At 36.0% G+C, this 208,760-nt stretch overlaps 3 protein-coding genes and 1 long non-coding RNA gene across 13 annotated transcripts; 1 reads left to right on the forward strand and 3 right to left on the reverse strand.

Annotated features, from left to right (window-relative positions):
• Positions 1-5,868: 5,868 nt before the first annotated feature.
• On the reverse strand, positions 5,869-158,970 carry Fas1 (fasciclin 1). 10 transcript variants are annotated; one of them, XM_067762417.1, is made up of 17 exons: positions 158,806-158,969; positions 147,374-147,870; positions 113,574-113,606; positions 90,071-90,200; positions 87,588-87,757; positions 85,503-85,636; positions 85,341-85,437; positions 79,871-80,039; positions 79,618-79,778; positions 48,726-48,877; positions 46,870-46,960; positions 42,936-43,156; positions 36,224-36,386; positions 35,998-36,148; positions 35,233-35,268; positions 24,428-24,553; positions 5,869-6,421 (listed from the first exon to the last, which is right to left on the reverse strand). In XM_067762417.1, the coding sequence occupies exons 2-17, from the start codon at positions 147,500-147,502 to the stop codon at positions 6,417-6,419; spliced, it is 1,968 nt and encodes a 655-aa protein (XP_067618518.1). In that variant the 5' UTR covers positions 147,503-147,870; positions 158,806-158,969; the 3' UTR covers positions 5,869-6,416. The 10 variants fall into 10 exon arrangements, with proteins under 10 accessions (XP_067618518.1, XP_067618519.1, XP_067618515.1 ...); XM_067762418.1 differs by lacking the exon at positions 35,233-35,268; XM_067762414.1 differs by lacking the exon at positions 5,869-6,421 and having other exon boundaries at positions 24,274-24,553; positions 147,374-147,574; positions 158,806-158,970.
• A 7,589-nt stretch (positions 158,971-166,559) lies between these two features.
• LOC137244525 (uncharacterized) lies at positions 166,560-167,207 on the reverse strand. Its single transcript, XR_010951079.1, has 3 exons — positions 167,030-167,207; positions 166,912-166,960; positions 166,560-166,841 (listed from the first exon to the last, which is right to left on the reverse strand). It is a non-coding gene; the product is annotated as an uncharacterized lncRNA (long non-coding RNA).
• A 4,030-nt stretch (positions 167,208-171,237) lies between these two features.
• On the forward strand, positions 171,238-174,551 carry LSm-4 (Like Sm protein 4). The gene is made up of 3 exons (XM_067762388.1): positions 171,238-171,613; positions 171,683-171,826; positions 172,770-174,551. Exons 1-3 carry the CDS (start codon positions 171,309-171,311, stop codon positions 172,945-172,947), a joined length of 627 nt encoding a protein of 208 aa, XP_067618489.1. The 5' UTR covers positions 171,238-171,308; the 3' UTR covers positions 172,948-174,551.
• Galt (Galactose-1-phosphate uridylyltransferase) lies at positions 174,110-178,773 on the reverse strand. Its single transcript, XM_067762387.1, has 4 exons — positions 178,565-178,773; positions 178,337-178,506; positions 178,073-178,278; positions 174,110-175,511 (listed from the first exon to the last, which is right to left on the reverse strand). The coding sequence occupies exons 1-4, from the start codon at positions 178,581-178,583 to the stop codon at positions 174,857-174,859; spliced, it is 1,050 nt and encodes a 349-aa protein (XP_067618488.1). The 5' UTR covers positions 178,584-178,773; the 3' UTR covers positions 174,110-174,856.
• Between the last annotated feature and the right edge of the window lie 29,987 nt (positions 178,774-208,760).

Below are 208,760 nucleotides of genomic sequence, written 5' to 3' on the forward strand. Positions count from 1 at the left end.
ATGCCTGCTTATTCTTTTGCTCAACGGCCACCGCTACGAGATCCTCGGTGGTGTAATTAGGCAGCATATATGAATGCAGCTGTTTCCTTACCATTACTACAGCTCGCACCCGTCCTTCCGTTTGTGCGTAGTAAACGCCAAACCCGCGCGCGCTAAGTCCAGAAACCTTTCCTCCCGATGAGAGCCACGGCTCCTGGATCAGCGCCACGCCAAACGAACCCTCCTCAAGGGTTAGGAGGAGTTCGCTCGACGCCACTTTACTGTGTTGGAGGTTTATCTGTAGGACTCGCAGCACCATTGGGCTGTTTGTCCCCCTCCAGCACCTTCGTCTTGACGTCGTCGTCCTCCTCTTGCCCTTTTGATTTAGAGTATTCGAGGCCCCCTTCAGCCCCTCGTGAATGTTGTGCCGTGTGTTCCTCTGTGCGAGTCACAGCACCATTTAGCGGTTGGTCCTCTTCTAGCACGTTCGTGGTGACGTCGGGGACCTCCACCTGTCTTTTTTTCCTTAGGCTTCTGAGGTTCTTTTCGACTTCGCCCACTTCCAGCGTGTTAGGATTTTTATCCTCGGGACTTCTTTTCCTGAGTCGCATGTAAATTTTGCCAGTGCCAAAGGACATTTTGCCAAACTGCGTGTACAAAATATCCTCCGCCTGCTTGTTTATTTGGAAGATGTAGAACTGACCATCCTCGGTAGGCCGAGATACAGTAAGTACCTTCCAATCCTGTGTCGGTATGTTCGGATTCTGTTTCTGCAGAAGTCGCAGTGTATCCTCCGACTTCATCACACATGGTATCCATACCTTAACTTTTGGTACCGTGGGGATTTGCGCTTTATCCACCACCTCAAACCGCGCGTTCGTGCCTTGCCTTTGGAGGTTTCGAACGACTTCCTCCAGCCACCGCAAGCTCGCGATGTTGTCGCACGCTATCATCTTCACACCATTATACCATCCCCCCGAATCAAAGGTTGGAAGGGGCTTACTTGGTTGTTCCCGCATCATCTTAAGCATTAAGCTAATAAGCTCCCTTTCCACAGATCTCCACCTTTCAGTAGCCATTTGTCCGAACGGACTGCTACGATCAACCAGCGCCACAGTCAGTGACTGCTTTACCACATCACTCATCTTCTCGGGAAAAGCAGGAGTCTTAGTGTTATCTCCCTTTGGAACCTCCGAGAAAGCCGGAGTCTTAGCGTTATCTCCCTTTGGCTTATCTCCTACTTCCGTAGTTGGAACTTCCCTCTGACTGGCAGCTTTCGAGGTAGTTGCTACCTCGCTATTGGAACCCATCTGTCTTACAGCTTTGGGCCTACTTGTCTTGAGGCATAATCTCTCTAATTTTTTTCGCAACACTTCAATAATTTAACTCAAAAGTGATTAATTTTTTTTACGAAAATACGCTTATATTTTGCAATTTATATAATGACAATGTCAAAATTATTTGAAGATGAATATTTTCATAATTTTAATTGCCGCTGAGATACAGGAACGAAGCTATGGTATTTTCTCGTGTCTTTGATATTGTTAATGTTTTTAAATCTATCAGTTAAAAACATTTCAGCTGCTTCAACGTCCAAACTAGTTACATAAAAAAATGTTATGCCTTGAATTGCGTTCGAACAAAAGTCAAACATTGACTTTGGGGTTAGTATGTGATCTTCTGCAGTTCGCTGCAAGCTGGCTTTCCTTACGGTCCGTTTGATTGTACCTCCTGCGCCATCACACGGGCTTTTGCCGTGAGAAGTAGCGAAGAAATGCCACTCTGCCTCCAATCCAAAATCCTCGTTGTGATGACACACATTGACAAAATTTTTTTATTATTTGGCAAGCTGCACCGTCACTGAAGTACTACATTTTTTTAAACTGTGGATAGTTTATTTTAATATGGTCCAAAAATATTTTTTGGAATGAAAAAAAAAGATACAGTATGGTGGTTTAGATAATCACTAATCACACAGAAAGTTTGTGTCTTAAGTACGCCGTCTTCTTTAAAATATGTCACAAAAGGTTGAAGAGTAGCTTTATTTTTTGTCCAATGAAACGCTTGTACCTCATCTTGTACCATAAACGAATAATTTTCAGAAAAGTCAACTAATGTTATGCACTCTGTATTATCTTTCAAAATTTCCTTGAGATTCTTTAGGTACTCAGATTGTTTATTTGAAATAAAATGATGGACCTTTAAAGCTATTAACTGTTCCTTTATATCATCCTTGAATTCCTCAATTGTTTTTACTACAGTTACCAAATTGCAGCGATCAGTAGTTACCCATTGTTTAAAATGTATTTCAGATGAAAGTTCACATTCATCGCATATGTCAGAATCAATAACATCAGTCCCTGGACATATTGTTCAACGAGATAACATACAATCTTCACGCGATTCATCACAAACTATTTTTTAAGTAATTCTTTATATGTTTTATTAGCCTTGCACGCCATCAACATCAACTTCATATTTTGATGGATCAAACAAACACACACTGAATGTGTGCCACTTGCCCCAGCTAATACACAGTTCTTTGGACGCAGTGAAGCAAATGACGAGAATCCTATCTTTAGCAGTGGATGTATTTGTTAAAATTTTTCATATATTTCTTTAAGATTTAATAGGATCAAACGTTTTTGTTCCTTAGACCTTACATTATTATCGTCATGTACAGTTATACAATCTCTTTGTCCTGGCATTAATCTACTTATTTCATCATCTTCATAAAACTGTTTCACTTTTTCCACAGTTTCACTTTTCAACTGATGCCCGCTCTCTTTTTTTGGAAGCTTCCCTAATACTCCGCACCTTTCTCAAATTTTTTTTTTAGCATTTTTGATGAGATACTCACTACACCCAAATTCTGTCTTTATTTTTGAAATTCCTTGGTAAAGTTAAAATTTGATATTTTTCATCGAACGTTGACGAAGCCTTAAATTTACTTTTCATTTCTTCAATCAACTCCAAATAGTCTAAATTGTGACAATCATGGTCGCTAGCTTTCACCTTTTCTTCACATCTAACAACGTCAAAATATGATTGTAACTTGTTTCGTATCTTCCTTGGTATTTGATACACTTTTTCATTGATTTTTCGTTTTCTTTGGGGCATACTTAATTTTTTAATCGGTGATTCCTCGAGAATTGAACATATTTTGTTCAGTGAATTTAGTGCCTCATATGGAGGTTCAAATGACACTTCACAATTAATGTCTTGAAAATGTGCTTTGCTTAAATTTTTCAATGCAGCGTGAGCAAATTGCTCGTCCCGGTATGAGATTCAAATTTTTATTTTTTTCACAAAATGTTATGGTAATTTCTCTAAGTGACTTTTTATGGATATTCAATGGATCACAGCATTGTTTTCCAAAAAAAAAAAAAAATAGTTATCAACATATTTTTTATGATGATAGCTACAGATATTATTAAAACAAACTGCTTGAATTCGTTTCATTAATAAGTATTTATCGCTTTCACTTATATCATCTTCACTAATTAATACCGACGACCGTGAAAATTTTAGTTTATGGCAATTTTCCTGCAGCAATTAACCGATTAAGCACTCCATATTATATATAGCAGAAAACACGATTCCGAAAACCACAGAAATGAACGAAAAATACGCGAATTATTCAAAACCGCTATGTTTGTAATTTTTTTTTAATTTGACAGTGTTTAGTTAAAACAAAGTATACAAGTTGAGAAATTTCATGATACAAGCACTTTTTTAGTCTTTATTTATTGGCAATTACTCTAATGTGCATACATAATAAAACATCCTAAGTCGACTTAAAAAATTAGAACAATCGAAATATTAACCTGTGATTTCAAATGACAAAACTGATTCACAACATAACCAGAACCGAAAATTAGTGTGTCTTTATTTAATAGAACTTTATATAAAGTGAGTTTTCAAACATAGTTCGCATAAATTAGTTTGAAAAAAAATAAAAATATTGTACGATTATGCCTTACAAAATCGATCAGCAAAGGCCCTTAGTATGAAAATAACAAAACGAAATGTTGAGGTATTAAAAGCTAAACGTCAGGACTGGAGTCCATGAGAAATTCGTATTTCTATATCTTGAGAAACACGTTCGTTTTAGAGCCTGAAAACACGATTTTTGAAAACTTACAAATTTTGAGATAATAATTTATCTATAAGGAGTGGGTTTTTTTGGCCGATGGATAAGTTATTTTCTTTTAGGATATGTACGCTTAATTTCTGAAAAAATTTGAGTGGCTACTTGAAACAGTGAAGACGCCAGAGCCAGCTAAAATTGACAAAAAAAAAATAAAAATTATGTATTTTCAGTACCAGGTTTTTAATTCTAGATATTCGCCATACTATTTATTATTCATTTTTGAACAAAGTGCTATTTTTTACCTTTAAAACGCCATATCGAATGTAAGGATATCTCTAATAGAAACATTTTTACAGCTATAATAGGGTAAGCCTAAAAATTACGTTTTTCAAACTCGATCAGTCCGAAACCAGTGGTTATAAAAATTAATTGTGTGTCAATTTGTTCCTTTATTACTCTAAAGAAGTGTCCCTCAAAGTTTGAGCGAAATCCGAGACTAGTCAGCAACGATTTTTGCTAATACTAGACGTTTTCATATGGATTGACTCACATACATAAAGATTTCAAGAACAAAAAATCATATTTCCCATAAAAAATAACAAGTAAGGAAAGCTAAGTTCGGGTGTAACCGAACATTACATACTCAGCTGAGAGCTTTGGAGACAAAATAAGGAAAAATCACCATTTAGCAAAGTGAACCTAGGGTAATCATGGAATGTGTTTGTATGACATGTGTATCAAATGAAAGGTGTTAATGATTATTTAAAACGTAGTGGTCCTTAGTTCTATAGGTGGACGCCTTTTCAAGATATCGCAAAAAGGGTGGACCAGGGGTGACTCTAGAATGTGTTTGTACGATATGGGTATCAAATTAAAAGTATTAATGAGGGTTTTAAAAGAGAGTAGCCCTTAGTTGTATATGTGAAGGTGTTCTCGCGATATCGACCAAAATGTGGACCAGGGTGACCCAGAACATCTTCTGTCGAGTACCGCTAATTTGTTTATATATGTCATACCACGAACAGTATTCCTGTCAAGATTCCAAGGGCTTTTGATTTCGCCCTGCAGAACTTTTTCATTTTCTTCTACTTAATATGGTAGGTGTCACACCCATTTTACAAAGTTTTTTCTAAAGTTATATTTTGCGTCAAAATAACCAATCCAATTAACATGTTTCATCTCTTTTTTCATATTTGGTACAGAATTATGACATTTTTTTAATTTTTCGTAATTTTCGATATCGGAAAAGTGGGCGTGGTCATAGTCGGATTTCGGCCATATTTTATACCAAGATAAAGTGACTTCAGATAAGTACGTGAACTAAGTTTAAATAAGATATATCGTTTAATGCGCAAGTTATCGTGTTAGCGGCCGAGCGGAAGGACAGACGGTCGACTGTGTATAAAAACTGGGCGTGGCTTCAACCGGCGTGGCTTTTCGGTTTTTCGAAATTTTCGATATCGAAAAAGTGGGCGTGGTTGTAGTCCGATTTCGTTCATTTAAATAGCGATCTGAGATCAGCGCCCAGGAATCTACATACCAAACTTCATCAAGATACCACAAAATTTACTCAAGTTATCGTGTTTACAGACGGACGGACGGACGGACATGCCTAAATGAAGTTCTTTTTTCACCCAGATCATTTTGATATATAGAAGTATATATCTATCTCAATTAGTTTATGCCGTTACGGATTGCCGTTACGCGAACAAAGTTAATGTACTCTGTGAGCTCTGCTCAGCTGAGTATAAAAATGTTTTTTGTTTGTTAATTGAATTCATTACTCAAGAGGTGTGTTGGTTTTATAAATGTCAAGTTTATTTCACAAGCTTACTTGATAGTTGCATTACATAATATATTAATTTTAACCTACAATGCTTTACTACAGTCAAAATTTGATGCACACCACATTTAATAATTTTACTTATGTATTGGTACTTTTAATTGCAATTATTTTAGCTATTCATATTTATTTTTATTTTTAATTTATATATTAATAATGCAATAATTTATACTTAACTACAAACTAACTCATAGCAATTATTACAGATTTTTTTTTTTTTTTTAAATTAAAAATAGTGTAAAATTTTCCTTGAACAATTTTATGTAATTTCAACTTCAACTAAATACCATTGCTACTTATTTATGTTAATTTAGTTAGAAGAATAATTTGAAAATCGTAATTGCTAAAACGTTATTATTAACAAATGTTGCACAGTTTCGGTACGTGAACTGAGTTCGAGTTAATAAATGGTACGTACACACACATCAAGTAGATCTGCGAATTACCTACACTTATGTGAGTGTGGAGTGTAGAGGTTGAAGGTTGTCTAGGTTTAAATGCCTAACCTATAAATATATAAGGTATATAGCATAATATTGTTCATTATTTATTTGTTTAGTTCGGTAAAATGTAAAAAGTTATATTTTATTTGATTTATTTATATTATCATTATTATTTTTTTTTTTTCTATAAAATAGCAGTTTAGATTTTTGTTTGCTTTAATTATGAATTTTAGTTTTTTATTGCAAGGTGCGGCTACTAATATACATAACTTGACATAAACAAACTTGACTTATTGAAAAAATGACTTAACGTTTTTTTCGAAATCCTCGATAATGAAAGACACAGTCCAATATATATTAAAATCTCGAAAAAGTTTTGTATTCTTTGAAAAAATTTCCTAAAGTCATTTATACTGTTTTCACACATACGGCTTATTGAATAATAAAGGCAGTTTTCTACATTAAGACGCTTATTGAGCTCAATCTTCCCTACAAAATTCGAATCTATTATTATTTCATTAGTAGCTAATCGAATGCCTAATGAAGTCAAAAGCACAATGCAACTCTGTTGGCAGCGTTCCGCTTCCGTTTCCGCTTCTTAGTTTTCAAAGCAAATGTGATTGTCTGCATGGCGGAACGATACAAGGTGGCCGCATCGAACAGCTGATTATAACCTTTTTTATTTGATTTGATACATCAACTACCGGCGCAGTACGATTTTGACATTTGTCCATCGAATTTACAAGTACATGGAATTTTTTTTGTTTGTAGGTATGTCACCATGCTCCCACCTTGTATCGTTCCGCCATGATTGTCTGTCTCATCCTTCATACTAATCGAGCAGTTGCTTCTGTGTGAAAGCAAAAAATTTACGATTTCATTAGCAGGTGAAATGAGATCATTAAGTTTCTGTGGAAAATAGTATTAGAGTTATTTAAGAATAACTAGACAAAAAGGTATAGAATATATGTTTATCGGATTACGTATACTACGCTTCCGCCAAAGCTAAAATCAATTAGGCCTTAGGTCTGCAACTTGAGCTCAAAATGTTTATTGGGTACAAACTAGTGGCAGAATTTCTCGCTTGTTGGGTTGCTTAGTTATTCGACCCTCTTTGCTTCATGTTATTTCATCTAATTAAAGTGCTTCATCCCAACAAACACCGAAAAAATATTTCTCCAGCCTTCGAGAAATATTTAAAGCTCAAGTTGATATCCAACAATTATTTGATATGTTTATTATTTGATATGAAATTAAAGCTATACAAAGAAACACTTTTTTTAAATGGGTTAAATAAACATAACAAATTCAAGGTATTTATGGTATGAAAATAGTATTAGAGTTATTTAAGAATAACTAGACAAAAAGGGCTAGAATATATGTTTATCGGATCACGTATACTACGCTTCCGCCAAAGCTAAAATCAATTAGGCCTTAGGTCTGCAACTTGAGCTCAAAATGTTTATTGGGTACAAACTAGTGGCAGAATTTCTCGCTTGTTGGGTTGCTTAGTTATTCGACCCTCTTTGCTTCATGTTATTTCATCTAATTAAAGTGCTTCATCCCAACAAACACCGAAAAAATATTTCTCCAGCCTTCGAGAAATATTTAAAGCTCAAGTTGATATCCAACAATTATTTGATATGTTTATTATTTGATATGAAATTAAAGCTATACAAAGAAACACTTTTTTTAAATGGGTTAAATAAACATAACAAATTCAAGGTATTTATGGTATGAAAATAGTATTAGAGTTATTTAAGAATAACTAGACAAAAAGGGCTAGAATATATGTTTATCGGATCACGTATACTACGCTTCCGCCAAAGCTAAAATCAATTAGGCCTTAGGTCTGCAACTTGAGCTCAAAATGTTTATTGGGTACAAACTAGTGGCAGAATTTCTCGCTTGTTGGGTTGCTTAGTTATTCGACCCTCTTTGCTTCATGTTATTTCATCTAATTAAAGTGCTTCATCCCAACAAACACCGAAAAAATATTTCTCCAGCCTTCGAGAAATATTTAAAGCTCAAGTTGATATCCAACAATTATTTGATATATTTATTATTTGATATGAAATTAAAGCTATACAAAGAAACACTTTTTTTAAATGGGTTAAACAAACATAACAAATTCAAGGTATTTATGCATATTCCAGCGAAATGAAATGAATGCGGCTTTGACAAAACATTTTGCTTTGCTTTTTCTAAAGAAAATTTCTTTTTAATTGTTTGTTCACTCATTTGCACGTGTGAATTGTGTTATTAATTTTATAGGTATCAGTGGCGTAGTGAGGAGGGGCGCAAGGGGGAAGGGGCACAAGGGGGCTTCTGCCCCGGGCGCTACTCACAGGGGGCGCCAAATGGTCCGCATAGCAGAACTTCCTGGATAAATTTAGTAGGCGTTACTGCAGCTAAACAAGATCCAATCCTTGCGACATATTTTGGATTAATTGAAAGCAACCTTTTTTCTCACGTCCAACGTTACGATGGGAATTATTAAAAAATGCTTTAAAAAAAAAATTTCAAACGTGAATCTTAAACACGATGGAGTGCCAGAATACAAGCGGTTATCGTCGATGGGTTAGAGAATGTAGTAGAACTCTTAGAACAATAAGCTGAGGACTATAACACCACAAGTGACACCAGGAGCGAAGCTACAATTCTGTTGCAAAATATACTAAATTTTAGTTGTATAAAATTAGTTCATTTCTGGTATGAAATGTTAAGGAGGATTGATCGTGTGCAGCTCAGATTACAAGATCCGAGGATGAATTTTAGACAAGCGTATCATGATCTGAAATCATTAGCGACTGAACTATCCGAATTTCGAGAAACTCTCTGTAAAAAAGCAATAGAAAAAGCGAAGTCTCTTTGTGAAAAATGGGATGCGGATATAGTAAGACGTGAAAGAAGGCGGCGCAAAATGGCCGGAAAATCGGCTAGAGAATTTGATCTTTCCGCAGAATGTGAAATTTCTTACGTTATGAAAAGTGTTCCCGATCGCCTCCAACAAAAAATTTGTAGAAGATTTACACAAATTTGGATTTCATTTAGACCTAGGAAATTTGTTAAAAAAGGATAATGTTGATAACAACTTAGAAAGAAATTTAAAGAGCTTGGGTGAAACTCCGTTAGAGCTACATACTTTTATAATCTCGTATAGAGAAGATGTTTTTCCAAACTTGCGAGTGGCAATTCAACTATTTTGCCCCCGGGCGCAAGAAAACCTCACTACGCCACTAATAGGTGTACACTTAATTAATTTTATTTGTTTCCAAACTGCTAATGGTTTCTACTGTATACTACCAGAGAAGTTAAGAGCAGTGCACTAAATATCTTAGCAACAAGACTGCTCGAACTTAAGTGGACTGACATCATCAATATCTTTCGTTAAGTGTTAATAAGGCGTTAATTTGTTGTGGATTGAATCGTCTGTTCATCTTTCACATATTCGTAAAACTAGCCTATACCCGCGGCCCAGTGCGCATGACGAAAAAAATTATTGCGTTATACCAAGATATGATCTTTAAAACACTACCGAGACCGTCTAGAAAATAATCTTTAAATAGTCCCAATAAATCGTAAAACGTTCGCAGCCGCGGAGATAAGCACACAGGTAAAAAGGTAGGGTACAATACTCCCCTGAAGTTTTTTTTAATGATCTTGAAATAGCTCCGAAAACAACGAACAGATCCGGCGATAAAAATATTCGGTAACATTCTTTCCGAATGATTCCCGAAACCGTCCTGAAATACTTTCGAAAACAATTTTGCAATATATGGAGATAGTCCCGAAAGAGTCTTGACGATATTATTATGGAGACAGACAGGAAGCTGAACCGAAACAGACCCGAGAAGATCTCGAACACAGTCTCTAAATGGTCCTGAAATAGTTCTAGAAAATCTTGAAGTAGTCCCGAAAATGTTCCTAAAATAATCCCGAAACGGCTCTTAAATGGTGCTATTAGTCTTAAGATTCCGAAAATATTCCCGAAATAATCACAAAAACAATCTCAAAAATATACGCGGGGACCGCCGTGGTGTGGTGGTAACGTACCTTGTCTAGCGCACTAAGGGTCCTGGGCTCAACTCCCGGGCAAAATAACATCAAAAATTTAGAAAAAAGTTTTCCCATTGTCGTCTCCTATCGGAAGTGAGTGCAGTGCATTTCTGCCATGAAGAGCTTTTCAATGAAAATTTATCTGCTTTTATCTCTTGATAGAAATGAAATTTTTGATTTTCGCGTTCGGATTACTGACTTCGAGACTAAAATGGTTTTCTCAATATCGCCCCCGATATTTTAAATGTGTTTTAGAAGTCGGTTAATACACTGAGTTTTGGCTAAGTGGAAATGTAGACATGCTGTTTTTGACTTCCTTTTTTGAAAGCTCGTTAAAAAAGCTAATAAAATTATTTGTCGGAGTGTTCTCAGAGAAAGGCGCGGGGCTGCAAAATTTCTAAGATCATGTGCAAAGCTTACGACGTTAGACTCACAAAAGTAGCTCCTATCCATGAAGTGAGAAGACTTGATGCTAACGATGGGCATACCAGCTGGACACTGCCTTCTGGCGTCTCTCGATTATAATTTAGGCCTCTTCAGTAACAGCAGGTATAGGAAGAACCAGCTGCAGGAAGAAACGGTTGAGCACGTTCTGTTTTCTTGTCCTGTGCTCGCCTGGTCAAGGCTCCAGCTATTATAGGCGGCAGAGTTGCTAGATCTCGAGGCAAAAATTAGCTAGGTCCTAAAAAACTTCTAGGATTTGCAAAGTGGACGGAGTTATTCTATAACAAAGGTCCTGGCACCTGATTGGGGTTCTTCCGTTTGGACATCAAACAAATTCTGGCAACACTATGGACACGTTCAGTCTATGTGAGGTCTTTATTGACCGGCCATTTAAACCTAACCTTCTCAGAGAAAATCTTTGTACAAAGAACGTGGAAGGTCACAAGAAAGAAAATAAAAGTTCGAAAAGAGAATGACTCAAAATTAATGTTGAATATTTATAGGCGCAAATTTGTTTTTTACTCTCCCAGTAATTTTACTTTCATCTTTTATTGTGTAATGACATAGTTCGAGAGAGCTCTTAGAGAAAATTTTTGGCGAAAATTTTTCTAGAACATATTAGCCCTTTGGCGGCCTCCGAAATATCATTTTATTCCTAGTTTTATAAAAATCAGACAATAAGACATTTTCGTGGAAGAGGTAAAAGTTAAAATCGTTCTTACATAACTGAGCATATAATGACGGATTGACCACCAAACCGAATTGAACTAGACCTAATGTAGGAGACGCGACCGTGCAGAAGAAACGTTATACGTTATCTCGGAGTCATTCCAGACACTAAGTTTTCGCTCAACGTGGAAGAAGAACTTAATAGGGCCCCCAGCGGTTTAAAGGGTTAGAATATACTCGCTGAAGGTATGCCTGACGTAACAGGCTACTAAATTACCAAATGGTTTCAGGGGGTTGTGTAGCGCAACCCTTTCAAGTAGTTTTCAGCGCAATATATAGCTTCTCCAACAAAATTGACAACCTCACATATCTGTGGCGAATCCTGTTTCATTAAAATCCGAGGCTCTGGTGACCCCGAACTCCTCATTGATCTAGAGGGTGGAAGGGCGTTATGGCCTAGAAGGTCGCATGTGATCATAACAAATCGTTCCCGAGGTGGTCGCGCTTGGTACCGAAACGTACCGGATCTGCATCCGGCAAAGGACCATCAACATCGATAACACTCCCCAAGGCCTTCGGGGAGTGTCCTTGTCGATACAACAACAACAACAACTACAAGTTAATAGGGCCTAGACGAGACTTTACGCTTGTAAAAGAACTTCCGGCATGTGTTGCACATGATTGACCAAGTAGGAGAGGTGTGGAGACAAGCGCGTGACTGCAAGCTGTTGCAGGTCTTACGAGCTTAGGCTAACAATGTTGCTTTTATCAGTAAAAATAGGGGTCTGTAGGCTCATGTTGGGTATTCTGACTGGACACTGCTTTCTGGCATCACATGGTGTTATATTAGGTATCCGTCAGCAATAGTCAATGTAGGAAGTGCGGATTGCAGAATGGAACGATAGAGTACATTCTGTGCTCGTAACTTGCGCCAGTCTGTCTAAGACTCCAGCTATTACGAGTAACACAGCTCTCAGAACTAGAAATGGTTATTAGGAGCTCTATAATCCCTCTTGTTCTTTCTAAAAGGACGGAGTTATTTTATAACATAGCACTTGGTTTTTGAAAATTAGATCGTCGAACAAACTTCTGTTAGCACTATTCACACATTCAGTCCTCACGGACTAGCTAGTTCTACCTTATGTAACCTGCCGTTTTCGGACATAGAAGCATGAACACTGAAGAAAAATAGATTACATCAGAACATGAACAAAGCTCAGTTGAAAGAAGCTTTTTTAAATTTTTTATTTATTAAATATTTGGGAAAAAATTAAAAAAAAGTGCGACATCAGGACGGACAAGGCGACAGTTGTTTTGATTATACATTGTAAGTCTCTTCAAAGCTTTTTCTCCTGGGATAGAGATTTGAACCCGCACTCTTGCGATGATCGGACTGTTGACAAACGCATCCGACTATCACAAAAGGGTTTAGTGGCTTAGGATATACCTGCGGCAGGTATGCATGTCATAAGAGGCGATACCCAAACGATTCAAGGGGTTGCCGGCACAATTTCCAACTTCCCAACCTAATTGTCACCTCACCTACCAGTGACGAATCCTGTTCTTTTAACAGGCGGAGCTGTGGCGAACCATAGTTGCTCATGATACTAGGGGGTCTCCGAGATGTTCGAACTTGTACCTTAATGTTGCTTGTTACCAGAACATATCCACGCAAAGGACTATTAAAGTCAATAACACTGCTTAAACCTTTGGGAATTGTCTTTATCTCTACAACAACAACAAAAACCACATAAGCAAAGCTAGACCATTTGACTAACGTACTGGTTCTAGCTAAATATCAAACAAAAGCATTTAAAAAAAATAAACGTAAGGCGCAATAACATCCGAAGAGATCTAAGGCCGAGCTTCTCTTCCAATTTGAGTCGTGCTCCTCTTGATTTTCCCTACAAATTGGCCGGACGGGACCTACACGTTTTATGCCGACTCCGAACGGCATCTGGAAGGCAGATGAGTTTTCACTGAGAGCATTTCATGGCAGAAATACACCCGGAGCGCTTGCCAAACACTACCGAGGGGCGACCCCGCTTAGAAAAATTTTCTTCTAATTGAAAAACCTTATTTCTAAATTTTTGATGTTGCTTTGCCCGGGGTGTGAACCCAGAGCATACGGTGTGGTAGGCGGAGCACGCTACCATCACACCACGGTGGCCGACAAAAGCATTTAACTGTCTTAAAAATTATATCCGCACTTTTAGGAATAAACTACATACAGAGTGTGAGTGCCTACATGGTGATTAAAAGGAATAAAAACAAAAAAGGCAACTCTTAGAGACCAATTGTAGAGCGAACAACGGACATTCATATGGCTAAGCAGCTAAAGGCATCTGCCTTTGCACTCATACGAATGTTGGAGATTCGAGTTCAACGCTCAGCTCCCGAAAAGCTAGCTGAGGAAGAAGTGAAATTCAGAAACATGTCCTAGTAACAGTCGCCGTTTGTAAACTTACAATTTTTCTCTAATATCAATAACAAGAACAATTGTATAAAGCAACATGAGCAATGCCCGCTAATTAAATACATATGTCCTGTAAATGTTGATGCGAGGATTTCGAAAAAACATGAAGAGTAGTTATATTTTTAATAAGCCTAATTATATATGTAGACCCATCACAATAGAAAGGTCGTAACTTAAAAGGTCGGTTAAAAATTTAAAAGTAAAGATTTGAAGCTTCATCCGTTTTAATCCGTAAACTATATCTGGCTTTAATACGATATATACAGATATGATAGTCTCATATCTCCTTCTATAATATAGTTTACCAATTTAAGTAAACAAAATTCTTTAGTTACGACGTTTCTATGAGGATAGTTCCGATGTGTAATGTCTGCTGCTTAATGTTGTTGATTTAACAAAATAGTTATAAACGTTTTCACAGGCATTCTTGCAAGTGTGTATTCATATGTTTTTAACTACTGTTACATTACACTAACAGCTACATTGTTTACTTTGTTTTTTTGTAAATTCTATTTCTTACAGGCAGAGCGAGTTTTGTACAATGAATGCATTTTATGGTATGAAGGCTAATGGCATTTGAGGTGCATGAAAGTAAATTACACATGCATTCCCTGCAAAAATCGCGAGTACTCTATGCATGCATGTATGGTGTACTCGCTATGGACCAACACATTAACATTACGATGTCCTAGGACCGGACCATATACTCCAGCTCCGCATTACATCAGAGTAATCCATGGAGGTCCCACAGTCCAATAAACATCGTGTAGTGATTACAATCGTTAAAAACGAGCAATGATCGGATTACAATATGCTCGTGTGTTGGTTGCTTGCATTACAGTGGAGTATAATGGTAAGTACTCCAGTGGACCATATGATCCAACGATTTATGCAGGGTTATAGTACCTGGATGAATGAGCTGTGTTCAGTATGATAAAAGCGTAACTAGAAAATGTTATTAGCCGTACGTTCCCAAAAGAAGTGCTTAAAACAAAACATAATATGTTACAACGTCCAAATACATTGCGCTCACGTTGGCAGAAAAAAGCTGGTAAAATCAAATTACATGTCCTTTCAACCGAAATTTCTGTCAATTTTTATCCATCGCAAAAAGTTGTTGAATCAGCTTTGCACAAATTGTAGATTTGAAATTGACTGCTTTAGCAGTTAAATCAACAAATAAGTGTTCATCATACGTAAGTCATAGCATTGTCAGCTAACAATTATTACTTTCAAATAACAGATGTCTGTTGACAAGACAGAGGCACCATGGTCATAAAAACAAAGTATTGAGCGCCGTTCTGTAAGTTTCACATTAAAATTAGCTGGTGATTTTTTATAATATTGGCAGTTGTTCGCTGTTGAAATGACCAGTTCTTGTCAGTTAGATTAACTCGAAATCTGTCATTATTACAGAATTTTTTAGCTTGAGGCCAAGAGTTTTTCTTCTGTTGAAACAACTAAACAAATATGTTTTCTTGAAAAAAGCTCGGTTGAAATAACCACAGTGCGATCAATTTTACAAAATGTCTGTTAATTCGAAATACTACCAAACACTTCGAAATACTACCAACAAAGCCGTTTTCATGTTTTACTTACGTTATTTAGTTAACGTTACGTTATTAAGTATAAAGTATAAAGCATGTATCCTTGCCCTTATAATCCAGTAACAATACCTATAGACTTAGGCATATAAGCTTGGAGAGTAGTAGCAGGCTCAATTTAGTATGTACTGAGCAGAAAAAAAATAATATCTACAAGCTCTTAAATAGAGTGTGCGGCCAAGGCAAATGAAACATTTTTTGTACGGTTTACCACCGACCAGACGGTTCGATATGGGACCCGTCAAACTTACGGCGTTGCAGTTGCGGAGTGGAGAATGCCTTTTAACAAGGCGCTTACGGATATACATATCTGGGCATCTAATATCTTGTTTACTAGTAGGTAAAAGGTCCCGAAATGGTATAGGCCTACGCTTGAACCACGAACATTTATTCTGGACAGAAGAAGGCTTTACCGGTATTTTACGCATGTAAAGGAGTGCTGGGATCTCTGTGTGGTCTGTCACCTTTTTTCTCTCTCATCGCTTATTTACAGCGATTGTAAAACCCATCCTATCTAGGGAGTTCAATGCTTGGCATAACGGTAGACTTGAAAACAACGCTGACTGCTGTACTGCATGCCATTCTGCATATTCCACCTGTAGATATGATGGCGAGGAACATAGCGTTAACAACTGCAATGAGCAGAAATGCCTGGGGCAGCGCGAGCGAGGACCATCCGGTCATAGTAATATAGCGTCATCAATGAGACTAACTAATTCCCAACCTGCGCGTCGATAGCTATCTTAGAGCTATCATAGAGTTGGAAGGTTGGCGAAATGGAATTGAATGCTTCCAATAGAATTGAAGCAGTAGTGTCTGCGGTATACAGGCGGAAATAGTAGCCGTGACTTAAGCCGTAGAAATACCAGAGGAAAATAAATTAAACTACAGCTGCGGAAATGTTTATATTGACAGCCAAGCAGCAATTAATGTAATAATATATCTTAGAACATCATTTAAAGCCGTGTTACATTAAAAGCAATCCGTGGAACCCAGCGCGGGGCCGCAAGTGTCTAAAATCATGTGAAGGTCTCACTAACAAAGTTACTCATATCATTGAAAAGAGTGGACTGTAGGCTCATGATGGGTATTCTGACTAGCCTTCTGGCGTTATATGTGTTTAAATAAGCCCGTTAGTGATAGCCGATGTCGGAAGGGCGTGTTGGAATAGCAAGCGATGCAGCGCGTGCTGTACTCGTGCCCTGCGCTCGCAAAGTTAAGACTCCTGCTATTAGGAGTGACACAGCTACTAAAGTTATTTTATAACATAGGTCATGGTGTCTGACAGAGTTTTCCAGTTTGATCGTAGAACAAAATTCTGGCAACAGAACCAGTCAGTTTAACCTATCCTATCACTGAAAACAAAATACTAAACTACTTAATGCAATACTTTGTTGGGTATATTGTCGAGTACATTGTACGAAACCAAACAAAACCTTTTTTTGTACTGTCAAACGTGCGTTACGGGCACTTTAGTGTATAACCGTGCAAGTTGTTCTGTACAGTGGTTGTACAGGCAGTCGGGAAAGAATTTTACCTTATTTGCGACAAAATTATAGAACTATTTTGGCGGTTTCGGTATTATTTATGAATCTTCGGGATTCGTTGAAGTATTTTTTAAAATTATGTCCGGACACTTAAGGAATGAGTTGGTGATCTCTTTGAAATTTTTTCGTACTGTTTTTGGATTAGATTGGTATCTTTCTGAAATGTAGTTAGTATTATCATGTAGCAAATACGAGTGCTTTTCGTAATGATGCAAATACAACTTCAGGATCAGTAAGTACACCTCGAGTCTTGGGATGGTTTTCAGGATTATTTCAGCACTGTTTAGAAATTATTTCGGGAACAGTCGGGAGTACTTTTGAGCCAACTTGGGTAGTTTAGTTTCGGAACTATTTGAAAAGTTCTCGACAAGCTGTCGGCGTATTATCGAATTAATATTGTAGCGTTAGCGTTTTGAAATCGATTTGCAATCGACCGCATTTCTTTCATTTGTGATTAGGCCTGATAAAGAGGAATCTGCCAAATAAGCTGAGTAAGAAGTTTTGAAATTAGCTCGAATTAACGAGCTCTGATCTTAAACCACTATTATTACTTAAATTATACATTGTTATTATAAGATTTAAACTGTATATTTAAGTTGTATAACAAAAAAAAGAAAAAGATTGAGACCCACATACATATATGAATTAAAAAACCTTAAATTAAGGAAAACTTCATAAGTCAAAAAAATTTAGATATTCAGGGCTTTCATGGAATCCAAGTCAGTTTTGCGTTTTGTCGGAATTACAAACCAATATTGATTTAAATTGGTGTCATAAAACCGTATTGGTTTTGCTTCTTTCGAATGTCAATAAAACCGATGTTCGAATCAGCTGTTTTGCGGTGCACCGGGAATTTTGATGTTAATTTTTTTGGCAAAATTTTATAAAATAGTTGTTTTGTGCATTTAAACAGCAATAAACAAATTGATTAACATCAAAATAGCATCAGCAGTTGTAGCATTTATATTATTGGAAGAAGAAAGTTGCTAGAAGGTCAAAAGGAAAATTTTGGAGAGATCGCAGCAATCCATTTGAGTTTCCAGAGAGACCCCCAGCGGGTTAGGGGATCGGAATATACCCGCGGTAGGTATGCCTGTCGTAAGAGGCGACTAAAATACCAGTTTCAAGGGGCTGTGTAGCGCAAACTTTCAGGTTTCCAGCGCAATATATAGCTTCTCCAAACCCAATTGTCAACCTCACCTATCCGCGGCGAATCCTGTTTCACTAACAGACGAGGCTCTGGCGACCCCAAGCTCCGCATGGAACTTGGGGTAGGGAGGGAGGGAATGGCCTGAAGGTTTAATGTGGCCACATAAATCGTTCCCGAGATGGTCGGGCTAGCACCTTAATGATGCTATGGTACCGGAGCGTACCGGATTTGTATCCGGCAAAGGACCATCACATCGATAACACTCCCCAAAGCCTTCGGGGAGCAACCTTATCGCTACAACAACAACAACAACAACAGTTTCCAGAGAGAGCGTAAATAAACTGTTTCTGTGGGTTTCTAGATATGTATAGTGTATTTGCAGTTACATTGCATTCTACCGCATAAGCAAAGAGGCTTTCCGAATGGTATTGGACACCATTGAAGGATGCGTAACTCACTCGAAAGTTCTGCCAGTGCTGCAACTAGCAGCTACTTTACGATTTTTAGCTGAAGGACCCTATCAAAGATCAGTTAGCAAGGATTCTAGCACGAGTGTAGGTAGAAGCACGGTGTCAACGATTTTAGATGATGTGCTTTGTGAAGCCCTTCGGAATATCTGGATGTTTCTCAATAGATTCAGTCAAAATACTGTTTTGCATTGAATTTTTATGTTTTCCCCTATTAAGAATGAAAATATATGTAAATTTACATTTATTTTTATAAAATAAACTTTTATTTACTTACATTTTTCGAAAATACTCAACTGCAAGAGAAATACAACTATGAAAAAATTAAATCCAACAGCATTTAACTGACTGGATTGTTTCCGATAGCAAAACCGATATTATCGGATTCTGTGACACCTAAATCCGACACTAATTCCAATTCGAATATTAAACCGATAACATTGGATTTCATGACACCAAAGTAATTATTTTGTCGTTTTTAAATCCGATTCCGACAACAATTGGATTCCATAACAGCCCTGATTGCTTTCCTTTACTCACTTAAACAAGTGCTTTGAAGCGTCTTAGGGTTCAGCGCCGGGATTAGCGTCGTATTCTTATTATCTTGTTTGATTGTAGGTTTTAATAATAAAATGAAGAAACTCATGCAAAAATTCCCATGAAATAGTATAGATAAAGGATACCTATGTACTAGTGATGTAACAGAGCTTCGATTCCGATACCTCGGAAGTTCTGATTGAGTTAGGCTTCCGATTCCGATATCAGTTCTAAATGTTGAGAATCGGAGGTATAACGGAAGTCGATCAGTCGTAACGTGTACGCTTTTGATTCCGGTTCCGATTCCGATTTCGATTCCGACAAAGCTTATTCTTAAGTTTTGATTCCGACTCCGGTTCCGGTAAAGTCATTCCGTTACATCCTTAGTATGTACCTGTGCCCATAAACAAAAGAAACTTCAAAATTAAACTAATTTTTGTTGTTGTTTTTATTTTAAAAGAAACCAATTCGAACTAAAAGCAATTTCTTTACAAATCAATCAATGTGAAATACATACAAATAATATTAACACATGTGTGTATGGGCATATATTGCGTTCAGAAGCTATAGCACAAACTTTATAGGTAAGTTTTTGGTATCCAAAATGGAGTTAAAGCCCGCCAACAACCGTCTAGTGGGCTACATCCAAACAAGGTTATCTGAAGAAAGTGGCCTTATCTGCATATTTCTTTTCTACCGAGCAAATTGTTCAGTTGTTGTTGTTGTTGTTGTAGCGATAAGGTTGCTCCCCGAAGGCTTTGGGGAGTGTTATCGATGTGATGGTCCTTTGCCGGATACAAATCCGGTACGCTCCGGTACCATAGCACCATTAAGGTGCTAGCTCGACCATCTCGGGAACGATTTATGTGACCACATTAAACCTTCAGGTCATTCCCTCCCTCCCTATCCCTAAGTTCCATGAGGAGCTTGGGGTCGCCAGAGCCTCGTCTGTTAGTGAAACAGGATTCGCCCAAATTGTTCAATAATATATTATTACATACAAATGTCAGAGATATAATATAACTCAAGAGATTTTTATGTAACCTACCATTTTCCAAAACAAGAGAATTTAAGGACAATCGTCAAACAGAGGAGATAAGTCATGCTTATCATTATACTTAAAGTCACTTAAAAGGACTTTTTTTTAAATATATAACTTGTGCTATAATTTCTGAACGAGCCGTATATAAATATATGCATATACGTATACATTAGTGGTGGGATTATTTGCGAACAATATTCGAATAAACATTATTCAAACGAACAATACTATTCCTTTCAAATAATTCGTATAATTCAATAAACTATTCGAATAATAGCTGACTATTCGAATACCTCTATTTAAATACATTTATATAGAAAAAATATAGTTACATATGCAGGCATACAAGGATAAAATGCGATGAATCATAGGACTCAAAACTTAAAAGAATTGAACAAGGGGTGCTACATGCTGCTGTCCTATCCCCAATTTTCTTTAACTTTTACATATCGAAGCTCTCTTCGCCACCAGAAGGAGTTACCATTGTTTACTACACCGCTGACTGCACGATGATGGCAAGAGGTCCCGGCATATCCATCGATGAGCTAAGCTGTAAAACCAAGGCTATAGTCCTAGTATTTCCAGTTGTTTGGAATTGCAAATTCAGACACTGCCAGCGACCAAATCCTCGGTGACCTTATTTAGAAACTGGACATGGCAAATGTCGACCAAATTGGACATCAATGGCATTACGCTACCGACTATCGATCAGGATCAAAATTTTGGCAAGCATACAGCCGAAAACGTACCTAAAATCCAGAGCCGTAGCAAAGTCCTCAAATCTCTTGCCGGCTGCACTTGTGGCAAAGGTGAAGAAAAGCTCATAGCTTGTATGCTACGCGTCCCGAATATGGTCAACGAGCATAAACGAAACCCAGTGGTTGAAACTGCAGGCCTGCCAAAACACCGCGCTCATAACTACCACCGAATACTTCTCATAAAGGAGAGTAATTAAATAATGAACAAGCAGCCTCTGCTAAATACCCAGAAACCGGGGCATCCCCACTGACATCTGATTGAAGAGGCGCCACCTGCCAGGAAGTCACCTTCGGAAGTACTATGAAGAAATCCGGCACTTGAAGAAAGGAGCATAACCCCAACCATCTTTTCAATTTCAAAGTAGAATGAATGCCTTTAACACCCATATCTCTCTGGTCCAATACAACAATGGCCTACGTGAGTTTACGCTTGGGCAGTGGAGCTGGCCACTTTAACCTAACTTCTGGTTCAATGCTGTTATTCGAATATCATTATTTGAATACACTAATTTAATATTGGAAGGGGCAAAGCATTGCAACAACAGCAACATAATCATGGGATAAGTAGGTTTTTTTTTGCAAATCAGTATTCGAATAGTCAGGCAAGGTATTCGAATAGTATTTTTTGAATACACTAATTTAAACTAAGAATTAAAATTATTCGAATGACGGATACCTGTCGAATGAAAGAGTAATTATTCGGGTAATGTTTATTTAAATAGTCTCACTTCTAATATACGAACACATGCGTTTAACTTAAATGATAGTAAAAAGCACTTCTCTGTATGTATGATTCTTTATGTATAAATAGTAAATATACAAACTTATAATAATAATTATGATTTATGAAACTTTAGCTAGCACATACTACAAGATATTTTCATTCATTGCTATTTTACAATAGTATTTTCGCATAGCGCAGAAGGCATTGCATATTTGAAGGCGTTCTATGTTATATATATATATGTAAATGTATGTATGTATGTATTTAAGTAAACTACTACTTAGGTAAAACTTAAAAGTAAAAATAAAAAAAATGAAATGAAAATAAAAATGCTTTAATTTGTGTAGTTGTACAATAAAAAAGTATAGCACCCACATTCGTAAAAAAAAAATGGTTTATAAAGCTTTTTAATATGACATTTCCTTACGAATTTCCAATAATAGGAGCTTTATAAACCTTTATTTTTTTTATTTTTTATGAGTAAGTGGGTAATAGTATAGCATTTTTTATACATATGAATGTATCAGGTGTATGCATATGAAACCGGTATTTTTTATTTAAAAAAATACATTTATTTCAAGAGAATGGTAACGAATATTTTATTCAAAGTGAGCGCCCTCGCTAGCTACACATTTTGACCACCTCTCAGGTAATTTATATATACCTCGCCGAAAAAAGTCTTCGTTTTTTGAAGCAAACCAGTCATCGAGCCATTTTCCAACATTTTCGTAAGAAGTGAAGCGCTGTTCGCTAAGTGCGTGCCCCATCGATGCAAATCAGTGAAAGTCGGATGGAGCCAAGTCTGGTGAGTAAGCGGGCTGGGGTAGCGGTTGCAGCTGTATGACCCAACGAATTCCAGAGTCTCTTTTGTTCGGTGGGATGGTGCATTGTCATCGAGAAAAATCACTTTGCCATGCCTAATTTCATATTCTGGGCGTTTTTGCACAGAGCACGGTTCAAATTGGCCAACTGTTGTTGGTAGCGTTGACCATTAACAGTTTCGCCTGGTTTTAGACTCATACCAGATTACACCACGCTGATCCCAGAAAACACAGAGCATTGTCTTTTTTCCGAAGCGATTTGGTCTTGGGGACGATTGTGCTGGTTGGCCGTGGTCCACATACGATCTCTTGCATTTGGGATTCACGAAATAAATCCACTTTTCATCGCCAGTAACGATCCGATGCAAAAACGACTTCCGTTTTTGTCTGGTGAGCAGCATTTCACATGTTGTTTTCCGATTTTCTTGCTGTCTGTCATTCAGCTCATGTGGCACCCATCTTCCGCTTTCATGATCTTTCCCATGGATTTCAAACGTGTGGAAATGGTTGTCTGGGACACATTTAGTTGTTCTGAGAGCTGTCTTTGCGTCTGACTATCGTCTTCATCCAGCGAAGCCTGCAATTCGACGTCCTCGAGCAATTTCGGAGGTTTGCCGCGGTCAGCGTTTCTCACATCAAAATTACCACTTTTAAACTTGTTAAACCACTCATTATACTGCGTACAACCAAGAGCGTGCTCTCCGTAAGCTACGAAAAGCATTCGATGAGATTCTATAGCCGATTTACTCAAATGGAAGCAGAAAATTAATGCATCCCGCAAATCGTTGTTTGAAGGCACGTATTTCGAAATTTTCAAGAGCGAAAAAACCACGATGTTGTATGAAACTTGAAATGTTTGGTATTGGATATTGTTGACAGATAATAAGACGCCAACTAGCGCCAATGGTAAGTTTTGACTGTTCCAACAATTGTGCCTACTGAGCGCTAGATGCCAATACCGGTTTGATATGCATACACGTGATACATATGCACTATAAACAAACTTAATGTGTAGCTTTGTATGTACCTATGCATGTACGATGTAATGATTATAATGCGTCCAAAATATAAGCAAACGCAACTTAGTGTATTTGTATTTATGCAATTCTTTGGTCACAATTTATTTACATACATACATGTTTAATGTGACAAGTTTTTTGTTTTTGTAATTTGTTTATGGATTTGGCTTAAATTTGTTTCTCTTATGTAAATATATTAGAGATTGCTTATTTGCTTTGCATAGAACAATGATTACAATTTGTGATTTCGAATTAATTTTGGGGGGCATATACATATGTAAATATGTATGTAATTTTAAGGTGCGCATGCGCTGTAGTGAATTGCCGGCAGTCAAGATTTGTTTGATTGCGTTTTTTGTTTTTGCCAATATGACAATTTTATGTATGAAAGGCGTGAACTATTATGATGATTTACATATGTAAATGTTACAATAAGTATTTATGTGGCAGGCAAATATGGTGACTGGATGTGTGATGGTCATTTTGCTGGCTATGAACCTTAATTTTATATGCTTTATGTTAGTTCATTTGCTGGATGTTGTCTTGCTTTTCTTCTCTTCTGTCTTTCTTTTTTTTTTTTGTTATCATTTCAAATGAGTTTTGTTTTTTGTTGTTGCTCTTTTTTTTGCTAATTCAGTTTTCTTTTTGTTTTTATGTACACAATTAATTGTTTATGAAAAGGAAATGCGCTATTGCTAACATGAGGGTATTTGTGAAGAGAATGCACATGTTAATCTCTATGCGATAACTACCTCCGTTGACGACAACATCCCGTTCCTCCAACATTGGATAGTCGATGACATGTATTATGCCATTGGTGCACTCAACATCTGGCCGATAGACGTTTATCTTTTTATAATTCCAAGTGATCACATAGCCTGAAGTAGAGAACATTTATTTATTTATTAGTTTGCAGGATATCAATTGGTGTAAGTGCAATGCAATTGTATGAAGTTTGTGTTAGGGTTAGAACTACGATCGTATAGATTAACTACGTTTTTAGTGAAATGCAACCCTCATCAGTTAAACCTTCCACCACCGTATTACAACTAGCTGGCTAATACACAAAATAGTGATTTTACCATGTTGCTACACCTAACACCCAACTTAAAAGAATAAAAAATTTAAATATGATTTCCGTGGAAAATAAATTATCAGCCCAATTCTAAAAGAAAATTCCGTGCGAGTTTTCTCCCTTCTCCCATTCCTCGTATTCTAAATAAAACTTCCTTGTGAGTTTTTTCACTTCTCCCTTTCCTCCTATTCTGAACAATGTTCGAAAAAGCGGAAACCGGTTATGGGAGAAAAGTAGGTATTATGAATGTGAGGGAGAGGGAGATTTCTCTGCCATTTCATAGGAGTTTTTTCACTTGTTAAATTAAAGGGAATGCATCAAAATAGTTAAAGGAAATTGGTTATTTTAAGAAAAAACACTTATTCGTACAAATTTGTGCTAAAAGATGTATTTATATTCTACCACAATATTCTCACTTCTAATACAACAACAACTACAACCACAATATTCTTTATTTTAAGTTGAAAAGTATATCATAAGCAACGGTAGAGCTCTTGGTATACAAATTTGATGCAGTCATCCAGAAATTGCGCAAGGATTTTTTGAATAAGGCTTAAATAGATTTTGGCATATGATGAAGGACGAATTCAACTCAACTTGGCCGCCAGAAAATTGCTTTGCTGAATGAAAGCAGGCAACTCCGGCAGATTTGTGTTATGCGGATGTCTTCTTCTTATGTTCCGCTGTTGATGTTGCTGTGGCACCAATTCATTACTCATTTCAGTGAATACCACATGAAATGCAATAAATACTGTGCAATGTTTATATTTTATTTCTTAATTTCCAACAAATTTGCAACAATAATTAAACTTTTCAATTTTTTAAACAAAATAAGAAATGTGCAACGAAATTTCAATTGACAAAACAGCTGACTTCGAAAATTCGAAATTCCTATGCCCCAATTATTGTTCTCCCTAGGAGAACAGAATTGGAGGAATTTTTCCGCGGGAATAAAAAAATCCGCGAGAACAAAATTCCGCGAGAATATTTAGAATTGGTCTGTATATTCTGGGAAATATGTGTCCCACTTATTTCCTTAAAAGCCGTTGATTGGGAACTGCTAGCTCTTCGGTATCATTTATTCAAATATAAAATCTGATGTCCCATTTTTGTAGCCTAAGTCATATTAAAGAGATCTGTTACTCCCCCACTCCTGGAGGGTGGGGCCGTGTGTAGAAGTCCACGAAAGTGGGGAAAGCTTCTGACCGCCATTCCCCTTGGAATGGCCAGAGCGATTGTTTGGCATGCAGTTCAAGCAGCTCACTACTGCCGGTCGCTTGCGGCCAAGTATCCTCTGGGTAGCCGCTAAACATGCGTTTAGCGGTGAGCTAATGTGAGAAGGTGACAACCTGGCTAGGCCACTCTGACATAATCGGTTTAAGAGCTAGTCGGGGGAGATCTCATCGGCAGCGTCTGTACACCTCTAGGTGCGGCTGCAAGCGGGCGTCTGTCTTGGAGCAAGCGGCTCGCTATATAAACGTGCCAATTAATATTTTCACCCCCGCTGAGCGGGTTGTGCGCTGGGCTTGGGACCCGCCACGTAAAACCATACTCCAATGAAATATAACAACAATCCTCGGATAAATACACTCTCTATTGATGACGACCATGGCAAACGTTTGAAGGACAATGAATTGACGGCATGCACCTGGAACGTCCGCTCCCTGAATGGGATTGGTGCAGATGCCTGGCTGGTTGATGTCCTCGTCAAAGCAAAATCTGACATCACCGCCATCCAAGAAATGCGTTGGACGAAGCAAGGAAGGAAGAAGATCAAAAATTGTGACAAATATTGGGGTGGTCATACGAATAAGCACAGTTTTGGCGTCGGATTCGTGGTGGGAGAGAGACTTTGTCGCCAAGTTCTGGCGTTCACACCTGTGAACGAGCGTCTCGCCGCTATCCGAATAAAAGCAAAATTTTTTAATATATCATTCATCTGCGCCCATGCGCCGACAGAGGAGAAAGACGATGAGGTGAAAGACACTTTTTATGAACATTTAGAACGCACATATGAGCGCTGCCCCCGTCACGATATAAAACTCGTGCTTGGTGACTTTAACGCCAGGGTGGGCAAAGAAGGTGTTTTTGGCCCTACAGTCGGAAAGTTCAGCCTACACAATGAAACTTCTCCTAACGGACTGAGGCTGATTGACTTTGCCGGTGCTCGAAACATGGTCATATCCAGCACGAAGTTCATGCATAAAAAGATACATCAAGCTACATGCCTGTCTCCTGATCGAAACACTCGCAATCAGATCGATCACGTTGTGATAGACGGACGGCATGCCTCCAGTGTTTTAGATGTGCGCACGATCCGAGGACCTAACATCGACTCGGACCATTATCTCGTTGCAGCCAAAATACGCACCCGCCTCAACGCGGCTAAAACCAAGGAACAAAACACACAAGGGAAGCTAGACGTCGAAAAGCTTCAATCAAAACAGACTGCCAATGATTTCACAACTCGACTCTCACACCTGCTCTCTGAGAGCACAACTCATCCTGAAGGAATACAGGAGCAGTGGGAGCATATTTCCAAAGCACTTCGTACTGCCGCCGAGGAAAAAATTGGTTACCGGCGACCACGAAAAAACAACTGGTACGATGAAGAATGCCGCGTTGCAACTGAAAGAAAAGACGAAGCCTACAGGGCTACGTTAAAAGCGACCGCGACAAGAGGAGTGTGTGAACGCTATCGTGGTTGAAAAAGGAAGCGAGACGCCTTTTCAGGAAGAAAAAAGCAGAAGCAGAAAGGCGTGAGTGCGAGGAGCTTGAGCTGCTAGCCACCAGGAATAACGCCCGAAAATGTTACCAAAAAATACGGCGACAGATGGAAGGTTTTAAGACCGGGGCAAACTCCTGTAGGAACGAAAACGGTGACCTTGTAACTGATGTCCAGAGAGTGCTTAGATTATGGAGGGAACACTTCTCTGTTCTCCTAAATGGAGGCAGCAATTCAGCGCGCAGAGATGAAGAACCCGATCCCGCAATCGATGATGATGGAATATATGTCCCCCCGCCCGATTACGAAGAAGTTAGAATAGCAATAACCAGATTGAAAAACAACAAGGCCGTGGGCGCTGATGGATTGCCTGCGGAGCTATTCTAGTACGGCGGCGAGGAGTTGGAAGGCGCATGCAGCAGCTTCTTAGCAAAATATGCGCGGAAGAGTGCATGCCCGACGGTTGGAATCTAAGTGTTCTTTGCCCAGTCCACAAGAAGGGGGATACTGCAAAATGCACCAACTATCGTGGAATCAGCCTTCTCAATATCGCATATAAGGTCCTTTCAAGTGTATTGTGCGAAAGATTGAAGCTTGAGACCTTATCAGTGCGGCTTCAGAACTGGTAAATCTACCATCGACCAGATTTTCACAATGCGCCAAATCTTGGAAAAAACCCGTGAAAAAAGAATCGACACACATCACCTCTTCGTCGACTTTAAAGCCGCCTTCGACAGCACGAAAAGGAGCTGCCTATATGCCGCTATGTCTGAATTTGGTTTCCCCGCAAAACTTATACGGCTGTGCAAAATGACGTTGAACAACACCATCAGCTCAGTCAGAATTGGGAAGGACCTCTCCGAACCGTTCGAAACTAAACGAGGTTTCAGACAGGGTGACCCCCTATCGTGCGATTTCTTTAATTTGATGCTGGAGAATATTACACTAGCTGCAGAACTTAACAGCACTGGAACAATATACTACAAAAGCATGCAATTACTGGCATATGCTGATGACATTGGTATCATCAGCTTAAACAGCCGCGCTGTTAGCTCTGCTTACTCCAAACTGGAAAAAGAAGCGGTAAAGATGGGTTTGATGGTGAATGAGGACAAAACGAAGTACCTGCTGTCATCGAGCAAAGAGTCAGCGCATATGCGCCTTGGCAACCACGCTACTGTTGGCAGCCATAATTTCGAAATAGTAAAAGACTTCGTTTATTTGGGAACCAGCATCAACACTAGCAATAACATCAGCTCTGAAATCCAGCGAAGAATCAATCTTGCCAATAAATGCTACTTTGGGCTAGGTAAAGTAAAGTCCTCTCTCGGCGAATGAAAATCATACTATACAAGTCACTTATCGTACCCGTCCTGCTATATGGGGCAAAAGCATGGACCATGACAACAGCAGATGAAGCGGCTTTGGGAGTGTTCGAGAGAAAAATTCTTCGAAAGATTTATGGACCTCTACGCGTTGGCGAGTACCGAAGAAGATTTAATGATGAGCTGTACGAGCTATACGCAGACATCAACATAGTCCAGCGAATTAAAACGCAGCGGCTGCGCTGGCTAGGCCATGTTATGCGAATGAAAGATGATGATCCGGCCAAGAAAGTGTTTCTATCGGAACCCGCCTATGGAAGCAGAGGTAGAGGGCGGCCCCCACTCCGTTGGAAGGACCAGGTGGAAAACGATTTAATCTCTTGGTGTGACCAATTGGCGCCGGTTGGCGGAGCGAAGGAGCGACTGGCGCGCCTTGTTAGTCGGCCATAACCGTTTAGACGGTTAAGCGCCAATTAAGTAAGTAAGTAAGTAAGTTACCTCCATTTAAAAAACACATGCATATAAGAACATATTTGTTGCTTAATCACTTTAAGCTTACTAAGGACACTTATATGCTTACACAAAGGAACTTCTAGGTCTACAAAAGTCTATTTTCACTGGTAAATGCAGACACTATTCAACAACACGGTCACATTGCAAAATAAAAGTAGCAAAACTAAAAGAGATAATAGTAAAAAAAAACAACTTATAATTGAATACCCGGTCGACTTTATTCTGCTCGAAAATTAGTTGCAATACATTTCATAAGTGAGCCCCGCTTCTCCTCTCCACTCTCTATCCCTTTTTTCTTCTTATTCTTGTCCATCCCTTATTCCATTTATCTTCCTCCCCTCTCTCACTCCCACTGCTACTTCCGCTCCCATCCATACTTCCTTTTCCACTCCTACATCCACTCCTAATACCACAAACACTCCCAGTTCCACTCCCGTAGCCTCTCCCACTCCCTCTACCACTCTTACTTCAATTTCCTAATACTTATGGAATCTTTTTTAACAAAACTTTTAAGTTACAATATTTCTATCAGGATAGGTCGATATGGAACTAGAACCCACTTACAAATCATATACGAAACTAACGCAGCTATGACTTAAAAAATGTAATAGTCCGATATTGAGATATAGTGCTACCCGCAGATTTTGTATTCGCTTTTATACATACGATTAATCTATTTTAAAAGCTGCTAAATAATAAAATTCAAATTAATCGAAGTACCCCTTTATCAAATCTAAAGCAAATCACACCATAACAAGTAAGGAAGGCTAAGTTCGGGTGTAACCGAACATAACATACTCAGTTGAGAGCTATGGAGACAAAATAAGGAAAATCAATCTGGGGTAACCCTGGAATGTGGTTGTATACAGGCATGCTTAACCAACGAAACGATATCATTTCGTTACGATAATCAACGTTAATAAACGAAACGAAGTCATTTCGTTTCGTTTATTAACGTTAAGATCGTCAAATTAACGAAATGATTTCGTTTCGTTTTCTGCCATATCAAAACGAAATCAAATCGTTTATGTTGATTATTAATTTCAAACTATGCTGGCAAAGCTGATTGATGGCGGAGTCATTAAAGGTGAAAGCATTAGCCAAGCTGATTGCAACTTTTCTCATGAATTTTGACAGTACGAACATTTCTCAGAGTATTTTTGACATTACCACCAACGAATTACACAAACAAATTACATAGAGTTTGTGTGTGTATGTGCGCTCGTTGTTGCCACCTTATGGCTTCACCATGGCTATAGCATTGCCAGCACAATTCAAGCATAAAGTATCACGTTTTCGTTAACGTTTTTAACCTTAACGAAAGCTTTTCGTTTCGGTTAAAAACGAGATACAATTTATCTTGATAATTTCTTTATCGATAATATTTCGAAGTGTTTCAACGGAAACGGTGGAAATTTTTTGATAAACGATTAGCTTAACGTTAAGGTGCATCCCTGGTTGTATAACATGTGTATCAAATGAAAGGTTTTAAAGAGTATTTTAAGAGAGAGTAGGCCATAGTTCTATGGATGAACGCCATTTAGGGATATCGCCATAAAGGTAGACCAGGGCTGACTCTAGAATTTGTTTGTACGATATGGGTATCAAATGAAAGGTGTTACTGAGCATTTTAAGAGGGAGTGGGCCTTAGGTCTATCGGTGGACGCCTTTTCGAGATGTCCCCATTAAGGTGGACCAGGGGTGATTCTATAATGTGTTTGTACGATATGGGTATCAAATGAAAGCTGTTAATGAGTATTTTGAAAAGGATTGATCCTTAGTTCCATAGGTGGACGCCGTTTCGAGATATCGCCATAAAGGTGGACCAGGGGTGTCTCTAGAATGTGTTTGTACGATATGGGAATCAAATGAAAGGTGTTACTGAGCATTTTAAGAGGGAGTGGGCATTAGGTCTATAGGTGGACGCCTTTTCGAGATATCGCCATTAGGGTGGGCCAGGGGTGACTCTAGAATGTTTGTACGGTATGGGTATCAAACGAAAGGTGTTACTGAGCATTTTAAGAGGGAGTGGGCATGAGGTCTATAGGTGGACGCCTTTTCGAGATATCGTCATTAGGGTGGGCCAGGGGTGACTCTAGAATGTTTGTACGATATGGGTATCAAACGAAAGGTGTTACTGAGCATTTTAAGAGGGAGTGGGCATTAGGTCTATAGGTGGACGCCTTTTCGAGATATCGCCATTAGGGTGGGCCCGGGGTGACTCTAGAATGTGTTTGTACGATATGGGTATCAAATGAAAGGTGGTAAGGAGTATTTTAAAAGGGAGTAATCCTTAGTTCTATAGGTGGACGCCTTTTTGAGATATCGCCATAAAGGTGGACCAAGGGTGACTCTAGAATGTTTGTACGATATGGGTATCAAACGAAAGGTGTTACTGAGCATTTTAAGAGGGAGTGGGCATTAGGTCTATAGGTGGACGCCTTTTCGAGATATCGCCATTAGGGTGGGCCAGGGTGACTCTAGAATGTGTTTGTACGATATGGGTATCAAATGAAAGGTGGTAATGAGTATTTTAAAAAGGAGTAATCCTTAGTTCTATAGGTGGACGCCTTTTCGAGATATCGCCATAAAGCTGGACCAAGGGTGACTCTAGAATGTTTGTACGGTATGGGTATCAAACGAAAGGTGTTACTGAGCATTTTAAAAGGGAGTGGGCATTAGGTCTATATGTGGACGCCTTTTCGAGATATCGCCATTAGGGTGGGCCAGGGTGACTCTAGAATGTGTTTGTACGATATGGGTATCAAATGAAAGGTGGTAATGAGTATTTTAAAAGGGAGTAATCCTTAGTTCTATAGGTGGACGCCTTTTCGAGATATCGCCATTAGGGTGGGCCAGGTGTGACTCTAGAATGTTTGCACGATATGGGTATCAAACGAAAGGAGTTACTGAGCATTTTAAGAGGGAGTGGGCATTAGGTCTATAGGTGGACGTCTTTTCGAGATATCGCCATTAGGGTGGGACAGGGGTGACTCTAGAATGTTTGTACGATATGGGTATCAAACGAAAGGTGTTACTGAGCATTTTAAGAGGGAGTGGACATTAGGTCTATAGGTGGACGCCTTTTCGAGATATCGCCATTAGGGTGGGCCAGGGGTGACTCTAGAATGTTTGTACGATATGGGTATCAAACGAAAGGTGTTACTGAGCATTTTAAGAGGGAGTGGACATTAGGTCTATAGGTGGACGCCTTTTCGAGATATCGCCATTAGGGTGGGCCAGGGTGACTCTAGAATGTGTTTGTACGATATGGGTATCAAATGAAAGGTGGTAATGAGTATTTTAAAAGGGAGTAATCCTTAGTTCTATAGGTGGACGCCTTTTCGAAATATCGCCATTAGGGTGGGCCAGGTATGACTCTAGAATGTTTGTACGATATGGGTATCAAACGAAAGCTGTTACTGAGCATTTTAAGAGGGAGTGGGCATTAGGTCTATAGGTGGACGCCTTTTCGAGATATCGCCATTAGGGTGGGCCAGGGGTGACTCTAGAATGTTTGTACGATATGGGTATCAAACGAAAGGTGTTACTGAGCATTTTAAGAGGGCGTGGACACTAGGTCTATAGGTGGACGCCTTTTCGAGATATCGCCATTAGGGTGGGCCAGGGGTGACTCTAGAATGTTTGTACGATATGAGTATCAAACGAAAGGTGTTACTGAGCATTTTAAGAGGGAGGGGGCATTAGGTCTATAGGTGGACGCCTTTTCGAGATATCGCCATTAGGGTGCGACAGGGGTGACTCTGGTATGTTTTTGTACGATATGGATATCAAATTAAAGGTATTAATGAGGGTTTTAAAAGCGAGTGGCCCTTAGATGTATATGTGAAGGCGTTCTCGCGATATCGACCAAAATGTGGACCAGGTGATCCAGAAAATCATCTACCGGGTACTGCTAATTTATTTATATATGCAATACCACTAACAGTATTCCTGCCAAGATTCCAAGGGCTGTTGATTTCGCCTTGTAGAACTTTTTCATTTTCTTCTACTTAATATGGTAGGTGTCACACCCATTTTACAAAGTTTTTTCCAAAGTTATATTTTGCGTCAATAAACCAATCCAGTTACCATGTTTCATCACTTTTTTCGTATTTGGTATAGAATTATGGCATTTTTTTCATTTTTCGTAATTTTCGATATCGATAAAGTGGGCGTGGTTATGGTCAGATTTCGCCCATTTTTTATACCAAGAAAAAGTGAGCTCAGGTAAGTACGTGGGCTAAGTTTAGTAAAGATATATCGGATTTTGCTCAAGTTATTGTGTTAATGGCCGAGCGGAAGGACAGACGGTGGACTGTGTATAAAACCTGGGCGTGGCTTCCACCGATTTCGCCCATTTTCACAGAGAACAGTTACCGTCATAGAATCTATGCTCCTACCAAATTTGAGAAGGATTGGTAAATTTTTGTTCGACTTATGGCAATAAAAGTTTTCTAGACAAACTAAATGAAAATGGGCGGAGCCACGCCCATTTTGAAATTTTCTTTTATTTTTGTATTTTGTTGCATCATATCATTACTGGAGTTGAATTTTGACTTAATTTACTTATATACAGTAAAGATATTAAATTTTTTGTTAAAATTTGAATTTTAAAAATTTTTTTTTTAAAAAGTGGGCGTGTTCTTCATCCAATTTTGCTAATTTTTATTTAGCACATATAGAGTAATAGTAGTAACGTTCCTGCCAAATTTCATCATGATATCTTCAACGACTGCCAAATTACAGCTTGCAAAACTTTTAAATTACCTTCTTGTAAAAGTGGGCGGTGCCACGCCCATTGTCCAAAATCTTACTAATTTTCTATTCTGCGTCATAACGTCAACCCATCTACCAAGTTTCGTCGCTTTATCTGTCTTTTGTAATGAGTTATCGCACTTTTTCGGTTTTTCGAAATTTTCGATATCGAAAAAGTGGGCGTGGTTATAGTCCGATATCGTTCATTTTAAATAGCGATCTGAGATGAGTGCTCAGGAACCTACATACCAAATTTCATCAAGATACCTCAAAATTTACTCAAGTTATCGTGTTAACGGACGGACGGACGGACGGACGGACGGACGGACGGACGGACGCACGGACATGGCTCAATCAAATTTTTTTTCGATCCTGATTATTTTGATATATGGAAGTCTATATCTATCTCGATTCCTTTATATATGTACAACCAACCGTTATCCAATCAAACTTAATATACTCTGTGAGCTCTGCTCAACTGAGTATAAAAATGATATTATAAAATAGGTCGGCCCCTGATGCTAATAAGAAAGAAAACGGACCAAATTGTGAATCTAAAGGGGGGTCTATAGCACAATGTGCTCTCATTGGAAAGGGACCCATGACCTAAAGCATCGCCAAATCCCCTTGAACACACACACAAAATTTTATCAAAATCTGTCTAGTCGTTTGGGTGCTCAGTCACAAACGCACGTACAGAATAAATATACATATTAAGATTGCCAATGGACCCTTGCTTATTTAAATAGTGGGTGAATCGCATTTTTGTTTCTATTTTAAGTATTTTTGGAATGCATGATCGCCATGGTAGTGAAAGGGTTAAAAGAAAATTTTCTTTAATCAAATGAAACTATTTTCAATTCGATTGATTATTCATAATTTTGAATAATCACATTTCTTACTCAATTATCGCATTTCAAATTAGCAAATCAATCGATTAAACGCCTTATTGACTAATCTCAGCTTGAATAAATTATTTAATCAGATTTCGTGCAGCTTCCATGTTTTATCTTTTTTTTTTTTTATTTTATTTATTAGTTCTTCTAGTTATGTAATTCAACTACTCTATACCAGATGCAATGTTAATGAGTAGATATGGTATCACATATGAGGAAAAATGAATGATTTTGCATGGGAACTTTCTATGGTTTCACCACTCACCAGTCCATTCATGTGAAGCGTATTCATCGTGAAGATCTTCACGGAAGCAAATAAAACAAAAATTATTAGTATTTTTTTAATGAAATATTAGTAGCGAATTTCAGCAAGCCAACTAAAGTATATTTATAAATAAATTAATTATTTGTTTGACATGCTCTTACTATTATTTAGTTTTTAGCAAAAGAATTAGCGTTTTTTCCACTGTCATGCATTTCGCAAATCTTTTAAATAAAAGGAATATAAGAGCGTCACATAAGCAGTTTTTCATATAGAAGAGTTAAATGCAATCTTATGCATGATTATTAGATTGCACGTACTTTTATGGAGAACGCGAAATCGAGCGACACTGGCGCCATCTAACTTGAAAAAGTAGCCAACTTCCAAATGTTGTTGCAAGCAAGGCAGAAGAAGAAGAATTTGATATTTGCTTTGTTTAAGGGTGCTTTCACACTTTGCGAGTGAAATTTTTGTCACAACTTGTTTGTACCCTTTTAAATATTTCTCACAGTTAAAAACTGCAATTTAACAAAATGTGTTAGCAAAAATGTTTCTTGTATTGCGAGAATGTTTATAACGAAATATTGTATATGAATGGGCAAAGCGAAATAAACTTCAATTGCTAAGTCTGTAGTGCCTTTATATTTACAAACTCAACATCTTGCGTGATTGTGGCGATGTTACTATCATGCATAAGATTGTGTTGAACGCATCTATATGAAAAACTTCATTGTTGCTCGGCCATCAATAATCATTTTTATTACTTACGTCCAGCTTCTTCCTCTACTTTTATTTTCAATGAATCTCTATAGGTTGGTAGTAAAATTGAATCAGCAGTTGCTGCTGTCATTCTTACTAAATCCTTCATCGTGTAGACATTATCAGCAATGACTAAGTGGCGTTCCAAGATTGATTTCGACTATAATTGTGAATTGTTCCAAATAAGTTTTCTCTACGGAAATAGGGTATTTATCATTACAATAAATTCACTTACGTGATAGGCAAAGTCTTCCATGAAAAGTTTCTTATGTGTTGATGGGTAATCCAATTTTGTCTTTTGCCAACCCTTGTCACGTGGCACGAAGTAAGTGAAACGGCGTTGCGTATTATTTAGCTGACTATTGAATGAAGAGAATTGGCCCAACTTGAATGTGTCACTGTAAGGTAAAATCATTCGTTAAGTAGATGGATGTATATATATGTATTTGTTATAGTTATTTAAATAAGCATGCTGTACAGCAGCCAGGGCCGGATTAACAAGTAGGCATAATATGCAGTTGCCTGGGGCCCCCATTGTATGGGGACCCCGAAAAATTAAAAAGACTTCTAAAATTTTCTTACAAGCATAAAATTCTAGAGAGTGAAAGAAAAGTATAGTCAGAATTGAAAATAAATTTTACTCAAATAAATAAAGCTCCATTGACCGCATTCAAAAGGCGACGACCGACGAACTAGAAAAGGTTCCTAAAAAGGGCATTTCCGGACTCATTTGACAAATTGAGCGTGCAAAGAAGTATATTGAATAATAAAAAAGAATTATCTCAAAATGTACACTGGTTGTTTTTATTTTGAAAAATTTCGGCTATTTTAGGAACAGAGGGTGCAGAAGCCTTCAAGCGAAAATTTCAACTAGAATGATGAATGAGTTAATGATTAATGATGGATGAAAAATTAATGAATGTATTGTAACGAATTTGGGGATTTGCTGATATTTTTTGTACGGATCGTTAGAAGAGAGTTTAGTTTCATTCCGTGAAAAGTTCAATTATTTCGAGGAAAAAACAAAACAATTATTACCTGGTGTAGGTTATACAGAAATCGTAAAACGTACTCGTCGTAGAAAAAAACAACCTAAAGACGGAACAGCTCCAGAAGTACAATTTTCACCTCGCGATCACTTTAGGACAAAAGGTATCCTCGAAATCATCGACAATCTTTAGAGTGAAGTCAAACGACGTGCGAAAGTGTCCACTTAGCAAATTTGGGATGTGATTCGCTGCCACCATTTCAACTTCTGAAAAAATTTCATGACTTGAAGATGGAAGTATTATTTCCGAACATCTGCATAGCATTAAGAATATTTTGGACACTTCCAGTCAGTGTGGCTGAAGGGGAGCGTTCTTTTAGTCTATTGTCTCGCGTGAAAAATTTTTTACGTTCTAATATGAGCCACAGTCGCTTGACAAGCCTTGGAACATTGGCGGTGGAGTCCAGCCTTGTTCTCAGCATTAGTTTAATCGGTAATTTCCATATTCTCAGACCAAAAAGCACGGAAGGTTTTCCTTGGCTGATTCAAGCTCTTAAAATGTACATACATATTTTGAAAAAGTTAATGTAAGTAAATCAAACAATGAAATCTAACATTTCATTTATGTAAGTGCTCCAGTAAATCTTATTTTATATGAAATAAAACTGACAATGTGAATTGAAAAATTTATGTATGTTATGTTATTTTGAGTTTATTTTTCACATTACTATTGTCGAGGTCAATACGCGTCTTTTGACACCTCTCTCGATATTTTTGGTAGCGTATTAGCAGTCGACCCCTCAACTAGACTTTTACCGACAATTCAAACACCAATTTGCTTGTAGTTAAAAACTTTTTAAGAGCACATTTTTTATTTCTGTGAAATAAATTACTATTTTTAAAATTGTTGCCAAAAACCGTGCAAAAAAAATTGTTCTTGAGCACATTTTTGCACGCAAGGAAAAGCACATACGCACAATTTTACTCTCTATGATAATGTCCCCTATTCCTTATTGGCTTAATTACTGCTTGGCCACCGATATAAGGTTAAAGACGATGCAGTTTAAACTATTTAATTCCAGTGTTTCTACTGATTCGGTTACGGCTACTACTTACGCCTGAAAAACACTACATTGATCTTGCAGCTTGTAGGACATGTTTAGTTCCGGATGAGCACAGTTTACCGCCGACCCTACTCCATCCATTTTCTTGGAACCATCGGTGTACACAGATATCGCTTGGGCTGCTATTTGGATACCCTTGTGTCAATTATCCACCCCTATTGTGGCTCTAAGAGGCTCTTTGATGCGTAGATACGAAATCAGGTCTGTTCGTCCTGTTATTGATGACGCTACATTTCATATGGTCTACGGTCAAGCTGCCCCGAGGAGCTGAGGATCCTATATGCGCTATATTCTTTGCCACCAGGTCTACAGCTGGAATGTGCAGAATTGCATACAGTGCAGTCGTCGGTTTGTTTTTTGAAGTAGGTTCTTTTTTTTGCGGCTGTCCACCAAACAGGGACTCCATAGCATTGGAAGGGCTTTACAATTGCTGTAAATACTCAATGCCGTTAAGGCCTTCTTCACTCTCTCTTTCACGTTGAGCTTTCATGACAACTTACTGTATGTAATGATTCCAAGATCTTTTGTACGAGGTTTCACCTTCAGGGTTACTCGTCCTAGCTTTGAGACCTTGTACCTATTTGTAAACAAGACCGTGTCCGTCTGGCGGCCAACCCGTCATCAGATGCCCAGGTATGTATATTTTGAAGTACCCGATCCTTCAAAGAGCTAATTGTTGTAAGACACTTTCCACTTGTGACAATTGCAACGCCATTTGTGCAGGCCGCAAGTTTATCGGGTCCATCGGAGAACCGCCCAATAGATTTCGTGGCCACATACAACTCACATTATGCAGTAATATTTCTGCATTAAAACATGCAGCCGATCCATCTGGTTATGGACGGATGTATTTTAATGTAGTTAAGACCATCCATGATTGCCCGTTTAGGGACACTCTTGAAAGCCACTTATCTTAATAAACAATGAATGTAAAAGTTTGGATGCTGGGTGTCAGTATATCCAGGCGTGTGTCATTGTGATTTAATCAAAACGAATTTTTAATAAATATTGATAGCCAAGTGTGTGGAAAGATTTCCTGGTTTTTTTTTGAAAACCTTCTACGACTATTCACATTTTCCTCACCTTTGCGACTCAGTAGCCAGAATAGCTTTATACAATGGTACAAGATTTTGTACACATATAGTCGGTTCTATCTGCCTTAACCCAATAATACTGGTACGTACATAATTCACTTCTAAAAACCGGTTGTATTTTTTGGACCGTTTCGGCTCACTTAGGAGTTACTTCATGATTATTTAGGCTTTTTTTTTTAGATTTTTCGGATCACCGCTTCATTTTGGGATTGTGTTCTGGAAAACTTTGAATTATTTGGAGATCATTTCGGAACCATCTGGCGATAATTGGTTTATCTCCTAACGATTTCATGACTTTTTGCACTTTATCACGTTACTGTTCTAAGATATTTTTCTGAACTGTTTCGCAACTGTATTAGGGATAATATCGGGCCTTATCGTAATAATTTTAGGTTTTTTTTCTGCGTACAGACAGAGCCCGGGTTAGAGGCTAGTTTTTTAGACGCTTATATTAGTTTCATTCGTATGTATGCTTGTTTATAACTCTCTAGGCTAGGCGCGCAAAGGAGAATTAGACCCATCTAGCGGCAATTATTGAAGACTCACGGCAGTGGTTAAATAACTCGCTATTAAAGGAGTTGTGCTTAATATTGGAGACACGAACCTCTGTGCTACGGTGCTATCAACATCAAATATCTAAGTGGATTTGCTAATTTTTTTTAGTTTTTTTTAACTATATTTATTTTAATTTATAAAAGAAATAACTTTTTGAGAGCGAAGCCGTAATCTTAAAGAGCAAATAATAAATGCATATTGCCTGAACTAACTTAAGGAATGCTCAGCAAAATCTGTTTGTAAAATAATCCATATCTGAAAAGAGCATAGTAACCATTTTGCAAGAAGGATTCTAATTTAATTTTCTGTGTATCAAAATTTTACTATCATTCAAGTATGTACATATATTTTGAAACAGGTTTTCAAAATATCATTAGCTTAATGTGAAAATGTGCTAAGTCAACTTTTACGAATTTTACAGGAGACGAAAAAAACTGTGTAATTTTTGAAATACCCTTCTTTTTCCAAAACTGTGAATGAGGATACCTTAATTGCAATGCTTTTGAGTGTAGAAGCTTTGAAAAAGATAAATAAAAATCATGTATGCCAACCCAGCAGCTATTTTATAACTTAGCACAATTTCCGCACCCAAAACAAATTTTTTCTCCTGACTTAGCACTTTTTACTCAATATGTTTTCCCATCACTCCTCCCGTTTATTGATTGAAATATAACACTAAAACTATATATTTGACAAAAAATACTATTTATTTGTAAACTATTTCTAACAGTTCTGACCTGGACTCTTTTGTCGGATGGTGCGCAGACAATAATTTATTTTTAAATTCAAACAAATGCTGTGTTGTGTCTTTTTCCAAAAAGACAACTGCCACATACTTTATCTACAAACAAACTTGGGTGTAATTTTTGACTCCAGACTATCATTTTCTAGTCACACTTATTTCATTGTTTCAAAATTTGTTGCAATGGCTGGGTTCACTAGACGTAACACCAGTGACCTTGGTCAGAAGTGGTCTTGAATATTGCTGAATAATATGGAATACTTTCTATGAATCTAACTCCTATAAAATTGAGGGAGTAAAAATTTTTTTTACAAATATTGCTTTAATACGTAAAGCTTCACTGGCCAGACGGCCTCCCATCACATACCAGCAGGCGCCAATTGCTTGGCCTTCAGGCTTTGCATTACAGAAGAACTTTTATCTCACTCATGCTTGCCTATAATGTAATAAACTTTAGCACGAATTGATCTGATTTATCTAATTTGTTCATTCCATATATTCCATTGCGTGATCTTCGGCATAATAGATTACACAGGCCGACAGCATCTCAGACCCAGGAACCGGGCTATATATTTTCGAATGATTTTGATTCGATGAATCGAAATGTGGCCTCAGAATTGCTCTCTTAGCTCTGGTTTTCGAGATATTCTAATCTAAAAGTGCAAAAAACACCGTGTTTGCCCATATTTGAGGTTATGTAGCCTTGCAGATGTTTTCTTTCACCAAAATTAAGGGACGTCATCTTTGAATACAGGTCTTATTCTTTCAAATGGCGTTGAGTTTGCTCAAATATCATTTTTTTCGCTGAGATATTGTATTTTGAAATTTTGTGGTGTGGTAGGAGATGTTTCTAGGGGTTAGGGGATACGGAAATTGATGGGTTAACAGTTAAGTTGGTTAGCCCATTTGTAATGTGAGATATCTAGATAAATAAGGCTTATTTTAGGAAAAATATGCGAGTAAACGCTGTCCCCAGGGTTAAGTGGGTTAGCATGATTGCGGTATGATAGGGGTGGTTTATAGGGGTTAGGGCTGTGTGTGACTTGGTATCCGATGGTTAGATAGTGTAGGAGTGTGGTGAGTTAGCAAACGTATGGTGTGAGACAAATTTTTAAGAAAAATAAGACTCAATTCAAGAAAATTAGTAATCGACTATATCATGTCTATGTTATCTCAATCAATTTTCAGGTGTAGGGAAATTTAGAAAGATGAAAATTGCAAAACGCGATATGTCAGCGAAAGAAAATGGTATTAGAGTAAGCTCAACGCCATTTGAAAGAAGAAGACTTGTACTTAAAGATGCCGTCCTTTAATTTTGGTTAAAGAAAACACCTGCAAGGCTACATAACCTCAAATATAGGCAAAAATGGTATTTTTTGCACTTTTAGGTTAGGATATCTCAAAAACCAGAGCTGATAGAGCAAGGCCAGATTTGGATTCAGCGCATCATAAACCTTCGGGAATTTATAGTCTGGGTCTGAATAATGGTTGAATTTTGTCAGCCTGTGTTATTTGTCTAAATAATTCATAAAAAGAATTATGCTATGAATGAACCTATAACTAGGACTATACATCTACATAGCAAATAGATTCAGTAGTGTTATTAATTTTAATAACATGTTATATAAGTTTAAACTTGAATTGTTTTCTATTTTTTACTAGTCTGTAAGAAAGCATGTAGTTACCGACATGTAAAAATTGAAGTAGATAAAAGTTAGCGCAATGCATTTATCAAACACCGAAGGCATGTCTCAATTGGGTGAATCCAATTTCAACGGGTTGTGTTCGCAACCCTCCTAAGGGGTTGCCAGCGAAATATATAGCTTCTCCAACCCAATTGTCAACCTCACCTAACCGTGCCGAATCATGTTTCATTGACAGCCGAGGCTCTGGCGACCCCAAGTTCCTCAAGGAGCTAGGGGGTGGGGAGGGCGGGATGGCCTGGAAGGTTTAATGTGATCATATAAATCGTTCCCAAGATGGTCGGGCCAGTACCTTAATAGTGCTTTGTTACCGGAACGTACCGGATCTATATCTGGAAAAGGATCATCAAAATCGGCCCAAAACCTTGGGTGAGTGTCTTCATCGTTAATACAACAACAGCAACAAAGCACGTACTTTTAGACTGAATGAATTAAATAAGTAAATAAAATGCGCGCACAAAAAAATGACTAGTAATTCATATTGATATTATTGACTGGTTGACTTAGCACATTTTTTTTGAACAGCTGGCGACTTAGCACATTTACACATCATAGCCCATAGAACGTAAAAATTAAAAATTAAAATATTATTTTTGTGTGATCGTTGTATTTTGAATTCAGTTTTAAAACTGCATTGAATTACAAGTTTTCAAAAAAAAGTGACTTAGCACATTTGCACATTAAGCTAACGATATGAATTTAGATAGTTCACAAAAAATTTATCTGTTGCACTAATTTTACCTCATCATGGGATCCGTTTCGAGTTTGCCAAGTACTGTGGTATATGGAACACCTAACACCTTATCTATGATGTGTACGTAACCGTTAGTTTGTGCAACATCTGCTTGTAAAATTGTTGCATTAACGCCACCACCTTCAACCGTTATGACTTCTTCGCCATTTTCTTCTTTAATGTTGAAATATAAAAAGGTGTGATTGTTGACAGTTGGCACCTGAGCAATCTGTAAAAGGAGGAATAATACATTCACTAAATTTTCAGTTAAAGTTTGTGGGAAGAAGATTTTTGCATTCAGGTATAGCTGAGTTTGAAGAGCAAGCAATTATGTGAAGAATTGCCCTGAAAGTTTCTCTGAATTTCAGCTCATAAAATTTTGTCGTTTGAAAATAAAAGAAAATATAGTTATAATAACATGAATTAAGTTGAAGTGAATAAAATTAAATTAAATTAAACTAAAATTAATTAAATTTAATTGGGTAATATTAAGGGAAATAAATGATTAAACAATTAAACTTAACTGGAATAACTTAAACCTATTGCAAGATATAACACTTATTTAACCGTCCTGTGCATAGATGGGTACCCGGGTACCTTATGCATATTCATATTCATTTATTTAGTTTGATTTCAATGCTTGAACGATAAGCATGTGTCACACGCAATCTTTGGTACTCTGTTTTAAGCGCGCGTGCGACACTTCATCACCGTACGACCATCGAAATCAAACTAAAAGAGCTGTAGTTGATTTTCACGAAGTAGCCATTGTGCTATCGCTTATCGTATACATATATGTTCGCTTACAAGCCCACCTAATAAAACCGCACTGCGTTTTTTTAGCGCACGCAAACAACCGGCGTTTTTGTCCTAACCCAAATAAGCATACGTTGCGAAGCATGTGTGCAAACGTCAAATCTAAATGTCACGCAGAACAAAAATTGGAAATCGAGTTAGGTTTTCACGCAGCAAATTCAATTTTAGTTGCTCTCATACAAGTTGTATGTGCATGAGACATTTTTGACAGAAAATGACTTGCGTGCGTTTATATTAGGTTGGCTTGTTAGCAGGTGCTAAGCTCACGCCCACCCCGGATCATAAAGTTAAAGTTAAAGTGAATGTTAAAGTTAAAGCGAAAGTTAAAGTTAAAAATAAAGTGAAAGTTAAAGTTAAAGTTAAAGCTAAAGTTAAAGTTAAAGTGAATGTTAAAGTTAAAGCGAAAGTTAAAGTTAAAGTTAAAATGAAAGTTAAAGTAAAGTCAAAGTAAAGTTAAGGTTAAAGTTAAAGTTGAAGTTGAAGTTAAAGTTAAAGTTAAAGTTAAACTTAAAGTTAAAGTTAAAGTGAATGTTAAAGTTAAAGCGAAAGTTAAGGTTAAAGTTAAAGTTAAAAATAAAGTTAAAGTTAAAGTGGAAGTTAAAGTTAAGGTTAAAGTTAAAGCCAAAGTCAAAGTTAAGGTTAAAGTTAAAGTTGAAGTTAAAGTTAAAGTTAAAATTAAAGTTATAGTTAAAGTTAAACTTAAAGTTAAAGTTAAAGTGAAAGTTAAAGTTAAAGTGAATGTTAAAGTTAAAGCGAATGTTAAAGTTAAAGTTAAAAATAAAGTTGAAGTTAAAGTTAAAGTTAAAATTAAAGTTAAAGTTAAAGTTAAAGCTAAAGTTAAAGTTAAAGTTAAAGTGAATGTTAAAGTTAAAGAGAAAGCTAAAGTTAAAGTTAAAAATAAAGTTAAAGTTAAAATGAAAGTTAAAATCAAAGTTAAAGTTAAAGTTAAGGTTAAAGTTAAAGTTAAGGTTAAAATTAAAGTTAAAGTTAAAGTTAAGGTTAAAGTTAAAGTTAAAGTTGAAGTCGAAGTTAAAGTTAAAATTAAAGTTAAACTTAAAGTTAAAGTTAAAGTGAATGTTAAAGTTAAAGCGAAAGTTAAAGTTAAAAATAAAGTTAAAGTTAAAGTTGAAGATAAAGTTAAAGTTAAAATTAAAGTTAAAGCTAAAGTTGAAGTTAAAGTGAATGTTAAAGTTAACGAGAAAGCTAAAGTTAAAAATAAAGTTAAAGTTAAAGTTAAAATGAAAGTTAAAGTAAAGTCAAAGTTGAAGTTAAAGTTAAAGTTAAAGTTAAGGTTAAAGTTAAAGTTAAAGTTAAAGTCAAAGTTAAAGTTAAAGTTAAGGTTAAAGTTAAAGTTAAAGCTAAAGTTAAAGTTAAAGTGAATGTTAAAGTTAAAGCGAAAGTTAAAGTTAAAAATAAAGTTAAAGTTGAAGATAAAGTTAAAGTTAAAGTTAAAGTGAATGTTAAAGTTAAAGCGAAAGTTAAAGTTAAAAATAAAGTTAAAGTTGAAGATAAAGTTAAAGTTAAAATTAAAGTTAAAGCTAAAGTTGAAGTTAAAGTGAATGTTAAAGTTAACGAGAAAGCTAAAGTTAAAAATAAAGTTAAAGTTAAAATGAAAGTTAAAGTAAAGTCAAAGTAAAGTTAAGGTTAAAGTTAAAGTTGAAGTTGAAGTTAAAGTTAAAATTAAAGTTAAAGTTAAACTTAAAGTTAAAGTTAAAGTGAATGTTAAAGTTAAAGCGAAAGTTAAAGTTAAAAATAAAGTTAAAGTTGAAGATAAAGTTAAAGTTAAAATTAAAGTTAAAGCTAAAGTTGAAGTTAAAGTGAATGTTAAAGTTAACGAGAAAGCTAAAGTTAAAAATAAAGTTAAAGTTAAAATGAAAGTTAAAGTAAAGTCAAAGTTGAAGTTAAAGTTAAAGTTAAGGTTAAAGTTAAAGTTAAAGTTAAAGTCAAAGTTAAAGTAAAAGTTAAAGTTAAGGTTAAAGTTAAAGTTAAATTTAAAGTTAAAGTTAAAGTGAATGTTAAAGTTAAAGTTAAAAATAAAGTTAAAGTTAAAGTGAATGTTAAAGTTAAAGTTAAAAATAAAGTTAAAGTTAAAGTGAAAGTTAAATATTAACTTCTCATTTATTCAATAAAAGTAAAAAATTTGTTTCCTTATCGGTCACCACGCTTAACCTTTTTAACTTGAATTAATATCAAAGACAAAACTTGAATTAATATCAAAGAAAACAAAATGTTGCATAAATATTATAATTGCATAAGTTGATAATATGCAATAGCTTTACCGCGGCAGTCCCCGAGTGCCACACGTCCTTTTTTAATAAATTAGTGTTTTATTACTAAAATTAGTTTTTTATTACTAGTTTTCATGGCTGGGATACCCAGGTACCACTAGTAGTTCTCACGTATGAACTCCCTTGTGGTACCCGGGTATCCAGCCATGCGAACTAAGAAGAAAAATTATTCATTAACAGGACGGTTAAATGCCATAAGATTGGACTAAATTAAAATTAGTTAAACATAATTGCACAAGTTCGAACATATGAAATAAAATGAATATAAATTTAATAATAAAAAGATATATAATTAATTAATTATAGAAGAATCTTAACTAAAATAATTACTGACGAGATAAGAAAACTCACTAATTTGTATATAGACAGTTAACATTAATTAAATATGAGTATGTAAATTAAGTCTTAATATATGAAGTTCAATTTAACTGATATTTTAATCGATTTTTATTAAAATAACTAAAATACTCAAATTAAAATAGCAGAGTACAAATAATCCAATTGCAGAAATGAAACCAAATAAAATAAGCTTAAAATAAAGTTAAGTCAAAAATAATAAATTAGATAAAATTAAAATTATTAAAATTAAATCATTATTGTATGTAAATACAAAAATATTTATAAATAATAAGACTAAATAAACTAAAATAAGGATATAATCAATGTGATTTCAAATAAATGAATAATGGAATAAAATAAAACAAGTAAAATAAAATAATGAAAAAATACATAAAAAATACATTGAGATGAGAAAAATTTAAACTAAAGAAGTGATAAAAATAATAAAAAATTAATTTGAACGTACATTACTGTTTGGCATTACAAATAATTTGCTTACAATATTCGTGTTCTTCTGACGTATGCGATCCACATTCAATTTGTCCTTGATTATATGCATATTAAGGATGTTTCGTAACTTTTCGCGATTCCTGAAATGAAAAAAATAATAAAAAAAATTTGAAATAAATGATGATCAGAGTTTACTTTGTATCCAAAAGCAGGGCCATTCCGTCAGAAAAGACATCACGTATAAAAAACTAGAGTTAAATAAATGTCCCAATGATGGACCCTAACCATTATTCCTTTTACACAAAAAATCCTTCATAAAAAATAAGATCTTGAATTTCAATTTTTTGCCCTCCCTAGCCTCGTTCGCATATTTCTCCAAGGTTCTAGACTTTTCACGAACAGCCTTCTCGAACAGCCTTCTCGAACAGTTCTTACTTGTCTTATGTATCTCTTATTGACTTTTGCTACATTTATGTATCGAAGTGCTAATATTCGCCACAATATGTAGAAATTAAGCAAAAGCGAACACCACCTTGTGGCACCCGCTGTTTGATTCTCCTAGGTTTTAAGGTTTCGTTCCTAAATTGAATCGACGCTTGCCGACCATTCAGATAATTTGGGATCCATCTTTTTAGACAAGTGGGAAGAGGTGAACTTTGGAGTAGTGTGCCGTGGTTGATTGTGTCAAAAGCTTTTGACAGGTCAATTGACACGAGCACTGCCCTATGATGAGGTTTTTGCTGGTTCAGTCCGTAATTTATCTGGCTGTTTATGGTGTTAAGCGCGGTGGTATTGTTATGTATTTTGTGGAATTCATGTTGATGGATGGCTTAGCGATATTGTTAAATGAGGGAGCAGCGCCATTTTCAATGTCTTCGTTACTGGCGAGAGTAGTGATATCGGTCGAAATCATTCACTACCAATTTAGTACTGTATAGGCAGGCTTCCATAGAATCAATAAAAATGTATGCCTGCTAAGTATTCTGATATGAAGCGTCTTCCAACAATTTCCCTTCCAAAATCTCGTGCGCATACAATAAAGGTCGCCGAAGCACATACTGCAACGCATCGCTCGATCATATGATATGATTCATATCAGTGCATCGCCGTTCGGATGTTGCCTTCGTGCTTTACGAACATGCGTAAAAGTCACCGAAGCACTTACTGCAACGCATCACTCGAGCATATCAGTGCATCGCTGTTCGGATGTCACCTTCGTGCTTATTCGTAAACGGCCTTCATACCAGAGATAACTGGCATCAAAATTGTGTTGGCATGATTCGGAGGTCTGCCACAGTTCAGCACCATACGGTAGTCATAGATATAACTAGATTAGAATTATATGTTAGTCTAGTTAAGATTATTATATATATATAATAATATATATACATTGTAAATTGATATAAGCTAGGCTTAATTAAGCTGTAATAAATAAATAAATAATAAATAAATTATTGTTCGTGAATGACAAAGGACTTCAACGAAAGGTTGAAAACATGCTTGATGTAGCTTACTTCTTCATTTCAAAGGTGTTTTAGCATTGGCATGGCTATACCGTTTGGGCCTATTGATTTAGGGGCTTGGCCTTTTTATGTATCCTTCAACCTCTGTGGAGGTGATGGTAATCTGTAGGGGTGCTGGTAATCTAAAGGGTGCCTCAGATTTTATATATCCTTGACTTTGTATGCAATGTGTTAAAGTAGTGACAATATTTCAAAACTTCTTTAATTACTAGTTAAAGAAAAATTACTTAACGTTTGAGTCAAAGTCGAGTCAAAATATCCCACCCGACACTATAGGATACCCCAACAGGGAAAACCCGTTTTTGCAAGCATATAGAAATTTCCCATAGCAAGTTTTGAAAACATTTAAATTTCGTTTACTTAGTTTCTTGAAAAAAATTACCTGATAATATTTTGAATTTCCTTTGCTTCCCAAGCGTCATTGCTAGGTGCCAAAATTGTAATTTCACCCAAATTGCTAATATCAGTTAGCACTTCGCCACCGTTATCCATAATAACATCATAAAATTTGCGTAGAGCACCATTTTCATTGTCCTGGGCGAGGCAAAAAAGTGATTATCAAAATTTTTAATTATTTTTTATCATAATAATATAAATATAGTTAATATATATGTTTGTATAAAAAGTATCAATATTGAGTATAATATAAAAACTGTAATAGGCACTAGCAAGCGTACGTACTAAATTTTATTAGGGTTTAGTGGTTAAATACAAAAAAATTATATATTAATATAGGAAAGATCTATACATATAAATATTAATATAATATATGACATTTTACCATTTAAAAATAGGTATATAAAATACAAAAGTGGGAAGGGGAACAGATGACTGAGAAAATAATTTATTTGCAAGTTCCAATTGTTCTTAATATGGGTTAGGTATTAGAATGTACAATGTTATGGATATTAGTGTTTTAAACTGCCTTCTATTAATATATTTAGGTTTTGATGCGGTGCTATATCAACATTGAAGTTGATATTTTAAAAAAACTTTTAGTTTTGTTTGTAATATAAAATTTATATTTTGTTTATTTTTGAGTTTAGATATTTTCTAACTAATTAGAATTTTCTTTTTTTGAAGTTATTCAAAATTTTAAGTTAACATGAAAACTCAATTAAAATTATTTTAAAAATTAAAGTAAAGAGTACAAAGTAGTTAACACTATATTTACTCCCCCTCCAAGAAAATTTGAAACATGTGTTAATTGAGTTAAAAGTTTATGTTAGTATTGATGTAAGTACCCAATCTTTTGATGATTTGATGTACCTGATAACTGATTTTTAGTTGTTGTTATTGTTTACTTGTTGTATTAATATTTTATGTATATTAATATTTGGTTGCGTTATTTGTATGTTGTTTGAGAAATATTATTATTTATCATGATGTGATTGAAGAATCTAGAATTAGTTTTAGTAATAGTAGATGGCAACTTTGTGTGCACAATTACTCAAAAATTAGAAACTTGTATTATGCAGAATATATGTTCAATATATAATTGTATTCTGCATAATGTATGTCCAAGTTGTTGATAAGGAATGAAAAGTTGATTCCATTATTCGTTTGAGGGTGATATGAAATTGTCATTGATTCGTGTCATGTTATTGATTTTAATATTGAGTTTTTATATGATTTTAATTTCAATATGAAAGAATTGATATTTGGGAGAATATGTCATTAAAAATTATTTTAAGAAATCTTTTGAGATTTTTTAAAATTGATTAGAGTAATTAGTTTGAGTTCTTTGTATTTTTGGTTAGAATATTTTTTGCTGTGAAAGTTTATGTATATATAGTTGGTAAATGTATTTAGTTATATACTGGAGAAAAAGTTTACATAATTATCTTATTATTATTTTTTTTTTTGTTCTTTAGTTTAAATTTTATCAATAATTCGAAAATAAAAATTACACTAACTATTTTGTGTATATATTGACATAATTGAAGATTAAAAAATAAAATTTTATAAAAATATTGATTGTTGTTATCGCAGTTAGTTTAAAATTGATTGAAGGGTAGTTTCATGGAAAATTTTTGATTGTTGTTTTGGATCGCTGTTGCTATTCTGATTTTGTGTTCGCGGAAGCAATGCTTAGAAATGGTTTCTTTTCTTCTGGCGCTCATTCAGTTTATCATGAAATACGTCAAAATACCATTCATGAACTTCTTAAACCGCATTTGGTTATCTACTTGGACTGCCCCGTTGATGCTGTTAAGCAACGTATCAAGGCCCGTAACTTAGATCACGAAGTTAATTCAAAGGTTTTCACTGATGCCTACCGAAATTTTAATTTACGACTGGTGGGCTGGTGGTGACACCGAAGTAGTAGTCGAAGATATTGAACGAATTGATTTTGACCAATTCGAAGTTGATCATCACGATAAGAAAACGAAAGACTGGTGTTTTCCACTTGAATCGCTATGGGGCGAAGCACGTATCAAATATTGTAACCAGAAGGGAGTTATGATGAATCTTTTCAATGTGCCACGTTTTGATGTGCCAGAATTGGTTCGTAGTGCAGAAGATGGCAAAGTTTGGCGTGATGTTTGGTTTAACGCTCCTGGAAGGATCGCCAATATATCAACATTGAAGTTGATATTTTAAAAAAACTTTTAGTTTTGTTTGTAATATAAAATTTATATTTTGTTTATTTTTGAGTTTAGATATTTTCTAACTAATTAGAATTTTCTTTTTTTGAAGTTATTCAAAATTTTAAGTTAACATGAAAACTCAATTAAAATTATTTTAAAAATTAAAGTAAAGAGTACAAAGTAGTTAACACTATAGGTGCATTGGTTTTTACTTTGATATATTTTTGTCATTGTGTTTCTACCACTTCCAAATATATTAATATTTTTTTTGTTTTTGGCAATTATATGCAAATTCGAAAAATTTCTAAAAATTTTCCACACCACTACTATTGCATATATATTAGCTTAGGTCAATTTGTATGGACGAAAGTGTTAAAAACGTTGGCGATAACAGTTTTTTGAAAAAAAAAAATATTTTTTTGGGTTTTTGGAGTGTTTTGGTCGAAAAATTGACGCTTTCGCCATTTTTTTTTTCGCAGGCTAAAAAATTATTTTTTTGGGTATGCGTATTGGACTTTTTTCCTGAGCCCAAATCCTATCGAAAAATCGATGGCGCGATATCGGTTAATAAATCGACCCAGTCTAACATACATATATAATACATTTTACAAAAGTCAGTGCTATTCCGAATAATGACAACGCATTCAACGCTTGAGGTACAAATGTGAGTTTTACCATCGGCAAACTCATTTGCACTACCAGCAAAAGTTGAAAACAAATAAGTTTCGAAACAAAAAATTAATGCGATATTGACATATATGTATCAAAGCTTACACACTTCTGCAAGCAAAATGCTCTTCAGCATATTCGTTTAGTGCCATTATCATCAATTGAAGCGGAGCCGCGAATAACGTTGTAAATGAAAAAATCTTTTTTTACAGGAAAGAAGAAAAACGTTTTTTGGAGGCTTTGTGATTGTTTTTTGTTCCTGTATTGCTGGCTTGTCCAAAACAATGACATTAATAACTTATATGAAAAAAATTGAGGAATTTCAATTTCAAATTACAAGTAAGCGGTCAATTTAAAACTTTTTTCAGTGGAAAAACGTTTCACATCCCAAGCGCGACAGCAGTTAAAACGTTTTTCCATTATGCACAGCATCTGTACTGATGGCTTTTAGAACGTTGTTCCACTGAGCAATACGTAGGAACGTATTTAAAATGTTACTATCGCAAAAAAAAATATGTATTGGTTTGTTTTTTAAATAAAGAGTATATTATAGAATGCTTACAGTTTATTTATTTCATACAAAAAGTTAATTCGGCATCAAAACAAAAATGTGTTCAAAACAGAAATGAAAATATTCCAAAAACTGTGAATAAAGCTTGGTTTGCTTTGAGCCCATTTACACAATAACTTTCCAACCTATCATTTTTGTTTACTTCTTTTTAAGAATTAATTTCCGAGTGTTTTCACGGTAACTTTTACATAAAGAGGGCGAAAAACCATCGTGTAAGGGTGCTCTTTCAAGTAAGAGATTTATATACTATCGTTATTTACTGCAGATCGATTTATAGAACTCTGCGTACTTCTCAGGCAAGTATGACGTCATTGCAAGGATATCTTTTTTTTCATCACTTATATTAATGTATTCCTTTCGAAGTAGAGACATCGCATAATTTGTTAAGTTCCGCGTTTTTTTGAATACAAATTATAGCATGACCATGTTTAACTCCTCTTCTTCGAGGCTCACTCAATTCGATCAAAGACGATAAAAAACAGTTTGTTCATTATAATTTTTTTCGGAGAATTCGACAAAAAAATCCTTCTTGACCAACACTACATTTTTGGCAATTGAAATAGCAACGACAATCACAAACCTAAATATAAACAATAAATAAAATAAAAATTACAGCAAGTGCACTTAAAACGTTTTTCCACATTACTTGTTCTGGAGCGTTTTTTTGAGGGATGCTTTTGTTTTTCCTGGTTGTATATGCATTTCCACTATTTCTTAACTTTTTGTTTTTAATATCTTTCCAATTTTCAACATTACATTTCCTTTTTGTACCTCTGTTACACTTATCAATTACCTGCGAGAACTCCGATCGTATCATTTTGCGTGTAACTTACAATGTTCTTTCACGGACTGACTTCTTCTAATTGCTTTTTAATTGCCCTTTAGTACGTAATTTTAACTTACTTGATGCTTTAGAGATGCAAGGAGTAACAGTAACGGAAATATGCAAAAAAACACGTTTTGCAAAAATTGGCTTTTAAAACGTTATTCGCGGCTCCGCTTCAATTGTATGACTTCATAAGTCCATATTTTAGTCGAAATCTCAACGGTTTGAGATATCGTCATGAAATTTACTTCTATCTGGAACTCTCTTCAACACCTTTTGGACGATATCCATGTCGTATTAACCGCCTAGAGTGTCACCTGTGGGGAATACATTTTTTTGTTCTAAGATATCGCTGTGCAACTAAAACCAAATTTGCATAAGCAGGGTTCCTTTTTGGTTCAGAAAAATTTAAATAAATTGATCGAATGAGAATTTTCTAACTCTATATACACCAATGAAAACCGAAAAAATGAATTTTACTTGGTACAATGGCATAAGTTTGGTACTTTTCGTTTCGTAGTTTGATATAAGTCAGAAACACTTTACTAATTTAATACGAAATTTTTTAATTTTATTCATTAATTTAATCCCTATTTTTTTTTTAGCTATTTTGCAATTACCTCCTGATTTTGGGGGTATATAAACAAATTGGACCAAAAAATCGGCATCATAGCCACAAAATACATATACACGGTAAAAAAGAGTGCACAGAACTCCTAAATTACTGCTTGTTGGTGCAACTGAACTCAACATTACAAACCATGAACCGGGCTCGGCGAGATGCGCGGTATACAAAAGCCACGGAAACCCATAGTGATTGTAGGGAAGAAGCGTAGGTATTGCTATAACCAGCGAGCAACACAAACGAAAAGACGCCGGCTGCTGGCTGAATGAATGCACTGGAACCGCTGCACTTTGGTTCCCGCCTGGAAGCAGGGCTTTTCATGCTAGGAATAGTCAGCCAAATCACTGTCGACAATGTTATGGACAGAAAAAATGCTGAGCAGCTCAAAAGAGTGGCAACAAATCAATAACTTCGTAGAAATCATACTCAGAGCTAAAAGGCGGGACATAGATGCAGTAACAACCAGGGTTTGAAAATGCTGAACTAATTTTCAGTATTACAGAATTGCTTGAATTTAAATTTGGAAAATATTTCAGCAACAGAAAAAAGCAAAGCAAACTAATTTTTTTTTTTTCATTTTACTTCAGATATTACTTGAATGGATGCGAGCTGTCGTAGTCAGAAGAAAAAAAAACTTGAATATTTTACTGTGCTTTGAAGCTATAAGTATTTCATGATCAACTATTTTTAAGTAAAAATGTTTCAGTATTTTAACCACCGAAATTCTGGTTTCGAATTACTTGCTGAAAATAAGTAAAAGTAATTTTTTTTTTTTTTACTATTTCAGCAGAACTGTTTGATTTTCAAAGGGACATACAAACAATTGTACGATGTATTGAAGGCTATTACGGCCTTCATTTACGAGTAGGTATTTCTTGTTTTTATATTTTTTTAACACCCGACACACATATATACGCATGCTTCTACTGAAAAAAGACAAATACGTACGTACAAAATCTGCACCTCCACCGGTAGCTTGGTATATGTACTGGAGTCATTCGGGGCTTTTTCCGAGACCAAAGCATGGCATTTCAATGTAGCATGGCACAATTTCTCGCGGATCGTTCAAAATGTGTCATCCAATGAGTAGATCCTTGTGGAGCGACTGTCCTTCGTTCGGGTTTAGAGCCTAGCACTGCCGCGTCTACCGAAGAAATACATATTTATAAAACGGGCACATATATGTCGCTTTCAAAACGCGATGTTTAGGCTGACCCCTAATACTTGTTGTCGACGCGATTTCTTTAAAACATATATGGCTCCTTTCTGTTCACAACCAAAAGCGATTCACGCCGCGTTTAAGCGCAGCTCCGTTCCTTCCTTATCTACTAGCACCAAAGGTGGTCTGATAGCCAGACAAAATTCTCGTTTGTTGCTAGTGCTAAAAGGAGCCTGAAGTTAAGAGATACAATCTCACAAGCTCGAAATGCCCAACCTCCAACATTTCCGGCACAAACATTCATGTGAGACAAGATCATAAGATGACTCACACCGTGTGCACCGTATGTCAACGATAATGAAACTGCCCGAAGGCTTTGGGGAGTGCTATCGATGTTGATGGTCCTTTGCCGGATATAGATCCGGTACGTTCCGCTAACAAAGCACTATTAAGGTACTAGCCCGACCATCTCGAGATCGATTAATATGACCACATTAGGCCATTCCGCCCTCCCAATCCTATGTTTCCATGAGGCACTTGGGGTCGCCAGAGCTTCGCCTGTTAAATATGTGTATGATACACTCATATTTGTAACAGGATTACCTACTACACCGAAGGAACTGGGTTATAGCACCTAGAAAATCAACATCAACATCGCCCCTTAACAGTGAGCTCGCAAATACTCAGAGTGTATTTCTGCTATGAAAAGATTTTCAGCGAAAATACATCTTCCTCGCAGATGCTGTGCGGAATGGGTTTAAACAGAAAGAGAAGCTCGGCCTAAATCTCCTCGAAGGTATATCGTGCCTTATGTTGACTTTTTAAATTTTTTTAAGGGACATTGTGTCATGGTCTTCAGAATAAGTGCAATAATATACATGGGCCAATAAGCCGTTGCCACGCCAGTTTTTCAAAATTGTAAAATACATACTTTAATTCATCATTACGAGGATGTTCCCCTTAATTTTTAAGATTGCAGCTCTTCGTAAGTTACAGAGATATCTTATATGTATATGTTTGTATATTTATAAAGAAAGTGGACGTAGTTGTCTGCCGATTGTATTTTTTTTGAGCACTTCCTCTTTGAATAGGAATATCTGAAGATATTGCTCCCGACTTGAAGGCAATAGCTCAATTAGGTATTTTAATATCGAAAAGTCAATTTAGAGGATATATTTGATATACATATAAAAACCAACCAATACCAAGCTACCGGTGGAGGTGCAGATTTTGTACGTACGTATTTGTTTTTTTTTTTCAGTAGAAGCATGCGTATATATGTGTGTCGGGTGTTAAAACAACATAAAAACAAGAAATACCTACTCGTAGATGAAGGCTATTACGATCAATACATCGTACAATTGTTTGTATGTCCCTTTGAAAATCAAATAGATCTGCTGAAATAGTAAAAAAAATTACTTTTACTTATTTTCAGCAAGTAATTCGAAACCAGAATTTCGGCTGTTAAAATACTGAAACATTTTTACTTAAAACCCGGCCAGCATTTTTTTGAAAATTTGTATCAAAAAATATTCAAATATCATACCCCCAGATGATTGAAAACATTCAAATTTAAAAGTATTTTTTATTCGAAAATCAATGTTTCGTCGGGAGAAAAGTGTACCTTAAATGTGATTATTCTTGAATAATGATTTATGATTCATATTTCTAAACACTTTTTATTCATCTTTTTATCATACTTGATATTAGTGGAAAATTGTACTTTATTTCTTTTGGAATAACATTCGATTACTTTTCACAGTAATTTTTTGATCACATTTAAGAACATTTTTCAATCATATTAAATGATGATTTGGAATCGTTTGTGAATACGAGTGTGATTCATTTTTCCATCATATTTAATACATAACTAAATACTATATAAAGATCATATTCATCAGTGGGTGAAAGCATCCGGATGCTCGGAAGTAAGCTTTTTTAACCGCAGGTAGTAATTAACTTGACCGTTATACACACACACGACTACAACATCCAACATCATCTATGATAATCATCTTAGATCATGGTAACGATGTCACTTTAAAAATGACGATTTTACTATGTCTCATATCATTCTTTAAATATAACTTGATGTTTTTGACAATCATAGCTCTTGGAGGATGTTGAAGCCGGGTCCAGGCGTGTCAATCAAGCTTAACTTACCAGCGGTTCAAACAGCTTACAACTTCCGTACATCGGTTCCATCCAGTATGTCTTTTCTGGAAAGAAGCATCTAGAGAAATGCTAGAAGACATCTTAGGTAAGGAGCAGCATGTATATTACTTTTAGTCTTGAATATATTTTGTATATTTTTAATTTTTTTGGATTTTATGATTGAAAAAATGTGAGCTAATGACGAAACATCAGATTTTCAATGAGAAGTATAGTTTTAACAAGTAAAAAATGCATCATTTATTCAAGAAAGGTAGTCTGCAACGATTAAGAAAGTTGATTGAAAAATGATTTTAAATTTTTGATCACCGAAGGTAAAGAAATTAAATTCAAAAATGATTCCAAATTGTGATTGAAAAATTGTTCTCAGTTATTGATCATCAAAAGCAAACAAGTTTTATTATTCTCTATGTTCATTTTTATAAAATCTTAAAATTTATTCGTCAAAGTTATTCGAAAATGATTTCAAAAAGTGATCGAAAAATGATTTTCAGTTTTTGATCATTAAAAGTAATCTTATTTTATTATTTATTTTGTTCAACTGTATGAAAACTCAGTATTTATTCGCAAGGAGTAATCAAATTGTATTGATATGAAGGAAAGTTCAAAAATTTATCATCTAAATGCTGTGTGGGAAATAGTTGATCATGAAATACTTATAGCTTCAAAGCACAGTAAAATATTCAAGTTTTTTTTTCTGCTGACTACGGCAGCTCGCATCCATTCAAGTAATATCTGAAGTAAAATAAAAAAAAAATAAAAATATTTTTCAAATACAAATGTAAGCTGTATACAAAAGTTCCAAACCGACAAAAAACTCATTGCTGGTAAAGCCAAAAATTTTACTATTTTTCAGTAAACAATTCAAACCTTGGTAACAACAGAAGATTACTAAAAAACGATAAATATAAAACGCCGCCCTGAAGTAATGCGAATTTGGTCCCGGGGTGGGCGGCTGTTACAAATGGGGTGGTTTTTAGTCACCAAACACATGGTTACTACGACGGCAGCAATTGCGGATCATTTGCTCTGGGTAGGAGACGTGCGTTATACCCACAGATCTATCAGATCTCTATAACAAAACACTACGGACATATTCAGTCCATGTAAGGTCCTCATGGACCCGCCAATTCAACCATAACAAAACATATCATAAGGCTTTATAGCACGTATAAAGTGTTGTTGAAAAAGATACATTATTTGTATCAGTTTTCACGAAAGAAATTTTTTTTTATGAATTTTCAGCAGTAAGTTTAAAAAATTTCGGTATGGTTTTAAGACCAGAAGTACTTACAGTTTTCTGTTTTTAGATTTTTAAAACTTATTTGTTTTATTTTAAAACAATTAAAAAAGTAAAGTAAATGTAGAGGATTTTAATTTAATACAAAAAAAATTTAAATTTGCTTATGCCGATGCATAGTTTAAACTTTACCCTAAAATTGTTAACAGTGTAGATACATAAATCTAGTGAAGTTTATTAAATCTTTTAAACTCCATATATGGTTCCTGATTGAAAATAGTGTAGAAAATTTGTAAATATTGCTCCACTGGGCCGTAATCATAGTCGCTGACTAAAATACCCTTTAGTTGAAATCTTGCCTAAATTAAAAATGGGATTTAAAATTTTGGTCTGTCATATACATATTAAACATGGTTTTCAGCTAAAACAAGCATGGACAGGGTATCCGCATGAAAAAAGGGTATTGATTGGCGCTATGAAGAAATTTTTTAGAAATTTTAAAAGTTCACCCTGTTCTTTACAACCGTAGTTACTTGACTCCACGTATAAAAAATAGTAATTTTTTACTTCACAAAAACTCTTACAATAGCAAAGAAATTGTCAAAGGAGTAACTGAAAACGCGTTTTGATCCCAGGAATCAAAATCCGGTGGCGGATAATTATCATTCAATTCTATTTAAAAGTTATTAGCAAACGTTTTGTAAAAATTGCTGTTTTTTATCAGCCGTCAATTTAAAATTGAGTGCACAATCTTTTAACTGAACATGGTCATACTTATTTATAGAAAATTTACTTAATTTCGTTCTTAAAAAATTATTTAAATCTCGAAACATAAACGAATAAGTAGTTAAGCGGATTTGGGCTCCTTAAAGCAAAGGAAGCAACAAGGCTATCCACTCATACACTCGTATTCAGGTTGAATAGTTTATATAGTTTGTAAGAATGTTGTAACGAAAAGTTGTTTGCATTAAGACTGATGTGACGGCCAAAGTGATGCAAACCTTAAATGTTAGGTGGCCCTAACCGTTAGAGCCGTTTAATTTAATATACCAGAAAACGAATAGGGATATATCTAACCTCGACACTAATAAGTATACAGGACATTCAATGATAATCAGGTTAAATCAAATTTAGGTTTATCTTCGCAAAGTCAGAATAAATAAAGGGAGTTTAGTATAGTTTCTCATAGGAAAGAAGTGACGTATAATGTTGAGCCATTGTACATGGACCTGCAAAGTGTAAGTCCCTTTTATATTAGAAAATCATTGAACCCAAGTCGATCATGATATAGACTAAGAGGGTGATAAAGGGGGGAAGTAGTTCAGCAGCGCCCGTACCAAGCAGTTTTTGCTAATTCTTGTTGTATTCCGTGTTTTATTTCACGCTTTCTTTTAAGAGGAATTGAAAAATGTAAACGGGAATAGAAGACACAAAAGGAAATGTCAGCAGAATTGAAGTCAAGAATTCTGTAATGTAATTCAATAATTAGAAGTCGTAAATAAGAAATTGTTCTTTTATTAATAGATATTCACAAAAACCGAATAATTACCCTCAAACGGCTGCGAAACTGGTGAAAATTGTATCAGCGCAAAACGCCTTTTTAGTTAATTCTTTTCTGTGTACAACAATATCACCAAAATTACATCAACCGCATGAAAGTCTTCAACTTTTTTTTTTTGTTTTGCAAAAAACTCTTGACAGAGTGGAAGTATTACTTTGCCGCCTTCGGATTATTGCTTCCGAAATTAAAATCCGTCATTTGACACCTCGCCCGAAATTTTTTGACATGTATTAAAAATCGACGCCTGTGATAAATAATTCCTTCCATTGAAGATTTATTTCTAAATTTAATGCCAAAATCAGTATAGGATGCTACTTTTTTCTCAAAATACTAAAATATCAAAAACTCACAAATATCGTTGAATGCGGAATAGGCTTAATTAAAAATTTCGCATATGTGGAGCCAAGTAACCATCGCACATTTTAATATTGTGTAATTTTCGTTACAAATATATATTAGTACGTATTTTAGGTATAATAAGTTAGCTCCTGACGTATATTTGCTTGTCGGGGAAGCCTTTTTTCACTTCCATTAATTTCATCGCGTTTAAATAGCAAATTGTTTAATTTCTCGCAATTTTGACAGCAGACCACCAACTTAAAACCTATTTTAAACAATTAAAATCGGGCTCATGTCATTTTAAATTTAAAATACTTTTTTAGAGCTAAAATAGTGTTTAAGTGGACTATAACAGACTTAAAATGATATTTAATTTAGAACCATGTTTAAACCAATAAAACTCTATTTTATTTCGACTATGATTACGGGCCATTTAATTTATGATCTTCTGTTCGTATATGTAAAAAACGCATTTTAGTTATATATCGATATAAAGGTACGTTAATAATAATGACGTTTTGCTCCAGTTTTTCAGTACGAGTTGAAACTACATTATATTTAACCTGAGCTCATCCTGACCAATTTGGCCTGTTGAACTAATAATCCTGGTTTAAACTTTAATATTGCACTGAAAAACTGGCAACTATAATCATTTGGTACATTCAGGTTTTGCATAAAATTTTATTTTCATTCTCATTTTTCGGCCAATTTCAAGCAATACATTTTTTAATTTTTTATACTTTTCAGGTTTTTTTTTTTTCTAACATACTTACATTCATCAACTACGCATTTGTTGTTGTGGTAATGAATTTTCGATTTTGGTAGTGTTTTTTTATTTTTATTGGATATTGTATCAAACGACAGAGCAGGCAGAGCAGCGTTAGAAACATTTAGAGATATTTTGCACGTTGTTGTTGCCATCAGCGTACGAATTGCCGATAACGTTAATAAAAGACACAATCAATTGAAATTCAATTAATTTTTTGTTGATTTTCTTAAGGACTTTTGTTGTATATACATAATTATGTATGTTGATATGAGTATTTCGTGCAATGTATTTATGTTAAGTAATTTGCTTTTGGTTTCCCTAAATGTTTCTTAATTATTTGCCAATCAATGTATGAGTGCTTGTGTGCTGTAAATATTTGGGTTTTGCGTTTTCGTAACAAGCTTAGCAAAAATTAACACATAACATAAGGATGCTTTGAAATTATACATATCTGTACATATATTTGTATATATGATCGTTTGTATGTTTGTATACACACACATGCGTAGAGTGTGTAAAGAAATACTTTCATATAAGTTCATGCAATGCAATCCAATTGAAAGATCATCCAAGGTATGGATGTTTGGGTATGTCATATCCCTGCAAAAAGTCGTGCGGCTAATCCCTTAAGGGAGTAGCCTCCGCTTGGTCTCTTTTGTCTACATTGGGACATTATTTATTCCCTCTAGTCCGTTTGTGTACACTGTACAGTTGGGATTAGTCAGCTCGAAATTTAGGTAGCCAGTTTCAAGACCCAAAAAAAAATGTACAGCGATATCGGTAAAAAAAAAAAAATTAACAAGCCCTATACCGAATCTTAAATACAAAGACCATATATTCCATTATCGGAGTATTTGTTTATTTTATATTTTATTGCAAATTAAAGTATTAAAGTTAAAAAAATTGATAAAATCGGTTAAAAATCGCATACGGGAAGAAGGAAGGAAGACTGACCTATGTATGTATCTATAGGCGAGCAGAGAAGACTTGTCCGACAGTACCTTTGGGGTACACAGAGTACCCGTCCCACACTACCCATAGGGGCATAAAGAGGACACTAAGCGTTCTGACATTAGTAGGCACAATTGGTCTCTCCATAGCACATGCCCAACCAAAAAAACAAACAAAAGAAATACATATATATATTATTTCTACATATTTCTTATTATGAGAGCTTACGATTTCTCGAACAGGTTCGAGAAGAGATTTCTCGCGAGTCTCGCCTTCTCGCGAGATTCTCGAATCTTGAATAACTCGCAAGGCTCGCGAGATTCTCGACATTCAACTTAATCGATTCATTGGCTGTTTTATATAGAGCTTACGATTTCTTCTGAAGCACAAGTCAAAATGTCCGCAAAACCACAAGTAAAAAACCCCGAAATATATAGAATATTGCCAATGCAGCGACTGAATTGAAAGTCGATAATATCGCGAGTATTACGAGTTATTAGAGATTCGAGAATCTCGCGAGCCTTACGAGAAATTCGAGATTCGAGAATCTCGCGAGCCTTACGAGTAATTCGAGATTCGAGAATCTCGCGAGAAGCTGTGTTATTGATGTCTCGTTGAAAAATAAAATATTGCGAACAAAATTATATGTATAATAAATATGTTGTGAGTTAAATGTCATTGAAGTAATATGTTTTGTGTGACAACTGTCAATATTCTTATTCACCAAAAAGTCACAAGTAAAAAACCAAGTGTATAAATACTGTCCATACAGCGATTAAGTACGAATGTTGAGAAGCTCGCGAGATTTACGCGTACTTCGAGACACGAGACACGAGAATCTCGCGAGAAGTCGAGTTCTCGAAAACGCGTCGGGAAAACACCAACAACTGTGCTTTAATTTTTGACCATATGTGCTCAACCCAGCAAACACAAAAAACATCACTACAACCCAAATAACGAGATCCAAACTGGCTATAGTCGCGTATTCCTTGGAGACTCATCCGAGGTTCAGCTTAGACTAATCGCATTTTTTGCAGGAATAGGACAGTCATATATTATAGGCATATATCAATTAAAATATGAGAAATAATGTTGAACGCCAATTAGAAAACAAAGATAGAAATTTAAACCCATTGCAAAGAAGAAGAAAAAACTAACACACGAAAGTAATATAGGAGAAGCTAACAAGTGATAAAAAGAAATATATAGTGCCGAACTTGTTTTTTAATTGGGCATTTTCCCTATAAGTGGAATCTAGATATTGCCTAAGTACAGCCTTCTTTTGGAAGAAACGTTAACTGTTGAGAATATTGTACTTGGAGTCTACGACATGGAAGGACCGCAAACGACCAAGAAATATAAAGTACATTTATTTAAAAAAGTTACACCAATTCGTCGTCTTATACACCAATTCGTCATCTATTGGTTATATGCATCTACTACTGTACTTATGTTTGAAAGATATCGATATGGTCATATCAAATCGTTCCTGATGTGGTTGGGCTACTACGTTAATGATGTCTGTTTCCGGAACGTATCGGATCAATAACGGCAAAGAATCATCATAATCAATAAAACTCCCCAAAAACATCTGGGAGTGTCTTGATCGCTACAATAAGAAGAAAAAGGAGTACGCAGAGTGTACAAAAATACAACTCATTTATCTATGGTGCAAGACAAAATACAAAGTATTAAATACTTTAGCGGGTCTTTTTGTATATCTAATATATAAAATTCTTCTGTCACGGTTTTAGAGGCTTAACACCTCCGAAACGGCTGAACCGCTTCTCATGAAATTTTGTGAGCATATTTGGTAGGTCTGAGAATCGGCCAACGTCTACCTTTTTTTCGCTACGTGCCTAGGGTCTTTAGATCAAAACGTGGACCCGGGTACCCCTAGAATGTGTTTATACAATATGGATATCAAATGAAAGCTGTTGATGAGTGATTTAGTACAGGATAATTTTCATACAACTGGGAGGCTAGGGTCTCGAGATATAGCCCAAAACGTGGACCCGGGTACCCCTAGAATCTGTTTATACAATATGGATATCAAATGAAAGCTGTTGATGAGTGCTATAGTACAGGATAATTTGCATACCCCTGGGTGACTAGGGTCTCGAGATATAGGCCAAAACGTGGACCCGGGTACCCCTAGAATGTGTTTGTACAATATGGATAACAAATGAAAGCTGTTGATGAGTGATTTAGTACAGGATAATTTTCATACAACTGGGAGGCTAGGGTCTCGAGATATAGCCCAAAACGTGGACCCGGGTACCCCTAGAATCTGTTTATACAATATGGATATCAAATGAAAGCTGTTGATGAGTGCTATAGTACAGGATAATTTTCATACCGCTGGGTGACTAGGGTCTCGGGATATAGGCCAAAACGTGGACCCGGGTACCCCTAGAATGTGTTTATACAATATGGATAACAAATGAAAGCTGTTGGTGAGTGATTTAGTACAGGATAATTTTCATACAACTGGAAGGCTAGGTTCTCGAGATATAGCCCAAAGTGTGGACCCGGGTACCCCTAGAATGTGTTTATACAATATGAATATCAAATGAAAGCTGTTGATGAGTGCTATAGTACAGGATAATTTTCATACCACTGTGAGGCTAGGGTATGGAGATATAGCCCAAAACGTGGACCCGGGTACCCCTAGAATGCGCTTATACAATATGGATATCAAATTGAAGCTGCTAATGAGTGCTTTAGTACAGGGTAGTTTTCATACCTATTGGTGACTAGGGTCTCGAGATATAGGCCAAAACGTGGATCAGGGTAACACTAGAATGTGTTTTTACATTATGGATATCAAATTGAAGCTGTTGATGTGTGCTATAATACAGGGTAAGTTTTACACCGCTGAGTGAAGTGAGTGCTGAAAAAAATGCATACCACCCGCTGGGGTTGGCAATAAGCGATGAAGAAGAAGGAGAAAAACTTGAGAGAAGAGAAAAGAGAGAAGGAGACTGATAAAGAGATAGAATGAGAAGAAGATGGTGATGAAGCGAAAAAGACGGAGGGAGGTGTGCATAAAAGGATTAAGAAAAAGTGAAGAGGGGAGGGCAGAGTTAGACGGAAAAAGATTATTAAAATGTACGCAGATAGGCCAAATTTAGGGCAGAACAACGTCTGCGGGGTCTACTAATTAATATATATGCATGTATGCGAACTATTTAGTTTATGATACAAACTGTACCAAGGTACAATTGGAATGTGCAAAACAGACAATGAAATGTACTACCTAATATGATCGACCGCTCCGAAAAGTTTCGATAGGATTTTGTACCGTCGTTGCGCAAGAAGTTAGGGCAAACATTTAAGCTTAGTTAGTTGTGAAAAACTTATACTTCGGTAACTGTTCGGATATTTGCAAAGTAATATTGTCAACCTGAGACAATCGAGAATTAGTTTGGAATCATTTCGGAACTTTTTTTTTTTTATTTATAACAATGTTGGGCAGATTGTGAAGCAACTAATATATATTTTCGGGCTTATTTGCGAAGAGCTAAGTTTGTTATCGACTTCTTATCGAAGTTATATCGATTTTTGATCGAAACTAAGTGTTATTGAAATATCATTGGTTTACTTTCAGCAAGATATCGGTTTTTATCGACAAGTTTCGAATACAGTCGTTATCGAAGCATCATGGTTTTGTTACCGATTTGTTATCTAGGAGTTTCAACAATAAACGTAATCGAAGAATTATCGCTTTGTTATGCACGTGGCACTGATTTGTTATTGACGAGTACTCGAAATATTTCCAATTGTATGAATGTGCCTGTTCCACACATTTTTGTGCGTTGTGAAACGATGTAAGGGAAGAATAAGGGAAAAGGGAATAGGAATGGGAAGCGGAAAGAGATGAAGTTGTTGGAGAGGAGGTGAGAGAGAAGGGCGTGAATTCAAACGAAAGGGTTGTGTGGTGGGATGTGAAGACGGGAGGGAAAATGACAGGAATCCGGAAGGCAGGCGATGTTCAGCAAAAAGGCGGGATGAGCTTATATGAATGAAAAAGGTAATCGGAAATGGTATGAAAAATAGATAAGGAAATAGATAAGAGTGCAAAACGAAAAGGGATGGGTGAAAAAGTGTAAGAAAAATAGCTCTGGTTCAAAAACTCAGGACCAGTAGGACAGAAATCGGCAAAGGGATAAAGCCGTCTAGATTATGACGTATTTAAAAAAAATAAATAAATGTAAGGCGCGATAACCTCCGAAGAGATCTAAGGCCGAGCTTCTCTTCCAATTTGCGTCGTGCTCCTCTTGATTTTCCCTACAAATTGGCCGGACGGGACCTACATGTTTTATGCCGACTCCGAACGGCATCTGCAAAGCAGATGAGTTTTCACTGAGAGCTTTTCATGGCAGAAATACACCCGGAGTGCTTGCCAAACACTGCCGAGGGGCGACCCCGCTTAGAAAAATTTTCTTCTAATTGAAAAATCTTATTTCTAAAATTTTGATGCTGCTTTGCCCGGGAGTTGAACCCAGGGCATACGGTGTGATAGGCGGAGCACGCTACCATCACACCACGGATGACGTACTTAGGGCACTGTTTTTCTGACCGAAGGACTAGGGACCGACCTATGCGAAAACATCTTACTTATGAGGCGATTTTCTGTAAATATCGACATTAATATTTCGAAAACTTTCTTTCAGAAAGCGGATTGCTAGAAATTTTGGTAAAACAAACTGTAGAAAGGGAGAACGATGTTGGAGGAATATAAAGAAAATTGTGGTAGAGGGAGTGGAAAAGGGAGCAGAAGAGAGAGAGAGAGAGAGAGAGAGAGAGAGAGTGAGGGATAGGAAGGGAGGGGAAAAGGACGGAGAGGGAGAAAAGGCAGGGGGACGGTCGAATAAAAGAAAATGGAAAAGAGATAAAGGCAGTAACATAAATAAATTACTTAAAATTTTTTGAGAGAAACCAAGGCTAGGGCGAAATATTTAAAGAGTCCCTGACTCAAAATTTCACGGAATTTTGAAGTGTCCTTTGAAGACAGACCTTTTGGGAAACAGGGAATTCATATACTGACCCCCGCTCCAGAGATTAGGTTCACGGATGGATCAAAATTTGATGACGGAAAAAGGGGAAATAGATGCCAGATCAAGGTACAGAACAAGGTATTGTTATGATGTGTTCCCGGGCATCAGTGGAAATTAACAGACAGACTACCTAGATAAGCAGGGTGCCTTAGCAGCATTATATGGCCCAGAGCCTTTCTGTGGACTCACAAAAGCACACACCAGGGAAACCATGACCAACTGTGAAATAAAGCAGTTCAGACGATACTGGATTGAATGCCCATAGCAAAGGCAGGCCAAATTGTTTATACTCCCAGCAACGGGAGTAACAGCCACACTCTCTTATCTAAGCAGAGAGAGACCAGGAACTGTCACTACTGGGAACAATACGGGGCTGTGTAGTGTACGATATCAGCTTAGTAAGTTAATTCGGGTCTGCTAGTATTAGTATAAATGAAAAAAATCATTGGATGACTTCAAGTTTTCTGGCATGAAAGTCTCGAGAGAGATAAAAGATAAAGCTATACAATTTTTAACATTGGTAACCGCTCTGCAAAAATCGTTGGATCATGTGGTCCACTGGATTACTTACCATTATACTCCACTGTAATGCAGCAATGGACCAACTCATGTTTCTACACGAACACATTGTAAGCCGATCATTGCTCGTTTTTAACGATTGTAATCACTACACGATGTTTATTGGACTCTGGGTACTCCATGGATTGCTCTGATGTAATGCGAAGCTGGAGTATATGGTCCAGTCCTAGGACATCGCAATGTTAATTGGACCATATTTTTTGTATGAATTGTGGTTAATTTTGGAGTACTCGGTTGGTCCATAGCGAGTACTCCATACATGCATGCATGGAGTACTCGCGCTTTTTGCAGGGCGTATAGCCCACAAATGAAGACGCAATGTTTATAGTGACAGATTACACGAATCGATGTAGTGCCTCCGACTAGGAGTGTCTTTGTATCGAGTAAAGCTGCAAATAGTTTTGGCTCTCAAGAGCCAATCAAGATAAAGAATATCGAAAGACTAACACTTCAATCAAATCAACAATCAATAGATTTTATTCAGATTCGTGCTGGAACATATAAAAATACAAATGTTTTTTTTTTTGCATGCTTTAAATGCAATAACTAAAAAATAATTCGTAGATTAAAAGTTTATGGTATTAAACGTTTTTGGGATGAATGGATACATCACAGTATAAATATTTAAATGTATGTATTTACAAATCTATGTAAAAAGTTATTTTCGTGTGTGAGTCTGTAGTAGGGGTGGGATTATTCGAATACAAATTATTTGAATAATAAACGCTTTTATTTTAAAGATATTCGTAATTCGAATAATATTTTTTTTTTGTTTGTTCGAATGATACTAATACCTAAAATTACTATTCGAAGAACTTATTATTCGAATAAATCACCTTGCGTTAATACTATAACAATATTTTCTAAAAAAGACCAACTAATACCAACATCATCGCTTACATACATAAATGCGATGATGGTGGCGTAAGTATAAAGCTGGAGACATTGGTGCTTTATCGGTAACAGTATCGGTAACCTTATAACAGCTGATTCGACCAACCTTATGAGAATCAATGCAATCGATTATTGGTGCCGCTAAGGTCGTAACCGTATCGTAGCCAACCAATTGGGTTTTGGCTTAAGCTGGAGTCATTGGTGCCGTATGTCGTATCGCTGTATCCGTATCCCTAACGTAATCAGCTGTTTATCGTTACGACGGTAAACCAAAACCCAATTGGTTGGCTACGATACGGTTACGACTTTAGCGGCACCAATAATCGATTGCATTGATTCTCATAAGGTTGGTCGAATCAGCTGTTAAAAGGTTACCGATACGGTTACCGATAAAGCACCAATGTCTCCAGCTTTACCGTCGTAACGATAAACAGCTGATTACGTTAGGGATACGGATACAGCGATACGACATACGGCACCAATGACTCCGGCTTAATTCAGTGGTCGGCGCACCATAGCTCAATAGTGCCAGACTTGCTTTAAGCGGGAGTCATTGGTGCCGTATGTCGTATCGCTGTAGTCGTATCCCTAACGTAATCAGCTGTTTATCGTTACGACGGTAAACCAAAAACCAATTGGTTGGCTACGATACGGTTACGACCTTAGCGGCACCAATAATCGATTGCATTGATTCCCATAAGGTTGGTCGAATCAGCTGTTATAAGGTTACCGATACGGTTACCGATAAAGCACCAATGTCTGCAGCTTTATTACACATATTCTTATTCTCCATCGTTTAGTCGTTAGCGAGACAGCAACGAATACACACTGCGCACGGCTGTCGCACAAATGTTAAGATTCTCTGTGAGAAATTTAATGATGGGGAAACGCAACTGTAAGGACGGCTTTACGGCAATGAAGTCATGGTCTTAACATATTTAGCGTTGATTTTTATATTTTTTATAGGCAATCAATATGAGTTTTTTTTATATTATTTAAACAAAACTTGTAGAAGTTTCATTTTGGACTTACTTTTTTTCTAAGCCAAATAAAAATATTTAACTTCTGCTCTGCAAAAAAAAATATACAATAGAATGTTTAAAGTAACTTAGCAAAATAGTAAAAACATGTATATTAATAAATCTTTTTAAGTCGCCCATATATTTTTTAAACATACTGTACTTCTCGGATTGCGACACCCGTATAAGTTTCGGCGATATAATGTTTTAAGCGGGTGATCGCCACTATTTACGCTATTTGCCGTGTCGAGCCGCTTTGACAAGCCAAGTTTCATGTGCATTTACATGTAAAAATATCGGCTACCCTTCGAGGCGACTACAACTTGATGAATTCAGACACTTGGGAATATTTCAAATTATTGGTGAATCAAAAATCATATATTTCAAAAAGTGTGATAAAACTGTTTTGAATAAATGCACGTTGCCATTTTAACTTTAATTTCCTGCTGGGATGCTCATGCTCTCGTGCTCACTTATACCTTTACATTTAAATTTTTGCCTGCACTGGTATAATTATTTTACAAATCGTCATCTGTATAGCGGTATTCGAATAGCAAGATATTTGAATAGTAAGCTATTATTAGAACTATTTGAAATTAGTAGTATTATTAGTTTATTTGAATAATATTTATTCGAATAATTTTCGAAAATAGTCCCACTACTAGTTTGTATGTATTCATGAATAGTTTTGTTTTATTTTGCATATATGTATGTATGTATGTGCGTAGGTATATACTATTCGAATTATTTACCTTAAAGGACTAATATATTTGCGAGTTGTCATGTGCGATTCCGGAGCGTTGCATATAACAAAAACAAAAAGGTCAACACAAATAAAATAAAACCAAAAACAAAATAAACAACATTCGCAGAGAAGAGTACAAAAAAAATATATTTGTCATTACCATTTTCTGCTCTAACAAAGCAGTCACATCAAACAAATGAGAAACTAAATTTTGAAGTGAAACTTCTTAAATCTATTATGTATGTAAATATGTATTATGAATGTTTGTAGTGTACGACATGGCAATGATTGATTTGTAAAAGTGTACAAATGTACGACGATTATATGACCAATTTTAAGTAATTAACGAACAATAGCGAATAACAAAAATTTAATACAATTTTTCTCTAGCGAAAGCGTTTGCTTCTGGATAAATATTCATATAAAAAAAATTTTAAGTGAAGTTAAAAGTTTTGCCAATTGCAAAATAGAGAAATTGCAAAGAACTCAAATGAAATTTAAAAACGAGCCAAATTATTAGCAACAGAAATTAAAAGTCAAAGTAGTGAGGAATCATATTAAAGTGCAGTTCATTATGTTTATTTGAAATAAGAAGGGAAAATGAAACTGCTCCTTAAATTTCTTTTTCTTTTTGAAGTTAAAGTTCTTAGGTGACGATGTGTTTCTTGGATACAAAATGAAATTTTTCGGATATTGTAAACTGTACGAAAATGTGACGGACCTATGGACAGGCGTATAGCCCAATAAGCAGCCACATAGTCCAATCAATTGTCTTCCTTGTCTTGTTAAAAGTTTTGTTTCTAGGCTACATATAAACTTTTATTTTCAGTCACACGTCAAAACTAAAAATTGTACATTGGAGCGTCTCACTAAGAAAAAATTGAAATTATGCCCCTTGGACTCGAATACTTACTTTGTTGAGCTTTAAAAAACTCATACAAATTTGTTTCAACACGCTGTTAAAAAGTACGTATGCCGGATTGAGCGCCAACGAGGAGAAGGCGAATATGGTCGTATTTACTAGGAGGTTTAAAGTGCCGAAGCAAGAGGTGTGACCCTGCAGAAGAAAGCTTGTATCCAAATATGTGGTAATCATTCCCGACAGTAAGTTGTCGTGGAAGCTCAACGTGGAGGAGAGAGTGAAGAAGGCCTCGACATCACTTTATGCATATAAAAGTATGCTGGGGTGTAAGTGAGGGCCCATCGCCTTCTCTCTCTCTCCCATTGAATATTTACAGCGATTGTAAAGCTTACTCTATACTATGAGGTATTTGCTTGGTAGACGTCCCCTCAAAAAAGGAACGTACCTCAAAAATTAAGAGGAAGAGCGTCATCATACCTATTTCTCTACCTGCGTCTCAATGGAACTCTTGCACCCACAATATAGGTGGAAGGTTGGCGCAAGGGTGTTCGAATGGTACACGACACGATACACGTGTAAAACGACGGTTCCAAAATAAAGGAAGGAGAGGGGTCTGAGGTATACTGTGCTGATCCAGAAATAAACAGATGCTACAAGCTGTCAGAGCACTGTAGAGCCGTGTCAAAAGCAGTAAAAAACACTGCAGGAAAAGCAGTCATTAAGGCAACAATCTCTCATAGCACAACATGTATGTCAGAGTGTTAGCAATCGCTTGAAAGAATCGGGAAAGGTAGAAATATTCATCTATATTGGATCCCCTAGCGGATGAACTAGCTGTACAGGGCGCATCGCTCGAAGCAGATAGAGCAGATTAAGGCGAAAGCTGCACATGATCGTCCAAGAAGAAAAGGCGTGAAACCAAGCGCGGGGCTGCAAAGTGTCAAAAATCAAGTGCTGATCATACAACCATAGACAAAGAAACTAGTCTTATCATTGAAAAGAGGGGACTGAAGGCTCATGATGAGTATTATGGCTGAGCCTGCCTTTAGGTGTCACATGCTTTTAAATTAGGTATTGTTTGTAATAGCAGTTATAGGAAGTAAGGGTTTCAGGAGGAAACGATCGGGTGCGTTCGGTGCTCTCTTTATGCGCACGCCAGGCTAAGACCCATAGCTGTGGAGTATAGGGATAGGAGTACAACAGATATCATATCTAGAACCAGCGACTAGGATAGGTCCAAGAAAGCTTCTAGTAATTTCCAAGAGGACGGGTTATTTTTAACGTAGGTTCTGGTTTTTGATAGGGTTTTTCTGTTTGGTCGTCGAGCAAACTTGTGGAAATACTATGGACTCATTCAGTCTATGTGAAACCGCCACGCGGCGCCCAGTTAAGCCCAACCTAACCTACTGCGTTTTGATATTATACTATCACACTGCATACCTAGATCAGTAGGAAGCTAGGTGAAATATTGAAGTATTACATATTAACGATTTCACCGGTTCAATATCTACTGATCCGTGCTTTCAATTAAATATTAGTGCAAGTGCTCACCCAGAAAGAGGGTTGGTTAAAATTAAAAATTTTCTTGGCACATATGGCGAACTCAATTAAATTTTCGCCTTTTCCGAACATTGAGATTTTTTGACTTGTTCGCTGTTTTGATGCTAATGACTTTAGTTTTGAATTTAACTATTGAACTAGTTGAAGTGAATCGAGGCTGGAATGTACTCAGAGCAGCTGCAGGTAAATCAATCGTACCAACTTTCTAACTCATGCAGTGCCTTCGAAGTGTAAATCTATGCGATAGAGGCAGACCGTTCCAGAATAGTACGATCCCAGATATCAATGTAACGATCTTAGTCGAAATCCAGGAAAACTTAAATGTATTATAATCTAACGTGATTAAGTCGGATATCGTGAGGAAGTGTTTAGCCTCGCCTCTCGTCCATAAGGTACCTAAATGCTTCCCTTTGCTGGGTTCCAAGACGCAGCGATATTTAGGAAATGAATTTGCTCGCTCTGCACAATCGGTCATCACTTTCTTTGCACATGTCCAAAACTACTAACAACACGACTTAGATTTTTTGGTGCACAATTTTTCGTCAGTCTGACAGGGGTTGGAAAAGTGAATCTTTCACTCCTCTTTAAGCTCATCCCAGAAAGCAAGTTTTAGTTAAGTATCACTAGAAAGTTGTTTGGTGGGACATATGTGCCGCCACCCATCACTCGCTGATGGTACTAACAATGAACAAAAAATATGTCCGAGTGGATAGTTCCCAACCATGCCATCTTAACCATATCTAACCTTACCTATCGATTGCGACTATCTTGAGTGAATACCCCTACTGCTTTGTTGTTTTGCAAGTCGTGCAAAATATAATACGGTCTTTCGTGAGAAGGTTTATATTTAAAGTATGACCAACTTTATCTGCCATTGTTCTTGGGAATGCTTTTGGAGAATTAGTGAAGACCTAGAGTAGTCACTACTCCTACAGTGCGTCTTTGTGCATATTGTGAAGCGATGTGTTTAATGCACGTGCCTTTTTCATCTTTTCAAATAATTAAAATTTTGTAACGATATCTTATATCCAAGCTTCGGATGAAGTTTTGAGAGTGCTTCTTTTTAAACAAGTGAACAGAGTTGGGATTGTGTATCTATGCAAATGGCATGGCTATGTGAACTCCATGAAATAGAAAAATTATGTTATGTACCGCTTCCACTTCACCAAATCCACTTCTATGGGTTATTGAAAATAATTTTGAACTAATAAAAGTAAATATTAAGGCAGTTCAGAATTTTGTGCATTTGATGTTGAAACGTTGCTATAGTAAATAAAAACTACGGATCGTGAAGAACTTGTTTCATTTTAAATGTTTCTTTTAGATATATTTTTTTGTTTTGACAGTTTTTGATTTTCTATTTAAATTTGAAAATATAAACAATTGTTTTTAATGTTGCGTATTTGCCATGAAATAGCAAACGCATAGCCGTGTATTTGTTAGTGTATTGCAAAAAATATGCTACACAATTTTGCAATGCAATGATGCTAGACCATTTGCACAAAATCCTGAACACCTTTAGTGACATGTGTGACGAAATGTGATGTGGCATAGCGTTACAGTTTGACTGACTGCTAAACGATCGACCAATGCGCAAAAATGACGTTGAAGTGATGATCGATGTTAAAATTTTTTTTTTTATTATTCATAACAAAAATACAACGTTTATTTTATTGGTATACTTACATCGCACCCAAAATTTTTTTAAAATAAAATTTATATTTTAAAAATTATTTTAAAATAAAATTTTGCTTATGATTTTACATCAAACCGAAAACGAATCGTAAAATGTGCAATTTCAAGTTCGAGGTAAAATCAGACTATTGGGTATTGTTTTCTTGTTTATCTCATACTTCTTGTTTTGATAATCTTTTTTTTTTTTGCTTCTTGCTAACTTTTTGTTGTTTTGTATGTTTTTGTTATGCCTTGAGATTTAAATGATAAATTTAAGTAAATAAATAAATCAAACGCTAACAATGTGCATAAAAAATATTTGAAGTGTGTAATTTGCTTTGATCTAACGAGAATTCTCTTAAAATTTAAACTTAATTTTTAATTTAATTTAATTTTTTTTTTTGTTTTTCAAGAATATTCAAGGCAAATCAAAGCCACTTAACACGAAATGAGTTTTCATACAAAGCATTGAATGAAAAAAAAAAAAAAAAATAAATAAATAATATTTCTAAAAATCAAAATTTCGTGATATAATAGCTATGGTAGGTGGAATAAATTCGGAAAACTTTGATCTCGCCTTAAAACTGTTTAGATTGTTCTAAGAATTTTACACTCAATCAAATATTGCAATTTGCTCAGAGCAAAGAAAGTGCGTGTAAACTTTCTCTATAGCAACTTGCTGCAGAATTAAACAAACAAAACAATTTTTTTTAATAATAAAAAACTTTCGTTTTAACATATATATGGCCTCGCTTCGTTTTGCAAACGGTGCACGGAATGCATTGATTGCCCCGTATTGTAAAGACACAATTTGATGAAAATAGTTGTATTATGTTATTCGATGTGCACATTTTTTAACGCTTCTTGCTGATGCTTGCTACAACTTTGCAATGGGGTGCCATCGAAGTATTGCATATTTTGTCGTTGTATATAAAATATTCGTGCAATCCGTGCACCTTGCAAAGCAAAGCGAGTCACCATACTTTTTTTTTGCCTTAAGGAAACTCTTCCTTACCCGCCCTCTATTCTGTGAAAAAAATAAATAAAAATTGAGCCAAAGAGCAAAAAAATATACTAGTTACATGTAATTTGTTAGCATGGAATGTACGCAATATAAAATTAAGCGACTCATTTAAACTTGATTCTATTGCTGAGCCATCAAACTCTTCTATATGGTTTCGGTAGTTTTAGGGCACTTAGAAACTACCAACAAAAACTGAAAAGTTTGCAACGTATGGCATGAGTTTAGTGGAGCCATATGGCGACGTCGGTGCTAATGTACGCATACTATAAACCATGGCAGGGGCGTTCAGGAACGTAAATGGGTTGAAAGCGCCCTTCACGAAGCAATTGGCATAATCTATAAGCAATACACTCCGGCAGGCCTCCTCATCGTTGAGGGTGCCTTTAATAAATTTAAAACAGAGAAAATCTGTCGTTGCATGGATTGAGTCTATGCTCAGGAGCAGGGTTTTCAACGCAACTTAAGAAGCGGGCTCCGTGAGCGAGTGATCGACAGTGGCACTCCTCAGGTAGGCGTGCTGTTATATATTTTATAAAAAATATTTTAGATCAAATCGAAAGAGGGTAGTCGCGTAATTTTGTCGACTAGTAAAGTTGGAGAGTTAAAGTGAACTTTTCGGCATTTGAATGCCACAAAAAACTGAGTTCGTTCTGTTCACTAGAAAAGCGAAATCTCCGATCTTCAACTTTCAGAAATTAATGGGCACAGCGATATATCTCTTTTCTGAAACCAAATGTATTGGCATAGTACTCGACTTTATATCAAGCTGAAAAAGGAATGTTGAGAATAGATTAAAGAAAGCTTCGCAGCATAGTAAATTTGAAAAGGCGTCACGGCGAGGAACTGGGGACTGTCGCCGTATATCATTTTTGGTGTAACACTGTCATCCGACCGATACTGAAGAAAAACTACAAAATAAATAGAAAGAAAAGCCCGTCCTTAATATCCTCGTAGGTATATCGTGCCAAGTATTTCTTTGTTTAGGTATACCCGTCGAAAGAGTTGGCAGACGAAAAGGTTCCAAGGGTAAAGAAAAATCGTTCTCGAGTATTCGGGCTTGTACCAACAAGTCTTAGTACCACCGGAGCATACCGAGTTCAATCCGGCAAATCGTTTTCTTTATTCGTAAAACCCCGAAGGGTTCGGTCAGTATTTTTGCGGTTACAACAACAACAACATATCGGGTTCAGTTACCGATGCACCTCAGGGGTAAAATCCCCAAATCACTTGGTGTCTCTGCATGCGTTCGTACTAAGTTTGGCCGAAAATGCGGCTATTGAATTGAAAGAATTCAAAATGTTTAAATCAGCCGACTATGGACAAGCTACGATGTTAGATGAATAAGAGGGGGCTAATATAGGGGTCAAAACTTACCTAAAGTCTGACATGCACTTATTAACGCCACTTACTGACTTCCAGGTGCAGAAAATAAGGTATACTTTGGGGGAAGAACGGTAAAAACAATAAAGTTTGCACAGACGGCTCAAAAATTAAAAGAGAAACTAAGACTAAGCTGTTGCCGATGCATCAGCAGGTAAGTCACTCATACCGTCTAACCGAAACTTGCAGTGTCGTCGAGGGCGAGGTCTATGCCATAGCGAGAGCAACTTGAAAGCTCCAATACAGTTCAGTCTCAGAGATCCATGTAGCGCTCTTCATTGACAGCCAGGCTTCTTTAAGAGCACTATAATACGGTTTCATAAAATCGGATATCGCTCGGATATTTTTAGTTTTCCAGAAACTGATTGGAACCATTAGAAGTGCTTCATGCCGAGTCGTTTTTTATATCCTTATTTTTATCACATCAAAATAACCGTTACGGTTCTAAGCTCGGTTCTGAGAAAAATGACAGTTTAAAGTATTTTTTTTTTCTTGTTTTTAGTCTGGTTCACAAAAATATTGGTTTATTGAATAAAATACGAAATCAACTTTGTCAAAATTCGAAATCGACTTATTAAGTAGTACATAGTCAAATAGAGTAGATAAAGTTAAATATAGCTCTTTGAGTTATCTGTCAAAAAAGCTGCAACTAACTCGATAATCGACCTTATTTTTAGCCTAACCTAACTTTTCTCTATAAGTTGGCGATCTATTTCATATAAAAATAAAAAAATAAAAACGATTACCTTAAAATTGTTTATGTCCATACACTGAAAAAAAAAAGCTGGTAAAATCAACCGAATTACGGATCGATTCTACCGATATTTCTGTAAATTTTTATATATCGAAAATAGCTGTTGAATGAACTTCACACAAGTTGTTGATTCTGAGTTGAGTGTTTCAACAGTCAAAATACCCAAAAAAATGCATGAAGTGTTAAAAAACAAATTAACGCAATATTTTTCAGGCCTTGAAATTAGAGTTTTCGATGGGGTAGGCGTAGCATGCTACCATTACATTACCGTTGCCGCGAAGCTATGCTCTGTTAACCAATACTTATTAATGCCACCCTAAGAATGCTAATGAAAACTGTTAAATTAACAGATTCCCGTCAACATTTGGTAGTAGATATGACAGAGATTTCAGTGGCACGATAGTCGTTACAACAAAATAATGAGCGCCGTGAGCGTAAGTTTATATTTAAAATTAGCTGATGCTTTTCCATAATATTGACAGTGGTTCGCTGTGAAAATTACCGATGAAGTCAGTTCTTTTAACATAAAAATCAGCTTGATTGATTGAGAATTTTTTCAAAATATTATTTTTTGAGACCCACTTCTTCTGTTGAGATTACTAAAAAAAATTGTTTTCTTGACAAAAAACTGGATTGAGCTAATCATAGGCGATCAATTTCACTCAATACATAGCTTTTAGTTGAGGAGCACCAAAACTGTTTTGTTGATTTTACTAGCTTCATTTATTTCGGTGTATGAATTCAAACTAAAACAGGTAAAATTTAAATTTGAAAGCGTTAATGTTTTATAGCAAAGCAAAAGTGCAGCAAAGTAATATTAATACAGACAAACCACGATTACTTAAACTTGAATTGAATTGATGTTTACAATTATATTAATGTCAACTAATTTTATTTAACTTTTGAGATTTAAATTGGAGTATTCGCGTGACCCAATTTATCTGCTTATGTGCTTATATTTTTAAACACAGTTTACAAAAACAAGAGCTAACTGATGAAGCAGTGAAATTCAGAAACATGTCCAAGTAAGTAATCACCGCCGCATGCAAATTTGGTAATTTTTCTCTAATAACAATAACAAAAAAACTGTATAAAGCAATATAAACCTGTCTTGCAAATTAAAAACATATAAATAATATTGATACAATAGTGAGCAGCGGAAGCATTACTAATAACGCACTGCTAAAAATCCAAAGTTACTAAGTTCTGTTGAACGCGCCTTAAAATATTCCACACAATTTGGGTTAAAAATATACTGTATACATATGTATATACCAAATTGTGTATTAAAGCAATAGTAACCAAAAAGGCTATACTTAGATAAAACAAAAACATTGTTGAAAAATAATTTTTAAGCAAATAAATTGAAAATCAGCTGACGTTAATACCCCAATTGTTTAGCATTAAGTTATCGAGTGTTGTCTGGCATTTATGTAGACAAGCACTAGTGTCTTTAGTGTGAAGTGCAGTAAACAACGGTAGATTTATTAGCTTGTCAAGAATGTCTCAACATGAAACCAATTAACAGATTTGCAATTGCATATAAAATTTAAAAGCTGTGCCTTTATGACATTAATGGAGTAAGATGAATAATCACTTCTTCAATTAATTGGTTATTTGATTAGTCAAAATAGAATATTACTCGAACGATTTAAAAAAGAGTTGGTAAAAATTGATAATTTCGCCCAGATGCTGGTTTGTAAAATTTAATTTAGGTGTAAAACTGATTAGTCACGTTAATCACGCTCTGATTAATCAAAAAGGCGATTAATCAAATAATTTCAAATAAAAAAATTAATCTATTAATTGATTAATTTGAAATGTGAATAAACAAAATTGTGGATAATCAATTAATCGCACAACCCGATTAATTACTAGCACCTTAACCCTTGTTTACTGCATTCACTTTTGTGCCTCCTTTTTTTATTTCGTTCATTAAAATATAAAGAATAAATGTTGTTTTAAGACCAAATATTACAATGTTTTGAGTCGTGTTATGTCATATGTATGTTAACATGTGCCTACACATACAATCACACACAAACAGATCACAAAAGTTGTACATATTTTAAGTAAGAAAAAGTGTAAATATTTAAAACTACTTATAACTGTTATTTTTTTTTTTTTTGTATCTAACGTGTCAACTAAATTCCTACACCCCACATTCAAACAACCGCACATCGCCTACATACATATCCTCCACCCTTAAATTATATTTGAATGTCCTTATATTTGTAATCGAACACCTACCTGTAGAAATTGCGTCACAGTCGAGTCGATAATCATTAATGGCCGATGAATCAGATGCACCACACCATTACGCACTGGAATATTTCCTCTGACAATTTCTGCAAGCACCACGCCAGTGGAGTGCTTTGAATCACCTAAAATAGTATTCGACTTGACATACACTAGAGAAGTTGATGCAGAGCGTTAGAGAGAGAGAGATGAAGAGAATGCATTACTATAAAACTTAATTTTATTTGGTATTTTATTGCCATACTTTTGCCGTCCTTTTGTTTAAAGAAACTAACGGTAACTTTGAGATTGTCCTCAAATGCAGCTGTGGTTTGGGGCACTTCAATTTGCGCGGCGGCCGTAAAAATCACATTATTCGGTATGACGTGTCCATCGATGACTTTGTTGTCCACCAGACTGCTGCGTGTGGTTTGCTATTTGACAATTAATTGAAATTTAATTGATTAGTGGTTGCAGAATTTTAAAGGCAGCTATTAAATAACACTTGTATATTCATTGATTGGCGCTATAGACAGAATAGGTGTATATGTTGAGAATATATGTGACCCGGTCTATGAAAAGGTTGCTTATGACTCAAAAAAAATTACTATTACTAAGAAACTGAAGAGATGCATTGTTTATCTTTAACAGCTGTTTCTCGTAATTTCTTTTTTGAGTCATAAGCAACCTTTTCATAGACCGGGTCAAATATATATTAGGATGGGTAAATAATCGGTTTTGGTTTGGGATTGATCCATGTCCGTCTGTCCGTTGGCGCGACTACTAGAGCAAAAATTGGGATAGCTTAAATTGTATACACTGGCTTATATCCAGAAAAGATTAGTCTTGAAAATGGGAAATGGAACGACAACCACACCCACATATTCGATGTCGAATATTTCGGAAAATGGAAAAAATGCGAAAGTTCTATATCAAAGACGCATACGTGAGTTGATCTTATGACACAAAATATAAATGTGATAAAATTATAAAAAATGGGCGTGTTAGCCCCCACATTTAGAATAGGAAAATTTAAAAGTTTTTTCAAGCAGTAAATCAAAATACGCCGAAGGTATCAAAATGAAATTTTTAATGGAGGATGTCCCTGCTATTACATGGACACCTTGTGTGATTGCCACTATACCTTTTTTTAAAAAATCGATATCGAAATTTCGAAAAGTAAAAAAAAAATTCGACAATTAATTACCAAAGACCGATAAAGTGATTAAACTTAAAATCTGTGTTGATTTTTTGAGAATATATAAATTCTGTAATATTTTCGGAAATAGGCGTGGAATCACCCAAATTTTGAAGAAGAAAATGCAAAAGTTTTGCAAACCATACATTGAAAGTCTTTAAAGTTATCCTTTTGGCATAGAGGTTGTCTTTGCATTTATATGTATGTATATGGGGTATTCCATCCCATTTCGACCAATTTTGAACCCGACCCCTTTAGAATTGGCTGAAAGTGTTTCTTCTTTTTCTAGCTTACGAAAGACGTTTTTCAGAAGTTTTTCAAATTTTTTCATCCAACTCAAAAAAAGTTATGAATTTAAAAAAAACACCGTTTTTGTTTTCAAAATGCTATAACTTTTTCAAAAATTGACCGTTTGGGATCTTTTTTTTTTAATTTGTTTTTAAATGTACTTTTCGGAGAAAATACAAAAAAATTTTAAATTTTTAGTTTTTCGAGAATTTTCGAATTTCGCCCTTTTTTTTCATAAAAAACTTCAATCAATTATGCAATCATCCCCACTAATCCCGGAGTGGGCCGAGAATTTTTTTTTTTTTTTTATTTAATTGAAAAAAAAAAACTTTAAAATTATTTTGTATTTTTTCTGAAAAGTACATTTAAAAACATGTTAAAAAAAAATGATCCCAACCGGTAAATTTTTGAAAAAGTTATAGCATTTTGAAAAAAACAGCGTTTTTTCAAAATATTTAAAACTTATTTTGAGTGGGAAAACGGTTTTTTTCAAAATGCTATAACTTTTTCAAAAATTGACCGTTTGGGATCATTTTTTTTTTAAATATTTTTTTAAATGTACTTTTCGGAGGAAATTCAAACAAATTTTTTAATTTTTAGTTTTTCGAGATTTTTCGAATTTCGCCCTTTTTTTCATAAAAAACTTCAATCAATTCTGCAATCATCCCCACTAAAAAAATTTTAAAGTTTTTTTTTCAATTAAATAAAAATAAAACAAAAACATTCTCGGCCCACTCCGGGATTAGTGGGGGTGATTGCAGAACTGAAGTTTTTTATGAGAAAAAAACCAAAAAGGGCGAAATTCGAAAAATCTCGAAAAACTGAAAAATTACAAAAAAAAACTAAAAAAATTTTTTTGAACTTTTTCCGAAAAGTACATTTAAAAACAAATTTAAAAAAAAGATCACAAACGGTCAATTTTTGAATAAGTTATAGCATTTTGAAAACAAAAACGGTGTTTTTTTTTAAATTCATAACTTTTTTTGAGTTGGATGAAAAAATTTGATAAACTTCTGAAAAACGTCTTTCGTAAGCTAGAAAAAGAAGAAAAACTTTCAGCCAATTCTAAAGGGGTTCGGGTTCAAAATTGGTCGAAATGGGATGGAATACCCCATATACACTTTTTAAAAATTAGCGCAATCAGCTGGCGGCCACGTCTACTTTAAAAAAAAGTTCCACGCTTTCATGTTATATAACTAAACTATACTCATATTTCACCTATCTCAGTAGTGAAATGTTGTAGCAGAGTACCGAAACTTATAAACTTTTGAAAATGGTCGTGGGCCCACCCTTTCGTAAATATCATAAAACGAACAAAATTCGTCCTATCCTTAGCGACATTTGGTATAGGGATTGTTCTTTTGACAAAAACTGTTCCATGTAAATAGGCGAAAGCAGTTGGAAGCCACGGCCGTTTTTTTACCCAGGTGTACGTTTTTCCTTCCCTCCGTCCCATACGTCAATACGATAACTTGAGTAGAAATTCATACGTATGTGTTCACCATTGTTATCACACGGGCTTATCTAAACTCAAAATATACATATGTATTTGGAGAAGAAAACTTAAAAGGCGCCAACTTAAAAAAAAATTCCTTGAAGTTTTAACTAACACAATATTGGCAATATTGACGCGGATATTAGCAAATGCCGCTAGTAAATAAATGAGGTTGTGCAGACAAATAGCTACGCACGTATTTATGTACATATCAGCTAAGAAAGCAGACGGCGGCATTACACACACATGCAGCCAAAAGAGCGGAGAAAACATTGCTCATACATATACATACATAGAATAAAATGAGACATATGAGATGCAGCAGATTGCAGTGGTAGTAGTGGCTAAGAAACTGGACCTGCTTCAGGTATTATGTAATGACGCCGTAGGAAGAATAAAGGAATGACTGAACAATACGGAAGTGGAGTTGGCTAGCCAAAATACAGAAGTGGTATTAGTAAGCTCCAAGCAAGTGCTTATCGGACGGTGTCCGACGACGCGATCCTGGGCCTAACCCGGAAAATCCCCGTGGAGTTACTGGCAAGCGAAATGGCCGATCTGTATAACACTAATATCGAGCGACCATCCGAAGAGGCCAAGAAAAGAGCAAGGACACAAACAATTGCTGAGTGACAAGAATGGTGGCAGGCCTCGAGTAAAGGGCCTTGACGTTATTTTGGGGCGTAGCCCAATGGAATGAGGGGAAACAAACTAAACTACCATCTCACGCAGATACTGAGTGGGCATGTCAATTTTACAGAGTATTTATGAAAGCGTAGGATAGAGGAAGATCTCCTTTGCCCAAGGTGTGTGGTAGTTAGAATGCAGAACACGAGGAAAGACTCACCTTGCATAGAGTTTTTGGGGAGGAACCTATCAAGAGAAATTTAGTATCACAAATATGCAACAGGAAAAACTGCCGGAATGCGGTGAGCAAAATGGAATTTATAGTCATTACACGCCTGGTGGATGCTGAGAGGGAGGGAGCAGCGCAGAGAAATGCGCAGGCGAAACAGTGGCGATTAAATCGATACTCAGAGCAAATAGCGGGAACCTGGACGCAGGGACAACAGTAGGCTCTTAAAAAATGAGAAATATGGAACGCCACCCTGAAGTAATGTGAAAGTGGTACCGGAGTGGGTGACGGTTCCAAAACTGGGGTTGTTTTTTAGACTACGGACATATGGTTCCTGCACGGGCAGCAATTAACGTGCGTAAGGCATTTTGCAGCCCTCCCACCAAAAAAAAGATGCAGCAGACGAGAGAAGTAAATAGGCAACGAATAGAGAAAGCTGTTCGCGAAAAATCTAGACTATAGGGGGTAAATATGCGAATGAGGCAACTAAAAGAATAAAAGCAGCGCAATGAAGTGAAGGGGGTTTCAGTTTGATATTACAAAGCTATAAGTGAAGTACGCGAATACATTACATTGTGAAGATCTACTACCATAGTAGTATTGTTAATAAAAAGCATTTTACATACAGAACATCTGAGTGTATTCATTCGACAGTTAAGTGATTCGAACAACAGCGGAACGCGAAGAATAGTCAAGAATTCTTAAGATTCGCAACAAGATAGTTAAGTATGAGAATTAAAAAAAAAATGTCCCTGGTCCGCTCCTTTTAATTAAGCTTTTGACAAAACTGAGCAAGCAAACGAGATTTGGCAAGAACTTTGTCTCTATGACAGTAATATTATAATGCTCGGTTTTACCCCAACTTAGATTTCTTTATTCGATTTTAATGCTGCAATATTTCGAGAATTTGTCCATGACCACATTTCTAGAAGCAGTTTGTATTAGAAAAATCGTAGTTGGTCTTACTTTCTCTTTCCAGCATGTCAGTTAAATACTTAACAGTCGAATTTGCTATGAGACTTGCGCCAGATAAATGCTCCAGTTGTGAACACGCCCACCACACTTAGCACTTAGCTAAGAACCATCAGAAGAATTGAAACACTTGAAGTCCGAAAGGGACAAAGAAACAAATTTGAACAGAATATCTCTGAGCGTTATCCCGATGAAACGATACAACTACAATATTGTTTCCATTTCCAAAAGAGTTGTGAAATAAATAACTTTCTTTCAACCTTCCGTGGTAGAACCTCTAACTTCAGAAAGAGTGGTATGTTAACCTCATATTGATAGCAGTCAAAACACTGCGTGGGACATTCATTTTACAGACCTAAATATAGTAATAACTCTCGAAAGGAGTCTTCAGAGCTGCTAGATTTTATTAAGATAAGAATAATCCACATAATTCGCTCCTTTGCCTTTGACTATTCTAAAAACGCAATTTAAAATGCAATGAAAACTCGTAACAAACAATGTTCAAATTCTGAGATTTTTAGTTTTTTGCGTGCATATAAAAGATAGTGCCTATTCAAATTTACTGCAAGTGTACACTGAAGAAGTACCGGTTGCACTCTTTCTCCCTCTCACCAGCTTTCAGAGAGCACTCTTCGAGCGAACACTGCTAATGATATTTCAAGGTAGCGGATGCTGGCTGATTGGAATAGTACTTGAAAATTTTATCCTAATTTACGTCGAAGGACAACGTATTTCAAGACTGAGCCAAGTACCTGCAGCAACAATAGTAAAGATCTTTTAATTTTCACACATCACAATTGAAGATAACGGAATCTGCATTATAGCACGCATTTACGGCAAAGTATAGAGTTCAATATTTCCTCGAAATTAAAAAAAAGCTCAAAGGGCCTTAAATTTACCACTATAATCAATTTAATTTAACTCACCTTGAATCCTTCATCGACAGGTATTAGGAAAGTATGTCCACCAGCTGACTGATACAGATTTTCCTTACGCATTAAAGTCACTTGAGAACGATACGACCTGGAAATTAGAATTTGTTTTAAAAACTGTTTCTCTTTGATCTCCATGAACTGTGAACAACAAACCTTAATCGATTATCGCCTATATCCATAAGGTCAGCTTGTTGCAGGAATTGAAACGCATCCAAATTAGTGAACTCAATTTTAGCAGTTGGCAGTGGAGTAAGTGGCACCAAAACTTCATCAATTACATGCATTACCTAGAAAAAATAAATCAAAATATAAGTATAATTGAAGTTAAGTCGCAAATTTGTTAAAAAAAAATGCCTTGTTCAACAATGTCCTGTGATGCTTAACGCTAGGTGCTTAACTACACAAGTGGTGTATTATTACGGAGGGGTGACATAAGATCAACAGTCATAATGTTACTTGCTATTATGTCCTCTTCAAATGGCCGCAAAGTCATTTGAAATGATGACCATATTAAACGGTCACAACATCAAATTTCAAATGGTAACAGTGTCAACGATATTGACACTGTGACAATCCTGCTTTTCCAAAATGATTTTAAAGCCAACTCTTTTTTTCCTTTAGTGGCCATAAGGTCAATTATTTTATTTCGCAACTTTAAGTTTTTAATTGATCACAATGTTGAATTACAGTAATTACATTTTCTAGCTCTCGTGCGGTTTTTTCGCCTGCGGCACTTTTTTTTTTTGAATAGAAAGTTTGTAATAAAAAATCGCTTGGAAATTTTGGAACTTAATGCGAATATATCGTATCATAGCATAAAATGAAGATGTGGCCGACTCAACGCCAGATACTTCAGCCACATACTTCTTGAATGGTCCAACAACCGCATCGCAATTCAGTCTCATTACTTTGCGTTGGCTGCCTTAAGTGGTCCTAAAGCGTATTGAGATCAATTGACATTAGTTCCCTTTCGGGCTTAGAATTATTTCTCATTTCAAAAGATAACTAATATCAAATGACGTTCAGGCATGTCACCTCCATATGGTTATGATCTTCTTCCCCAAATAGAAATTTCCTGATTGACCATAAGGTCAAATTAAGAAACATCACAAAATCAATTACCCTTATGACAATTTAAAGTGTTTATAAGACCAATTGATCATATGGCCGTTTTTGTGGTCATAATGTGAATTTATCGTTTGGCTATTGTCTTTACGTCACCTCACCATTATAAATATTCTGTTCTCAACTGTCATGGTTTAATAATCTTGAGTTTTCATATGAGAAAAAAATCCGATTAGTTTTATTAACTTTTCAATTATTAATATCAGTAAAAACCAGGGACGGAAAATAATAATAATTTTTTTTTCGGAGTCGAAAAAGTCCTTGTCAAAAAATTGTCCTAGGTGAAAATGTTTGAGTTCCCAGGTATCCCTATAGCAATATCATGTCGAATCATGCATCTTTTTTATTTTTCGAACTTTTTCCATAAAAGTCCACATATAAAAGTAAAATCTGTATTGTTATTTTTTTAGTCCGATAGAACTAGTTAAATTCGGACTTTTAAAAATAAAAGTCCCGAAATAAAAGTTAAATCCGGACTTTTATTTTTTAAGGCCAAAATAAAAGTCCCGCTTGATAACAAAGAAACGGCTTATCCGAATTAAAAAAAATTTTATTTCGGATAAGCCGTTTCTTTGTTATCAAGCGGGACTTTTATTTCGGCCTTAAAAAATAAAAGTCTTGTTTTAACTTTTATTTCGGGACTTTTATTTTTAAAAGTCCGAATTTAACTAGTTCTATCGGACTAAAAAAATAAAAATCCGAAAATAATTTTTATCTTGATCCAAATATATTAAAAGTCAAAAATTAATAGTTTTGCAAGGAATTATATTATAAAAGGAATAACAGTTTCGGCCCCTGGTAAAAACACATCTTTTTAGTTTTGTTACTGTTAAATCGACCTATTGATTTGCTAGATCGTGGGTTCGAATTGATCCAACAATAACTTTTAAGCATTATTAATTTTGATATATTTTTTCTTAATTAAAAGAATTTTTTTTCGAATAAGAACAGAAGAACTTTTTTTCTCGCTTCTATGACAAATAAAATTATGGTTAAGGCCTTGAGCTCGTTCGAACCCACGATCTTATATCTTTCTAGTTATATCATTACCGATACCATGGACCATAAAGGGTTAATAGTTAAATATTACTTAAGTACAAACGCATTTCTCACCTGACGCATTCCCAGACTGTTAGTCATTTCAACCGTCAATGATGGTATTATTCTAGCATTATTCACATAAACATCGCCATTGCGATTTTTTGTTATATACAATGATGGATTGCCGCCCATATCCGACGGTATGACCTTTATAAGTTGATCCTGTGTCATTGGTGTTGTTGCTGTAATTATGTAAGTTTATATTTATTTCTTAGTTTACGTAATTTGTTTGAGAGGGAATTGCTATTATAAATCCACCATATCAATATAAATTACATAAAAATAAGTGCACATTAGAGTGTCCGTTATAACCAAACCGTTACATTCAAACCTTACATATGAAGTGGTTTTGATATCTTATGATACCATCATAAATGCTAACCATTTCGAAATAAATCCGTGAAGTGAAATTGTTACGAAATTTAGTTTGTGGTCTGATCTACGAAACATATCAACGCTATAAATTTACAGCCACTTCTTAGTAATTGTCTTTGTTCAATCTGTACTTTCATCATGAATAATTATTCTTTATAAATAAGTCAATAAACCTAGCTCCGAATAAAGTTGTCGCCTTATTATTAGTTTCGCATAATCGTCATATGCAAATCTGAAGCGCGTAGAGAACATCTTTTAAGAATCGGACTGAAGATAAGATGTGAATTTTTCCTTAGAATTCAGTTTGAATGTACCATTCAAAACCAACTATGTTTGAATAAGTTGGATCCTTAAACCTGTTTTTCAGTTTTAAAATTTTCCATAAATAATGCTATGAGGGATAGCTCTCAACACAAATACCCACTGAGGATGAGTTGCTCATTGTGGTACCACTTATATGAACTCTATCCCTTCCCTTTGGAAGCGGAAGTAGATTAACCAATCTAACTCTCTTCTTACCTGAGCCCAATGTCCGGTGCAGGCCGCTATAAGTTATGGTTGCGGTTCTAGCTCTACCCAGTATACTCCTTGATACTCCTTGTCCCCCTTTCATTGTAGTCTGGCCGTATAGCTCTCGAAACTACACACACTGTGGTGCTCTTCCACTCTTTCTGAGATTTGTTCACGAAAAAGATTCGAAGTTCCCCTTTGGCTATCCAAAGGGGTATGCCTACTTCGACGCTGGTTATTCCCTCACTTCCTTCAATTCATTAATGTCCGGGAACCCAGATAATCGCGGTCTCCAGAGTGTCGGTTAATGTAGTTATCAGTTACTTGCATGCAGCTGACGTATGTACTCTATTGCTGTTTGACTGTCAAAAAAGATAGATGCTTTGCCAGTTATGTTATGGACCTCGAGTGATTCGCAGGCCTGTCGAATCGCAAGGACTTCTGCTTAAAACTACATTATGAAGGCATTTTGAATCACATAGAGATATTTACCGAACTGGACTATAAGTTTGTTCAAAAGAGTGTATCTGCGCGATGTCATCTTTCAAGAAACCCTCAATTAGGCACCAGGACTTATGTTTTAGAATTATCCGAATGTTCGTCTTCGCAAATGCTAGAAGTTTTCTAGGACGTAGCTTAATTGCTGCCTCAAGATGTGGCAAATCTGCCACGCGAGCGCAGCACACGAACACAGAACTTGCTTAACCGTTTATTCTAGCAGCTCGCACTTCCCCTCATCTGCTGTTACTGAGCAGTCTTAACTTATAAACATGTGACGTCAGAAGGTAGTGTCCAGTTAGTATGGCCATCGTTAGCCTTAAGCCTTTTCTTAAGAGATATGAGCAACTTTGTGAGTTCAATATCGTAGGGTTTGCACATGCTTTCAGATTTTTCGCAGCCCCGTGCTTCTATCGTCGCCTTTTCTGCTTGATGATCATATGCAACTTCTGGCATCTTTGGATTTTCCCAACTGGATTGGGAAGTCTACCGTCGATTCAACGAGTGCCGTACCATGCTTTAGCAACTCATCAGTCTTTTCGCTACCTTCTATTTCTTTATGATCAGAAATCCAGTATAGATGTATCGTTCAGCCCGAGCGAAATGTATCCAATTCTTCTTCGCATTCCAGGATAATGAAGTACTGTGATTATTGCCCTCATCGCTACCTGACTCTCGAGAAATATAAGGATTCGACTTAAGCAGCTTAAGCACGATTCCTCCAGAATTTCTGAAAGAGACTGCAGTGATCTGGCACCAACACAGTAAGCAGACCGGATCCTTCCCTTGATTTGGAACCATCAATATACGCGTGTATAGTATGTTTTGTCATTTCTTCACGCTTGCATCAACCTTCCGGCTCTATTGTGGCTCAAAGATCTCTTTCGAAGTTCAAAGAGGCAATATCTCATGTTTGAACATTTTTGCGCGTCACATATATTTTTGACTGTCTAGTGTCAAAAGCGTCTACCAAGCGAATATCCCCTCTCTTAACGACGAAAACATAAAATTTAGACTAAGACAACTTGATATATTACGGACACTCTAATATATATATAAATAAATTTCAATTAATTTCGTTGATTATATCTTTTAAGTATATTTTTACTCACTTATGTGATAAAGCACATGTGTGGGTCCATGATGACGCTGGAAGGCAGCATTTGTAGGCACAAACACCGTACATGGACGCAGTGTTAAAGTGGAATTTGCAATAATATTTTGCTCTAGTAAACTATAAAACTGTAAGGAATGAGAAGAAGAAAAAGAAAATAAAAATGTATCAATTAAACGTTCAAATGTGGGTTATATGTTTGTAGTAGATTATGTACATATAAGCAATTTTATTTATTCTAAAAAAAAGTTTGTTAAATTGAAAACTTCTCGCTGGATTAAAGCATACAACAATTTTAAATAAATCAGATTAAACATACATCTACATACATATATGAAAAAGGTATGTAATTGTATAAGCTTTTTTTTTTAAATATTAGGCCAGACATTTAGTTATTAAGACTCGGAATTTGGGGTAAGAAACTCGAAACCTGTAGGCCCTTTTATTTTGGCATTGAAATTCGTAAAAAATCACGTGTGCACATCCAAGATAATCATAGTCAAACCTCGCGAAAAAAAAAACATTTGTAATATGTTGTTCCCTCGCGATTCTTGTATGAAGTATTTTTTTCCTGAGCGCAATTCAGAGCATAAGTTACCCTTAGGAGCGAAAAACCATCAAGAATCAATTTTAATATTTTAAATGCGGCTAAAGCATAAAACAGTATTTAAAAAAATCAGCATACTTGCCAAGGAAGATGAAAAGTTTAAAAACTGTAACAATATTAAGGATTTGAGTGAATGGAATGTCGTCTTGTTGCTTTGGAACTGAACTGACAATGCGCCTACAAATAAGCACGTGAATATAATTTAAAAATAATAATAAAAAAAAAATTGTAAGTTAAACGGTTTTATATAAAACAATACTTACGTGAAGTAATAATAATACTAAAAGCTAGAAAGTAATTATCTAGGTCCTAGGTACTAGTCACCACTCTTCTCAACAATCTAGGGCGTTGATCAGACAACTAAATAAAAGCGTTTGGTGCGTGAAATTTTTAAAAATGTGAGGAGTCGCATAACCTGATTTAAGGTTCAGTTGGTCTTATATATGACTATAAATAGAAATTTGATGCGTCCAACGCTTTTATTTAATTGGCTGATCAACGGCCTAGATTAATGAGGAGTGTGATGACTAGCACCTAGGACCTACCTAATTATTTTCTAGCTTTTAGTATTATTATTACTTCATTATTTTCAATAAAACCGTTCAACTTAAAATTCTTTTTTAAATTATTTTATTTTCACGTTTTTAGTCTTTATTTAATTGCCTATTATTTCTCATTCTATTTAGTTAATTTAGTGACTCTTTATTACAAGGACTTTTTCCTGACAATTTGTTATAATCCACATAATCCTTACAAAGACTTTACTCGACTCTGCGCCCTGTGTGCTTGTCCCTTCTCGAACTCCGAAATATTTTGATGTCACTTCTACCGGACTATATGTAATATTTGTTCCAAATATGAGCCAAGTCGAACATCATAGGTCGCTTTCTATTCATGTATGTATTATGTGTTCCAAATATGGACCAAATCGGACCACAAATACGATTTGTTTTAATATTTCGATCCTTGCGCCACCTAGCGGGGATTTTTTCCATAGGTCGTTTTCTATACATGTATGTATTATGTGTTCCAAATATGAACCAAATCGGACCACAAATACGATTTTTTGAAATATTTCGATCCATGCGCCACCTATCGGAGTTTTTTCTTCTTATTATTGCATTGTCATCGGGTTCTGAACTATATTCAAGTTTCAAGCTTGTAGCTTATCGGGAAGTTACTTAAATTTCAATTACAAAATTCGTGCCGGCCGGCCGGCCTGTCAAGTCAAGCTAAATAAAACCGTTTAAAAGGTTTTGACTGATCGGTTGATCCCTTCATAAAAATGGTCACAACCGCTCCAAAATTAAAATTGAACTGTTGAAAACGGACCTACTAATAAAACGCCCTCTCGCGGTGAAAAATAACGAAGTACCACTCCCTGCATCACAATGGACCTACCTACCTTTCCCTTATAACTATCTATATCATCTAATAGCCTGCTACTGTACCGCTTCTTCTTCCATTTTCCTTTCTTATTCCTGTCCTTTACGTTTTCGCTTCCCATGATTTTCTCCTTCTACTTTTTTTCCTTCTCCCACACCGCCCCAATTCCCACTTTCACTCCCATTAGCTCTAGCTCTCCCATCTAGACTGCCTCATATATGGAATCTATATACCAAATATTGCAGATATAGGGAGTTTAGATTTTTATTTCACTCGGTTGATCTACAGCTGGTATTATCCCTTCATAAAAATGATCGAAACCGCTCCTAAATGAAAGTTGTAGTGGTGAAAACGGACACACTACTAGAACCACTCCCTGCATCACAATGGCTCTACCTAACTTCCCCCTATCACCCTCTTTATCACCCAATAGCCTACTACGTTTCTACTTTTTCTTCTACTCCTTCTTTTTATACCCAGCTGTACTTATACACAGGGTATTATAACTTTGATTGGATAACGGTTGGTTGTACAGGTATAAAGGAATCTAGATAGATATAGACTTCCGTATATCAAAATCATCATTATCAAAAAAATGTATTGAGCCATGTCCGTCCGTCCGTCTGTCCGTTCGTCCGCCTGTCCGTTAACACGATAACATGAGTAAATATTCAGATATCTTCGCCAAATTTGGTACACGAGCCAGACTACATTGGTATTGAAAATGAGCGAAATCGGATGATAACCACTTTTTATATACATAACATTTTGGAAAACACAAAAACCTGATTATTTAGTAAATAATACACCGATAAAGTTGAAATTTGACCTGTGGACTGATATTGATACTCTTGATAAAAATTTGAAAAAATTTTTTAAAATGGGCGTGGCACCGCCCACTTGTGATAAAATCAATTTTACAAATATTATTAATCATAAATCAAAAATCGTTAATTTATTTAATAATTTGGGAAAAATTTAAACAACGTGACATCAGGACGGAGAAGGCGACAGCTGTTTCGATTATACCTTTTTTAAATCTCGTCAAAGCCTTTTCTCCCGGGAGTGGGATTCGAACCCGCACTCCTACGATGGTTGAAATGGTTAAAAACGCATTCAGCCACGTCATGCCTTAGTTGTTGTAAACCTTATGCCAATTGCCTTCTTTGCATATTTTCTTTATTCATAGTCCATACTTCGTATGGCATCATATGGTATAGTTATGCGTTGGTAAGGCGGTTTCAGAGAAACTTGGTGTTGTTGCTATGTTCTATTTATAGAACTTAAACGAATTAACACCAATGCGTTTATAACACTTCAACCATCGTAGGAGTGCCGGTTCGAATCCCAATCCCGGGAGAAAAGGCTTTGAAGAGATTTAAAAAAGGGTATAATCGAAACAGCTGTCGCCTTGTCCGTCCTGATTTCACATTGTTTAAATTTTTCCCAAATTATTAAATAAATTATAAATTAAAAATTGCTTCAAATAAATGTTTTCATATATTTAAAGCAATAAGGGTACTCCCCGCTTAAAAACTCATACAAAAATCGTTAAACCTATCGTAACGAAATTCGGCAGAGAGGTTGCCTATACTATAAGGAATGCTTTGAAGAAAAATTAACGAAATCTGTTAAGGATCACGCGCACTTTTATATAAAAGATTTTTAAAAGGGTCGTGGACAAATAAAATAACCTATATATTTGCAAAAGTGAGCTTTATATCCATGGTATTTCATTTCCCAAGTAGATTTATAAGAATAAATAGGAAAAACTTCAAATTTTAAAAAATGGGCGTGGCACCGCCCCTTTTATGACTAAGCAATTTGCAATGTTTCGGGAGCCATAACTCGAATAAAAATTAGTTCAGAATAGAACCATATGTATATGTATTATTGCGCAGCCTTGTAACACTATTAAGTACACAAAACAAAAAACAACAGCATTTCAAATGTACAGCTGGGTATGTAATGTTCGGTTTCACCCGAACTTAGACTTCTTTACTTGTTATTCCTGTCTCTGGCTCTTCCACCTAAACTGCCTCATACATGGAATCTATATACCAAATATTGAATAAATAGCGAGTTTACATTTTTATTTCACTCCCACTCCCATTCGTACTTCCACTCTCTTTACCTGTCCCACATTAGTGACTTCATATATGGAAAATATTACGGAGATATAGCGAATATAAATTTTTGTTTTACTCTCATTCCAATTCCCACTCCCACTCTGATACCCCCTACCACTCTTACTCCCATCTTCACTCCTTTTACCTCGCTCACCTAAATTACCTCATATATAGAATCTATGTATGTATATATGAAATAATCGACACCCCTTCAAATAGCTACTGAAATACAACGAATTTAAATTTTTGTTTCACTCCCAGCTCCACTCTCGCACCTACTCCTACTTTCACTTCCTCTACCACTTCCGTCAGAAGCTTCTTTTAGTTACCTAGTTATAAAAATAGTTCTAATATTTGTCATTAATACAACGAAACAATAAAGTCATATATAGTACATATCCTTTTTATGTACAACTGTACACATGTGTATATGTGCCTCCTTATTTTCTGCCTTCCCTGCCGCTATGACTACAAAATGCCAAAAAAATAATCAGAAATGCAAAATATACACAAAACATGCGACTATGTTCATACATTCATCATATACATACATATGTACATATTGCATAAACCAAAAAGGCGCCCCATTGTTGCCAAAGTTTATTGAACCAACCATTACATCACGCTTGTACCAACTATTAACTACCTAACTGAAAAAAGTCGAGCAACACAACAGAAACTAAAAGCATTCGCATAGTTTTTGCAGCTATGAATATAAAAGATACCCGCTCCATTTACCTAATCATATTTACAAACGAAAAAAGTTTTATATCGAAATTGATACCATGAAATATTTGGTTCGCCTCCATTTACTAGACAAGATTTTTAACTATTATATTTCTTGTTTGCTCTTTTCCTAGTTTCTTCCCAAGTCCCATTTATGTAAATTAGAGCTTTTATTGTTTTTCAACTTGTTTTGAACAACCATCTTAATAAAGAAGCGATTTTATACATTCCATTTTAAATTATTTGTTTCGAACATTGTCTGGGTCGCAAAACACTTCAGACGCAGCACAGACAACATTAAAAATAAAAAAAAGCATGAGTGCTTCGCTGCTTGGACAGTTGTAGCTAAACCAAGGCAGGAAGGACATCGACCACCACAATGACTAATCATTTGCACATACAAACGATGCCACACATGAAATTGGAAATCGCTTCTTTAGTTTGTGTTTAGTTTGTTAGCCAACTAAACCAGCTGCACGAGCTCTTTGGTCGATGGGCGTAGCACGTTTTGACGCCGTGGCAGCGTTTGCACGCAACATTCTAGTGTGTTTGAAGCCAGCACACCTTCGCGCAACCCCTAAACCCGAAACAGATCCTTTGTTACGGAGAGGTGTCGTCCGTTGTTTTCGTCCTTCACTTTCTGTACGTTTTCCCTCCCTTCCTAATTGCACTTTGCTTATTGAGTATAATAGAAACATGTATTGACCCTGCTGGCAAACGAACTAGTTGTAAGCTACCTCCGAACTCTAATGAACCCTAATTAAGCAAGTGAAAGCAGTTTTTACACATAAGCCAGTAGAAGTTTTTATATAGAAATGTCCAAATACTTTTAAATTTTGAGGAATCACCCTCATATACGTGAAACTGCTTTTTGCTCGGCAATAAGACTTCGTGAGTCACACAGTTGGAACTCGAGGCAATTATCCACAGTAGTATCCTCAGAAGGCTTCCCGGTTTATCTTCGTCAACAGATTATCACACGCCCTCACAAAGTGTTGACAGGTGCCATAAGGTTAAGTTCTCCTCAAGAGGCGACTGTGTGGCGATGTGGTGCAAAAGAAGGACGCAATTTCACACTACACCGACGGTTCCAAAATGGAATGCGGTGTGGAAGCGAGTGTCTTCTGTGGGCATCTTAAGGTGTCGGTGTCAGTCCGTCTAGTCAATTTTGCTAGTATCTTCCCAGTGGAAGTTCTGCGTATAGGGAGGTTGTATACCCTTCTGTTGGAGGACTCGGTGGGGGCATTTACTCAGATAGCCAAGTAGCGCAGCGTGGCGCTTAACTCCCCCATCAGCAAGATGTCGCTTCAAGACGCAGCTAACTTCGCAAACATAACTTTTATATGGGTATCTAGCGACAAGAACTTTGTGGGCAACTAGAAGGCCGACGAACTTGCAAAGGGCAAGATCACTGCTGGTGGCAGCGGAGATGGTCGAGATGCCTCAGCCACTCACATCAATCAAACGAACGATACATAGCCTAATAAAGTTTAAAGAACAATATCGATGCTTGCATTTTGAAAATTTACAGGGTGGCGACAAATCACTATTACAGTTTTTTAAAGTGCTATTTGCCAATACCTTGCAAAAATTCCGAATACTCTATGCATGTATGTATGGAGTACTCGCTATGGACCAATCGAGTGCTCCAAAATTAACCACAATTCATACAAAAAATATGGTCCAATTAACATTGCGATGTCCTAGGACTGGACCATATACTCCAGCTCCGCATTACATCAGAGTAATCCATGTAGTACCCACAGTCCAATAAACATCGTGTAGTGATTACAATCGTTAAAAACGAGCAATGATCGGCTTACAATATGCTCGTGTAGAAACATGAGTTGGTCCATTGCTGCATTACAGTGGAGTATAATGGTAAGTACTCCAGTGGACCACATGATCCAACCATTTTTGCAGGGTTATAGTACCTGGATGAATGAGCTGTGCTCAGTATGATAAAAGCGTAACTTGAAAATGTTGGTCAGCTTTTATTTGCGTGAGCTTACTTTTAATTATGCCAAAAGTAGTATGGAAAATGGTGTATCAACTCGAGAAGTAAAAACCTCTCAAAGGTTCGAGGATAATTGAAAATTGATGTTGGATATCAAGTAGAGAACTTTACGTTTCTCAAAACTTGGCAAATATTTAATCGATGATTGCTGGGATGTATGTATATGTATTATTAATACATACATATGTCATGCACTTGGCGACTGTTGAACATTTAATTTTTTTTTTATTTCGGTATGCGTACCTAATGCCAATTGGCGCAGGACTCGAAGCAAAAAGTTTCATAAACAAAGTAAGCAATTTAGAAAATTTGCCATTGTCACTAAAAGCATACGAGAAGTTTTTATAGAAAGGTATATAATTTAATGAATTGAATTTGGTGTCATGGCCTTTTGGTCTAAGTATACCACGCGTCGTCTCACTTTCTTTTCTGCAATAAAATTATTATACTCAGCCGTGCTTAGCATGTATAGCATATCATTGACTTTTCTTGCCTAAGAATGGAGTTATTTAATCCTTTTTTGAGTGTTACATTACAATTTCTTTATATGTATGAGAAGGAGGTAGAATTGCTTAAATCATGTTCGTCCATCTGTAGGCACTTATGAATTAAGAAAATATATATATGTATATCTTAACTGAATTTGGTACAGGGAGCTCCAGGGCCGTAGAGAGCCGAGCCGGGCCCTTGGCACAGTTCGCGTTTACGGGCCCCCCTAAAAAATAAACTCAATCCAGTAAAAAAAATAACATAACATACATAAATTTTTCAATTCACATTGTCAGTTTTATTTCATATAAAATAAGATTTACTGGAGCACTTACATACATAAATTGCTCCATTAACTTTGCTTACATGAACTTTTTCTAAATATCTACATTTTAAGAGCTTGAATCAGCCAAAGAAAACCTTCCCTGCTTTTTGGTTTGCGAATATGGAAATTACCGATTCAAAACTAATGCTGCGAGCAAGGCTGGAGTCCAACGCCTATGTTCCAAGGCTTGTCAAGCGATTTTGGCTCATAGTAGAACGTAAAAAATTTTTCACACGAGACAATAGACTAAAGAACGCTCCCCTTCACTCACACTGACTGGAAGTGTGCAAAATATTCTTAATGCTATGCAGATGTTAGGAAATAATACTTCCATCTTCAAGTCACGAAATTTGTTCAGAAGTTGAAATGGTGGCAGCGAATCACATCCCAAATTTTCTAAGAGGATGCCTTTGAGATTAATGATTCGATCTATTAGATCATCTATCTTCCGTCAGATCCTGATACTTCCACAAAAAACTAAATTTAATCGCAATGTCATTTACGCCTTCGAAACGTCTTGTCACGTTACCAATCAAGCAGTCCAAAAGAACGTAAAAAACTTGCTGTTTGAATTGAGTTTCGGAATCACACTCGGGTGATTCTCCAGGTAATTCATCGAACTGGCGCTTTCTTATCTTCCTTCTTTCTCTGCGAAGGTGTTCACAACTCCTATACTCCCTGCAAGAACCTTACATTCTTGAAGTATGATCGACCATTGATCCCTGAACTTATTCAACTCTTCAATCAGGCTACGTATATTTTCTGTTTCCACGTCCAGTGTGGCATTTCTAGCTTGCAGTACCAGATTTCGATGGTTGATTACCGCCAACACTTTGAGCCAAATGGAGGCTAAGAGGATACACTCAAATTTTCCCATATATGCTTCAATACCTTTCAAATCCGTTACTGTTTCTGAACTCAGATTCAAAAACTTGATTTCATCAATAGCTTTCAATATTTGGGGAATGTGAGTTGCGAAAGGTTTCACACTATCCACACGAGCAGACCATCGTGTTTGTGATATGCTGTGCAAGGAGCAATTAGTTTTTTCCTTGAGAATTTCCCATCTCTGAGGGTTTGCGCTAAAGATATTATACAATTTCTGTATAATACCGAAAAATGTGATTACTTCTACACATTAAAAAATTTACCAATAATTGCACCACTGACAAAAGAAATACGAAGCTTGCAACAATTAACGCGAAACTGGCATACTCATATGTTTGCACAAATTGGCGCTTCGCAAAACAAGTCAAGTGTACTAATTTTTTCAAATTAAGGCTCTAGTTTATTATCAGCCTGTATCTAGAGATGTCGCTGGCTTTTACAAAAACGAAAAAGCAATACGACCAAACCGATAGGGGCGTAGTTATAGTCGAAATAAAATGTGATTTTAAGTTAGTTGAAGCATTTTTGACAGATAGCGCTTTTAAAATTGTGTCAAAAACGTTTATCTAACTTAAAATCACGTTTTATTTCGACTATGACTATGCCCCATAGTATTTTATTGGCTGCTTATGATTTTAGTTTAGGGATTTTCAATTTTAAAACAATTTTTTATAGCAACAAAATATGTATGTATCTCTGAAATCCTAGTTAGAGTACTGTCAAACTGCTTTGCCTTGCTGGGCCCCCAAAAACCTTCCTGGCCCCAGGGCAATTGCCCTGGCTGCCCCCTCCTCTCCGCGGCCCTGGCGAGCTCTTGCGACTTGACATTCAAATCACTTGAAACATGCAAATATTGGTAGTACAAATAGAGAGAGAGTGATCATGGCGGACCAGAACAAGGTGGTCACGGCTCAACATATGTACATACATACAATATTTTGTTTTTGTGATTACCTGCCTCTAAAATCCAACATTTGCTAACGCTAAAACTCCATCGCCAATAATATATAAAACAGTATAGGATTTGCGCTGTTATTCCATCGGACCATATGGTCTTAAATGTTGCATATGCGTACTTGTTACTGATTTTGATATTTTAAGAGATGCAGTTTTGGCGTTAGCGAATGTTGGAATTCGGGTGCTGCCTCCACATTCCATGCTTTTCTAATTCTAAAACTTCATCCCCAAAAATATCTAAAATAGTCATAAGAAATAACAGCCTAACTCCTATACTTTTACATAGGACCTAGGAGGTATTAGCCGTGTTTTTTAACACGAGCGTATACGTTTCGTTTGCGCGTGTAAAAAAACGCCTATCCTCACTTAGATAATGCTTAGGAGACCCATCTAACGGCTGTGGTTAAACAACTGGCTACAGCAACAGGGTGTACCGAAAAGCGGAGACGCAACGCTTTGATGGCCATAGGGTATCACATATAGCTGAATCAGTTGCGATGAATTGTGGACACACATAGAATACATAGAATTAGTGTAGAGGGTGAAATGAAGACACATATTTCAATTACATCTGAGTATAATGCGTATTGAAATTTAGTAGGACAAAATTTATACGCAGCAATTTCAGAGGTGTATTTATAGTTTGTCGCTTAGCAGTCAATATAAAGTTTAAGCGTAAACGGATATACGCGTGTTAAAAAATGTAAAATAAATATGTTGCTAACATTTCTGCGCATTTGATACAGTTTTGGATATTTTTGCGATGGAGTTTTAACGTTGGCGAAACCTAGAATTCAGGGGCTGTTCATATATTAAAAATGGGAATAATATTTATTCAGGGTGTACGACGAAAAATGATTTCTCTCAAACAAACTAAATTAAACTTGATTTGAAAATGTTACACTTTTTAAAGAACACAAGAAATAATTGCTATTTTTGCGAGTCACACAGTTGAGTATAGCACATACAATTCTACCCGAATTAGGTTTCCCTTAGTTACTTTCTTTTATTCTTAGTTACGTTAAAACTGTTTTTTACCTCAATGACAGATATTCAAATGTTTGTGGGGGTAGGTTAAATTCGTACCTGATGGTATTTATACTCGTACATGAGTTATGCGCCTCGTATCCAGCTGATTGTATTCGTATAATTATTTTTTTTTTACATTATGACTCAGCTTATTGTTTACTCCTTCCATTTTAATATTAACTTCACATTAGTTTTATAAGCGAAAAGTTTTCTTTCGCTAGTAAGAGTGATCAGATCGATATTAAGTTCTAGTTTAACGTCAGGCGCGGAATATGAGTGCAATTAGTTAGCAGTGGTTCTTGTATTTGCAATGGTAGTTCGAGGATGATAAATAGAAGAGAAGGCTGTTAAATTGAGGACTGTGGGAAGATTTTGTTGAGAGGATCTCAAATCATGGATATATCGTTAGCTTAATGTGAAAATGTGCTAAGTCACTTTTTTTGAAAAAGTGTATTTTAATGCAGTTTTAAAACTGAATTTAAAATACATGGATCACAAGAAAAAAAAATATTTTTATTTTTAATTTTTACGTGCAGTTTGCAATGATGTGTAAATGTCGTCAACTGTTCAAAAAAAAATATGCTAAGTCAACCAGTCAATAATATCAATCTGAATTACTAGTCATTTCTTTGTGACCGCATTTTATTTACTTATTTTATTCATTCAGTCTAAAAGTACATGGTTTGTTGTTGTTGTTGTTGTATTAACGATAAAGACACTCCCCGAAGGCTTTGGGCCGATGTTGATGGTCCTTTGCAGCATATAGATCCGGCACGTTCCGGTAACAAAGCACTATTAAGGTACTAGTCCCACCATCTCGGGAACGATTTATATGACCACATTAAACCTTCTAGGCCATCCCGTCCTCCCCACCCCCTAGTTCCATGACGAACTTGGGGTCGCCAGAGTCTCAGCTGTCAATGAAACAGATCTCGCCACGGGTAGGTGAGGTTGGCAATTGGGTTGGAGAAGCTATATATTGCGCTGGGTTGCCTACATAACCCCTTGAAATTGGATTAACCCAATTGAAACATACCTTTGGTGTTTTATAAATGCTTTGCGCTGACCATAATCTACTTCAATTCTTACATGTCGATAACTACATGCTTTGATACAGACTAGTTAAAAATAGAAAACAATTCAAGCTTAAACTTATATAAGTTGTTATTAAAATTAAGAACACTACTGAATCGATTTGCTAGATGTATAGTCCTAGTTATAGGTTCATTCATAGCATAATTCGTTTTATTAGTTATTTAGATAAATAATTTATTATGCCGAAGATCACGCATTGGAATATATGGAACGAACAAATTAGATAAACCAGAGCAATTCGTGATGACGTTTATTACATTATAGGCAAGCATGAGTGAGATTAAAGTTGTTCTGTCATGCAAAGCCTGAAGACCAAGCAATTTGCACCTGCTGGTATATGATGGGACGCCGTCTGACCAGTGAAGCATACGCAAAGCAATTTTTGTAAAAAATGTTTGAACTCTCTCAATTTCATAGGAGTTATATTCATAGAAAGGATTCCATATTAATGAGCAATATTCGAGACGACTTCTGACCAAGGATATATAAAGTGCCTTCAACGTCATAGGGTCCTTCAACTCACTGGTGTTACGTCTACTGAACCAAACCATTGCAACAAATTTTGAAACAACGAAGTCAATGGTACTAGAATGAGAGAGTTTGGAGTTAAAAATTACACTCAAGTCTTTACTCTCTTGACAACGATTAAGAGATTTAGTCTTTAGTTTGTAGATAAAGTATGTGGCAGTTGTCTTTTTGGAATAAGACACAGCACAGCATTTGTTTGAATTTAAATATAAATTATTGTCTACGCACCATCCGGCAAAAGAGGCCCGATCAGAACCGTTAGAAATAGTTTGACAAATAAATAGTATTTTTTGGTGAAATATATAGTTTTAGTTTTTTATTTCAATCACTAAAGATGAGCAGTAATGAGAAAACATATTGAGTAAAAACTGCTAAGTCAGGAGAAAAAATTTGTTATGAGTGCGGAAATTGTGCTAAGTCATAAAATAGCTGCTGGGTTGGCATACATGATTTTTATTTATCTTTTTCAAAGCTTCTACACTCAAAAGCATTGCAGTTAAGGTATCCTCATTCACAGTTTTGAAAAAAGAAGGTTATTTCAAAAGTTATTCATTTTTTTCGTCTCCTGTAAAATTCGTAAAAGTTGCCTTAGCACATTTTGACATTAAGCTAACGATATATAGCAAAAGAAATTTAACCTTTTCACTACCGTACTACAGGTAACACATAACACATTTTTCCAGATAGTTATAGTACCCAACTTGAAGTAAAAAATTGTTTGTACTGGGATAATATCGTCGCCCCCTTGCCAGAAGCATGAATGTGCCAAAATGAAAATGTTGGGAAATCGAGTTTCAAAGTTTATTGCTCTCTCAAAATTAGAGGAATTAGTTTCTAGTGTAAAAATGTACTTATTATATTATACTCACACTATGCTCTTTTAACCGAGATAATTGTTCTGCTTGCATCCTTTCTATTCTCCGAGATTTAGCATACTCATTTTTCTGGCACAACAAAAATTTTAAAAGCTGATATATGTATTTTTTGTTAACACATCTATACAAAAAAATTAATAGTAGTCGGATCTGGTTAATCTGCTCATGCTTTCTATGCATTTTGATGCGCTGAATCCGAATAAGCTATAAGAATTGGCCCAACTAGTAATGGTATGGCTTTAACCTCAAAAGGCCAGATTGATTTTAAATAACGTTAGGGCCAAGCCAAGACCTGCTAGGCCCATTCCGTTGGCGGATTGGGATTCGGCGCATTACAGTAATTGGAAAAACAGCGGCTTTGACTTATCGAAAGTATGTACCTATGTAAATGAAAAAAGTTACATATTGAAATCAATTTCATATACACTAATGTGTTTTTATTAAGATATTATTGCAAACATAGAACTAGTCCTTATTCTCATCAGAATCAGAATTTTCTGAAATGTTTGGTTCGGGAAAAGCGTTGCCCCCAAGATTTTTATAAAAAAATGATATTATTTTGTTATAACCAGTTCTTGCACAATTTTTCCAAGTATTCTAGTTTTGATTCGTGATGAGCCAACGGCTTCGAATAAAACGGCTTGCCTTCATTGCATTTATTTTTAGGTTATTAAGCTATTAAAAATTCTTTATCGGTGTAATTATTTTGAAGAATACCAGGCACTTATACCTGAACGATGGAACATACGAATATGTGCTGTTCTTATTTTTTTCAAAATTGTAAAAATTGTTTAGCCATATCAACGAATGTGTCATACAATATGCCACATTCATTTTTCTGGCTCAACTTTTTGTGATTGAATTGTACATTCGTGAAAATGGCATTGCAAATTATTGGGGTTTCCATGTACGTAGGAAGCTCTAGATTTAAGTAGAACCTAGAGAATATAAAGGGTATTCTAAAGAGGCCTCTAATACAAAATCGGAAAAATTGCACATTCATGCTTCTGGCTAGAGGGCGACGATATGTTGGACTGTTTTTCTTACAAACTGTTGATTAGGACTCATTTATTCAATTAAAGTGACTGTTGTCCAATTTTTGTACACCAATGGGATAATATGTTCCATACACAATATGAGTTGTCAGAAAAAACCGTAAAAATGTATAGGCTCATTGAACTAACTTAATACAGCTGATCGTATAAGAAATACTCTTCTGGTGTACTTTAATAGCACGCAAATATAAGACTATGTAGAATAAATCATTTTTTCTAATTTTCAGGAGGGACCAAACCCATCCTACCTTTCTTGCTGTTGATATTTTCTAAATCTGATAACCAATAACATAATATTCCACAATATGTCTGGGCCCGAAACGTGTTATACGATCGGTGATCGACCATTTTTTTAATCGCAATAGCTCTTAGCTCGGTACTCATTAGATCTAAAACTTATTATCATTTTTATGAATCTTCTGACAGATACATATTTCCCACTCAGCATTTAGGTGATTCCATTTTGAATTTCCCTACATATCAATACAATTTGATTTCTCTTTCCGACTAAATAATGAGTTATCATTCAATTGAACAAAAGAAATCATCAAATATGAATACTTTTGATGATGAAAAACCAAAAAGCATATTTCGATCACTCATTCGAATCATTTTTGAAGTCCTTTTATGAGTAAATTTCAATATTTCATAAAAACCAACAAAAAGAATAATGAAGTATGCTTACCTTTGATGATCAAAAACTGAATATAGTTTTTCAATCACATTTTGGAATCATATTTGAATCAAATGTGTTTGCTTTAGGTGATCAAAAATTTATAATAATTTTTTATTCAGCTTTCTGAATCTTTTATGAATATATTGTTTGACTGAATAATGAATTTTATACTTGTTGAAATTTTACTTTTCATTAAAAATTTTATTTTTTTCACATACACATATTTTTTCCATCATGAAGCTAAGAAAAAATATATAAAAATTTTATTATTTATGCAAAAAATATTCTTCAAGACAAAAATAATGTAATGCTGCTCGTGAACGAAGATTTCCCCAACCATTTCTCCCCTTCAGCTTCCCAGAAAATACACAATGATTGGACAATACATAGGTTGTGAGCTATTTGAACCCCAGGTAAGTGAAACTATCTTGACATACCTGGATACGGCTTCAACATCGTCGTATAGTATCCGTATTTTAAGATGCAGACGATAATGCTGATGTTGGATGTTGTAGTCGTAGGTGTATATCGGTCAAGTTTGTTTGCGAGTTACCTGTGAATCTAATAGCTCACTCTCGCATGCTTTCTTCCCCTGATGAAATAAAATTATTATGTAGTATCATATTTTGAATGAGATATGAAGAATAAATGCATTATAATGGCATTCAAAAATGATTCAAAAATCTCAACCAAAACGATTGAAATATATTCACGAATATGACCAGAAAATGACTGTGAAAAGCAGTCAAATATTGCTCTAAAACTATTAAAGCTCAATTTTACAATGATATCAAACATGAATAAAAAGCGTTTCGAAATAAGAATCATAAATGATTATTCAAGAATAATCACATTTATGGTACATTTTTCTCCCGACGATACGTTAATTTTCGAACAGAAAATGCTTTTAAATTTGAACGTTTTTAATCATCTTGGGGTATGATATTTAAATATTTTTTGATCAAAATTTTCAAAAAATGCTGGCTGGGTTATGTTTTGAGTGAAATACGTGATAGTATAACACTATACGGGCCCTGTTTCCGACATTTAGGCTCGTTTGTGGCTGAGCATAGTTTCTCTTTATGAGTTTTTGTGTGGACTTTAAAAATTTTCTATTAAATAATTAATGTAATCTCAATCAATTTAGCTAAGTCCGTTGTGTGTTTGAACTCAAAGTTGCCTGAATGTTTTGGACTCTTCTATAGTATCATTTGTCGAAGCAGATAGTTCAGGTAAAATGACCTTTAGAGGCATCACCCTTTGTATTGTTATGCAGATTACGCTCTTTGTAAGGTTGGTAAAGATTTTCAACTCAATCAATAAATTAATAGCCGTGTTTTTTAACACGCGTATATCCGTTTACGCTTAAACTTTATATTGACTGCTAAGCGACAAACTATAAATACACCTCTGAAATTGCTGCGTATAAATTTTGTCCTACTAAATTTCAATACGCATTATACTCAGATGTAATTGAAATATGTGTCTTCATTTCACCCTCTACACTAATTCTATGTATTCTATGTGTGTCCACAATTCATCGCAACTGATTCAGCTATATGTGATACCCTATGGCCATCAAAGCGTTGCGTCTCCGCTTTTCGGTACACCCTGTTGCTGTAGCCAGTTGTTTAACCACAGCCGTTAGATGGGTCTCCTAAGCATTATCTAAGTGAGGATAGGCGTTTTTTTACACGCGCAAACGAAACGTATACGCGCGTGTTAAAAAACACGGCTAATATTGCTGTAAGAATGAAAAATAACGGTACTCCCCAGTTAAAGAAAATGGTGATCTGGAAATGTTTTTTCAGTTAAAACAACAACGACAGCAATAGTGCGCTCATTATATTGGTATTTAAAAAAAATAATAGATCCAGAGACATGAAAATATGAGCTATTAGTCCGGCTCTCTAAGGCTGGAGACAAAGTGATAACGATCAGTTGTGCTCTCTATTCGACTATTGATGCACATATATGAGGAAACATCAAAAACATTAGTTTTCTCCGTCGAGCTATCGACAGGCTCCACCTGTAATTAAATTATTCATCTTCTGTCGCAGAGACTATGAGACAACCTCGATGTTGTGAGTCAAAAACCTGATATCTATGGCGCCAGTGGCAATAGTTGCTGCTACTGCTACAATCCGATAAATCTGCCAGCCAATGGAGGTCAAAATAAGGAAAATAATTGGAAAGGTAAAAAAACCGTTACTGTTATATTCTCTTAAACCTGGGCATCCTAAGAGATAACTAATTATTGCGGATCCACCTCCCAGAACAAAAGAGGACGATTTCGCATTGAATAATACAGCCAATTGAACTGAAAGAGCATAAACTTGTCCTCAATTTAATTCTTACACGGGCGGTAAAATCTTATGTCGATTTATGATCAATGAATTCCGTTTCCAGAGGCCCGAACCTCGCAGTAGAGAAAAGCAAACTCCTTCAGGAGACCCGCATCACTCTCCCAAAACTTCGGTCTGGATACTGTGTCAGATTAAATTCTTACTAATCAAGATAATAAAGTATAATGTGTCCTCACATGACACCAATCATCCTTTCAATTGTATTGAAGAGCCAGCGCCACTAATACCAATATATCTTTGGTCAAAGCATGTTTAAGCTGGAAGTTTCCGTAGACTTCCGTAAGGGGACACCGATATTCACTTGTGGCTGATCGTACCTGTTGGATGGGGCAAAGCACTACCAAAAGGTCTGGAAATTTTATTTCTTTACGATCTATCGGTAGTTCTAGCTATAGTTTGCCAACAGTACTACATATGACCTTGATAGACATAACAAGCTAATTACTTTGTTTTGGGAAGGATAGCATAATGCCAATCCCTTACCCTCTAATTGCATGTACCGTTTTCGGAATGGCTGCATTGAAATACGAGCTCTATTCGTTGCGTTATTTCAGATTTCCCGGAATATATTTAAAAAAGCACAAAAGTAATAAAAATGGCAAAAGATGTCTGAGTGTCATCTTTTACCCGGATGGCTCTCTAGATATGATAGAAAAAAGTAGACTCCATAAATATTCATTCAAAAAAAGTACAAGGTTAACTGCTCAGAGGTCAAGAAAAAGGCCCATAACAATTGTAAATAGCATAATATCGGTTGGAGATTTTGCGTTTGTATATGCAATCATATAAAATTTACATAGCAAGTAAGAATTTGCCGAGAAAAAATATGATATTTTGTTTCGATGGTGCTTTGTTCCCAGCAAGCATTCGGAGTCTAAATAGGGTGACTCTCATTATGAGCGCATTTAAGAGCCCTATATTAGTATATTTCCCTTCTTGCAATGTTCGTTCAATATGAGCCTTATTCTATACATTATTTGAGCCTAAATAGGAGTCCGATTAGACTCCTCTGTGAACGCTTATAGACAGTTCACAATTTACTTCTTATATGACTCTTTTCGGAGTCATTTATGTGCATTTTGTAAGGGATTAGGATTGGCCTGTTCTGGGGGAATCATAACCGCAAGCCTTGTTTGAAAGTAAGATCTATGGTAGAAAGCTCTTAAAGGTGGGGATGTCAGTGCAGATTGAAGACATACAAAGGCTCCATATACCAACCAGTGTATACTGCCAGCCCATTTGTAATTGCAACAAAAAAAGTTAAAAATACTCACATTCATACATTGATAATAAGCGGATAACTATTAGACTATGCGAAGCATTCATGAAAGAAAAAACAACCATACCATTTTTCAAAGAGGACAGCAAGAAGCATTATATTTTTATTCAAATTTAGTTTGAAAGAAAATGTTCCCAAAATAAAATATGAATATATATTCTTAAGTTGCTTTGTTTGCTGACCCCGCTCGACATAAGGCTCATATTTTTCATCATATCAAAGTCCTATAAGACTAAGATATGATCATATTGTAACGAATTTACTGCAAATCCTCTTATTTGCCTTTTGCTAAGTTCATATCACTAAACTGTTGAATAAATAACTCCAATATAGAATAATGGAAAAATGGCCTTTATTAAAGTACTTCACAATAACACTTATACTTTGCAACTAGCTGGCTTAATAACCAAACTGACTGATGAAACTGATCTATTGCCCGACAGATAGCGTGCTTAACTGAAAACTGCTCATAGCGCCTCTACCGCTGATTTTATACTCTGTGATTACCTCGTGACATCTTCCAAAATTATTTAGTTAGTTATAAATTTCTCAGCTACAACTACAGATGTATAATTCTTATAGCTGCTCTCATACCCCATGCGCTTTTATGTGTGAGCGACACTGCCACAATCACAAGTGCATACCTTTAGGAGCATTTCAGATAAGATATCTGCATGTGCTTGTGAGTTGCTTTCAGCTGCGTGTACCTACATATGTGTAGATATAATGATTGATTCGTTTATGTAGATACATAATGATTGATCTATGGATGTGCATGCAAGGCGCTGCTTAGCATCGGCTTAGAGATGGCAGCACCCCTTAGTTTTGCTAATATTCGTAACAATATTTTTGATGCTGAAATTTTTCCCTTATTTCCGACTGACTTCGGGCTCTTAGATTAGGAAAACTCCAAAAATGTTTGAGGGGGATGAAAATACAATCTTGGCATGTGGCTCATAACATGCATCATATAGAAGTCTTTTAAAAACCTTCTGAGGATGTATTTTTTTTAATTTTCTGACACTCATATATCTCACATACACATGTTGGACTCTTATCGGACTTAGAATATTGAGCGTACGAAAAATATTTGAGGGGTTAATAATTTTTATAACTTTCGTTTGCTCATAATTTTATCAAATTAGAGTCATAAAATACTCCTGCGTGATCAATTGTGTGAGGCTCATATTTTTCACACATTTCGGCCGTATTTCGGAATCTGAAACTATAAGCGATCCGAGAACGTTCTAGGGGATGTCTGCATATTTCTCTTGTCCGTGAGATTATTTATGTTTAGTTTAAATGTGATTACATATTTAGTCAATAGTGTGCCATGGAAGCCAGATAAAAGTTTGTCTGCCATTTTTAGAGCGTTACAGTCAGATAAATAAAAAATCAATACTTAAACAAACAAAAAACAAAAACTAAGGTGGTAATGTTGTAAGCGCATGCATGAACATATGTATGCTAAAGTTTTGCGTTTACGTAATTGCATTGATACATACATATGTATGTACGAATGTGTGTAAGTACATATGGACAAACAATATGCATTAAAATCTAAGATATAGATAAATGCACATAAATAAATAGGGTAGAATAAGGTAATGACAGACGCTCAATCAACATCCTGGCAGCTTAGCGTTGTCGACTTTTGTTTAAAATATTAGCAAAATGAATAAACAAACAATGACTAATACATAGATACAGTTACTCAACAAAATAAATACACACTTGGTTTATGCTGAAACCACATTCAAAAAAATGTCAAAGGTTATTCAAAGGTAAAATTTCAAAAATGACCATCAAAATATTAAATTTTTTTTTTCAGAATTTCTAGAAAAATCTTGAGTATGCAGTTTTGTAGCCCAATAAATTTTAGTATAATAATGTGCAAGTTAGAAATAGCTCAAAATTTTTCTTGAATTATCAGAATTTTTTTCGGCGAGGGTGTTGAGCAATTTCCCACATACAAAATGCATTTTTGTTCATGCGATGTATGGAAGAAATTGCTCAACACCATCGACGAAAAAAATTTTGAAAATTCAGGAAAAACTTTGAGCTATTTCTAACTTGCACATTATTATACTAAAATTTATTGGGCTACAAAACTGCATACTCAAAATTTTTCTAGAAATTCTGAAAAAAAAAATTTGAAAATTTTGATAGCCATTTTTGAAATTTTGATTAATTCTCCTTACCTTTGACTTTTTTTTTGAATGTGGTTTCTTTTAGAGAATTTGCGATATTTTAAATGAAAATTATCAATTAAGCTGTGAGCAACTGCATTTGAGTTTTTTTCAGCAGAAACCAATTGTGTATGTAATTTGTTGAGTAACTATATATCGACCCGCTGAAAATGCATTCGTAAGAGACACGCCCAATTTGAAAAAAGGTGGACAAGAAAGCAGCTGGAATGGAATTTACAAAAAAAAACTAAAACCAATTATCTAATCGTGCATATTTGTGGCATGTTCTATAAAAACAAATTTCCGCCATTACAATGGTCAATAGTAACATACACACATATTTGTATATATCAATTTAACTTTGTAAACTTTAAGCCTACTGTCACCCTCGGTAAGGATAATGACGTAGTTGCGTTACGTGTGCCTTATATACTGCAAACAGAAAATAGTTGTGCCAATGCAAACACTCAGTCAACCGCAAAGCAAAAACAAATACGCTTACAAGTACAGGGTCGGAGTTACCTTGAGGACAGCTGGCCCCTTAGTCTCATATCGACTGCTAAGTGGCTTATCACCATATCTCGGCTGACGTTTCGAAAACGTCTTATCTCAGAAAACGGTTCCTTTGAGATTGAGTTCAAATATATATATTAAGGTGGGTCGATTTTTCGATAGGATTTGGGCTCAGGAAAAAAGTTCCACTACGCATACCCAAAAAAAAAATGTCGAGCCTGCGAAATTTCATTTTTTTTTACTTTTTTTCGACTTTGATTTTGAAGGTTTTTTTCATGACCTATTAAAGATTTTCATATGTATACCCTGTCCGACCCAAAAAAATTTTTTTTTTTTTTTTTTTTCAAAAAACTGTTATCGACAACCATTTTAGCGGACATTTTAGGGTCGGACAGGGTATACATGAAAATTTTACAATCAAATGAACATTTTTTTAGTAGGTCATGAAAAAACGCTTCAAAATCGAAGTCGAAAAAAGTAAAAAAAAAAATTTCTCAGGATCGAAAATTATTTTTTTGGGTATGCGTAGTGGAACTGTTTTTCCTGAGCCCAAGTCCTATCGAAAAATCGATGGCGCGATATCGGTTAATAAATCGACCCAGTCTAATATATATATGCCTATATTATTTCGTTTTTAGCGCGGAGTCATATACAAGTTTACGCCACTCTTTAACGAGGAATCAAAAACACAAATTCCATGTTTATTATTTTTAAATTTTTTGGGTTTACTGTCAAAATCATACTGAAGGCGATATGTCAAATCATATAAAAAAGTACCAATCAGCTGATCCACCACCAACTTGCCTAAATTTTCGTTACGTGTTTATGTCAAAGCATTATGTCTCTTTTCTTTTTAAATAATTTCCATCATAAACACATTGGGAGGAGAAACATCAAAGTTCAGTAAGATATTTCTTGATCAGTTTTACGTTTAACGATCAGTGACTGAAAACCATTTTCACTTCAACGATAACTTTGCCACTGTCAAACTATTTCCAAAAATTATAATTAGCTTTAGATCTAATGAATGAATGGTGGAATCCAATATACCATTTCAGGGATATTTTGATTTAAAAAATTAGTTTCGATCACGCATCGTAAAACGTAATTCGAAAATGGTTTCTTTAGCCTAAGCATTTCAAATTGTTTGTTGATTCCAAAAGAGGTAAATTTGGTTCATACGAAAATGCAGGAAACGATTGTCAAATAAAATGGACGTTTTCGATAACAAAGTACGTCTTGAACCTCTTGATACTGAAGAATCGTTGAATGAATGAAATACATTTTATATGCAATCTCGTATGTAGAAAAATAGTTTGCGAATGGGTTGGATAAAAATATCTAAGTGAAAATAGTTTTTAATAATATTTCAAAAGTCTGTCAAGCATATGGATAAATTATTTTGTCTGCTCGAATCCGCTACTAATAATCGATTATTCGAAACCCGATTACGGCTTCGCAACTATTCGACTAATCGATTCAGTTAACAAACGTTGTCTAGTTAAACAATCTATTACCAGTAATCGACTTATTGTTTGCAGCCGCTTTTTTAATGAGTTCTGCGACGTTGTAGAACTATGCAGCTCACATATTTTGCACTTTGTAATGTGGCATCATGTCCAAGAACGTCCTTACCCAACGACGTTTCCGGAAACTAATTTTGCAGAAAAGAGTTTTATTTTTGTGAGGAAAGGTAGGTCAATTTTCAATCACTGCAAGCTTATACCTATTCAATTTCTTCTAAGTACTTTTTTACATTCTAACACACTTCTAGTTGTGCTATGCGATATTATCGTCTCAATGACCGCTTGATTGTCAATACAAAAGTTTACGCGATAGCAGATTGCAATGTTTTCTTCCAGTATCTCTTCTGCTTTGGTCACGGCTTCCATTACTGCCTGTAAGACAATGCCAGCTTGTACGATCTCTTATTATCGGATACCATAGCTATTTAGAGCAGTGTAATCTAAAAATTGGTCTTTAAGGGAGGTTTCACTGTACATAAAAATTTTGTCAAATAATTCCACAACTATTGATCCTTCACCTTCAAAGCTCTAAATCCGGTTTTGTACAAATATGCAAGTATACGGAAATCAAGCCATAACGCCTACTTGCATGATATACAAAGAATGCATGTAAAAATATGTATGTGTATGTGTATGTGTATAGGTAATATAGCCAAGTAAATATTTGTAATTAAATCTAAGGAACATAACGCAACGCAAACCAACTTCTAATTGAACTTAATTAAAACTCAACTTGAAGAACTAACTAACAAAATTGAAGAAAAAGGAACTACATATGTATGTATGTACGTATGTAAAGCTCAACAAAACGCCACAAAATGCAACTCTTTTCTTAGGATATCTTACCCTAACAGGTATAAGGCGCCTCAGTGATTTTGCCTGGAAGAAAATATTATTAAATATTTACTTGTCGTACACACACACTACTACACATAACCAGCACATTGAATCCCTATGTTACATTGTATATGTGGATTATAATGAGCTTTCAAGGTGTTTAATATGTATGTATATGTGAGTATGTGGCTGGAGTAGGAGTTTTGCTACATGACTTTGTAACTGAAGTCAATATTGGGTTTGCATGTATGTGTGTTATTTTTTAGAATACAATTATATTTATAAAATGTTAAACGTATGTAGCATAAATGTGTGAAGATAAGTAAGAGTGTAGCAAATGGAGTGTTATTTAATATATGTGACCATATAGTTCTCAATGCTGCGCAACATTATCAGGCTTACGAGCGGGAAGACTTAAGCTCGCCATGAATGTGCCTGATCCAGTAATAACAAATATTTTCTTACTATATCACTCTTTTGGATGCTTTTATGGAATCTTGTGTCAAAGTGTTGTGGAGAAACATGATCAAGGTGCTTTCAGGGAAATATTTGTAGAAAGAACGCGAAAGGCTAAAGAGACTAATAACACATTTTAAATAATTGTTATACCGATATACTTTTTGGTGCTAAAGGATTATCCTTTCAGGAGCATCCTTTCTAGCGGCGACCCACCCATGAAAGTCGCTTCAGTGAACGGCATTGGTATTGGTTTTGGCAAAATACTTTACCCTCAACCTTCGCATCCAACTTAGACTCATACGTTAAGAGATTGACCATGCTCTCGTCCAATATTCTCCACTCCATCCATTCCCTGAGGGAATATAAGTAGGGAATGGAGCAACAAAAGCGGGAGCTGACACACAGTAGTATGTGCTGCCAGGGATGAAGTCGAATTCGGTCAGAATGCTGAAATGCCCATAATTCACAAGCCTATATCCCACGTTACGTAGCCATATGGCCAGGTGGACTGCGGCCATTTTACCCCCGATGTCAACCGGTACCAGATTCAGCACCACCGCCAATCTCTGCACTGCATTCAACCTTTTTACGACCTTTGTAGTGAACGCCAAGCGTTTGCCAATCACTCCCTGACTTCATTACAAGGCAACTGAAGCCAATCTAGCCCTGTCCTCCACAATGAACTACCGTGACAACCTGCTGTCAAGAATAATGCCAAAGTACTTCATCCTGTCAGCCAGCATCTGTGGTACTCCGCTAGAGGGAGTGGTCTAAATTCAGGAATCTTCGTCCTGCGCGTAAACAAAACGAGCTCAGTTAAAACACAATGTTCTCAGATAAACTCAGATAATTGAACCTAAATCTATCCATAAAATAACGAAATTGGCAATACCCCTTGTTTAAGCGACTTAAAATATGAGTTTTTTTCTTTCGTTTGTTTCATAAGCGCTGAAATTCTCATCCGGCTTATGAAATATTCTAAAGACATAGTTTTAGTTTTTAATTTAAAATTGAGGTTCTTCGAGTAGAAGATGGGGTGCCAATACCTCAGAGCCCAGTGCTCGCCTCCACATCACATTTTGAAAGGGGTCTTCAAATAGAATATGAGGTGGCTCATTAGAGCGAAACCTCAGAGTTCCCTATGCTCGCCCCAAATTAAATAAATAGAGGTTTTTCTAGTAGAAAATGGGGTGCCAATACCTCAGAGCCCCGTTCTCGCCTCCATATCACATTTTTAAAGGGGTCTTCAAATAGAAGATGAGGTGGCTCATTAGAGCAAAACCTCAGAGTTCCCTATGCTCGCCTCAAATTAAATAAATAAAGGTGTACCGATGCTTTGCATCGTCCCGTGTTTTAAATACACCATAAACTAAATACATAAAGGTGTACCGATGCTTAGCATCGTCCCGCGTTTTAAATACACCATAAACTAAATAAAAATAAAATACAGTCCATTAAAATAATAATTTATAAAATTATAAATTTAAAAAAATTCTTGGTTGCAGTGGGCTTTGAACCCGCAACCCCAAGCGTCTGAGTCGGGTACGTCATCCACTGTGCCACGACTCATACGCCTACAAGCACATCAAATTACTCCTTTATAACTCACATTAAACTGCTCGCCCTTAACTGCCCCACGCTTAGCTACCCCTATTAATAATCTTAATATATACGTTCCATCTAGACGTGTGTTGGTGACTGAATACCCCCTAAAGCTGTGCACATTTTTTGGTTAAATTTTGTGTGTGTCGTCAAGAGGATGTAAGCATGCGTTGGATTGGTCTGTTTTTTCTCTCATCTCTTTGGGTAGTGAACCAGGGGCCGCCGTACTTAAAAAAAATGTTTATGTTGCGATTTTCTTGAAATTCGGTACAGGAGTACCTCTTTGACCGGGGAGGAGTATTATTAGGCAGTACGACGGGTCTATAAAGATTACATACATGAAAAAATTGAGGCGGGAGAGGGAATTGGAATAGCAAAAGGAATAGAAGTGGAAATGGGAAAGTTAGCTTAGATAGGAGTGGGATTGAGAATGGGAAGGTAGTAGTAGTAAGAGTAGGAGTGGGAGTGGTAGTGGTAGTGGGAGTTAATGTGTGAGTGTGAGGGAATAACTCGAAAAGGAATGGACAACGAAGATAAGAAAAATAGAAAATTAAGTCAAAGAGAATAAAATTGGTATTGAAGAGGGGAACACGTGGCTTAATTTTTGAATGTAGGCAAAACAATTTTGGACAGAAAAATGTCTGTTGGGTACTCTAGTATATAGCTAAAAATAATGCATTATGTGGACACGCGATTTAAATGAGTAAGCCTAAATTCGAAAGCGTATTAAGAAACGACCAATAATATTTAGTATAATCCATTAAATAAGACTCGTCAAATTTCATTCCATGATCAATCATTTGAAAGTTGAAATTTGAAGGAATTACGTTCTTTAATTATATTAAACAAGTGCGCTATGAAGATAATGAAATTTTATTAGCTGTATCTTCTCAAATGAGGGAGTATAATTTTTATTCCCATGAATTAATTTTTTATCAACTGAAAGAATGAGCAATTTATAACAAAACGCTGTACATACATTTGTGTTGGTATATAACCGTAGAAAAGTTCTTCAATCTAAATGAAATGAAATGCAATTAGAAATATTAGAAATGCAGAAACTTTGAGTGATAAAAACAATTTTCAATTAACACTTCCATAAATGACTTCAATGTAGACGCTTACTAAAATGTCATATGCATTACTTGTTTATATGAGTAATAAGCTACTACTAGAAAACAGAACGAGAGCGGATATATATGTAAGTCTTCAAACATTCAAGTACACAAATATTAAATTCTTCACACGGCATGTGGCTGTGAAAAGCTTAAACATTTGTTAAGTTAGCTTTTTCAAGTCGATCCAATACATACTCTTACATACCTACATATGCACATACATATACATATGTAAAAGGACTGTTAGGCTGTAAGTCGCCTAAACGCAATCAACACCCCCATAAATGTTTCTATATAGAAATGGGCATAACCGAAGTGGCTACATTAAGGTCATCGTCACGCTGTTGATAGCAGTTTAAATCTTAATTAAATTTAATTGAAGTTGATGCTGAAGCATTTTTCTTCTTCTTCTTATTCTTCTTCTTATGCAAGTATGCATATATAGTATTTCATTTAATCTTTGATATGACATATAAAGTACATTCTATATTCATCATTCAGCACGTTCCATAAATGTGAAGTTGGAGGCCAAAAGCAATTGCCCGATAAAGAAAAAGGGGGCAACTCGTCAGCACGTCAACTCATCAATCCTAGCTACTGAATGCTCCAAATGCGCCTGCACTTGTTTGAAGAAAATGCACACACACACACGTAAATGGGAAATCGCATGCAATCTGAAGTACACACCCACGCGCTTGCTAGGGTCGTAATTTCTTTGTATATGCTTACAAGCGTATGAGCAGATACATCTGTCACAAGTGCATTTATGCTGTTCATAAATGTATGTATATATATCGAAGTAAATACATACATATGTACAGTAATTCGCTCTCTTAATGGGATAGTAAATTTTATTATTTTTTTTTTTTTCTCTTATAGAATGAGACGCGAACCTGACGAAATTACAGTTCCTCCCTAATTGGTCTGTTTGTTTTATCATTTTGCAAAGCCTTGACAGATTAGCCCTTTGTCAGTTTTTTTTTAAATTTGATTATAATTCATTAATACTACTTTAGAACTAATAGAAACCCCTTCGCGTATTTTTAATTTGTTCGCAAATGTTTTAAAACCTCCCATCGCCCGAACTCTTCTTCACCACGTTCTATATTCCTCTTTGTCTTTTCTTCTTATTGCTGTTCCTCCACCTCTACCCCTACCCCTACCTCTGCCACTACATTTATCCTTACCTTTACCGATGAACGCGGCTAAGCTTTTGTTGTTTTTCAAGCCCAACGGCGTTCCAGATAAGCAGACATTTAAATTATATATTGTGACTGTGTTTCAAGACGAGGCCTTAGATGTAGATTCAGCCCTAGCATAGTCCTAGCCCGAATCAACAGATTTCATCCATACACTCACCATTATGTCAATAACGTTTGACCTATTCATTTGAGTTCTCCTGGGTGAAAGCTCATGTCGGTATTATTGCAGATGAAGCGGCTAAAAAGACTAACAACAACTCCCTCCTATAATGCATGCCCACTCAACTACGCTACGCTCCATGAACATTAAAAGATTGCTGAAACGTGACATAGTGAGTTTCGGAACGAACCAACCCAAAGCGGCACTAAACTATTCTTTCAATCATCCGCAAAAGCTGAAAGTTATGGTCACATGCTTGGCATATCTTTCGAAAATACTCTAATCCTAACAGTTCACAACTATTGCAAGGCGTATTAAAAACGTTTTAAAATCCTCGGAAGCCGATTTTGTCCATGTGATTCGACAACATCACAAACAATCAGCCATCTTTTGTTTGACTGTCTAGCCCTGTCTGTCTGAAAGAGCCCAAAAATCTCATACAAGATCTCAACGGAGGTCCATGCAAGATAATGGAAGTCATTAAACACTAGCACCTAATAAAATCACTTAAAAAATGTGTTTATAATATTATTAGTACTCTAAAAACATTGGCTCAATTATATGGTTGGCTCATCACATCAGCTGATTTTATTTATTTCATTGCATGGTCGATGGGATTGTCAAAAGAAGATAACAAACTCAAAATGAAACCAACGTATTGGCAACATTTTCTTACACATACAAAAACTGCTAAGTTTTATGTTTCCATTCCATGCCATTCGCACCAACAGCAATACACAGATTTTGACAATTTGAACAGATATATTTTGTTATTGTACAGATGAGCCAACCAAATAGTTGAAACTTGCTAAGAACTTTTAACACACAGTTTATTATTTGGTAAAATTTCAATGTATGCCACGCCTTCAAAGATCCCTGCACTCGCTTTCAAGATCCTTCAATGAAGACAATACCATAAAGGCCATATGTGCTTACGTACATATTAGGGGCCCTAAATTCCTCGTGGAAGATTGCTCCGTATAAACTCTTTGTAAAGACAGTCTTTCGTAGTTTTCCAGCACGTAGTGACAGTGTGCATAAAAAGGATCCTTCGCTTGTATGAAATCGACTTAAATCGTCGTGTTTCCACTCATACTTATGCGCTATATCTCCAACAAACGTGAAACCCTTTAATCGATTCCTTCCACCGGTATTGCCCGGTGTTCAACAATAACATGGTTTATACTCCCAATTTAAGGGACTATTATCATAAGGGAGCCAGCTTTGTAGGACTACTTGAAAGTTGTGGCATTATTCTTCTGTGTAAGCTATTTTATTTTGATACTCATTAATGATCGAAAAGCTTTTATAAACAAAAAGGCAGTTTCTATTACTTACTTACTTAATTGGTGCTTAACCGTCTAAACGGTTATGGCCGTTCAACAAGGCGCGCCAGTCGCTCCGCCAACCGGCGCCAATTGGTCACACCAAGGGAGTTTAAATCGTTTTCCACCTGGTCCTTACAAGGGAGTGGGGGCCGCCCTCTACCTCTGCTTCCATAGGCGTATTCCGATAGAAACACTTTCTTGGTCGGAGCATCATCTTTCATTTGCATAACATGGCCTAGCCAGCGCAGCCGCTGCGTTTTAATTCGCTGGACTATGTTGATGTCTGCGTATAGCTCGTACAGCTCATCATTAAATCTTCTTCGGCACTCGCCATCGCCAACGGGTAGAGGTCCATACATCTTTCGAAGAACTTTTCTCTCGAACACTCCCAAAGACGCTTCATCTGCTGTTGTCATAGTCCATGCTTCTGCCCCATATAGCAGGACGGGTACGATAAGTGACTTGTAGAGTATGATTTTCGTTCGCCGTATGACTTTTCAGTTGCCTACCTAGTCCCTTGGTGTGACCAATTGGCGCCGGTTGGCGGAGCGAAGGAGCGACTGGCGCGCCTTGTTGGACGGCCATATCCGTTTAGACGGTTAAGCGCCAATTAAGTAAGTAAGTAAGTAACCTAGTCCAAAGTAGCATTTATTGGCAAGATTAATTCTTCGCTGGATTTCAGTGCTGATATTGTTGCTAGTTTTGATGCTGGTTCCCAAATAAACGAAGTCTTTTACTATTTCGAAATTATGGCTGCCAACAGTAGCGTGGTTGCCAAGACGCGTATGCGCTGACTCTTTGCTCGATGACAGCAGGTACTTCGTTTTGTCCTCATTCACCATCAAACCCATCTTTACCGCTTCTTTTTCCAGTTTGGAGTAAGCAGAACAGACATAGCGGCATATAGGCAGCTCCTTTTCGTGCTGTCGAAGGCGGCTTTAAAGCCGACGAAGAGGTGATGTGTGTCAATTCTCTTTTCACGGGCTTTTTCCAAGATTAGGCGCATTGTGAAAATCTGGTCGATTGTAGATTTACCAGGTCTGAAGCCGCACTGATAAGGTCCAATCAACCGATTCACGGTGGGCTTCAATCTTTCGCACAATACACTTGAAAGGACCTTATATGCGATATTAAGAAGGCTGATTCCACGATAGTTGGTGCATTTTGCGGTATCCCCCTTCTTGTGGACTGGGCAAAGAATACTTAGATTCCAACCGTTGGGCATGCACTCGTCCGCCCATATTTTGCTAAGAAGCTACTGTATGCCCCTTACCAACTCCTCGTCGCCGTACTTGAATAGCTCCGCAGGCAATCCATCAGCGCCCACGGCCTTGTTGTTTTTCAATCTGGTTATTGCAGTCTCTATTACGTATAAAAATTTATGATTTTTTTTTTCAAATCTAATTGTGTAGTTTTTCTTCATTTTACTTCATTCTGCACTATAAAAAAATTTGCTTCTGACAAAACGCTATTTCCAAACAAAAAATAGAAAATCCACAAAATACTGTAAAATGTGATTGTTCCATTCCGTTTATGAATGACTGTATTTTCATATATACCAACTGCCAGCTTTCATTGTACCAACACACAATCTAATAAATATTTTATGCATTTTCGTGTAAGTACATAATTTGTTAATGCATAAATGACGCTTTAGGTTTACATCAGCGCCTAGGCGGTGGGCGCGGTGTCGAAAACAATATGCCAATGACGGCAAGTGACAGACGATGCAACCTGTCATGAGGTTTCTTTTAATTCGCCAGATGCCGATTCGGACTTGACTTGTTGAGGACCATCATCACACACCTATTAAATTACATACCAATATACATACCTATAGAGATATGCAGTATGTGTGTAAGATAATTTGCGAATACCAAAAAATGTCCTATTATCATATGATCAAAAAGCTTACAATATAAGGCCTAACATTTGTAAAGAGTTCAGTTGTATACATTATTAAATATATATCATTTTATTTTGAGATACTGAACTGATGATATATTCAGACATTTGGTTAGACTATCTCTTTCTCATTTAAATACAAGCTATATCTATATATATAAAAATGAATTGCTGTTCGTTAGTCTCGCTAAAACTCGAGAACGGCTGAACGGATTTATCTTATCTTGGTCTTGAATTATTCGTGAAGGTCTAGGGAAGGTTTAAAAGGTGAGAAAAATTCGAATACTTGCCGGGAAAATACTCAAAACAGCATATTTCTATTTCCCATACAATCTAATATATAAAATTCTTCTGTCACGGTGTTAGAGGCTTAACTCCTCCGAAACGGCTAAACCGATTCTCATGAAATTTTGTGAGCATATTGGGTAGGTCTGAGAATCGGCCAACGTCTACCTTTTTTTACCTACGTGCCTAGGGTATTGAGATCAAAACGTGGACCCGGGTACCCCTAGAATGTGTTTATACAATATGGATATCGAATGAAAGCTGTTGATGAGTGATATAGTACAGGATAATTTTCATACCCATGGGTGACTAGGGTCTAGATATATAGGCCAAAACGTGGACCCGGGTACCCCTAGAATGTGTTTATACAATATGGATATCAAATGAAAGCTGTTAATGAGTGCTATTGTACAGGATAATTTTCATACAACTGGGAGACTAGGGTCTCGAGATATAGCCCAAAACGTGGACCCGGGTACCCCTAGAATGTGTTTATACAATATGGATATCAAATGAAAGCTGTTGATGAGTGCTATAGTACAGGATAATTTTCATACAACTGGGAGGCTAGGGTCTCGAGATATAACCCAAAACGTGGACCCGGGTACCCTTAGAATGTGTTTATACAATATGGATATCAAATGAAAGCTCTTGATGAGTGCTACAGTACAGCATAATTTTCATACAACTGGGAGGCTAGCGTCTCGAGATATGGTCCAAAACGTGGACCCGGGTACCCCTAGAATGTGTTTATACAATATGGATATCAAATGAAATCTGTTGATGAGTGCTATAGTACAGGATAATTTTCATACAACTGGGAGGCTAGGGTCTCGAGATATAGCCCAAAACGTGGACCCGGGTACCCCTAGAGTGTGTTTATACAATATGGATATCAAATGAAAGCTATTGATGAGTGTACCCCTAGATGAGGGCTATAGTACAGCATAATTTTCATACAATTGGGAAGCTAGGGTCTCGAGATATAGCCCAAAACGTGGACCCGGATACACCTAGAATGTGTTTTTACATTATGGGTATCGAATTGAAGCTGTTGATGTATGCTTTAGTACAGAGTAAGTTTTACACCGCTGGGTGACTACGGTCTCGAGATATAGGTCAAAACATGGAACCGGATACCCCTACAATGTGTGTGTATTATGTATATCAAATGAAAGCTGTTGCTGAGAGCTCTAAAGTTCATTGTGATATTCGATTTAGTCGCATCAACCTGGCAAAACTGATAAATATCCATGCGAAGCCGAAATAAAGACAAGAATTAATAATACCCACATACCTATTTACATACGTCCTATTCGTCCGGGAAGTATACCAGAGACGGACTGGGACTGGGATTAGGAAAAAAGCTTATTAAAATTTATTTATTTATTTATGCACATAGGCCAAATTTAGGGCAGAACAACGTCTGCCGGGTCTGCTAGTTTTTGATAAATATCAAATAAACAATAGATCGGTAATCCTCACATTATCTCTTACATTTTTTGTTATCTACATAAGATAGCTATGACGATGAGTCTCATATCTGATGAATAGATAGTATGGGATATATACTATATATACGACCGATCTATACGATTTTTTGAAGCAACAGTAAATGCCACATACTCATTTTATGAAATTTGAAGCTTCTAGCTACGACCGATCTCTACGACTTATCCAGATAACAAGACCATATACATAATCATTTGATGAAACTTAAAGCTTGCAGTTGTAAATATGGGTCAGGAATTACAAAAACTTCTTATCTGAATAATCGTTTGTCCGCGATATATGTATTTACAACCGATCTCTACGACTTTCAGACGACAATATGTGCTATATATGAAAGCGTCAGAAGACATGGCAAAAAAACCTCTTTTCTTAAAAATCAGTTTTATGGGGGGGTAGGTGCTATTGTGGCCCGTTCCCTTTGGTTCTGACAATCACTAATCGACACCAAATAACTGCTCGCAGAATTCCATCAAGATATCTCCAAAATTTATGAACTTGTTTGCGTTTAAACATACACACATGGCCTAGTCAAATCACATCGGGATCCTGATCATTTTGGAATACTTTTTTGTAAGTTTATCAATTTTCCTTTAAGGACTTATAATTTGGAGATTCACTTAAAACATTTTCATAAAAGGTATAAAAAGGGTGGTAAAAACGCGATCTATCGTTTTACCAATTCAAACTCAGGCATGCACTGAAACAGGAACTCATACTTTTTCCATAAGAAAGTACATACCAAATATTTCAATTAAAGATTGACACGTGAGATTATTCGGTTTGCGTATCAATTAAATTGGACCTAAGCTCCACCTTTGTCAAATCGTAACAGATTGACGCACTTCGATCAAATTTTGAATATAATGGAATTGTGTCATATATGTATTCTTGTACTATTTTGAGCCCACGTCGGGACTGTTTTGCAAATATTTCGGGGTGACTTTTCGAACATTTCAAGATTATTTTGAGGATAAGTTCGAGACTAATTCGGTGCAATTTTGGAGCAATTTTCAGATAAATTCGAGATTATTTTAGGTATCATTTCAGGACAACTTCCGAATTATTTCAAGGTTATTTCCAATCTTTTCAGGGCCCTTACAACATCACTTCGAGATTGTTTTCGAAATTAATTCGGGATCAATTTTAATTGATTTCAGGATCACTTCGTGATTGTTTAAAATATCATTAAGGGAGAACTTCGCTGTAATCTCGAGCCTATTTCGAAACCATTTAAGGACCGTAACGTGATCAATTACAGATTATTTCCGAAATCATTTCGAGACTTTTTCGGGACCATTTCGGCCTAAAATCTCTTCGGAAGTTTCCACGCCTCAAATTTATTTTTTTTAATTTGGAACAATTTCAGGATCACTTTACGATTATTTTAGGTAACTCTTCGGGACCACTTCTAGCTCATTTCGAGGCTATATTGAAACAACTGTAGGACTGCTGCAGGATTACTTCGGGCTTATTAAAGGTATCATTTCGGGATAACTTTAGAACCGTTTCGAGACTATTTCTAATGGTCCTATTACAAGATCTCCTCGGGCTTATTTTCGGAAACCCGGGCTTATTTTCGGAAATCCGGAAACTACCCCAAAATAGTTCAAAGACAATCTCAGATGAGCCAGATGAACAAAGACTAATTAATAAAACTTAAGAACCAAATAATCCTCAATAATTTAGTCCTTCTTCTTATAATCTTTACAGATTTAAAGTTTCATGTTAAAAGATTTTTAACAAAATGAAATAAGTCTTATATAAGGTTGACATTTTTTTGAAGATATGCAATTTCTTACGTACATGCATATGTATGTACACACACAAATGAATGTAAGGGCAATAGTTTTAAAACTCAAAAGATGATGGCAGGAAGATGGGTCAGCGCATTAAATGCAAAGGTCAATTACAATCCAGGAATGCTGGCATTACTTATGGTTTTTTTAATAAATAGACGACAAAAGCAAAGCATTTTATTTAATTAAAAACGCTAATACACATATGCAATGCAATAATTTTATATCTTTCTAGCTGGTTGGATGCTGCTTTGGCCACTTATTTAGATATTTGTTCCAAAAATATGATATATTAAAATTGCTTTGATGTGTAGAAAACATACACATGGGGGGGGGGGGGGGGGGGGGGGCGTTTCGGTGCTTAAAAGGATTTTGTTGAATATGCCACATAAGCAATGTAATGGTGTTTTTGCAATATAAATTTTAACGAATTTTTCAATGCCAACCCTCGTATCAAGTTTCATCACTTTATCGGTCTTTGATATTGAATTATCGCATTTTTCCATTTTTTGAAATTTTCGATACCGAAAAAATGGGCGTGGTTTTCGTTCGATTTCGGCCATTTTCAATACCAATCTATCCTTGGTCCAGATAAGCCAGCATACCAAATTATGTAGAAATATCTCTATTTCTACTTAAGTTGTCCTGTTTACGGACGGGCATAACTCAGTCAAAATCTTTTTCAATGCTAATAATTTTTATACGTCTTTTTCAAAATGAATTTTATTTCAGGAAAAACTTTAGTGTGACAACCAAAAAAGTAATCTTATGTTATGAGATTAAATGCATTAATTTTTTCAGTTTACTCCGAACATCTGTAAAACAAAATTATTTTAGGCATTATAAAGAAAGTTTGGAGTAGGTAGCATTATTTTAATGTAGTTTTTCGACATTTTTTTCTGCAAACCCCTTAATTAGAGTAATTATGACGTGTTTAGAAAACCTGATGTCAACCAAAACACTTTCTAGTTACATATTTATTTATACGTCTATCATATCATGTCTATTATATCAAATCATTCCTTCTTTGTATATACTTATTATACATTCATATGTTGTAGGTTTTAAACAATGAAAACACATACCAATTGGTACTTAAGTACTACATCATGACTTTCATTTCGTTTAAAAATTTCTTCAATTTTGTGATGTTTATATAACTTTTGTGCCCATTATCTAGTTAGACGTTTTCTTTTTTGTGGACACTTGTACGTGCATATCTGAATATGCATGTATGTACGTATGTAAGGCGTTAGACAGTATCTAATTATGTTTTCACATTAGGGTGTATCATTTTCAGATGAAATTTTTGTACTTTGTACTACTTGAAATTCTGATTCCTTATGTATATCAATAAATAATTATGGCGTTAAAAAAATTTAGTGGAAAATTTAAAAGTAAGGAGAAAGATGCAGAAAAAGTTGAACAAAAATAAAAAAACATAAAGCGAATTAGAGAAACAGAAGAAGGAAGATTAAGATGAAAAAGTTAATTAATTTAAAATAAAATTAAAAATTAAAACAAATTGAACTATTTTGCTATAACTAACTTCACTTTTTTTTAATCACATAAACTTTATTCTATTTTATTTTATCACTGAATTTTCTTCATAAATTTCTTTTGTTTTATTCAGTTTTTGTTTTATTTTATATTATTTTATTCTATTATAGTTTCTTTTTATTTTATTTTATTTTATTTATTTAATCTTATTTTATTTTATTTTATACTATTTTTATACTCAGTTGAGCAGAGCTCACAGAGTATATTAACTTTGATTGGATAACGGTTGGTTGTACAGGTAGAACGGAATCGAGATAGATATAGACTTACATATATCAAAATCATCAGTATCGAAAAAAAAATTGATTGAGCCATGTCCGTCCGTCCATCTTCCGTCCGTTAACACGATAACTTGAGTAAATTTTCAGGTATCTTGATGAAATTTGTTATGTAGGTTCCTGGGCACTCATCTCAGATCGCTATTTAAAATGAACGATATCGGACTATAACCACACCCAGTTTTTCGATATCGAAAATTTCGAAAAATCGAAAAAGTGCGATAATTCATTATCAAAGACGGATAAAGCGATGAAACTTGGTAGGTGAGTTGAATTTATGACGCAGAATAGAAAATCAGTAAAATTTTGGACAATTGGCGTGGCACCGCCCACTTTTAAAAGAAGGTAATTTAGAAGTTTTGCAAGCTGTAATTTGGCAGTCGTTGAAGATATCATGATGAAATTTAGCAGTAACGTTACTCCTATTACTATATATATGCTTAATAAAAATTAGTAAAATCTGAGAATGACCACGACCACTTAAAAAAAATTTTTTTTAAAGTCAAATTTTAACAAAAAATTTAATATCTTTACAGTATATAGGTAAATGATGTCAACATTCAACTCCAGTAATGATATGGGGCAACAAAATATAAAAATAAAAGAAAATTTCAAAATGGGCGTGGCTCCGCCCTTTTTCATTTAATTTGTCTCGGATACTTTTAATGCCATAAGTCGAACAAAAAATTACCAATCCTTGTGAAATTTGGTAGGGGCTTAGATTCTAGGACGATAACTGTTTTCTATGAAAAAGGGCGGAATCGGTTGAAGCCGCGCCCAGTTTTTATACACAGTCGACCGTCTGTCCTTCCGCTCGGCCGTTAACACGATAACTTGAGCAAAAATCGATATATCTTTACTAAACTCAGTTCACGTAATTATCTGAACTCACTTTGTATTGGTATAAAAAATGGCCTAAATCCGACTATGACCACGCCCACTTTTTCGATATCGAAAATAACGAAAAATTTAAAAAATGCTATAATTCTATACCAAATACGAAAAAAGGGATGCCACATGGTAATTGGATTGGTTTATTGACGCAAAATATAACTTTACAAAAAAAACTTTGTAAAAAGGGTGTGACACCTACCATATTAAGTAGAAGAAAATGAAAAAGTTCTGCAGGGCGAAATCAAAAGCCCTTGTTATCTTGGCAGGAATACTGCTCGTGGTATTACATATATAAATAAATTAGCGGTACCCGACAGATGATGGTCTGGGTCACCCTGGTCCACATTCTCGAAAACGCCTTCATATATACAGCTACCACCACTCCCTTTTAAAACCCTCATTAATACCTTTAATTTGATACCCATGTCGTACAAACACATTACAGAGTCACCCCTGGTCCACCTATATGGCGATATCTCGAAAAGGTATCCACCTATAAAATTAAGGCCCATTCCCTTTTAAAATACTCATTATCACATTTCGTTTGATACCCATATTGTACAAACGCATTCTAGAGTCACCCCTGGTCGAACTTTATGGCGATATCTCGACCCATAGAACTGAGGGCCACTCCCTTTTAAAATACTCATTATCACCTTTCGTTTCATACCCATATTGTACAAACGCATTCTAAAGTCACCCCTGATACACCTTTATGGCGATATCTCGAAAAGGCGTCCACCTTTAGAACTAAGGCCCACGCCCGTTTAAAAAACTCATTATCACCTTTCATTTGATACCCATATCGTACAAACATTTTCTAAATTTTTTTTTCTTCTATTCTAATTTAATAATTTTTCAATTAAGAAAAAATTTATCATAACAATAATAATGATAAAATAATTATTGTTAGGCCTTGAGATCGATTCGAACCCGCGGTTTTTTATTTTATTTTGTTTTATTTTTTTATTTTATAGCATTTTATTTTATTTAATTTGAGTGTCTTTTATTTTATTTTATAATTTTTTTTTTTTAATTTGTTTTTATTATGTTTTGGTTTTATTTGTCTGTAAATAATTAATTATTATATTAATTTGTTTCTTCAAGACCAACTTTATTATTTTTGTAAAATTTTTATTTTTTACGAGTTTAATTATATTAAATAATTATACATAGGAAACGGTAAATTAGAAAAAATAACAGTCTACGGAAAAAGCACCCTGGAATCCTAACAAAAGCAAGAGCTCGAAGGAAAACCATATGGGCTGCAACAAAAATCCTCGTCTAAACAGATAATAGCACCTAATTGGCGCACTCAATTGACGGTGGTAAAGAATATAAACAACAAAGAGTAGAAAACAAGTTATAAATAGAAACTTGCAAAGTGCATTGATGGCCTGATGCGTTAAAATGTCAAGCCTTCAATGTGTGGATCGCTGATGATAAACCGTCATGGGTTTTGAAATAGTCGGCTATAAGGTCTATGAACTTTGTTTTTTCTAATTTACTCGTTTCCTATGTGTAATTATTTATTATAATATAACTCGTAAAAAATATACATTTTACAAAAATAATAAAGTTGGTCTTGAAGACAACATATTAATATAATAATTTGATTTTATTTTATTTATTTTTTTATTTCTTTTTTTTTTAATTCATTTTTTTATTTTTTTTTTATTTTATTTATTTTTTATTTTATTTTATTTTCTTTCATTTTATTTGGTTTGGCTTATTTTATATTATTTTATTTTTTTTTATTACATTTTGTTTTACTTTACTTTATTTTATTTTATTTTTATAATATTTGATTTTATTTTTGTATTTTTTTTTTATTTTATTTTATTTTATTTTATTTTATTGTATTATTACCTACTATTTTTAATTTTTTTATTTTCTTTCATTTTATTTTGTTTTATTTAGTTTTATTTTTTTATTGTAGTTTATTTTATATTTTATTTTAATTTGTTCTACATAATTTTCTGTTATTTTGATTTATTTTGTTTTATTTTATATCATTTTGTATATTTTTAATTTTACTATCCGTACAGCCAAAGAGGTACGAGCAGGATCGAATGGAAGGTTTGTTGCCGAAAAGCTGATAACGCAAATGACAGTTGATAGATGGTGCACTCGGCTCTCTCAACTCCTCTCTATGAATAAGAGCGGCTTTCCTTGGAAAAGAATTATACTATCTACATAGCAACACGGTGTTCGAGAGCTTAGTCAGCCATGTCGTTGGAAGCGTCTAGTAAAAAGGAGAAATGGGTACAAGGGGGGTGAGAAGCATGAAGAAGAAAGTACTTAAGTAAGAAGCATGACAGGGGTGATCTTTGAATTCTACCAATAAATTTGTCCGATCACAGTAGCTGCACAGGCTGGGGAAAATACTTGCAGGAACAATATGTAGGGAACATTTCTCATAACTCGTAAAAGATGACAAATACGATAAAGTTTATACTCTCTTCCACCACCCATGAATGGTTAAATGACATTGGTTGAAAACAACAAGATGCTGGAATATGGGGTGCCATCCCTGATCTCTTCAAGCGTGGAAGTGAAGGGATTGTAGAAAGCATTATTAAACTCGTAAAAAAGTGTGGTCGGTCGAATATACCTTGATTTGAACACAAACTTTTCTATTGTTATCTCAAACCGCGGATAAATTCCGAAATTGGTTAACCATCAATTACAGAAAAAGAAAAAAGAGACATTTTCAGGTTAGACAAAGAAAAAAATTTGGCATAAAAATATAACACCCTAATCTACCTGGGCTACTATATGGAACGTTACATGTTTTCACGTTGACTTGCAGTTTTCTTTTGTTTCGCTACATGAAATAAAAAATAAATAATTATTCGTAAAAAACAGAAAAAACACGTTCACTATTTGAAATTTTTAGTTTTAGCCCACCTGGTTACCTTTTCTCACTAATTTCAATGGGCACTGACACGTCTCGCAACTCACACGCAACGAATTGTGTGGTGTTGACGTTGTTGTTATTGTTGTAGCAGTGGTGCTGATGATGATGGTAGTTTGCTATATTATACTTGTGAATTCGAGTTTGCTTGGTGGTTATAAATTTTGGCATTAAATATTTGGCTAACAGAGCGCAACGCTTCTCGGCTCTATACAATTAAATGAACTCAAAAAGTCCAACGAAACACTTTTAGTATAATATTTAAATTAAATATATAAGTATGTAAATGAGGTTATAGTGTTGTTGGGATGTATGTGCGTGCGTTGGTTACTAATATGTAAAATGTTATGGTAGCTTGACCAGCTGGCGTACACAACTCAGCAAAGCCAATTGAAAAGCAATATTGACCAACAGCCAACAATTGATCAGTGATCATCAATAAACTAGCCAAAAAGGCTGATTGTCCAACAAGATATAAGTCAGCTAGTGCAGTTGGCGTACAGTAGATGTACTTTTAGTTATAGAAGTACTTTTGAAAGTAAAGAGTTTTCTGTCAGATAACTCTTTTCAATTGGAAGCACCGAGGGGCACCGAGTCTTCCACCAACCGCTATTATCAGCTCAGTGGAGGTCTCCTCCTACTTCGGCTGCCAAATGCGTGTGTCGGTGAAAATACTCTTTGGCCCGGAGCTCTTTTATACATTCGCTTACATGGTTTGGTCAGCGAAGTCTTTTAGTATTCGAGACGTGGCTGCGAATATTATCTTCTCCTTGAAAGGCCTAAAGAAGTCACTGCGATAGGGATTTCGCATGACACAGCAGTGGTAAAGTCGACCAATTACAATGTGTTGGCTGTGGAGCCAAAGACTTTCTCCTGGACTACTCTGGCGTTAAACGTGCCAAAGTATGGTTTTTATGTCATGAAGAGCTAATAACATAAGGAGTCCTCATGTTATGTTGAGGCGCTTTGCGCGGCATTCTCGATGTGATCGTTCTTTTCCGCATATTGGGCTGACACGTTTCCTAGCGGAAATAGCGCCATTAAGGTAATAGTCCCTCCTTTGCAGCAACAATTTTATGTTACCACTGTGAACCTCCTCCTTCTGTTAGGAAATTGGGGTTGGTATTGGATGCTTAGTACTCAAGATTCATCATGTGTAAGTGAGGGTGGCAACCCCTTCAAAAGGTTACTTTCCTTTGGATCCCGGGACGAGACGCTCGTTATTGTAGCTTTTTTTAATTGCAAAACCATCACCTAGTACATATCTACACATACATATGTTTATAGCTCACTATAGCATTTCGAAGCAACAACGAGCGGGCGCTGTACAACTAAGCTTCCTCTCTTATAAGGCCTTATATGCATGTATATATATCTGAAAAGTTTAAGGGCGATTAAGGTCGTCACACTTACGTTGAATTTTCGGTTAAAACTACTTTAAAGTTCGCCGTAAGATCTAATATTTCTTTCTTTAGAAAATATGGGCCGGCCTGGCATGCGTATTTACATTAAGGTGGGTCGATTTGTATGGACGAAAATGAACCGATATCGCGCCATCGATTTTTCGATAGGAACTGGGCTCAGGAAAAAAATGTCCCTACGTATATCCAAAAAAAATATTTTTTTTTGAAAAAACTGTTATCGACAACATTTTTAGCGGACATTTTTGGGTCGGACAGGGTATATACGAAAATTTTACAATCAAATGAAAATTTATTTAGTAGGTCAAGAAAAAAACCTTAAAAGTCATAGTTGAAAAAAAGTAAAAAAAAAATGAAATTTTGCTCGAAATTTTTTTTTTGGGTATGCGTAGTGGAACTTTTTTCCCGAGTCCAAAGCCTATTGAAAAATCGATGGCGCGATATCGGTTAATAAATCGACCCAGTCTAATGTACTTACTTTAATACCCAGCGCGTACTTTTAATGCACGAACGTAATGACATAAGTGAATAGATATATATATAGACTTCCTTATTTCAAAATTATCAGCATCGCAAAAGATTTTGATAACGTCCTCCGTTAACACGATTACTTTAGTAAAAATTTTGATTTATTTGCGAAGTTCGGTATACTTACTTATATAAATTACAGGAGTATACAAAGTGAAATTTATATTAAAAAACTTATTATATTAAATCAGATGTCGGGATGGACTGTGATGCCGAGCAACGGGAATTGATTATTAGTGCTGTCGGAATGGACGTGATTTCGAGCAGCTGATGTGTATTTAGCACACAATAAGTAGGACTGCGATGTGTGGGTGTTTGAAAGGACGTGATTCCAAGCCACCCACTCAAATCATTGCGTATTTAAGGTAGTCAGTAGATATTTTTTTTTTATTGCGTGGAGTGAGTCACACGTGCTTGTTGAAATCAGTACACAGACAATGAAGAGGTTCATGCATTTCAAAATTCGACCTGCATGTGCTTATATGAAGCGGTTGAAAATGTTTAGAGGGTCTATTGGGATATTAAATAAAATTTCACTAAGCAGAAATGGGCTATTTACCATCCCTCTAAGATTTACTAAAAATAACACACCTAATATCTCCCTACGACTACCTAACGTAGGGAGCTGAATCAGTTTTAAACGGCCGGAGTAGGGAGGAAGAATCCTTGTGCGGTCCCACGGTAAGTCTCTTAGCGCAAAAATTATAAATTGCTTTTGAACCAACTCTAATTTGTAGCAGTGGGTCTTGGAACGACGGTTCCAGATTATCAAAGCGTATTGCAATATTGGGCACACCAAAGACTTAAAGAGACTTTTAGTAATATATGGATAAGCGAATTCTTTAGACCATCGTTGGATGAACGCCAAAGTCCCCTTGGCTCTGTTCACGCAACCTTTTATGTGCAACCTTCTTTATGAAAATTAACAAAATCGGTTGGCGAAAAACCGATAAAGTGATGAAACTTGATATGTGGCCTGACTTTAAGACAAAAAATAGAAGTTTTGTAAAATCCTGGAAAATGGGTGTGGCCGCGCGCACCTTTAAAAACAAAGATATAAATACAACCCCCGATATACCATCGAGGGTATTAAGGCCGAGTTTTTCTTCCATTTCGCTAGTCCTCTTTTTTAATTTTACCTACAAATTGTCGGTACCTACATGTTTTACGTCAACTTCGAAACACAGCTGCAAGGTAGATAAATTTTCCTGAAAAGCTTTTCATGGCTGAAATAAACCAGGAGTGTTTTCCAAATCACTGCCGAGGGGTGACTATGCTTGGAAAAAGCTTTTCAAAATGAAAACTGTATTTCTAAATTTATCAATTTTGGTTTGCCTGGGACTTGAACCCATGACTTTCGGTGTGGCGTGCGGAGCATGCTACCACCACACCACGGCGACCGTTTAAAGCTTTAACCGCCACATTGAAGTCAAAATGTATGTATGCATATTTGTAGCTTGTTTTATAGATGTGAGTAATTCTTACTAGTATTATAAGTATGTACATAACCATGACTACCTACTTGTGCAAAACAAATGAAATTTTTGTACTCGAACGCAAAGACATCTTCTGAATAATAATTAGGGATTGTCGGGGAATACAATAATTCCTTTTATGAATGTTTAATGAACTATCAAAGGTGTGTCTATTAAGACTAATGGTGTCTTCATTTCTAGTTTTACTTTATATATTATCGAAAGTTCAAGACCAGAGGTGGGGAAATTCATTTTTAACTTATTAATAAGAATAATACTATTGAATGGCGCGTAGTTTTGTTTCATTAATTTGTTTAGTTCTCCACTTAAATTTTTCAAAAAATCATCATTTTCGATTTGAAGTAGTAGTTGCTTGATATTGACATTTCGTAAATATTGTTTGAAGCTTATATTTAAAAATCCTCTGTCATAGTACTTGCGGCTGTATTCCCTCTCATGATTTTTGTTTTTTTTTTGCACAAAGTTTTTTGTTTTTATTATTTTACTAGCAGACCCGGCAGACGTTATTCTGCCCTAAATTTGGTATATCTGCATACATTTTAATAAGCTTTTTCCGCCTAACTCTGCCCTCGCCCTCTCCACTTTTTCCTAATCTTTGTATTCACTCCTCCCTCCGTATTTTCTTCGTCTCATTCTATCTCTTTCTCAGTCTCCTTCTCTCTTTTCTCTTCTCTCAAGTTTTTCTCATTCTTCTTCATATCTTATTGCCAGTCCCAGAGGGTGGTATGTATTTTGTTCCAGTCCCATTGCGAGTCTCAGTCCCAGTCCCACTCCGAGTCTCAGTCTCAGTCCCAGTCCTAATCCCAGTCCCAGGTCGTCTCTGGTCTACTTCCCGAAAAAAATCATCGTAAACACTAATATAGGCAAATTTATATACCAAATTTCAGCAAATGGAATAGGACGTATATAAATAGGTATGTGGGTATTATTAATTCATGTCTTTATTTCGGCTTCGCATGCATATTTATCAGTTTTGCCAGGTTGATGCGACTAAATCGAATATCACAATGAAAATTAATTAAAAGCTCTCAGCAACAGCTTTCATTTGATATCCGAAATACACACACATTCTAGGGGTATCCGGGTCCACGTTTTGGCCTATATCTCGAGACCCAAGACACCCAGCGGTATAAAAAATTATCTGTAGTAAAGCACACATCAACAGCTTCAATTTGACATCCATAATGTAAAAACGCAACCTAGTGTTACCCTGATCCACGTTTTGGCCTATATCTCGAGACCCTAGTCACCAATAGGTATGAAAACTACCCTGTATTAAAGCACTCATTAACAGCTTTCATTTGATATCCATATTGTATGAACACATACTAGGGGTGCCCGGGTCCACGTTTTGGCCTATATCTCGAGACCCTAGTCACCAATATGTATCCTGGTCCACTTCCCGGAAGAAAAATTATCCGAAATTTTATTCTAGATATAACGCTACCTACATACCTACATAGCAAATCGAGCCATATATACGATAGTTTAGAATAAATCGGTCCCTGGTCCACTTCCCGGAAAAAAAACTTTTCACAAACACTCTCCGGGTTCCTACTAAGTTATCCTGAAAATTTTAATAAAATCGGCGTGGTGGTTTCGGAGTCCATAAGCCTCATACAAACATACATACATACATACATACATACATCCTATTTTATATATATATAGATGAAACAGCATTCAAAAATACATACAACCATCTCGGACTGCGACTGAGAATATGGAATGGATAAGAATGAAACGAACTAGAGAGAAGATAAACGAGGGAAGGAGAAAGAGATAAAGTAAGATGAAGAGATAGAATAAATGGAGCGGGGAAAAGAGAGAGAGAGGGTGCGAGTGAGAAGGGATGGAAAAGACGGAGAGAGAATTAAGCGCAGAGAGAGGAGTGAATAAAAGGATAAATAAAAGGGGAGAAGGTCCATGCAGAAGCATGGACCAGAAAAGTTCTTCCAACGTTTTACGTACCTCTGCGCGTTGGCGACGGCGAGTACCGAAGAAAATTGAATGATGAGCTATACACAGACATCAACATAGTCCAGCGAATTAAAACGCAGCGACATCGCTGGCTAAGCTTTATGATACGAATGAAAGATGATGCTCCGGCTAAGAAAGTATTTATATCGGAACTTGCCTATGGAAGCAAAGGATGCCCCCACTCCGCTAGAAGAACCAGGTGGAGAACGAGTTAAACTACTTTGGTGTGACCAATTGACGCCAGTTAACCCAGCGAGAAAGCGACTGAAACGCCTTGTTGGATGGCCATAATCGTTTAAACGATTAAGCACCAATTAAATAAGTAAGTAAGTCATTTTATCTTTATTTTGAATATACGAGTACTTAAATCGTAAACAGGACGATGCAACAGGTAAAAAGTCGCGAATATATTGACAAGGTGTTGTATATTACATATAGTGTAAACACAGGTATATACATACATTAGTAACTCGATTCTTGCGCGTAAGGGAAACCATGCTCGCTACAAATTTCGAGGTTGCCGCAAGTACCAAGTGTTTTTTCGTATGAAATAAAAGGCAATTTTATGAAAGAATTTGTTCGGAAAATAAGTTTATTATTCGTTCATATACATAATATATAAAGACTAACATGCTTTATGTGGAACTAAAAAAAATTAAAATTTTTGTTTGTTTTGTGCAAGTTCGCTTGTTCAGTATTACGCTGCTTCTAAGTCTCTGGAGCGTCATAATATCGTCTAAAGATGCGTTATTTTGATCAGCCCATTCTAAGCAAATCTAGTCTCTTCCGACTTAGCTTTCTTAAAATGTCAGCTTTTTGTTTTATTGTAAGCAACGTAGATTTTTCCGCTGCTATTATGAGACCTCAGCACTCAATAAAACGCCAGTTAAAACTGATTCAAATGTCCCAAAATACACGTGCGAAAGAGGATTAGTCTATCACAGCAATTAATTTGTTCCAAAAAAAATTGAAACAGGTCTTTGTTCAAACAAACTATTTGAATTCCCGTCATATCCAACAAGGATTTTCGCCTGTGCAGCGCTTATAGAAACTTTCGAGAAATGTGCAAGAACACCAAAATTGCCGTATTACACCTTATTTATGTGAACACTTCGCTAAAACAATGGATTTATAAATACAGTTACAAAAAATTGTTACTCACTATTGTTGTTTTGGCCTAAAAATTAGACCACTAAGATAAGAGGAATGTTACAGTTATGGATTGTAATTTAGAATATATGAATTCGGCTCGATCGGATTAGCACCTTCTGGTTCTAGGCCGACTCCTGTTATATCCCCTGACATATTTTAGTAAATAATAACTTGAGACCATTAGTAATACATCATGAATTAACTGCCAAGAGCTTATGGGAGATCTTCTGATCAAGTTTGTATGATATATTAGAAGATCATATGTTCTACTTCCGACACTCAATGTCAAATCAACAGAGCAGATGGAAAGAACAATGGGTTTTTAGAGATCGAAACACATTTAAAAGTATTACGACCACTTCCAAGTGTGACTGTAAAACTTTTCATCAAACCCGAAACCCATTTAATTGCGCAAAGTTCCTACAGTTGAACTATATAATGGATAACACCTCTCCCACTTATGTCCGGTTTTTCGATAAAAGCTTCAACTGCAGTTGAAGTTGAGGTCAATTTACTTTAGACGCATTATTGAATTTTACTACTCATCGCAGTTTAAGTTTTTAATTTTATTCGATGCCTAAAGTAATATAAGCTCGCACTGATCCTGTGTATCTCTTTTGTATTGGCATTAGGTTGCACTGATATGCTGAAAAAAAACAGTCTGTAATGGCTTTCGTAGCAAAGCATTTGTTTCTCTACTCCTACTTTTCCAAAGCGGGTAAACATTTTACCCTCTTCTGACCGTTGAAAATACATCCCTACCCTTTCAGATAGCGTACATTTTCTATCTCTTTTTATTTACTTCACCTGGTGTTTCCACCATGGTCGCAAGTATCGAGTGCAAATTTTTTGGATGTCGCAAGTACTGAGTATGTAGTGGAAAAATATTCTATATTGCAAGAATCGATGTGTACAAGTACCGAGTATGTTCACGAATCGAGTTACTACTGTATTTATATTTTCTTGTGCAATACGAAAGAGGCTTATTTTATATACATAAGCACATGGCCACAAATTTTCAAAGGTACATAGCAAAACAGTTTTGAAAAAGGCATATTATACAAAGGCATAAACATATAATACACGAACAGGTGACGTAAACATTAAAATACATAGAAAGCAAAGATGTGTATACAATAGTACATATGCACACAAACCCATACACACACAAATATATAAAGTCAATATTTAATGGAACGGATATCGGTAAAAGTCAAGAAGGCTGAATAAAGCAAATAAAATCGCACGATATAAGGCTAAGGCGAGCATAAAAATACGAAAAAGAGCAGAAAGAGCAAAAAGTTTAAAAAATATCGATTACCGACTCAGGATGCTAGGTGAAATAAAAGAAGAGAACAATGAAAAAAGAGGCACCGGTCAAATGTGTGCTACATAAAACGGAAACACACCAACACAAACGCACATTCGCTTAAAACAAGGCCAACAAACACGGCAGTGCAACAAATTAAGGCAAAACTGTTTTGTGTAACTTATCGATTTTTTTGGCAAGCTTACTTGTCAACACATTCACAGTAATATGTCAAAATAAAAAGAAATTATGTAAAAGGTATGCACGGATGTTACGTTAATTCCACGAGGACAGTCTTTTATAAATTTTGAAATTTTTTTATTACCACTTGCCTTTAAGCCTATTTATTTGCACAGCGGGAGAGGTCAAGGACAGCATGCTCGCAATTACAATTTTCCAGTAAAGAGAAAACAACTCACCTTAACTCACTTCATGCATATGTATATATGTAGGTGCATTAGGGTGGTCAAATAAACGACCTTTTTACAGTCTGACCACAATAAAGCTGCGAAAAATGGCCTACTATGTCATATTTAAATTTTGGTCCGGTTTAGGGTGGGCTAAAGCTAATATTTATAATATATATAGGCCAGCATACGAAAAATCAAATAACTCTTAAACCAATAATGTCAGAGTAAAGACCCTTGGCAGGCGGATGCACAACATCGATATTAGCCGTGTTTTTTTTTACACGCGTATACGTTTTCGTTTTCGCGTAAAAAGAAAACGCTTATCCTCGCTTAGATAAAGCTTAGGAGACCCATCTAGCGGCAGCGGTTAAATAACTAGCTACAGCACAGGGTGTACCGAAAAGCGGAGACACAACCCTCTGATGGCCATAGTGTATAACATTTAGCTGAATCAGTTGCGATGAATTGTGGACTCGCACCATTTTAAGAGGTGAAACAAGACACATATTTCAGTTGAATCTGAGTACAATGAGTATTGAAATTAAGTAGAACTAATTTTATGCGCGGCAATTTCAGAAGAGTAGATAAAGTTTGACGCTTAGCAGTCCATATAAAGTTTAAGCGTAAACGTCCATAGATGTAAAAAAAATTGTAACAGCTGAGGAATTTGGAAAATGAATGTGGCACCTCCCACAGTTTTTAAACTGCATACCTCCTGTGCCGATTACTTCAACGTCAATATTTTTAATATCAACGTTTTAACGAAAATTTGGATCTATTAGAAAAAGGGGTTTGGCACCACCCATACAAATTCAAATTTTTTTATGGAAAGGTCCCGGATTACGGATACGACTGTGGCACACATTTAAATCTGCATAAAAGGGAACATGATCAGCGGACTAAATGAATATAACAATGTTTGGATAGCACTTCCAGAATGTTTTGTTCCATAAAAATTTTAAAGACCTTAAACATTTCAGCACTTATATATGACCATATACATATAATGTGGTTTGGGCACGACAAGAGATAGAAAAAATTTTAAATGCTTGTGAAAGCATGCAAAACATAGCGATGCTTGTAGATTTACGAAATCTGAAATATCTTTTTAAAACGTTGGATTTAAGTTAAGATACGGCTTTGGATGCAACAATTTTTTCTCAATGAATAAGATTATATGACATTGAACATGTTATCAAAGGAATTGGATTGGGCGACTTTTCGATATTTGTTTCTTCAAAACATTTAAGTTTCAGCACATCGTTAATCGAAATATTAAAATGAATACTTTAACATATAATGTAGTTTTTATTCAGATACATCTTTTAAATACAAACATTCAAAGTCATAAAAGAGATAGAAAGAAGTCATTTGTGAGCTCATTTATGACTCCGATATGAATGCTACTATTTCGAAACAATGGTTGTGATTTAAGATGTATACTAGTTATCGCACAATCGCACTCAAGCCCAAATGTTGTTCAACGCCATTGCGAACGAACGCAAATAACTGATAGATTAATTAGAGTTTAACCCTGACAGATGGGCCGCTTTAGCTCAGCTTAAACTTCTGTTATAGCAGACTTAAAAACTGCAGAATAAGTGTAAGCGTAGTTTAACTGACAAACTGAGCTAGACTTGTACTGAAAAACCGGATCTAATTATGATATCGCCTACTATAATATTGTCGATTTTGGGTATTAGAAAACAAAAACTCAAATTTAAATTTTTTGAGTCTTCATAGAGCAATCTTAACATTGATCCCCCGTCCCCAATTGTGACCAAACTTTATATGTGATATTTTTTTACCCAAATACTACCATCTAAAGCGATGAGACTGGAAAAATCGTTTATTTGTTTTATAAGAACGACCCTAATGTACATATTTATCAACTGCAACGCATTGACGTCCTCTCGCGTTGTATGATGATTTAAGGTTGCCACAAAAATATGAATGAAATTGCAGCTGTTACCATGGCCACAAACACATTTGGCTGTTTCACCAACTTCACATCCGTACATTTGTAAATGCATAGACGACAGCTGGCGAGCACCCAGGTAGAAGGCAAATCCGAAATTCAAGGGCAACAACAACGCCATTGGAATAAATGTGAGGCGGTGTGAGTGGTTGCAAGGCAATAAGGAATTAGGTCAGAGAATTGTCACATATTGCATCAGAGGCAGTGTAGATATTTGTATGTTCGTGTATATGATCCAGCCGCGAAGGGGGGTTTCGTCAGTTCGTATTTAAGTACTATTTTATGTATCTAGGTAGTAAATATCTGCTCTAAAAAACTTGTTTGCAGCACCCGCTTTATTTGGGCACAAAAATTGTTAATAAGAAAAGAACCAGACACCTTTCTGACAAGGTTCGATATCATAGTCAAGCGTATCACGATGTACGAAGTAAAAAAAAAGTTGAAAATGTGCTTCTTGTTTGAGCACTTACCTTATGAAGAGTTAAAATTATATAAAAAAAATGTTGGCACCCTGTATATGCAGCGATACTGGGAGTTTATATATGTTTTCTATATAAAATTTTGGCGGCCACCGTGATGTGATGGTAGCGTGCTCCGCCTACCACACCGTATGCCCTGGGTTCACACCCCGGGCAAAGCAACATCAAAATTTTAGAAATAAGGTTTTTCAGTTAGAAGAAAATTTGTCTAAGCGGGGTCGCCCCCCGGCAGTGTTTGGCAAGCGCTCCGGATTTATTTCTGCCATGAAAAGTTCTCAGTGACAACTCATCTGCCTTGCAGATGCCGTGCGGAGTCGGCATAAAACATGTAGGTCCCGTCCGACCGCACATTGAAAGAGAAGCTCGGCCTTAGATCTCTTCGGAGGTTATCGTGCCTTACATTTATTTTTTATTTATATAAATTTTAGATATACAATTCTGCACTGCGGTATATGTATACTGACACACGATTCATATCTGAATATATTCTTAATATTCTCTTCTTGATATATGACTCGAATATGGGGTGTTGGAGGAGAAAGTGATTTGTTTGAACGAGTTGTGCCTTAAGTGAATAACTTTAGAAAAATGCATCACTTATTTAAATCAATAATCAAATAGATAAATTTTAATGAAAAAACTAGTTTCGCTGTTTCTGTAGGGTTATGGAGAACAATTTTACATTTTTATAATTTGAAATTTCCACATAGTAAGTATTCGAACCTACACCCGAACATTTTTAACTTTTTTTAATGATATTGTGACGAAAATTAGCAACACTAAGGGATACTATCATCTCTAAGCCGATGCTAAGCAGTGAATTGTATGCACATCAATAGATCAATCATTATGTCTACACATATGTACGTACACACAGCGGAGAAGAGACGCACAAACACATCCAGATATCTTATCTGATATGCTCCCAAAAATATGCAATTATAATTGTGGAAGTGTCGCTCACAATATGAGAAGCTATACACGTGCATCTGTAGTTATAATTTTATAGCAATAACTAAGTAAATTCTGGAAGAGCCTAGAAGTATGCAAACGAGAAATCACAGAGGATAAAAGGCCGCAACAGTAGAGGCAAGACAATCAGTTTGAGTTAAGTTTAAGAGTTTAGTTTCATTCCGTGAAAAGTTCAATGATTTCGAGGAAAAAACAAAACAATTATTACCTGGTGTAGGTTATACAGAAATCGTAAAACGTACTCGTCGTAGAAAAAACAACCTAATGACGGAAATGCTCCAGAAGTAGAATTTTCGCCTCGCGATGATTTTATGACAAAATGTTTCCTCGAAATCATCGACAATCTTCACAGTGAAATCAAACGACATTCTAAAGTGTATACGAAAGTTTCAGAGAAATTTGTATTTCTCATCAACCTTTCTCTAAGTGATGGAGACCTCCGCGAAGCTATAAATAACTTGGTTCGTTTTTATTCCAGAGATTTGGAAGAATTTTTCATTGAAATGAAAAATTACAAAGTTACGTGAACTCCAGATACACCGATGCACAAAAAACTAATAGTCATTTGTATAAGATTCTAATGGAAGTTCAATTAGCCGATGTATTTCCTAACACAGAAATAGCTCTTCGGATTTTTTTTAAATTAATGATCACAAATTGTTTTTCCGAACGACCTTCTTGCAACTAAAAAGAATCAAAGCTGCTGAAAGAGCTACAACGCGACAAGAGCGACTCGAGATGTTAGGTATACTTTGCATTGAGTCAGATTTATTGAACAAAATCGATTTTGATGAATTTGCCGAAAACAAATGTAGAAAACGACATGTTTAAAATGTAGATAGCAATTTTATTGATATTATTACATTGTGATAATAAAATTTTTATGAAAGATATAAGTTTGTATTTTTTAATCGAAAAAAGAAGGGAACGGACGTGAAAAAAGGGCCCCCAAAATGATGGTTACGTAGGGCCCCGTTGAGGGTTAATTCGGCCCTGCGAAATCGAAAAGTAATTTCATATCGGTTTCTAATCCTGTTTAGTCAAAGAGTTTTTATTTGTTAAGAGCCGTCACTCGATACTTTGGCAAATTACTCGTTGTTTTCTCAAGGTAGTCGCTGGTTTTTTTCTCAGATATATTTATAAAAATGACTTCTATATATTTTTGTGTCATATTTGGGTTTATTTTAGTCATTGCATTAAAATAATTGAGAAATTATCTTTCCAAAAATCGCATTTATGCTAAACTTGCCAAATCTTTCCTGAGAAAGCATTCAGTGTGAATTGGTTGCTTTGTTGTTGTCAAAGTATCGAGTGACTTTAGTGTGCTATAACATTTCCCATGACTATATGAGTTTGTGTATTTGTATAATGTAAAAGACAGGAGGCCAAAAAGTCAAAGGTTGAAGAAAACTACAACATAAGCAATTGTAAAAAAAATAGGAACAACAATGAAACACGAAAACGTCTACGGAAGCTAAAACCAATAACAGCAAAATAGCACTAATACTTGCATGAAAATGCTTAGTGTTAAGAATAACAACTAAATAAACCGAAAAAGAAAGTAAAATAAACAAATGCCTACATACATCAGCGTTACCATTTTATAGATGATTTCCCAAATGTGGGCAATTTTGAACTTTTGTGCGTAAATTTTGGACAACGCTATAGTTTGGGGAATTAGTGGGGAATTTCGTTTAGCAATAACCTATGGATGATTTGAAACGGCATTTTAATTTTTTTTAAACAAATCTTGCAATATTACAATTATGTTCTTTTATGAAGTCAATAACATGGCTCTCTATCAATGCAATTTGTTAATTTGTAATTAAATCAATAATTGAGGGATGTGTGGAGTCGAGTTACACCGTTTTTCCATAAATCAACTGAATAAAAAGAGCACGATTAAATACACATACCATATTCATCTCAGAAAATAATAGTGATATTTAACAAAGATATTAGCTTCATTTATGGAAAAACGGTATAACTCTCTAATAAAATTTTGCAGTAGTGAAGCATCGAAATGGTATGAAAATATATTCAATGTCGTAGACCAGAAAGAACTGAAAAATAAAAGAATTGAAGTGGTTTCAAAAACGACTAAGCAGACAGAGAACTCCATTGTTAAAAAATAGAAAAAGTTTAAAAATGATAAAAGCAGTAAAAAAAAAAATGCTAAAAATAACAAACGGAAATAACAAATAGTTCTAAGCACATCTAAATAATAGAATATAATGTATTTAACAATGGTTATTAATGTATCTACTATTTTTTTTAATAAAGCACCTCAATAAAAATATTTAATATTCGATCTATGGAATAACGGTATAACTAAAAAAAAAAAACGAAGAAATCATCCATTTTCTAATAAAATTATGTATATATAAAATTTGTTACTTTTTCTTATCAAAGAATCATACTATCTGAAATCCTACCAAGTACGATTATTATAAATTTATTTTTACCTGCATTGGAAAGTTTTTTTTCACTTTTCTCAAAAGGTTGATTCTTGAGTTATTCCACACATCCCCTCAATTGGGAGTATTTTATAAAAAAAAATAGCAAAAACCTATTGTGATGATACAAAAATCTGCAAAACAGATGTCTTTTGTTTACACATTTGGTATACAAAGTTATGACTAAGGAGATATGGTATGGCACCAATAATCGAATCTATCGATTTTCATACTCAAAATCTCAAATGAAAGCTTTAAACTTTCCGAGGGATTTATAAACTAAGCCCCTTATATATAATATATGGAAATTCCCTTTTGTAGGATTGCGAATCAATGTCCTTAGTGTAACTTGCATTACTAAATTGGGAGGACATAACACGTTAACCCTTTCGCTACGTAGGGACACTGGTATCCCACAGCATGTTTACTTGACCCTGAAAATTGCAATTTTCATAAGAAACTCAACGAAAAAGTCTCAGTCAGCAGCTCACAAGAATTTCAGTTTATCGTTATTGGAAAGCGTCTGAACAGTTTGTACCGTGTTTGGTTTGATGACTAATTTGTAAACGTCCGCTTATACTGTATTCAATTTACGCGTAATTTTCATAAAATATTGTGCATATACATTTCTAATAGGTGTTGATTTTTCTAAAACAAAAGATTACCCCAACACTGCTAAGTGGAAAAATATATTTTATAACTGTTTTGTTAAAAATATGCAGAAAAAAATGGAGTTTTGAGACGTATGTAACCCAGCAGGATTCTAAAAAGGGGGCATATTGTATGTCCCTGCTTTTAGTCTTTGCCCCACCATAAACTGCAAATCGCGCGAGTATAAGTGCATTAACTCAAGAAAAATGAAAAATAGAACTGGGGAAGAGTTTCCGTGCCCTGATATCATGAAGACGTGCCGCAAAATAACAGGTGGGTAGGACTTGGCAGATCAAACGACAGAATTGCATAATATAATCAAGCAAGTGGGGCGGCCGCCGTGGTGTGGTGGTAGCGTGCTCCGACTACTACCCCGTAGATGCTAGATTAATAAACAAGATTTTTCATTTGAAACTCAGTTCAACAAAAGTTTTTCTTAAGCGGGATCGCCTGCCGGCAATGATTTGGAAAACACTTCGAGTTTATTTCTGCCATGAAAAGCTTCTCAATGAAAACTCATCTGCCGTTCGGAGTCGGCGTAAAACATGTACGGGACCTATGTACGTCCGACAATTTATAGGAAAAATAGAAAAGAGTACGACGCAGATTGGAAGGGAAGCTCGGCCTCAATCTCGTTAGAGGCACATATATCGCGCATTGCATTTACTTTTTCAATCACGCAAATTGTTCATCATAACAAAATTTTAGCTACTGTTAACACTTGGGTTATATATTCGGTGTATAGGTACAAACATTGCTTCTTGCCAGTGCTGTAGAAATAGCTGAGTCGCTAATCGAAAAGGGAAAGGAATTTACTATTTATAAACGATCCCGTTGACCTATAAGGTCGTTGTATAGTTACAAAGTCAATGAGAAAAGTAGGGAATCATTTACACATAAAGCTGTAAAAAATACGTTGTTGGACTCCATGCACAAATCGAAAAGTCGAGAAAAGCCCAAAATTATTCACCAGGTTTGTCATTTTCCATTCTTAACGCAATATTTTGTTTCACCATTTCATAAGATAAATAAAATTTTATATAATTTATTACTTCCGAACAAGTTTTATACTACCTGCGTGTAGTTTGTAGCCTGTTAGGACAAATATGTCCCATTCTGAAATACCTCTGGGACATATATGTTCAACCTTAAAATATCGCTATGTTACATATTGTGGCGAATGTTGACATCACTAAGCTATTAGTAAATAATCAGCAACAACACAAACATGAAGCCGCCACTCTTATGTATATGTAACATTAAGGCAAGCTACACTCGTGTACATGAATACATCAATCATTTATACACATACATAGACGGCGACGAGGAGATAACTCACAAACACATGTAATCATCAGCCGAAGTAGTGGCTCACATATACACACGCATATGGCTATAAACTACAAGTAGGCATGTAGTCAGATAAATAATTACCAAGCTGGAGATACAAGAGTTCTAGAAGGTGAAACGTCTAGACCTTTGGAGAAATATGCGAACAAAGCAACGGTGAGTATAAAAGCAGCGCAAGCTGAACAATCAGTATGCAGTTTGGTTTAAACACGCTATCAGTGGCGAAGTGAAGTATAATTGTACTACTCGCAAAGTAAGCTAATAAAGACCATTTTGCAATACAGTATTGGAGTGATGGGCATCCAAAAGGTAAAAAATAAAGTTTGTGCAAATCATCTGCCGTATCGAAAGGGTTAAAGTGACGACACAAATTTATCAACCTTATTTTGGCTATCACTAGGCTACAAAAATGTTAATTTCAATTTTGAGGAATATTCGAGGTATTTTATAAATTATTGTGGGGAGTTTTGTATACATTTGAACTTGGTTTTTGAGTCATTAAGGGAATTTGAAACGGCAACGCTGACCTACATATGTACATATAAAGTTAAATAAAAACCTGCTAAAAAAAAGTACATTAAGAAAATATTTATTTTAAGGTGTTGACTTACCTGCGACAGATCCGAGTCATCGCGGAGTTTTTCTAAGATGCTAGCGTTAACGCGCCAAGGCAATATAGTCAAGCAGAGGCAGGCAAGCAACACAGCCTGCAGCGTGCACCTGCGGAACCCCGATGGCATTTTCACACTTATTGTTTTTTTTTTTTATTTATTGTTCTGTTTACTAGACAGTTTTCTAGTAAAATTACACTACTGCACAAAGGTAAGTATACTTGTGTGTGTAATTTGTTGTGGCCTACAATTATAAAGTTGATGAAAGCGCGACGTCGTCGTATTTGATTAATGTTGGTACATAAATGTCAGCAAGTTGGCGAGTATTTGATATGCAACCAAAAAAAAGGTCAAACGATTTATTACATTTATGTCTTTTGTACACAATTGATTAATTTGATAAAATGTTCTAAGCATACATGAATATATACATGCATTTGTATGTATATAGGTTTAGTTTAAGATGTCATAAATTTTCTTCGTTGTTTGCAATTTGCCTGTAACACATTTTTTATTTTATCATTGCATAATGCATTTTGTTCAAAAATACCAAAAATTTACATTCACACATTCATACACACTCACAAAATTCAAGAGGGGTGTTGCATTGAATTTCGCCAATTGCCAATTGCCAATAACCGCTAAAATTGTGTACTGATTTTTGCAATCATCGATTGATGGCGCAGCTTACATAAGCGCATGCAAAATACCGTACAGTGGTTTGCAACCAAGCAAACGTGTATGCAAAATTATTGATGCAAATAACTTTTTGTAAATTGTAAGATTCTGAATAAGTTTAGTATGTGGAGAAGTACAAATGTACTTTGAAGATGCTTTTAAGCCTTGGCGGAAAAAATATCGGTAGAATATTTTCCTTGCCAAATTTCTATTCTCTATGTTAAACAATTGTACATATATCCCGTGTTGCACTTGTTATGCATCATAGTAAAAGTGTTTCTTTTCAATTTTTATAAACAAAAGTTTATTTGTCTTAAAGCTGCGTTCTTTTTTTTAAGAATGGAGAATCGATTTTTTTTTTATATTTAGAATTGTTTGATTTTTTTAGCCGTCGAAATTTTGGTAATCTGACAGTAACAGTAGGTACAGTTTCATATTTATTGATAGAAACGGGTATAAACTGCAATTATGGTAACGAGCCCAACCCGTGCGCATCTTGCGCAACCAATATAAAAGTCTCCTATCAAATATCAACGGAAATCAGCTGTTCTATTAACTTACAGCTTGCGCTGCCATTTACCGTATAATAGCAATTGCCGTCACTCAATTCAAACTTACAGCTTGCACTGTCATCTAGCGCACAACACAGCGTGCGCTGTCGCCTAGCGTACAATAGCAACTGCCGGTAATGCAGTGCAAACATTCACAATAGTGCCATAGTACAAATAGATTTCTTTTTGTGGTCACAAACGTCTATTTTTAACAAATCATTTTAATAAAATATAGCTAAACAAAAGCACTACGGCAAAAATTGCCCAAAGCTCGCTAATAGCCCGAATGTCCATCTTTACAACCAAAACTTGATTTATAGAAAATATATAGAGGAAAAGTTTCTTCTAATTGAAAAACCCTATTTCTAAAATTTTTATATTGCTTTGCCCGGGGTGTGAACCCAGGGTTTCGGTGTGGTAGGCGGAGCACGCTACCACCACACCACGGTGGCCGCCATATACATATGTAAATATGTGCATACATATAGTACACAGCATACATAAATACAAAGTAGAGAGCGCAGTAAGCGTAAAATTCTCTTTGAAATTTGTTCATGTATTGACAGTTGATCGCCGTTGAAATGACCTGTAAGATCAGTTGTGTTAACAGAAAAATCAGTTAGATTGATTAGGAATCTGTCAATTTTAAAAAAATTTGTTAACTTAAGAGCGACAATTTCTCTTCTGTTGAAATGACTTAACTAATTTGTTCGCTTGACAGAGAACTCGGTCGAATTAAACATAATTCGACCAATTTCACCGAATCTCCGTTAAATCAAGAACAACAGAACCGATTTGTTGATTTTACTAGCACCATTTCTTTCAGTGTATATATTTCTTGGTACCCAAGGCCGGTTTCACTACCAAACAAAAATTAAAAAACACACAGAATGTATAATATTTCAGTATTGAATACACTAATAATCCCACTCCGATGGGAGGACGAAGTGAAGAACCATGTGGTACCCCAGCTCTGTCTATATTTTATCCGATACTAGTACCGTTTTTATTCTGTTACAAAAGGGAAGCGGGTTTTACTAAATTTGTGTAGCCTACATATTTAAGATACTAGTAAAGTTGGCATAGTCATAGTACTTATTATTAAGAAATCATGAGCTTAACACCGACTTATAATAATTGAATATTCAATTATTATGTTTTTCTAAGAGAAACTGAAAAGATGCAAAGAAATATTTACTGGCATATTGCGATGGTACCATTTCGAAAACCGCCACGTAATCATCATCAGGCATTTTCGTAATGTTTTCAAAGGTTTCACCGAGATTCGAACCGCGAATCACACGGTGAAACTGCAGTTGCCTTAACACTAACACAGGCGGTTTTCGAATATTCAATTATTATAAGCCGGTGTTAAACTCACGAATTCTTAATAATAAGTATAAATTAAACACACCATTAAAACAAACAAATAGTCATAGTACCTTAGTCATAACCATTTTTTTTTTCTTAACCTTATCTATTGGCATCGGTGCCTTAAACAAAAAAATCGTCCCGAAACCTAAAAAGATATGATAATTTCATAAAAAAGAAGAAAATGTAAAAAATTAATAACAAGTTGCACAACTAATACGTCATTTATTCAAAACATATCAAAAAAATTAGTAAATTCACCACCTCTAATATTTATAAGTTATGGATATGGCGAAAAACCAGAATCCAATTGGTGGGATATGACATAATTACGGCTAGGGCGTTGTGGTGAGGTACCATTAACCAATTATATTGATTTCCGTAAGGTTGGTTGAATCAGTTGTTTAGTATGGATATGGATATGGCAAGTTTTCCAAGGTCTTAAGGTATACCAATTAAACCCATTAAACATTAAACAACTTTTCAGACTTCCGAGAAAATCATAGTTCCCAAGCTTATATCCAATAATATTCGCTCAATATTTTCCAACCTCCTTGTTCTCAAGTTAATAACCAGTATTTTTCCTTCAAACCGCTTGAGTTTCAAGTACATCTTTTAAGAACAAATATTTCATGTTTGGGAAAGGACACTTGCGTAGTGCGTAGTATCCACGCCAAACGAAAAGTGGAAAGTCCATATAAAAAACCCTCAAGAAAAATTTCGTTTGTCAAGTAGTAATCACCTGCCAAGAACACTCATACGCTTTCTTCTACCTTTTTCTAAAGCCTTTTTAGCAGTCAAGCACTTTTTTCGCCAAGTAATATATATGCGCCTCATTATTTATTGTGCTAAGACCCTGTAAGAACACAGTCGGTTAAGTACCACGATTAACAGTGACTGCACTTATTACTTTTTTGAGTGGAATTTGCAATTCTACTTAAGCGAGAGTGTTCTTTATTATGTGAATTCTCTTTAACTTCAGTGAATTTTTAGTTCCAATTTGTTAATTTTAACAATATTTCTTCTGGGGCATTGCTGTATCTGTCTTGCAGAAAAGTGAAGCTGCTTCATAGAGAACAGAAAGATTAAGGATATATGAAAACAACTTGGCTACTACTATTTGTCACAAATGAAATGTATGCGAAATTTTTCTTGAGCGTTTTCTTAGGATGCGGTAGTATGTAAGAAAAACAACAACAAAAAGTTGAGCGAGTTAAGTTTTATAGAAAAAAGTATAAGTCAATATATACGTGACGTTATATGACTGATTTTATTTTCATAAAAATACTGCAGAGTATTCAAATTTTATTTTTGGGTCCAATTATGGAATAACGATTAGGAACTATCGCTTTCTCAACTTGAGAAGCACAATTTTTTTGCATATAAAAATACCGTTTTTGTTGAGAACCATATGATTCTCAAGTTGTGATGCACGCTAGTTCTAAACTTGAGCTCTAATGTGGCTGAAGCCTAAATGTTCACCGGAACACTTTTCTGAATATTGCAAAAAAAAAAACTTTTGGGCCGTTATCACCATCTCCAGATTTAAGATGAAGGATAGCAATCTATCAGATACCTTCATTTGAAACTTTTGTTTTCACAACACAATATCGGTTAGATCAATAATTGTGAATATTTTGTAGAACAAATCGCAAAATACGGTGCGGATCAAAAATTTTTAGAAGATTTCAGTTCGATTAATGATAAAGTTATTTAACAGAAAAAGGGGTTTCCGGTTAAAAGCGGTCACGTCCGTGTAAGAAATACATCCAAGTTACACTATGACTAACCACTGTGCGGTGGTGTCTCAAACAGTGGGTGGGGACATGTCTTGGTGGTCTTAAATTGCTCAAAACGGAAGCGATAAACAACACGAGTCATCGTAACTATGGTTACGGGCGGTAGCACTTTACTATTGCCTGCTGTATTGTAGTATGGTTCAATGATTGTGTTCACAAGGGTGCTGACAAATTTCTTATCTTTCAAACACTGACATTTATAAAATTATACAAGCAAGTGATGCGAATAAAAAGCGATTGAAAATTTACAAAGAGCGAAAAACGCTAAGAGTATGAGTATGTAAAGTATGAAAATAAGAAAATGTGTATAAAACTTTACGAAAAAGCAACCCAAAATAGCCATCCGAAAATCAAACATGATGACAACAACCATGCCGATGAAATCAATCGCCAAGGGACTCAATATAGTTGGTATCAAAATATTATTATCTCATACTCTCCAGGCATGCATGCAGCAATTTCATGATATTAACTTTTTTGTCCCTTTTTCATTCTGCCACACATACGTGCCCACATACTTCATTTCCTGACTTTTATATTAACTGTTGTTAAGTGGAAAGCGCAGAGGAGGGTGGTTATATTGTTATATTTGGGATATTCCCTTTTCCTGATTTAGTAGCGCCCTTCAAAACCAGCGCACCCATCTCTTCTTTAACCTTTTATTCAAGGACTTCATTTCTTTTCCTTTTACATTCTATAATTACAACGTTATGTCACTAACGTCAGTAGCAGATATCCTTGTATGTCCACACATACACTCACACAAGGTTATGTTCACGTGGTAGATTCACATAACATACTACAGTTTTGCACATGCATGTTTATGAGGGAGGAGGCAAGCACACACGAGAAGTTCCGGCTGCACAAGAGTTTCTCCCAGTCCTATTTCGTGAAGTGGTTCGCTAATTTGCTTAAATTGTATAAAAGTTTTTTTGTTGAGAATTTGGAAAAAAGGAAAAGTATTTTTGTTAAACGTTACACCACCACAGCCACGCCACGACCGCCTCTATTCCCATCATGATGAAGGCTAACAAAATAATTACGCAATTGTTGTTGTATGGTTTACAAGTAATTATTATTTTTTTCTTCTTGAAGTTTTCCACCCGCTGCATTACGAGCCAAAGCCTCTTGTGGCTGCTTCTGTTGTATTCATTATTATTTATGTTATATGCTTTTTTACATGTGTGCAAACATATGGGGTATTCCATCCCATTTCGACCAATTTTGAACCCGACCCATTTAGAATTAGCTGAAAGTTTTTCTTCTTTTTCTAGCTTACGAAAGACGTTTTTCAGAATTTTTTCAAATTTTTTCATCCAACTCAAAAAAAGTTATGAATTTTTAAAAAACACCGTTTTTGCTTTCAAAATGCTACAACATTTTGAAAAATTTACCGTTTGGGTTTTTTTTTTTTAATTTGTTTTTAAATGTGCTTTTCGGAAAAAATACAAACAAATTTTTAAAGTTTTTTTTTTTAATTTTTCAGTTTTTCGAGATTTTTCGAATTTCGCCATATTTTTTTTCTCATAAAAAACTTCAATCAATTCTGCAATCATCCCCACTAATCTCGGAGTGGACCGATTTTTTTTTATATTTTTTTTTTATTTAATTGAAAAAAATTTTCAAAAATAAAATATTTTTTTTTTTTAATTTTATTTATATAACAAAAAAATGTAATAAAATGATTTTTAAGTATTGTTTTCTTTATATATAATGGTAATCTACGATTAAAATAACCAGGATTAATGACTGACACAGTAAACATGTAAGTTTTACCATAATATATAAAGAAACGAATACTTAAAAATCATTTTCTTACATTTTTTTGTTATATAAATAAAATTAATAAAAACAATTTTTATTTTTGGAAATTTTTTTTTCAATTAAATAAAAAAAAAATCGGCCAACTCCGGGATTAGTGGGGATGATTGCAGAATTGATTGAAGTTTTTTATGAGAAAAAAAATGGCGAAATTCGAAAAATCTCGAAAAACTGGAAAATTAAAATTATTTTTTCCGAAAAGTACATTTAAAAACAAATTTAAAAAAAAAAGAGATCCCAAACGGTTAATTTTTGAAAATGTTATAGCATTTTGAAAACAAAAACGGTGTTTTTTTAAAAATTCATAACTTTTTTTGAGTGGATGAAAAAATTCTGAAAAACGTCTTTCGTAAGCTAGAAAAAGAAGAAAAACTTTCAGCCAATTCTAAAGGGGTCGGGTTCAAAATTGGTCGAAATGGGGTGGAATACCCCATATATATTAAACTTGCAGTCTATAATTATGTGTCGCATACCTGCATACATACATATTTATGTATTTACAATTGCAGACACAAAAATGGAAGCACGACATATTGGGCGCTTTCAGAAAACATGCATAAATGTTGAGCAGTCGCTTAGTGATAACTTTCTGAACGTTCCGTTGAGTATGTACGATCCATTCAGCGGTTGGCAATTCTTAAAAATTTTAAAGTGATGGTTATGAATAAAATGTTTCCTTTTAATATTATCGTGAAGTGCAGAAATAATTTAAGAAGTCCTTTTCCTTTAAATTTAAGGATAGTTATTTCGTTTGGCTCAACTCGCCGTTCAGAGAACAAATTTGCCATCAATAAACTGACGGAAACATGTTTGCAACGTATCAACAAAAATAGTGTTCGCTGAAAGCCCGCCTGTTTTCGATATACTTTTTTTTATAACACTGTACAACACTCGGGACTTATAAAGATAGATAACGCGGAATTGTCACATAATAGTAAAGAGTCCCTTGAGTCGCTTTACGACACATTTCCCACCGAAAGAACCAGCAGACAGTACTTACACTTCGATCACGGAGCGGGTCGGGCCAGGCTTGGCGACCAGTGCCAAGATCGAATGGGCGGTGAATACTTTCTCTAAGTTTAAGTTGACGAGCCCATATGGTATATTGTTTGCCATGCTACAAATTTCGAGTAAAGCCATCGTGGAATTGAATAAAATAATATTCAATCAGTACATATCACTGAATCATGTAAGATCGGCAGTATGTATTACAAGGACTGCAGACCTATTAGCTTAACATCTTTTCTGCTCAAAACCTTTGGGAGGCTGATAGATGTGTACATAAAGTCCAATGTGAATGAAAAACTGCTCTCCGTACACCAAAGGCAAGTCGGTAGATACGGCACTGCACCCGCAGGGCGGGGTATTATCACCAGTCCTTTGGAAGCTGCCATCAACAAACTGCTCAGCCGGTTCGATCAGGGACCCGTCAAGTTTACGGCGTATGCAGTTGACGTTGCAACTATCACAAGTGGAAAATGTCTTCCAACAATTTGCTCTTTGATGGATCGGTCGTTTCGGGATATATGTACATACCTGGTCATCTAATATTGGGTAGATGGCCAACTCGGGGAAGATGGGTATGGTCTTGTTTATGAAGAAGTACAAGATATTAAATTGGACCAGACCTTAGCTAGGAGGGCTGACCCTGCAGGATAAACTTTGCACAAAATATCTAGGAATCATCTAGATAGTAAGTTGTCGTGGAAGCTCACGTGGAGGAAAGAGTGGAGAAGGCCGCGACGGCAATTTATGCATATAAAAGAATGCTGGGGTGTATGTGGGATTTATCGCCCTCTATATCTCATTGGATATTTACATCCATTGTAAAGCCTATCCTTTAATATGGACAGATTCACAAAAAACAAACTACCTCAAAAAATTAGAGTGGGTATGCAGGCTATCAATGCTTAGCATTACGGCAGCTCTGAAAACAATCCCGACGGATGCACTGTATACCGCTCTGCTTATTACACCAGTAGATCTAGTTGCAAAGAACATAGCATAGCACAGAGGCTCAGTGCCTCGAGGCAGCTTGAGTGCAGATCATATATCCGTAGTCCTATAGCGTCATCAATTAGAGGACGAACAGTCACCTGATTCCGTATCTGCGCTTCGTGGGGACTCTTGAGCCACAATGGAGGTGGATGGTTGACGGAAGGGTCCCCAAATATCGGACGATAAGGATGGTTTCAAAGTGATTGAAGGACTAGGATCTGCGGATCCGAAACTAAAAAGATCCTACAACCTGCCAGATTACTGTAGCATTTTTCAGGTGGAAGAAATACTGGAAAAAAATAGATTATACTGCAGGTCCATCAACTTTAATATTGACAGCCAAGCAGCAATTTAGGTAATAATCTCGCATAGCACGGCATCTAAAATTGTGTTAGAGTGCAAGCAATCCCTGGAAAGAATCGGGATAGGGTGAAGCATACATATACATATGTACATATATTGGGTCGCGGAAAAGGAAAGGGTTTCTGGGTTATTCGAATCAGCAATAAATTAAAATTTTTTAGTTGCTTGTTTTTTTTTTTTTGTTTTTTTAACATACAATTGTCTTAAAAACACGTTGTAAATATAATAATATATATATACAACATGCATATTTTACTGAAAAATTTGCGAGTTTAATTTCGGCTTTAAATTTTTGTAACACTAGTGCTGCTCACTGGTATATTTTTTTATCAAAAACGAAAAACAAAAGATTTTTTGAGCTAAATTTCTTTCTAGTTGGATGAGAAATTTAGGGCCTCATTCTCTATTATGAAACGCACGTTCGTTTCGCCTCAGAGACGAATCGCTAGTGTATTTGCACTATGTTGAACGATGGTAACATATCATATATATATAAGGCTTTTGCCTTCCTGTTTGACATAAAGTAAAAAACGTAAAGGCCGAACGAAAATAATAAAGAATACCATTGCTAGACGAAATCGTTTGGAGGCGAATCGTTCGTTTGAGCTATCGTTCGCAATATAGAATGAAGCCCTTAGTTCTCAATACTTAAATTCGTTTTTGGAGTAAAAACAATTTCAAGCGACAATATCTAAACAACGAAATGATTGTCATATTTTTCATATTAATACATTTTTTTTATACATTTCATTAAAAATTTGTTTCTTTAAATTTTTGAAATTTTATAAATTAAAATTTCTTTAAAAAAATTTTTTTGAAGCAATCACATATACAGTAAATATTTATTCTATTAATATTTAGATTTTTTTTTAAATATTTTACAAAATTTTTTTTTTTCCACATTTCAAAAAAGAAATTAAATATATCGGTTTATTTAATTTTTTTATTGATAATTAGAGAGAATTTGTATAAACCAAATTGAGCCAGTCTCGCTAATTACATACAAAAAATTTTTTTATGTATTCGTTAATAATATTTTGTCGTTAGGTTTTAGTTATTATTATTATTTTTTTTTTTTTGGTAAACAATATTTTAACTCAAATATTAGAAAGCATCTGAAGAATTTAACTTATTTTAACTTTTTAACTTATACAAAATTTGAAATTTTAAAAATTATATAAATTTATTCATGAAAGCGTGTGTGTAACCTGAGCTTCTTAGGCCCACTTTCAGAGCGGCAAATTAACTTTTAACTCAGAGTTAACCTGACATGAGGGGTTAAACTTGTACATATTTTACAATTTTTTTAAACTAACTCTGGGCTAAAAATTTAATTTTCCCAGAACGGAAAGTGGGCCTTAACGTGTTAGTTGGTTTATGTGTACTTTGTTTTTATAAAGTAGTGGCTATTCGTCCAAGAAAATTTTGTTTACTCGGATGTAACGGACCTAAATAGTTGGGGTATTATATCTTGGTATAAACGGTCGATTGAGTTGTTGAATAAGTATGATTTGGATGTGTTAAGACGGAGGAGACGCAGGACGATAACTGTAGGTCAGCATGTTTAAGGTATTGGTGGGATGTCTAAACCAATATCATGTTTCTTTTTATAACTATTTTGACTTTCTAGGCCACCGGTCCAGAGTAAGTGGATACACAACTGCAAGTAGCTTCCCCTACGAAAGTCTGGTCGAAGGTTTTAAATCACTCATTTTCATTGTGCCGAAGTATCATGAAATAAAACAGCAAAAAGAAATTAAAAAAAAAAAACAAAAAAAAAATTCGGAAATTTTTTTATTGAATTTTCCGTCTGAATAAGAACAGCTTTCATAAAATTATCGAATTTCAATTTGAAAGCACAAAACAAAACACTATCATTAACTCAGTAGTAAATGATTGGCTAGACCTTAAGTTTTTCGATCGAACATTTAATTTAATTTTATTTTTTTCTTATTTTTTAATTATAACCTAAATTTTTTAAGTTTAAAAATTTATTTAATGCATTATTCAATTTATTATTTGAAAATAGAAATTTCGTTAATTTCAGTACAAAATTTTGCGAACAAATAGTCATAAAAACGAATATAATTAATAAACTTTGAATAAAATATAAATTTCATTAAATTCAAAAATCTTTGTTCTGTTTTTGTGTTTGTCACTGTAAATTAATGCTTAAATAGTAGCAAGTGTTTTTATAATTGCGCTTGCTGCAGTTGTCTTAGCTTATGGGTATTTGAATAAAAAATATGTTTTTTAAATTCCTCAAATATTCACGTTCATTTGCCACGCAACAACAAAGCTTTGTACACAACGACTTTTCCATGTTGAAGCTGCGTTTGGAAACTTGGCACTCGTTGAAATTTTCTTTATCTATTTTGGCTAGCTTTAAAATTTCTTAGTTTTTTTCACAAGCTTTAGTTTGAAGCTTTGTTAGGTAGACGCAAGTTTATTTGTTTGTGTTTTTTTTTTTTTTTTTTTTTTTTTTTTGAAGCAGCTGCACTTTGTAGTTTCTCACAAAACCATAAGTCTCAGCAGTTGAAGCCCTACACACGCACACATCAACACAGACACATGCCCAAACATTCAAAATTTTAAATCAATAACAGAGTAAATTAACGGAGTCATACTCGCTTGCACTTAAGTATGTATGTGTGTGTGGTAAGTGGCACCTTCAAAGGTAAAATTGGCGCAGTCGGAACAATGCAGACCCATTTTTTTTTGGAGTTTTCCAATTATTCGGCACACAAACAGACTGACTCAGTGACTAACACACTATGCAAAACACAAACATACGCACACATACACGAACATATTTTGCAATGCAGTATATAATATATACTAATACACTAACACTTTGATGTTGCACACCCTCAAGTCGAGGCTAAAGCTAAACCTGTACCACAACAACAACTAAACAAAAAACACACGGAACAAGTTTTTATTGGCAGTTAAAGTGAGTTTCCAAAACACAACAATGGCAGCGAATACGACACGCCAAGCACAACGGTTCAACAAGAACTGACTGAGACCATTTGATGAAAAGTTGACGACGAGCTCACTATAATACTATATACAATACTATGGATGGTTTGTACTCGTAGTATCCATCGTTTAACGAATATATTTTATAGTATTTTTTAGAATTGAATAACAAATGCCCAAGTACGATGACGCGCGCATACTCACAATTGACTATAGCAACCAGCAAGAGCCATGAGCAAGAGCAAAACCAAGAGCAAGCGCTAAGGCAAGACCAACATCAACAGTACTAACAACAATAGGTTGTCCACCGGTGGCAACAGCAAGTGGTGTGGTTGTTTGGTAAGCAGAGCACCAGTGGCAACGCATGGCTAAAGCAACATCAATGGCTATGTGCAAAACCGCTTGGCCATGTGTCAGTATCTCTGAGAATCGATATTATACGTTGATGTATGCGTGTGATAGTAAGTTATTATATCCCAGTATAATTTCAAATGATGCAAAAAGCAGTTTTAAAGCAATATAAAGTACATAGTTTATTTCTATCTATGTTAGGTTAAGTTAATGTGGCCGCTTCCGCTGCTCAAGCGGAGAATCATGTAGGCCATTGTGGCTCATGGCACGAAGGAGCCCGTGTTTCGTTTCCGTAGAAATTGGTTTATACACCCAAACTAACCAGTGCGATTGCCTAATGTAGCGGAGAATGTCCTCTATGTTTGCGCATTCTAGCTCCGTAAGGCGCCTGAAGGAGTGTCTGTGGAGACATCGGTACCTGGTCTTCAAACGGGCGCGGCAATGGCATAAATAATGCTCTACACTTTCTATCTCCTCCTCGTCCCTGAAGTTGCACCAGAAGTCATTTGTTTGCAGACACATATGAGCACAATGGGCGCCCAAAAGATCCGCTAATGTGCTAATTGTGAGGCGATTTTAAAGTATGACCGATTGCTGTTCGATCGGTTTTCGTCCAGTCTAGGCCACATTTGCCTTCACATCCTTCATGCTGGTTATATGACCCATCTCGCTTGGATGGCAGCCAGTGCTTGCAAGTATTTATAGGAGGATTCACCCAGCCAGCAGAGGTGTAAGCTGGTGCATTGCCTCAACAGCGCAGTTTCCGGACATATTACTCTCGCCGATCTGAAATTTTCGGTAAAGTAGGTCAGTAATTTTTTCTTTGCGATAACTGGAGCCATTTAAAAAATTCCAGGAGAAGAAGCCATGTAAATTTCCATCCGAAATTTTTATGTTGAACACCTCTTCCTTCTTTATCTTGAACCACCGCAACTGTAGCTGTTGTATATCATAGTCTATACATAAGGTTTATCCTGCATAGTAGGTTGGTTGAACGTTGATTTCATTAACTACCAATGATAGAGCTTTTCATATTCATCATTAATTGGCACTTAATGGACTATGCATTTTTGTCCTTTAAGTAGCACGTCACGTCAGCTATCCCGCTTCGCTATAACTGACAAGTTGGAGGCGCCAAGGGAGATCAAATATCCTGCCACTTGCCTCTCCCAACTTAGTGGAGGTATTCGTATATATTCGATCGTGTAACATGAGCTACCCAGCAAAGCCTTTGGGCTTCTATTCATTGAAATATTTTCATATCTGCGTAGTACTCATACAGCTCAACTCGACTTCGTTGACTCGTTGTTTGGATTTGAATGTTGCCTATTCAGCAAAGCGTTATTGTCTTTGCAAGGACCTCAAGTTTATACATAGCAGCATACAAGCAACTCCGTTTCGCGCTGTCAAAAGCTGCTTTGAAGCTGACAAAAGAAATGATGCGTGTTGATTCTCTTATATTGAGGATTTTCCATGAGTAGTACCTTTACCAGATTTGAATCAGCACTGATAAGGACCAATCAGCTTGTGTAGGATTCAGTTTTGCGCACTGTGTGCTAGATAGAACCTTATACACGATATTAAATAGGCTGATTTGTGGAATTGCTTTCCTGGTGGGCAGAGCACACTTAGTCCCAATCTGTAGACACGCGCTCGTCTGGCCATATTTTGTGTAAGACTTCATCCTTGCTATTTGCTAACTTATCAACTCCCTGTTTGAACAGCACGATGGGTAGTTTGTCAGTACCCAGCGTTTTGTTATCCTCAGATGGGATATTGCCGTTTGCACTTGGTCGAAGTCATAAGGTGGAACGAGTATACCGTCTTCTCCCTCGCCATCTATTAATTAGGAAAACGCTCACTGCACAACTTAAGCACACTCTCGACTTACCAGGTCCCAATTATCATTCCGATAGACGGGTCTGAACAACTTATAAAATTTGAGACCGACCGGTGTTTGACACACAAAAAGAACAAGTATTCCTAATCTTAGGTCGGTTTACCTAGTATATCGGAAGGATTCGATTGCATATTGGGGAAAGGTAAAAGATATACAACTTGGAAATATGTTAGTCAAAATTTGAAAATAGTTATAAATATTAGAATGAATTATTTCGATTTTTTCTTCGTATAAACTCTACTGGGAGATGCTTGCCTCAGTTGAACTTATAAGGAGACTTGTGGAATTGGTAAAATAATATTGAGAGAGCCAAACATAAAATAATAGGGGGAGACATTGCAACGTTAACCAATATATACATATACACATACATACATACATATACTACGTAAGCTGCTGCACTTGATCATGATTCATGATACTAGATGTTATAGCGATTTGTATACCTTGTTGTGCTTTGAACGCAAGCTGTTATAACTTTGATTTGCCGGTATTTTAGTCTATTCGGAAGATCATGTTCTGTAATTGATAATCCACGATGAACCTCACTTAAATTAGTTTTCAGTTCATTTACTGGCGTTATTAGTTTTCAGTTCATTTACCGGCGTTATTAGAAAATTTTATTACAAAGCGCACCAGCCACTTCTTTTTTTGCACCTGGCGCTTAAATAATTCCCCGCCTGGTTCTATGGAGTGGGACAACTCTCTTCCGCTTTCATGGGTGAGGTGCGATAAGAATACCTTCTGATTTTATATAGCTTATCATTATATTTATTTAATACTCGCCGTCGTCAATTCTGCAGAACTTTTCTCCCGAATATTCCCATATCCGTTTCATGAGTTGTTGTCAGTGTCCACAGTTTTGCACAATATATCAGGATAGATACGATATGTGACATGAAGAACTTGATTTATGTTAAGCGAACTTAATTTGAACTGCCTACTCAGTACAAAGCAAGACATGCCAGTATGGTTAATCCTTCGGTTTTCTTGATTTTCTCGGCTGGCTTTGTTTTTTATGTTAATGTTGGTTCCCGTGAACGTGAACTCTTTCCCAACAAAAATTCGATACCCGAATCGCACTTTTCTGTGTACCCATTCCACAATATTGAATGGAAATATTTTCTTGTCACATCCATCGCATCGCTCGGATAATTGTGAAATCACTTTTTTTCTTCACCCGAGCAGAAGAACCGTAAGCAATATGATAAAATCCAGCGCATAAGAACACAGTCGTTTGACCTTGATGAACATAAGCAGGAGCTCAACCTCATAAATCATGAGTCGGTACAATCTGATGCCGATAAATTCCCAGCAAACTCCGTGCTCACATTCCAATATTGGGAACTCTCCCCAGGGAGACACGAGTCCTCTGGCACAACTTCGATCAGGATACAGCAATAGGTTAAATCTTACTTATCCAGACACAGCGTCGACATACGCAAGGTATGTCTTACATTTTTCATGCGCAATATGTAACCAACGCCTTAAACACTCGTGTGCCTTTGGCGAAATCCTATTGAAACTGCAAGTTTCCTTAAACTTACGTTAGAGGGTATCAATGCCAATTTGTGAGTAATCACACTTATTGGATGGGGCTAAGCACTGCTACCAAAAAAAAGAAGAAGGCACCATCCCAAATTCGGGCCCGGGCATTTCAGTTGCATGCAATCAAGTCGTATCTCATTACATCGTTTTACATATATAACGAGTCGCAAGCCCAGCGCAGAATTAGCTTTGCGTGGAATGGTGTGACATTAAAGGCTTCTATAGCTAGCACTTTGGTCCAAAACAATCGCCCGCTTCCAACTAATCCACCACAAGCGTTTAACTTATTGTGTCGCAGCAGCATTGCCAGGTAATCGCCGTCTCACATTTAGCTCACTTAGCCCCAAAGTGGTGTTTACTGAACGCTGATAAATAGATGTATGCGACCAATATATGCATTCTTACCTAATTACTTCTTCAGGGAAATGACCTCACATCAACTAGATATGTTCGTAGTGTTACAGAAAATTTATTAGACGATCAAACTGAAAATATCGGTCCAAAACTTGAAACTGTGTAATAAAATAATTCTGTAATCTTCGCAAATACTAAACTTTTTCTAGGATCAATCCTACCTGCTGATTCTAGATGTGATAGCTGTGTGCGCCTACTACAAGGATTCTTAATCCAGCAAACGCAGATCACGAGTACATTACATGCTCTATAGTGCGACCTCCGCCTAATATCACAGGAGGAGCCTAATATGTATATAAGCTTGTGACGCCTGAAGGCAGTTCGTACGCCTGTCATGAGCCTAGAGTTACATTTTTTTAGTAATAAGAGTCATTTGATTCGTAAAATATCTCCTTTTTATCTCGATCAATTTGGTTGGAACTTCTACGGTACAAATTTCGGGCCGCTCTAATTATAGATAGCTCATCCGCCTTTTTAGCACAATCTATTCCCATATGCCCAGGCGCTCCTACCCGTCCTTTCAAGTGATTGTTGTTACTCCAACATACTTGAATATGTTGTGCTATGCGAGTTTTTTGCCACAACCGCCGCTGGGTTGTCAACATAATAATTTACGGGGTTGTTTGGTGGAGAGTATTGCTTTAACCTGTAAGATACCTACTCTCAATACAATATATCAATCAATATACCATCACCCTTTTACATGCACAAAAAGCAGTAGATGCCGTCATCATTGACTTATCTTGTTTGGTTGATTTTCCGACAGGGTGGATAAATGATGTATATTGGAACGATTTTCCGTCATCCCTTGTCAAATTTGGTTTTGAGACAAACCGGTTTCGGCGTTGTGCCATCATCAGTGTCGATTTTCGTTCTCTTCTCTCGAACGAAAATCGACACTGATGATGGCACAACGCCGAAACCGGTTTGTCTGAAAACCAAATTTGACAAGGGATGACGGAAACTCGTTGCAATATACATCAGCCTTCATCATTCTCTTCTTTGCATTGAGTTTCGCCCTAATCCAATTTGGGACCTTATACCACCAGGTAAACAAGACCAGATCCGTCTTCTCCGCACTGACGCTCAACCCTGAATCAGATCCCGAGATACACATGTACATATATCTCGCACCCATCGATGAATCAATACCTAATTGTTGGTAAAACGTCATCTGCAAACGCCGTATGTTTGATGGCAACCAAGCCGTACCGGCTGGGCACTTGGTTAATAACCAGTATCTAAGCTCAAGTACAGCTTAAATCTGTGTAATACGTGTGAGGCACAAGAACTCACAACTAGGTATATAATTTACGATTTTAATTCAATTTAAACTTCCTTACTTGTGCCTACCTAAAATAACAACTAAATTCGCATAAATTTACTTAAAGCTTTACTACTCGTACACATATAAATATAAATGCATGTAATATTTTAGATGTACCCATTAAGTACATAAATGAAATGCCCTCGTCAGTCAATTGCATAAATGATATTGAACTTGGCATGTTAACCACCACCGAGTATAAATCGGAGGAACTGATGATTTAAGTACAAGATACATCCATGCATGCATAGACATGTACATACATACATACTTAATGTTGCAGGCGGATGTTTGATTGTTGGATGGCTTGACATAAAAGATCACCAAGGGTTTGTGCAGCAATTACAAGAAGCTGAAATCAATTGTTGGTATGTAGTTAAGAGAGACGATGCGAGAGCGGAAAAAGTGAAAGTGCGGGGCACACCCATTTCTTATGTTATGATCTGAGGAACAAAATCTTTGAAATTAGTACTAAATTTGGTCCCGTTTGGTTTGTCATTCTGTAAATCTACTTAAATATCTCCCTAACGGCGCATGCACTTGAGGCTTCCTACATCTTCTACTCTTATTAATTTTTTTCCGAGTACAAAAAAAATGCGTCAGTAATTTACTTTTGACTATAACTGAATCAATCATTAAGGTACTGACTGATCTGGGCATCGAATCTCAGCTGGTGGATCTTGTGCACCAATTGCTGCTATGCAGGGTGGTAAGGGCAGAACTTGTAGGGGTGTCGGTGAACAGGTTCGTCAGTAGGGGAACTCCCCAAGGTGGAGTCCTATCCCCTCTGCTGTGGGTTTTGGCGGTGAATCAGCTGCTAAGGGACATGGAGGAGGAGAGGGTCTGTAAAGTTATAGCATATGCTGACGACGTTGCCTTGGTGATAAGTGGGATGTTTCCACAAACTCTCTGCGATATTATGCAGGTGGAATTAAGAAGGATCGAAGCTTGGGCCGTTGATAATGGTCTGGCTGTGAACCCAAATAAAACGGAGCTGGTGCTCTTTACGAGGAGGTATAAGATACCACCACTCTCAAATCCAGTGCTGGCAAACACAGTGCTTAAGTGGGTCCGCCAACTATCTAGGGCTCACACTTGATAAGAAATTCAACTGGCCACAAAACACCACGGAACGTGTCCGTAAGGCCACGGTTGCCCTCTACACATGCAAAGGGGCAATTGGACGGAAATGGGGTATGTCCTCTATGATAGTGCACTGCATATACACGGCCATAGTTAGGCCAATATTGCTATACGGGGTGGCGGTATGGTGACCCGCCCTGAATAAATCCTCGACGGTTTTTGCTCTTCAAAAGGTGCAAAGATCTGCACTACTATGCATAAGCGGAGCCATCCGCACAACACCAGCGGAGGCTATGAATGTAATACTGGACCTACTACCCATAGATATAGTAGGCATAAAATATGCAGCATGTGCAGCTATTAGGCTGAGGAAACTGGCCACATGGTCTCACTGCAACCATACTGAAATTCTCGACAGATTCTGCATACCAGAATGGACAGATTTCTGCAAACCACATACCAACTTTAACAAGGGATACGAGATATTAATCCCTGAGAGGGAACAGTGGGTGAATGACACTGATTGGTCCACTAACAGCATTCAGATCTATACAGATGGATCTAAACTGGATAACAGGGTCGGATGGGGTGTCTATTCGGAACGATTGGAAATACAAAGATCAATTCAACTTCCGGATCACTGCAGCGTATTTCAGGCCGATCTTGCGGCTATACAAGACGCTGTGGACTGCCTTAAGCAGAAAGCAGTCTCTCAGAAGCACATTTAGATTTTCTCAGACAGTCAAGCAGCACTTAAAGCCCTTGACTCTGTCACAACTTATTCTGAAACTGTAGTAGGCTGTCGCAGATCACTTAACGTGATGGCTGAACAGTTTACTCTGCATCTGGTATGGTTTACGGGACATAAGGGCATACTAGGTAATGATATGGCGGATGAGTTTGCAAGAAAGGGTACCTCCCTTTGACTTTCGCCATCCTGGAAGAGGTTGGGCATGCCGCTCTCCACCTGCAAGCTCAATATATAGTAGAGTTGTGTCGTTTCGTTCTGAACTTGTTCAATTGACCGGGTCTTTCAACTGAACAAGTGAACTAGATCTTCGATTTCGGTTCTATTTGTTCTTTTAGTTCATTTGTTCTTTTAGTTCGTTTTATCTAATGTTATTCTTTCTCTCATCTCGTTCGCGAACATCCATACGTAAATTCATACATACATACGCAGAAATTCGCAGTGAGCACGAATGTCGATGATTCCACTTACACTAAAGATATATATGTGTGGACATCTTTGTGTGTGGCACTGCTACACCAATTTATGTATGGACTATTTATGAAAAACATGTTTTGTAAGAAACTAATATTACATTTATTAAGCTTGAAAAGTTCATATTTACAATTTGTGTCTGTATTCTTTCAATTTCCTGGATCTTCCGAAATTTGTAACTTTTTTTTAAGTTAATTATAGATATATATATTAACTTATTTATTCGTAACACATTTAAATATACCTACACAAAGCATTGCCGCATACACACACCCATCTATACTTGTTGGCTTTTTTCGCGGGTGCGAGGAGCAGTGATCAAATTTGCTTGAAAAAAAAAAGAACAGATGAACAAAAAGAACAACTTGTTCGTTCATCAGAAAAAGAACGAAAGATTCGAATCTCTGAAATGAACGAAAAAGCACAACTCTAATATATAGGAGGCTCTACTGATGGAAGCGGGGGCAAGGTGAAAGCATCATGAAAGATGCCACACGGCAAAATCACATGGCCGAAATGGAATGAAAAGAGATCGCGAGTTTCTCCCCCTCCGTAAGAGGGATATGTCCTTAGTTGTAGGTCTTCTCACTGGTCACGTTTGTATTGGACCGCATTCAGAAAGGATTGGCGCTCCATTTAATGATTATTGTAGAAGCTGCCGCAACGAAGAAGAGCCTGAAACTTTTAGGCGTCTACTCTGTGAATGTCCAGCGCTCGATAGAAGAAGGCAACGGTTTATGGGCAAGATGTTTCTCGTAGATCTGACTGATATAGCTGAGGTCAATACACGACGATTAGTTAGCTTCATAAACTGAACGAAGTGGTTTGATTAGGAGAGTAGGAACAAATCCGTGTGGTTTCACAATGGGCCTATAAAGGCTTAGGTGTGCAGCTCCGATACGGACGGCAGCCACTTAAACCTAACCTAACCTATAATTGAAGCTCATCGCACACAATACCCGTTATACATAATTCAGATTAAGAAAATTAGAGATTGAGAGCCTGGTTCGTGTGTTTAGTCACATTTGAACGTCGGTTCCCAGTCATAATTCGCCCCGATACTCGTGCTTAATACGGTATTCGAACGATGATTTGCGGAGGGAGTGCGGAGCGATTCGCTACAAAACAGATACGAATTTGAACTTTAAAACTAGAAAGCTCTCAGGCTGCCTAAAAAGCTTCAGCGGCGCTACGGATAGAGGCTAATGTATAAGCTGTGTTTACTTCTTGGCAGCAAACTTTCCTTCGAACGGTTTTTGGTGACATATCTATCGATTAATAAAAAGCCAGGAAATGCATCACCAAACGGAGCTTAATTCTATTCGAGTGGACAGGGCCGGCGAAAGGGGTGGGTATGGTGAGTGGGACTACCCACCATGGATTAAGAAATAGAATAGGGTTAACGTAGATTCCATCTTTTGCGATTGGAGTTTCCGCCATGAGTGTTCACGAGGGAGCATTTTTTTTTCTTTGTTTAGAAAACAATTTATAAAATGTCGAATTTTCGAATTTCAGGAATTATTCAGCCAGAGTCGCCAGCATTTCATACGCATCCCTCACGTCTTTGTAATTGTAAATTTTCGATATTATGTCGGTAGGAATAAGACGAGATGCACTGATCGAAGTTATCTGGCCGAAGTTCTGGTCTCTATACAGACATTTGCTGGGATGGGAAAAGCTTTCACTACCATAAATTATTATGATATTTCTAGGCATCAGAAGATAATTAGATATAAATAGTGCACTTCGAACGGATGCTCTTTCGGCAATTAGAGTATTTGCTAATTGGGCGATGTTCGGTTCAATACCATTAGGATCCAATCAGATCGTTGACTTTGAACTTAAGTCTTTTGCACAGTGCGCTAGAGAGAGCCCTATACGCGATGCTAAGCAGGCTGGTTCTCGTGGTTTGAGGGGTCATCTTTCTTATGAATTCGGCAAAGCGCACTTAAATTCCAATCTGGAGCCATGCGGTCGATCGATAAAATTTTGCATAGTAGTTCAAACATGCTCTGTACCAACTCTTAGCTTCCGCCTTTGAACAGCTAGGCAGTCTGCCTTTACCCATCGCCTTGTTAGTCTTTGGCCGGATTATTGCAGTTCCAACTTTGTCATAGTCGGGTGCCTGGCATAGGGTCCGTTTTCTACTTCGCTAGTTGTCAATGAGGAGACCTCCCTCCATAACTTAAGTTATCAGATCGCCATTTTCATTCCTTCAGGAATCTTTCCCTGTATTGAAACCATCCGTCAGCTGCCAAAATTTTGGTATATATTTCAGAAACTATTCCTATTAGCCAGCATCTGAAGCATTAACATTATTCTGCTTCAATGCGAACACACTTACAAAATTGGCAGGAGGGGTCTCAAAAGACGCGTGGTATCTGTATCAATAAGAGCAAGGCGGTAATAAAAAATGTTTGCTTGTATTGAAAGTTATTTACAAAAAACCGAAAAATGACTCCGGATCGCGGTAATTCTATACGCATACAGCATGACACGGCTAATACGCGGCCAAAAATATCGAGAGAGGTGTCAAACGACGCGTCTTGACATCAGTATTAATAATCCGAAGGCGAAAAATTTTAACTCGTTAAAAAGATATTAACGAAAAACCGAAAAATTACCCGCGGGTCCCTCCGAAACCGGGGTGGGATCCAAAGAATTTTTGTGCAGAACACCTGTCTGCATTATTGTCGAGGTCAATACGCGTCTTTTGACACTTCTCCCAATATTTTTGGACGCGTATTAGCAGTGTCATGCTGTCGTATAGAATTACCCGGATCGCTTAGAAACCGAGGTGGAATCCAATAAGATTTTGCGAAGAACACCTTTCTTCATTGGGCCATTTGACCGTTCTCAGATGCATTTTTCTGTGTTGGTTCAACGCCGATTTCGGGATCAAAATAATTTCGCGCAGAGTACCTGTCTGCGTACAACAAAATCATAAAAATTATATCAATCCCATGAAAAGGTAAAAGTCTAGTTGAGGGGTCGACTGCTAATACGTTACCAAAAATATCGAGAAAGAGAGAGAGAGGTATCAAACGACGCGTCCTGACATCAGTATTAATAATCCGAAGGCGGAAAATAAAAATATTAGCTCGCTCAAAAGATATTAACGAAAAACCGAAAAAAGACCCCCGGGTACGTCCGAAACCGGGGGTGGGATCCATAGTATTTTTGCGCAGAGCACCTTTCTGAGTGGGCGGCCTTCGGCCGCGCTTACAAAAAATAACCCTGGGCTACGCCAAGCCAAGTCCGGGTGTGTGGTATAACCGTGGCTACCGCCACGGTGATGCACAATTTTTTTTGTGGGTACAAACACAACAACAACCACATGAAAATCGCCAACTTCAACTGCAAATATCTCCGGATATAGATAAAATTTTTCTTTTCCACCATCGGATTATTGTTCTCGAAATTAATACGCGTCGTTTGACACCTCTCTCGATATTTTTAGTAGCGTATTAGCAGTCGACCCCTCAACTAGACTATTACCCTATATCCGCGCAAGGCACTTATGTTCACAATTTTTTTGTGGGTACAACATTACAACAACCACATGAAAATCGCCAACTTCAACTGCAAATATCTCCGGACAGAGATAAAATTTTTCTTTCCCGCCTTAGGATTATTGGGTAATAGTCTAGTTGAGGGGTCGACTGCTAATACGCTACCAAAAATATCGAGAGAGGTGTCAAACGACGCGTCTTGACATCAGTATTAATAATCCGAAGGCGGAAAATAAAAATTTTAACGCGTTCAGAAGATATTAACGAAAAACCGAAAAAAGACCCGCGGGTACCTCCGAAACCGGGGGTCGAATCCATAGTATTTTTGCGCAGAACACCTTTCTGCGTTGGCGGCCTTCGGCCTCGATTATAAAAAATAACCCTGGGCTACGCCATGCCAAGTCCGGGTGTGTGGTATAACCGTGGCTACCGCCACGGTGATACACAATTTTTTTTGGGGGTAAAAACACAACAAAAACCACATGGAAATCGCCAACTTCAAATGCAAATATCTCCGGACAGAGATAAAATTTTTCTTTTCCGCCATCGGATTATTGTTTTCGAGATTAATACGCGTCGTTTGACACCTCCCTCGATATTTTTGGTAGCGTATTAGCAGGCGACCCCTCAACTAGACTATTACCGATTATTGTTCTCGAGATTAATACGCGTCTTTTGACACCTCTCTCGATATTTTTTGACGCGTATTTGCAGTCGACCCTCAACTAAACTTTTACCATGCTTTTTTCCGCCTTCGGAATGAGTGGTCTCAGACATCGGGATCGTAACGTTTTTGTATATCAAATGACAATTAGTGTACTCTTGTATGGTTAGTACTATTTACCCGAAACCATTCTTGTTGGGTCATGTAATGTTAGAAGCGGTTCCTGTCTTTGCTAACCAAATGCCAAATATTAAATTCGGCATTATCTGGTAGGATATCCACAAACAGCTGTGCAACAAAAGTTAACTAATTTTATTTTCGCTGAAAAAACACAAATAAACATCTGGGAAAATGTCCACAAATTTCCGATACACAATGGTGCGCACCGTACGCCCATACGTTAAATATATGCCACAATTAACCAAACCTATACTTCGGGTTCTCATTAAAGTGTCGGTGCATTACCTTGAGAGTTCAAAGTGTTCACCGGAGGAGCTTGATTTAGAGTTGACCAAACTTACACATTCCGGCCACGATATTCCTGATAATTTTTGTGAACTATTCGCTGCTATTTTACAAATAATGCAAATATTTTTACGAACACCAAAAGGTATAGTTAAGGATAATGAATTTCGGGATTGTTTAAAAGAGCTAAGGTATGTGGGATAAAAGGTAAACAATAATATTATAAACTCTTAATAATCGTTTTCGATATGTGTGTGCAGATTTACTGATGAATGTGTTGAAGACTTGAGCAAAGTGCTGTACAACCATCGTGCCTCATTAACAAAGAGTTTCATAGAGGCCAAGACATCACGTTCCAAACCTAAAAACTTACAATGGCGTATTAATATATCGCTCGGCGAAGGGTAAGTAGCAATTTTATTGGTATTCCCATTAGAACTAGTGCACCAAGTATTCAGTTAACGTAGTGAATTAAGGGTGCGATATTACCTTGATGGTTTTTATTTCTGGAACAAATCATTATTTGGCAAAGGAACATCATTATCGGTAATGCCCACCAAAATCTTTCTTGAGTCCATTGCTACAAGAAGAAGATTGTAGCTAAGTTTGCAACTTGCAGGATTGCCATTCTTTTTGAGTATAAACGCATTTGGCTACAAACCGATTTCTACTTGGTCCTTCTAAAGGAGCGGGCCTCCTTGCTCAGCATCCATAAGTAGGTGCGAGTTAAAATTATATCGAGTCTGAGCATCTTCATGCATTGCTATAACATGGCCTAGTCAACGTAGCAGCTGAGATTTAATTGGTTGAAGTATAACCATTCCTGCGTAAAGCAGACCTCTCCAACTAAAAAACTGGTTGAGAAACGATAGATAGCTTTAAAAATACAACAACCAATACGGTGTTTAAGAACTCAACTCATAAGGAGCGTTAAATGATCATCACAGGCATTTACAAAAAGGCGTCGGACCGTTCATAAAGATATATACCGGACTCTCCCCAGGGAGGCGCGCGTCACTCTAACTCAAAATCAATCTGGATTGATTGTTTTTTTGTTGGATGATATAGCTGACAAAGAGCGCCTCTAACACTCTTATCTCTGTGATCCAACACTTTCGGAACTGCAAGTTACTTCGGAGTCCCGTTAGAGGATATTGGTGGCAATTAGTGAGTGATCGCGCCGACTGGAATGAGGCAAAGCACTGCTACAAGGATGAGAAGACTAAGACGACCAGTTGGCCTCTCCATTCGAACCCATTATGAATGATATTTGAAATGTTTGTGAAACTGCTCGTTTCCCTTGCATAAACTGTGCTACCTGTAATAATAAACTTGTTCTTCTTACAGGACTTGTAATGGCAGCATCAATGCACCAACTATAATACTACATTTCCAATTACCAGATGGCCGCTATCGTACATTAGAATTTCCACTATCGATGTTTCATCAATTGCGCTATAATGTAGCATTGCTTTTAAGTGAAATGCAAGCGTTAGAAAGTCGTGCTGTTATGAAGAAATTTTAAGATTTTTAACAAATGGTTTGGTAAATTTAATTGGATAGCTGGATTTTATATATAGGAAATGCAGGGACCCGAACTGTTCTTTTTTTATATTAAAAGTCATTCAGAAAAATTATTTCAGAACTTTTAAAGTTTTCATCCGAAATATACTACTTAATTCGGACTTTTATTCTTTAAGGAAAGATTAAAAGTCCGACCCTATAACTATGAAACGGCTCATTAAACTGAAGCTATTTTTTTTATAAAAAATGTTTCTTGTTTCAACAGAAAGCGGTGTACCAAATTTCCATTGCTCACTGCTAAAGTATAAGCAAAGTACTATGAGAGTTGGTTATGTGTTTTTTATGACAAATTTCTGGTATTAGTATGTAAAACTTTCAAATGATCATATAGGCTTCAAAATTAGATATTTGTAAGAATCTATTGATAAAAAACTCATTTCATTTGGACAAGCCGTTTCATAGTTATAGGGCCGGACTTTGATTTGTCCTTAAAAAATAAAAGTCGGTAATTAACTTTTTTTCGGACTTATAAAATAAATATCCGGATTTTACTTTTATTTGTGATTTTGTTTGAAAAAAGTTCGAAAAATAAAAAAGGTGCATGAATCGTCGTGTAAATGCTATGGGTATCCCCAGGATCCCATAAACTTTGACCTAGGACAAATTTTTGACCCGGCCTTTTTCGACTCAAAAAAAGAAAACTATTAAATTGGATCCCTGAGGAAATGTATTTAATCCGCTGTCGTGCAACAGTAAGATATATATTTGTTATGCATTGGACCAGAGTATAACTAGTATATGTAATTAGTATACATATGTACTGGCCAACATTTGTCAAAACAAGGCGTGTAATTTGCTTGTATTTAAATTGTGCATAATTTGCCAATATATTATATACCAGAATATTAAGTGTAACATTTGTTAGCTAAACCGTGAGATTATTGTAATGTTTTTGATAGTTTTTTGCAAAAAAATTGTTGATCAATCGATGTCAATGTAATTAATTAATAATACAAAAACGGAGTTGTGCTTATAATGGACGTAAATACTTTGATATAGACTTTTAGATAGTAGAATTAAATAAAATTTACATTATACACGCATATTGATGTGCACATACGTTTATAGTTACGCTTTATATGTATGTAACAAAAAAATATATATTCATTGTATTTGCAAATTCAAAAGTATTTAGCGTTTATTTAAGTTTTCGTAAAATTTGGCAGTATGCATGTATATATGTACAATATTAAATTTTATTACTATTTTATATTTATAGCTATAAATTCATCACAAATTTATTACTCATTGCTGGTTCTAGTAAGTTGGTAAACGATTTTTTTATATCTTTGGCGATTTGGTCCAGTAGACTAAGCTAAATGGAGTCTATGAACTTTTCGTTATCTGCTAAAAAATGCATGCCATATGTCGCAAAAAGAGATCCACTAACATTTAATGGTGTACCAGCCTTTCGCCCCGTAAACACAGTAAACCGAAAAAGGAAGACCTTCCTTTTTTCCTTATGAATCAATCTCTACAAAGAACTTGGCTTAGTTCAGTACCCACAAAAAAAAGTGATTTGCCCGTATATTGCGAAAATTGCATTTCAAGTTTGGTTTGGAAGGTAACTGAGCCGAGCTACACAGATTTTGATTTGAAAATTAAATGTAAATCTCAATGTGTTTGTAAATTTTGACAAATGGGCATAGCACTGTTACTATTGAGATGGACTATTTTCGCACATTTCAGGAACGGTAAGTCAAAAACATTTTCCTCTCTGATCTGTACATGGGAAATGTATTTCTTTGACATTGTAAAAAAATGGGCATTATAAGCTGCTTAGCTTAAGCTTAACCTCACCTAAACGGTCGTACTTAAAAAACTTGTACTTGTTAACTTATGTGTTTGAATTAATTCTCCATATAATGTCGTTCACCATTAATTTCCCTTAACCGTTGGGCTGCTTGTTCTGGTGTCAAATCACGTTGCGCTTCATTGAGCAGCTCAAATCCAACCATAAATTTACGTACTGTAGCAGAACGTAACAACGGTGGGTAATATAGTGCATGTAACGTCCAATGTGACACATCCGCGTCTCTGGCTTCACCAGTTGGTGCACCGTGCCAACCCATTGAATATGGGAATGAACATTGAAATAAATTGTCATATTTAATCGTTAGTTCTTTGATAACTTTAGCCAAGTTTTCGCGCTGCGCTGGTGTTACATCATCTAAACGTTTATTATTGTTACGTGATATAAGTAAAGTTTCAAATGGCCAAGCAGCCCAAAAGGGCACCACAACGAACCAATCTTGATTAGCAACAACAATACGCTCTTTACGTTCCAGTTCTCGTTTCACATAATCAGCTAGCAATGGACTACCATTCTTTTGGTAATAGTTCCGCAAACGTTCGTCCTTAATTTGTGGTTCAGTTGGCAAGAAAGAGCATGCCCATATTTGACAATGCGGATGTGGATTTGAACAACCCATAGCAGCGCCTTTGTTTTCGAATACCTGCACCCAAAAGTATTTTTTACTCAACTCGCTGAATTGATTGATCCACCTGTTGGGTGATACAAAAAATATGATGATAAGTAATTATAGCATATCGACGGCGGTGTGAAAGATCACTCTCACGTCCAGAAGAGATAGGGCAATGCACTATTTAGCTGCCGAGCTGGGTCTCTAGACATACATAAAGGATCAACTCAAAAATCACAGTGTTCAAAAAACTCTCTTATGCACCAAAGGTATGTCTACTTTTTAAAAGGTTTTTTTTCGCTCATTAGTGTAGATATACAGTTCGGTAGGTACTGAATTAGAAAGCGTGGAAGTACTCATAGCTTCGAAACGTTTGAGATTTGGGATAGCTTCCTGTTGTTCTAGGTGTGCGATATGAGAAGTGCCAATCTGCAACATTTTGCCCGATATTGAACACTTCGTAAACAAACTCTTATTCCTAATCAGAACTCAAATTCAATCTTTATATGAGGACGTTTTTGTTGTTACTGTATTTTATTCCTTGTTGCTGTTGTTTTGTAACCGCAAAGGTTTGGTGAGTATGGACGGATAAGGGCAGTCCTTTGCCAGACTGAATCAGAAGCGCTTCGATACTAGCACCATCTGCTACTAACCCTACTGAGACCAACGAAGTCCCTTTGGAACCCGTATATTATGAGTCAGAAGATCCCTACTATGGACACCACACTATGGTCGATTTATAGAGCAGCATTATGAGTTTTGTTTTAAGGATCCAGCATGAAAGGACTCGTCATTATATTACCGAAGCTCATCTTTCTCTTCATGAAAGTGCCGTAATTTTTGGCGATTTCGTATTTAAGGGAAGGATTTGTTCGATCAGCCGGTTCTACGTACCGTAGATGCTCGAGATTTTTTTCGCCGACCAAGGGCGGTAATTTCAGTGTAACCCCATTTAATTTGTTGCGTCCCTCACACAAATTGTAATCCTCGGAGCAGCTTCTTGCAGCTGGACTGCTCCATATCCTCTTGCTCCGGGAAGGCATTGAACATAACCCTGGTCACAGGCTGTGGTTCTGCTGCATATGTCGGAAAAGGATTTATCTTAGACGGACATACTCTTGTCAGTGTGTCAAGTGTAGAAGATGGTTGCATCGGGTCGTGTAGTAATGCGGCTGTAGATTGTAGTGTGCGACGAGATTGGAACAATAACCCTGTAAAAATTTTTAATACGCTTATTCCTATTACTATAATTATTTCTCCATTTCCTTGTCACTTCACAACAACGCCCTTTTCATATCTAATATATAATATTCTTGTGTCACGGGATTAGAGGCTTAACTCCTCCGAAACGGCTGAACCGATTCTCATGAAATTTTGTGAGCATATTGGGTAGGTCTGAGATTCGGCCAACGTCTACCTTTTTTTCGCTACGTGCCTAGGGTCTTGAGATCAAAACGTGGACCCGGGTACCCCTAGAATGTGTTTATACAATATGGATATTAAATGAAAGCTGTTGATGAGTGCTATAGTACGGGATAATTTTCATACAACTGGGAGGCTAGGGTCTCGAGATATAGCCCAAAACGTGGACCCGGGTACCCCTAGAATGTGTTTATACAATATAGATATCAAATGAAAGCTGTTGATGAGTGCTATAGGACAGGATAATTTTCATACCCCTGGGTGAGAAGGGTCTGGAGATATAGGCCAAACGTGGGCCCGTGAACGCCTAGACAATGTTTTTACATTGTGGGTATCAAATTGAAGCTGTTGATGAGTGCTTTAGTACAGAGTAAGTTTTACACCGCTGAGTGACTATGGTCTCGAGATATAGGCCAAAACATGGGCCCGGATACACCTAGAATGTGTTTTTATATTATGGGTATTAAATTGAAGCTGTTGATGTGTGCTATAATACGAGTAAGTTTTACACCTCTGAGTGACTAGGGTCTCGAGATATAGCCCAAAACATGGACCCGGATACCCCTAGAATGTGTGTGTATTATGGATATCAAATAAAAGCTGTTGCTGAGAGCTCTAAAGTTCATTGTGATATTCGATTTAGTCGTATCAACCTGGCAAAACTGATAAATATGCATGCGAAGCCGAAATAAAGACAAGAATTAATAATACCCACATACCTATTTACATACGTCCTACTCAATTTACCTGAAATTTCGTATATAAATTTGCCTATATTAGTATTTACAATGCTTTTTTCCGGGAAGTATACCAGAGACGGACTGGGACTGGGATTAGGACTTGGACTGGGACTAAGACTGAGACTCGGAGTGGGACTGGGACTGAGACTCGGAATGGGACTGGAACAAAATACATACCACCCTCTGGGACTGGCAATAAGAGATGAGAAGAATGAGAAAAAATTCAGAGAATAGAAAAGAGAGGGAGACTGAGAAAGAGATAGAATGAGACGAAGATGGAGATAGATGAAGCGAAAAAGACGGAGGGAGGACTGAATAAAAAGATTAGGAAAAAGTGTAGAGGGGTAGGGCAGAGTTAGACGGAAAAAGCTTATTAAAATGTATGCAGATAGACCAAATTTAGGGCAGAACAACGTCTGCCGGGTCTGCTAGTTAAAACTATAATATGTACATACATATGTATGTATTTTATTTGCCTTACTCATCTATAACAGCACAGATTTCCGACACAGTCATTTGTGACAATGTAACATTCGATTTGGGATGAAAACACATAACACGGCAAGTGCCACGCGCCTCCGCCACTTGAAAGAGTGGATCATTCGAAGAAGGTGGCACTGGATTGTTCTCCATTAAAGCTGGAAAGTCATTCGTAAATACAAAAGTGCCTGTGTAAACTGGATTCACCTACAGAAACAAGGAAATTTAATAAGAATAATAAAATCTCAGTTTAGCAATTACATACAGTGCCATTTGGTCGTGCAACACCCGGGCTTAGCGGATTTGTTGGATCAAAATCGGGTATATTACTTTTCTGTGGCGGTTCCTGTTGTCCCGTCCATGGCCGCAACATTCGGTGTGGACTTACTAATACCCAATGGCCGGTTAGCGGGTTCATGCGACGATGGGGGTGTTCTGAAGAAATGTTTGTAAAAACTGCCGTTCAAAGCAAGTAAACTCTACGAGGACTCACCAGTTGCGACAAACTGCATTTCGCTCGTAAATTATACAATGTATGTAAACTTTAAACAATAATGATAAATGTAGGTACTGTTCGGGAAAGCCACCTGCTTTGAGTATTTATTAGCCACTAAAAAGTCATTCCATTTCTCAGCGCACCCAATGATCACTCACTCGTCAGACCTGAAAAAGTGAAGTGCATCGCTGAGTGTAAATAAATAGTTTTTAGTTGTTCTCTTATTTAGTTTTCTTATCAGCCATACATATGTACGACTGTAGTGATAATACACATGAACATATGTATATATGTATGTACATACAAGTTTACAAAACAAAACAGGTAAATACGAACATATGGTTATTAGGGAGCGCCGAAATATAGCGGGAACAATTTTTGCTGGGTGAAAGACATTTACATACAATTGTGGTTTTGTTGCTGAAACGATAGGGATACTTATCCTACTACTTTCCTGCCTACTTAACAACTTCCCTGTCCAATGAGTCATATATGACTCATGAGAGCGTATTGAAATAAGTTCATGAGTCACATGTCACTCATTTATCTATACAACTTAGAGAAGCTTGTTTGTTATGTTAAATATTTGTGAATTCTATGTGAGCGTATAACAAAAGACCCAAACTTTAGGAAAATGAAATAAAATTTCGAAATTTTTTTCTGATAGTAGCCTTTTATTCGGTAGAAAACCATGAAATATATAAAAAATTAAATACAAAGGAGAATGTTTTTATTCATTTAAATTAATATAAAATCAAGCGTGTATTTCGTTATAGCATTCCAAGCAAAAGGCCTTTTTACACATTATGCACTCAGTATGCACTTGCTTTGCTTTCCTAGCCAATTCTCCCTGATTTTTCAATTTGATTTAGCACACAGTGTATCGTTTTCGTTCGAGTTTGTTGTTAATATTTGGTGGAATCTCTTGCAGGCTATGTCCAGGAAAATGGTTCGACGTTCCTGGAGCGCTAGAGGAAATTGGAAGCCTTTGAGGAAGGTTATGTTCAACGGTTAATGCTGCTGGTCCTAAAGTCGGACTAGATATTCTTGAACTTGCAAAACTGCCAACTTAGGGCCGTCTACCAATTCGTTGTAAACGCATCTAGTATTGCCAATAGCGACTTCAAATAGCAAAACAATTGCTGTCTTCTTATAGCAAGTTAAACTTTTACGTAACGGACAATTGAAAGATGCAAGTTGATCGGAAATATCAATCCCTTTTTTGCTTCATTATAGTCAATTATGGCATCTGGTTTTATAACATCGCCTCTTTTTGTACGCACTTTAGACATACTATGTATCTCCATGGAATGCTGATACAGTATATAGATTATGCTTTTGTCTAGCTATTTGGTCGCCTCTCTTCAGCTACGCTTTTACTACTTACTCTGGCAAATTTCTTTTATTTTTACGTAAATTGCCAATCAAACCAGTTTTGCGACTTTTTAGGAACTCAGCTAATGGCAAGCTTGTATAGTAGTTGCACCACTGTTGATCCAAGTTTATTAGACCTGCTAACTCCTGCAATCTTCCATCATAAACCTGGTAGGACCATGTGTAACTATTTACAGCAAATGCTTTGTATATTTTCATGCCATAGCGATTGGTTTTTGCTGGGTTTGAGGTTTTTATAAGCAACTTTAGGTATTCTCCATCACTAAAAGCTTCATCATCATCAGAGTTTTCTAAATATCGGGTCAGTTCTTCCGTCGTAAATCGTTTGTTAGCCATTTTCTTTATCATTTTCATTTTAGTATATACTTCTAACTTCAATTAAACAAAAAACCACAATAATACACGCTTTTATCATTTATATATCAATTTACCGTTATTTTTGAATCGAAAACTTTTCTGTCTTGCAAATAATTTCTTATGGTCCTATATGTTCGCATGTGACTCATTGAACGTGGTGAAGAAAATTGTTTTTGCTACGTTCATGAGTCACATTTGACAAAATAGCCAAAATAAGGTAAACATATGTCAAATTATTTATAAAAATTATGTTTTATAATATATATTCATATTACTCAGTTAAGCAATACAAAAAGCTAGTGGGCGTGGGGCCTTCTGGTGGGAGAAACCGTAAAGCGCTTTGTATGGGAACAGGGAAGTTGTTAAAGTCCTTTATCAGAGTACAATTTAATATGACCATGTCTATGTCATTCCATCCTCTCTCCTTCGATTCGCCAGTGCCTAGCCTTATAAATATTCTTTCAAAATTGTAAAAGGATTCTTGTTTCGAGGTTTATAAGTGGGTGGGAGAAGACTAAAGACTATTTTTCTTACTACTGGGAGCTATTGCTGCTAGTATATTGTTATTTACTCGCTATTACAAACATTGATGGATTTTCAAAGAACTCAATCATCGTCATTAATTTGCGCGTTAACGCTTAGGCGATTTTGGCCGTTGCATAAAAAGTGACGCCAGCTATTCCTGTTTCGCGACTTGTGATACCAATTGGGAGCACCAAATGAGACCAAGTCCTCACGGACAAGGCCATAAATCTTCAGATGAACTTTCCTCTCTAACACTTCAGTGACCATTGCGTCTTCGTTCGACGCAGTCCATGTTCCCGAGCCGCACGGCAGAGCGACTAAAAAGTGTTATTTTTGCTCGTTGAGAAGTGACTATACTTTTCGTTTACCTACTCGGTCCAAAGTAGCACCAGTGTTGCTTTTTCGAGTGCAGCTTTTGACCGCTCAAAGCAGATATGTATGTGCAAAGAATAAAAACCCAAAATCTAGCCTGGCTGGTAATTGGGCCAGTTTTCGGTTTGGACTGTGCATAATTAAAATCCAATCTGCACACATACGATTTAGACACCATATTCGTAAAGATCACACATATAGACAGCATGTGTTCTGACGCAAGAAGTAAGTACGCTTACCATGAGCCAGCTGTCATCTCATTTTAGTGATATAAGTAATTTCGTTAGTCTAATTTCGTGAGCGCTGCACAGGGAACCAGAGGGTTGCCAAAGAAAATTAAGAGGTTCTTCAACCCCGTTCGTAACCTGTGATGTCCTAGTGCTGGTGGTAATAACGAATCTTTCCCGAATGGTCGGGTTAGTAGCTTTGTGATGCTAGTTTCCGGATGTAGCGCTTCGATATCCGACAAAGAGCCACCTAAACAGCACTCTAAAACCCTTCGGCGAATGTCCTTATAACTAAAACCAGAAGAAGAAACCTTCCACATAACCTTCGGTACTTTGCAGCCACGCGGTTGGTTCCCCCTCGCTTGTGCCCCCTCTTTAGCTAGCTCATCCGATCTTTCATTACCAGAAATTCGTTTTTGACGTAATACCTCCTTATTCCAATTGTTTCAAGTTAGTGTTAAAACGTATGCACACTTCTAGATCATAGTGTACCATACTTATTCACAATGTTCAGCATGACAACGTCCAACATTTTTAAACGGTTTTATTTAGCTTGACTTGACAGGCCAGCTGCGCGGCCGTTGTGAACGAATTTTGTAATTAAAATTTAAGTAACTTCCCGATAAGGTACAAGCTTGAAACTTGGAATACAGTTCATGACAATGCAATAATATGAAAAAAATTCCGATAGGTGGCGCATGGATCGAAATATTTCAAAAAATCATATTTGTGGTCCGATTTGGCTAATATTTGGAACAAATATTACATATAGTCCGGTAAAAGTGACATCAAAATATTTTGGAGTTGGAGGAGGGACAAGCATACGTGGTGCAGAGTCGAGGAAAGTCTTTGGAAGGATTATGTATTGAGGGCATAGATTGTAACAGATTGTCAGGAAAAAGTCCTTGTAATAAAGAGTCACTAAATGAACTAAATAGAATGAGAAATAATAGGCAATTAAATAAAGACTAAAAACTTGAAAATAAAATAATAAAAAAAAAAATGTTTAAGTTCAACGGTTTTATTGAAAACAATACTTAGATGAAGTAATAATAATACGAAAAGCTAGAAAATAATTAGGTAGGTCCTAGGTACTAGTCACCACACTCCTCTTGAATCTAGGGCGTTGATCAGACAATTAAATAAAAGCGTTGGACGCATCAAATTTCTATTTATAGTCATATATAAGACCAACTGAACCTTAAATCAGGTTATGCTACTCCTCACATTTTTAAAAATTTCACGCACCAAACGCTTTTATTTAGTTGTATGATTAACGCCCTAGATTGTTGAGAAGAGTGGTGACTAGTACCTAGGACCTACCTAATTATTTTCTAGCTTTTAGTATTATTATTACTTCATGTAAGTATTGTTTTCAATAAAACCGTGTAACTTAAACATTTTTTTTTTAATTATTTTTTTGTTTTTATACTCAGCGTGCTTTGCACACAGAGTATCTTAACTTTGATTGGATAACGGTTGGTTGTACAGGTATAAAGGAATCGAGGTAGATATAGACGTCCTTATATCAAAATCATCAGTATCGAAAAAAAATTTGATTGAGCTATGCCCGTCCGTCCATCCGTCTGTCCGTTAACACGATAACTTGAGTAAATATTGAGATATCTTCACCAAATTTCGTACACGAGCTTATCTGAACTCAGAATAGATGGGTATTGAAAATGAGCAAAATCGGATGATAACCACGCCCACTTTTTATATATATAACATTTAGGAAAACACAAAAACCTGATTATTTAGTAAATAATACACCTGGAATGTTGAAATTTGACGCGTGGACTGATATTGAGACTCTTGATAAAAATTAAAAAATTTTTTTTTAAATGGGCGTAGCCCGCCCACTTATGATAAAATCAATTTTGCAAATATTATTAATCATAAATCAAAAATCGTTAAACCTATCATTACAAAATTCGGCAGAGAGGTTGCTTTTACTATAAAGAATGCTTTGAAGAAAAATTAACGAAATCGGTTAAGGACCACGCCCATTTTTATATAAAAGGTTTTTAAAAGGGTCGTGGACGAATAAAATAAGCTTTATCTTTGCAAAAAAGAGCTTTATATCAATGGTATTTCATTTCCCCAGTGGATTTATAACAATAAATAGGAAAAACTTCAAATTTTAAAAAATGGGTGTGGCACCGCCCCTTTTATGACTAAGCAATATTCTATGTTTCGGGAGCCATAACTCGAAGAAAAATTAACATATCGTAATGCAATTGTGTACACATATTTTCCTTATAGCGGAAAATATTTCTAGTAAAAATGGACGGGATCGGTTGAAGACCACGGCAATTTAGATATAAAACAAGTTTAAAAGGGTCGTAGACTAGAATAAGCTATAGCTTAGCAAAAAATAGTTTTGAATCAATGATATTTCACTTATCAAGTTTTATTGTAAGAGGAAATGTGGAGACATTTTTTTTTAACGGGCGGTGCCACGTGTTATGTAGAAAAGTAATTTATCTGAAATGAAATGTGCAACTGAAGCTCACGCTGGGTATATAATGTTCGGTTACACCCGAACTTAGACACCTTAGCTTGTTATTTTATTACTTGTTTTCAATAAAAAAGTTATACCCCGACGAATAGCCAATTTCTTTTTCAAAAATACAAAAGATTTTAAATGTTTTGCACTAAACTGTTCTATCCACAGCAGCGAACAGAAAAATAGCAGTGGGAATTTTTGTGAAATTTCAATTAAATTTGATTTCCCATATTTGATTTTTTAGTACAGTAAACATGAAGTAACGAGAAGGAAAATAACGCTTGCGGTCTGTATTTGCTTTTGTGGGAAGGTTTATTTCCTTTCGTAAGAGGAAATGGAAAAGTTTTAGTCGACGGAATTTAATGGCTGGATCATCAGAGTATCACATTGTCCAAAATTAAGGTATATGGAAACATAGTTGCGATGAGTAACTGAGAGGCTTGTAATACGAAAACTCTGAATTGACGGTATACGGTCTCAATACCCAAAATTTAACTATGTAAACAAAGCGTGGAACCTAGCCATTGAGCAGAAACAGGTGGCTGGTGCAAAAATATATAGTGACAGATATTTTACAGCAACGATGCTTCAAAAAATCATTGCTTGTAGATTTACCTGATGGTTAAAAGAACGTTGGCTTGTCAGAACTTTATTTTAAATAGCTCTATCATACTCTTGAAACGTTTAGACAAACAAGACATAATCGCAGTCGTATGATAAAACATGTCAGACAGAATGCTCTGGAGACGTGAGAAGCGTAGGTCCGTGATGTTATTATACACATGAGTTGTAACAGTTTCATTCGACATACCTATACATACGGAAGAAGGTCAAGCAGCAAAATCTAGTTTTGAAAAAAGAGGTGTAGACTAAAGGCATGAAATTAACAAATTATCTGCATCACAAACTGAGCCAGACTTCTATCTGGATTTATCTGGCTCAAATCGTTCTTGTTGCATTTACAAGCAAAATTATTTATCTGGCTCAGGATCTTTGCAACCGGATGCTGCCTATTGCCTCAAGCCATTTCCCTTATTCTTCTTTTTACCCTCACTCTCCATCTTGCCATTGTTCTCTTTTCTTTTTGGACATTCCCCCAACGTTCTATACTTTTTCTTCCCATTTTCGCTGTTTTCTCTTTTCTTTCATTTCCCCGTTTCCAATGTGGAGATATATCGAGTATGGCTTTTTTCTGCACGTCACATAACTAAGTAGTAAAAAAATAGCAATATTATTGGTACTATATATTTCCTCCCTACTACTTTACCAGATTAAGAGGGTCGTAAAATTTTTGTTGTACTACTGTACTGACTTCACTTGTCTGATTTTATTGTGTCATGCTGAAATTGTGCAAACCAACCTCAAACATTTTTGAAAATATTTTAAAATTTTACGAAAATTTCAAAGCTTTTCATTTTACTATTAGTTTGCAAAATTTCAGTTACAAAACTCATAGAAGGCCTTCCTTAAAATATTGAAAATGAAAGGTAGGTGAAAATATCCAACTAGGTCGAATTCTGAAAGCTTACGGAACGCTCCACACAAGCTTATTTTAAGCAAGGTTAAGGCCGCGGCACAATGAAATCCTTCATATGGATGCGTTTAACACAAGCTTATGCATTCCAATAACATCGCCACAATGAACCAAGATGTTGCGTTTGTAAATATGAAGGAACTTCAGACTTCGAATTGAAGTTTATTTCGCCTTTCACATTCTCATACAAAATTTCGCGAAGCACTGTTACAAACAATCTCCATATACAACATATAAAACAATACTTGCTGACATATTTGTGTCATATTCATTTGTTATACTGCAGTTTTTAATTTCACTTTCAAAGTGTGCCACCACCCTTAGCCTTATGCTTTGCTTGCATGAAAAGTTTGAACTTGGCAACTCTTTCATGTCAGATGGCGCCAGTGTCGCTCAATCTACGGTTATCCATAAAAATAACGCATTTATATTGTTACGAATATTAGTGACACTAAGTGATACTCACATCACTAGTCTGATGCTAAGTAAATGAAGTCACAACAACAATAAAGCAGACAGTCACTTGTATCTACATAAACGAATCAATCATTATGTCTACACATATTTACGTACACGCAGCGGAGAAGCAACGCACAACCACATGCATATATCTGAGATACTCCCGAAAGTATGCAATGAGAGAAGCTATAAAATCGTGCACCTGTTGTTACAGCTAATTAATTTTATAGTTGATAACTAACTAGTAAGTTCTGGAAACAGAAGCGCCTGGAAATATATCAACGAGGAAACCGCACAGTATAAAAGCAGCGACAGTGGAGGCACGACAATCAGTTTGATTTAAGACGCTATCTGGCGAGCAATAGTAGTGTTATTCTGAAGTACTCTAATAAAGGCCATTTTGCATTATTGAATAGTGGAGTTATTTATTCAACAGTTTAGTGATTCGAACGTTTGCAGAAGGTTGCTAATAAGGGGAATTGCAGTAAATTCGTTAAAATTGGTGTCAGAAAAGGAATTGTTGAATAAATTCCTAAGACTTCGAATACACCTTGGACATGGCAAAGTGGAATGAATTGAAGATCTACCAACTGAAGAAGGAGTTGGAGAGCCGTGGATTGAATACAACCGGCAATAAACTCGAACTTCAGGCACGACTACGAAAGGCAATGGAATTAGAGGGAATTAAGGTGGAAGAGTATATATTTCCTCTTGATGGCGAGGAGACAACAAAAATTGAAGAGAAAAATGAAACATCGCAGACTGTTACGAGCACAGACTTGAACACGATTTTGGCTGCAATATCTGCTCAAACATCGACAATGGCATCCCAACTAGAATCCCAGAAGAACCGTATAACATCTAAGATGGAAACTCAACTTCAAGAACAGAAGACATATATGACATCTCAGTTGGGTGAGCAGTGGAAAGCACAAGAAACGCGTATTTCAGAAATGACACAGATTACGTCCAAGATGGAAGCACAAGAGGAGCGCTTATCATTGCAGGTGGCACAAATGTCTTCGCAATTAGAAGCACAGAATACAAAAATTGTACAGCTCGAGGACAAAATGGATGCCGAGATAGAAGCTTTTAGAGGTCATATACAGGAGTTGCAAATAAATCGCCCAACAGTTTCAGTGAGTAATCCAAAGGTAAAGACACTATCCTTTGACGGTTCTGTTCCTTTTCAGGTCTTTAAGCTACAATTTGAGAAAACCGCAACAGTGAACAATTGGGATGCTGAAGATAAAATTGCTGCACTGTTCATGGCATTGAAAGGGCCTGCAGCTGAGATTTTACAAACCATTCCAGAGGGCGAACGAAACTGTTACGAAGCATTGATGGCTGCTCTAGAAAGACGATACGGAACTGAGCATAGGAGACATATATACCAAATGGAGTTACTGAACCGCTTCCAGAAGCCTGGTGAAACATTGGAAGAGTTTGCATCGGATGTTGAAAGGCTGACACATTTAGCGAATGCGAACGCGCCCGTGGAATATACTGAAAGAGTAAAGATTCAGAGCTTTATAAATGGCATACGGGATGTCGAAACAAAGCGTTCTACATACGCAAACCCAAAGCCAACATTCGCAAAAACGGTATCACATGCTCTGATTCAGGAAACAGCGCCGCTTCTGTGTAAACCAGTTTTTAAAGCACGCCGTGTGGAAGTAGAAAGGCCAGAGTGGGTAGACGCAATTTTAGAAACATTAAAAAGAACGCAACATAATGGTGCAATCAAATGTCTCAAGTACGGTAACCCAGGTCACATTGCTCGTCATTGCAGCACCGGTCCTGGTAGTTCCAAATTGGGTAGCCGTAAACGCAAAGCTGGAGGAGATCAGCAAGACCGAGTCAGGTGTAAAGATCGGAAACTTGCCCCAGCTATTGAATGTCCTGTGATACCTCTGTCGCAAATTTGAAGGAATTCAAGCAGTCTTACCGTCAGAGGGAATGTAGATAGCAAAGAAGGTGTACTGACTGTAGATACGGGCGCATTTCATTCCTTGATTCGATCTGATTTGGTCTACAGGAGAGTAAAGTCATTACCTGGAGCAAGGTTGCGTACGGTCACTGACGAGTATAACCAAGTCCTGGGAGAAGTGATCTGTGAAGTCTTAATTGGGAAGGTCATGGTTCTACACAAATTCGTTGTAGCGGAGATTATTGACTTCTTAGTTGACATCAGGATCGACATGCAGAGAAGGATTATGCGTTATAAGAACCAAGATATACCACTTAACTTCAGTTAGGAGAAAGGGTTCAGTAGTAATCGAGTACTGGTGGAGAAGACTCGACAAAGACCACGAAAGTCAAACCAAATATTGGTGGATCGAATGGGCCAAATAAAGCGAAATCAAAAGTACCTGCGAGAGAAACATTAGCATTGACAAAAATAAATGGACGCACAAAAACGAAGGAACGAATTTCCCAGAAAGAATGCGAGGGTAGTTTCAAGCAGGGGCGCACTACTGTTCTGAAACGTGGGAACGATACTGATTATGCGAAGCCAATCCGTCAAGCGCAAGCTGTACGAAGTAGTTCATTGGCCAAACAACAGAGTGTGAGGGAACGGCCCGGGGTAAAGAGTAGTAAGATGAAACACAGGTACGGCAAGAAAAATAATTCGGAAGGTTTCCTGGAGGGAGATTTGTTACTGTACTATACAACCCTCACCGGCGGAAAGGTGTTCCATCCGAATTATGGTGCAGTTGGGAAGGCGCGTTCAGAGTTGTGAAGAGGATCAGTGATGTCATGCACCGCATACAAACAATTGGGAAACCACGAAACAGAAGGGTGGTTCATTTGGAGAGGCTAGCAGCGGTTAGATCGAGAGATTTCTCTGTTTTGGACGATCAGACTTAGGTGGAGGGCAGTGTGACGAATATTAATGACACTAAGTGATACTCACATCACTAGTCTGATGCTAAGTAAATGAAGTCAAAACGACAATAAAGCAGACAGTCACTTGTATCTACATAAACGAATCAATCATTATGCCTACACATATGTACGTACACGCAGCGGAGAAGCAACGCTCAACCACATGCATATATCTGAGATACTCCCGAAAGTGTGCAATGAGATAAGTTATAAAATCGTGCATCTGTAGTTACAGCTGAGTAATTTTATAGCTGATAACTAACTAGTAAGTTATGGAAATAGAAGCGCCTAGAAATATATCAACAAGGAAACAGCACAGTATAAAAGCAGCGACAGTGGAGGCACGACAATCAATCAATCAGCAATAGTAGTGTTATTCTGAAGTACTCTAATAAAGGCCATTTTGCATTATTGAATAGTGGAGTTATTTATTCAACAGTTTAGTGATTCGAACGTTAACAGAAGGTTGCAAATAAGGAGAATTGCAGTAAATTCGTTACAATATGAAAAACTGCTTATGTGACGGGGGCTTTTACTGACATGCATAAGATTACGTTGAACGCATCTATATGAAAAACCTCCCCTACCCACGGCGAATCCTGTTTCATTAACAGACGAGGCTCTGGCGACCCCAAGCTCCTCATGGAACTAGGGGTGGGGAGGGAGGGATGGCCTTGAAGGTTTAATGTGGCCATATAAATCATTCCTGAGATGGTCGGGCTAGTACCTTAATGGGGCTTTGTTACCGGAACGTACCGGATATATATCCGGCAAAGGACCATCAACATCGATAACACTCCCCAAAGCATTCGGGGAGTGTTTTTATCGTTAATAAAACAACAACAACATATGAAAAACTTCATTGTAGCTCGGCCATTAGTTTTCATTAGGTCAAAATGAAATTTTAATAACAAATTTGTCATACCGTTGGGCAATTCTCGTTTTCACTTATTGGTCAATTCAATTGTCTTATGTAGTCAAAACGGTAGACAAACGTATTAAAAGTTGTGTACCGACCCGCTTTCATGATATGGCCAAGAGTGTGGTCAAATTTGACCTAGTCAAAACCAAGCACTGTAACTGGGATTATTGATAGCAATTATTCGGAAACCATGTCTTATTATTTTAGTGATTATGTATCATTACCCTTTTACAATCATTCCATTAAAATAAAACAATACATTAATTAAATACTATTTGTTTTTATTGATTTTTTTATTGGATGTACTTTATTTTTGCGATTTATCAGTCATTCTGTGTTTTTGTTTTTTTTTTTTGTTTTTTGTTATTATAAATTATAAAATCTGATAATACAAACAAACAAAGCAATTTAACAATCACTGCCGCTACATACTTTATACCATACATTTGCAGTTATGTATATATGTTTTTATATGAATGTATGTAAGTGTGTGTGTGTTCTATTTATGTAAATGTTCTTACAGAAGTACCTAATTTACTGTCCTTTTAACTAATCTGTGCCATCAAATACATACGGCCTACATAAATAAAAAATATACATATGTACCTATGTGTAGTTTTTGCATTAACTTACCTATATTTATGTAGTATATAATGTATATATGGTTATTTATGTATGGTATATGTGTATGTATGCATGTATGGTTATTTAGCTTATATTTTTACATATTTGCATTGTATATATATGTATATATATATATTTTTTTTTTTGTTGTATATATTTATATAATATTAAATAACAATGGGTTTAAGCCTACATATAAATGAATGTAAGAGTAAAGTATGTATGTTTATATGTAGTACTTCACAATTAAAGTGTTGGTTTTTCATCTTTGCCCAAATTTCTGCTATCCAAACGACCTATTCAAATACTCGTACTTTTATATTTTGAATACAAATATACATTTGCTTTACAAACCTATTCATATACATAACATAATCATATTTAAATATTTGCTATAGGTATGTTTATTGTTTTTGTTGATAACATTTCGTTTTATTTTATCAACCATTTTCTTTCACATCTCAATTTTTCAAGTTTATTACTACTCCTTGACCTTTTTATTATTATAATATAATCTTAAATTGCAAAAACAAGTTGACAACAAAAAACTTGAATTCGGCTTTATTACAACACATGGCCTTGAAAGATTTGTTTTGTAGATCAAAATGCATTCAAATATTTTCTAATTTCAATATTGCAATTTTAATTAAATGTATGTACAAGAATTCGGGTGCCATAAACTTGATATGTTAGTGTGTGCGAGTATGTTGATTTACTAACTACTAGATTATGTGTTCCGCCAAAGTTGGTGCGGCGGCAGGCTAGCGGGATACTAGTGAATGTACATTAGGGTGGGTCGATTTGTATGGACGAAACTCAACCGATATTGCGCCATCGCCTTTTCGATAGGATTTGGGCTCAGGAAAAAAATGTCTACTACGCATACCCAAAAAAATAATTTTCGAGCCTGCGAAATTTAATTTTTTTGACTTTTTTTCGACTTTGATTTTTAAGGTTTTTTTCATGTCCTACTAAAAATAGTGGAACTTTTTTTCCTGAGCCCAAATCCTATCGAAAAATCGATGGCGTGATATCGGTTAATAAATCGACTCAGTCTAATGTACATACATTTATACCTACGCTGGCAAAATGGACGCAGTATCATACTCAACTGCCTGACAGGATATTCTTTCTAGCGTTTTTGCCAGCGTTTTGACGGGATGTTCAATATGGCGACGCATACCGTCGGCTATCTTAAGCGGGTGATAGAAAGAGATACATGATGAAACCACGATGGCCACTTTAAAAATCAGGTGATAAATCTATTTATCGGGTCCGTATTATTTTGACGTCTATGCTGAAGATATCACACTTGTTTTATCCAACATGGTTTTATAAACAGGCTAAGAAGAAATTGGTACAAAGAATGCTATCCGGCCAATAACGATTGCCTTTTCATTTTTTATATCGAAATTTTTGAAGATTGAATAAGACAACTCAGTAACTAATACAGCTGAAATTACTTAATTAAGCCGACTTGCTGGCGAATTCACTAATTTTTAAAGATACGACTTGTCGAAATTTTAACTAACGATTTTTCACTTGCGATAACAAAAGTTTAAAGTGACTTCACAGCTAATGGCGTTAAAAAAATTTAAAAATTTTTTTATTACTCAGCGACAATCTCGATAAAATGTTGTTATTGAAAATTGAAAGCGTTATATTTATCGATTCGATTCATAGCGATAGCGAATGTCGTTAATCGCAATTGAAAAATCTTTATTTAAAACTTCTACAAGTCGTGTCGTTAATAGTTAGAGAACTCGCCTACTGGCGAGTAACTTTTTGAACGACATTCGCCATCGCTATACACCGAATGGATAATTTTTTTTATCGATACTCGTTAACATATCAGCTACTGCCACTTAATAATAGAAGAATATTTCAATTTACTTCATTTAAACTCAATTAAAATATCATGTCGCTAGCGATATCAAAACTGAGTTAGCGAGTAGCACAATCGTTATAGTAACCTAAAAATCGTTAAGTAAAATCTCGACAAATTGCACCATTAAAAGTTTGTCAACTCCGCCACTTGTTATCTTATTAATGATTTTTGTAATCCGCTTGAGTTACAAATAGAAATTTGGCATGACATCGTACAGTACTCGGGTGGCTATTGGACCCACCAAATATTTTGACCAGCAAACAAATATTTTGCCCTGTTTTTCGACGTAAAACACTAACAGTGGACTTACAAAACCGACACTGATTCAAATTATTGCCATCCAAGAGGAGTAAAAGACTTCGCTTATTTGGGAACCAGCATCAACCCTAGCAACAACATCAGCTCTGAAATCCAGGGAAGAATCACTCTTGCCAATAAATGCTACTTTGGACTAGGTAGGCAATTGAAAAGTAAAGTCCTCTCTCGGAAAACGAAAATCATACTCCACAAGTCACTTATCGTTCCCGTCCTGCTATATGGTGCAGAAGCATGGATCATGACAACATCAAATGAAACGGCTATGGGAGTGTTCGAGAGAAAAGTTCGTCGAAACAATTTATGGACCTCTACGCGTTGGCGATGGCGAGTACCGAAGAAGATTTAACGAGCTATACGCATACATCAACATAGTCCAGTGAATTAAAACGTAGCGGCTGCGCTGGCTAGGCCATGTTATGCGAATAAAAGATGACGCTCCAGTCAGGAAAGTATTTCTATCGGAACCCACCTATGGAAACAGTGGTAAGGGGCGGCCCCCACTCCGTTGGAAGGACCAGACGGAAAACGATTAAAACTCCCTTGATGTGACCAATTGGCGCCGGTTGGCAGAGAGAAAGAGCGACTGGCGCACCTTGTTGGACGGCCATAACCATTTAAACGGTTAAGCGCCAATTAAGTAAGTAAGAGGAGTGCTTGAGTAATTATGGCATAACCAATACGAAGTTTAATATACGGATTATGTAATTAGTTGGCCGTAGATGTCCCAATTAGATTGGGCGAGATTAAGCGAAGGCGAGAGGTGCACATGATCGACCAAGCGGGAAAGGCGTGGGTTCAAGCGCGGGGCTGTAAAGTGTCGAAGATTATGTGTAGGTCTTACAACCTTAGACTAACACAGTTGCTCCTATCATTAAAAAGAGAGGACTGTAGACTCATGACGGGTATTCTGACTGGACACTGCCTTCTGGCGTCACATGCCTTTAAACTAGGCTTGGTCAGTGATAGCAGATGTAGGAAGTGCGGGTTGGAGGAGGAAACGATCGAGCACGTTCTGTGCTCGTGCCCTGCACTTGCCAGGCTAAGACTCCAGCTATTAGGAGTGATACAGCTGTCAGATCTAGAAGCAGCAAGTGGCTTAAGTCCTAGGCAGCTTCTAGTGTTTGCCAAGAGGACGGAGTTATTCTATAACATAGGTCCTGGTTTTTGATAGGGTTTTTCAGTTTGGTCGTTAAAAAAATAAACTTCTGGTGACACTACGGACTCAATCAGTCTATGGGAGGTCCTCATGGACCGGCCAGTTCAACCTACCTACCTACCTGGCAGAGAAAAGGGAACAGTGGTTTGATTCGCTTAGGGTTTATGGTTCAGTTGTGGCAGTTGTACACTATGGACCATAAAAAACACCACGGTTCTACTGTCACTTCAGCTACGTAGCGGTCGACCAAGAAAGACCACTGATCGCGATAATAGGGATATCAAGATAGCTCTTCTGAACTGATATGAAACTGCTCCAGGTTTGAGAGGCAGTATGAATATTAACACCAGAATCTCAAAAGAAAAATGTTTAGACCAAGGCTAAAAGCAAATGCTTCATAAAAATATATTGACTCTCAGTAAGCAATCGTATGAGAGCCAATACAAAGCCAAGGAGTTGGTAACATTTTGTTACAAAGATAAACATCATTAAAGACGATCATTCACCAAATATTGGGGTTTAAGCGACCACGTACTTCTACTTGTGGGAAAAAAATCTGCACTTTTTATTAACTTAAATGTATTTAATCCAAAAATACACAATTTAGGTATTTCTCTGCTGAGGGATAAATTAATATATCTCACTCTTAGAAAATAGTTTTGAGTCACAGATATGAATATTCAAAAGAATACCCAAGTGGCATCGACAATAAAGTTTCGGGAAAAGATCAAAATCTGCAAAAAAAAGTGTCCAATTTGGGTTCAAAAACTTTCAAAATAGTGTCCAAACAGACTCAAATAAAGCTTTAGAAAATAATACGAAAATTTCTCAAAAGTAGTGAAAGAGGCTCCAAAATTTACGAAGAGGCTTATCCTCGAGGAGAGTCAACCTTGTGTCAGGCAGCCTTTCAGTCCTACACAATTACTTATAAGCTAGTGGATGAATGCATTGGAGTTCTAAATGATCTGGGAGCCAAAGAGGTTTTGTTAGGATGGGTTCCCGAGTTTCAGGGACATGATTGCAATAAACAAGCAGTCTACCTTCCCAAGCAGGGTGCTATAGCAACATTCTGTAGTACAGAACCCTATTGTGTACTCACAAAGGCACACCCTAGGGAAATCATGAATAACTGCGAAACAAAGAAAGCCCAATTTTTTGTGCTCCCAGCAACCAGAGTATGAGCCAAACTCTTTAATCTAAGCAGAGAGGAGCTACGAACTTAAAGTCATGGAGTACGATATACGTGGGTATTTTCATAAACGCTCTCATTACTATTCACTCCGTACTATCTATGTCCAAAGTAAGCGTAGGAAGCGAAATAAAAAACTGCATAGCATATACTCACACTATCTATCTATAGCTGCGAGCACGAAAACAGCAGCCAAAATTATTAACAAATTTTATCAGTTATTCATTTCTGGTATTTATTTTCATGATCTTGAATTCAATTCGCCTCAAGGCCCTACACAAAAAAATTTTTTTTGCAACTATTATTACAGAGATATTTTTTTCATCTGGCTGAGGGAATAAAGGTCTTTATGAATGTTTGAGGTTTCGAATTCAATACTCAGTTCCCGAGAAGCTAGCTGATGATGAAGTGAAATATGTCAGAAACATGTCCTAGTAACCATCGCCGTTTTTAAACTTTGCAATTTTTCTCTAATATCAATAACAAAAACAATTGTATAAAGCAACATGAGCATGTCTCGCTAATTAAATACAGATAATAATATTGATATAATCCTGAACAGCGGAAGTACTGCTTATAAAAGCACTGCTATAAATCCAATGTTACTAAGCTCTTGAGCGCGCCACACAATTAGGATTAAAAACATATATAATTAGTATGCACCTAATGGTGCATAAAGGAATAGCAACAAAAGGGCAAAACTTAGAGCCCATTTGCAAAACGGGCAATTTTTCTTTTTTCATTTATTGAAAAAATTTTGGAATTGGAATGGAAGAAATAAAATTTTAATATTTTAATTTTTAAGCCTATAATTGATAAAAAATCTATTCCAATTAATTCATAAAATGATCATATGTATTTAATTAGCGAGCTTTACTCATATTGCTTTATACACTGGTTTCTGTAATTGATATTATTATTTGTAAACTTACAATTTTTCTCTAATATCAATTACAAAATTCATAAAATGTTTTTCTTAAATTAACACAATAAATGCTATTGCATATTAATAATAATTACTTACTGCTATTTTCGTATTCGCAGCTGTACATGCATTGTAATTTAAAGCTTACGGCAAGTTTCTCATTGGCCACATATACTCTTAGTGCATTTTGTAACAGGATAACTCGTAAAAACTATCTTCATACGAAACTTTAAATATTTTTTGCATAAGAAATGTGTTTCATCTATTTACAAAAAAAAAATCTTAAACGTTTTTTGCCAAAAATAGTAAAACTAATATAAACTTGAACTATTTTCATATTAAGTTTTAGCTGATAATTTGTTTCGTTTCAAATGGTTCTCAAATTTAACCGAATTTAGCTTAAAATAAAGTTACGTGTAAATTAAAACTTGCAATATTAATTTTTTGAAAATTTGATTTGGAGTTACATACATTATAGTTGAAAAAAATTTGTTTGATTTTAGTATTAGGCAAGCATGAACTTATCCTTTTGTGAGAACATACACTAAAATTCAATTAACGTTAACAAATTTGCGATGAGAGGTCCAGAAAAATTTAACATTTTTAACGACAATTTCATGTTGTGCATAAATATTGAATTTTGATTTGTTAATAAATTTTTGTTAGTTTGGTTTTTAGAAATTTCTGAGTATAACAATAATTTGTAAGATACATATTATCTCTTTTCATTCCTCTACGGCAGTGTTTGCATTTGCTACACCGAAGTAGCAATTGCAACGAAAAATGTGCTTTGCTACCGCTCCGGCTCTGAGCATGAACAGAGAGCATAGAGCAGAGCGGAAGCCATGGTTCAATTATGTACAGGTTGGCTCATCTCATCAGCTGATTTTATTTATGTCATTGCATGGTCGAAGGGATTGTCAAAAGGAGATGGCAAACTCAAAATGAAACCAACACCAATACACAGATTTTGACAATTTGAACAGACATATTTTGTTGCTTTACAGATGAGCCAACCTGTATATAGTTGAACCATGGCGGAAGCGTACAAAAAGTTATAGCGTTTTTTATGCTCTGCTACGAGCTACGACGTGCTTCTGCAAATATTATTGAATTTATTTTCTCCGCTCTAAAACACGGCGTCACGGTTCTGCTCTAAGCTCTGTTCATGTTCAGAGTGGGTGTAATAGCCAAGAAAAAATTCCAGAGTAGAAGAGCGTTCTCAATCACTGCTATTCGGTTGCAAAATCTCTTGCTGTCTTTTTTTAACTGTTATGTTGAATCGGCATGCGTGTTTGAATGTAGGTACAGTGACGTACAAAACAACTGCAACTAAACATAACGCCAAGTTTCAAACATTAAACTATTTTATATTAAATTTAAAAATTCAATGCTCAAAGCTCGTCGTTGCGTTCTATACTAGTAAGGATGTTTGTGTATTCGTTTGTTAAAATTTACATGTTCGTTTCACAACTACTTTCTAATTGTTTTCGAAGTTGGACAAAATAGAAGGATAAGAAAATAGTGTTTATGGTTATGGTTGGTAAGTATGTCATTTTGTGATTATCATTTGTTTCATTGATAGTTTAAGTAATGTAATCGTATTTCAAAAAAGTATGCCTTTCTGCATTTTGATATGTTCAAGTTAAGCATTTAAGTCTAAGAGTATAGGACAAAAAAATCTTACAAAAAACTTGTAAAAACAGTCAACCGACAAAAAATTTTCTATTGCATTATTTAACATCAAAAATGGTTAACGTATTACGTAAAAGCACGCATTTAGTAGAAAAATTTTTAGCAATTTTAAAGTTTGTCTTATTTTTAACGGTGTATTTATTACATATATGTATTTGTTCGTGTATAATAAAGATTTAAAAAATTTAATTTGCTACAGTGAACACTTGCAATTTGCCGTATGCTTAATGAAAAGATGGTGCCGCTAAATGGCGCATCTGATATGAGAAGTCGAATGGAAATGAATCCCTCTCTAAAGAGTGTGAGCGTGTATGTACGTGTGGATTAGTACCCAATAAACACAAACCCAAGTATGAACTCGGTGCGAATTAGCAAAATAAGGTTTTCCCGAATTTTTGTTCATTGGACTCGAGACGAATTCATTACAGGCACGAAAATTCAATTTCCGTAAAAGCTATTTCTTAAATTTTTGATATTATGGCTTTTACGAAAAAACTACAAATTTATAACCTATTACCTTAAATTAATTAAAACTGGTGTTAAGCCCAAATTTTTAATTACCAACGATGTGAGAATGTAAAAATACTCGACTCGCCTCCATAAATAAGTTGCCTTGGAGTTTGGATTCAACGAAATACTATCGCTAAGTATCGTCGCGATAATATCGTCAAAGAGAGCGAGAGAAATCTGTTGTGTTTATTAGGTATCTACATCCAGAGTATGCAAACAAACCAACCCAAATAAACAGCCTCCTTTTCAATTTTACCTAGAAACTCGCGGGACGGGACCTATGTGTTTTATATCGACTCAAAACAGCATCTGCAAGGCAAATGCATAAATCATTGATAAGCTTTTCATAGAGCGATCCCGCTCAGAAAAACTTTTTTCGGATTGAAAAACTTGTTTCTAAATTTTTGATATTGCTTGGTCCGGAACTTGAATCCAGGACCTTCGATGTGGCAGGCATAGCACGTTGCCAAAACACCACGGCGGCAGTCGAAACTATAAATAAATATTTTTCACTTGCGATAACGACTCTGCTATTCACTTACTTTGTATAGAAATCGCTAATGAGGTGACTACTTTATTGAGTTTAAATGGAATTGTGGCGGCTTCACAGCTAATGCCGTTATACAAATTTCAATATTCTTCTATTACTTAGCAAAAGACGCTTAATGAATATCGATAAAAAAAAGTGGTTACCAAAATCGTTATAGTTATCGATTCGCCAATATTTTCTGGTTTATACGAATACGGAATTCTGCTCGGTGTTAACAACTCCTTTACCAAAAAGACAACGTACTAAATTTGTCATTTGATAGTGTTTGAGACAAACTGTAAGATTAAATTTTCTATACATGGAAGAATTATAAAGATGATAATTCCCTTCACAAATTTGAGATTTTATTTTCGTGGATAGCTGTAAAATACCAGCAACATTAAACTGTATACGCATTATTATCAAAGACCTTCGCTTAGAAGGAGCTACTTAAGGCATTGTTTTCAACTAAAGGCTCCATTACTGATACTTAGCATAGACTTGACTTAACTTGGCGTAAACTTGGCAACTTAGCCACGATTATACTCCACTTGGCGCATAAAATCTGGCATCATAATCAGCGTTGAAATATATTTTTAAATAAATGTCAATTTGTATGACAAAATGTCAAAATGAAATGGAAACAAACAAATGGCATCTCAAAATGTAAACGTCACTTAGAACTTACATAGAAAATCAAAATTCAACAGACTTCTAAGTCAAGTTAAGTTTTGAGTAATCAGTAACATGCAATGTTAATTTAACAGAACTGTAAGTGACAGTTCGCAAGCCAAGTCAAGTCTATGCTAAGTATCAGTAATGGAAGTAATGGAGCCTTAACAGTGCCGTTGTTATGGTGACCATCTTCTCGGATAACCAGCGGGGGCCACCAACAAAAGCATCGTTTTTGATTAGGCATTGTAAAGGGTGCGTTTGAAACCGAGGCTTGCCGGGGCGTCGTAAAATACATATAGGGATACAAAATATCTCATTAACTAGCTCGGAATTAAACGCGTAATGATGTCGTCAGAACCTAACTTATTAGCGAAACCTTTACGTGACATTTAATAGATAGGAGTTTTTGATCTCCTCCAGAGTTTCGATAACTTTTTGGCCTTCATATTACGTAATACAATCTTCAGTTTTTTTAAGTATAAGATATGTCACATGATGTTAAAGAGATTTTGCAGCCCATTGCTTGAAATTTCTTCTTTCCTGTTTGGTTGATCATGTGCATCTTAATTTTGATGTGTTTTTTTGCATACCCTGATCATATGTATGTATGAAAGCAAGTGCAATAAGCCAACTGGTGTGTGCAATGCGTGTTAAATATTTGCTATTTAATTTTTTGTTTTTTTAGAAATGCTAGGGACGTGTTTTAAAACTTTCCGAAGGGATTGTTAAGCATGTTTTTTTTGTCTTAATTTCCGTTAAAGTTGCCGTGTGTCAAAAGCCAGTATTTAGATACAACTCTGATTAAGTATTTCATAACTTTCTGCATTTCCTTTTTCATTATAAAGAGTTTTTTAAGTTTTTTTTTAAATAATGTTATGTACGGATTATGCAGTTCAACATCTGTCTGATTATTTATGTTTATTTTTTTATTTAAACTTTTTTTTGTAATACAATTTAGTTTTAAATGAAATATTTTGTATTATTTTAAATTTTTTAAAAATGTTTGGACTAAGTATTAGATTACAGCACCACATTTGTTATCATTTACTTTTAACTTTACATATACACGAAGAGTTCAACGAATCAAATTTGGTTAAATATTTGAATTTACTTGAATTTGCAACTACAATATTTTGTATTTTGTATTTTTTTTTTTTGGTTTTATTTTTTTTACTAAGCCATATATAATTTACCGTTTGACGGCAGTTGTTTTCTAAAATTTGTTTATTTATTATTGTTTTTGGTTTTTTGTATTGCCAATGCTGCCTCTAGTACCTATTTCCATACTTTTTCCATAAACAATTACTTAATTTTTTATTTTTTTTTTTTTGAGAATATACTTAGTTATGCATTAATTTAATTGTTACTTTTGTTTTATTCTCATTGAGGCGACGTTCACTTCTTAAATACTTTTTAAACTTATATTTATTTAGTTATATTCTATGTATGTATATATATATGTATATAATGTGTAGTACTTAATATTAATTATTTATCTACATATATATGGGGTATTCCATCCCATTTCGACCAATTTTGAACCCGACCCCTTTAGAATTGGCTGAAAGTTTTTCTTCTTTTTCTAGCTTACGAAAGACGTTTTTCAGAAGTTTTTAAAATTTTTTCATCCAACTCAAAAAAAGTTATGAATTTAAAAAAAAAAAACACCGTTTTTGTTTTCCAAATGCTATAACTTTTTCAAAAATTGACCGTTTGGGATCTTTTTTTTTTTTTTAATTTGTTTTTAAATGTACTTTTCGGAAAAAATTCAAAAAAAATTTTAAAGTTTTTTTTTTGTAAGTTTTCAGTTTTTCGAGATTTTTCGAATTTCGCCCTTTTTTTCTCATAAAAAACTTCAATCAATTCTGCAATCATCCCCAATAATCCCGGAGCGGGCCGAGAATTTTTTTTTTTTTTATTTAATTGAAAAAAAAAACTTAAAATTTTTTTTTGTATTTTTTCCGAAAAGTACATTTAAAAACATATTTAAAAAAAAAATGATTCCAAACGGTCAATTTTTGAAAAAGTTATAGCATTTAGAAAAAAACACCGTTTTCCAACTCAAAATAAGTTTTAAATATTTTGAAAAAAACGGTGTTATAACTTTTTCAAAAACTTACCGTTTGGGATCATTTTTTTTTAAATATGTTTTGAAATGTACTTTTCGGAAAAAATACAAAAAAAATTTAAAGTTTTTTTTTTCAATTAAATAAAAAAAAAAAAAATTCTCGGCCCACTCCGGGATTAGTGGGGATGATTGCAGAATTGATTGAAGTTTTTTATGAGAAAAAAAGGGCGAAATTCAAAAAATCTCGAAAAACTAAAAAATTAGAAAAAAAACTTTAAAAATTTTTTTGAATTTTTTCCGAAAAGTACATTTAAAAACAAATTTCAAAAAAAAAAAGATCCCAAACGGTCAATTTTTGAAAAAGTTATAGCATTTTCAAAACAAAAACGGTGTTTTTTTTTTTAAATTCATAACTTTTTTTGAGTTGGATGAAAAAATTTTAAAAACTTCTGAAAAACGTCTTTCGTAAGCTAGAAAAAGAAGAAAAACTTTCAGCCAATTCTAAAGGGGTCGGGTTCAAAATTGGCCGAAATGGGATGGAATACCCCATATATATATTTGCATATGGCTACTACATATACATACATACATATATTTTGCATTTTATTATTGCTACAAATAAAAACAAGAAAACTTAATATATTGGACTTTATTACCCCACAGAAACCCGTTATCTATTTGTGGTCCCATTTTCTTAACAAAAATAAGACTTGGATTCACTCGGAACATCAGCAGCCGAATCTGAACACGCTCACAATACAATCTAATATTTCTTTGTTGGTATAGCATCTTTATTATAACCGTAATCGTTTGTAGCCATGTTGAGAAAGCCTCAGTAAAGTACGGAAATTAACTGTGTAAATTGGTTGTTGCAATAACTAGTAACGACATTTTAGTTAAATTTTATCTACAAAAATCACCATACCGGAAATGGTGGAGTGACATAAGGTCAACATCCAAAAGATCAATTGACGTTATGCCCACTTCAATGGCCATCAGATCAGTGGGCTTTCTGAACACTTCAAATGCTTTATGAGCTCTCCCAATTTGACTTTATGGCCATTTAGAAATTGCGTTTGTCCTTATGACCATTTTGGAAAAAAGACCAATATCAAATACAGCAATTTAAAATCAGCACAAAAAAAAAAAAACTTTCGCAGTATTGGTTGGACGTTCAGTTGGTTGAATATGTTCTTCTTATTTCAGAGACGTCGTCACCGGCTAGCTTTAACCTTGTTTGGAATTTCAAACAAAGTAATTGATAATAAACAAAAAATCCAGCATTATCAGTGGTTTGCACCAGATGGCGCAACACTGAATAAATATAGTTGGCAAAAGGAATAGAAGTAGCAAATTTTCCAGTCAAACAAACCACCGCTGTATAGCTTAATGGTTAGCGCAGCGTGCCTAAACCGTACTGATGATGAACGCTTAGCACCCTTCGAAATGGATCTATCTGCGCAGCTATGGCAGGTTGTCCGAAAAATTTTCTACTTACTATTCCAAAAACAAAATAAAATTTTTCAAATTAGGAAAAAAATTATTGTTCTGGCCTTGAGCTCGAATCGAACCTTGAATCATTGCGCAATTTTTTATTCGAAATTTGCTATACACTTTTAAGTAAATACATAAGTTCCTTTTACCTCGCTTAAACCTGGGGCAGTTTTCCATTCTATTCTTCAATAGCATTTGTGGCCATTTGAAGTGGTCATAAAGTCAATTGACGTTTTGGCCATTAACCTTATATCACGCTATCCCGCAAAATATTACCATTCAAACCCGATATCGATAAGCATTACATATTACGAAAATATAATAAAATGTAATATAAGTTTAAAAAGTGGAAAAATATTGTCGACTTCACTTTCGGTATGTGCCGATATTCTAGTTTCGGTACCTGAAAATCTTGTTGTGTTAACAGTGCTTCACTCCATTCAGTAGGCGCAACCACTTACAAATTGTCATTCAAGTTCTCTAACGAGAGTCGAAGGAACCTAGCGGTTACAACAGGGGTGAACCATAGGGAAGTTGCTGTTGTAGGCGGCGGTTACAGATTAAAGTATCTAAGTGAGTAGGACAGGGTGACTGGTGTCTGCTTTCATCTTCTGCAAGGGTAGAATAGTATATGTCAATAAAGGGGTTGACTGTGCGCGACCTAGCAAAGGTGTTAACGATTATGTGTGGGTTTTGCTTAGGGTCTCCTTATGCTTATCTGCATCAAATGGCTGCGTATGCAGGTGATGCATCTCATCATAGTGCTTACGGAGATGTTTCCTTATCCCTCTTGGAGGCGGGTCTAAATCAAACAGTTGTTTGCTGGGCTGTGTTTTCATTTAATTTGAAAATCGTTTGTTTTCTTCTTGTTCGTCAATACTGTCATAATAGCGGCACACAGATTGATTATTGTTTTGTAGCACTGAGTATTGGAACTTCCTAACATAGGCTTTGCCTAACACAGACCGATCGTCTGACTACAGTGATTCTACTTCAATCTAAGGCAACCACATTATCTAAACTATAATGTTTTACTAGAATGTTTTACTAGAAAGTCAAGACGACAGGGTAAAGTTTAAAAATGATATTATCCCCATTTGGGCCAAAAGTGGAGTTACGACTGTTTACCTCTCAGCTACAAATATATGTTTGATAACTTTTTAAGTGATTTCGACAACATCAAACATATAGCTCTCGATAATAAAAATCTCTGCTAAAAAAATTTGCAACAATGTTAATAGGGCTGATTACATGCACGATGGCTAATACAAAGCGTCATCTATCAAATTATTTTTACACATCTTTTTATGAATATCGATATTTTCGGCGCATCATAGCAGCACGATTATTATTCACGATTGCCGCTGTTGCTAAATCAAATTTAACTACATTTTTGGTAGGAGACAGAGAGTGGCGTCCTTTTTATTTTATCAATAAAAACTAAAATATAATTTAATATAATTTATATATGTGACCGATGTGTTCAAAGTGGTCAAGTAACCAATGCTTGGCTACGGTAGCTTTTGTGGTCGTGGTCTGTAGCTGCCGAGTACAATGTAATCAGGCCCTGAAGCGGCCGCTGATGCACTTTGCGATTATTATCTCTCTCGTTTTGTATGTTTTTTGTTTTTGTACATTACATATACATGCGTCCGTACATATTTATTTACATGTGAGTTTTCTATTATTACATGTCTTAAATATCAACATATATTGACTAAATAATAAAGTAGTAGTATGTAGTAAATAATTGTTATATAAACTTTTAACTATATTTTATTAATTAGTTATATTATATTGTTGTTCGTCTTTTTACTGACTATTGATTTCTTAATATTGATCATTATAGTTTTTTTTTGTAATATTGCAATTTACTATAAATTAAAGTTTGTGTTTGATGTGTTAGAATTATTTTCAAAATTATATATGTAGGTATTGTGAGTAATTACGAGAGCTTGCTTGCAGTAATTATTTCAGGTTTTAGTTTCAATGTACCCGATGCTTTGATGTTATAGTAATGGTTTTGTAATTTATTTTAAATGAAACTGCAAAGTAATTGATTTGTTATGTGTTTTGACATAAAACACCGATTGTGTCCATGGTGTATACGGTTATAGTAATTTAGAGTACAAATAATGCACTGTAATGCAATTGTAATGTAAAATTGTAAATATATTTAAAGTAGTAGTAATTATATTTCTACTGAACGTCATGCTGAACATATATCCAGTAGATATTGCGGGAAAGGCGGCTGCGGCAAGGTCGTTGGTCAGACTTCGTGATATGGGCTATGGGCTTTCTGAATTTGGACACTCTAGCCTTCTAGACTATTGTATGCCGATAACTGCTCCCTATATAACCTTCACCCCAGTCATTCCACCAAGAGAGGAGTGGGGAAGAGGAATTATCTGGGGCATGGGACCGGTTAACTTGTTTACGGATGGGTCAAAGCTGAACGGAAAGGTTGGTGGGGGGTCTTTTTTCAAGAGCTAAACGTAAGCCGAAAGTGAAGTTGGCTGATCACTGCAGCGTATTGCAAGCGGAAGTTGCTGCGATTAAGGATGCGGTGGATGAAATGATATCCAGTGCTACTACGGTTAGGGAATTTAACATCTACTCGGATAGACAAGCGGCTATTAAGGCCTTGAGCTCAACTACAGTGCGATCGAGGGTGGTCTGGGAATGCCTGACCTCGCTTGCGATTGCATCGAATTATTTTCCAATTAAGATTATATAGGTCCGTGGCCATAGTGATATCCCGGGTAACTGTCAAGTGGATCTCTTAGCCCGCATCGGTACAACTGAACCGGATGAGGATAGCTGTAGGGATTTCGGCATCCCGCTGGCCACCTGTGGATTGCTCCTCCATAGCTGGGCCTCGTGTCAGCTCAGCACACGTTGGGCGGACACCACGTCTTGCAGGGTAGCAAGATCTTTCTGGCCGAAAGTGGATGACAGGAGGTCTGCTGCGATAATTGTGTTCACTAAGGCTCACCTATCAATGGTCATTGGGGTTTTGACAGGGCACTGTCCCATTGATATCCATACGGTACGTCTCAATATACAGGAAAATCCATCCTGCTGCAGCTGTATGGAGGATGATGAGGTGGAATCACTAAATCACTTTATGCTTGATTTCCCAGCTTTTGGCAAAACTAGGCGAAAGTACTTTGGTCGCGACTCACTTGGATCTTCCGAGGATTTATCCAAAGTTGAGATCGGTATCATTCGGAACTTTACCGTTGCTACCCAACGATTCTCTAAGTAGCTAGATCTAAGTCACCGTTATTTTTAGTGTATGTGGTACCACAACGGACCTTCGTGTTGTCCAAGTGAGCTATCCTTATCAGGGCAGCTACCACCTAACCTAACATAACCTAATTATATTTCTCATATATGCATGTGACATGCGCCAAAAGTTAAATGAAATTGTAATGCAGTTGGTGTGCATTTCTTACCAAACTGAATTCGAATTGTAATGTAAATTTAAGATCACCTGAATTCTGGTCAAGAAGTGTGTGTGTGAACGCAACCGCGAGTTGAAAAGGGAAGCGATACAAATGTACAGGAAGAAAAAAAGGCAGAGGCATAAATGCTTTAGTGCGAGGAGCATGAGCTGCTAGCCACCAAGAATAATGTCCGCCGAAGAATTCGGCGACAGGCGAAAGGTTTCCACTTCGGGACGAACTCCCACTACAACGAAAACGGTAACCTATTAACCTATGTATGTCCAGAGGGTACTTAGATTACAGACGGAGCACTTTTCTGCTCTGCCAAATATAGAAAATGGAGACAGCTATGTGCCGTCCAGGGATCCCGCAATCGATGATGATGTAATTAATGTCCCCCACCTCATTTTGCCGATGTCAGGATAGCAATAGCTAGATTAAAAAATAGCAAGTCTGCGGGAGCTGATGGATTGTCAAATACAGCGGTAAACGAGGTTTCAGACAGGATGACCCCATATCATACGACTTTTATAACTTGATGCTAGAGAAAATAATACAAGCTACCGTGTGCAATAGGTGGCGTATGCTGACGACATTGATATCATTGACCGGAACAGCCGAGGCGTAAGTTTTGCTTATTTCAAACTGGAAAAAAGTGGAAAAGATGGTGACGGCAAGTACCGATGAAAATTTAATCATGAGCTGCACAAGCTTTACGTAGACATCAACATAGTCTAGCGAATTAAAAAACAGCCGCAACGCTGGCTAGGTCATATTATGCGAATTGAAGATGATGCTCTGCCGCCACTCCGTTGGATGGATCAAGTGGAAAACGATTTGAGCTCCCTTGGTGTGATCAACTGGCCGGTCAATAAAGACCTCTCATAGACTGTATGTCTACATCATGTTGTCAGAAGCTTTATTTCTACCTCGAGATTTGGCAACTCTGCCGCCCCTAGAAGATGGAGCCCTAACCGTGAGAGCGCATAACACGAATACAGAATATGCTCAAACATTTCCTCCTGCAGCTCGCATTTACCTACCTTTAGCTACTGACGAAGCCTAACGCATGTGAGTTTAGCGTGGTAGGATTTGCAAATGATCTTTGAAATTTTGCAGCCCCCTGCTTCTGTTCACGCCTTGCCTGCTTGATGCATATTTTATATTATTGCAATCAACAATATAATGCTGGAACTTAAATCTTTGTGGGCAAAACTAGGTCCACAGCCTGCGATTGGTAAAAATCATGGAATTGTGTAATCCTAGAATTGTGAAAATGCAATATCTAAAAGAACACTGTATTTTTATTTGTGCAGTTTGAATCGAAGCAAAGTTTCCAATGCTTCGTACGTGCTATACATTTTGTACAAAATAAGTGTGATATCTTATACATCAACTGCCTGACATGACGTTCAAGATGGCTTCTTTTTAGCGTTTTGACAGGATGTTCTATATTGCGGCGCATTCGGTCGGCTATCTTTACCAGGTGATAGAAAGAGACGCAGGACAAAACCACGATATCATTATTAAAATTAGGTGACCCTGTCTATTTGCTATTTTGACAACTATGCCTAAGATATCGCACTTATCCCATCAACAATGTGTGCTATACTTAATAAAGTTCTATATAGAAAACCGTGGAAACATTATACAATTAAATATTTTACAACGAATACGATATTATTGTGATTTTTTGAATTGTTTGTGTACCAATAGAAAAAATAAAAAATAGGCTATTTTTTGGAGATGTGGTCCTTTTTTCGATGAATTTAGGTCCCAAATGAAAACATGGCATGGCAACCTTGAAAGTAGTGCACACACATTTTTTACAAAGTTATTATACTATGTTCAAACAGAAACATAAATTGAGGCAATTTCGATTTAAATTGAGTGGTGTTCATACAACTCAATTTAGCTTACACAATAGTAATTTGATAGCTGGTTGGCTCATCTCTACAGCAACAACATACCTTTGTTGAGACTGTCAAAATGTGCGCGTTGGTATTAGGCGAATGGAATGGAACGAACACATACAACTTTGAAATTTTTGTTTGTTGTAAGAATTTGTGTTCAATATTTTGGTTTAATTTTGAGTTTTCCATCTTCTTTTGACTCCAGTGAAATGGAAAAAAATTAAATCAGCTGAGCATGTGTAACTGATGTTTAAATCTACTCAATAAACACACAAGGTTGCATTTGCAGTTTGAAACAATTTATTACGCAATTTTTTTTAAATTGGCAATTTATTATTACAATTTATTATATGTGACCCGGTCTATGAAAAGGTGACTTATGACACAAAAAAAAACAGCTGTTTCTCGCAAAAAAACAATAGTTAACAGCTGTTTCTCGCAAAGAAACAATAGTTAACAGCTGTTTCTCGCAATTTCTTTTTTGAGTCATAAGCCACCTTTTCATAGACCGGGTCATATATAATAAATTGCGTAATAAATTGCCCAAATGGTATAGATTGCCAATTTGGTG

This window comes from Eurosta solidaginis, chromosome 1 (genome assembly GCF_040869045.1).
Source record: "Eurosta solidaginis isolate ZX-2024a chromosome 1, ASM4086904v1, whole genome shotgun sequence".
In the NCBI taxonomy this organism is placed as follows: domain Eukaryota; kingdom Metazoa; phylum Arthropoda; class Insecta; order Diptera; family Tephritidae; genus Eurosta; species Eurosta solidaginis.

Bases quoted from the DNA above. Each gene is read 5' to 3' on its own strand.
- Fas1 (XM_067762414.1), bottom strand. From the start codon at position 147,502: ATGCCATCGGGGTTCCGCAGGTGCACGCTGCAGGCTGTGTTGCTTGCC. The intron at 87,758-90,070 runs GTGAGTAAAAAT...ACATAATTACAG, and splicing joins ACATGTGCTTTATCACATAA to CAACAACACCAATGACACAG. The intron at 35,269-35,997 runs GTAAGTAATAAA...GCTTCCGTGAAG, and splicing joins AGTAGAGGAAGAAGCTGGAC to ATCTTCACGATGAATACGCT.
- LSm-4 (XM_067762388.1), top strand. From the start codon at position 171,309: ATGTCCACAAATTTCCGATACACAATGGTGCGCACCGTACGCCCATAC. The intron at 171,614-171,682 runs GTATGTGGGATA...ATGTGTGTGCAG, and splicing joins GATTGTTTAAAAGAGCTAAG to ATTTACTGATGAATGTGTTG. The intron at 171,827-172,769 runs GTAAGTAGCAAT...TTCTTCTTACAG, and splicing joins AATATATCGCTCGGCGAAGG to GACTTGTAATGGCAGCATCA.
- Galt (XM_067762387.1), bottom strand. The intron at 178,279-178,336 runs GTATGTAATTGC...TTGTTTCTGTAG, and splicing joins TTGCACGACCAAATGGCACT to GTGAATCCAGTTTACACAGG. The intron at 175,512-178,072 runs GTAAGGCAAATA...ATCACCCAACAG, and splicing joins ATCTGTGCTGTTATAGATGA to GTGGATCAATCAATTCAGCG.